General features: G+C 42.3%; 3 protein-coding genes across 3 annotated transcripts in view; all 3 read left to right on the forward strand.

Annotated features, from left to right (window-relative positions):
- The first annotated feature begins 18,227 nt into the window (after positions 1-18,227).
- Positions 18,228-233,114, forward strand: PHACTR2 (phosphatase and actin regulator 2). Its single transcript, XM_065401437.1, has 13 exons — positions 18,228-18,387; positions 164,073-164,240; positions 181,457-181,537; positions 185,436-185,594; positions 201,666-201,899; positions 209,830-210,385; positions 212,966-213,162; positions 214,250-214,406; positions 216,417-216,472; positions 225,521-225,582; positions 227,894-228,031; positions 232,431-232,507; positions 233,066-233,114. The coding sequence occupies exons 1-13, from the start codon at positions 18,228-18,230 to the stop codon at positions 233,112-233,114; spliced, it is 2,094 nt and encodes a 697-aa protein (XP_065257509.1).
- A 22,632-nt stretch (positions 233,115-255,746) lies between these two features.
- LTV1 (LTV1 ribosome biogenesis factor) lies at positions 255,747-269,113 on the forward strand. Its single transcript, XM_065401643.1, has 11 exons — positions 255,747-255,844; positions 257,956-258,087; positions 259,267-259,458; positions 260,753-260,840; positions 262,006-262,150; positions 262,837-263,083; positions 264,644-264,771; positions 265,755-265,891; positions 266,198-266,250; positions 267,074-267,274; positions 268,935-269,113. Exons 1-11 carry the CDS (start codon positions 255,842-255,844, stop codon positions 269,046-269,048), a joined length of 1,440 nt encoding a protein of 479 aa, XP_065257715.1. The 5' UTR covers positions 255,747-255,841; the 3' UTR covers positions 269,049-269,113.
- Positions 269,114-279,689: 10,576 nt separating this feature from the next.
- Positions 279,690-288,358, forward strand: part of ZC2HC1B (zinc finger C2HC-type containing 1B) — a 10,255-nt gene continuing 1,586 nt past the window's right edge. Inside the window, exons 1-6 of the mRNA XM_065401439.1 lie at positions 279,690-279,714; positions 279,948-280,012; positions 280,336-280,455; positions 281,651-281,789; positions 285,544-285,674; positions 286,681-286,801. Of these exons, the coding sequence (XP_065257511.1) occupies positions 279,690-279,714; positions 279,948-280,012; positions 280,336-280,455; positions 281,651-281,789; positions 285,544-285,674; positions 286,681-286,801 (601 nt within the window). The remainder of the gene's footprint in view (positions 279,715-279,947; positions 280,013-280,335; positions 280,456-281,650; positions 281,790-285,543; positions 285,675-286,680; positions 286,802-288,358) is intronic.

Raw genomic sequence — 288,358 nt, forward strand, 5'->3', positions numbered from 1 at the left:
CAGATATTTATGAAGTCATTGGAAGGTGAACTATCTCCAATTCAACAGGTTAATAATATTTGGAGGATTTTCTTGCCATGCTGCATTAGGAGGAGAATATCACCAGACATTTAAATTGTTTTATTTAACTAAAACAACAGCGTTATGTATTCTGGATTTTTTTCTTCAACAGCAAACATATAATATTTTAAGAAAACAAGCATATGAATTTTTGAATTTAGTTAAACATTCAAGTTTTTTAAGATCAGGTTGGTTTTTGTTAAAATTGTTTTTAACTAAAATAGTTAAATGAAATATATTTTTAAAAAAAACCCAAAATTAAATTGACTATGTCAGCCAGGTCAACATGAGAAACTTAAAATATTGGCTTCTGCAGCTAACTCAGTTTTCTTCACCTTCATTTTCCTGTTTGTTCATAATCTGGAAAAGAAAAACAAGCTTTCCTGCTTTTTCAGGTCCCAAACGATTTCTCAATTTGGAACGAATTAGTCCAAAGGAAGAAAATATTCTTTCTACACTGGCAGAAGAAGCTACTGCTGTTAAAAGTGAGATTATCACTTGAACAGTCTCTGAATCCAAGTGCTTAAGTGACTTCCACCAGTTCACTGGTGTGACTTTCTTTAAAACATCATCAGCAAACATATATTTCTTGAATGGTTCACCCTTATCTCTGAAGTTTATTATAGTTGGCATTATGGAGGGATGATTGCTGGATGTCCATGTCATAGCCAACTCCTCTTCTTCAGCAGTTAAGGTTTGACCCTGGTACTGAGAATATTTGCAAGAAAATGAGAAGATAGTGCTTGTCCCATTTTTTTTTAATGCTTGTAATTTAACTCTGTCATTGCATATTTCTCTTTTTAAGATCTCACTCAGTTCCTTCCAAATTTCAACAGCATCAGCAATAAAACATCTATTTCCCTGCATTTTGTTCAAGGCTACAGAAATAGGCTTCAGGGTACTCCACATGTGTTCAACATTTCTCTTAAGCCCAATGTTGAGAACTTTGGCTGTGACAGTGCCATCTATTTTTTCACGATTTTGTTCACCAACTGTCATCAGATTAGGCCAGTTCTTGATATAGTGCTCAGAACAGTCCACTACTGAGTTCCATCACACGTCTTGTGGGAGAGTTAGCTTGGTTCTTCCCACTTTTTTCAGAGCAGCTGCTGCAAAGTGGTTGTTACTGAAGTATTTTGCAATTTCAACAACATTAGCCTTTATTTCTGGAACACTGAAGTCTTTGGCTAGGAGGTGCATCAAATGTTCGCTGCAACCGTATGTTATTAGCTTGGGACTCTCTTTACTCTCTTCTAAATAATTTCTTCTCATCTTGGATACATTTGCAGCATCGTCTGTGACCAAACTGTGTACTAGACATTTGAAATTTTTTTTCACAGTTTGTTATAGATTTTAATGCTACTTCTTGTAAGTATTCTGCTGTGTGTGCATTTCCTGATGTATCAATTGTTTCTATAAGGAAGACATTCCCTTCTTCTGTTGTCACACAAGCACATACAACAGGATCATTGTGGACATTGCTCCACCCATCAAGACTCAGGTTAACAATTTTACCCTCTAGACCTTTTGCACACTGCTAATTTCTCTTTCATACACTTTATCCAACAATTTGCCTGTGACATCTGCTCTTTTGAGTGGACTGTATCCTGGTCTTAATGACTGAACCATGTTAATGAAGTGTGGGTTCTCAATCATATGGAAAGGAGAGTTTGTTGCATAAACAAACCGGGCAATTTTTTCATCAATTACCTCTTTTTGTAATCTGCTGGTTCTTATCACAAATTTATCTTTGGTTGTTTCTGGATGATGGAGATTTTTTTTTCTTTTTGCTACAGGTGATATACTGTGGCTATGTGACATACATAATGTGATTGAAACACTATCATTGGCGGATAACTCTGAAACTATAGAAAATGATGGTGATCTTGGAGGTGAATAGTCTTCAGAATCCTGTATGTTGAGGATGGATTCTCCTAAACAAAATAAGTCAATGCAGTTATTTAATTATTATTACCATACAATTTAGTATTACTCATTTCATTCACTGACACTCAGTACTACTTTAAAGGTGAAATTGTAAAAGGAAGATCTGCCTATTTCAGCTATTTATTTTTTATCACAACTGCATCTAAAATGATAGTACCATAGAGTAATAACTATATTTTTTGCTCAAACATGAGAATTCAAGAATAGTCCGGAAGGAAGACAGGCAGTCATTAAGAAAGAAGTATGAAATAAAAAAGTTTACCAACCTGATGATCCTGCATGTTCAGACATGTTCCTTTCATCATCTTTAACACAGCTTCCTCCTGAAAAAGAACACTTCTCGTGATGTTGTTTCATTCGGGCAACCAGGCCTTGCATTTCTTTGTTGCACTGTTTGCATTTTGCACGCATGCCTGTTTTACCTACAGGTAGAGGAACTTCATTAAAATATTCCCAAACTGGATCTCTTTTACGGCCTGCTGCCGTTATAGGTTTTCCCTTCTAGTGAGAGAATGGTATGGTAGATCTCAAATCAATGAAGGCTTCACTCAGAAAGACCTCAAGACTTCTGGAATATGCTGCTCAAAGAGTTTCACTTTTGTTTCTACTGCCTGTCCCTCCCTTCTCACATTTAGTTCCAGACTTCTCCTTGTCCAGATCTATTCCTCCCCCAACAATCTTCTATTCATTGAACTTTTTGAAACTTTGCACCCTTAGAGCGAGGTAAGGGATTGACTCTGTGTACACAAATTTGCAGAGGGACAATAGGGTTGAGGTCTGTTATTCTCACCACTATATATTATTTATTTAATTAAAAACATTTTTGCTGTTAACAAATGTCAAGGCTGCTTCCCCACTTTGAACTTTAGGGTACAAATGTGGGGGCCTGCATGAAAACTTCTAAGCTTAACTACCAGCTTAGATCTGGTCCGCTGCCACCATCCCAAAGCTAATTCCCTTCCCTGGGTAGCCTTGAGAGACCCTCACCAATTCCCTGGTGAATTCAGATCCAAACCCCTTGGATCTTAAAACAAGGAGAAATTAACCATCCCCCCTCCTTCCTCCCACCAACTCCTGGTGAATACAGTTCCAACCCCCTTGGATCTTAAAACAAGGAGAAATTAACCATCCCCCCTCCTTCCTCCCACCAACTCCTGGTGAATACAGATCCAACCCCCTTGGATCTAAAAACAAGGAAAAATCAATCAGGTTCTTAAAAAGAAGGCTTTTAATTAAAGAAAAAGGTAAAAATCATCTCTGTAAAATCAGGATGGAAAATAACTTTACAGGGTAATCAAACTTAAAGAGCTCATAAGAACATAAGAACATAAGAAAGGCCGTACCGGATCAGACCAAAGGTCCATCTAGCCCAGTATCCTGTCTACCGACAGTGGCCAATGCCAGGTGCCCCAGAGGGAGTGAACCTAACAGGCAATGATCAAGTGATCTCTCTCCTGCCATCCATCTCCACCCTCTGACAGACAGAGGCTAGGGACACCATTCCTTACCCGTCCTGGCTAATAGCCATTAATGGACTTAACCACCATGAATTTATCCAGTTCTCTTTTAAACTCTGTTATAGTCCTAGCCTTCACAATCTCCTCAGGTAAGGAGTTCCACAAGTTGACTGTGCGCTGCGTGAAGAAGAACTTCCTTTTATTTGTTTTAAACCTGCTGCCTATTAATTTCATTTGATGACCCCTTGTTCTTGTATTATGGGAATAAGTAAATAACTTTTCCTTATCCACTTTCTCCGCACCACTCATAATTTTATATACCTCTATCATATCCCCCCTTAGTCTCCTCTTTTCCAAGCTGAAGAGTCCTAGCCTCTTTAATCTCTCCTCATATGGGACCCGTTCCAAACCCTTAATCATTTTAGTTGCCCTTTTCTGAACCTTTTCTAGTGCCAGTATATCTTTTTTGAGATGAGGAGACCACATCTGTACGCAGTATTCGAGATGAGGGCGTACCATCGATTTATATAAGGGCAATAATATATTCTCAGTCTTATTCTCTATCCCCTTTTTAATGATTCCTAACATCCTGTTTGCTTTTTTGACCGCCTCTGCACACTGCGTGGACATTTTCAGAGAACTATCCACGATGACTCCAAGATCTTTTTCCTGACTTGTTGTAGCTAAATTAGCCCCCATCATATTGTATGTATAGTTGGGGTTATTTTTTCCAATGTGCATTACTTTACATTTATCCACATTAAATTTCATTTGCCATTTTGTTGCCCAATCACTTAGTTTTGTGAGATCTTTTTGAAGTTCTTCACGGTCTGCTTTGGACTTAACTATCTTTAGCAGTTTCTTATCATCTGCAAACTTTGCCACCTCACTGTTTACCCCTTTCTCCAGATCATTTATGAATAAGTTGAATAGGATCGGTCCGAGGACTGACCCTTGGGGAACACCACTAGTTACCCCTCTCCATTCTGAGAATTTACCATTAATTCCTACCCTTTGTTCCCTGTCTTTTAACCAGTTCTCAATCCATGAAAGGACCTTCCCTTTTATCCCATGGCAGCTTAATTTACATAAGAGCCTTTGGTGAGGGACCTTGTCAAAGGCTTTCTGGAAATCTAAGTACACTATGCCCACTGGATCCCCCTTGTCCACATGTTTGTTGACCCCTTCAAAGAATTCTAATAGATTAGTAAGACACGATTTCCCTTTACAGAAACCATGTTGACTATTGCTCAACAGTTTATGTTTTTCTATGTGTCGGACAATTTTATTCTTAACTATTAGCTTAGCTCTAGGAGAAAACAGAGTTAATAAGACACATGCACCTTAGCTCAGAGGACCCCCCTCTAGCCTCAGGTTCAAAGTACAGCAAACAGAGATAAACACTCTAGTAAAAGGTACATTTACAAGTTGAGAAAACAAAGTAAAACTAACACGCCTTGCCTGGCTGTTTACTTACAAGTTTGAAATATGAGAGACTTGTTTAGAAAGATGTGAAGAACCTGGATTGATGTCTGGTCCCTCTCAGTCCCAAGAGCGAACAACCCCCCAAAACAAAGAGCACAAACAAAAGCCTTCCCCCCCCCCCAAGATTTGAAAGTATCTTGTCCCCTTATTGGTCCTTTGGGTCAGGTGTCAGCCAGGTTACCCGAGCTTCTTAACCCTTTACAGGTAAAAGGATTTTGGAGTCTCTGGCCAGGAGGGATTTTATAGTACTGTACACAGGAGAGCTGTTACCCTTCCCTTTATAGTTATGACAACAAACATGTTATCTCTGGAGACACAAATCCATGGTTTGAGAACTGCAAAACTAAGCATCTCTGATGGTATCTTTTAGACTGAGCACTGAGTCCCATTGGGTAGATAGAAAGATTTACTAAATAATCTATACAGAAGCCCCTGGAATCCTATAAAATTGGGTCCCTAATCCATGAACTATTGGAACTAATTTACAAAACTTTTTTTAAATATTACATGAATATATAGTCTCATACTATAGAATTAGAATTTCTAATCCCTATTCCATGATGAGCTATCTTTGAGCTATAATGTATCTTAATTAATTTTCCTCAAAAAGCATTTTATCAAAAAAATCCAATTTAAATTAAAAAAATCCAATTTTTTTTATTTAAAAAAAAATCATTGATTTTTATCCACCCTGGAAGGAAGATCATTTTTGAAAGGACTCTGAAAAATAGAGCACTGCCCCAGCCTGATTTAGCATTGACTCATACTTGGACCACTGGCAGTGAAGGAGCAAAGTGACCCTTTGAGGAATGCGCCAGGCACTGTTTCTCATGATGCTGTCTCAAAAGATGACAGCAGAATCAACAGCATCCTTTTCAGGTGCCAACACACATTTACAAGGGCAGGCAGTGCAGTATCCCTGTTCTCATTATTCCACCTCTCCTTGTGTGGTGCTGAGTGACTGGTTAAGGCATACCCCCTTCCTCTCCAAATCTTACTTCCCTACCACACCACAATAGAGTGAGACTGATAAACAAACTGATCCTTTACTTTTCTCCCCAACATCTCCAGATGCCTCAGGGAATGACTCTACATCCGCACCAATGTTACCCAACCTTGCCCCTCCCTCTGCCTCTCCACATTCTCTCCAAATCTTAATTCTTCTATTCCTGCATCTACCATGACAGAACATCATGGTGCCCCTCCTTAATGAACAACCACATGGTTCTGAATCTTTCAGTGTCCATTTACCTAGATCCAGTACCAGGTATAGGCAGCAGCTGAACAAGGGCCCAAAAGAAAAACATAACCAACTTTTAGCCTCCTCATCAGCATCCTATCCCTCCCTCACCTCCTTCCCCTCCCACAGGGACCCAGTTATCACTGGTCAGCTGTTTTTGCATTAGCCACATGCCTGTTGCAATAAATCTACATATTCACTGCCTATCCATCAGTATCTGTCTGTTTGTCTTATTGATCATTCCTCATTCACTGGTCACCTGCAGAACTGTTTCCAATAAGCCAGGCCTTTGTGGTACTGGGGCTTGGGCCAGTTGGCTGCTGTTTTTGTCTCCCTGGTCCACCTCCTCCTTTGGGTTCCTAAGGCCTTGTCTACACTACCAAGTTTTGTCGCCAAAAGTGATGTCGACACCCAAAAGTCGACATAATAAAAATCGCAATTTCGTGTTCACACTTGTTCCCTCTGTCAGCAGATCGTGTCCACAGTGGGGGCACCATCATCAACAGTGTGAGCAATGCACTGTGGGGACCTATCCCACAGTCCTGTCACTAGGTATTGTGGGACAACAGAGCGGATCGTAGTGCATCTTGGGACAGTGCTAAATGTCCCGTGATGCATTGCTTTCTGTCCCATCACTCCATGGGCTTCCAGCTTTCTTTCATGGCATTTTTTCAATGGCCCTTCTTTGCTGTACACCCTGGCATCTTTGTGAGAAGGGATGGATCCTGCACTGCTCTCCTATGCTCTGTTAATTGCCATGAAGACATCACGGATGGCAATGCAATTAATCATGAAGTTCCTAACTGAAGAAGACTCGCAGGTACCCAGCATTCTGCGTGATATGGATATAAGCGACTTTAGATTGCTTTTGGCATTCACAGAGCAAATGAATAGAGTAGACCGTCACTTTTGGGCTCGTGAAACAAGCTCTGAATGGTGGGATTGTATCATCATGCAGGTGTGGGATGACAAGCAGTGGCTACAGAACTTTTGGCTGCGGAAAGCCACCTTCCTGGAACTGTGCATGGAGCTTGCCCCAGACGCGGCACAAGGACACCAGAATGAGAGCTGCCTTCTCGGTAGAGAAGCATGTGTGGCAATTGCTGTGTGGAAGCTGTCAATGCCAGACAGCTTCCGGTCAGTTGCGAATCAATTTGGAGTGGGAAGTTGACCGTTGGGGCTGTGTTAATGCAAGTGTTCAGGGCAATAAATCACATCCTGCTACGAAGGACCGTGACTGTGGGAAATGTGCGTGAAATAGTGGACGGCTTCGCAGACATGGGTTTCCCTAACTGTGGAAGGGCTATAGATGGCACACATATTCCAATTTTGGCACCAGACCACCTTGCGACAGAGTACATCAATAGAAAGGGGTTCTTCTCCATGGTGTTGCAGGCGCTTGTGCATCACCGTGGGTGTTTCATTGACATCAACGCAGGGTGGTCTGGGAAGGTGCATGACGCATGCATCTTTAGGAACACCAGCCTGTACAGAAAGCTGCAAGCGGGAACTTTCTTTCCTAACCAGAAGATTACAGTGGGGGGTATTGAAATGGCCATAGTGATCCTGGGAGACCCTGCTTACCCCTTACAGCTGTGGATCATGAAACCTTACACAGGACACCTGGACAGCAGTAAGGAGAGTGGTTCAATGACAGGCTGAGTAGGTGCCGGATGACAGTTGAATGTGCCTTTGGCAGATTAAAGGAGCGCTGGCGATGCCTTTATGGCAGGTTGGACCTCACTGAGGATAATATTCCTATGATCATAGCCGCGTGCTGTACATTGCATAATCTCTGTGAAGCTAAGGGCGAAAGATTTGCTCAGGGGTGGAGTGCTGAAGCAGACCGCTTGGCTGCTGATTTTGAGCAACCAGATGCCAGGGCTGTCAGAGGAGCCCAGAGGGGAGCTATTTGAATCAGGGAGGCTTTGAGGCAGCACTTTGACAATGACCACCAGTAACATATGTCTGTGTCTGAGTTGCTTCAGTGTTCCATGACATGTAGTTTTCCTAGGGAGCAATGGTGACATTTGGGGCCTTATATTCCTGTAATAAAGTGATTTAAATGCCTGTGCATGTATTGGCAGTGCCTACAATCTCACCTTGTAGAAAAAAAATAAAGATGATTTACCATTATAAAAGTTTACTTTTATTGCACAAGAAACAGCACACACAAACGCACAGATGCTTGGCGGGAAAGGAGGAACCAGGGAAGGGCAGACTTTCACAACTGTGTGTAGGTCGAGCTATCATTGTGAAAGTTGTCTGAGGGGGTAGAGTGAAGAGGAAACCGAGAAGTCCCGAAAGGTGGAAAGGACTGTGCAAGCAGAGTTTGTGGGGAGACATGGAAAAGAGTTCTGAATGTGCTGCAGTGGAGGTTGAGCACTGATATGCTCAGTCTGCAGCATTATTAAGGACTTCAGTATCTGTGTTTACTCCTCCATTACTTTAATCATCCGCTCAGTGGCGTCCTTAACAAACATGTGATTCTCTTTTCTGTCCTGCCGTTCGGCTTCCCAGCACTCCTTTCATTCCCTGTTTTCTGCATTGGAGCACTGCAGGACCTCCCAGAGCATGTCTTCTTTGCGTCTTGGGCACTTTCTTATCTGGTGGAGACGCTCGGCCTGGATGGCCACATCTAGTGAAGCACAGGGCACAATGCACAGAAGCGGGATTGTTAAATTCACTCACAGCATTGAAACATTTCTGTTAAATACACCTTTTGCAACATTGCCATCACTTTCTCACTGACCCTAGCCAGGCACACATCTCTGCAAACACCCAAAGCATGGTGAGTGTTGGCAGGGGGTGGGCAGGCGCTCCACATGGGGAAAAGAGCACACACTCTTTGCAAGGATCGTGGTGCAGCATTCTAGGGAACAAATTCTAAAATTCTCCCACACTTTTCCACAAGCAGGGGTAATTCTAGCAGACATCTCATTGTTAAGGGTAAGCAGGGAAATGAGGGTACATCTACTCCATGCTTGTGGCTTCTGCCCTGCTCCCTATGCTGCTTGCCTATGTGCCGCCTTGGTCCCTGCACATAGAGGAGAGGTAATCCTCTGCCGACGGTTCCGTGGCAGAGCTGCTTTGTTCCTTCCCCCATTGTAGGAAACTTTCCCGTGCCGCTTCTCGCAGCTCCCATTGGCTGGGAACGGCGAACCACGGCCACTGGGAGCTGTGGGCAGCCCGTGCCTGTGGACGGTCAATGTAAACAAACTGTCTCGCAGCCCGCCAGTGGATTACCCTGATGGGCCGCGTTCGGCGTGCGGGACGCAGGTTGCCCACCACTGCCTTAGACCCACTAGCTACTGCTTACTGTCTGTCTCTCTTCTGTCTGAGGCCACTAATGGTTGTTGGGGTGACCTCTGTCAAATTAGTTGCTTTAATCCCATTTCCTAGTGAACAAATATGCACTTCCAAAAATCAGCAGCACAACTGGGACCCGGGTTGGCAATCTTGTCAGAAAAGCCAAGGACTGAATTGACAGGCAATTGAAGTTATCTCTCCCCATTAGAATGGCCCCTCCTTCATGGTAGGACTGATAGGGCAATATGAAGAAGTTTGTGCCTTACTTTGTTGTGTGTGCTTTTCCAGTTCTGTGGATAGAGGACTTCAGTCTTCAGAGCTGTCAATCACAAACATTATATTCACCCCCAAAAAAGTCAGTGGCCTCAAAAAACAAGGACATAACATTTAATATTTTCAGTTGTATGTCTTGCTGAGAATATCAAGTTATTGGCTGATTAAAACATTGTGGTTCCCGTGGCATCATTCATTCTGATTGTTCACATTACTCTGATTTCTAATGGTGTTTTAAATTAAGAAATACGAGCACCTGAACTTTTACTTTTCATCCTGCCTTTTCATATTGGTATCTGCCTATTTTATTCTCAAAGTTGACCTACTTTCTGCAAGATATTTTCTTTTACTTTATTCCTTTCTATGTCACTTTGCTCCTCACCACGTATTATCATGCACCTTCTCTCTTGTTACTTTGTTTCTTTACTCTTCCAGTTTCTCTGTTCTTTTAGCTTTCTTACATTCTACAGCCCTGTGTCTTCTCCCTTTGATATTTGCCCTTCACTAAAAGATTCCAAACACTTAAGTGCTCCGTACTTGTAGGTCTTTTTAAGTGTACTCTGTTAAAATAGCACCGTGCTGTGCAGCACACCTGAGGTGCAACCACTATGGCTTACATGCTTTGAATGAAAAAAATAGTCCCAAAATAGCTCGTGGCTCTATTCCAAAGCCCATTGAAGTCAATAATTTCTCATTGACTTCCAAGAGCTTTGGATCAGACACTGTGTATTTTGTTAACTTAATTTAATTGAATCAATTGAAATTTAAAAAATAAAACCATTGAATAAATATTAATTATGACCAAAAATACATTTTTGATGAACAGGAACTCAGTAAACTGTGTCCAAGAAAAGTTACAAGGACCCTAGGATAGACACTGAAATCCATGGTAAGAAAGAAGGTCGGCAGTGATACAAAATGCAATGGGAAACTAGTAATAAAAATCATGTATTACATTTCACTAGTGGCCTATGAAGACTGAATAGTCAGGTTTTTGTGTAATACTAGAGCAATTCTGATGGGTACACAGGAAGCTGTCTGAATATGGACAGCATTTAGGTCACTCTGGGTACATCTACACAGCACAAAAAAGCCTGTGGCAGCAAGTCTCACAGCACTGCTCAAATGACTGAGGGTCAGCACCGTGGTGCTAAAAATAGCAGTGTAGACATTTGGGCTGGGGCTGGAGCTTTTTGCAATAATGAAGTATAAAGAATGGCCTGTCAATGAATGGAAGAAATGGAGAAAAAATGAAGATAATCTCTAAGTAGCAGCTGCTGAATAAAATCTTTTTCATACAGCTTTAATGTGAAACTTAATTTTGTATGTTATAGCTTAGATACTATGATATTTGGTGCATTAGAAATACATAAAGGGTGAAACCCTGGCCCCATTGAAGTCAATAGGAGTTTTGCCACTGACTTCAATGGACCCAGGATTTTACCAAAGTGAGATGACATCTATGGAAAAGCCAATACATGGTAGAGATTAAAATTTAGTCCCTTCTGCTGCTGTAAGCACAGCACCCTTTTAAGCTGCCTAAGAAGTAAGGCCTGAGAAGCAGTTAGAACCCCTGTTCCTAGTCACACATACAGCCAGTGAAATACAACTGCTATTAGTAGAACTTCCACAATCCATGTTTTGTAATGGCTGTAATATTGGTTGGGCACACTTTAGATCAGTGGTTCTCAACCAGGGCTATGTGTACCCCTGGGGGTAAACAGAGGTCTTCCAGGGGGTACATTAACTCATCTAGATATTTGCCTAATTTTACAACAGGCTACGTAAAAAGCACTAGCGAAGTCAATACAAACTAAAATTTCATACAGACAATGACTTGTTTATACTGCTCTATATACTATACACTGAAATATAAGTACAATATTTATATTCCAATTGATTTGTTTTATAATTATATGGTAAAAATGAGAAAGTAAGCAATGTTTCAGTAATAGTGACTGTGCTGTGACACTTTTGTATTTTTATATCTGGTTTTGTAAGCAAGTAGTTTTTAAGTTAGGCCTGGTCTACACTAGGCGTTTATGTCGAATTTAGCACCATTAAATCGAATTAACCCTGCACCCATCCACACCATTTAGTTCGACATAGAGGGCTCTTAAATTCGACTTCTGTACTCCTCCCCAACGAGGGGAGTAGCGCTAAATTCGACATGGCCATATCGAATTAGGCTTGGTGTGGATGGAAATCGACGGTAATAGCTCCGGGAGCTATCCCACAGTGCACCACTCTGTTGACGCTCTGGACAGCAGTCCGAGCTCGGATGCTCTGACCAGCCACACAGGAAAAGGCCCGGGAAAATTTGAATTCCTTTTCCTGTCTGGGCAGTTTGAATCTCATTTCCTGTTTGGACAGCGTGGCGAGCTCAGCAGCAGTGGCAACGATGCAGAGCTCTCCAGCCGAGATGGCCATGCAATCCCAGAATAGAAAGAGGGCCCCAGCATGGACTGATCGGGAAGTCTTGGATCTCATTGCTGTGTGGGGCGATGAGTCCATGCTTTCCGAGCTGCGCTCCAAAAGACGGAACGCAAAGATCTATGAGAAGATCTCTAAAGCCATGGCAGAGAGAGGATACAGCCGGGATGCAACGCAGTGCCACGTGAAAATCAAGGAGCTGAGACAAGGCTACCAGAAGACCAAACAGGCAAACGGACGCTCCGGATCCCAGCCCCACACATCCCGTTTCTACGAGGCACTGCATTCCATCCTTGGTGCGGCCGCCACCACTACCCCACCACTGACCGTGGACTCTGAGGATGGGATATTGTCCAGGGCCGGTTCCTCGGACATGTTAGCGGACGGGGAAGATGAGGAAGGAGATGAGGAGGACGAGGCAGTCGACAGCGCTTACCAAGCTGATTTCCCCGACAGCCAGGAGCTCTTCATCACCCTTACAGAGATCCCCTACCAACCCTCCCCAGCATGTAACCCGGACACAGATTCAGGGGAAGGATCAAGCGGTAAGTTCTTTAAACATATAAACCTTTATTTTTTACAAAACTTGAATATTAAGACTAATAACAATCTGTGATTCATGATTTCTTCCCCCTGGGCGCTTAAGTAATCAGTAACAACTATTTTAAAAAAATCAAACAGTGTCCGGTTGTGCATGATTGTGCTGCCCAAGCTGCTCCACTCTTTAGTCCCTGCTACTGCAGCTAGATGAAAATCCTGTCTATATGTCCGGGGATAGAGCAGTAGTCCTCCACGGACATCTCCACAAAGCTCTCCTGCAAGTAATGGGATAGCCTGTTCATCAGGTTCCTGGGGAGAGCGGCTTTACTTGGTCCTCCGAAGTACGAGACGTTCCCGTGCCAGGAGACAAGCAGGTACTCTGGTATCAGTGCCTTGCATAGCATGGCGGCATAGGGCCCCGGTCTCTGCAGGCTTTCTCGAAGCATCCTTTGGATCTCGGTGTCCGGGATCCTCATGAGGGTAATGTCGCTCATGACAACCTGCTTTGAATTAGGTAGGGGACTGTTAGTATTGGGACTGCTTGCAACAAGTTCCTTTACAGAACTGTGACCGCTGGTTTACAGCCACGCGGTGGGGGCGGGAGAGGGCCAGCATCCAGGGATCTTTCCCTGGCACATCCGCGAGGGGGTGGGACAGGGACAGAGTTCCTGCTTGGCCGATTGCTGGCAGCACAGACTGGCAGTGCTTTCAATGTGAAAGGAGGCCAGTGGTACTCCTAAAGTTTTAATCTGCCACAAGTCTACGGCTTACCATGTTTGCCTGCTACAGAGAGTACCGTGTCCTGCCCCGGTTCCCAGATCGGCAGTGCAAAAGCCCAGGCACTGAAGGCGAGGTTCGAAAATTCGACCTTGTCCTCAGTGCGCATGTGATAGGTGTGGTTCATGGTCTTGTTCACAGAGAAAGACTATGTTCTTGATTCACAACTACATTTATCTTTCGGAGGAATTCACTGCCTTTTCCTCATTCCCACAGCCACATCTGCAACTGTCTCCCAACCCAGCCTGGCATCACACTCCCAGAGGCTAGCGCACATTAGGCGGAGGAAGAAGAAGACGCGAGAGGACATGTTCTCAGAACTAATGGGCTGCTCCCGAGCCCAGGCAGCACAGCAGAACCAATGGAGGGAGAATTTGTCCCAAATGCACCGGACACACATGGAACGTGAGGAGAGGTGGCGGCAGGAAGACCAGCAGGCGACTTAAACGCTGCTTGGACTTCTGAGGGAGCAAACGGACACGCTCCGGCGCCTTGTTGATGTTCTGCAGGAACGGAGGCAGGAGGACAGAGCCCCGCTGCAGTCTATCAGTAACCGCACTCCCCCGCCACCAAGTCCCATACCCCCCTCGCCCAAAGTCCAAAGAAGGAGGGGCGGAAGAGTCCGTGAAAACTCTCACTCCACCCCTGCAGACTGCTCAAGCACCAGAAGGCTGTCATTCCCCAAAATTTGAAAAGTCCTTTCCTGGCCGCCTCACCCAAGCCCCCGTCCAAGTTTCACCCCCCAGTTTCATGTGTGGTTGTTAATAAAAAATACGTTTCTGTTCATTACTGTTTCAGTCATGCTGTTTTGAGGGAGAGTCTGTCTGCAGGTGGGGAAGGGGCTTGGTAATTGGACAGGACAGTCACCTTTAGCAGGCTACAGAGGCGGGGGCAGGTCCAGCAGCAGGGCACATACACAGTGCAGTGACTAGTTACCCTGGTCAGTCTGGGAGGTGGTTTTCATGTTCTGTGGGGGGCGGGGGGGGGGGTTAGTTGCTCTGTGACTTTGTGGCGGGGGAGGGCAGTTACAGATCGTATGCAGCGGTCCTTGTCCTGGATCACAGAGCCACGCAGCAGGGGATCTGTAACCCTCCTCCCCCTGCCATAAAGTCACATAGCCCCCACATACACGCAGTCCCACTCAGGAGGGCTGGCAGGCTCCGTTGAAACAACCAGCCCGCTACTGTGAATCCTGTCATTCCTGGAGTTTAGAAGGATCATTTGCATCAGTACACTACACCCGCTCCCCACCACAGTCTGCGTCCCCGGTTTCAAAGATTCCCGCGAAAACAGTACTAAAGACAACGGTGTTCAATAACAAAAGTAAAACTGATTTTATTTTTTTGGAAGGGGGTGGAGGGGGTCTCTAACTGGAGAGGATAGTCATCCTTAACTGGGTAAAGAAACGGGGGCAGGTTCAGCTTCTCTGTACAGAAACTTAAAAGTCACTGGTTACCCTGCTCACTGTGGAACCTGGCTTTCAAAGCCTCCCGGATGCACAGGGCGTCCCGATGGGCTCTTCTAATCGCCCGGCTGTCTGGCTGGGCGTAATCAGATGCCAGGCTATTTGCCTCAACCTCCCACCCCGCCATAAAGGTCTCCCCCTTGCTCTCACACAGATTGTGGAGCACACAGCAAGCAGCTATAACAATGGGGATATTGGTTTCGCTGAGATCACAGCGAGTGAGTAAGCTTCTCCATCTCCCCTTGAGACGTCCAAAAGCACACTCCACCACCATTCTGCACTTGCTCAGCCGGTATTGAAGAGTTCTTTTTCAGAGTCCAGGGCGCCAGTGTAGGGCTTCATGAGCCAGGGCATTAGCGGGTAGGCTGGGTCCCCAAGGATCACTGTAGGCATCTCCACATCCCCAAGAGTTATTTTGTGGTCCGGGAAGTAAATACCTTCCTGCAGCCGTCTAAACAGACCAGAGTTCCTGAAGACGCGAGCGTCATGAACCTTGCCCGGCCATCCAACGTTGATGTTGGTAAAACGTCCCCTGTGGTCCACCAGTGCTTGCAGCACCATTGAAAAGTAGCCCTTTCGGTTGATGTACTGGCTGGCCTGGTGGTCCGGTCCCAGGATAGGGATGTGAGTTCCATCTATAGCCCCACCGCAGTTTGGGAATCCCATCACGGCGAAGCCATCTATGATGACCTCCACGTTTCCCAGGGTCACTACCTTTGAGAGCAGTACCTTGACGATTGCGTTGGCTACTTGCATCACAACAACCCCCACGGTAGATTTGCCCACGCCAAACTGGTTCGCGACAGACCGGTAGCTGTCCGGCGTTGCAAGCTTCCAGAGGGCTATGGCCACTCGCTTCTGGACAGTCAGGGCTGCTCGCATCCGGGTGTCATTGCGCTTCAGGGCAGGGGACAGCAACTCACAAAGTTCCATGAAAGTCCCCTTCCGCATGCGAAAGTTTCGCAGCCACTGGGATTCGTTCCAGACCTGCAGCACTATGCGGTCCCACCAGTCAGTGCTTGTTTCCCGTGCCCAGAATCGCCGTTCCACAACATCCAGATGACCCATTGTCACCGTGATGTCCTCGGAGCTGGGTCCCATGCTTTGTGAGAGGTCTGTGCCCCTCTCAGAGTTCAGGCCCTCACCGCGGTGCCGTAGCCTCCTCGCCTGGTTCATCTGCATCTGCCTCTGGGAAAGGTGGATGATAACCTGCGAGGCGTTGACAAGTGCCACAACTGCAGCGATGGTCGCAGCGGGATCCATGCTCGCAGTGCTGTGGCGTCCGCGCTGTCACTGACCCGAAAAGTGCGCGAACTGATTTCCCGCCGGCGCTTTCAGGGAGGGAGGGAGGGCGGTAGTGACAGACGGATGACGACAATTACCCAAAAGCACCCTCGACCCTTTTTTTTTACCCAGAAGGCATTGGCGGCTCGACCCAGAATTCCAATGGGCAGCGGGGACTGTGGGAACTGTGGGATAGCTGCCCACAGTGCACCGCTTCCAATGTCGACGCTTTCCCCGTTAGTGTGGACTCACAAAGTCGAATTACTGTCCTTAGTGTGGACACACAAGTTCGACTTTGCAATATCGATTCCACATATTCGATTTAAGTGAAATCGAAATACCCTCGTAGTGTAGACATACCCTTAGTGAAACTTGGGGGTATGCAAAACAAATCAGATTTCTGAAAGGGATATAGTAGTCTGGAAAGGTTGGGTGCCACTGCTTTAGACTTTCATATCAGTCTTTTTCTGACTAACATTAATCTACTATAATGAACTGCAATTATTTATCTAACAGAAGCTGGATTTTCCATTGATGATTTTTATGTTGCTTAATGTTACAAAAGTACTTAAATGGGAGAGAAATACTGAAATCATAGGGCCTGATCTTGCTTCCACTAAAATCAACGAGAATTCCACAATTGATTTCAAGGGGAGAAGGATTATTTCTAATGTATTTAGAATTTATGTTACATAGAGCAGCAGCAAGAGACTATATCAAGAAAAGGTAAAACACCCTTTTTAACATAAAACTTCATGTTAGGCAGAAAATTTGACTCATCACAGTAACAATGGGTTGAGTGATGCAGCAAGCAACTTCTTTGTTGTATAGGTCAGGAGGCGGAGAAATAAGGCATCCTGTACACAGAAGAAAATTGATACTGTCAATTTCTTAGCTCTTGTCTCATTGATCATTACAGTTTGTTTCTGGGAGTAGGAAACAAAGTGAAAAACTATTATTGTGTCACTGGGACTGCTGGCATAAGTGAGGAAGGATCAGGCTCTGAGTCTAGAATGAGTTCTTTTTTCCTCCTACACAGACATGGCATAATTCTCCACTGACTTGCCCCTTGTGTGGTCATTTACACTTGCACAAAGTGGGTATAAAATGCCACCTGTCTGATCTGAGTAAGCTTCTGCATCCACTTTGTGCAAATGTAAATGACTACAGCAGGTGCAAAGTAGTGGAGAATCAGGCCCAAGGTGTCTCTGAGACAGCCAAGAAGGGCTAACTAAAAAAGCCACAACAGAGTGGTTAGGCTGAACTTTGAAAAAGCGATAACAGTGTATTACATATGAACCCACCCACAGCTATATCTATTTTGACTGTGTGCGTGCTTAGTTATGTACACACACACACACACACACACACACACACACACACACACCCCTTCTCTTCCTCTCTGCAGATACATGTGGATGTACGTCTGTGTAATAAGTAAGGGTATTTAAACACACACACATCTTGTGCATGAAAACTTTAGAGACAATCTTCTCTGTTTCTTCATTAATACTCTATCCGCTGCGATACAAACCCCTCCTTTTAGCCCCATCTTTTCAAACGCAGGGATGCACAGAAAACCCTATCAAAGGGGACATGACTGAAGCCTGCCGCTGAAGCTGCCTGCGTGTGTGAGGGAGGTCAGCCAGGGCTGCACTCAGGCACATCTCTGGAGGCAGCACGCTGTGTCTCTGAGAGGAGTTTTGTGCCAGTGGGCGGCTCCTTCCTGTGCAAACTTTTCTCTTGCCTGCCTCCCTCCCTCCCCGCCCCGTCCATCTCAGTGCCTTGCAGAGGAGCGGGAGCCTCTTTAGCTTGTTCCCTTTGCCCGCGGCTCTGTGCTGAAGACACCTCAAATTCCACCGCCCTCCTCAGACAGACTCGGTCGGGGGGTGGCTCCCTGCCCCGCGCTCCCGGCTAGCGGGTCGCAGGGCTGCCGGCGCTGTCTGCCCAGGAGGTGATGATGGAGGGTAGGAAGGGGAGCTCTGCAGAGGCAGTTCCTCCAGCCACTTGGCTGCTACCCGGTGATCCTGGCCCCAGGGGCCGCTCCCAAAGCGACATCTCCTCCTTCTGTTCCTCCAGAAGAAGCCACCCGTTCAGGTTCAACATCACAGGCTCAGGTAAGCGGTGGAGTGGGGTATTTTTTCTGGTGGATTTCTAGTGAAATGTGTTCCAGTCTGATTCAGGTGCAAGAAGCTGGTCTAGGCGACCTGCAGCCAGCTAACCCCGGGCTCTTAGTACTCAGTACTCTGTTCTGCTTGGGAGCTTTTGCAGCAGGTGTCCTGGAGGGAATGTGGGGTAAGGGGAGCTGTGTTAGTGACAGATCCATCTGGGTTTTGTACATGGCTGATTTTGTACCTGGCTGGTCACTGGGGTTTAAAAACCTTCCAAAGTGTTGAGGGCGGAAGGTGCCAGCAGGGTGTTGCGACCAAAAACTTGGGTTTATATCGAGAACCAAGTGCCAGCTCTCTCTCCAGCTTGACTCAGGAGCATCACCTTGAAAGTTGTATTGTTCCGTGTCTGTTTCTACCATCCAAAGTGTATCTAAAGAGGGAAAGGCAGTGTAGCACTCCATCTGACATGCTTCAAGACCTGAATGAGTCTGCAATTTGTTTATAAGATCTAAGCTGCCCTCACAACATGGGGATGATCCTAAGAGGCAAAGAGCCCCTAAGATTCATTTTGACTTCAGTCTGATTGGGCCCTCAAGATCATCCTATGTTATGGCTAATATTACTGTTTGTTTATGCAAATTGTCTGTTTATGAGATGTAAACACCTTTATCACCCTCAAAAAGAACAGGAGTACTTGTGGCACCTTAGAGACTAACAAATTTATTAGAGCATAAGCTTTCGTGGGCTACAGCCCACTTCTTCAGATGCATACCCACGAAAGCTTATGCTCTAATAAATTTGTTAGTCTCTAAGGTGCCACAAGTACTCCTGTTCTTTTTGAGGATACAGACTAACATGGCTGCTACTCTGAAATTTATCACCCTCATTATTCATTGCTCGGGTATTCCCTTCTTCTGTTTCGAAAGTGCAGTTATCATTTTGCTACCTGGCTTTAGAGCTTTTCAAACTGACTTTCCTCAAATATACAATATTTTATGCGAGTGTTTTCAGGAAGTTTGTGAAGAGACAATGAAATGCCCTGAAAGGAACCCCAAATACAAAGAAGTGGGACTGATTGCATGACTCACACAAGGCCCAATTTGTCCTCATTAAGAGTGCTTTGCTTGATAAAGGCTGCAGGTTCTGGCTTGGAGTGGGAATTGCACTATATTGTTTTACTGCCTTACACTTTCTATTAAAATGTTATTTTGAAGATTCCTAAGTAAATGTACTACCTTCAAACCTCTCACACTTACTGTTTCACTAACAAAGGTGGGGTTTCCAATGGGACAAAAACTTGTTACACAAAATTCTGTCCACAGCTAGGAGTGCACAACATACTGACTTTAGTGGAAGTTGCGGGTGCATATCTCTGGGTGTAATTTGAGCCTTAGAGACAAATGAGGCTTCCAAGAAGGTCCAGGGTGAATTTCAAGTAGAAATTTAAGGGAGATGAGGATCCCAGTCTACACTGTAAAAATTGTAAAGTGGCAAAAGTAAAACTGGGGCTATTCCCTAGTCTTTTAGGCCATTTCTTGTGGCTCAGTTTAAAAAGAGCAAAACCCAGTTGCATCCTGCAGCACAGATCTGCATATGTTTACACTTATTTGGAAAATGAAAGGCCAGATCCTCAGCTGATGTAAGTCAGCACTACACCATTGAGTTAAACGAAACTATGCCAGTTTACACCAGCTGAGGATCTGGCCTGAGATGCTTTTGGATTCAGTTATGCTATTTATACACTGAGGTTGATGTGGAGACAAACCACAATGAGGGATTATGCTTCAGGGAGGCATAGTGCCTTCTGGAGCTCCCAAGTGTACAGAGCGAGCACATCTGCTGCAGCATCTATTCAGATAATGTAGGGAGAGCAGCATACTGCACTGAGCTAGCAATGCTGCCTGGTATGAAGGGCACTGCCCTCTAGTGCAGCTTCACTATGGGAAATGCTAGGTGGGAGTAGGTTCTTTGGCTGGGGAATGCAGAAACTGTGAGTCCATCTGGCTGCTGTGCAAAGAGCACAAGTGGGAGAGGAGGCTTCTTGCACACTCACTCACAAGGAAGCAAAACAAAATCTAGATTCAGTCTGAAACTCTTTTACTGACAAAAACCATATGCCAGTTTCTGCATCTCATCTTTCTTTTTACCTTTTTCTTTTCATATTTGTTCTTTTTGAACTATGTTCAAGCAAATTCCAGGCTGGTGAAGGGTGCTGCAAGTATAGGGACTAATTGTTTGTGCTAAGCAAGTGAGATAAGAGCCAGAACAGGTACAGCACGGACTGCAGCCCTGCAAGCGCCCCATGCTGCCCGCCTAATATGCCTCAATCCAGGCCTGCCTAGAAGAACCACGTCTAGGAGTGATAGTGTTCAGTCTCCTTGTATGTTTGGTCTTCAGTTTGTCTGCCAAGACTGCCAACAAAGAGTTAGTGTTAACTGCGGTGACTACCGTGATGTGGACATTTCCTTTCAACAGTATGATTTATTTGTAGTTTTCTTGCTTTATGTGAGGCAAATTAGGCCTCCCTTCCTGCCCTTGTCTGTTTTTTTTCAAAACCAAAACCTTTCAAGAACGTGCCAGAGTCCCTGCCAGCGACTGACAAATAATTCCTTCTGATTTATTTTTTAAACCACTTCTTTATTTTCTCCATTGCTGTTCCCTGGATTTTTCCAGCTGTGCATGTGCACAACAAAAGGTCAGGTAACACAACTGTTGATTCCATTTTTAAAAGGGAACACCTGCATAAAAAATTCAAAGCTGTTACATTTTTAATATGGTGGTTAGAAATATTTTTAATACAGTGTTTCCGTGAAAAATAACCGACATTCTCATTCTTCCAAAAACCTGGAAAGCAAACATAACTGGGACTGAAATGTGGGGTGCTTGGAGGTACAATATGACAATGATTATTATTTTTGCCCCTGTCTTTTCCTGTAGCCTTATCAGTTTATTTATTTAAAGTAGGCCATTCATTCACATCAAAGATATCACATGCACACCAAGTGTCCCTATTTAGAAGGGATTTTTAAAAAAATCTGTACATTTTTTTTCCCTTTGTCACTCCCAAAATCTGTCCAGCCCCAGTATATTTGAATGAAATGAAATGGTGCCTGTTGAAGTCATTTGTCCCCATCAGCCAGACTCTGATCTCAGTTGTGCTGACTTAAATGAGAGCACAGTTTGATCCATTTTCTGAACAATCAGTACCCTATAAGAAGGTTGTTCCGCCATTTTAGTCACCACTGAATTTGCCATTATAACTGCATCAGTTGTTGAGGGATAATATTAATGGAGATTGTCTAGTTATGAAAATTATACTAGGCTTTCTAAAAGCAGTTTTGGCAATGGCTCACAAAATCCATCTGTCTGTTATTCCAGGCAAGCAATCTATATATCTGAACAGATGAATGAATCCAGGCTTTTTCTATATCCTAGAAGTAACAGTTTCCCGGCATCTCTTTACAATAGCTTGCCATCAACTGCTGTCCTACTTTTTAGGCTAATACAATTTAAAATACATACTTTTTTTTCAAAGGGACCTATCCTAGGATAAGTGATGGCAGGTTATTTTCTTTGTCTGTCTGGCCAAACTGTGTCAATCCTAGTCACACTGAGTAATACCTTATCCTCAAGTATTTTCTTTCATTTCAGGGGGACTATTTGAGGAGTGAGGTACGACTTAACAGTGAATAAAAGTGACATAAGGTTATGAGGGGGGAGGGATAGCTCAGTGGTTTGAGCATTGGCCTGCTAAACCCGGGGTTGTCAGTTCAATGCTTGAGGGGGCCATTTAGAGAATCTGGGGCAAAAATCTGTCTGGGGATTGGTCCTGTTTTGAGCAGGGGGTTGGACTAGATGATCTCCTGAGGTCCCTTCCAACCCTGACATTCTATGATCATAATCTGGCCCCTGGTAGCAATTTGACTTGTACCCTCAAAAAAGATTAAAGTCATCCAAGTTCAGAGGGCTTCTGCAAGGCATAGCCTGCATGCCATTTAATTCCCATGCTAAGGGGCATTAAGTCTGGGAACTGCCTAGAGGTACCCTTGCGGGGGGGCTGTAGATGGTAGGTGGAGAAGGAATGTTCTCCCCAAGTTTCAGAGAAGCTGCAGAGACACTACTTGAGTCAAATGGCTGAAGCAGCTGTCCTCTCAGCCATAATATGCCTCAGTTATGAGGGTGGAACCCAAGGATACGTATGTGGGCAATTCTCTGGTCCAGTGTCTAATCCCCACCCACCTTTGGCAGTTGCCAAGAAAGAATTCATGAGTTTAATCCTTGTGATTGACAGTTTAATTGTTCCTGTTAGTGTCTTGGTGTTGGTCCTTTGCAAGAGGTTCTTTGTTTAGATAACTTGTTCTAATGCCGCGGACACACTTTAAGAGTGAAAGGGTAGATTTTGGACCCCATCTCCAACCCCGTGGTGCAGTTCTGGTGGAGGAAAGGGACTGGAGAGTTATCCTAAGAAGGCAACCAGAGATTCAACCAATGTAGCTGGCATTGCACCACTCTACATCCCATCCGGAGAAACCGTGGGTTCGCTAGGGGTGACAGGGTGGAGTCACAGTATGGTGTATTCTGGCAATCCTTAGCTAGCAGAGTGGTCCTTAGGGGACTGCTCTATCCAGGATAATTTTGTTCAGTATGGTCCCCGCTTGCAGGAGTGGAAAGGTCATTTAGAATCACCACTATCTTGAAATTAACCCAGTGTTCTGCGGGGAGCCAGTGTAGTGAGAAGAGTACCAGGGTGATGTGCTTTTGATGGCAGGTTTTGCTCAGGAAGATAATTGATGCATTTTGGACAGGTTGGAACTTTTTATGGCTGGTGAACTCATTTCCAGAACCAGTGAGTTTCAGTAATCCAGCCTGAAAGTCACCAAGAAGTGGATCATTGCGGCCAGGCCATTATCGGACAGCAGCAGGTGCAACCTTCTTGGCAGATGCAAATAAAAGGTGTTTTTGACATCTGTTGCTATTTTAGTGTCCAGAAACAGTTTGGATCCCAGAACTCCCAGGCTATGGACTGATTTAACTCTTTATAATAATAATAATTAATGGAGATATCCTATCTCCTAGAACTGGAAGGGACCTTGAAAGGTCATCGAGTCCAGCCCCCTGCCTCCACTAGCAGGACCAAGTACTAATTTTGCCCCAGATCCCTAAGTGGCCCCCTCAAGGATTGAACTCACAACCCTGGGTTTTGAGGGCAGACTGTCTCAGTAGTGCGAGAGATTAGGTGCTGATTAGCTCTTTAGGCTTGTTTTGACTAATTTAGACTAATCTCTGAATTTGGCCCTTCGTGTTTGATGTTGTTTAAGTCACTTTGGCCAAAGTCTTCAAAAGGGGCTACAGACTGCGTTCCATAATTTTGGGGTCTCATTTTCACAGACACTCAATATTGTAACTGAAGTCCATGGGAGCTGCAGATGTTCAGTGCATCCAAAAAATCATGTCACACATACACTGAGTGGGGCTGTTCGGCAGAGAGAATCTTTAAGTCTGTGGATGAGGGAGATGGCAAGTTTGGGGGGCGTCTCTCTCATGCTAGGGGAATATATTTGTGTGTATAGTAATTACTTTTGCAAGTGTTTGTATGAAAATTACATACAAATTGAAAAAGGAGAAAAATATAAATAAAATATACTCTTTTATTGAGCAGGCTTTTGCAGGATTTGTTTACAGCATAGATTAAAGAACAGAAATTACAGGAGGGTTAATACAGGTAATTTGGGGTGGAAAATTAGAGTAGAAGAAAAGACAAATAGTTACTTTGTTGTTTAAGATCAACAACTAGGAACAACCGGTGTGATTTCTAAGAAATTGCACATCCTTTTACTAAGGCGGTAGGCTCTTGATCTTTTTTCCTTATATTTAAAACCTGGACTATTGAGAATAGGAGATAAACCTACCCGTATTTTGTTTGACAAGCAAATGTTTATGAAATACATAGATGTATTTCTTTGTCATTGGAAAACATACTGCAGCCATTGTCACGTAACCTTAAACTTGACTGTTTTCATCATTACACATCATTTGTAGTTTCAAAGTTGTTCTAAGAAAAATGTCAGCTGTCGGTGTACATTTTTTCATACTACATTTATTGCAAAAGATGAAGTCTGTGTGAATCATTATCTTTGATTATGTTAGCTGAAGTACGCACAAGGAAGCTAGGTGCACTAGAACTTACCCACTGATTTCTGATATGTGGGCTTATGCATTACTGCCTACAAGGTAAGAATCTAACAGTTTTTTATATTGGACTTGGCAAATCTTGCTGCCTGCTGAAGCTTGTAGAAAACAATTGTGTCTCTGATAATAACACAGAATGATTAAGTGTGGATGCACTCGGAGCACCATGATTTTAAACACACAAAATACTATGTCATTTTTACAAGTGGAATGATTTCCAGTGCAGCACTTTAAAATCAATTCTAGATGTGGGCCCAGGATGAAAAACATTATCTATATGCGGTAATGATCTCCACGGATAGCTAAGTAGAAAGCTGGTTACAAACATTTGCACTACACGATGTAACATACATTTGTGGCAATGAATCAGCTACTGGCTGTGTGATCTGTTTAGCATTTTGCCACTCTGTATTTTAGTTTCTCATGGCCTTTGGCATTTCTCACTTCCTGCTAAAGCGAGGCTTTTACTGAGTAACCATTTAATAGCAGATCACATCTGAAGTATGAAGTCTGCGTAGGCTATTAAAAAGATACATTGCAAAAGAGTTTTCACTCTTTTATCTTTGCTGACTATAAGTCACGTAAGGTTTTGAAAAACCAAACCCTAAATATTTCATTGGATTGAACTCATCATTGACTTAAATTTATTTACTCCTTTGTTGTTTTGTCATTTCATTAAATAGTAGCCCCTTTGTGGCAATCAGAACTGCATGTGGTTAGAAGTACGTGGGCTGTAAAAAGCTACCTTTGTTCAGACTCCGAAATAAGCTCCATCCCCTTCTTGGGGTTTATGCCACTTTACCTGTGGCCAGTGGGGGAACCCAGGCCCACTAGTATGGGCTCCAATCCAGGAACCCTCTACACAGCTGCCATGTACTGCTTCATCCAATTCTTTGCTACTTCTTCTCTGGGTCTCTCCCTACGTGGCCCCTCTCTAGCTTTAGGGTTAAGGCTCTTAGGTCTTTTCTCTCTCTACAAATCCAGTTATGCAAAATGCAGCCAAAAACAAACTCTGGCTATCCCTCCAGTTCCTTTAGCCAGAGAGAAACACCCTTCCTCCCCCCCTCTGGTACCAGCCAGGAACTGATCTGCTAAGCTCCTGCAGCTTCTTTTATCTGGCCTGCTGGGTTCTGATTGGCTGTCACTAGCCCTTCTAGCCCTTGGAGGACCACCCTCCAGGATTGTCCTGGAGGCTCTGGGATTAAAGATTAATCTTTAATTAAATGTTATGTCATGTGATGAAATCTCCAGGAATATGTCCAACTAAAATTGGCAACACTAAGGCCTAAGTGTCTCTAGCTTCCAAGATGGCTGCTCCAACAAGGCCTCTCTAGGCAGGCCTGAAGAACCTACCTTTTCCTCCCACGTTCCTGGAGCGGGGTGTACTAGGACCATGGGGCCTCCCTAGGGAGCCACAAAGGCCAGGTTATACCCCGTCACAGGGCCATAAACATATTATGATAGAAACCATGTACTTTGTTAAGCTTCAATGTGAGATTTATAAGCCATCTATGATACAGAATATCAAGAGAAATTGTGTGCTGCTCCTTTGTGCATTATATATGGTAAATAAGAGCACTCAAAGTGGAATTTTAAGATGAAGACTGCACCCTGTGGCTATTTTTGTTTTTCACAGTGGTGGAGCCCATGGAAGTCCCCCATAAAGTGGTCAATTGTTATCCAGGTGTCCAGGTTGCTCATCGTCAAGTATACTTTGGCTAATAATAATAATAATAATAATAATATCTAGCTCCGATATAGCAGTCGGTGAATCTCAAAGCACTTTACAAAGCGAAGTCAGTATCAGTATGATGTGACAAAGTAGCCTTTAGTAGCAATCTTTACATTTGCCTAGTATTGTTTGTTGCTAGGTGTAGTGCAGATGAATAAGTCAACGTTTCCTAAAGGTACTCTGTTAAACCACTCAGCTCATCTGGAAGAGTTTCCAGAGTGGGACCAAAAAATCCTGAGTTCAGTGTCCTGGATTCCATTGCCTTTTACTTGTCTTTGAAATATCCTGTCATAGAAATATTAATGACAAGAGACATTCTTGCTTGTCATTCAGGTGGAAAGCTTTGTCTTCTTCTTAACATATGTAAAGAGGTAGGCTATTTATCCTGTAGAAGAAATACACAGACAGTAAGAGCCTGGTCCTGCCAGGGCCGGCTCCAGGCACCAGCCCACCAAGCTTGTGCTTGGGGCAGCACCTGGAGGGGGGCGGCGCGGTGCGGTGCTCCGGCCGCCGGGGAGAGCGGAGCCGCAGCCGGGCTCGCCGCCCTCCCCGCGGCGCTCCGGCCGCCGGGGAGAGCGGAGCCCCGGCCGGGCTCGCCGCCCTCCTCCCGGGGCTCCAGCCGCCAGCGGAGCCAAGGCGGGCTCGCCGCCCTCCCCCCGGCGCTCCGGCCGGTCGGGGAGAGCGGCCCGCGGGCGGGCTCGGCGCCCTCCCCTGCCGCGCTCGGGGGGGGGGGGGGGGCGCGGTGGGAGGCTTTTTTGCCTGGGGCGGCAAAAAAGCCAGAGCCGGCCCTGGGTCCTGCTCTCACTCACATAAGTTTTAAATCATTGCAATACCATTGACTTCTGAGGACTTGTTCTTGTTTACAGTGTTTATGAGATCAGAATTGGGCCTTTAATATGTAAAGTCAGGCTATATAACTATGAAAGCCTGTAAAAACATTTGGATTTGTGAGTTTATGAAAGGCTGAAGCACTGAAATATTCTTAAATATTATAGGAATCAAATCCTAGGTATGATAGCTTTAGAAAGGTTACTGTTGTTGTCACTCAGCCAGAAGCTTTATCAAAGCAACGTCAACGGTCCTCGCAAGCTTCCCTTGCCCTCATGTGAAGAGCATTCAAGTACAGCTCTGTTAAACAGCAGCATCGCCTGCTGTGTACTTTGGTAATGACATGCTTTTCTATCATCTGTCAACGCCTCCCTTTACCCCTGTGCACCTTTTCCACGTAAGATTGACACTTATCACATAACGTTTTAGACAGGCATTCGACTTGTTTTTTCGATGCACAGTCGCCGTGTCTGTCTAAACACTCTTTGGAGCGACAATACAGTCTACAGCTAGGATACCTCAGCTGCACGCCCACACTGTCTGAATACGTTGCACTCAAGCAGAAGTGGCAACAAGACCTGCACGAGTGGTCATGACTGTACACTGTGTGGCAAAACTCAATAATTTTTCACACTGAACAAGTTTTTCACATCCAGAACCCTATAGTAATGCTCATCGTGCAACAGAATGAAAAAAGTCTTGGGGAACACTGGGCCTCCCGTTTTAAGAAATCCCCACCCGCCTTTCGCCGCATAAAGCACCACCTGTATGTTGACTCCTAAATGCTGTTCAAAAGCCGCTGCGTCACTGAGCATAATCTTTTTTTGATCTGACCTCCCCAGTTTGTCATCCAACTTTCTCGCCCTGTCTAACAATTCTGCGTCTGTGGGTTTACCGTCGGACATGACAGCAAAGCCCGCCCGCAAAACACAGATTGATACTGGTGTAAGTCAGGTCTACTAAACACTATCTCTTTTTATGGATGATTTGGCTCCTGAGGATAGAATTTAAAACTCTACGACCATCGCCGCACACGTTTTTTACAACTGTCACAGTGAGGTGCAACGTCCCATTGACATGCATCTCTCTATTACTCTGTAACAGCTTTGAGGTCTGATTTAAAAAGTCTTCAGCAGACAGCTCATCCCTAGTTCTTCTTACCGAAAACAAAGGATTGGTTAAATTACGACTCTCTAAACGTAACTGAACGTAATCATCAGGGGCTACCCTACTGTTAACGTCTTCGAGAACTAACTGTATCCCCCTCTATATGCTGAATTTATTCGCTCAAGATTGACAAAATGAAATTCCTCACAATACACCGAACCCCCAAATCTAGGTAATTCCCGTTGCCAACTTCTCACTCGCTCCATATACACGTCTGTTTGGGGGTCTGCATCTGCATTTTCAGGGTTACTTGGGGGTTCCTCTATGGGACCATCAGCTGCATCTTCTACGTCAGACGCTATTTGAGAGTCAGACTCCAAGGTGCCACCGCAAGGATCATCAGGAGTAGACAGGGACCCGTCTAGAGAGCCTTCTGGGGAATTTTCTAAATCAGACTCTGTGTGAGAGTCACTACCACTCTGCAGGTCAGATTCCGCCTCCCCATTCTCAGACACACCAGTTTGAGAGCTCCAATAGGGGTCATCTCTGTTTTTTTTTCTCCTCATCACCTCTTTAGCCTTTTTCAAAATTTTTACAGTGACCCTGGTCTGTAACTTCTGGGCAGCTGTCCATTTATCCCCCCTTTTATTTATGCCTTAGCTGATGTGTACCTTTGAGGATGCCCCTTTTACCCAGGCCCCTTTCCACGACTAGTCATGCCTGCTCAGAGCCACCCTCTGGAAAAACTGAAGTATTTCTCAAAAAGTCACCTGCAAGAGCTTGTGTTTTGGATGTAGTTTTTAGTCCTCCTTTCTTTTAGAACCCCTGAGGATACAGCGTCCATCAGCTTTCTGAACGAAGTGTCATATTTTCCCCAAATCTTTTTAGAATACTGAAGAGCTGTGCCGAGCTTATTGTGTTGGGAGAATGGTTCGTAATAATTTTCAGATACTTCATAAGGAGATACCCCAGCATCACAGGCGCTTTCAGTGCTTGTTTTTTTATTCACAACCCCTCAAGCGCATGCTCCGGGTTTGTGAATGTCTGTGTTTTCACTCCGAGTTTTCTCAGGGTTTGGTGTGGTATTGACCGCTGAGGAACTGGAGTTGTGTTTGTGTGGTTGCTTTTTACCAGAGTCTTTTATTTTGTCCTTGGGTTTGATGTATACAAGCTTTGGACTGCCCTGATGCTTCATCTGTGCTCTTGTGCTGTTTTGCGTTGGCATTGTTGTTGTTAAAGGTCTCAGAGCAGGTTTCTGGTGGAGGTGTCCCTGTAGCTCTCACTACAGTATTGTCAGGAGAGCTGCCTATGCCTGATTAAGAAAAACAGATGTTCCAATTCACCATCAAATAAACATTTTACAAATCTTAACTTTACCATCTTTCTCACCCACACCTATGTATTTGCTTAAAATACAAAACCTCATAAAATAACCAAACCAATAAGCAAAATATATTTACTGGGCTTCATCCATCCGTCAGTCGTTGATGCTGGTGAATTTTCCTTTTCAGCTGTCTTTCCTTTTTCTTTTGAGATTGTCTACCCTCTGGCCTAAAGATCTCTCATGTTTTGATCGTACTGTGGAGCACACAACATTATTATTATAAAACACATGAAACTGTCTTGTAAACTTAAAAAATAAAATACTCATTAGGATGTTTTTCTATTTAAAAAGTCATAGCTTTAAAAGAAAATAATCCATTTCAGGCTGTACAACAAACACAGGTTTTGGTTTATTTCTACCACTAGTGTTTCTCTAAAACCTAGACATTTTTCATACAAGCACATGTTTCCACCATGCACTCAAAAACAAAGTGTGCAATAAAATACTTTTTAAACCCCCCACCACCATAACTATGTCTTGCATAGGTCCCCAAAGTCACCAACAACAATTTAAACACTAACTAATTTTAAAACAACCCATTTTAAAAGCTTATCACATTTTGCAGAGTAAAAACCAAACTGTTTTGAAACAAAATACTGTAAAACCCCACACATGTATCTCCAGCATAGGCCTCCCTGAATCACCAACAACAATTTAAACATTAAAACTAATTTTAAAAAGAGAAACCACCCATTTTTAAAAACACATCACATTTTGCAGAGTAAAAAACCCTGTTAGTTTGAAACAAAACAAACCGTTTGCAACCAAATATTTTTAAAAAGTATTTTACCAAATACTTAAAAAAAGTACTTTCGTTTGCAACCAAATACTTTAAAAAAAATCCACATCTATGTCTTGCACAGACCCCTAACTCACAAAAAATCCCCAACAGTTTTAAACCCACCAAACCAACAGTTTGCAACCAAATACTTTTAAAAAAACAACACTTATCTCTAGTATAGGCCCCCTGAATCATCAATAGGGTGATCAGACAGCAAGTGTGAAAAATCAGGACAGGGGATGGGGGATAATAGGAACCTATATAAGAAAAAGAGCCCAAAATCAGGACTGTCCCTATAAAATCGGGACATCTGGTCACCCTAATCACCAACAACAATTTAAACACCAACTAATTTTAAAACAACCCATTTTAAAAACAAACTTCACATTTTGCAGTGTAAATATACCCCTGTTAGTTGGTTTGGTTTGTTTCAAACTCTTTTCAACTGTATACTTTAAAAAATCCCACACCTATGTCTTGCAGACCCCTAACTCACAATTTAAACATTAAAACTAATTTAAAAACATTTTAAAATACACACATGCTTTTAAAAGCCAACTGCAGAAAGTTACCTTCCACAACAGGGTAAAGATATGCTGGCACATGGTTATTCTGTGTCTCTTCCCCCCCCATATGTATTTGGGCCTTTGGATTAAAGAACAATACTAATAGTTAGTATTATTCCCCAAGTGTATCAAATCCCTATGCAAGCTGTGTTATACCTGGTGTTTTTAATTTAACAGTATTAAGCTCAACTATAGTTAAAAATGGGGTTTTACCTGGCCCTGGTGAAAAGCAGCTTGAAGTTGCTAGTGCCATGCTAAACAGATCACACTGCAATAAAGATAGGTACCATTATTTAGTAAGGACAGCATGCACAACGAGTGACATTATATAATATATGTTTTCAGAGTTAAAAACAAACAGCATACCTAGTCTTGCAGTCCAGCAGCTATTCTGTTCAAGATAGTTTCTGTTGAAAGAGGACAATCTCCAAAAAACTGAGGTTTTTATACCATCCTAACTCTTTGTTTCAGAGTTTGTAGTTAGCAGATTGATTCAATCACTTACAACTCTGAATTAATAGATACTAAAGGAAATTAGGCACTCCTCCCCAAAGTTCCCTTTTGTGATCGGAGGGGTGGGGGAATTAAGTTGTCTGCACAACTGGGCTACTTTTTTTTTTTTTTTTTAGTTAAAATACATTTTTCTGTTTCATTGAAAAAACAGAGCACTGTAGGGCCTTCTTACAGTATTAAACCATAAATCACCATACACAACAATCCTTAATGTTACTGATAGTGAATGTCTTGGTTTTGTTTTTGTTTTTAAGCATGTTTATTTCATGCTTAAATTTTTGGGTTGTTTTGAAATAAAATGGATGTATCACAACCACAGTAAAAACCCTACAAATACCCACAGCTTTTAAATGTTTTTACAGTAAATGCTTGTTCTATAAAAGAATGGTGGAGGTTTGTGAACCCTTGAAGCATTTCAGTTTTGGGCTAGACCCTTGTTTAGTTTTGTAAATATATTATTTTAATGACTTTGAGTTGCTAGAAAGAGTTCAACCAACTCCCGAGGTTTTATTTAAACTGTCCAATAGCATTCTACAAACTCCTGGGGTTATATTTAAACTGTCCAACAGCATCTACAAACTCCTGAGGTTTTATTTAATTTAATATTAATCAGAGCTCACCATCCCCACCCACCTCCGTCCCTTACTGTGGGTGTTCCCCCATCAAACTTAATTACTGATCACTAATACGTTTAACCCTGATGGGGACAAGGGTGGGTAATCACATCGAGACCTACAGACTCAATAGAGTCACCCTTGCTATTCAGTGGGGGTGTGGTTAAACCATCAGCTCAACAGGGTGCATCAGCTCTATTGTATTCAAACACACGTCTCAAACATCCCTGTATATATAGAAGCTTTTTTTTTTTTGCTTTTATTTTAAACACATTTGGTGGGGGGGAGGGTTTCCCCCACAAGATTCTACTACACCCATTTCAGCTTTTTGGGTAAATGGGTCTCTTTTACACAAAGACACAAAAGCTAGTTTCTCACAAACTATTTTTTTATTTAAAAGACATACATCCCCTTGAAAACAAACCAAGATGCTCCATCAACATTTTCATCTTACTTAAGGACCACACAGACCTTCTAACACAAACACAGATAGTCACAAATCCCTTTTCAATAGATATTTTTATTTACAGCTACCAAGATTTATATTGCATGTTTGTCCCCTCACCATTCTCTAACTTAATCCTTTTAGATTTCTTACCAATAGTCTTTTTCTTAAGCAGGGTTCTGTAACTTTTTGTGCGGACCAGACAGTCAATATAACGCTGTAAGCCGGCATCTTCTGGTTTGGTCATTTTCTTTAAATCACTGTCAGGGTCTCCACTGAATTGCACAGCATTTACCAAGGTCACCCCTTGCGCTAAATTTTCTTGGGTTAGACACAGACATTGCAAAGCATAACCTATGGCAATAACAGTGTTTAATAAGCTTTCCAAACACAGCTCAGCGCACAGGTCCCGGAGGTTGCAGTTTATATCCTCCGAAGTCCAACTCACACTGTCATGGTGCCGTTGGGCTGGCGCGTCTATGACACAGCCCTCACAATCTTCGAAAAGCTTTTCCCTAAGGCAGTGATTAAGAACAGCATAAACAGCATCACGTACAGTAGAACGCATGACTTTTTTACGCTCACGACATGGCACTGGCTCAGTTAGTTCTATGCCAAGCCTCCTCCTTAAATCCATATAGCCATCATCCTCGGCGTCCTCATCAATGATTTCTATCGGTGTTGAGCAAAAACAAAATGGGCCGGGTTCGTCTTTGTTGTCTGATGCAATGCTGTCCAGGGCCTCCGGGTCCTCTAGAAAGGCATCGTTGAGCTATCGATAGATTTTCAGAAAAGAAACAACTGTAAACCTTCTCACTGCTTGTTTTTAGATTTATGCAACCCCAGGTGAGTTTCTAATCCCATTACACCCCATTCTCAACTGTCACTTCTTAATTGTTCATTTACATGAGTGACGTCTTTTCCGCTCACCTTGTCCACGGGTGACTCCCATGAACCGTGGTCGCCTTCTTCCATGGGGTGGACAACGAGATGCCATCATGCACGTCGGTCTTCCTCATGATCAGTTGGGTTTCAGGGTTGGGTTCTGGTGTATCCATCCACAGCTGGGCCAAAGAGCTCCCCTCGGCCGCTCCCTCCTCCTCCTCCGAACTGTCGCTGATGTAGCGCTTCCTCCGCAGGCCGTCGAAGGCCCTCAGAGCTAAAACAAATTCTGAAGTTCTCACCAGGGTGGTGAAGAAGTCAATGTTTCCTCTCAGCGTTTCCACGATTTCTAAAACACGTGTTCTTGGAACAAAATGGCCTCTTCCCCATGGCACCGGAACTTCCGGGGGTGGTGCTCCACTCTGCTTGGTAGAGGGCAGTAGGTGGAGCTCTTAGAGGGGTCACATGACCGTTCTGGGTGTCTCACTCTGCCCCAGAACTCCCCCCAATTGGTCAAATCCGCTCTTGGGGAGGTCCTCTGCATCTGAAACCCATCCTGATTGATAGAGGGTGGTGGGAGGAGTTCTTAGAGGGGTCACACAACCCTCTTCTGCGCAGGTCACCCCCCCTAGAACTCCTGGTTAGATAGGATGTAATCAAGTGTTGCCCCTATTTGACGTGAGCGGCTAATCAGAGTTTGGGGTCCTGGGAGCAGAAATTGGTGATAGTCAGGTTAGTCAGGATACTCCCTGATTGGTCAAATCCGCTCTCGCAGCGGTCCTACGGGGAGCAAACCCCCTCCTGATTGATAGAAGGCGGTGGGAGGAGTTCTTAGAGGGGTCACACAACCCACTCTGGGGTGGGGTGGGATAGTTCAGTGGTTTGAGCATTAGCCTGCTAAATCCAGGGTTGTGAGTTCAATCCTTGAGGGGCCCATTTAGGTGTCTAGGGCAAAAATCTGTCTGGGGATTGGTCCTGCTTTAAGCAGGGGGTTGGATTAGATGACCTCCTGAGGTTCTGATATTCTATGATTTTATGATTCTATGTATCACCACGCCCCAGAACACCCCTGATCGGTCAAATTTCCTCTTGGGGCAGCCCTCCGGGGGGTGAAACCCATTCTGATTGGTAGAGGGCGGTGGGAGGAGTTCTTAGAGGGGTCACATGACACCCTTTGCTTCCGGTCATGTGCCAGTCTTGACCCCAAAAGTAATACCCCAGGGGGTGGGTCTTAGGGTGACAGATGGGAGGGGTCTGGGGGGTCAGGGGTGGGGCCCATGTTTGCTTGATGGTAGGCCCCTTATACTACTTACATTCTAGAAACCCTTTGACTAGGAAGCTTCAGTGAATGAGATTTGAATGGAGCTGGGACCCAGCAAACATGAGCTAGATTTGTTAGATTCCACAAAAGGGCCATTAAAGCTAAAGATAGCCTTTGGCTAAGGTTGTGGATAAACAGGGATAGCTGGAAGTTGCACAATAAAAGGAGAGATCCATTAGACCGTTTGGAGATCATGGGGAAGGAACAAAAGGCATGTTAGGAGTCATGAAAAGAGAAGACTGAATAGTGGGAATAGAGGGGAGATCTTTCAGAACCATAAGAAGAATAATGGCGGCTCAGGAAAAAAGCTAAGCTTTGGCATGATTCTTAGTTTTTCTAAATATAGAATTGGTTGAAGTTTTCTGACCAAAAACATTTCCTGATGAAATATGGGTTTTTTCACAGGAAAATCTTGATTTCTAATACATTTTCGAAAATTCAATGGGAAGAACTCAAACAAAATGTTTATTTTTAAATTGACATTTTGAAATGTTTCAGATCCAAGTTTGTGTGAACTTTTAATTACATGCAAAATATTGTAATTACAGCCCTCCTTCCTCCCGCCCTCCCTCCCGACCCCAATTCTGGACCAAAAAAAAAAAATAGAAATATCAGATTTTCCCATGGGATAGAAATGCCATTTTCCAACCAGCTCTAACTAAACCAGTTCACCTGTCTAGTGAAAATATCATTAAAGCCATTTTCTTTTTTTGAGTTAATCACTGAAGCCCTGATCTTGCAAGGTGCTGAATGCCTAGTCTAAAGGATGAGGATACTCAGAACTTGACAGGATCAGGCCCTAAAAAAGTATATTGAACCAATGTGCCATACCACTTGTAAAGACACGTGCACTTTTTTTTTCCCATTCTTGGTGGAGAATCATAGCTTCTAAATACATTTGTGACTAATGTACATTGTATGCAAGTAAATTATAGGCGTTGAGTTGAATTGGTGTAGATGTGGGGGTTTGGTTTTGTGGGGTTTTTTTTATTATTGTCTATGGACACAGTAAAGAATAGTTTGTGGCAAATTTGCAGTTGAAAGTTTGTGTCCTAATTGCAGGCTTTCTTTGTGTTCAAACACACACAGCTATATTTAAACTTAGTGAGGGAATAATTAATAGTGATCCTTTTACTTTATTTTATTTTATTTTATTTTATTTTTACTATAGCCTAGTTTCATTGCTTACAACTCATTTTAAAGTAACTTTATTTCAGATAGTCTAGTGAAATTTTTCATCCACAAATGGCAATTGCTCCCAATAAACAATGTGAAAATAGTATTTACATTTTACAATTACCTACTTCTGACTGAAATTAAGAACTGAATAGTGGCAAGCTGGGATTGAGGGCTGGAGGAGGGCTGAGGGAGGATCAGGGCTGGGGCAGGAGGTTGGGGTGCAGGAGGGGTTTGGGATGCAGGCTCTGGGTGGTGCTTACCTCAGGCAGCTCCTTGAAGCAGCGGAATGTCCCCCCTTCGGCTTCTACATGGAGTTCCCACCCAGGAACTGCGGCCAATGGGAGCTGGCGCTTGGCGCGGGGGCAGTGCGCATAGCCCCCTGGCTGCCCCTAAGTCTAGGAGCCAGAGGGGGGAATTGATGCTGCTTCTAGGAGCCGCGCAGAGCCAAGGCAGGCAGGGAGCCTGCCTTAGCCCCACTGCACAGCCAACTGGACTTTTAATGGCCTGGTCAGCAGTGCCGACCAGAGCCGCCAGGGTCCCTTTTCGCCCGGTGTTCCAGTCGAGAACCGGACACCTGTTTCCTGCCATTTGATTCCTTCTGCATTCAGAGACACAGGACTTTGTTTGTTCTTTGTAAATAAACAAGGCTGCATCAAAGAAATACCTGACTATCACCAATTTCTGCTCCCAACTGTAACATCCCCAGGACCCCAAACTCTGATTAGCCGCTCACATCAAAAAGGGGCAACACTTGATTACATCCTATCTTTCTTCACAAATGTTTTTGGTTTCCATGTCAACTATAATTAGGACTACAGTTTTGTCATGGTGGTCACAGAAGCTGTGAATTTGGTTAAAGTCCATGAAATTCATCCAAATCAACTGGCATTGTGACCTAGCGCACAGAGTAGCACAGTCATTCAGGTTTGGCCCATCTGCCCCTGTGTAGATGGAGATGTCGGGATGGACAGGCCAAACCTGAGTGGCACTGCGACTCTGTACGCTAGGTCGCAATGCCAATCAAATTTGTCCCACTGCCCTTCTGTCTCCTTCTGTCACCAAACTGAGTAGTGTTGCAAACACGTGTGCTAGGCTGCAGCACCCAGAGTGTGAAGCTAGGCCCAGCTCTGTGGGAGAGGAGCCACTTGGGCACATTCTCCAACCTCCCACCCCAATGAGCCCTCCACTCCCTGCCTTTCTGTGACTTGTCTTTCTGTCATGCACCTCTGCTGTTAAATTTATTAAACATTTCTGTGACAAAATCATAGCCCTAACTCTAATCCATGGGAATTCATCAGTTTTGAGGATATGCCCAGGGCCGGAGCTTCCACTAGGCGACCCTAGGTGGTCGCCTAGGGCGGCAGGATTTGGGGGGCGGCATTTTGCCGCCCTTGGCGGAAATTCGGCGGCGGGGGGGTCCTTCCACTCCGGGTCTTCGGCAGAAATTCGGCGGCGGGTCCTTCACTCGCTTCGGGACCCGCCGCCGAAGTGCCCCGAAGACGCAGAGTGGAAGGACCCCCGCCGGCGAATGCTCAGAGGAGGAGCGCTGCTGCCTAGGGCGGCAAAAACCCTGGCGCCGCTCCTGGATATGCCATACCACTATTGTGATATTACTTATCCTGGCACCAAAGCGGAAGCATAACATTCTGTTTTATTTATCTGGACTACAGAGGTCTCTAGAGATTTTCCCCTCAGTAGAATCTCCAGTTGTATACCTAGGGGGTGAAAGGGACTGTACCTGCACAAGAGTGCTTCATCCTCCTGCTATCCTTTTGAATTTAAATGGCAGGAGATTTTTTTAAAAGTGTCTTTCTGTTCTGTCTTGTTGCCAACAAATCTGAGCTGGTAAAATCTCACATGTTGGCTACCTTATTGAAAAGTAAATCCAACAGAGCTGCTGCCACCCAGCTATTTTAGCCCTTGGGAACTGGTTCTGCTATGAAATTTTTGTTCGATTTCTTGGAAGTTGAAATAATGGTGATTTTTGATCTGCAAAAAGCAAATTTGGTTTTAGAGAAAGAAAGATTAAATGGATTTATTTTTGTAGCTCCTGTCTTGTTTAGAGAATCAACAAGACAGCTGTCCAACAGAATCTGCACACGGTGATCAGTTTTGAATATGTAGGGTTGTTTGTGTGTTGTGGAGCCAGGTGCTGTGCACTTGAGCATACAATACAACAACATATATTTCATTGTGTAGTATGGATATTTTTCATTGTATAGTGGATGCAGTTTCTCTCTAGGACATAAGTGTGTTAGAGACTAAGTACAATCTCAAATATCATAAGAGACATGCCTGTCATTTATTTACACAAGGACCAATGCCTTCTGCCTCAAGCCACTGCACAGTCTGCACTGCAGTCAGAACAGAAAGAGTCCTGAACGCAATTCAGAAGGCTTCTAATGTGGCTCTCAAGAGAATGAAACAGTTATGTTGAAGAAGGTTCCCTGCCAATGCTCCATATCTGACAATAATAATTTGTACTCAGAAAGAACTCACTGTATTACATCCTCCTCATTCAGCTGGTAGCCTATCAGCGGTACCAATTGACCATAGCATCCTTGTAGCAGAGGATCTGACTGACCTTGAGTGGAACAGCAGAGTTAATTACTTTCTACGAAATATACATTTCCAGTGACTTTTCTCAAAACCCTGTTTAATGACTCCTTAAAACCTTGGACACCTGCAGTGCTTGTAGTTGTTCACCGAAACTATGTTTTATGGAATCTCCATCTCTGGAGATATTTAAGAGTAGGTTAGATAAATGTCTATCAGGGATGGTCTAGACAGTATTTGGTCCTGCCATGCAGGCAGGGGACTGGACTCGATGACCTCTCGAGGTCCCTTCCAGTCCTAGAATCCTAGAATCTATGAATCCCCTGAACCTCTGACATAATAAGCAGAGAACATAAAGAAACCCTAGGTACAAAAAAAAAGACATTTTACCTGTAATTTCCCATGTTCATGTTATTTTCTCCATATGTTGCGCTTTCTTTTAGCAGTTGCTAAATCAGCTCTTTTAAATGAAGCAACTGTTATAATAACAGGGTAATCACAATTATTTTCCTTTTCTAATTTTGTCTTTTTTTATTGCATTTCTTAAAGTTGCTGCAAAGCGTATATTGCAAGAAATATACTAACATACACAAGCTAATATCACAGAAGTTAGTCAGAAGTAAAAACAACTCGAGTCATGTAGTAAAGAATACAGCTTAGAAAAGCAACTTCACATCCACTATGTTGGCAATCATTTTGCAATCATTGTAATATTTTGTGAATTTGGGGAGGGGGTGGAGAGGAATTGATATTTGATTCACCTGCATGAGACCAAACAAAGGGTATCTGGTACAACATACAAGGGGTCAGATGTAAGAGTATTGGGATGAAATTTAGGGGGGGGGAAAGATCAAATGTTATTAGGAAAAAGCTTCTGAGAGGTGAGATCCATTGGACTGTGGAATAGTCTCCCAAGAGAAATTGTGCAAGCTGCACTGCTTGCAACATTTAAAATCAGACTGGGTAGAGCACTAGAAAAATATATAGAAAGGAACAATCCTGCATCAGCAGAGAGATGGCCCAGATGACTTCACAGGTCTTCTGTGGCTGTGAGTCCCCTGAGTCTGGGTTTCTGCTGGAAATTCAGAACTGGTGGCAGTTTTCCACTGGAGCGGGGGAGAGCTGAAGGCAGGCAGACTCTCCCTCTATCCCTCTCTGCCCCTCTGGAGGGATCCACTGGTAGGGGGGACAGGAATCTTCCTGAAGAAGAAATGAAGCAGATAGGGGACTTGTACAATTTGGAAGTCTTCCCCCATTAGAGGCTGCTGTTGCTGATGGGGGGCTTGGAGCCATATAAACTCTCAGCCAGGCACTAGTTCCTCCTGCAGCTCCCACTTAGAGTCTCCTGCCTGATGAGGCAGCCAGTGAAGAAGCAGGAGCAGGGGTGTGCCAAGAGAGATGAGAGAATGGAGAGTGATGGCAAAGGTGGCATTATGCAATGAAGCAACCTGCCACTAGATCAGGTATAGCCAATAATGACAAATGGACACAGGATCAAACTCAAAATGCTGTGTGCAAATCATCTCTAGTAGACACCTGAGGAGTCGATCTTTCTTACACTTTGGCAACACTTATATAGCTTGTCATGCCAATAAAATCTCATTGAACTGAACTGAAAATAAGCCCAGGAGAAGGGAGAGGATTCTTCCTCTGCTAAATACAGAGTGAGAGTTGCATTCCACTTTACCTTAACCCTGGGATTATGCTAACTATATTTAGATAAACCACCTAACAAGTCAGAGGCAACTGCTTATGTCTGAAATTGGGACTATCATATGAAGCTTACAAAGGTGGGAAGGGTCTTGGTAATGGCAATTCAGCTGAACCAAGTGGCTTTAGCTATTTTCTATGCTCTTTTCTATGTTTAATGTGAAGGATAGAAAAAATGTCAAAAGAGATTTCAATGCAAGCAGAAATAACTAAGACAAATTCTGATCTCCATTAAAACACTGTACTTCTGGCTTCACTGGAATTAATCTGGGTGGACTACAGTGTAATAGAGAGTAGAACCTGGCCTTATGGTTTAAAAAAAATAAATCCAAACAGTTTTAGAACCCACTGTGTAAATGACAAGTAAGTATCACTCTCTCTGACCAAGGATTAGATGCTTGGGTTTATGAACATTAGAAAGAAAACACTGCAGTTCGAAAAAAGCACACAAAACAATGCTAATATCAACTTGTAATGCTACTTTACATTTAAAAGGCTTAGCATAGTAAAGGCAACCAGCATGTGCATACCTTGTAAGGAGCCTAATCTCTAACATCAATAGGTTTTTAGTCCTTTTGAAACATTTGCAAGAATGGCTTTTCATATTTAGAGGCAAAGCTAGTGTAATGAGTTTAATGAGGAAAAATCAGAAACCAATTACAGTGGCTATTGGTGGATGCCGGATGTTTAAAATATTCATTCTGGTACTGATTACTGCTACTCAAGTCCATTGTTTTTGGACAGTTGATGCTTTAATGGAATATCTTTCTTTGGTACCACTCTACAGTGTACAGTCTCCATTAGGGTTTTCTCTTAGGCCAGGAATTTGTGTAATAGCATTGCTTGTGCGATATTGTACAGGTGGAGAGCTTTGTAAGAATTTGATATAGGACTGGAAGCCACACTACAGCAGAGGTAAGGCAAATGTAAAATTCTTGTACGTGGCTTTGTAGTGAAGATTCACAATATGTAATATAGAAAATTTTGCAATGTTAAGAATAATTATATACTGTGTATGCCCTGGTCATAGATCCTTTTAGATTGGCTGGTATAATTTGTGTGTGTTTATAACAATCTACAAACATCCATCTTCAATTAGGACCCTGCAAATCTGCAGATATCTGCAGACCATGTTCGCAGATCGTGGTTGAATGCGGATACACATTTTATATCTAGAGCCCTGCAAATCTGTGGATATCCACTTTATCTCTGTTGACTACATTTACACATCGCAGATCGGATGCAGATACAAATGTTGTATCCGCGCAATACTCTACTTAAAATGACATTTTTCTGAAACACTGTCAACAGTCCACCTACACATTGCTGAACTATGCTGGATCACTGTGGGATATAGGGAGAGAACCAGCTGGGAGCTATCAGATGCTGTGGGTGAGGGGACTGGAGACTGGATGTGTGGGTCATTTCTTCCTAAAGACCCCAGTGGGAGCAACCCCCTCTTCCTGGGGGGTACAGAGAAATGGCCAGAGGCTGTTGGACACTGGGGAGAGCAAGAATGAGGGGCAGGAATAGCTATGTGATTTCCTCCCACTAGAGATGCTTCCAGGTACAAGCCTTTAGATACTTTTACCCTAATTTTAGAGTGTTTAATATTACAATTTTAGTGTGAAGTTATAATAATATCCTTGACAAAGAGACATTTGATTGTTGAGCAAAAGTGTATGTTTTAAGAAAAGAGATAATTATAACCAGGAACTCTTAGCATAGAAAAGAGATGTTTAACATGAATACATTTCAGAGGATAACTGTGCAAGAATGATTTAGTTCTGTTATCACGCAGTTATTATGATCTGTCCACACACATATATTTAACTACCATGCATCCCCTTCCTTTTAAACATCATATTCTGCCCTTAAGGCCTATTTCAGGGTGCGCAACTCTTATGATTTCATTGTGACTCCTGTGATATTTGGTGGGGTTTTGTTTTAAAGTTCCAGCTCCTGGAGTCACATGATTATTTGAGAATATCAGCTTTCATTTTCAAAAAAGAAACATTGCTAGTTAAGACATAGGCGCCAACTCCGTGGGTGCTCCGGGGCTGGAGCACCCATGGGGAAAAATTGGTGGGTGCTCTGCATCCACCGGCAGCTCCTCGCCCCGCCCCTCCACCCCAGCTCACCTCCGCCTCCTCCAGCTGTTTCGCACGGCAAGCGCTGGGAGGGAGGGGGGAGGAGCAGGAATGCGGCACGCTCAGGGAAGAGGCAGGGCTGGGGCGGGGATTTGGGGAGGGGTCCAATAGGGGCAGGGAGGGGACGGAGTTGGGGCGGGGAGGGGGGCGCAAGCATCCACCAGTGCCAACGAAAGTTGGCGCCTGTGAGTTAAGATAGCAATTATACTCACCTAAGAAGGGTGGGAGACCCTAGTTCCAATCTTTTCTTCTCATGCAGCAGAGGGGGAACTGAAGCAGGGACTCCCATATACTGGGTGAGTTCTCTAACCACTGGGCTAAAGGTTATAAGGGAGGCCACCTCCCCCAGCCTGCCATTTTGTGACTCCAGTCCTCCTTTGCTTTTGTCAAAATACTCCAAATTGAAAAGAGAAACTTAATGAGCATGAAACAAAACATGTTTAATTTAGATATTTCTGAAATATTTTGACCTTTTTCTGAAAGCTACTCACTGAAAAAAATGTTGCCCAGATTTCTATATGATTCATATGTAACAGCTCCCTCCCACTGAGTTAAGGGCAGGAACTGGGTGTGATAGGTGTCAGTGGTGGTTCTTCTGAGTGGTGGTGAGTGCTGCTTGGCTTCCTGGCTGCTTTCTCCTCTGGTGAAGGGTGCTCTGTGCCTACATCCCCTTTGCCCTCTTTCAAGCTTGCCCTCCTTAATCCTATTAAATGGAAGAGGAAAAGGGAGGAAATGTCCTGGGGAGAAAGAAGGGTTAAGTCTGAATAGCAGAGTGAGAGTGGATTTGTGGGGAAATGGAATAAGTGTGAGAGATTGAGGGATGGGGAAGTGATTTCTTCTCTTCGTTTCAAATTTTCCACTCCTTCCCCTACTCTGTCGCCAGATTCTACGCTTCACTCCTCCTCCCTGTACACACACATAGCACAATATGCCGACAAATTAACTCTACCCTGAAAAAACCATTTGGTTCTGCTCCTCACAAGCCCTCACACTTGATACTGCTCCTTCCACACAGACCCACCCAATTGTTTCTGCCCTCTGGAGCCCCCCACACGTCTGCCTCAACCTTTTTTCTATTCTGATGTTCTCTTGTGCTCTAAACCCTGCTCCTTGCTCTGACTTCCCTCCCATGAAAAGAGCAGTGGATCCAGCTTATCTGTGGGAGGCACCCACAGAGTAGGACCTTCATTCCTCAACTCCCCAGACCTGGCAGAGTCCCCAGCCTGGATGGGGAGTGCCAAGGAGACATGGCATAGTTGACCCAGGTAATGTTCTGGCCCTGTGTTTGTAGGGAAGGACTGGTGGCCATATTTGCCAAGAGACGAAGATGTCAGCCACTCTGATTAGCTACCATTTGCCAGGCAATCAGAAAGGGAATTCCCCATAGGCTAGAAGTTTTACCTGCAGATCCATAGAAGGGTCTGAAAACCCATAGCCTGTAGGGAAAAACCCATGGAATGGGCAGACCTGTGGTTCTAGTTCACTAATCTATGTTGTGATGTTTTGGAACCATTAAAGTTACCTGGGAGGAGCCTCACTCATGTGAGTAATATTTATTCCTAAAAGTAGTTTTGACTGAGTAAGCACTACAGGAGCTCTTTGCTTCTTTCATGACCTTTCTAGGAGCCCTGGCCTCCTGTGATTTTTCTGTTGCATGGGAAGGAATGGCAAAATGCCATAGAGGTAAGGCTTTTGTGAGTAGCTTTGTTTTCACAGTGACAATCTGGCAATGTTGAAAGGGGAAATTTTGCAGGACCCTGAATTAGGATTAAATCTCCTTTAATGTTGGATTTTGACAATTCTTATTCACACAAGTTGACTTCAGTGGTGTAGGAAAGTGGTCATCACTGGATTATCTAGAGCAGGGGTTCTCAAACTTCATTGCACCGTGACCCACTTCTAACAACAAATGACTACATGATCTCAGGAGGTGGGACCGAAGCCTGAGCCTGCCCGAGCCCCACTGCCCTCTGTGGGTGGGTCGGTATGTGGGGGCAAAGCCCAAGCCCCACCACTCAAGGCAGGGGGGCCCAAAGCCAAAGCCTGAGACCCACTGCCGCGCATGGTGGGGGGGCCCAAAGTGAAAGCCCAAGGGCTTCAGCCCCAGGTGGGGGGCCTGTAACCTGAGCCCTGCTGCACAGGGCTGAAGCCCTCAAGCTTCAGCTTCAGCCCCGGGCAGTGGTCCTCAGGCTTCAGCCCCAGGAAGTCTAACACCAGCTCTGGCAACCCCATTAAAAAGGGGTCATGACCCACTTTGGGGTCCTGACCCACAGTTTGAGAACCCCTGACCTAGAGTATGAGGAGATGGAGCCATACTCTACCCCTCCCTTTCTCCGGCTTCTCAGTGGAAGTTACTTCCACACTCAGATTGTTATGATGTAGTTGAATGAAGTAGCATGTTTCAGCCTGAAGTCCAGTTATTTTTATTGCACTGAGCAAAAAGGAGGAGGAGCAGGACTTTACAAAAAAGGAGGACTCCTCTTGTGAGTACAGGTTATCCACATGAGAGAGCCTTTGAAGTGTCTGCCCTTTCAGTTGCTGTTACCGCAGCTAACACAGCTATCTGCCGACTAGGCAGCACATCTTATATCAAGCACTCCTATTTTGTCCAGGAGTACTTTGTATGATTCACCTGCTGTCCAGGCTGTTAGTTTAGATATACACAGTATGGTTTATATTCTTAAATATTTTTCTGATTAGGATTTTAATATATCCTTTCTAATTGCAAGACTGATTGATCAGGGATTATTACAAGGAAAAATGTGAGATGGCACATGAAATTGCTGCTGTGTGAAGTTGACACACTAGATGGGGTGGTTGTTATACTGATGTCAAATTGCTGGCATGAGGACACAACAATATTTTCTTTCTTTTATGAAGTTATATAAAGTACATGAGTCCTTGTGTAGCAGAATTAATTAATTACTCCAATTATTTTTAACATTTAGGTTTCATTCATATCTGAATGATTTGAAGTCACACAGAGACATTATTAGGTTTGGTTTCTTTAAACACCAATTCAGCTGTCTTTGGCCTGGTCTACACTATGAGTTTAATTCGAATTTAGCAGCGTTAAATCGAATTAACCCTGCACCCGTCCACACAACGAAGCCATTTCTTTCGAAATAAAGGGCTCTTAAAATCGATTTCTGTACTCCTCCCCGACGAGCGGAGTAGCGCCGAAATCGATATTGTCATTTCGAATTAGGGTTAGTGTGGCCGCAATTCGATGGTATTGGCCTCCGGGAGCTATCCCACAGTGCACCATTGTGACCGCTCTGGACAGCAATCTGAACTCGGATGCACTGGCCAGGTAGACAGGAAAAGCCCCGTGAACATTTGAATTTCATTTCCTGTTTGCCCAGCACAGGAGAGCACAGGTGACCACAGAGAGCTCATCAACACAGGTAACCATGCAGGCCAATAATCGAAAAAGAGCACCAGCATGGACCATACGGGAGGTACTGGATCTGATCGCTATATGGGGAGAGGATTCAGTGCTAGCAGAACTTCATTCGAAAAGACGAAATGCCAAAACTTTTGAAAAAATCTCCAAGGGCATGATGGAGAGAGGCCACAATAGGGACTCAGAGCAGTGTCGCGTGAAAGTCAAGGAGCTCAGACAAGCCTATCAGAAAACAAAGGAGGCAAACGGTCGCTCCGGGTCAGAGTCGCAGACATGCCGCTTCTACGCTGAGCTGCATGCAATTCTAGGGGGGGCCGCCACCACTACCCCACCTCTGACCGTGGATTCCGAGGCGGGGTAATCTCATCAGCCACACCTGAGGATTCTGCGGACGGGGAAGAGGAGGAGGAGGAGGAGGACGAGCTTGCGGAGAGCACCCAGCACTCCGTTCTCCCCAACAGCCAGGATCTTTTTCTCAGCCTGACTGACGTACCCTCCCAAGCCTCCCAAGCCAGTACCCAAGACCATGACCCCATGGAAGGGACCTCAGGTGAGTTTACCTTTTAAAATATAAAACATGGTTTAAAAGCAAGCGTTTTTTAATGATTAATTTGCCCTGAGGACTTGGGATGCATTCGTGGCCAGTACAGCTACTGGAAAAGTCTGTTAACATGTCTGGGGATGGAGCGGAAATCCTCCAGGGACATCTCCATGAAGCTCTCCTGGAGGTACTCCAAAAGCCTTTGCAGAAGGTTTCTGGGCAGTGCAGCCTTATTCCGTCCTCCATGGTAGGACACTTGACCACGCCATGCTAGTAGCAAGTAATCTGGTATCATTGCATGACAAAGCCTGGCAGCGTATGATCCCGGTGTTTGCTGGCATTCAAGCAACATCCGTTCTTTATCTCGCTGTGTAATCCTCAGGAGAGTGATATCGCTCATGGTAACCTGGTTGAAATACGGGAATTTAATTAAGGGGACAGAGGTGGCCCTTCCTACTGGGCTGTTTGCCTGTGGCTGAAAAGAAATCCTTCCCTGTAGTAAGCCAAGTGCGGGGGGGGGGGGGGGGCGATTGGCACTGAGCTTTTCACGTGTGGCTAGCAGGGATCTTCCCTGATACCAGCCACGCGGTGGGGGGAGGGATAAAGCGATCATCCCAGAGAATTGGATGTGTGTGTGTGGGGGGGGGGGTTAGTTTGTTTTCTGCTGCTGAAGGTTAACAGGAAAACCGCAGCACTCAACGAGCTTTGCTTGGTATGTGGGAAAGGAGGGCGCAGAAGCCGAAAGACAATGGCTTACCATGGCCGCATGCAAGCCAAATTCTGTTGCCCAGACCTGCGTCTGTGATCTCTAGCAGCAAAGCCACAGGCACTCAATATTAAGAGGCAAAATGCGACCTTGCACAGAAATCACATGTGCTATGTAATGTGAATAGTGTTGTTCACCGTGAAAGAGTATAAGCATTGTTCTGTAAAATGTATCTTTTTAAAAAATTCTATCCTTTTTTCCCTCCCTCCAGCAGCTGCAAATATTTCAAGCCTCCCTCCTCCGTCCCGAAGGCTATCTCAGATAAGGCGTCGGAAAAAGAGGATGCGAGATGAGATGTTCGCGGAAATCATGGAATCCACCCGCAATGAAAGAGCTCATCTGAATGAGTGGAAGGACACGGTTTCAAAGTATAGGAAAGATGCCAGTGAACGTGAGGACAGGAGGGACCAACGTGAGGACAGAAGGGACCAATGTGAGGACATGAGGGACCAACATGAGGAGAGGAGAGACGCTCGAGATGAGAGGTGGCGGCAGGAAGATCAGAGGAGGCAGGATGCAACGCTGGGTCTGCTGCGTGAGCAAACAGACATGCTCCGGCGTCTGGTGGAGCTTCAGGAACGGCAGCAGGATCACAGACTGCCGCTGCAGCCCCTGTATAACCACCCTCCCCCATCACCATGTTCCATAGCCTCCTCACCCAGACCTGTAAGAACGCGGGGGTGGAGGCTCCGTGCACCCTCCCATTCCACCCCAGTGGATAGCCCAAGCAAAGGGCTGTCATTATTTTAACCTCTTTTTAGTGGCCTTTTCCTTCCCTCCGATCCTCCTCCCAAACCCCACCCAGGCTACCTTCTCAGTTCTCTCCCTCTTTTTATAATCAATTAATAAAGAATACATGATTTTTAAACGATAGTGACTTTATTTCCTTTGAAATCAAGCTGTGATCGAAGGGGGAGGGTGGATTCCTTACAGAGAATGAGTCAATAAAGGGGGCGGGTTTTCATCAAGGAGAAACAAACAGAAAAAACACAGTCATGAAACTGGTTTTCAAAGCTTCTCTGATGCGCAGCGCTTCCTGGTGTGCTCTTCTAATCGCCCTGGTACCTGGCTTCGCGTTATCAGCAGCCAGGCGATTTGCCTCAGCCTCCCACCCTGCCATAAAGGTCTCCCCCTTACTTTCACAGAGATTGTGGAGCACACAGCAAGCAGCAATAACAATGGGGATATTGGTTTGGCTGAGGTCTGAGCGAGTCAGTAACGATCGCCAGCAACCTTTTAAACGTCCAAATGCACATTCTACCACCATTCTGCACTTGCTCAGCCTGTAGTTGAACAGGTCCTGACTCCTGTCCAGGCTGCCTGTGTATGGCTTCATGAGCCATGGCATTAAGGGGTAGGCTGGGTCCCCAAGGATAACTATTGGCATTTCAACATCCCCAATGGTTATTTTCAGGTCCGGGAAGTAAGTCCCTTTGTTATGCTCATACAAAGCACACAGGATCTTTATAGAGGAAGGTAAATACACAGCATTTATTGAGAATACCACATTTAGCATATGCTTTTTAGACACACACACACACACACACACACACACACACACACACACACACACACACACACACACACACACACACACAGTCCTGCCAGTGATGTTCATAGTTACCAGTCTGTTGTAGCTGGAGTCAATCTAATGGCCCGTTAGATTGAGCACGAGTGTGGAGCTGGGTTCTGTCGGTCGCGATCCGATGCTCCGAGGCTTTGCAGGACTGAACCCAGAGTTCCATGGCAAAACACCCCAGCTTTATAGTTGTAAATTTCCATTTGAGTCCATGCATTTTGCAATGTCATCCTGTCATCATTAGTCCTTAAGTGGTGTTATCATTTGATGGTTATTGTCGGGCTTCCCATCGTTATCTCTTATTTGTTGTCTCGCCTTTGGGGGTGCCTGCCTCACCTCTGAGGTCGTCAATGCTGCTAACATGTTTAACATCAGATACAATGGATGTTTTCTGATTATCTCCTGGTCTTTCCAAGTCTCTCACTTCTTCTTGACCATCTGGACATTTGTGATGGCTTTCACACCTTATCTTTTTCTGATGCATGCATGCCTCATTCACACAAACAATCTCTTACAGAAACCTTCAAAGGTATACAGACAGCAGTATTGTATATTCAGCAGAATACATTGCAAATCAAGCCTTGCTAAATCTTATAACTAAAACAATTTTAAAGATCAAACCAGTATCTTAGATGCCTATATACAAATGCGAGAAGTATGGGTAATAAGCAGGAAGAACTGGAAGTGCTAATAAATAAATACAACTATGACATTGTTGGCATCACTGAAACTTGGTGGGATAATACACATGATTGGAATGTTGGTGTGGATGGATACAGCTTGCTCCGGAAGGATAGATAGGGGCAAAAGGGAGGAGGTGTTGCCTTATATATTAAAAATGTACACACTTGGACTGAGGTAGAGATGGACATAGGAGATGGAAGTGTTGAGAGTCTCTGGGTTAGGCTAAAAGGGGTAAAAAACAAGGGTGATGTCATGCTAGGAGTCTACTACAGGCCACCTAACCAGGTGGAAGAGGTGGATGAGGCTTTTTTTAAACAACTAACAAAATCATCCAAAGCCCAAGATTTGGTGGTGATGGGGGACTTCAACTATCCGGATATATGTTGGGAAAATAACATAGCGGGGCACAGACTATCCAACAAATTCTTGGACTGCATTGCAGACAACTTTTTATTTCAGAAGGTTGAAAAAGCTACTAGGGGGGAAGCTGTTCTAGACTTGATTTTAACAAATAGGGAGGAACTCGTTGAGAATTTGAAAGTAGAAGGCAGCTTGGGTGAAAGTGATCATGAAATCATAGAGTTTGCAATTCTAAGGAAGGGTAGAAGGGAGAACAGCAAAATAGAGACAATGGATTTCAGGAAGGCGGATTTTGGTAAGCTCAGAGAGCTGATAGGTAAGGTCCCATGGGAATCAAGACTGAGGGGAAAAACAACTGAGGAGAGTTGGCAGTTTTTCAAAGGGACACTATTAAGGGCCCAAAAGCAAGCTATTCCGCTGGTTAGGAAAGATAGAAAATGTGGCAAAAGACCACCTTGGCTTAACCACGAGATCTTGCATGATCTAAAAAATAAAAAGGAGTCATACAAAAAATGGAAACTAGGACAGATTACAAAGGATGAATATAGGCAAACAACACAGGAATGCAGGGACAAGATTAGAAAGGCAAAGGCACAAAATGAGCTCAAACTAGCTACGGGAATAAAGGGGAACAAGAAGACTTTTTATCAATACATTAGAAGCAAGAGGAAGACCAAAGACAGGGTAGGCCCACTGCTTAGTGAAGAGGGAGAAACAGTAACAGGAAACTTGGAAATGGCAGAGATGCTTAATGACTTCTTTGTTTCGGTCTTCACCGAGAAGTCTGAAGGAATGCCTAACATAGTGAATGCTAATGGGAAGGGGGTAGGTTTAGCAGATAAAATAAAAAAAGAACAAGTTAAAAATCACTTAGAAAAGTTAGATGCCTGCAAGTCACCAGGGCCTGATGAAATGCATCCTAGAATACTCAAGGAGCTAATAGAGGAGGTATCTGAGCCTCTAGCTATTATCTTTGGAAAATCATGGGAGACGGGAGAGATTCCAGAAGACTGGAAAAGGGCAAATATAGTGCCCATCTATAAAAAGGGAAATAAAAACAACCCAGGAAACTACAGACCAGTTAGTTTAACTTCTGTGCCAGGGAAGATAATGGAGCAAGTAATTAAGGAAATCATCTGCAAACACTTGGAAGGTGGTAAGGTGATAGGGAACAGCCAGCATGGATTTGTAAAGAACAAATCATGTCAAACCAATCTGATAGCTTTCTTCAATAGGATAACGAGTCTTGTGGATAAGGGAGAAGCTGTGGATGTGGTATACCTAGACTTTAGTAAGGCATTTGATACGGTCTCGCATGATATTCTTATCGACAAACTAGGCAAATACAATTTAGATGGGGCTACTATAAGGTGGGGGCATAACTGGCTGGATAACCGTACTCAGAGAGTTGTTATTAATGGTTCCCAATCCTGCTGGAAAGGCATAACGAGTGGGGTTCCGCAGGGGTCTGTTTTGGGACCGGCTCTGTTCAATATCTTCATTAACGACTTAGATATTGGCATAGAAAGTACGCTTATTAAGTTTGCGGATGATACCAAACTGGGAGGGATTGCAACTGCTTTGGAGGACAGGGTCATAATTCAAAATGATCTGGACAAATTGGAGAACTGGTCTGAGTTAAACAGGATGAAGTTTAACAAAGACAAATGCAAAGTGCTCCACTTAGGAAGAAAAAATCAGTTTCACACATACAGAATGGGAAGAGACTGTCTAGGAAGGAGTACGGCAGAAAGGGATCTAGGGGTTATAGTGGACCACAAGCTAAATATGAGTCAACAGTGTGATGCTGTTGCAAAAAAAGCAAACATGATTCTGGGATGTATTAACAGGTGTGTTGTGAGCAAGACACGAGAAGTCATTCTTCCGCTCTACTCTGCTCTGGTTAGGCCTCAGCTGGAGTATTGTGTCCAGTTCTGGGCACCGCATTTCAAGAAAGATGTGGAGAAATTGGAAAGGGTCCAGAGAAGAGCAACAAGAATGATTAAAGGTCTTGAGAACATGACCTATGAAGGAAGACTGAAAGAATTGGGTTTGTTTAGTTTGGAAAAGAGAAGACTGAGAGGGGACATGATAGCAGTTTTCAGGTATCTAAAAGGGTGTCATAAGGAGGAGGGAGAAAACTTGTTCACCTTAGCCTCTGAGGATAGAACAAGAAGCAATGGGCTTAAACTGCAGCAAGGGAGGTCTAGGTTGGACATTAGGAAAAAGTTCCTAACTGTCAGGGTGGTTAAACACTGGAATAAATTGCCTAGGGAGGTTGTGGAATCTCCATCTCTGGAGATATTTAAGAGTAGGTTAGATAAATGTCTATCAGGGATGGTCTAGACAGTATTTGGTCCTGCCATGCGGGCAGGGGACTGGACTCGATGACCTCTCGAGGTCCCTTCCAGTCCTAGAATCTATGAATCTATGAATCTATGAATTCACATTGGGGCTTCAGGCCCTCAACATTCCTCTAATCTTCTTAACATAGATACAATAGAGAATCCTGTCTCTTACTTCCTAATTTGTAATACATATAGGAAACCATAGTAGCTTTATAACTTATTCTAAAACAAAAGGGTGACCATAATCACTCATAAGGATTGTTCTGGTCTGTCATTCCTTTCTGCTATTCAAAAAGGGTGGCTGACAAGATGAAATCAAATCATACATTAATTCTCATAGTACATTATAAAATCCAGCTCCTACACCTTGCTGCAGCCGTTTAAACAGATTAGTGTTCCTGAAGACGCGAGCATCATGAATCCTTCCTGGCCAGCCCACGTTGATGTTGGTGAAACGTCCCTTGTGATCCACCAGTGCTTGCAGCACCATTGAAAAGTATCCCTTGCGGTTTATGTACTGGGTACCCTGGTGCTCCGGTGCCAAGATAGGGATATGGGTTCCATCTATCGCCCCACCACAGTTAGGGAATCCCATTGCAGCAAAGCCATCCACTATGGCCTGCACATTTCCCAGAGGCACTACCTTTCGTAGCAGCAGCTCAGTGATTGTTTTGGCTACTTGCATCACAGCAGCCCCCACAGTAGATTTGCCCACTCCAAATTGATTCCTGAATGACCGGTAGCTGTCTGGCGTTGCAAGCTTCCACAGGGCTATCGCCACTCGCTTCTCAACTGTGAGGGCTGCTTTCATCTTGGTATTCTGGCGCTTCAGGGCAGGGGACAGCAAGTCACAAAGTTCCATGAAAGTGCCCTTACGCATGCGAAAGTTTCGCAGCCACTGGGAATCGTCCCACACCTGCAACACTATGAGGTCCCACCAATCTGTGCTTGTTTCCCAGGCCCAGAATCGGCATTCCACGGATAGAACCTGCCCCATTAACAACATGATCTCCAAAGCACCAGGGCCCGCGGTTTGAGAGAATTCTGTGTCCATGTCCATGTCCTCATCACTCTTGTCGCTGTGCTGCCGTCGCCGCCTCCTCCTCGCCTCGTTTTTCTGGTCCTGGTTCAGCATAAACTGCACGAGAATGCGCGAGGTGTTTACAATGTTCATGACTGCTGTCTTGAGCTGAGCGGGCTCCATGCTTGCCGTGGTAGGGAGTCTGCAGTGTTCACCCAGGAAAAAAGGTGCGAAATGGTTGTCTGCCATTGCTTTCATGGAGGGAGGGGTGAGGCTGTACCCAGAACCACCTGCGACAATGTTTTTTGCCCCATCAGGCACTGGGATCTCAACCCAGAATTCCAATGGGCAGGGGAGACTGCGGGAACTATGGGATAGCTATGGGATAACTACCCACAGTGCAACGCTCCAGAAATCGACGCTAGCCCTGGTACATGGACGCACACCGCCGAATTAATGTACTTAGTGTGGCCGCATACATTCGACTTTATACAATCTGTTTCCAAAATTCGAATTCTGTACATTCGGATTAATCCCGTAGTGTAGACATACCCTTTAAGAGAATAAAAAGCTAACTAACGGGACAGCATTGTTTTTAAAATTCCTAAAGGCAATTTGTGTTCCAATCTGCAAAGGTTGTTTACTGAATTAAAACAAGTAATTATCAGTCAGTGCTACTGTTCTCAGCCAACGTAGTGTGATGTAATGTAATGAGCCTTACGTTATTGGTTGTGCTAGTGAAATATGAGCTCTTTGTAGTATTTGATTCTGCTGTGTTTGGCCAAGGTTTGGGCTTTTCATATTGATCTTCAAAGAAACTGGGTGAGGAGCAGGTGAGAAGTCAGTTCTGTGACACCTATTTGTGTTGTACTGTGCTGGAATCATCAGAGGCTGGTATTCTCCATCCTGAGGTTGTTGCACAGCTATGGTATTAATGAACTTCAGTTCACGATGGGGGAAGAAGTCTGCTGTTACTAGAACCAGAATTTCTAGCATATACACCAAGTCCTTTGTTTCTGAGCTAAAGCAGCAGGTTTATGAGCACAGAACAGTAGTTCTGTGATGCAGATACCTGTACGCTTTAGGAATTGGACTGGGTCCCGTAACTAAATACACATAGGCTACAGAGCTCCTGCTGTATAATGATGACTTTTGATCAGTATCAATCACATCAAATTTAAATCAGTGACCATGGATCACTTGATGATTACCTGTTCTGTTCATTCCCTCTGAAGCACTTGGCATTGGCCACTGTCAGAAGACAGGATACTAGGCTAGATGGACCTTTGGTCTGGCCCTGTATGACCATTCTTATGAGAGAAGAAAGTAGAGTGCATTCCTTTACCTGTATGGTTCCATAGCATCTTATGAGTAGAGTAAAAAACAAAACAAAAAACCCTCTTTCTTTCATGATTTATTGTAATTATTATTTATTATATGAATTGTAGTAGTGTGTGGGAACCCCAGTCATGGACCAGGGCCCCATTGTGCTAGGCACTGTACACACACAGAACAAAACACAGTCTCTGCCCCAGAGAGCATACAATCTGATGCATTGGCCATGAGGGACTGATGAATGAAAATGAATTTCAGTGGGTGGGGGATGAGTGGAGTGATATGTAGGGCCGTGTAAACTTCACATATCTGATCCATCCATTCCCAAGCATGAGGGCCTCATCAGAAATGATGACAAAAATCAGACATTGTTTTGTTTGGGGATTTATTTCTAAAAAAAAAGAAAAAGAAGAAGAATTACAACAGTAAGTGATTAAATGGGTCACATGAGGATCAAATTCAAAAGATGACATAAATAGTGCATGCATGTGTGGGTGTTGGTGAATGAGACAGAGGAGATTTTGTTGCACAGTGAAATTCAAATGTAAACCTATGTAGAGTGTAATTAAGAAGAAAAGGGGAGCTATATTCTTATAGAATAACTTCATACTGAATTTTGGTGTTTTCTAAAACGAAGCATTAAAAATCACTATTACTAAAACATTGCTCAATTATTTATTCATTATCATTACCTAAACTTCTCAGAGCAAATAAATGGAGAGAGCCTAGAGATGTTATCACAGTAATCCAGTTACTGGAGAAGTAATTAGCCAGATTGTGGAATACATCAATTATAAGTAAAAACAGAGAGCAAATAAATGATATCATTGACCTTATTCTCCTCCTAAATAGACATGCTTAGTTAATGGGATAAACATAAAAAAATTAGTCATAGTAGCTATAGCTAGCTAGGTTTTGATGGAGAAAAAAATATAGTAACACCAAAGTCAGTGTGCTATCATACCAGTTGCCAACAGCTCTAAAGAGTCATTTCAGCAGCTGGGGAAGCCCCAACTTCACCTCCCTCGTACCAGCCACAGGAAGTATGTGGTAGCAGCATAGGAATAACTATAGTGCATCTATGCTACTTAAGAATACTACACAGGGAACATTTTAGCGCAGTTTTGTGGAAAGTTGCCTTAATGCACAAGAGGATCTAGCTTCTCAGTTTGTTCTGTGTGTTGGAGATGGGGAAGAAGGACTGGTAAAATTCCTTCCTCCCATGCAAATTTATGGCTGAAATTTTCCATCTGTTAGCATGGATAATATCACTGTTTCTAATGGTTATAACATTATCCTGCCCCTTTTTAGATTCAGACACAGCATTGACCCAATGTTGCTTTAAAGAACTAGATAATTTGAATGTCTAATTTTAAGTTAATTCTTGAGAACATCTTCCAAACTGCTTTTCTGTCTGATTTGGAAGTAGAAGCGTGTAAGAGTTCTGGTGAGTGGCAGGAAGGCAGATTCAAGGCTTGCCTATTACATTTTGTCTTTCTTTAACTGCAGCATTTTAGTCTTTGCTGAGCAAGAGCATGAACACCTCTGAATATTTCTTCACTTAGGGCCCAATCCTGTAATCACTTATGTGAGTAACTTCACTCATATGAATGGGACCTTTGAGGTCAATAAGACTGCTTGCCTGAGTCAAGTTACTCCTGGGGTTAAGCATTTGCAGGGTGAGTCCTTTATTTAAGGCATGCCCCATAAAAATCTGAAAAGCCACCATATTGTCCTCCTTAAAATTTACTTCTTCCATGATACCTACAAAGTGCTAGACAATGGCTAGGCAGCTGGTGTGCAATGAGTGCTGCTTATATCATTGCTGATCATAATTACCTTGCTGTTACCGTGTTCTCCCCCTATCTGATTGTGTATCCACCTGTTGTCTCTTGACTTATGCTTAGATTGCAAGATCTACAGGGCAGGGTTTGTCTCAGTTATGTGTGTGCCCAGTGCCCAGTACAACAGAGTCCTGATCTATGACTGGACCCCTAGGCACTACTGTAGTCAAAATAATAAATTTGCCAATAACTATGACTAGAAAGAGGAGGGCAGTTTTGAAGAGAAGACTTCCACTTAGATGAGTTTAGGACAAACTTGGCTAATCTAAGAACAAATCCTGTTCCAGGGCTGTGTGTCTTATGCCTTTATAGATCTGATCAAGACAGCTGTTAAATTGAACTAATTGAAATGTAAATTAAATGGCCAGGAAAGGATTTCTAATTAAGCTATGAATTCATTCCTCCTACTAGACAGTTAAAGATACTAGCATAAGCAGGTCTCCTACATTGCTTCCTGTTTCCAGATAATTTTAAAATGTCAGTCATTTTAGCTTAAAGTTATATTTTTAGAAGTAGGCAAAAAGTAATCCTCCCCTGCTTTACAATGTAGTATCATAATTTTACTGACTGAATTTTTAGGATTTCTTTAAGTGTTTTCTTCAACTCTTGGAACAGTGAATAAATGTGCAGTTTTTATAGGATCCAGTCCTGCAACCCTTGGTCAGAAGAACATTGGCCTGGATCATCTCCACCCACCCCCTAGATCTGCACATGAAGGGGACTCTCTGCACATTGATTGCCCCCTTACCATATGGAAAATGGGGAGGTCATTGTCTCCATAACATCCCCGTCCTTCATCCGGACACCACAGAGGATTGCTGCATCTCTGGGATCATCTGGAGGGGTTGGAGACTGAGTGGATCAAGAGGCTAAGTACTGGGCGGAAGGGGATGTAAATCTTCTGCCCCTCCCTCATCCCCCCAACCCTGGGAAATTTAAGCAGAAAAGGTGCTTTTATTTACTTGTGCTTTTATTGTCTTCTCCATAGAGCACCACCACCACATCGGTCCTGGAGGCAAGCAGTGACTGGGGGGAAGGTGGCTGGTAGCTCAGCTCCAGTGGAGTACACTGCCAGGGAGGGTGGGGGGGCAGAACCTCTGCACATATGGCCCTGGCCTCTCATGGACTCTGGAGGATACACCTGTTTGGGGGAGGGAGGTTGTCTGTAGTCTGTTTTGCAAATCCTGATTTCCTGACACCACACTGCAAAGAATATTAACACTGGGTTCCTAGTGGAGATTTCCTCCTCCAGTGCCACATCTTGTAGGCTTTTTCATGGTGAGAGATGATTGTGAGAGTAACTGTTTTTGCACTTGTCTTTAGACGGAGAGGTGTAGAGTTAGGAACAAAATTCTGATCTATTGAAATACTCGTATAGTTTCATATTCACTGATACTCTCGTGTGTGCTTGACTGGTTTGTTCATAAGAGGAACCTACATAGGATCCATTATAGAACTCCAGGTGAAATTCGTTGAGGCCCAGCATTTAGGTTTTAGTTTATTTTTAAATAAAAATTGTGCAATAGGTGCCCAACAAAATCTCTGGAAGTATGTATAGGAACATAAAACATTTTGAATTTTAATTAAAAGTTTTGTAGTGTAAGAAACCCAAACACAACTGTGACATTCCCCTGGTGTTATCTGGACAAGTGATCTGCTAGGTCACTCCAATCCTCGACTCTGGGAGCCAGCCTTACCCTGCTCTGCTGTGAGAACCCCCACTCCTGGGCTGTTCACACACAGCCTCTAGCATGTAAGCTGCTCCCAGCTATGTGAGTGAGCTCTTTTGGCCAGCCGCTGCTTGGATTGTTCAACCAAATGACATTAGCCAATATCTCCGGTCACAGACACAACCCGAGGAGAGGAACTTCCATCTTGCAGTGTCCAGCTACGCCCACTGGATACTGCAAGCTTATATTAGTTCATCAATTTAACAAAGAAATTGATATGTACCAGGCTTGTTATCCCAAGGGGAGTCTCTGACATACTTCAAATCAAACGCACTGCTTTAGGTAAAATAAACTAACAAATGTATTAACTACAAAAGATAGACTTTACGTGATTATAAATCAAAGCACAATAAGTCAGATTTGGTCAAATGAAATAAAAGCAAAATGCATTCTACGCTGATCTTAACACTTTCAGTGCCCTTACAAACTTAGATGCTTCTCACCACAGGCTGTCTGGTTGCTCTTCAGCCAGGCTGTCCCCTTTGATCAGCGCTTCAGTCGCTTGGTGGTGGTTTCTGTAGATGGAGGTGGAAGAGAGAGGAAGAGCATGGCAAACGTCTCTCCCTTTTGTCATGTTCTTTCTTCCCTCTTGGCTTTGCCCCCCTCCCTTCAGAGTCAGGTGAGCATTACCTCATCGTAGTTCCAAACTGACCAAGGGAAGGGGGGTGACTCACTCAAGAGTCCAACAGATCCTTTGTTGCTGCCTAGGCCAGTGTCCTTTGTTCCTGTGAGGCTAGGCTGGGTTTGTCCCATACATGCCCTGATGAGGTGTGAACTGCTCCTCTGCTCTTGGAGAGTTTTGCCTGGGCCTCTGCTCCTGGAGAGTTTTTGCCTGGGCTTGTTTTAAGCCATGAGGACACATTTTCAGCCTCATAACTATATACATGAAATTACAACCTATAACATAACTATAACAACAATGTTCAGTGCATCATGAGCCTTCCGAAGACACCTGACATGACAAACTTTGCATTGGATACCACACAACAATATTATAAAGGATGAACACGGGGATGCAGGGTGTTCCCCCGAGGTACAGAACGTCACAACAACTATGTGCTAATACATGGGTTCTCAACTTGTGGGTGATGACCCCCTGGGGCAGGGGAATGGAAGCTTCAGGGGATTGTAATCAGGTTTCCCTTTCCATATTGCTCAAGAGGAGGGGGAAATTTAAGAGCCACAGTGCTAGTGCATAAACACCAGAAAGTGAATCTGAGCATAAAAAGAAAGTGAAAACTCCCCAGCCTACTTTTACTCTTTATGCTGAGTGATATGCCAAAAAAAATGGTTTAAGTGGTGAAAAAGTGAATTAGCTATTTCAAATACATTATGTTTTAATAATTCAAGCATTATTAGTAATGCGGAGAAAGAACATTGTAATACTTATTTTGACAGGGTCCCTCTAATGTCATTCACACCCTGGTTGAAGCCGAGCAGATTAAGTTTCTCACTGCCATATGATGTAAAGAACCTGTTCACCTTTGAACAGAGTTATAAAAATGCCAAACAGCTTTTCATAACCATTTTAATGTGCCTTTTGATATGGTGCTCAAGAGGCCACCCCCCCCCCCTCTTTGGGTGTCTAAATATGCTCTTAGAGCACATGTTGCACAGTTTGCTCCTGCTGAAGGTTATTCTTAGAAATAAATGATGAAGGGTGTATGATTTCCCCTCCCCCACCTTTGTTGGTGCCTTAATACAAAAACCTGTGTTTGTAAGAAAATTACAGCATCCTAGATTGCAGTGCCTATTTGGTGTGCAACTGCAAGCGGGTGCTATTGTGAAGGGGAAAGAAAGAGAACAATGGTGTACAAATGTCACTTCGGTATCTTTTTATGTCTGATTATCACCCCAGGAGTACAGCGATGACTTGTTTTCCACAAAAGGAATAGATGGCTTTACATGATGAGCTGGGAATGGATGCCCAGGTGAAAGAAATCTTGCAATAAATAAGGTATTTTGTAATACCTAGAGAGGGAAAGAAATGCCACCAGCTCTTTTATAATATATATATTTGATCATGCGGTTACATCAGTACCAAGGACTTAAAATAATATAGTACTTGACTTCCTGCTTGTTGTTGATCATGATTTTATATACTTGCAGCAAAAGCTGTTATGTGGCATCTTCTAACACCGCAGTACCTCCTAACGGTATGCTGGAGTAATGGTTCAGCATTAACTCAGTGTGACAAGTGCCAGCTACTGAATCATTGCTTCCTACAGCAACTGGGATTTCTTTGGTCTCTCTTTCAATATACTGACCAGAACTGACCCTGCTTAGCTCTGTAGTAATATCACAGCCCATGGTGATATTACTACAGACTGGGTTATAAACCTTTTGCCTCCCCAGCTAGCTCTGCAGAAGCAGGCAGGTTCCTTCTGATGCTGTTATTCTCAAACCTGTTTATGGCACCTCACCAACATGCCAATTTATTTAATGTGGTTTGTTCATATCAGTTTGGCTGTGTCAAAGTTAGACTCAGGACTCATAGTTTGTCAGGTTTCAGAGTAGCAGCCGTGTTAGTCTGTATCCGCAAAAATAACAGGAGTACTTGTGGCACCTTAGAGACTAACAAATTTATTAGAGCATAAGCTTTCGTGGGCTACAACCCACTTCTTCGGATGCATATAGAGTGAACCTCAATATATGGTTCACTCTATATGCATCCGAAGAAGTGGGTTGTAGCCCACGAAAGCTTATGCTCTAATAAATTTGTTAGTCTCTAAGGTGCCACAAGTACTCCTGTTATAGTTTGTCAGACCACTCTGTTTTATTAGCACAGCGCTCTGCTAATACATTCAGATAATGTGAGCCCCCATGCAAGATTCAAACAGTCTTATTTATACAGATAAAAGGGTGCGAACTAAACAAAGGGACAGAGAGAGCAAAATTGTAAAATTTGCATAGGGCACAATATGCATATCCTGCTTCCTTATTAACTCTTATCGATCTAAGGCTAATGCTTCACCAGTTGCCCTTAAGTGGGGCAATTCATTAAGCAGTTAATGTCTGCTTTCCTGCCCCCTGGCTTGCAGCATTTCTCATTTCTACTTAAAGGTACATACAGCATTCTTTAATTCATTCTATTTCTTTAATATAATTCATTTCACTTTCACAATCCCTCCTTTTGGTCAAGCTTACGCAAAGACCAACAATTACTGGGTTCCACATATTAATCGTTCTTTATCTCTTCGTTCATCAGTGATATTTCGAAATCATCATATTAGCACTCTGTTTTGGGGCAGTCACTTGGGTGGCATACCTTACACAATTCTAGATACAACAGGAGATTAGCTGAAAACATACAAAAATCATTAAGATTTCAAACAGGATAGTCAGGGCTCCCTGAAACAACCAAAAAAGAACAGGAGTACTTGTGGCACCTTAGAGACTAACAAATTTGTTAGTCTCTAAGTTGCCACAAGTACTCCTGTTCTTTTTGCGGATACAGACTAACACGGCTGCTATTCTGAAACCTGAAACAACCAGTTTCCTATGCCAGAGAAATTGAACAGGTTACTTAGCCACTTCCATAAAGAACTCGGCTCTTCATGGGGAAGATATGCGATTTGTTCTAAGTGACTAGCACGATCTATTACCTCATTGGTGTCGTCAGGTATGAACACACACATTCTTTTCCAATGAGAGCACAGGTCCCTCCTTTGGCTGCCAGCACAATGTCCAATGCCTGACGGTTTTGGAGGGCCATCTGTCAGATCGCCCCTGTTTCTTTGGCCAGGGTTTTTTAAACTCTCTCCGATTTCATTTGCCATTATTTCAACTACTGCTTGTAACCTCAGGAGCCTTTTCGCATGGTGTTGAAAGATTGTATTGTTTTCACTAAGGTTACTGCAGGGGGAACATGAAATTGATTTTTTTCTGTTTGATCCTCAGGTCAAGAAAAAATTCATATCCCCATACCCAGCCCGCCACTTTTTAGTTTTATTCGAATAATCCCATACACCATTGGCCACAATATGCTGAAGGCAACGGCTTTTTCCCAGATCCAGCCCTGTCCATTACACACCCAACACCAATGACCTTTTCCCTCCACCACACTTATCCATTTAGATACATTTATTCCCACTATTTCCCAAGTGTCATTATTGTTCCATGTTTTGTTAAACGGACGAGGTCCTCCAGTGAGGTCTGGGGAATTGAGTGGGATTGCCAGGACAGGAACACCAGCTTGAGAGTGGGCTGGGATGTGGCTGCAGACCCAGCAATTAGAAATATTAAGGGTCTGAGCTATCCACACTTGCTGCTGGATAAAAGAATTGTCATTGTGGACTCCCCAGACCTTAAGACACCAGCAGCGGAGGAACAGGCGCCACCAGAGGCGCATGTTGGAGGCAAGGCCCTTCTGGTTCTGACAACCTCAACTGAGGGAACCGCAGTCACGGTTTTACATCCACCAGGCAGCAGGCGCTAGGCTCACTACTGCTTCTTTTTGGGCCTTGCTTTAGGTCCTCGTCTGCTTCTGGCAACCCTTACGAGAGTGTAGATGGTAAGGTATTGCAGGCTGTTCCTCTACGTCTTCTTCTGGAGTCAAAATTGACTCTGCGTGGTCCTGAGGTTATGATTGGTTCGCTGGGGGTGGTGCCTTCTTACACTGCGAAGCATGTATCCACGCTGTGATGCCAGACAGTTTAACAGCCATCTGGATAGTAAGCAGTACCTGCTGATTCTTTGTCCTTTAAGTCTCTTTACTTCTTCTTCCTTGACTCTGGCTATAACAATGGCCTTCACACCTTATCTTTTCCTGATGCATACATTCCTCATTCACACAGATTGAGAATACAAACAGTAGTATTTTATATCGAGCAAAAAGGCATTGCAAATTAAACCTTGCTAAGTTTTACAATCAATAACCAAGACAATTTACATTGAGACCCAGGCCTTCAATGTTCCTCTAATCTACTTAACATAGACACAATAGAGAATCCTGTTTCTTACTTACTAAACCTTAAAACAAAGAAATGTATATTTAACTAGAGGCCTACTTTGTAATACATATAGGAAACCATAGTAGACATAACTTATTCTAAAACAAAAGGGTGACCAGAATCAGTCATAAGGATTATTCTGGTCTGTCATTCCTTTCTGCTATTCAAAAAGGGTGGCTGACAGGATGAAATCAAATCATACATTAATTCTTATGGGACATTATAAAATCCTGCTCCTACATATCCCCCTTTTGACACTAAGATTATTAATCGCCAGTGTCACTTCTTATTTAGTCCACGTAATAGAAAATACTGGGAGGTAATTTGGGCCTGTGGCTCTAGCTTTGCATACATTTGTTTTATCCAACAGCACATTTTAAACATTCCAATTAAACCCACATACAATTTAAAACCAAAAACAATTAGGGTTAGTAACATTAGTATGCCAGTAGTTGTGGGAGACCATTCAGAAAATATGTTATTCCAATGGTAAGCTGTTATGTCTTTCTGCAGTGGCAATTTTTAACATGTTCCCATTTGCATGTATAATATGAATGGGTCGGTTTCCCACATTGCCTTTTTGTTTGTTTTAGGAACTATGTTACCTTTTGTAAACACAGTACTTACATTACATTTACATTTGTCTATTGGAAGGTTGCTAACACTTCCATTCTTTTAAAACACTTTCCCCCCAAGAATTAACACATACACATAGCCCATTATACAGTATTTTGGTCTCATTATTCATTTTATCCCACATACAGGATCCTAGTGAGATGTCTTTACTACAGGGCTTTGGAGCAACAGGCATGGATAATTATACCCATTTTTATTTGTTTCTTATTAGGTTGTCCTGTAGCTGATATTAGCTTTTTCTGAAAGACAAAAATAACATTTTTCTACCCCTTTTGGGGTGGCATTTATTATTGCTTAAAATATTTTTTTTTTTTTACAAATACCCTTGCTGATTGCAGGCAAAACAAGAGGAATTACCTCCATATTTTCCTGTGTTTTTGTTCTATAGGCAGGCCAGGTTTCAATGGCTTCTATCTTTTAAGAGTTATGGGGAAATTATCCCACTGTTCAGTCATTAAATCCATGAGGTGGTGTACCTCAGTTTTCCTTTTACAGCAGACCAAGTTTACAATGTCTTTCCTGCTGTGTTAAGCTTTAAGTTTGTTCACAGGTAACAGCTGAAAAGCATCATTACCATAAAGGATTTTTCCAAAAATCATACACACTATACATTGTTACAGGGGTACTTATTAACATTAAATTTATTTTAATTAAAGGTATCTTGTTATACCGTGCCTTTTATTTAGACAATTTGTTTGCTGACCAGGTATGTTCTTTATCTGCAACTTCTTTGTGCTGGCAGATCTCTCACTTCCTTTATCAGTTAGGTAATTTGCATCAACACAGGCTTGGCTTTTGGATTCAAAGCCATCAGCAGAGCTCAGAGACTCTGTCTTAAAAGGAACACAATTAACTTTTACCAGCGTTTTGATTACTTTTAACTCTTGCTTCCAAAACACACAGAGAGCTGAAAAAGAAAACACAGTCTATTGTGGCTCCTTTGGAGCCCTAATAGGATTTTAATTAAGTAGCATGTTTCGTTTTGCATTTCTTTTACCCCCTCTATAATATACACTGCACATGTCTACACATTCCTTCTATACTTTAACTTTTAAAACATTAGCAATATTAATTTTTACATAAGGTGTAACTGTTTCTTTTGTTCTTACAGAGTTTTATGTACCCTTATCAAAGTGACAGTCTGATTACACAGAGCCATTTTAAGGCTCAGTGTTTCTAACATTGCTTCTTTTTGTTTTGTGCACCTCACCCCTGCTGTTGTTTCAGAGGGGCACTGTCTTTATTCTTTTACTACCGCTCTCATCTGCTATTTTGTTACAAAAACAAACAAACAAAAAAGAATCCAGAATCTCTCCCTATTCTTCTGATTTTGACTGCCCTGCTGCAGTCATGACTTGGTCTTTATTTGAAAACATTTAAATTTTGTAAAGAATCAAGTTACCCCTTAAGGGTTAAATACCAAATCTCAAAGCCAACCAACACTGATTACCTGTGTCTGGCAAAAAGGTCTGTCAGTTTTGCAACTTTGAATTAAAGAGTCAAATGGATTTTTAGTGGCATTATAAACAAAACAAAACCAATTTATCTTAAACCTACAAAACAGGAGTTTTACAAACCTCACATATTCCCACAGACAGACGGATACATACACATTTTCTTTTACTTAACATCCCTTTTACACTGCTTTGTTTTTACATAGCTGTACATAGATTACATTACCTTTATACATTTGGGGCAGTTAAATTCCAATAGAACCCCCCCTATGTTCTTTTAGCAAATTTGACTCAATTGTCCATAGTCAAATGATTTTAATTAGATAGTCTCTTTACCTGGATTATTTACAGACATTCTTTTGGAAAAGGGCCCATTTTTCCTTCAGAATGGCTGCAAAGAAACCAAGAATTCTTTTAACAAGGTCCTTTTTAACATTTTTACAAGGCTTAACTGCTTAATTCTTTTCAGCCTCTGTAGAGTTAACTTTTCACTCTCTTTCCTTAAATCACTTGTTTATTTCCCAAAATGACACCTTTATCAACTCAGATTTCACCATTTTAAGTATTGTTCCAGGGGTTCATGCTTGCACTTACTCCTGACACTATGCCCTTAGGGCTTCCAACCTGTTTTTCAGTTTCTTTATCTGTTGCTTGCCTGCTTGTCTGGGCCCGATCCTGCTTTTTCCAATGAACCATTTTTGTGAGTGATATTGTGGTCATTTCACAATTTTGAAAGAAATGTTTAAGGAAAGGGACCAGGAAGGGGAGTTGAGGAGCCCACCCTCCTTGCTGAATTGGTAGTGGAACACTAAAGAATCAGTTTCTGAGGCAGACAATGAAGGGGAACAGAACAAGGGGCTTTTTGTCCTTTTTACAATGAGATGGGAGTATGGAGGGGGTTGGGATCGATCCCGGGTTGTTGGGGGGTTTTTTTCGGAGAACGGCGTAAAGGGTAGCGCTCGGTCTGGTGGTGGGAGAGGAGGCTTTTAATAAAGCTTTTTACTTATTAATTGAATATTTGAGAGAGGCAAGTTTTGATTTTGTCCACCTATGATTTGCCTCTTCCCACCACTGCATGAAACAATTAACCTCTCCTTTTCCAATTTAGTTTTAGATTGGCCGAGTTTGTCTTTTAAGATGTCCACTCAGTCCTTGTTCCAAGATTTTAACAGTGGCCACTGAGTTTTGGGATCTCCCTGAGTTAGCCTAGACCATTTTTCCAGAAATTTACAGGAGTCCGGACCCTTCCTAAAACTGAGCCGGCGTTCCTTTAGGGAACTGTCCCGACTTAGACGTCTGGTTACCAATACAGGAGGACTATACACACACCAATCACACAAGAAGGAAATTCGGGTTCGTCAGAGCGATGCCCGGTGCAACACACAAAAGGAGCCCACAGGCTACTGCCTCAATCGCCCTTGCTTTCACACCAAGGGTTTTACCCAAGGTGCGGTGCGGTTGCGATTGTGCAGATTTCACTCACTCAGACCGCGGGGACAGGAACCCCTTGGTCGGCCGATCCCCGGATGGAGACGGCATCCAGACTCAAACACTCCACAGGAGGACGGATAGACACAGAGACAGGACAGTCCTCAGTCCGGACAAAACACAGAAATAATTACCTGACCAGATTCCTGATGTCAGATCTCGGGATCCCTACCAGAACAGAGTGGGAACCAACAGGTTCGATGGCGTAGACCTCACTGTGGTCGTGCGCCCTTCCGTTCAGGAGGAGGACCGCTCGGGCCAAATGCCCAAGTGCCGGCTGCCACAGTCATCCTACAAAAATGGTCAGGAATCACACGGCCCCAGTGAAGACGGTTGCCATCTCGGTGGGACCTCCAAATTGTCAAAGTTAGACTCAGGACTCATAGTTTGTCAGACCACTCTGTTTTATTAGCACAGCGCTCTGCTAATACATTCAGATAATGTGAGCCCCCATGCAAGATTCAAACAGTCTTATTTATACAGATAAAAGGGTGCGAACTAAACAAAGGGACAGAGAGAGCAAAATTGTAAAATTTGCATAGGGCACAATATGCATATCCTGCTTCCTTATTAACTCTTATCGATCTAAGGCTAATGCTTCACCAATTGCCCTTAAGTGGGGCAATTCATTAAGCAGTTAATGTCTGCTTTCCTGCCCCCTGGCTTGCAGCATTTCTCATTTCTACTTAAAGGTACATACAGCATTCTTTAATTCATTCTATTTCTTTAATATAATTCATTTCACTTTCACAGCTGTAAGATTGTCATAATACATTTTGGAGGAAATCATGGTGAAGCTATCAACTACAGAACTATGATAAAAAATAACTAGATGCTGCAGACTGTTCCCCTTTAACTGCAAATATATATCATTGTAGAAGTTAAAAAAAATACCCTTGCTTAGTTTAATTATCTTTAGAGGCATTTGAGTATCTGTTTTTTCTAGGGCTGTCAAGCAATTAAAAAAAATAATCGTGATCAATCGCACTGTTAATAATAGAATACCATTTATTTAAATATTTTTGATGTTTTCTACATTTTCAAATATATTGATTTAAATTACAATGCAGAATACAAAGTGTACAGTGCTCATTTTATATTTATTTTTAATTACAAATATTTGCTCTGTAAAAAAACAAAAGAAATAGTATTTTTCAATTCACCTAATACAAATACAATAGTACAATCTCTTTATCATGAAAGTTGAACTTACAAATGTAGAATTATGTCCAAAATTACCTGAATCCAAAAATTAAACAATGTAAAATTTTAGAGCCTTCAAGTCCACTCCGTCCTACTTTTTGTTTAGCCAATCGCTCAGACAAAAGCTTTGTTAACATTTGCAGGAGATAATGCTGTCTGCCTCCTGTTTACAATGTTACCTGAAAGTGAGAACAGGTGTTCTGATGTCACTGTTGTAGCTGGCGTTGCAAGATATTTACGTGCCAGATGCGCTAAAGATTCATATGTCCCTTCATGCTTCAACAACCATTTCAGTGGACATGCGTTTGTGCTGATGACAGGTTCTGCTCGACAACCATCCAAAGCAATGCGGACCGACACATGCTCATTTTCATTATCTGAGTGAGATGCCACCAGCAGAAGGTTGATTTTCTTTTTTGGTGGTTTGGGTTCTGTAGTTTCCGCATCGGAGTGTTGCTTTTTTAAGACTGCTGAAAGCATGCTCCACACCTCGTCCCGCTCAGATTTTGGAAGGCACTTCAGATTCTTAAACCTTGGGTCAAATGCTGTAGCTATCTTTAGAAATCTCACATTGGTACCTTCTTTGCGTTTTGTGAAATCTGCAGTGAAAGTGTCCTAAAAATGAACAACCTGTGCTGGGTCATCATCCAAGACTCCTATAACATGAAATATATGGCAGAATGCAGGTAGAACAGAGCAGGGGACATACAATTCTCCCCCAAGAAGTTCAGTCACAAATTAATTAACAAAAAATTTTAACAAGCGTCATCAGCATGGAAGAATGTCCTCTGGAATGGTGGCCGAAGCATGAAGGGGGATACGAATGTTTAGCATATCTGGCACATAAATACCTTGCAATGCCGGCTACAAAAGTGCCATGTAAACGCCTGCTCTCACTTTCAGGTGCCATTGTAAACAAGTAGCAGGCAGCATTATCTCCTGTAAATGCAAACAAACTTGTTTGTCTGAGCGATTGGCTGAACAAGAAGTAGGACTGAGTGGACTTGTAGGCTCTGAACTTTTACATTGTTTTGTTTTTGAGTGAAGTTATGTAACAAAAAAATCTACATTTCTAAATTGCACTTTCACTACAAAGAGATCGAACTACAGTACTTGTATGAGGTGAATTGAAAAATACTATTTTTTTGTTTATCATTTTTACAGTGCAAATATTTGTAATAAAAATAATATACAATTTGATTTCAATTACAGCACAGAATACAATATATGTCAAAATGTAGAAAAACATCCAAAATATTTAATAAATTTCAATTGGCATTCTATTGTTTAACAGTGTGATTAAAACTGCGATTAATTTTTTTAATCACGATTAATTTTTTTGAGTTAATCGCGTGAGTGAACTGCGATTAATTGACAGCCCTAGTTTTTTCTGATGGCTTTAGAAATATTTACACTCATGGTAAAATTCATCCAGGTGTACAAGGATCTCAATTCCTCTTATTGGCAACCTTTGGCCCGCGGCCCGCCAGGGTGCTTACCCTGGCAGGCCGGGGCGGTTTGTTTACCTGCTGTGTCCACAAGTTCGGCCGATCGTGGCTCCCACTGAAGCGGCACGGGCTGAGGGATATGCTGGCTGCCGCTTCCCGATGCCCCCATTGGCCTGGAACGGCGAACCAGTGGGAGCCGCAATCGGCCAAACCTGCGGACACGGCAGATAAACAAACCGGCCCTGGCGGGCCGCGGGCCAAAGCTTGCCAATTCCTGCCATAGGAGATCATTGAGACCAAGAGCTTAGCAGGATTCAAAAAAGGGATTAAACTCTTAGATGACTAAGAAGAATACCCAGAGTTACAACAGAACTCTCCCACCCCCATGCACAAGTGTTTGGGAAGAGATATAAACTCCTCATGTTTTAGTGATTAAGGCAGGGGTGGGCAAACTTTTTGGCCCAAGGGCCACTTCTGGGAATGGAAATTGTATGGCAGGCCATGAATGCTCACAAAATTGGGGGTTGTGGCGTGGGGGGCGGGGGGGGTGAGGGCTCCAGCTGGAGGTGCGGGCTCTGGGGTGGGGCTGAGGATAAGGGGTTGGGGGTGCAGGAGGGTGCTCTGGGCTGGGACCGAGGGGTTCAGAGGGCAGGAGGGGGATCAGGGGTGGGGCAGGGGGTTGGGGAATGGGAGGGGGTCAAGGGTGCAGGCTCTGGGGGGTGCTTACCTCAAGCAGCTCCCAGAAGCAGCAGCATGTCCCTCCTCCGGCTCCTACACGGACTCACAGCCAGGCAGCTCTGTGCGCTGCCCTGTCTGCAGGTGCTGCCCCTGCAGCTCCCATTGGCCATGGTTCCTGGCCAATGGGAGCTGCAGGGGTAGCGCTTAGGGCGGGGTCAGTGTGTGGAGCCCCCTGGCTGCCCCTATACATAGGAGCTGGTGCGGGGACATGCTTCTGCTTCCAGGAGACACATGGAGCGGGGCAAGCCCCCGACCCTGCTCCATGGCTGGAGCGGGGCAAGCCCCGGACCCCGCTCCCCAGCGGTAGCTCAAGGGCCAGATTAAAACATCTGGAGGGCCAAATGCAGCCCCCGGGCCATAGTTTGCCCACCCCTGGGTTAAGCCAAACTCTGACTACTGGGGTTTAGGAGGAAACATTCCTTGTGGGTGGGTTATTCTATAATTGCCTATTTTCCTCTGAGGCAACTGGTCCTGGCCATTAATGGAGACATTATGCTGAACTAATATGGTAGTTCCTACATTCCTAAGCAACCTGGTGCTACTGCAAAAGACAGGATGTCAGCCTCACATCCCCTGTGTTTTCTAAAGGGGTCTTCCTGTTGATGCTACATAGGCTAACATGCCTGAGGGTGAGGGCTTGATCACAAATATACCATCCAGTGACCTGACCCTCAGCCCAAATGGTTTGAGCATGGTTTTATAGACGCCCATGGGCTGACACAGTAGTAACCCTGCACCTGAAGTGATGAAGTGTGTCTCTCCCATCCCTAATTGGGATACCTATATGTCTGCTCAGTAACAGTAATTGGGTTGAAGCACCACAAATAAAAGTTCTTTAAAATTATTGGGAATGATAGCACTGAACAGTGTCCTTTTTCAAGCTATGGTTTTGTTCTTCTGCTTTGCTGTGCCCAGATATCACCGGACATAGAACAGCACATAATGGTTATCCAGTATTTTGTAATGATCCTTGACTGACGCATTTCACTTTTTAATCTGCAATGGAGAACACAAAAGCCAGCACCATTCAGCAAAGAGTACAAATGTTGGGATGCAGGGAGCGAGACAATTGGGCAACAGGCTGTGGAGGGATTTGCATCTTTAGTTCTCCCAGTTTAGTATTGCCTGTAAAATGTCTTTAATGTACTATTTTTCACTTTCCCATCTCATGAATGAAGTGAGTAAATACTAAAAAAAAAAAGCAATCAAGTTTGTCTAGCAAGATTTATACTTTACTAGTGGATGAGAGGGCTTGCTGTTGCATGAGTGTGGCAATTGTGTCAAGTAATCCACCATCTTTGTGGTCTCCCTCATACAACCAATGAAACTGTTGCATGCAAATTAGCTATAGGGTAAGGGCAGTGACTGGTTGATTTATCCCTGATATCACAATGGTCTAGCATGCTTTACTGTAGCTGAAAGCCTGTGCTATTGCACAGCTGTAATTCATCTGTCAAAATTGGATCATAACAGACTGTGAATCCCAGTGATGATTGAACCTGGTGATATTCTGAATGAAAAGTGCTCTCAACCATGCTTGTAATTGTTTCTGTCTCTTCACACTGACTCAATAGACATTCTAAGCTTCAGAGTGACACACAGAGTGACAATCCTGGAATGTTATTTTATAACTAACCTCATATTGCCTACTGCTCATGGTTACATTACCCTCCAGAACTGTTAATAATTGTTCCACTATTTTCCTTAGGATGGAGATAGACTTACACACAGTAATGATCAGGATCCCAGTTCTTTCAATGTTCTCATTACAACAGGGAGGGATTGAGAAAAATGAATACCAACAAACACCTCAAATACCTCTCTCTTTTCTGTGTCAAGTCTTCCTTCTCACCCTCCCATTTAACACAAATAAAAACTCATGCCCCTTGTACATTTCCCATCCCTAACACACACTCTTCTCTATATTTTAAAGCCAAGGATGGAAGCCTGGCCTCACTAAAGTCAATGGGACTAGGATTGTACCCTCAGTCCTCAGGACAAGATTATGTTGTCTTCCCTTTGTTTTTCTCTCCTGATAGGTAATTCCACTGTTAGTGCCATGTATTTTTCCTGCTACTGTCTGCTTTGTTATATGCCTAACATTAATGTAAATTTCCCTCTTTTACCAAAAGTGAGGCCATAAAACATGGGAGATGAACCTGCGGACCAAACAGAGGGGAAAGTGGAGGGCAAAAAGGCAAGACTATAGTCCCAATATTGTGGATAGGGTAAAATGCATTTTGATGTAAATATATGAAATACATTCCTGTAATTCAGTGGTAAAAGCCTGACAAAACAGTCCAGTATTTCAGTCCTGTGAGGATGGAAGGGGCTGTTAAGGACTATGGAGTCAGGTCATTTTCATAGATTCATGGAGTTTGAGGCCAGAAGGGACCATTAGATCATCTGACCTCCTATATATCACAGACCATTAAATTTCACCCCGTTACCCCTGTACTGAGCCCAGTAACTTGTAATTGCGTAAAGAATAACTTTGTGTTTGGCTACAGCATATCTTGATTTGAAGACATCAAAGGATGGAGAATCTACTACATGGCTTGGTAGTTTGTTCCTGTGGTTAATCACCTCATTGTTAAAAATGTGTCTCATTTCTAATTTGAATTTGTCTGGCTTCAGCTTCCAGCTATTTGTTCTTGTTACAATTTTCTCTGCTAGATTTAAGTTCCCTTTACTACCTGGTGCTTTCTCCCTTATAACTTTAATTATATGATCACTTTATATATTTAAAACACTTTTCTATAAGCTGAAACTTTTTTTGTAATAGCTATCCTCATCTGTCAGACTGCTCATCAAACACTGGCGAAGAGGTGCTGTATAGCAGTCACAGCCAGGGACGGCTCTACTATTTTTGCCACCCCAAGCAGCGTGCCGAATTGCCGCCGTGGACGGCGGGGGCAGTCCGGGTGCCGTTAGGGCGGCACACGAGTTTCCGCGGCGGCAGCAATTCGGCGGCATCTTCTGTCTTCAGCCGGAAAACAGAAGCCGCCGAATTGCCACCACGGGCAGCTGAACATAGAAGCTGCCACCGAATTGCCGCCGCCGCAGAAACGCGCGTGCCGCCCTAATGGCACACGGACTGCCCCTGCCGTCCACGGCGGCAATTCAGCGCGCTGCTTGGAGTGGCAAAAACACACTGACTGCCGCCCCTTGTAGATTGCCGCCCCAAGCACCTGCTTGGAATGCTGGTGCCTAGAGCCGGCCCTGGTCACAGCTCAACAGAGCCAGACATTTTTGATACAAATCCAGATCCAAAATTTTCATAAAGTTTGGGTTTGTTTGGATCCAGGGTTTTGGTTTTGTCTGTTTTATATAATTATATGTCGCCAGATACAACTGGTGAAACAAAGATTGCAAGGTTTTGTTTCAGGCTCATCTCTGTTTTCATTGGGAAAATCATGTGTTTTAATGCACTTGTTTGTAATGTTTAATCTATCTTTAGTACAAGGCAGGAGAAAGCATTTATTTTTGAGTATAATGTTACCTATTTTGATGTGCTAGACGTGTAAATGATATATTGTGTTTGTATAATGAGGAACTGAATAGCCAGACATACATTAGCGCTACCCAGGATCTTGTAGTCTTTTTTATTGGCCATGTACCCTTTTTGTGTTAAGAAGGGAAGCTGTACCGTTTTATTTAACTTTTTTGTTTGTTTGGCAAAGACCCAGCCCTATTTTCTCAATGGCCATTTGCTTTTCCAAGATGTTTGTCTCCTTTCTTTACCTAAAGGTTTAACAAGAGTGACTCCAGATGCCTATAAGAATCTGAAGGGAAGAAGAACTTTGTTTCTTCAAGAAAAATACTTTAAAACTTATGTCAAATTTGTGAGGGAAACCTGTGATAGTTGCTACCTAAGGGATCAGTCACACAAGCCCTCCATGTGTAGAGCTCCCACTGAAGTCTGTGGGAGTTACATAAATGAAGAGCTAGACCTTTAGTGGCAGATGGCATTGCGTGAACACCACAGCATTGTGGGCATTCTCTATCCATTGCTCTGCATAGTATGTTCCATTGACAGTAATGGCGGGTTATTTTAAAAGATGCACCTTAGTATAGATAAGACTTCTGGCATTATTTACCATTATTTAATTCTTGCAATTAAACCTTGCTCTGAGTAGATTGAAATGTGCTCTGGAGGCTGCCAGCTTGCCAGTAACTCCCAAATGCTCTGAGCAGGTTTAAATGACACAATAGTAGTAGTGTCAGAAGCCACCATGTCTACACTCAGATTAAAGACCTGCAGAAGGCACATGCCTTGGGCTCACAGGGCTTGGGCTAAGGAACTGTTTAACTGCAGTGTAGATGTTCAGGCTCAGGCTGGAGCCCAGGCTCTAGGACCCTACAAGGTGGGAGGGTCCCAGAGTTCGGGCTGCAGCCTGAGCCCTTGTCTACACCACAATTAAACAGCCTGTAGCCCAAGCTCCGCGAGCCCAAGCCCGCTGGCACGGGCCAGTCATGGGTTTCTAATTGCCGTGTAGACATACCCTTTCAGTTCTCTGGCTCTCACCAGTGCATCACACTTGGTGGTAGTATGAGTGGACAGTTTTTGCTAAAATTCCCCAGTTTAGACTGTGACTAAAGCGTTTGTATGTAATCGTCCTCAGTGTGTGCACTAAAGTTTCACAGGACTAAGTATGCAACTGTGCACGTACAGAGCTGCCTGACATAGTAACAGAACATCATTTTCTAAAAAGAGAAGAAGAAAAGAGTTGTTTTCAAGAGTCCTTTTCTGCATGCACCGAAGTTTCACAATTCTTCCTGGTGCAATTGTGGGGTTTGCTTCTGGGGCAGTTAGCTTGCCTGTATACCACAATGTATGTCTGAGATGAAAAGTGAGCACCTCTCATATTCCTTTCTAGATCTGAGTTTATTAAAAGTCATAATTCAGAATTAATTTAGAGTTTACTTAAATAACACTGCGTTTAAAGATGTTATTCTTGCCTACATCTTTGCTTATCTCCTGCTGCGTCTTTCCCCAGGCTACACTCAAGCTTTTTCTTGACCTCTCCTTATGTCTCTGTTTTCCACCCCCACTGTCTTCATGCCATCTTTCATGTCACCTTCTCCATTTTGACAGTCCCCCGGTTTTAACATATGCCAAGCCCCTTCCTGTTCCTCTGAAAATCCTTCTGTTCTGTGAAGCTCCCCACCTACAAACACCACACATTGCTAAATGGGTTCCGTTTTCCTTTCGTGTCATTTTTACATCTTTCTAAATCTGTTGACTTCAGTGGTGTTACTCCTGGTCCTCCAATCTGAGAGCAGAATCAGGCCCTATGTACTCGTTCATGCTTTTAGATTAAACAATCTTTCTTGCAAGGACTCTGTTCTCTGTTTAGCACATTATGTACTGCAAAGCATCCTGTGCGCTTGCAGCATTATGTAAATAATCATTTCAGGCTGATTCGTGGCTTGGCCCCAAGCAAAGAGCAGCACATTGTTGTGCTGCCCCTGAGCCAGCCACCAGTATAAGATGGGGAGCAGCAGCCCTGCTTCCCTTCCCGTGCTGAGAGGTGGGTAGCAGTTGCAGAGGTTTAAGGGAAAGCTGTGCAGTAGGGGTTTGATCCTGACAAATGCTGACCTCTCAAGCCTGATCCAGTGAAGCACTTATGTATGTGTTTAGCTTTACCCATTGGGACTACTTGTGCACTTCCAGTTAAACACTTGCTTAAGTACTTCACTGGATCGGGTCAGAGTGACCAGCCCCTTGCAAAAATGAGCCCAGGAGGAATGGCTTTTCATACATGTAAGGCCTTGTGAATACAGAAGAAGATAGGGGAAATTATTAATAACAACCTTGCATTTATATAGATATTACCATTCAAGGATGTCAATGTGATTTATAAACATTAATTAAGACTCAAAATACCATTGTGAGGTAAGTGGCTATCCCCATTTTACAGGCAGAGAAAGTGAGGCACAGAAGGTTAAGTGATTTACCCAAAGGTGATGACACAGGAAGGCTGTTTTGATTCCTGTGTTTTCAGAGCATCCTTCATCCTTTTATCTCTGGAATCATGCCATCTCTGGCAGGGAAGGGAAGGGAAGGAAAATTCCCTAGAATGAATATGTTTTATGGAACACCACAATTCCCATGCGATCAAATAACTATCCTGGGAATTGGAAGATGCTTTACAGAATTACTTGACATTGTATATTTAGAACTTTAAGGTTGGCTAAAAAACCCACAGCATCTAAAACCAAATACAGCTTCTCCCAGAGACATTTACCTTACGGCCTCTGCTTGGGAAGAAACAGAAACAGTGAAATGAAGCGCCGTACTTTACCAGAAATTGTTTTTAAAAAATCAAATCCTCTATAATGATATATTTACGCTGAGCCATTGTTTACATTTTCTACATGTGTGTTTAGGCTTATTTTTCATTATTGGATACACCTGTGAAGCTATAATTGATTATTTGGGTTCAATTATTCAGTCTTAACTTTGAGTGGGAGCTGTGGTTTATTTACCCCCTTCACTCTATTTACTCACTTAATTCCCAAGCCCGCAATGTACAATACTTGGGTGAACTGGGCCCACTTGACTTTGCTGGGACTCCACATAGGTGCAGCAGCCCACCTACACATTATGCATTGCAGGTTTGGGACTTAGGGTCCTATTCTGCAAAATACTTACCTCTGGGTGTCATGTTTATGATCAGAAGTCATAGCTTTGACTATCTGTCTATCTTAGGTACCCATATGGCCCCCATCACCGTACAGTAGTTCCTGTGCACAGCCTTTAATGTATTTATCCTCACAATACCTCTGCAACATAGGGAAGTGCTTATTATCCCCATTTCACAGATGGGGAACTGAGGCACAGAGAGGCTGAGGGATTTGTCTGAGATCACACAGGGAATCTGTGGTGGAGCAGGGATGTGAGCCCAGGACTCCACTGGACCACCCTGCCTGTCAGTGACTACAGTGGTACAATTCACAGCATTAAATTTAGGGCCTGATCCTGCCCTCATTGAAATCAGTGAGTGCTTTGCTATCAATTTCAGTGGGCACAGTGTCAGACCCACACTAAATAATTGTATCTAGCACTAATATAGTGCTTTTCATCAGCTATGATGAAGAAGAGCAAAATAAGTTAAATCAAATTAAGTGGAGTAGCTGAGAAAATTCTGAAAAGAATCGCAGCATCCCATTTAATCATTTTGTGTCTTTCTCTCATACTAAAGGCGCATGTGCAGATCACCACTGGATTAAGCAGCCCTATTTACTGGCCAAATCTTGACACTGTAGTATGGCCTCACGGATAGCAAGGGTTTGGATTCAGTGTGTCTCATATCAGTGTAGTACTGTTTGTTATTTGGTTGAATGAAAAAAATTGGATTTATTCTATCCCTAATTTCAAATTATTATTATTATTTATTATTTATTTTAAAATAAAGCAGAAAAAGGAATGAAATTGAGTAGATCTGGCTGAAAGATTTTCAAATTTCATAATTCTGAGGTTTCAACATTTGGGAAAATTTTGAAAAAATACCACTTTTTACACTTTTCAACCAACGATAGAGATGTCCATAGAAAATTAAAGTTAAAATTGATAGTTAAAGCTTAGTAGTTTTGGCAGCCAAACCATAAGTGAGATGTCACTCTGATGCTGTAATGTAATAGTTACATCTGCTCATGGGTTTTCATTAAGAAGTAACATGTAGCAGCGTATGCTAATCAACATATGTACCTTCTCTGGTTCTGTAACTTATTTTTTCTTTTCTAGAAGTTCTTTTCTAGTTTTGACCTAGAAGAGGAGATTCACACTTTATGTTAAGGATTCATTTATAAATACTCAATGAGTTATTACTTGGTTAATCATTTGTTAGTGATTATTATAGAGTCCAACAGGTGAATAGGTTGCTAATTACCATGGCTTATAATGATATAGAACACCTTGTACTGACGTGTTTTTCACCTTCTATCACACATACTACTGCAACATGCTTATGACATCTGTCATTGATAGGCTCTTTATAAACAATTTATAAATAGAACTTTAATATAAAGTGTGACATATTTCTAATCTTTTGCCTCTCCTTAGCCCTTCAAGCTTTTCCTTTCTACAATACAGAATGTAACCAACATGCCCTAGATACTCTCCATTTTTCCTGATGACATTCACTCTCAGCAGTTGATTCTGTCTCCCCACCCCCAAGCAGTGCAAATAGATCAGGGCTCTAAGCATTTTTTATTTAAAAAGGGGGGAGGTAAGGGTGGGAAGTAATTGCAGAGATGTATATTGCTGCTCCTATAATACACTCATTGGTGGTGAGCAGAATCTTACATCAATAAAAGACATAAAAACATTCCGTTTTCTTTACAAGACTACTGAGGATTATGGTAGCACACAGAATTATTTAAATGAAAGAGAAAATAGCAGAATGTGTAGCATTTATGTAGTTTCATGACTAGGTAGCAATACCTTTTCATATAGGACTCTAATGAACTTCACAAAAGTGAGTAAGTAGGATTATCTCCCTCTTACAAATGAGGAAACTGAGGTAAAGATTGTTCCTTCCCTCCGGTCAGATGGTAGGTCTGGGAATAGAACCAAGTCCCCTGATGCCTATCCCCATATTGAATCCATTCAACCTTAGCTGGCAGGAGAAATATCTTTGTGTGAACATAAAAAATATGTATTATTTGTAAGAAGAGAACTTCTGATAATATAGAAAAGGGAAATGTTTAAAAATCCAATTCCACTGAAATTATTTTACATTATCGTGGAAAAATCTTGGGCATCAGAATCTCAGATGGTATGGAAAGTCTAGCAGAAATGTCCGTAGTTGGCTTTTCATTTCTACATATGTCAATCAGTTTTTGTTGGGCCTGATTCTGCTGACATCCGATGACAGTTTTGCCCTTGACTAGTAGGCTCTGACCCTTTAGTTACTTTTAGCCTGCAAATGGCAGTATAATAATTAATGTCTCCAATGGATGAATTGCTTGTCTGCGGATGCCTATCGATACAGCTATAAATGCATTTCTGGTAAACAATATGGAACATCAGACATAGAAGTTGTAGGATTTAACGCATAGCCAGAATTAATGACTGCAGCAAAAGTAACCTCTTTCAGTGATACATTTTTCTCAAAGCTAAAACGCCTTAGGAAAAAGGCTGCCTTTCCCCACCCTCCCTCCTCCCAGAATCAAAACTTTTGCCATTTATAATGTAGGCTCATTCCACTCTGTTATCTACATCTTTTTCTTTAGAGTTTTGCCCCCCCACCTTTTAAACACTTCCTCATTAAAACAAAATTTTTTCTACTTTGCAAAATTGTGTATTCAATATTACATAGTTGGAGGGTTTTTTTGTTTTCTCCCCAGGAAAGGTGAAAATCCAGGGGGGATTCAAGTATCCACTTGATAGGCTCACACAGTCTTAATCAGCCTATAATGGAGCTAATGGCTGTTTGTCATCCTTGGAGATATAAATTTCCTGGTGGTGTCTACTGCAGTCAGTGCATGAAGTATGCTCTGACTGCCAGCAAGGTCTAATAATCAGGAGAAGGGCAGTGAGCTTCATTAGAGAGAAAAAGAGCAGCACCAGCTGCTTTTCTATAGAACTCTGCTTCTTGAGTGCTGGCGGGTGCAGAAAAAATGGATAACGCTGGTAAGTGAAAGAAAACGGATCTTAATTCTTAGCTGCTCTAAGGGTTCATTTGTATCCTGTCTCATTTGCTGCACGATGTTTGCTATTCTGCTATTTGCAGTTCTGCTATTAAAAATGTTATGTTTATTAAACTGAATTTCTATTGTGTAAAATGTGACATGCTCATTTAACCCTTTAATAGTCTGCTGAAGTTTGGGGGTTTTGGAAATGTGAATATAAACTGTAATTGAAAATTCATCTTTTAGGGACTTCAGTATTATTTCAGAATCTGTCTGCAGAAAGTGTGGACTTTGATCTCTCTATACCACAGTAGAGGAGGGAAAAATGCATACAGTTAACTAGAAAAATATCTGACAGATGGCAAAAGGTCTGTATAGGTAATTAACAGAGCAAACTGAAATAGCATTAACATTCATACTCATCACATGTATTTATTATTTTAAGATGGTTTTTCTTTTATGTAAAAACACTTTGCTCTCTAATTAATTAGAAGATAAAACATTGAATATATTTGCACTTTTTTCTGTTTCCTTTGATGTTTCATCTTTAGAGCATTCATTTTAATGCCAAATAATGCATCTCCGGGTTTCTAAGGCGGTAAACCCAATAATAGCTTTACTTATTCTGAGAAACAGAGTATTTGCATTTCACTTTTTGATGGTTATATTGATCAGTGCAAAAAGACAACTCTTTGTGATGAACATTTCACATATTGCTTTAACTGCAGTGCAACTTGCACATGTCTGTTGCTCATTGTTTTATTGTACCAGCAAAAAATAAAGTAAGGTACAGAATTATCATTGCCATTGCACCTGGCTTAAGTCATTTGGTTTGCTCAGTACTTAAAGCGATGACTCACTATGTACTGTGTATATACACACTTTTATACAGTACAATTGAAAGAAGATGCTACAAGACGATACTACTGTATTTTATTTTTATAATAAGAGTGTACTTTTGTTTGTGCCTTTAAACTGTAGTGGCCAAATTCATCTCTCATGTACCTTGATTGATTTTGTGGATAAGCAGGTTAGAAAAACTTGGTTTGATTTCTGTGAAATCCTGTTCTTAAGATAAACAAAAAGTACTACCAGAGATTAAAGTGTTAGTACTACTGACAATGTATGGTCCGTTACAGTACCAGTGAATTCCTAAACTGATGTGGTGCAAGTTTAACATTAGCTTTTATTAAATAAGCTAGATGAGAGATTTGGGGGCACTCTTTGCACTCACCATGTTTCCTGTCTTTTTAAGTATACTCAATAGATCTGGAATAAAAGACAATGACACATGCTTGATATTCCATGACTAGGCAGAGTTTTCCAGTCAGGTGAGAGGATTCCCTTATTACAGTATAGAATGCCTGTAGGTGAGAGATACCACAAACTGCTAATTTCTCCTGGCTTTAAACTCTCCACCATCAACAATTAATATTATTGAAATCCTGACCGAGCTATCACTTTAATCCGTCTGTAAGAGCTTTTTCTAGAATGAGTCATACTTATTTTAAAGGCCATTTGGGGGAGAGGAGAAAGGTTAATATCTGAAAACCATAGAAACAGTTTTTCCTGTATTGTTTCCTTTTTGCCTTAGGAAGGTTTTAAGTTCTGATTCCTCATTGCTTTGCAATCAGCAGCATTTTGGAATTAAAAATAAATAGGACATTGCTCTTTAACCAGCCAGTGTCAGTATGTCCCATATTGCTGATATGATCATCAATCCCCAAAAACGTGATTGGTAATCTCTCTCTTTCAGAAATGTAGACAGACAGATAAACTGTATAACTGTACCTTTGAATGGTGAATTAAGAATTAGATAAAAAGATCAAATGAAATATTGTGAAGAGCCTCACGTAATGGGTAAGGCCTTAATTCTGCTTCCATTGCAGTCAATAGCAAAATTCTCATTGACTTCAGTTGTGCAGAACTGAGCCTTAAATGAGCTTCAGTTACACTTGTGAACTAGGGACCTTTTCCAGGAATATGTGTCTGCTTGGACACGTAAATGTATAATAGCTTTCAAAGGAGCTAAAGGAGAGCTGTGCACCCAATGCCTATTGTCTTTTAATGGGATTTGGGCGTCCTTTTGCAAATTCACTTCAGCCTATATCTCAGAATTCATATTTAACTTCAGAGTATAACTGCTGACACAACTGTAAGGTCTAAAATATCTGTAAGGTCTAAAATATCTGTAAACCAGAGTGCCTAATTAACTTGTACTCTGGTAGTTTTTCATGTTATATATAAACAAGATAATGATAGAGACACATTGGGTACCTGCCTGAATATTTCCTGAGTCGATGCTATTTCTGGCATTATAGAATTATAGAGTCTTATGCACAGCTGCTGGTTTTAACCATTGAGTGCTGGAAATACCAATTTGGTTATCAATGTCAGTGAATCAGGCCTTTGTTATCAAATTCATCCTTCTGCCAAATAGACTTTCAGAGTCAGACTACGGATAATTGTTAGGCAGAACTCCAACTACTGCTCTGCATAACAGATATATAGCTCTGTAATTTATCAGTCAAACAGTGTGCCAACACCAGAATACTTTGCTAGGCAAATATGGTTTTGCATATGACCACTGCATATGTCTTTGGGTCAGCTGTATGCACTTTTTGCAGTTTCAGTCCATCCTATGTTGTAGCTTTAAGAAACAATGCTCTTGTGAAAAGTGTCCATCTTTCAGTTTCATGTTAGAGCCTACATTCTTGCTCTCTCAGTTAGTGAGACAGCTCTGCATAATTGTTGTCTTCTGTATTCTTTTAAAAGCCTTTCCTGGAATAACAATAAAATATTCATTAAATAGTGTATGGAGTGTCAGGGTAGTTCCAGCAATGTTTGGCACCTGTTTTGGTAATAGTTGTTATATCTGTAGTTATAGCTGAAGGCATTCAGTGGTGTTTTCTTTTGAATTACAGTTACCAGTGTATATGTTTGAAAAGGCTATATAATAGCTCTCTCTCTTCTCCCTTCCCGCAGCCAATCCTAGGGCATGTCAACTGTAAAGTCATCATGGCGCCTGTGTTGCTTGCTTGGTGGCTGGGGTCAGGAATGGTGGCAATAAAGCATATTTTAAAGAAATAAAAAGATGGAAGACAGAGAAAAAACCGACAGGAGACTAATGGGGAGGTTATAAAAACAGCAGGAGCATTGTGATAGCAGGAGGAGTGAGGCTGAGGAAACATAGCAATTCTTGGACTTTCTTTAAAAATATGTAAGACCAGCCTTATCCCATCCCCCGCAGGTGTTAAACGGTTATATTATTCCTGGATAGGAAGCCTACAGCAAAGCAGACAAGTAGCATTCAAGCAATATTCTCACTTGCATTAGACCGTTGACTGCCACTTTAGCCAGAAATGTTGAAAGATCTTGAGGTATTTATATTGGGATGAGTGACTGCATAGTGCCACTGTGGGGGTAGCTCCAGCAGAGGGCCATGCCTTGCATTAAATTGTCTCTTTTAAAGGAAATGCAAGACATACACTGAATGCTATATCATTTTTGAGGACTGTCTAACTGAACATTAGATTCAATATTTCACCAGTGGTAAACATTTTTAAGTTCTTGTAGAATAGTGATCTTTAATGACTATTTATGGAAATCCTGAAATAGTGTTGCAGACTTGGTTTAAAGCATTAATTTTAATTCATTTTTCCAATATACCCCTACTGTAAAGAGGAAGGCTGAGAGTAGAGTAGAAATTTGCCAAACATAATTCATTTTGCTTTTGATGCGTTTTTTAATTTATTTCCCATAAAGTCAATACGAAGCATACAACTGGGGCCAAACCCTGACCTGGTCAAGATTTGACCCCTAAACTGATACTTTATCATTTTTAAGCGTAATATTAACTGAATGCCTCAAACTCAAGCAACATTTCTACATTAAATATAGGATGTTATATGTTAACATAAAAGTATACATTTTATTTAAGATTTAAGGAAGACGTGTATTCAGGCGGTTAAAGCAATGGAACTCAGATTCTGTAGCTGAATTTGCCACCAGCTCCCTGTTTGACCCTGAGTGCAAGTGCCTTTTTTCAATCTTTCTATGGCTGTTTACCAATTTGTAAGATTAGAATAATACTTGCCTGTCATACAGGTGTTGAGATTCTTGGATATTCAAGGCTTTATCCTGGTTAATATCCTGTCTGTGCTTCAAATTGGAATCCCAGAATCATAAAAATGTAGGACTGGAAGGGACCTTGGTAGGTCATCTAGACCAGTCCCCAGCACTGAGGCAGGACTAAATGTTATCTAGACCATCCCTGACAGGTGTTTGTCCAACCTGCTCTTAAAAACCTCCAATGACGGAGATTCCATAACCTCCCTTGGTAATTTGTTCCTTAACTACCCTTATGGTTAGGAAGTTTTTCCTAATGTTTAGCCTAAATCTCCCCTGTTACAATTTAAGCCTGTTACTTCTTGTCCTGTCCTCAGTGGTTAAGGAGAACAATTTAACGCCCTCCTCTTTATAACAACCTTTTACATACTTGAAGATCGTTTTCCTGTACCCCCTCACTCTTCTCTTCTCCAGGCTTACCAAACCCAATTTTTCAACCTTTCCTCACAGGTCATGTTTTCTAGACCTTTAGTCATTCTGTTGCTCTCTTCTGGACTTTCTCCAGTTTGTCCACCTCTTTCCTGAAGTGTGGTGCCCAGAACTAGACACAGTACTCTAGCTAAGGCCTTATCAGTGCTGAGTAGAGTGGAAAAATTACTTCTCATGTCTTGCTTACAACACTCCTGCTAATACATCTCAAAGTGATGTTTTCTTTTTTTTTTTTACAACAATATTATATTGTTGACTCATATTTAGTTTCTAATCCACTACAAACCCCAGATCCCTTTTTGCAGTACTCCTTCATAGGCAGTCATTTCCTGTTTTGTATTTGTGCATTTGATCATTCCGTCCTAAGTATAGAACTTCACATTTATCCTAATTGAATTTCATCCTATTTATTTCAGACTATTTCTCCAGTTTGTCAGAATCATTTTGATTTCTAATCCTGTCCTCCAAAGTGCTGCAATTCCTCCCAGCTTGGTATGGTCCTCAAACTTTATACGTGTACTCTCTATGCCATTATCCAAATAATTTATGAAAATATTGAATAGAACTGAACCCAGGACAGATCCCTGTGGGACCCCACATGATATGGCCTTCCAGCTTGACTGAACCATTGATAAACTACTCTTTCAGTACAGTTTTCCAACCAGTTGTATTTCTCGTTTGTTTGAGAAGGTCACGTGAGACAGTATCAAACGCCTTATGAAAATTGAGATTTGCACAGAATGCATGGTTGTGGAGTGGGATGACTAGCTTTCATGTTGTAACAAAACCCATTGTCTCAATTGAAATTCTGACACATTTCTAATGTCCAGCAACAAAATCAATGCTACATCCTGCTGGCAACTCCTTTTCTCTCTGATATGGCCAGATGACTTCTGTGTCTCTTACATTTTTCAACAGTGTGGAGATGTTCTCTGAACGACCTTCAGTTCCCCCTTTTTTGCTGACTTTAGCCTCTGCCTATATATAATGGAGCTATGATGATGCCATACTAGCTGTATTGGGTTCATATCCAGTGACCTGTAGATCAAAAAAGAGATTGTAAGTAGACAGCAAATTGCAAAGCAGTGATCAACATTCTTATATTCTGTATATTTTAATTTGTACCAAAATACATCATTAGGAGCTGTTTGCACTCATGGTTCTTGGTGAAAGCAGCTCCCATTGTTGGGTCACTGTCTGCAAGAAAATTAAATTTCTCATTTATTGTATTTTGATTAGAATAATACTTGTTGTTTGTATAGCCCTTTACCTAGAAACTGGAACAGAATGTACATGACACCATCACACTGGAAAAACATCTGGGAGGATTAAACTTCTTCAGGAATGGTACCACTTCTTCCAGCATTCTGCTTTAAAACAAAAGGGATTATTGGTCCATGTCACCTGAAATGACAGTACAGTAGTTGCACAGATGCAAAACAAGTACTATAAGACTTAATGGGCAGTATATAAAGCCATGCTGCATCTTCCAAAATAACCATGGGGCCATTCTCCATTGCTGAAATGGCTCCCAGACAGGTAATTTTGTGGCTTCAGGTGCTAAATACAGGCGTTCCAGAAACACATATTGCCATGGTAATCCACTTCCACTGTTTCTTCATCCATGAAGATGACATTATGCAATCTCTCACTACTGTCCGTCCTTTTTTCCTTGCTTCTATCTCTAATCAAAGAGTAGAATATGTTAAGAGAGGACAGTTGCTCAGTCTGCTTGTATGTAAAGTAATGCTCTGCACTGAATTGATATGGGGGGAAATATTATTTTAACCTAATACCACTTGCTTCTTTGCTGTACTCTATTCATAGTTCTTTGGTTGATGGTCACCTTGAATTATCACTGTGCAATCATGTTTTAAATACATTTATCCCTTCTTTCCTGTTGCCTTATTAATCACCTTCTGCCTAGTGTCACCAGACTAATAAAAGGTGAAACTCTGGTTTCATTGAAGTCATTGGATGTTTTGACATTGATTTCAGTGGGGCTAAGATTTCATCCAAAAGCTGGGAGGGGAAAGAGGTGATGTGACTTGCCTGAAGTCACCCAGCAGGTCAGGGGCAGACCTGATCTCTCCTGGGACTCAGTCCAGTGCCCTGACCATTCTGCCTCTTTACTAAACCTTCCTGAAGCAGATTACAACAGTGTCTCCAGAGACCAGGCCAGGAGAACTTGATTCTTATCTCAGTAACCAGCTCAGTTATCTTTGGGAGGTGTATTTGGGAGGCCTTCCTGAAAAAGCTACCTAAGGTCGAGACTGAGTTGTCAGGTAACCTTGGTCATGCTGAGGTTCAATGATCTAAACTTGCTCCTTCCCTTGATTGCTTTTAATGGACGGTGAGAAAAATGCACCTGAGAGCAGCTCGTTCCATTCCACATCCAGGCATTCTATGAAAGAGCTATTGGCTCATGGCAGGGAGGCTGCAGCATTGTGTTGATACGAGCCCACAGTATTGTATCTCAAACTACTGCCCTAGTACCTGCAGCACAGTATCCAGAGCTACAGGAACCATCAGCTCTGGCTAATACAAAGAGGTGGCATGTTGTAAATGGTGACCTAAAAAAGGCTCTCATTTCATTTTCTGACAAGAAACTTACAGACATGCTAAGATGGAATATGATAGCCGCAAGGGTGATGAAGCCATGCTTTAAAAACCAGATGGAAATATGTAGTGTCCCAAGATGGCAGGTGACTGTAACTGCCTGGTTGTTCTGTTCTCTGTATAATGATCACAACTTCCCTTTTGTGTTGTGTTTGGTTTTATGTATGGGAATAGCAAAAAAAGTAAACCCTCTACATTTATTGTTCCCTTTAAATTTCTAGCAACCACAAGTCGGAGCACAGCACTTCAGGCACAGGGCGAAGGAGAATATACTAAAAGTAGCATCAGCCCAAAATCTTCCTCCAAGAAGACTGTATCATACTCTGGGGCATTGCAAGGCAGGAAATTGTGGAGGCAGGAAGTTAGCCACAGGGGAAGAAACAAAATGTGACCAAAGAGCAGGTAGCTGATAGTGAGACTCCAACATATAGTTGTTTTTGTCATGGTTCATTGTCTAGCTGTGAATCTTTTAGGAAAGTTTGATGATCATGGTGTTACTTGCCCGGGCTTGCTGTGGGTGTGAAAGTGGATAGTCTGGATTGTTTGGAATTTTACACAAGAATTTCTTGGTTTGTTAATGGGTTTGTTCTTTTTAACTATACTTGCATATATAACTTTTTATGAGACTTTTTCTTAAAGTGTAATTGGAGTTGAATATAAAATAGTATAGGGATGCAGGAATGTTCTTTTGACCCACCATCCTAGAACATTGCATAAAACTGCTGAGTCACTTCTGCTGACTTGGGGCAGGTATGACTTGATAACTTACCAGGACATAAGAAATGAGCATGAGAAGGAACTAGGGACAAAGAAAGGGAGGTTCTGCAAAAAAAACTTTAAAACTGCCAGGCTTGGAGAGCACGTTTAGGCTGAGGTTCATAATCTTTTAAATTATCTGAGTGCCCAATAAAGCCAAACCTTAGGAAGGTGGTAAGTTTGACGTTATATGGAGTATATAGACAATACTTTGGGTAGTATGAGAATGCCATCGGGTCACAGGAAGCACAAGGGTTAGATAATGGATAGCCATCTCTAGTTAAAACTGGCAGGTTCTACAGTACCACCACCATAACATACCAGATGTCTTCTACAGATGCTGGTGGATGGAATCTACCGTTGGTAGAAACCAGCACAAAGCTGCCCTCTCCAAGAACCTTGTGGGGGTGGCGCTAGTAGAGTGAGGATCTTCTCACAGGAAGACTGCAAAAATTTGAAAGCCAGAATGAATTATTTTATGCATAGCATCCCCTCCAGTGGGAAGTCTGGGCTGCCAAGGAATGTTTGGTCCAAGCAAGATAAGTTTGTTGTGGACCTGATGGAATCTGATTAACAAAAGATAAAGGCCAGCGTGAATGCTTTTGTCTACTTGCCTATAAGAGGCTGAGTTGAACTGTGCTGCATATTTTTTTGCCTGATACCAACACACCTGTAACTTCTCCACTTATTTCCTGATTTACTATGCAGTAAAATATCTTTAAATTCATGTCTTTGTGTAGCAGTTTCCACAGGGCATATTCTTCCGTCATAAAAGGGAGGTGGATACAGTTTATGAAAGAATCTCTTTTTAAGATTTGTTCCAGAAAGTTTGAGAACCCTTGCACAGTGCAACTTAGACTCAAATATGGCATCAGCTAGTACTTCCACAGTTAACAAAGTCACAATCTGGATTTGTTCTAGCTCAAATTTACCACTTACTCACAGGCAACATGTAATGTCCTCACCGGGGCTTGATTCAGAAGGTATTTGGATATAAATTCTTGTGTGGAAACCAGCTTTGAGATTTGAAGAAATGAAAATATTTGATTATGTCAAACCTGAGGAATGCTGATGTTGCTCCAGCGTTGGCCTTTGCTCATTTAGAGCCCAATTCAGAAAAACAATTGCATGCTTAAGATTAGTCATGTGCTTAGGTGCTTTGCTGAATCAGCTCCTTAACTTCAAATGAAAAAATTGCTAATGCATAAAGGCTGTGTGAATGCTATTTAGTATGCAATGTAAACTTTGTGTAATATTTATTTGCTTTTGTCTGTCTTGGCTACTTTGTATGTAGTTGGCTTTGTTGTATACTCTTCCTTTTTCTCCTGCCTCTTTTCTTTGTTTCTATTTTTTAATATTAAAATAAGTGACATGATGCACTAGCCTGTCTAATTTCAAGTGAAATTTGGCAAGCACATGTGGTGTGGTTTAATTGCTTTTGGCATTTTAAAAAGAAATGCATATGATAGAGCTATTGAGCTTTGATAAATATGACAGCTCACATAATTTGTTATTCAATGGATTTTTCCATGCAATTTTAAGATCCATAATAGTCATTCCTAATACTTCCATATTTACAATAAATCATAATTCTAATGGAGCTATTCTGCTTTGTCAAGCATTACATGATCAGCAAAGCTTTCATGAAGGAAGTTTAAAAAAAATTGTTTAACATTAATGCTGTGACGCAAACTGTCATAAACCAAGCAATTTAAAATTAGGGCCAGTGTGCTGTCTTTAAATTGAGACATTGTGAAATAACTAGAGCAGTATCATACAGTAAGGATGGTAAGTAACCTTCAAATTCCCTGGTTTTGTCTCACAGTCATAATGCTGTATACCCATAATAGGATTTTTGTACTGGATAAATATGTTCTTTACCAGCAAATCTCGAAGGTTTAGTTTGGTGCCTTCGGGTAGATAAAACTTACTGTCTGGTTTTCTGGTGTGGCTAGATGGCTTCAAATGTGTAACTACAACAGTAATGCAGTACATGGGAACAAGAATGGTTTTGTAGTGGAAGCACAAGACTGGGAATCAGGAGATGTGGATTCTAATACAGTCTCTGCTATAGACTTCCTATGTGACTTTAAGAAAGTCACTTACAGCCCAATTGTGAAAGGTGCTGGTGCCTCTTTATATGCTGAGCTCCTTTCTCTGAAGTGAGTGGGAGCTGAAGGCACTCAGCATCTCAAAGAGACACTTGGTACCTTGCTACCATACAGGATTAGGCCCTTCATGTTTCTGTTTTTGAGCAGCTTTTGACCAGCTATAAAAGCTATATATCACCACACCTGGATCGATCACCTGGATCGATCGGTCTTCAGCTGTCGTTAAGACAACGCCGATCACAACACATCCGCCATTCTTCTCACATTCTTGCCTTTCTTCTCCACGTTCGTCTGAAACATTTTACAATGTCATCTTCCCATCTTCTTAGAGGCCGACCAGGTGGTCTTTTCTGTTCTCGCGGGTACCACTCAGTAATGATTGCGGTCCACCTATTGTCCGTGAACCGTGCTATGTGGCCCGCCCATCGTATCTTATTACATCTGCTTTCCACAACAATATCTTTCACACCGCTGGGTTCTCTAATCATTTTATTTGGGATACGATCCAGAAGGGAATTTCCCAACATAGCTCGTTCCATTGCCCTTTCAGCTACCGACAGCCGCTCTTCTCTCTTCATCAGTGCCCATGTTTCACTGCCATACAGCATGGCTGGCAGCACTGTTGAATGGAAGATTTTTGTACGTGTGGTCTTGTCAATTTTTCCTTTGAGGATGTCCTTGATGGAATTAAACGCACACCATCCTGCCCGAAACCTTCGCGAGAGTTCTCCGTTCATGTCTTGGCGCATATTAACTTCTTGGCCCAAATATATGTACTGTTCCACTTCTTCAATTTCTTCTCCTGTTACCGTTATTCGGGCTTTTTGTAAGACGTCTGATCGCATGTATTTCATTTTGCAACGGTTCATTTTCAGACTGACCTGACTGCTTTTCTTGTCGAGTCTTCGTAGCATGCTCTGCAGTTGGTTGGTGCTTTCGGCAATTAGTACGATGTCGTCCGCGAATCTGAGATGAGATAATCGTTCTCCATTTATATTAACACCACTCCTCCAATTGATCTTGTTCATAACCATTTCAAGGCAGGCGGTAAATAGTTTCGGTGAAATTGTATCTCCTTGCTTTACGCCTTTCTCGATTGGGATGCGGAGGGGAGTTTCGAGGAGAGTAATGTCTGTTGTACATCCAGTATTCACTTCCTTCAACAAACTGATGTACTGCGTGTTAATGCCCTGCTCTGCGAGCGCCTTTAATATTGCGTTGAACTCGACGCTATCGAAGGCCTTTACATAGTCGATGAAAGCAATGCACAGGGGGAGTTTGTATTCCCTCACTCTTTCTAGGAGCTGGCTAAGGGTAAATATATGGTCGATCGTGCTGAAATTTCTTCGAAACCCTGCCTGCTCTCTCGGCTGTTGTTCATCCAGATTCTGCGAGAGTCGGTTCGTTATCACCTTTGTAAAGAGTTTATAGATATGAGAGAGCAGGCATATAGGGTGATAGTTCTTAAGATTTTCTCGATTCCCCCTTCTTGTACAGCAAGATGGTATTCGACTCCTTCCAGTTTGATGGTATTTTTCCTTCTTCGAGATATTGACTGAATCTTAAAGCGAGGGCCTTCCAAAGTTTTTTGCCTCCTGCGGAAATCATTTCTGACGTTATTCCATCTTTGCCTGGAGCTTTTCCCTTCTTCATCTGGTGTAGTGCACTTTGGACTTCGCTGACGATTATTGGGGGGACGCGTTCTTCTGACTCTTGGAGCATTGGGAGAGGGACGTTGATTTTTGATTTGAACAGTTCTGTATAGAAGTCCTTGCAGACCTCCTCCATCCCTGCTCTGTCAATTACTGTCTCTCCATCCTTGTTCTTCAATGCTGTTACACTCAATCTATACTGTGCCAATTCCCGCTTGCATGTCCTGAGGCTCTTGCGTGATTCAGCTGTTTTAAGGAGTTTTTATTTCCGGAAGTTCTCAAAGTCGTCCTTCAGTTTTTGCCGTATAAGCTTGCACAGAATGGAGTACTCGAGGTTGTTATCCAAGCTCCTTTTCATATTTCTCCGCTTCTCTAACAAGCTTTTCGTTTCGTTCAAGATTCTTCCCTTTGCCTTCTTCATCTTTTCAATTTCAGCTGCTTTTATGCAACGTCTCAGCTTGTCAGCAAAGATACTATAGTCCTCATCACACTTTTCTGTCTGGTTCCAGTCAAACCCAGAAATCGCTTTCTTCAGCTTTGCTTCATTGAATGTCTTCGGGCGCTGTTTCCTGTTTGCCATCTGTAACGCTTTCTTTTCCACTACTTCATCGAAAATCAACTTCGCTCTAAGCAGGCGATGGTCACTGCCGGTGTTGAAGGGCTGCACCACAGAGACGTCTTGAACGATGCACCTTTTATTGACTAAAATATAGTCGATTTCATTCTTACTCTTCGTGTTTAGCGCGATCCATGTCTACCTTTTTGCAATCTTCTTTTTGTACTAGGTGTTTGCCACGTACAGTTCTTTCATTTCTGCCATCGTTACCAGCCTTTCTCCTCTTTCATTTCTTTCGCCGCTGCCGTATCTCCCTATGAACTTTTCGCCAGCTTTCCCTCGCCCAACCTTAGCGTTGAAATCTCCCATCGTGACAGTGTAAGTGGACTTTTGCACGAGGGCTCTTTCGAGCTCTTGGTAGAATTCTTCCACTTCTTCGTCCTTACTTGCACTTGTGGGAGCATAGGCCTGGATGACCTTGAGGATAGCTTTTTGACTCCAGCACACCAATACGTGATGATATTAGCTGGCATAATATGACTTTCGAAACCCAATCCTTACTGACGATAAATCCGATTCCTCCAATGTTTCTAGCGCCATCTCCCTTTCTGAGCCGCACAGTGCTTCCATCCTTCCAGTTGACTTCCAACTCCTTCTTTCGTCGGGTTTCGCAGATACCAAGGATATCGCATCTTATCCTTTTCTTCTCCTCCATCAGATGGTTTAACATTTCCTCTCTCGCCAGCGACCTACAATTGTAAGTACACACAGCGAGTGTTGTCCTTTTCCATTTTGGTCTAGCACCTGACATTTTTAGCAACCTTTCATCGCTCAATTTCCACTCCACCACCGAAGAACGGTTTGATGACATGCAGGGAACTAAGACCCCTTTACTCGTGTTGTTTTAGCCGTTAACTTTAAGCCATCCCACTGGCTAGGCGGGCAGGCATATGTACCTCCTCAAACTTAGCTAGCCTTCAACCTCTAAGGAGAAGGAAAAACGCTCTTTCTTCTGATAGAGCAATCCCCCTCCTTGGATTGGATAGTCCGACACCTTTGTAGCATGGTTAGACCTACCAGGGCATACGCCCCGCTACCATAGTTGTCAGACGGCCAGGGTCACTGCTGCAACACGATGAGGCGCTGAGGTAGGATTTTGCAGCGGTGCTATATATGTAAATTTTAAATTATGCAGATGTGTATGGATCTGTTTTTGCTGATGCATTTTAAAAATGAACACAAGCAATAAATAACTCTGGACATATATAATATAGCATATAATTAACTTGTAAGGTGCATTGGTATGAAAGATGCTATATAACTGTCACCTAATAATTTTAGGAAGTTGACCACCAATAAATATTGCTTTCTTTTTTTTAATGCACACAGGAAGGAAAAACAGATCAGCATGCAATTGCATCATCTTAAACTGATTGCACACTGCAGTTTCTGAAGAATACTGAAAAGAGTTTTCTGACAGTCTGCCCAGGAAACTTGTTTATTTTTTTAAGGTGCTTCCAAAATAGGAGGGTGGGAGAAGCTCAACAGGGAAATAACATAGGGGATAGAAGTAAACGTAGCATTGTATGCCATCCAATGAAAAGGAGGGTTCAGATAATAAATTAGGAATTAATAGTAGAAAAGCTAATGTTCACATTAAATCTGAAGTGTTATCTGTGCTATTATTATACTTAACAGGAAATAGCTTGTGGAATTGTATAACCTAATTAAAAGCACCCAAAGTGGTATGGATACAAAAAAAATTTCCCTCTAACTGACTGCTGAAAAGGAATTAAAATATTCATTATCCATTGGGGTTATTGGGAGTTTTCCAAATACAACACAGGCTCTCCCTTTGGGGGTGGAAGTGATGCAGTACTATCGGGTAAGGGGGTAGCTGGACGTAGATGTGGGGCATAGGTGTAGTTTGACTTTTATATTTGCGGGGGGACTTCCAGTCAGGCATGGGGGGAGGGGAATTCCACGCCTTCCTGAGGCTTGCAGTTTGGGGAGGGCAGTGCCTTCCAATGCCCCCCCCCCATGACATCCATGGTGTGGGGTGCATTTTAGCAATGCACAGTGGATTGCTGGAGTAATGGTGGAGCTGGAAGACATGCTCCTATGTGTATCCTCGCATCCTCTCCCCAGGAAGGGCTAGGTAAGTGCCTTGGTGGCTACTTCAGCCACTGAGCTGAAATAGCCTCTGTGGAGAGATACCACAGGCTGGGAAGAGGATTGCTGCTACTCATCTGTTTCCACAATTTGTCCCACCCATCCAGTTATTTGGATCCAGGTATGGGTTCAGAATTTGCCCCGGAGAAAACTGCATAGTTTGGGTATACTGTGTTTACTATAAAGGGAAAACAAAAATTAGGTAACATATCAGGCCCTGCTCAAGCAGTGTAAAAGTGCCTTAAGATGGGTGTAAATTTGCCACAGTGATGTAAAAATGACTTAGCATAACTGAGAAAAGAGCTGACTGATAATTTTAGATAATTGAGTGAGGCAGGGCGACGATTGACAAGCCCTGGATTTTACCTACCTTAAAAACAAACACCTTTCTGATCTTCCCTCCCCCCAAGTTTTTTCTTCCCATTTTAGTGGACATTAAATTACAACTATATGTATGAGTTCCCCTACAAAGCCAACCACTTCTCTTTATATTATTCACATGCGGATACATGGAGATCTGTCGTACATAGTTTAGCATTCTTAGACTTCAGGAGTATTGTGAATATGTACGAACAGCATTTCCTGAACAATTTCATAGCACTCTTCAGAATAGGAAGGATTCTTCTCTGAGTGACATTCACCCAAGGTATAGGGGCCCTGGAAGGCAGGGACTGTGGTGTTACTGCTACACGGAGGGCTGGGCAGCTGTGGAGTCAGTGCACAGAGGTACTTTACATCCTCTGCATGCTACGCTTCATGCTAAGGTACAGAGAGGTGGGGGTGGGAAGAATGCTGTCCAAGGGAGCTGTGAACAGTTGGCCACTAAGTCCGTGATTATGCAGTTCCAATGGCCACAAACCCCATGTAGAGCCACTAACCCTATTCTAAACCAGAGACTGAGGCAACAGCTGCAGAAGGGTAGCAAAGCTCTCCTGCACTCTGCCCATGGGTTGAGGAGAGTGAAATTAGTTTCTCTGTCCTCAGAATAATTCCCTTCATGAAGCTAACTGTACAGAGAATGTGATGTGACAGTTTTTTTCCTGTTTGTGAGAGAACTACATGTCTAGTGGACAATTTCCTGCTCTTGCAGGAGGATAGAACTGAGCTACCTTGTCCCAATATTTTAAAAGGGTAATGTTATGGACCAGGATGTAGGCGGTCAGGTCTAGTAGTCAGAGCAGGAGTCAGGTCTAGTGGGCGGAGCAGGCATCCAGGTTGGGGAACGAAGCCAAGGGTCACCACAAGAGTCAAGTGCCAGTTACCAGAGCCAGAGTCAGAGCCAGGAATTGAAGCTCAGGGTCAAAGCCAAGGTCAGATGCCAAATGCCAGAGTCAGGGTCAGAAGCTGGAGGCCAGAGTTGGTGCCAGGACTGGTGGCCAGGCATAAGGACAGGAGGAGAGGCAAGGATCAAGCAGAGAGCAGGAGCAGGAGCAAAGGCAGGGGTAAGGCAGGAGCCAGGAGCAGGAACAGGGTTGAGTGCAGGGAGCAGGCACAAGCAAGGTCCAATACAGCTACAACAGGAAACCACTTTGTTGCCCAGACAAACTTTCTGTTCCTCCTCCTGGCTTAAATAGCATAGTTGGACCAATTGGTGGAGCCAGGCAATCCTCCAATCAGAGCTCCTCTGGGTAGTGCCTTGGCTAAGGTTATAGCCCTAGTAGCTTCTCAGACCACCTAATTTCAGTAGCCAGTGGGTAGAAGCCAGCATAGGGCAGTTTTCCGGGGACTCCCAGGCCTGGGTCTGAGACCTTACAGATTAACAGAATGAGCTGGGTAATTATAGGTCTCTCAGCCTGACACTGATTCTAGGCAAAATAATGGAACAGCTGATACAGGAATTCAAGGAGAGTAATACAGTTAATGCCAATCAACATGGGTTTATGGGAAATAGCTCAAACTTGATATAATTTTTATGAGATTACAAGTTTGGTTGATAAAGGTAATAGTGTAGATGTAATACCCTTAGACTTCTGTAAGGAGTTTGACTTGGTACTGCAGGACATTTTGATTAAGAAATTAGAAAGATTCAAAATCAATGTGATACTCATTTAACAGATTATAAACAGGCTAACTCATAGGTTCAAAAGGTAATTGTAACTGGGGAATCATCACTGAGTGGGTACAGTTTCTAGTGGGGTCTTGTAGGGATTGGCTCTTGGCCCTACACTGTTTAACACTTTTTATCAATGAGCTGGAAGAAAACATAAAATTATCACTGATGAAGTTTGCAGATGGCACAAAGATTGACGGAGTAGTAAATAATGAAGAGGACAGGTCACTCATACAGAATGATCTGGACTGCCTGGTAAGCTGGGCACAAACAAACAATATGCATTTAATACAGCCAAATGTATAGCTATATATCTAGGAACAAAGAAGGTAGGCCAGCTTTACAGGATGGGGGACTCTATGCTGGGAAGCAGTGACTCTAAAGTAGACTTAGGAGTCACAGTCGGTAATTAGTACTGGGGGTACATAGGGTTGTACGGGGATACCCTCTGGTGAACTATTATGTAGATATCTGATCCAGGGTAATATCTGAGGTCTCTACCAAGAGCCAGTTGCCTGCTGGTTATCATAATCATTGCAAAATGTATGGATGGATAATAATTAAGGAGTTATGTATCTATCTTTAAAATTATGTTCTTAAGGTCTTGCAGTAAGGCACCTATTTCCCTATTTGGCCATTTGTGTAGTTTGTATTGTATGCCTCACAATGTCTGCTTTTTTGCAAACTAAGCCTGGGGCAAAGAGACACACTGGGTCCTTCACCTAGGATGCAAATTGACTGCATGCTTGCTTCATGTAAACAGGGTCACAGCTAGCCTGGCTGTATGGAGCAGCAAGGATTTTGGGTGAGCAATATTCTGTACGACATGAGAATATCTTGTTAATTAAATCAAGGGTCTAGAATGTGTATTATGATTTTATTTTTATGTAATAATTTGTTTCCAATACTTCTACTTGCTACTACTTGAAACTCTGTGCTAAGTGCTGTGTGTTAAGTGGAGCACTGATCAGAGGTGGAACTGGTAAGCTGAGTTGTACTGTTTCTTTGGAAGCTGCAGATCTGTGAATACTGCGAGGGTCCAGTGGACCAGGGGCTAGAAAGTGCAGGGAGCTGCTCAGAGAGCTCAAAGATTGGAATATGTCAATTGCTAACGTCTAGAGTAACATCAGGGACTGTGAGGCCTAGAGGGCAGTGCTTGTGTTGCCCGTGGCTGATGGAGTTGGGGAGCTGACCCACGGGAGGCACAAGCAAGGCTTTCTCACATTCAGGGCAGGTGGTAGCAAGGTGCCTTGCAGCCCCTGGGTACTCCTGGGAAGCATCACAGATGCATAAACAGTGGAATCTCAAATAGGAGTGGGGAGGTTATGTCACCTCTATATTTGGCACTGGTATGACCACTACTGGAAAATTATGTCTAGTTCTGGAGGCCACACTTCAAGAAGGATGTTGGAAAAACTGGAGAGGGTTCAGAGAAGAGCCACAAGCAGGGACGGCGGGTATCAGCCCAGGGAAGGCTAAGCTTTCCCTGGCCACAGCTGTGGCCCCACCCATGCTCCCCTGCCCCCGCCCCCAGCCCTAAAGCTGGTGGACTGGGGGCTCAGCTCCAGCCGCAACCTGGAGCTCAGCCAGCAGCCAGGGGCTGGGGCGGAGAGGGGCAGCGTGAGATGGGCTGGGGGTCAGGCTGGCGGCCTGCAGCAATTCGGGCTGGCTGATGGGGTTTGGGCCAGCCGGCGTGGCTTGGGGCAGTTTGGAGGTTGGGCCAGCCGGCGTGGCTTGGGGCAGCTTGGGAGTTGAGCAAGCCAGCCAGGGTCGGGCCAGCTGGGGCTGACTGGCTGGCACAGCTTGGGCCGCGGGGGGCTTGGGGCTCTGGCTGTGGGGAAAGGAAGGACTCGGGGGGGGGGGGGGCCCTCGGGAGGAAGGGGTGGAGCCGGTAGGCTAGCCTCCCCGAAGGGGGGGCCGCTGTCCATGGCCACAAGAATAATAAAAGGATTGGGAAACATGCCTTATAGTGCTTATTTAGCTTATCAAAGAGACGGCTAAGGGATGACTTGATAACAGTCTCTAAGTACCTACATGCAAAATAGAAATTTGATGATAAAGGGCTCTCCAATTAGCAGGCAAATGTATAACAACTGTCTAGTGGGTGAAAGTTGAAGCTGGACAAATGTAGACTAGAAATAAGATGCATTTTTTTTTATCAGTGAGGGTAATTAACCATTGGAACAATTTACCAAAGGTGGGGGTGTATTCTCAATCATTGGAAATTTTTTAATCAAGATTAGATATTTTTCTAAAAGTGGTGGTCTAGTTCAACCACAGCTATTAGTTTTCAAACAGGAATTAATTCAGGGAAGTCCTATGTGCCTGTGTCATGCAGGAGGTCAGACTAGATGACCTTAGAATTTATGAATCTTTGCCTCTCTAACTACAATAATCCTATGAGGGAGAAGGTTGACAAATATTTTGTTTACTAAATGGACTATTTCTCTCTAGTTTTATGACTAGATAGTATAGTTGTTGGGAACAATTGCACAAACATGCAAATATGCTCTTGGAAAGGGATGGTTAGGAATATATTTGGGTTTGGAAAATTCCAGATGACTATTGGGTACTATCAGGGACAAATACCTACTGCCATACAAGTTAAACCAGACAGACTGCTCAGAGATGGGAGTCAGGTGTCTCAACATACAGAGCTCAAAATTCTTTCTGATAGTGTAGCTAACTCAATCTGCCCGAATTGCTGCCTTTTGGACACTACAAAGTGGTCACACTGGTACATGTAAATCTTGGTTATCTCCTCAGGATGAGAGAGCCTTGTGAAAATACTGCCCACTGTACTGCATTTTGGAGTGTGTTTGTGTGTGTCTAGTTAAAAGAGAGATGCTCAGTTCTGTTCTATCAGTATGGACTCAGTGCTAGCTGTGGTTCATGTATGATAGAGCAGCTCGTGTTCCTTTTATGAGATAAGTAATAACAACAAGTGGGTCTGGTGATGGGTAAGCAAGAGCCAGTTAAATGATTTATCTCCATTTATGCCAAAGGAGGGCAGAGGTCTTGGCATTATTCCAGAGTTGCTGAAGTCAAACATCCACATTTTCATTTTAGATGTCAGCTTGACATTGTGGCTGGAAGTTACACAGGGCTGCAATCTAACGGGTGGGCTATAAATCTCTTCAGTGATTTACCTACAGAGCACTGCTTATTCACTGAAAATCTAGCTGTTAAATATGCCAGTTATTGATGCTGCCCTGGCGCTTGGTGCTCTCTACATACAGGTGCAAATGATACCTCAGTTGTTTCATATAGACGTGACTATTTGCATCTATGCACTGTGGTTATATGTAGTTTTCACTTCAAACCAGGCAAAATCTGACAGTTTATAATGAGCTTAATTTTTATTTTTAGGTTAATTGAAACCCTACATGTAAAGCAAGGCTCAAGGAGTGAGAATACAAGCCAAGCAAACGATATAAAGGTTTGAAGACTTTCTTTCAAACCAAAACCCCTACGCTTTGTACAACTAATAATTTTGTCTACTGTATGATTTCTTTTCTCAATTACATTAACACCACACCATAACACTCTAGAGTGCATAAGAGAAGAAAGGTTTCAGAGTAGCAGCCATGTTAGTCTGTATCCGCAAAAAGAGCAGGAGTACTTGTGGCACCTTAGAGACTAACAAATTTATTAGAGCATAAGCTTTCGTGGGCTACAACCCACGAAAGCTTATGCTCTAATAAATTTGTTAGTCTCTAAGGTGCCACAAGTACTCCTGTTCTTTTTAAGAGAAGAAAGACCAATGCAATTTAGGATTTTTTTAATTAAAATTTTAATTTAGAAATGCATTCAAAACAAACCTTGGCTCCAGTCACCCCTAAGCTGCTTGGGCAGTGTTTCCACCCAATGGTGGATCGCGTGACATTTCTAGGGAGGTCACAGGTCCAGTGTGGAGGCAAGGCCCTGAGCGGGGTGAGGAGGTTGGAGAGTGACTCCGTACTCACCCCCTCAGTGGTTATTCCTCTCCTGCGAAGCTGGGCCTGGCTCCCTGCACAATGAGTTTTGATGGGGTCACAGCGCTACTCAGGTTTAGCCCATCTGCCCCTCTGTCATGACGGAGGGGTTGCCAGGCCAAATTCGAATGAGTGGAATTGCGACCTGGCACAAGGAATCACCAGACCACTCACACATATTTGGCCCTGCCACTCCTCTTTTCTGACAGAGGGGTGGCTGGGCCAAACCCAAGTGGTGCTGGGTTCTAAATGCATCAGATTGCAATGCCCAGAGTGGAGACCTAGGCTCAGCTCCATAGGACAGGAGATGCCACTTTGGGGTTAGCGTGGGGCAGGCTTGCTCTCCAACCCCCCTGCCCCAGGGCCTCTGCTCTGCATTGAACCAGGATTATGATTGGGGTGCCAGGATGGAGGGTGCTGCTGTGCATGGTCAGTGTCCCATCAGCAGGATGAGGAGGAGGTGGAAGCAGAGGAGAAGAGCGCAGTCCTATGATTTTGGGGTCCCCCAAAATTTGGACTCTGGATGGGTCACAAAAAAAGACATTATACAGCTGGTGGGTTGCCTTACTAAACACGGTGCTAGAGAAAGGTTTGGTTAGAAACATGTGATGGTATTGAACAGATAGCTATGAACAGAACACTGGGCCTGAGCACCCTGGCATTTTGGAGGATCTGGAATCTAAACCCAGGTGTGGATTTGAATTTTGCTTTTATTGCAGCCTAAAATGCTGCAGCCTGTAAAATGGGGATAATGATAATTCCCATATAAATACCATAGATAGATAAATGTTCAACTCTTGTGATACACTTTATGACAATCTTGCATTGAAATGGTGTATCAGAAATAAATAATACCCTATATCTTGTTTTCTTTTGTCCTGTGACAAACCACATGAAAGACTTTGAGCACAATGAAAATAATCTGACAGTACGCTACATACTACACGTAATTGCTCCATATAAAAAAAGATTGGAGACAAGAGCTCAGATCAAAGAAAAAGCAACTGTCTCCACTACCTTTTCACTTTCATTCAAAAATAACTCGCTTCAATTATAGTCTTTAGTAGGCATGTACAAATAATCTGAGTGTGGTTAAGCATTACAATATGTTTAGCTTTTTAAAAGTATATTCTAATGTAATGATTTTTTTAAAACTTGTGTTTTGAAAGGATGAATCTATATTCATTTTTCCTATTTGTTTGTTCAAAAGGGATCTATTTCTAATAAGAGAAAAGGTCAGACACAGCTGTCATTCTTTTCTGGTTTCAGTCTGTGAGCCAGATTAATTATAGGCGAGGGTGGTAGCCCAGCTGGTTGTTAAGATTGCCTGACACTTCCCATTAAAAGATACTGTTTTTAGATGCTTATAACTTTGCCAAACTTTAACCATTTGGGCTGAAATTTTGCATACCAGGTGTCTTTATCAGGCTGAAATTCTTTGGAAAATTTTAACCAAAATGGTTCAGCCATTTCTGGGAATGAGGCAAAGGAAAAATGTTTTGCCCATGTTACAAAATTTTGGTGACCTTTTCTTTGAACAGCTTTAGCGCCCCCATACTTTGGAGCAAGGACTTGAAATTTGGTGGCCTTTGTGTCAGGGATGTGTCTTTTCCCATCCCTGTGAAAATATGCCCAAAGTTACCAGCCTTTGAAAAATTGCAATTTTCACATGCTCAGTAGAGACTTATTTGATTTTAGCAGCAAAAATCTCTGAAGATTCCATCCTCACTCAGGATGCTTGAGCCTCTCACAGCTCCTTGTGCTGTCCAGACTACTCACGAGCCATGCCCACAGAGCAACTGAGCATGCTCCAGCCCAGGGCTACAGGGGCAAAGCCCCACTCTCCTGCTGCTACGGGCAGTGTAGTCTGGGCACTGGATGTGAGAGTAGGAAACCTGTCTCTCCCGTTGCTGCTGGCAGCCAGGCAATGTGGAGGAGGGACCCATATGATTTGAATGCAGAGGGGACAAAAGCTGGGCCAGGGAGAGGTGAAGGGGTGTATTGGGACAAGGAGTCTGTTGAGGCTGGGACTGGAGAGGGTGTGGGAGAGAAACTGCAACTAGCACTATCTGGGCAAGGAGAGTGGGAATCCAAAGGTGGAGGAGAGGCGAAACTGGAAGCCATGGGTGAGGAGGAGGGTTGGACTAGGAGCTTATGAGGGAAATGGGGGGAACTGAAGCCAGTTGGCTGGGGGAGGACATTGAGATCAGAAGAGGAGGTGGTGGTAGGAGGAGACTGGGACTGGTTGGACAAAGAGACTGGGACTAGGAATCAGAGTGGGGAGGGTAGAGGGAGGTAGACAGATCTGATGAGGAACTAAGGGGAAGCTAAGAGTGGCTGGGGAAAGAGACTGGGGCAAAGAATGGGGCGGAGGAAGAGGTTGAGGGGGAGAATGATAATGAGTGAAAAGCCGGGAGAGGGAGATTAGGACTGGGAGCCATTGTAGGCAGGAAGGGAGAGACAGATCATCCAAGAAGCCATGATGGGGACACTAGGACTGGCTGGGCAAGGAGACTGGAACTGAAACGAGAAGCCTGAGGAGTGGCAGCTGGGACTGGGTCAGTAAGGGGACTGGGACAAGGAGCCGAGGGTGGGGAAGAGATGGAATTGGAACAGGGACAGGTTCCAGGGGATGGGGAGAAAGGGAGGAAACCGACATCTTGTGGGGAATGGGCAGAAATGTCTGTGTCCACTAGAGAACACTCCCCTCCAGAGCCTGGAATGGAACCCAAATTCCCGAGTCTCACAATTCCCTGCTGTCAGGAAATATTTGTGAAACCCACTGGCAAAGTGTGTGTCTCATCCCTACTAGTGCTGGTCCATATAGATGATGACAATCTACTACTGTTGTCAGTGACTCCTCTAGTGCAAGTGGCAGAGCACTTTACAGTGGATCTAAAGGTTCTAACACTTTTGATGAGCCACATGAGTGTCCATATAATGTCATATGATGAATTTTTTTTTCCAGTTTGTCTTTTTAAAAACCTAGGAAATTACACACAAAAAGCTATGTTAAAAGAATGGCATTACAGTTGCGAAGTTAAGCACTCAAAAGTTAAGAAGTGCAAGAATTTTAAATACAGCAGTTGTGTGTAGTTTATTATAAGTAATACACAAGGCAAATAAAGTAATTTAACATTTTTTTACTATGTATGTTTTCATTTATTTGTTCTCCTGCATATTTTTTCTCTAGTCATCAGGAAGACCAGAAAAATTGAGGTTCTTTCTGGGGACAATGCTGCTGTATAGCTAGAATTCCTTTGTAAACATTACAGGACTATCAGAGAGGCCGAATGCTCACAATTCTGTTAGACTTCATTTGGAGTTGTTGGTGCTTAAGAACATAAGAACGGCCGTACTGGGTCAGGCCAAAGGTCTATCTAGCCCAGTATCCTGTACACCGACAGTGGCCAATGCCAGGTGCCCCAGAGGGAGTGAACCTAACAGGTAATGATCAAGTGATCTCTCTCCTGCCATCCATCTCCACCCTCTGACAAACAGAGTCTAGGGACACCATTCCTTACCCATCGTGGCTAATAGCCATTAATGGACTTAACCTCCATGAATTTATCCAGTTCTCTTTTAAATGCTGTTATAGTCCTAGCCTTCACAACCTCCTCAGGCAAGGAGTTCCACAAGTTGACTGTGCGCTGTGTGAAGAAGAACTTCCTTTTATTTGTTTTAAACCTGCTGCCTATTAATTTCATTTGGTGACCCCTAGTTCTTGTATTATGGGAATAAGTAAATAACTTTTCCTTATCTACTTTCTCCACATCACTCATAATTTTATATACCTCTATCATATCCCCCCTTAGTCTCCTCTTTTCCAAGCTGAAAAGTCCTAGCCTCTTTAATCTCTCCTCATATGGGACCCTTTCCAAACCCGTAATCATTTTAGTTGCCCTTCTCTGAACCTTTTCTAGTGCCAGTATATCTTTTTTGAGATGAGGAGACCACATGTGTACGCAGTATTCAAGATGTGGGCGTACCATCGATTTATATAAGGGCAATAATATAGTCTCCATCTTATACTCTATCCACTTTTTAATGATTCCTAACATCCTGTTTGCTTTTTTGACTGCCTCTGCACACTGCATGGACATCTTCAGAGAACTATCCACGATGACTCCAAGATCTTTTTCCTGATTTGTTGTAGCTAAATTAGCCCCCATCATATTGTATGTATAGTTGGGGTTATTTTTTCCAATGTGCATTACTTTACATTTATCCACATTAAATTTCATTTGCCATTTTGTTGCCCAATCACTTAGTTTTGTGAGATCTTTTTGAAGTTCTTCACAGTCTGCTTTGGTCTTAACTATCTTGAGCAGTTTAGTATCATCTGCAAACTTTGCCACCTCACTTTTTACCCCTTTCTCCAGATCATTTATGAATAAGTTGAATAGGATTGGTCCTAAGACTGACCCTTGGGGAACACCACTAGTTACTCCTCTCCATTCTGAGAATTTACCATTAATTCCTACCCTTTGTTCCCTGTCTTTTAACCAGTTCTCAATCCATGAAAGGACCTTCCCTTTTATCCCATGACAACCTAATGTATGTAAGAGCTTTTGGTGTGGGACCTTGTCAAAGGCTTTCTGGAAATCTGGATCAGACTCTATTACTCTAACTATGTCACCATGACCTCTAACAATATCTTACATACCATGAGGCAGCACACTGTAAAATACAGGCCCATAAAAGTCTACAGTTTACAAGCCTGTGTCAGGGGACAGTGTATTATATATTACACAAAAAACTACATTAAAAGAACTTCCTGTGGAGAAAATAATATGTGATGACTGTATCATCATGCATATGAAGGTTGCACTGGCAACCTTAATTCTACAATTTCCTAACATTTGAGCGCTTGGCTTTGCAACCTTAATATTCTTTTAATGTAGCTTTCTGTGTATAATATAAAATATTATTCACTATAACAATTCCCAGTTGTTTATATACACACTGTCATTGGTATGTATGAAGGGGAGAGTGCGTAGGTGGAGGGGATATAGTTTGAGGCAATCGAAAATTTAAAAAAAAGATAAATCAGATAAGATGGAGTGCATATTAGATGTGGTGTAGCCCAGAGAGCTTGCATACTTTCTGGAAGAAAATGAGTATTTCACCTGTAATCATTATAATCAATAGTATATATGGAGGGAAAAGCGAACTTAAGATTTAGTGTTTCAAAAACACATGCCTCTACTCCATGAGTTAAAGGAGAATATTCCTCATGCATGGTAGAAGCACTATACTCAGAATTATAAACTAGTTTTGAGAAAAGGCCTTAACTCTCCAAAGGGAAAGTTTTGGGCATTCCTGTCATGAGGGCTCCATCTCCACAGTATTTTTTTCTTAAGCAGTATTGTTTAGGAACACAATATCTTAACATTATTTTGAACTATTCAAAGTCTACAGAATAAGCAAATGCTGCAGGATTTTTAGTTTTGTTTTTTTGGGGGGGAGGAGGTTGGCAGTATGTTTCTATGCCTAGTTGGGCCACCTAGGAAACTACTGTAGAGTGGAATCCAGTTGGCTTTTTCTGGTAGGTAGCGTGAACATTAGAGAGAAAGTAGGTCAGTGCTCTAACCAGGTATCCAACCAGATGTGAGCTGGACAGACACAGCTCAGAGCAGAGAATCAGATTCATGGGGTCTAATCTGGGTTGGATATAACTCCAAAGGAATTACAGCTACTTTCTGCATCATAATTTATACATAATGTAGGCATCTCCAACATATCTTTTCACCTCATTTCTGTGACTCAAATGAAGTTGCACCAGTGATGAATTTGATTAAACTTGAGCTTTATCTTTAATGGCCACCCAACATGAGAGACAAATAGAGGTAGGGACTAGGAAATCGCATGGATTATGTCTCTCCACCGGCTGCATCCCAAATTTCAACTTTCCTTTATGCAGTTTCATGACATCTGTTAGTACTGACATACCACATACACTTTACCTGCTGAGTCTAAATAAAGAGCTACATGTAATGTACATACGCTGTGGGTGTTCCCCCACCATGTTAGACTGGCACACCTTTTAGAAAGCGTTAATTTGGATGTACATGACCATGTAGCATCTGAGGGGTTAAAAATGAAGTATTTTGCCCTCACGGTCAGAAAAACAAACTTCACTACAAAATCCCATGTGCAGCTGTCTTAAGTTTGTAGACGGACAAGGCTAAACTAAACCCATTGGGGTGTGCATTTCTTTCGTTCATCTTAAGGTGTTACGTTCAAAGCCTATTAATTAGTTACTAAACTCACATGGGGGATTTTTTTAAAGTATAAATATGAAACCCTATACAAACAAAAAGTCCCGCATATGAACTCAGCAGAATTGATGGAGAAAATGTTTTTGAACTGCTTCTAATCTTTTGTAAGGCACATTATTTCAACTAATGGGCAAATACCAAATAAATGTAAACTGCCTCTTTCAAATGAATAATTTCAATAAATGTCTGAATCTGGATTGTCTTTTTGTTGGACAGGTAAAGAGATTTCTTTCTAGGTATGTTTCTCCCTTTCTGCCCCTTTCCTGCATGGATTTGGATTGACATGCATCCACATTCTGGTCCTGGTCCAAAGCTTAAACCGTCAGGAATCCAACAAGGCAGATAGTATATACTACCAGGCTAGAATCTGAGGGCAGAAACAAGAGACTAAATCTGACCTAAACAAGAGGCTCCAAAAGCCCTGGGCAAGAGTTTAAATTAATGGAGGGGAACAGGGAGCCAATCAGCTCCCATCTCCATCTGCCTAGCCTATGGGAGGCAGAGCCCAAGGAGGAGGAGGAGGAAGGGCCACCCTGTGTTCCTCCAGCATATGTTTCCCCACCATTTTGCTCCAAGGCTGTCCACTTCCCTGCAGGTCCTATCAGGTACAGCGGCACAACCAGAATTTTCCTTAGGAAGGGGCCCAGGTTACCTGCCATGCAGCAGAGATCATGTTCTGAGAGGCACACATATATCCATGGGGTTCCCTCCCTTTGCACTGCTGCATGGCACATGTATGTCCTTGCCAAGCCACCATCTCTCATTCTGGAGTAGGCCTGGAAGTGGAAGAACAGGAGGAAGCAGTGTGGAGATGGCGGCCCCAAGTTCTGGGAAGTGGGGATCTAGGTCCAGGGCTCTCTCCCAGGGTGGTGCTTGGAGGTGGGGAAGAACTGGTAATTGAAGCTATCAGCGACTAGCCAGAGCATGGGCAATGGGTTTGCAGCCCCAGGACCCAGTGGCCATAGCTCTCCACTACCTAGAACCGCAGGCTGCCATTTCCTCATGCTGCCTCCTCTACCTTTTCCGCTTCTGGGCCTGTTCCAGAAGGAGAGATGGTGGCTCAGCAAGGACATTCATGTGAATTTGTAGTAGTGACTACAGTGAAGGTATGTGTGTGGGGGGACAGGACCTAGGACTCCTGCCTCCCTGCCTTTGTTGCACCCAATCAAGTATCCTTTCCATTAAGCTGGGTGGATAGCATTATGGTTCTGGGATGAAGTTGAGATGTTCAGGAATCCAGCGGGGCTGGCAGTATGAGCTACCAGGATAGAGACTGAATGTGGAAATTTCCTGCCAGGGCTGACTGAAACACAGAAGTTGCACTGCTTTAATTTAAATAACTTTACAACTGGCCTGTATTGATTTCAGCTAAATTGATTATAAGCCAGGTATAAACTGATTTAAGTGTATCCATTCAGGAGTTTGCACAGGTTTAAGGAAATAAATAATGTACAAAACAATTTGAGTTAAACTGTTGCAGCCTTTATGTGTTGACAAGATTGGACATCTGTGGGTGGTTAGCCAGATAAAAGGTAGTATTAGAGCACTGGGTAAAAATAAATGTCCTTATCTGGCAGTATTTTGGGAAGAGCATTGATGAGGTCTACTAGCTGCTGCTTTAAGGAAAGGGCCTTCGTAGGAGTGTGTGTGAAATAACCAATTGTTTTATATTACTTTTCCAATAGTGAGAAGCCAAAACTTTTTTCCCCTTATTGAGAGTGAGGCAAAGGAAGTTGGATGGTCCCTAGAACATTAGTAGTCCTTAGAAGAAATTACCATTTGTTTTCTTCTGTTTGAAAGCAGATTGGCAGTCAATAGACAAGGTTAAACACTGATTTTTTACAGCTAATCAAAGATCTCACTGCACCTCCTTCCTGTCAAATTGAGCAGTCTGCTGCTGTCCTCTTCAGTGGGAATGCTCTATCAAGCGAGGCACATTCCATCTTGATCTAAATGGAAGGCTGCTTGGATCAAAATGTAACACTACATGGTGGGACCTATAGCCTTGGTGGTCTGCAGCTCTGTAAGATGGAAGTGGTCAAGAAGAACTCTATAGACTGAATTTGGCCCATCAGTTGTGCTCTGGCCTACCCTAGCTAGTATCCAAAGCATGTAGGGATATTCTGCATATATTATCTCTCCATAAATAATAATTCATGTGTGTGTATATTGCCTTGTCTTCAAGGATCTCAACATGCTTTACAAACAATCAGTTTAGCCAGTACCCCTGTGATGTAGGTAAAGATTACCTCTGTTTTACAGATGGAGAAACTCTGGCACAGAGTGGTTACATGACTCATCCATGGTCATATGGAAAGTCTGTGGCAGAGCCAAGAACCAAACCCAGTTCTCCTGCATTCTTGTGTTGTGCCTTAATCAAAAGAGCAACCTCCTTGACATATGCTCAATCCCTGAGACGTAATAGTATGATGCGTGCATTTGTCCTGAAACATGTTTAAAAATCTGCCTTTTTAAAAAATGCTAATGCATAAAGTTGCGAAGTACTACACCCTGATTTATTTTCAGCAAGTCAGGATAGGCTGGATGGTAAATACGGTACACATTTCTCGGTCAAATAAAGAAGTCATAAAACATTCCTGAAAATATCTGGCATGCTTCCAACAATAGATCATTAAATAAGAGAACGATTAAAGAAAGAAACAGGCATCAGCCTGACCACTACATAATGTACTTTAATGACTATGGGTCAAATTAATAAATTTACAGACACCAGGTTTTATTACTGTGTCTGGAATCAAGATGCAGTTTTGTAGTTATGGTGCAGTGTGTGAGAAAATGAAAACTCTCATGCTTTGTGCTATGTTTGAATAGAGTGTAGGCAAGTGAGGATCTGTGTTTGAGAATCATGGAGGAATCCCCGTCCTGGTACATTACATGATTAGTGGCTGATCTTTATATAGACTTGTATTTACTATTATAGTACCAAACATTATTTACTGCATTCCTGTCATTATCAAATGGAATTAACCTGCTCTACTTTTCTGAAAACAATCACAGTTTTAAAAATAAAATAAGTTATGGGTGATTTTTTTTTCTTTGGGGCTTGATAGAGACCTTGGAAGGGTCATATAACGCAGCAGGGCCAGCACTTAAATATTATGCTTATAGGTTCACTATAATTACCTTAGATAAAAAAAATGCAGGAATGATCACACAGGGGGATTGTATAAATGAGTTTTGCAGCAGACAATTTTACAGTGGGAGGGTCATAGACTGGGGTTGTGGCCAATGAGTCTGTGAGCTACATGGAAAATCTACCCCAAACCATACACATGAGAGAGCAGTGGCCCATGGCTGCTATTCACACCAATACCTGCAATAGCAACTGTGCAGCAGATATGCATTAGCAATTGCAGGATGGGGCTGAGGATTCCACACATACCAGAGCACTCAACATGGTTACTCATGCTGAGCCGTTCTTGTGAGAATTCTTGACGAATAGACCACATTGAGTGAATTTTTCACACCAAAACATTTACAGTAAATACTGAACAGTCAAGCCCTTTTTAAAATAAGTAATATGCCTGGTAAAGGAAATAAGAGGATCCCTCTATGTTGACTTTAGGGCTGTTTTGCACCACTGGCATAGCACAATGCAAGTACCTGATCCACTATTTTTTCTTGAATAAAATGTTTCTCACCTACAAGTTATTTTTCTTTCAACCTTTGTAAGCATTTCCCTCAATATTACTTAATTGAATTGTGGTTTAGTTACAAAATCAAATATACAGTTGCACTGAAAACCTATGCAATTTTAACTGGTAGTATTTCCCATGGCACCCATATCATTTTCAGTTATTCTCCTTTTAATTTTAAATGTTAGCAAAAATTGGTATGTTTCAGTATCTAAGTTTGGTGTGAGTAGCTCCTTTTAAAAAGTGATGGTAGAAAAGGTGCAGCATTGACACTTAGTCTTGGTGAAGGTGATTTTCACAACCAGAGCTGTACAAAATTCATGGTTTAATTCACGTGAACTCTTAAGATGTTCTTTTGTAGGGTTCAACACCCCTGAATTTTCTTTGGGGTTTCATGATTGAATGAACTAGTGTACTTAAAGCAAAACCACTAATTGTACTTGGTTTCCACCCAATCCCATGTATTGCCCCAAGTTTGTTCATTTGGTAAATTTTCTGGGAAAATCTGGCCAGAATTTCTGACTCAGAACAAAAACCTAGAGAACTCTCCCTCTGTGTGATGCAACTGAACTCACTGACCTGTGCTAAGTTAAATCCTACTGATGTTTATAGACAGTTTCCATATGGTATATGTATGAAGTATGAAGGAAGTGTCTGCTACTCAAGGATGTATTGGCAGATTATTAAATGGTTTTTATTGTGCAAAACCTGAAAGTAGATCTGCATCTTGACCCAGCCACTCCGTATCTTAAAAGTTAAGTTGGTATAAAAATTTTCTCAAGATGGAGAATGGTTTTAGAAAAGGCAGTACAAAGAAACTAGTAATGAGGAAATTCCCTCCAATTAGGAGCAACATTACTATTAAAAAACGAAAGACAGTTTCGGGCTTAAAACAAATGTATCAAACCCAGTAGCTATAAGTCCAAGTGATCCAAACAGACAAACAAAAACAACCAATCACTTTTCTGAATGGGAACATGGAAGTACAGTTAGGTATATTAACAAGAAACCTGATCTAGTTACACCTTTTCAATGAAAATCTAAAAAAAGATGTCCATATACTCTATGGCATAAGAACAAAATCCACATTCATTTGTGGAAGATGTTTCGTAAAATCACTTGGTTTATTGTGTTTTCTTGGCTAAATAGCCTGCTTGCCTAGTCACAGTCTCTTCTGCTTCTTAGGCTTGCAGAGTACACGGTCAGTTTTTGACAATTTGATCCATGTTATGTAAATAAGTGCATCAAAGTCAAGCGCTCCAAATATATACAGTATGACTGATGCAATGCCATACTGACATTTGGCTTCCCTTGGATCTGCTGGAGGTTTTGAAAACATGTCTTGGTAGAGTGTGCATGAATACAGCTGTTATACAATTTTCTCAGAACTAGGAGTGGGATTTTGAATTCTATATGCAAATTGCATTAGTTGTAAAGAGGCAAGGTAATAAAAATCTGACTATTAGAGAGCAGGTAGGGTCAAAAAGTGGTGGGTTTTTTTTTTCCCCCCACTTCATTTTTAAATGTTTAGGACTTGTTACTAATTCTTGTTTGTTTTCCCCTTGTGAGTATGTTGAGTGCAGTGTTTTTGTCTCTGCTTTCAAGAATTAAAGAAATGTCAGGAAGAGTTCAGGGAGGGACTGCATCAATTTCTGAAGGTCATTACTAATTAAAAAATTAACAATGTATTACAAAGATTTTGATGTTAGGAGCCATTCTGTCCTCTGATTTACAATAATCCACATTGTATTACACTCAAAGCTGGGTGAATACTGCTAAAATTGTAGGGAAATGTTCATTCATATAAAAATAGCTAGTTTGCTTCTATGATATTTGCAACTATTTTGTGGGGTTGGTTGGATTTTTTTGCTTTTCCTAACATTTGTACAAGCAAAATTATGTAAAGAATCACTAGAACCACTTGTGAAATAAGGAACTGCTCAGCATGAGTAAGAGTGACATAATCAGGTCTTAGTATGTTTGTAAAAAGGAAAAATGTTATAAATACTCAGACAAATATGTCCACACACACACACAAACATGCATGCATACACACAATTGTGTAAATCATGTTCAAATAGCCAACTGCTCTTTGTGGGTTTAGAAGTATTCCAGTTAGAGAACAGAAACTATACCAGGTAGCTTAGAGGACCTGTCACACAGTGTGGATAATAAATACTTGATAAAATTGTTGCAGTGGATTATTTAAATGCTGCCAGTTGGCTAAAATTTGTTTACAAATTGTTCAGTGAATAAATTTGAATAGCAAACAAATCTGTAAAAATCTAACTCTTTTTAGATAATTCATATGCAGAAAGAGGGGCTAAATTTGTCAAATTACTGGGAATAGCTTGCCACTTCTGCCTGAAATGTTCTCCTCTACCAGTATCACAAGTAATACCTAAGATTACTACAAGTGAAACAGATTTGAGAGGGGGAAAATCCTTTTATTTATTTTTTTCAGTTTGGCTACTTTGTGCTTTTGACAGCACTTTGAGTATAGTCAGTTTCACTATTCCCCGACTGTGTAGTCATTCAGTTAACCAGTTTTCCTTTTTGTATGTGTGGGTCTTGCAGCCATAGAAAAGTGTGTGTGTGTGTGTGTAATTAAATAGGAAAATATGATTGTAAAACCACAAAAACTGACAGGGGGACTAAGGCATAATACCTGAAATTACTCATTGTTTGAAACTGACTAGATTTTAAATTGTGGGAAGGGGAGTGTGTCCCTTTCAGCACTCTAAGTCCTAAGTATTATTGGTATTACTCGAACTGTTCTTTCTGCAACTGAAACAGCTTGTTCTAAGTAGATTTTGATTTTTCAGCCAAGTACTGCTAAAGCTGCACTAACAACATATTTCTACTTGGTGATTAAATGAAAAATTTCAGAGTAGTTCAGGTCCAAAATATGGGTTTTGTCCCCCCAGCTTGTCCTGTTCTACCTTCTGCCCTGAAGTCAAGAAGTACATTTGGTGCATGCTAGCCAATCCTTGGAAAGCTCACTGGTAAGCTTTTTAGATGGTGAAATGTGACCAATATTGCACCCCAGTATTGAGCCGAGGGTCTCTGTTTCTTTGGGTAGGTGTCTTCTTCCAATACATTTATCATATCATCCCAAGTATAGACTCTGATGCTTCTGATATGAAAGGTGTTATTCTGTTCATTATTATATCAGGCATTCTCCACAAAGGTTTTTACTTGGATGGCCACTTAGAAGGTTAGCACACACTCATCTGAAATATCCATTGTATGTCTGTCCCCTCAATCCAGTCAGGATTCTATGTTGCTTTGAGCAATTAGTTTTGGATGTTGTTTTTCCTACTCAATTTAAACAGTTCGTTTGATGATGTGTATATGCACTGTGTCCACACTAGACACCCCTCTTCCCCCTTGCACCTCCTAACTTTCCAACCAACGGGGGGAAATTTCATGGGGGAGAGCCTAGTGTAGACAAGGACTGCTTGGCTCCCAGCACAAATACATTTTACTTCTAAATAAGCAGCTCTCCTCCAAGGTATGTCTGCTTTTTGCATATTAATTGCCCTGGCTGAAGGTTTTAACTTGAGTTCAAATTCCTGTCTGCCTCATATCTGAATTTTAAAAGATTAATATTTCCAATGGGACCACTGTGATCATCTAGTCTGACCCTCTGTATACATATGCCATAAACTTTTTCCCAGCTAGGACTCCCAATGTTCTTCTATAGGCCTCTCTTAACTATTTTGTATAAATGTTTTAATTCTGCTCTCTATAAAATATGACAACAGATTTGTGGTGATCTCTCTCAAATACTGAAACTTTTTTTTACAGTAGGGATTTAAATATGCTCTTGTATTGTGCTCATGCATGAGAACTAAGGACTGATTCTGACCAGTCAAGTTTCCAAGCTAATGAAAATCCAAAAGGTAAAAGGAGACAAACATCAAAAATTATGAAAAGTTAATGAAAGAATTTTTCCAAATGAAAGAATTTTTTAAATAATCTAAAGTGATATTAAAGCAGATCTATATATATATAAAAATCCAGTGGATCAAATTCATCTCTGATGTAACTCCATTGTTATAAATTAATATGGCCCATCGTTTTTATGTTGACGGTGTCCTTTTAAATATGTATTCAAAAAAGTTTTTTACAATCCTTACAGTTTACCATAACTCAGAAGTTACCACACATTTCTTGTTTATTTTGACAATATTTGAAGAATATTTAATATTTGTACAACATAGCATTTATTTATCTACTAATAACTCTACAAAACTGCCTAAGTTTTAAATGGGAGGAGTTCACTATTAAATCTGCATTTGAGTAACTGTTCTTGTCCTTCTGCTGGCTTGATAGCTACCAGGCTATGATAACGTTTTTCCTATTATAAAGTTGCACACCCTTTGTATGAGTCCTAATATTAAATATCATAGTCTTTCTTTATAACTTGTGGCTATGATATTTAGGATCATAACTGAATCTAAGTGCCTAAAAGGAGGAATAATTCTTTTACACTTCTGCAGAAAAGAGAATGGAGAAGATTCTGAAGTGAAGCAGAAGGAGACAGAATAGTTCTAGGGATAATACTTGTTTTATTTATTATAATAGAGTTCCTTATTCAGTATTGGAAGAAAGTGGTTCTGTGATTTTTTTATTTTTTTTATCATTGTCAGTTCACAGACAGCTACCTACCAACTTCTAAAGGAAGAGGCTGTGGTGGAAGTATCTGGTAACACAGGAATCTAGTTAAGGAGATTAGTATTTGTTTATAATAGACAAGACAGTTATTTTCACTTTTTCTATATATTAGTTATTTACATTAAAAAAAAATTTTTTGGAAATTACTTCTGAAAGCTTGTTTTTTTTAATATAACGTGTCTGTAAATATTTGTTAGACTTGTAAAGAAATATTTGTTCTTCCCTAACCTAGTGGTTACTGCCCTTAATTTTCAGAGCAGTCATTGGGAAATGAGATAGATCTAGGTCCGATCTGACCACCTCTGAAACATACCGCTAAACATGTTAGTAGTGTAAGGACATAACACTTAGCAACAAGTCCCGTTAAACAAAAATAAGGTCTATTTGATGGCAGTGACCTTTTTTAATCTCTAAAAGGAAAAAACTGCTACCCTGTTATAACCAGCTAATAGACCTGCTTTGGAGGCTTACCCATCGTGCAATCTCAGCAATAGTCTTTGTGGAGTTTTTCACCTTCACAGAAATCCTTGCAGACTATTGACAAATTTTGCAAAGTATGCTGGATATTTACATAACATAGGGGACATAGCACAGCCGCTGCTTCCCGCAGCTCCCATTGACCGGGAATGGCGAACCGTGGCCACTGGGAGCTGCGGGGAGCTGTGCCTGCGGACAGTCAACGTGAACAAAATGTCTCGCAGCCCACAGTGGATTACCCTGATGGGCAGTGTGCCGAAGGTTGCCGACCCTGGGCTAAAGCATATCCTCCAGAAATGCATTCAGTCTTGATCTGAAGACATCAAGAGACAGAGAATCCACCACTTCCTTTGGCAGTTTGTTTCAGTGGTTAATCCAACTGCTTGTTAAAAAATTGTGCCTAATTTCTAATTTGAATTTGTCTGGCTTCAGCTTCCAGACATAGGTTTTTGTTCTGCCTTTCTTTACTATATTAAAGAACTTTTCATTACCTGGTATTTTTCCCCTCTCTCCGTACTTATACACTGTAATCAAGTGACCTCTCAAACTTTTTATTTGATTTATTTATTTTTGATAATCTAAACAGATTAAGTCTCTCACTGTAGGGCATTTTCTCCATCCCTCAAATTTTTGTGGCTCTTTTCTACACCTTCTCCAATTATTTCCACATCTTCTTTTTAAAACAAGTGGACATCATAGCTGTATGTAGCATTCCAGTATCGGTCTCACCAGTGCTGTATACAGAGGTAAAATCACCTTCATACTCCTACTAATTACTCCCCTGTTTAAACATCCCAAGATCGCATTAGCCCTTTTTGCCAGAGTATTGCACTGGGAACCCATGTTGAGTTGCTTGTATATTCTAATCCTTAGATTCTTTTCAGAGTCACTGCTTTCCAGGATACAGACCTCCACTCTGTATTCCTCCTTCCTAGAAATATAACTTTGCTTTTGGTTGTATTAAAACACATTTTGTTTGACTTGGCCCAGTTTACCAGATTGTTCTGCATGACGCTGTCCTTATTATTATTTACCACTCCACCAATCTTTGTGTCATCCGCAAATTTTATCAGCAGTGAATTTATATTTACTTCCAGATCACTGATGAAAATATTGAATAGCATCAGATTTAGGATCAATCCCTGCAGAACCCCACTAGAAAATCTCCCTCCCATTCTATGATGATTCCTTGATGACAACTATTTCTTGAGATCTGTCAATTAACCAGTTCTTCATCCATTAAACACATGCTATATTTATATTGTATAGTGATAACTTTTTAATCAGAATGCCATGTGGTATTAAGTCAAATGCCTTACAAAAATCTAAATACTTTTATTGCATCTACACAGTTACCTTTATCAACCAAACTTGTAATCTCGTTAAAGAATAAAATCAGATTTATTTGACAAGACCTATTTTCCATAAAATTATGTTGACTGATATTAATTATATTAATATCCTTTAATTCTCTATTAACTAAATGTCATCAGCTTTTCCATTATTTTGTCTGAGGGTGATGTTAGGCTAACTGTCCTATAGCTATCTGAGATATCCCATTTACCCTTTTTGATTACTTGCACAGCAAAAGGACTCTTCCAGACTTCTGGAATTACACAGGTATTCCACGATTTATTAAAAATTAAAATCAGCAAGCCAGAGATCTCATCAGCCAACTCTTCTTTTGGGTGCAAATTATACAAGCCTGCTCATTTAAAAAGTTTATTCCTAATAGATGTTACTTAACATCCTCCTTATTTACTAAAGGACTGGAAAGTACTTCATCATTTACATGTGATGTGAGTACTTCATCCCGCTTCTTTCTAAATACAGAATAGAAATATGTATTGACTATTTCTAACTTTTCTGCATCATTACTAAGAATTTTACTATCACCATCTAGTAATGGGTTTATAACATTGCTAGGATTTGTTTTGTTCTTAATATACTTAAGCTCCTTATTGTCCTTAGTCCTGACAGCTACGGATAATTCCCTGACATCTTTAGCTTCCCTTATAAATTTTCTGCACACCATAACTTCTAATTTATATGGGTTGCTATCTATTTCCCCATTTGATAGATGTTGCTTTTAGTCAAAGTTATCATCTTTTTTTGGCCATTTAATAAACTCTTCTTAAAGAATTCCCAATTTTCATTGACATTTTTCTGTTTACATTTTTCCCTCCCAATCAATTTTGTTCATGATTTTCCTCAGCTTTCAGAAATTAACCCTCTGAAGCACCATATATAATATATACATTAGGGCTGTCAAGTGATGAAGAAAATGAATCATGCAATTAATTCTGCTGTTAAACAATAATAGAATATCATTTTTTAAAATATTTTTCGATGTTTTCTACATTTTCAAATATATTGATTTCAATTATGACACAGAATACAAAATGTGCAGTGCTCACTTTATATTTATTTTTATTACAAATATTTGCACTGAAAAAACCCAAAAGAGATAGTATTTTTCAGTTTCCCCATTACAAGAACTGTAGTGCAATCTCTTTATCATGAAAGTTGAACTTACAAATATAGAATTATGTACAAAAAAAACTGCATTCAAAAATAAAACCATGTAAAACTTTAGAGCCTACAAGTCCACTCAGTCCTACTTCTTATTCAGCCAATCACTCAGACAAACAAGTTTGTTTACATTTGCAGGAGATAATGTTGCCAGCTTCTTGTTTACAAGGTCACCCGAAAGTGAGAACAGGCGTTCTCCTGGCACTGTTGTAACTGGAGTCACAAGATATTTACGTGCCAGATGTGCTAAAGATTCATATGTCCCTTCATGCTTCAACCACCATTCCAGAGGACATGTGTCCATACTGATGATGGGTTCTGCTTGATAACGATCCAAAACAATGCAGACCAATGCATGTACATTTTCTTCATCTGAGTCAGATGCAACTAGCATAAGGTTGATTTTCTTTTTTGGTGGCTCAGGTTCTGTAGTTTCTGCATCGGAATTTGCTCTTTTAAGACATCTGAAAGCATGCTCCATACCTCGTCCCTCTCAAATTTTGGAAGGCACTTCAGATTCTTAAACCTTGGGTTGAGTGCAATAGCTATCTTTAGAAATCTCACATTGGTACCTTCTTTGCATTTTGTCAAATCTGCAGTGAAAGTGTTCTTAAAATGAACAACGTGCTGGGTCATCATCAGAGACTGCTATAACATGAACTATATGGCAGAATGGAGGTAAAACAGAGCAGGAGGCATACAGTTCTCCCCCAAGGAGTTCAGTCACAAATTTAATAATTCATTATTTTGTTAATGAGCGTCATCAGCATGGAAGCATGTCCTCTGGAATGGTGGCTGAAGCACTAAGGGGCATCCGAATGTTTAGCATATTTAGCACCTTGATATGCCAGCTACAAAAGTGCCATGTGAACACCTGTTCTCACTTGCAGGTGACATTGTAAATAAGAAGGGGGCAGCGTTATCTCCCATAAATGTAAACAAACTTGTTTGTCTTAGCGGTTAGCTGAACGAGAAGTAGGACTGAGTGGACTTGTAGGCTCTGAAGTTTTACACTGTTTTGTTTTTGAGTGCAGTTATATAACAAAAAAAAATCTACATTTGTAAGTTGCACTTTCACAATAAAGTAATTGCACTTCAGTACTTGTATGAAGTGAATTTAAAAATACTATTTCTTTTGTTTATCATTTTACAGTGCATATATTTGTAATCAAAAATAATAATATAAAGTGAGCACTGTGCACTTTGTATTCTGTGTTGTAATTGAAGTCAATATATTTGAAAATGTAGAAAAACATCCAAAAATATTTAATAAATTTCATTTGGGATTCTGTTGTTTAACAGTGTGATTAAAACTGCGATTAATTGTGATTAATTTTTAAATCACAATTAATTTTTTGAGTTAATCACGTGATTTAACTGTGATTAATCGATAGCCCTAATATATATATATATATATTGCCGTTTGGGACTCTCCTCTGTTTGCCCACATTGAAAGTAATGAGGACATGATCACTAGTCTCAGGCAATCACCATCTTCCAATCCAGTGATTAGTTCATCTTTATTCATCTTAATTCATGAATACAGCTTTGTCCTAATCACTTCAGATATTGCCAAAACTCTCCCCCATAGCCACACCACATATGCAGAATCTGAAGTACACAGAGCCTTTTTTTTTTTTTAGGAATATAGTGTATGTGGGTGGGAAATAATGGAAAAACTGCCAAAAACATCCAGCTATGGTGAAATTAGTGACTCAATAATCCTGATCCTACAAGATGCAGCACAAGAGTAGACCCTTATACCAGCATAGAGTACTGTGGAAATCAGTGGGGTTCTGCATGGACCCAGGAGTCCTCCTATATGGAGCATCTCGTGGGGTCAGGGTCAGTTATTTTAGTCTCCATTTTTTAACATACCAGGTAAGTTCAGGACATCCAGTACACCTCTACCCCGATATAACGCGACCCGATATAACACAAATTCGGATATAACGTGGTAAAGCAGTGCTCCGGGGGGGGGGGGGGGGGGGGGGCTGCGCACTCCGGTGGATCAAAGCAAGTTCGATGTAATACGGTTTCACCTATAACGCGGTAAGATTTTTTGGCTCCCGAGGACAGCATTATATTGGGGTAGAGGTGTATTTAACTTTGATGTCTTTTACAACTAAAATATGGGTATGTTTTGGGCAGTGGGGAAATGGTTGGTAATGGATTTGGGCTTCTAGTGGCATCAGGAGGTTCTACTAATTAAACTTTATTTTTCTGAATGTATCTTTAGTTAAGATTTTAAAAAAATAAAATAAAACCCTTCCTAAGACCCTACCCATTTAGAAAGTACAGGGAGCCCTGAGGAGAAGTATAATGCCTCTCTGTGTGTGTACTTGTGCTGTGATTGCTATTCCATCCTATAACTAGCACCACCAGAACACAGAGAACTCAATCCTTTGAGGTGGGGGAGATAAAAAGGGGGGATAAGACCACTAAAGAAAACCAGACCTTGTTAAATTTAAGTACCATGTCTAAGTACTTTACCCGTTCTCCTTCAAGCCCTATAGGATCATTTAACATTGACCCCTTTGTGTTAGAGGAGAGTAGCTTAAAACTACAAACTGTTCCTGTGATGGTCTCTGTGTGGCTGTACCAGCATGGGACTCCCTCCCCGTGACCTTTGACCCCCCATAATCTGCATAGAGGAATGACAGGCATTCAGTTGAGCAGGAACAGTCGTGAGCTGGGCTGCAGCCGGAGGAGGTGGACTTACAAACCAGCCTGCGAGAAGCAGAAGTTCCAGTCGGGTAGTAAAACAGCAAGCCCAGGGAAAAGGTGAAATGAACCCTTGGAAATGTCTGTGGCAGAGAATACATGAGCAAAGGACCAAGAGAGCTGCATGATTGTTGGACACCGGCCCTCTTAAAGGTTAAGAAATGGGCCAGACCTCAGTCTCCTCTCTGTCTGAGCAAGCCAGCGGTGAGTAGCCCTGTAAAGCAACAAGCGAGCAAGCCATTCCGCCGGACTCCCCACGGGGGGTGTTGGGTGCGCTCTAGAACTGCTATTTTCTCAGTTGAAGAAAAGTCAAATTGCAGTGAGTGAAACAAGCTGCAGCGTGTCTAATTCCCTTAGATGGACTGAACAGCAGCGCTGCACCAAATTCTTTGTCAAGAAAAAGTAGAATGCCTTTGGGGTTGCATGCAGCAGAGTTTGTCTTAAAGGCACAGGGCACTCTTTTCCTAAAAGGATGCCTTAGTTTGGTATTATTTGAATACCCCTTTATTGATTTAACCTTGGTTAGATCTGGAACTACCCTTTTTGAAAATAAAAAGTTAACTTGATCATCATATATATCTATAGCTCAGGGAATCACACATTCCTTACTGTTACTGTCTTTTTTTTTTTTTAAGCAGAAACTGTTTGTCTAAGATGCAAGAAAAGAGTGCTTTTGTTCTGCTTTGAAACATATAGAAAAGAACAGTATGCAATGGAGTTCTGCTGTCTACAGCGCTTCTTAATGCCTATTCTAAATGTACTAGCTTTGGTTTGATGCATATATTTCCTTCTCTGTTTCCCCCCCCCCCCCCCGCTCTTCTTCCACAGAATATAAACACTGTCTAGCCATACCAAAGGTTTTTAATTCTGCACCAATATATATTCTCTTTACTCATCATTCATTTGAATTTTTAAAAAAGCCATCAAGAAGGCACAACTTTCATGTAACCAAAGAGTGTTTCTCTGAAAACATTAACAGGCTCTCTCTGAGTTGCAATGCACTGTTTCTTTCCTCTCCCCCGCTCCGCCCCTGCAATTTTTTTTTTTAATTAAAAAAAGAAAGGAAGGAAGGGGACCTCTGGCACTTATCCCAGCAGTATGGATAGAACCCACCCATCTGTTTGCTCTTGGCTCTCTGACATTTTATGTGTAAGCTGACTATTAAAAGAAATAACATTAGTGGAATTTTTTTTTAATTTTGGTTGTTTCCAAATTAACTTTTTGAAGAATAATATTATAGATTTGATATTTTGGGGCAGAAGCATGTTGATATAACCTGGTGTGTTTTAGTTACTGAACAAAAGATCAGCTAACCCCAACAATAATAAAAGAGAAGGGAATGTAGAATCTAAATTAATACCAGCAAGGTTTGAAATTTCCAGTAAAAATTTCACTGTGCTCAGAGCTTTTTCTTTAATACCTCTTACTCTTGTCATCGTTTAACATAAGCAAACAAACAAAAACTGTGGTGAGGCTGACCACTCTATATACTTTGCATTTATTTCCAAGTGTGTTTAGTGATACAGATATGGAAACCTTTTGCAAATCAAGAGACTCTCTTTTCCCTTCTTTACTGTCAGTTTATTCATGGTGCTGTGGGGTATAAGAGAACATTTCCAGAAAACCTCCATATTTTCATTAAAAAGTATATCATGTTGCAGATGGTACGGTTTTCAGTTCCCACCATGCATGAGCCTAGTAAAATTATCGGTGTAAGAAAACTTCGATTATTCCTTCTCTTGACCCACTTCATCTTCTATGACGATATGTTAGAGAAATTTTTTAGCCATATTTTTAAAGGTTTCACCCAACAGCGAACACATTAGAATTTCATCAAGATAGCTGTTGTTAGGAAACAAATTTAAGAAAACGGACGCCTTAGATAAAGTTTTTGTTAAACTTCCTTTACAAAAATGTGTTCAAAATGTTATGTGTAAATGTGTTTTGGGTGTGGTTAGGGGACGGAGTTTGTATATCTTGAAACATGTTACTTGTGTCTATATTCTCCCGGGTGCACACTAATGAAGAATAATTGTACTGGTTTTATAACTAATTTTAAAAAATCTCAGAATCCTCTTTTAATTGAAAACAGCATTTTCACTTCAGAGCAACAGTAGAAAACCAGCTGGACAATGTACATTTTGATGGTACTTTGTGGTGCTGCAGATGAGTTATGATAATTGTGAAAATTTTAACTGACAAGCATACTATCCTTATGATTCTTGAGTTAGAGGTAGCTTTGTCTGAATACTCTAGTAATATAACATTGATGCAGCTTTCAGAAAGTTTCACAAAACTGCAGTAAGCTTCTGAAAATGTCTGGGAAGTATATTCTCAGCAAGAAACCCTTGAGATAAATATGTGGGTGGGTAGGTCCTATAGAGTCTGTTTTTCTATCTAGTCTATTTTACAGGTCTGGTTTGGATGCTTAAAAAGTCATAAGCTTTTGGGGCCAAATCCTGTTCCACTGAAGTCAATGAAATGACTTCCTCTTGACTCCAATGGAGCTGGGTTGCCCCCTCATGAATAGACAGTCCAAAAATCTTCGTTCAGTTTGGCATACCAGCCAGCTACAAGCTGTATAAACCATTGACAGTTGCTAGAGATTAGAGAGTTAAAGAAGAGCTTTACTGTTTATACACAGGGCTGCAAATCTTTTTTAAGCTAAGGAATCAATAGGGCATTCAGACCCTTAGCCAACCAAGCAAAAGCAACTGTGAAAGAGCATATCCTGGCCTGGGGCTGCAACTAGGGTTGCCAACCCTCCAGGATCATCCTGGAGTCTCCAGGAATTAAAGATTACTCTTTAATTAAAGATTATGTCATGTGATGAAACCTCCAGGAATATGTCCAACCAAAATTGGCAACCCTAGCTCCAACCTCTTTCTCATCCAAGCTAACATTTAGGATCTGATTGTGCAGTATGATTTCCTAGTGCAGACTGTTGTGCCTGTGTGGAGTTAAGGGTCCAGCATCTGGGTACCAGAGGTCTGAACTACAGGATCACATTTCAGAATTGAGGCCTTAGATTTGCTCAAGAAGCAGAAATTTGTTCAGTACAGAAAAAAATTAAAATGAAGGTTACAGAGGGTTCTTGCCCAGAAAATGAGAAGTATCAGTTGTAATGTCCTACATTTTTTATTATTTATTTTAAATCAAAAGATTTTATTTTTTTTAAAGGGGTGGGGAGAGGACCCTGAAAAGTAAGTTTGTTTGGTATTTATCTGGAAATGTGTGTTTAAAATGCGTAGACCCAAGAAAGGAGGGCCCCAAATAAATTTTGAGTGTTTCCCATGAGTGTCTTGCAAGATCAGGATCTAAACCTAAAACCAGAGGTAGCATCAATTCTGCAACAGGTTGCCCTTTCCCGTCTGCACTTCCATGTCTCCCATCCATAACCATATCTCCCAAACCTCCATCATCCTGTACAGCGATGCTCCCTAGCACCTTACATTATCTAGACATTGTCAGCGAGAGAGAAAACTATTTTGGACATCAAACTTGCTACAAAAATAAAATCACTTGCTGTGGCCCTGACTCAGCAAAGTACTTAACAGTGACCTTAATGGGACTTATGCACATGTTTAAGGTGACACACCTTATTTATTTATTTATTTTCTTAAACCGCTCACTATTTTTTCTTTGCATAAATATATCTTCCCTCCTGTAATTTTAGTGTCTCTTTCCCTCTGGTTAGATTATTTCTTTTACTCTTTCTTCTCATTAAGGGCCTATTTCTGCTCTCATTGATTCTGTTTACACACATTGCCTTCACTGGTGTTAGTTCAGGTTTACACTGGTGTAAAAGAGAGGAGGATCAGATCTGGAATCTGTTCTTTCCCCTAACCCAGAGGCAGTCAAACTGCAGTCTGCAGACCACTGGCAGAGCAGTTGCTGGCTGTCTTTAGAGAGCTGGCTGGTCACATGGAGCTGGCTTCTCCACCTTTGCTCCAGCTGCTCAAACACATTTAAAAGGTTTTTCTAAAGTTCTTCTTCCGTGTAGGCCCTTGCTCTAGCTGCATCGAGGATGCTCTGTAAATGTCAATGGTAGAAAAAGTGGGCAGTGCAGTTGTAAAAGGCGAGGGGGACAGTGGGTCCAGTAGACAACCTCTGTGTTGAAACATGGCCCACACTGTAAAAAAAGTTTGAGAACATCCTGCCTTAGTTCCTCTTCCTTCCTCCTCTCTGATCTTTCCCCAGGCCTGACAGGACTTGCCAAATCAGCGCTCTGTTCCCATTCACTGAGTGGTGTTCAGGGACTTAGCTTTGCACTCAAGAGCTGATCAGTGCAACTATCACTTCTGCTTTCTGCCCAGCAGATCAGTGGCTTTCAAGAAGGGAGAAGAGCTGCTGAGCACAGATGGGAAGCAGCTTTTATAAGTAGTTCTTGTATTGCTTGGTGCCAGCCACTTAGTACCATGAGGCTGGAGACTTCTCAAATGGAAGAGTGGGAGTCACACTGGGAATGTAGCACTCAAAAGCCCTTATCCTGGAGCTGAAAAACTATAGCCCATTGGATCCTGCTATTTGTTGAGCTTGGCATTCTGTGCAGGCATTATCACGGGTCAAAAGTTAACTTGTTTCTCAGCCTGCTTATTTTTATCTCTCTTGGGGCTAGGGGCTTCCTGTTAGTTGACACAGCAGTCACATCTTTTCCTATGGCTGGCCAGAGAACTTGCAGCTTGTTTTGACCAGGCACCAGCAATTTTTTTTCAGAATGCAATGGAAAAGATGGTCTTTGTTTCTGCTAAAGAACAAAGCTAGGTATCAATAAGCAACCCAATTAGATATTGAGTGTCTCTGAAAGCTGTGTAGTGTAGACAAAGCCTATGAAGCAGGGCTGAAACCTGGCTACTGGTGTGCCAGAAAAGCTGGCTTTAACCATGTCATAGCTTTTGAAATTTTACCCTACATCTCATATTTTTTTTAGTATCTCCAAAATGCATATATAAAGGTAAAGACACATATTAGATGTTCATACTTTTAAGGCCAGAAGGGACTATTAGATCATAACCTGGTCTTCTAAATAACACCCAGTTACCCCTACACGTGGCAGTGACCTACGTAATTTTTGAAAACAACACTTAGGAATCTAAGTCAGTTAGGTGTGTTTGAAAATTTTCCCCATAATATTTTATATTGCAGTGTTCTGGTACTGCAGTCCATTGAGTACATACATACATTCTGGAAATGTCCAGTGCATATTTTGTTCAGAATGTTTGATTCTCCTTTAGAGGGGTGTGTGTGTGTGTGTGTGTGTGTGTATTTGTTTGGGTTTGTCTTTTGTTTTGACTTTAGAATTTGTGAGGACATTTAAAGCTCATGAAAGTAAAGGACTCAGTGCTGATTTTGAGCCAGAGGGATTGCAAGCACGCACATCACAAGGTTTCTCCCATTAACTCTCCCAATGTATCCAAGCCCCAAGCCTCAACAAGTTTGCAATTCCACTCTGTAGCTCTTGCACACACAGCCTGCTAACTGTGAAGGATTTTGTGTTAATTTTGGGGTATGGACAAATGGGAATTAGAGTGTGACCACAAAATTCATTTTCCTTTGCCAACTAAGTTGAGATTTCAACCCAAGTCTTCAGAAGTGAAAGTCACTGCTTCTCTTCGGTTTTGAACCTTGGCACACACATCTGGTTTTTTACCTGAAAGAAAGATGCTATCTGCCTTGCTGTTTAAGAAAAACTGCACTTCTGAAACATTCTTTTCATTTAACTCTTTCTCTTCAGCCATAAATAAACCGGATTGGACTTCAAGTACAGTAAACAACTTTTCCATTTTTTTCATTCTTATGTCTGGAGTCACAAAAGAGGTGCAGCATAAGAGTACAACTAGGAAGGCTAATAGTTTTGTTGTAAATATGAACAATAGCCGCCTCTATGCTGACTTGAACCAAGTTTTAAACAACATAGGATCGGTAGAATTTTATCTTAATTTTTTTCCCCAGAGGACCAAACAATGGGAAATTTAGGATTGTGCCCTCATAATACTGAGGTTATGGGTACATGATGGACTGTGCCTGTGTTGGCAGAGCCCCTTAGTGTAGCCTAAGAGTACATTGACGGAAGGAATTTTTCTGCCAGTATAGAAACACCACCTCCCAAAAAGACATGAGCTATACTGACAGAAACAACCCTCTGTCAGCATAGCTGTGTCTACACTGGGTTTTTTGTTGGCATAACTGTGTCAGTCGGGAGTGTGTTTTCTTCACACCCCAAACAGACACATCTATGCTAGGATAAATTTTAAGCATAGACCAAGCCTGAGAATTGGAACTCTATCCTTTTTTGTCTCTTGCACTGTACCCTTATGTAATTATGGATAGGGCCCTACCAAATTCAGGACCATTTTGATTAATTTCACGGTCGTAGGATTTTAAAAATTGTAAATTTCATGGTTTCAGCTATTTAAATCTGAAATTTCATGGTGTTGTAATTGTAGGGGTCCTGACCCACGAAGAAGTTGTGGAGGGGTCACAAGGTTATTGTAGGGGGGTTGTGGTACTGCTACCCTTACTTCTGCGTTGCTGCTGGCGGCAACACTGCCTTCAGAGGTGGGCAGCTGGAGAGCAGAGGCTGCTAGTTGGGAGCCCAGCTCCGAAGGTAGAGCTGATGCCAGTAGCAGCACAGAAGTAAGGATGGCATGGTATGGTATTGTCACCCTTACTTCTGCGCTGCTGCCTGCAGAGCTGGGCCCTCAGTCAGAAGCTGCCACTCTCCGGCCGCCCAGCTCTGCAGGCAGCAGCGCAAAAGTAAGTGTGGCATGGCACAGTATTGCCACCCTTACTTCTGCGCTGCTGCTGGCGGGATGCTGCCTTCAGAGCTGGGCACCCAGCCAACAGCCACTGCTATCCGGCCGCCCAGCTCTGAAGGCAGCGCAGAAGTAAGGGTGGCAATACCGTGACCCCCGTAAAATAACCTTGTGACCCCCATGCAAGTCTCTTTTGGGTCAGGATCCCCAATTTGGGAAACACTGGTCTCTCCCATGAAATATGTATAGTATAAGGTAAAAGCACACAAAAGACCAGATTTCACAGAGGGAGACCAGATGTCACGGTCCATGACGTGTTTTTCATGGACGTGAATTTAGTAGGGCCCTAATTCTGGAGGAATGTATATCTAAAATGTAGGGAGACTACTGTTCTCAATTTTTACTGAATTTTAGCTTCCTTAGTAACATCAGTGAAAAAGTGATGAATTCTGATTATCTGGAGCTTTTGCATATATGTGGATCTTGGTCTGAACAGGTTTGTTTGAGGTCTGAACCCCTTATGTTCATATGTTTATTAATCTTGACTTATAAGGGCCTAAATTTTTAAAAATGTACTACAATATTGGGTACCCAACTTGGCACTGATTTTCTGAGATTTTTAGCAGCCACAACTCCAGCTGACATCAGTGGGAGCTGCAGGTGCTCAGACCCGCTGAAGGATCAGTACCTTTGTGTGTCAAATTGGGAAGCCAAAATTAAATACCCACTTTGGAAAATTTAGGTCTCAGTGCCCAAAGCTTTTTGCTGCCAGTCGAGACTAAAGTGTGAACAAATGGACTGGGGGACTGTGCAAAAAGGGAAGCAGAGATATTGCTGGGAGAGACTGCAGTAACTTCCATACATGCCATCCTCTCCCTGAGCAAAACACTGCACAAGATGCCACAGCAGTTAATGTTGATTGGCCCTGAATGAACTCCTCTGCTGCAGCAATTACTCATTACAGATGAGGTTGCAGTGTTAAGCTGCAGTGGAAAGTAGGGGTTCTCTCTCTGCCGTGCCGTGGAGGAATAACCACTCCACAGGAATGGCCAATGTATTTGTGACAAATGTAGGCTTAATGCCCTGCAAATCTCAACCCTAGTGTTCCCACCTTCTTTCACTTTGTGAGGCAGCTCTTAAGATGAGCTTGAATCCTTTCCATTTTGCTACTTAAGTATTCTGTACCGTATTTACATTTCACTTTAGAAAAAAATGTTTTCATTACTTCAGCCCTTTCAGGCATGTGTTTCCTACCACTGCCTTCAACTGTATGTTGAGTCTGATAAATTCATACCCTGATGGTAATCCCTAACCACTAATCAGCTGTTTGCAGCATTAATCAGCAGCTTCCTGATTTACTACAGTTAGAAAGAGAAAAGACCACCTAGTAAATTCAATACTGGCAAGGCTGAAAAATAAGATGAGCTGTCTAGTTTTCTATAGAACTGCATTATCAAATGACCTTCCAGACGTTTCTATCAAGCCCAAACCCCTACAAGTTCTCAACTCCGCGCACATACCCCTCTTTTCAGTATCTCATGATAGATGATTCTACTCCATAGCCTGCATCTCTCTCCAGTCACCGTTCTCCTTCCTTTCTAGACACAGTTCTGTAACTTTCGCATTGCTGAATAAACATTAATAGAGATCAAGTAATAATACCTGACTCTTATATGGCATTTTTCATCAGTAGATCTCAAAGCATTTTAGAAACGAGGTATCATTATCTCCAAATTATAGATGGGGAAACTGAGTCACAGAGAGGCGAAGTGAGTTGCCCAAGATTACCCAGCAGGCAAGTGGCAGAGCCAGGAATAGAACCCAGATCACCCGAGTCCCGCTCCTGTGTTCATTAGGCCACACTATCTCCATTGGCCCTCATCTCTTCCCTTCTAACTTTTTAGAATAACCATTATCATCAGTGATAATCCAGCATCTAAGAACATATCTCTGATCTTTAGGATCTCCCCTGAGAGCTAATAAAATAGGATTATTTGGGACCAGGCTGGGGACTGGGTTCCAAAGCTGAGGGGCCCTCAAGGAGAATAACCTGCTAGCTGCCTGCATTCTCTTGTACAAATGGGGCTCCAGATCATGTGCACTTGCTGACTGCAGCTATGGCAATATGGCATGGGGAGAGAAGGGGATTTTCATTTAAGTCATGTCAGGCCATTTAGAGAGAGATAAATTTAAAAAAATCAGAGAACCTGGAGTAGGAGGGTGAGGAAAACCTGATAAAATTAAAAACAAACCTTCTCCCCAAACCAAACACACACTGGGTTTGTTTTTTCCTGGAAAAAAAACCCCACAAACAAACAAAAAACCATTCACAGGTTTTTCATAGCCCTACCCTCAAGTGAGCCCCACAATCCTCCAGGCAAGTGTTTGTTGTCACATCTACTGCAGGGTAAGACAGCTGAGTCCGAACAGTACATGCTCTTCCTATACCACTATCCTAAATCTAGAATTATTCTCAGGCTCTGGAAGGCGATAAGTAACATGGGCAGGATATACCAATGCTGCAGCAGGACTGGTAGTAAGAACTAGACATGCAGGGGTGTAAGGGTGAACATCAGGTTGATTGCAGGGCATGAAAATGGCCTGCAAGTGTTTCCTCGCCTCCTGCAACCTCTGACCGGGATTACACAGATTGCAGCAATGGTTCTTTGTGTTACCTGAAACAATTCAACCTTCCCCATTCACAGTCAAATCATACAACTCTTTAGGAGTCTCAATCCATACTGGCAATAGGGGGTTACACTGTCACATGGAGACTGTTTTCCAGGACACTCACTATATTTTGAGTGGTTACCTGAGACTTGAATGGCTTACAGGCCTTATGCAAGCTCTCTGCGTAGGAATGAATTTCACCCAATTAACATAGCTTTCAATCCATAGGCCACTTGGGAACAAGAAAGTCAAAGATGACAGACTCGATCACTTTAATGTTTTTTCTCTGCTTAGAACAGCTATGATGGACAATTGTTAGTGTTGGAGGATTTGAAAGAAGGAGGCCCCCAGACATCCCAGTCATAGTGCGGCAGGGCAGAGTGTCAGACTGCATAAAGAATAAAATGAGAGAAAAACATTCAAAAAATGGTGAAGATCTGTGTATGTTGTATTGGCAAGGGATTGGTTAATTGTGGACTGTCTAATAATATTTTCTATTATTTGACAAGTGAAGCAGCTCTGTAAGGTAAGGTAAAGCTGTTTGTGAGTGACATCCTTATAATACTGTTCATTGTTACATCAAAAGATGTAGACTAGATTCCTGCAGCGGGACTGGGATCCCACAGGACCTGCTGCCATAACAGCAAGAGTGGGTAACGTACTTTGTTGCAGGTGGGATTGGGTGGGTAAAAAACCCAGACTGCAATAATTTGCAGGAAAACACTAAATCTTTTTTTAATAAAGGTTTTCATACTTAAATTTAAGCGAGAGATAGAAAAAGATTTGATATCTATTATAACAGGAATTAAAGTATTTTTACATGGTTTAAGCAAGATTTGTTTTATTCTTTTAGTGATAAAAATTGTGTCTGAATTCCATTTATATATATGTAATATATTAACTGATCGTTGTTGTTTTTGTTTGTTGTTTTTAGTAACAATCTGTCTCTCTTGTGGGATTTGCGGGATCTAAGGTTTTTGCAGGTGGGAGCGGGATAAAAATGCAAGAAACAATGCGGGAGCAGGTGGGAGCGGGAGTAGGTATTGCGGGGTGAGATGGGAGCGAGATTTAAAAAATAGTCCTGCGCAGGGCTCTAATGTAGACCGTGAACATTGTTTTGTTTCCCCATGATTGCCACTTCACCTGTTTATGAATTTGAGCAGTGTTATTGAGTGGAATCGGGGGTATGGTACAGCTGTCCTAACACTTGAAACTGTGCTGAGAAGGCAAACTGTACACTGTAAGATCAACTTTCATCCCCCACAAAGAACATCAATTGTACTGATGCTGAGAGATGTTCACTGTGGCCAACAGGCCAAACATCAGCAGCAAAACTAATTGAGTAGAGGAAATCTCCCTATTTATTAAATCATTTTTGTATTTTCTGTGTCTGAATGGGCTGGGGCTTTGGTTTCAGGGTCATGCCTAATCAAGATCCAAGAGCATTGCAGGTGCGCTTGATATTGGTAGAAGGTTTGGGGTTTTAACAGCACTTGTGCAAAGAATTAACATCACACAGTTTGTAAATATAAACAAATTACAATGAACATCATTCTTCACAAAATATGCGCAGGCTCTGCTAAGTATTTGTTTAGGATAAATAAATAATTTCAACAGCTAGAATGATTGTTCTATTGTTCTGTGACAGACAGTGAAATTTGATATTTTCACCATGACCAATCCATTACATTTTCAGCTTAAGCCACGATTTGCCTGGGGTGATAGCTAGAGGCAGACAGGGACACTTTTGAAGTCCTAAGGTTTCTTATTAAATGGCTGTAGCTTTGGCTGAGAACTGAACACAATCTACTGATTTTTTTTTTTTTTTCAATGACTCTTGACTGGGCTCAACCTCCATGGACAATGTGCCTGGGGTTTGTTACCCAGAACTTTAATGCTGCCATCTGATATATTGTAAATGTTACAGTTCAACCATTTGTATTTTTGTTGATGAAGAAATAAGGCATCTCCCCTTTCTCCTTTGCCCATATATCTCTAGACCAAGGATGGCCAAAGCTGAACAATATAGAGCCAAATTGTTGTTTGATAAGAATGTTGAGGGCCATGACCAAAGTAAGAGGGCACTTGTCATGAGGGAAGTGGGTTGGGTGTGCACGAGATTTCATAGTGGGGCCAATTGTCATGGTTGTGTATAAAAAAAAACAAAAAAAAATTAACAACTGGATTGGAGTCTCCTCCTTCACAACTCCATCTAAATTCAGTGTAGCCCACTTCATTCTTTTAAACTGACCCGCCATCTGTTTAAATTATAAATTATATATCCTGACTCTGTGGCAGGGCAATATGATCATCCCCACTGACCTGTTGCACAATCTTATGCCTATTGGAATCTGGGGTGCACTGAATCATCATAGTTCAGTGGAGACCATACTGGGGCCCTACGTACATGCATCTGTGCTCCCAAATCAAACTTTGCAGGTACAATAGGGAGTAAGAGACTAGGAGACACATTGGATGCTCTTCCCAAAACCTAAGTTCTCCCATGAGCCACCAATTAAGCATCCCTGTATTTCCCATACATGCATTCTTATGTGACTTTTGGTTTCCTTAGCTCTATCATCTAATGAATCCTTACAGGTTTGTAAGTTGTAGCTAACCTCATAAGGGAAATTCAGAGGCCAGACCACTGCCACTTCAGTAAGTACTCTACTCATTCATTGTCCTGTGGTGCATGGACAGCTCATGTGCTGTGTTAAAATATGTTTCCTGTCTTTTGGCTAGGGAGAGTAGTGACTGCATCATTTTTGTTATTTCTGACCCGAATACCAGCCCTTCCTGCAGTATAATGTATGCAAAGCATTAAAGTCATAACAAGCAACTAGCCCAGTATGAAACCTAATTTTCTATGTGTTTTGGTTTTGTTAGGTGAGGGAACGAACACAATGACACTTTTCAGCACATGTTTATTAAACACATCTATTCAGTGAGACACAGTAAAGTAATTTAGCTCATGTAACCACTGAAAGTTGTTCTAATCTGGTGGGAAGTGATTTCTGGATTCTAGCTGTCTTTACTGGAAAAAAATAACCCAAAACATTTCATTGCCAAGAAATTATATATGTTGTGACAGACCCAGACCAGTGGGGTACAGGAGTCTGGTAGAGGGCAAATATACTGGTCACTGGATGAGTAGTTTTCTGTTCCCTGAGTGACCAGAGCAGGGGCTGCACTAGAGTAATCAGGAACCTGCTAGAACCAGTTCAGGCAGACAGGCTAATTAGGACACCTGGAGCCAATTAAGAAGAAGCTGCTAGAATTAATTAAGGCAGGCTAATCAGGGCATCTGGGTTTTAAAAGGAGCTCACTTCAGTTTGTGATGCGAGTGTGAGGAGCTGGGAGCAAGAGGTGCAAGGAGCTGAGAGTGAGAGGGTGTGCTGCTGGAGGACTGAGGAGCACAAGCGTTATCAGACACCAGGAGGAAGGTCCTGTGGTGAGAATAAGGAAGGTGTTTGGAGGAGGCCATGGGGAAGTAGCCCAGGGAGTTGTAGCTGTCATGCAGCTGTTACAGGAGGCACTATAGACAGCTGCAGTCCACAGGGCCCTGGGCTGGAACCTGGAGTAGAGGGCGGGCCCGGGTTCCCCCCAAACCTCCCAATTGACCTGGACTGTGGGTTCTCCCAGAGGGGAAGGTCTCTGGGCTGTTCCCCAACCCACATGGCGAATCTCTGAGGCAAGAAAATCCGCCAATAAGCGCAGGACCCACCAAGATAGAGGAGGAACTTTGTCACGATGTGTTATAATTTATTTCATTGCTCATAGTTCTAGGTCATGCATTTTTGTTCCTGTAAATGTATTCAATGTGTCTGAAGATTACTGGGTGATTCTTGAAGTTTTATTAATTTATTACACATTTGAGTGGAGGAAAGTGTTGGTTCTTCTTCGAGTGCTTGCTCATGTCCATTCCATATTAGGTGTGTGTGCTTGCCACATGCACCGGTGCTGGAAATTTTTCCCTCAGCAGTATCTGTAGGGGACCGGCTCTGGCGCCCTCTGGAGTGGCACCCTCATGGCGTGGTATAAGGGGCACCACTGGCTCTCCCCACTCTCAGTTCTTCTTGCCGCCAGTGATGGTGCTGGAACATCTGCTGCTTCAGCTAGTATTGATTTCTTCTCTGTTCTTGCGAACTTTGAAATCCTATAAAATAGCTATAAGTAGTTAGTAGTTTTCTTAGTTACCCATAGTAGTAGTTCTCAAACTCTCCGTTAGTCCCGAACGGGACCCAGCTGGGGTTTGGGGCATGCCCCGGTCCCCATGCTTTAAGCCCTGCGATTGCTGCAAACGGCCTATGCCCGTCAGTGATCCACATACCAGCTTCCTAAGGTGCTTAGCCAAAGGGCACATAAGTGACAAGTGCCGTATCTGCAAGTCCTTCAAACCTAGGATGAAGAAGAAGCGCGATATCTGTCTAAGAGCGCTCCTAATGGAGTTGGCACTCACTCCGGCACCGGAGCAGTGCTCCAACTCCGCACCGTGGCCTCCGTGTGCATTGCTCCCTGGGCGCCATCCACAAGCCAGCACCAGTCTCCCTCCATGGCTCCGGTCAAGAAGCTGAAAAAGACTGTGAGGGGAAGATCTCCTACCTCCCGTGGGGAAAAGAGAGGGCAGTGGGAGAGCCAAGACCCGTGTAGGGCAACTCAACATTCCCCTTGGGAAGTTGGGCCCCAGCTCAAGTCAAGCGGTGCAGCCCATCCCATGCCTTGCCTGCGACTCCAGATAGTGGTGCAGGCCCTGGCCAGCTTCAGGTGCCATTGACACCCAGAGTCCTTCAAGCAGCTCAGGAGATCCTGATGCTTCCTGTGCCACCCTCAACGGCTCCTGCGGTACCCCGCTCTCAGGGAAAACCCGTGTTGAGACCTATGTGTGTGTCCCCGCCTCAGCAGTACCGTTCCCCAGTGAGAGGGAGGTCCCACCAGCGTTCGCCCACCCGCAGCCGTGATGCTTCAGGACAGGAGAGGCAGGCTCAGCAGAGCCCTCTTCAGTCCTCGCACCAGGGGCACCGATCGAGGGACTTGAGGCCGGTACCTCGCCGGTAGATTGGCGCAGACCCTCTGAGGCACGCGCCACCCGGCAAGAACTCGGGGACCGGCCCCGACCATCTTCAAGGGCCTGGTACTGATCCCGGGACCGATTGGGCACCAGAGACCACCGATCACCGGGCTGTCATTGCCCGTCTCCAAAAGGAAGGTCGCCCTACTCAGGACGATCCTCCTGGCAACCGGCTCGTAGTAGCTCCCAGTCCCGCTTGACTTCCCGGTACTGGTCGAGTAGCGTAAGGCGTGGATCGCTGGGTATCCAATGCAGATCCGCCGAATGCCGTTGGTCCCCGAGAGCCCGACCAAGACAGTCTCACTGAAACAGATCGGCTTTGGGATGCAGTGACTGGCACCAGTCGGACCAGAGCTACTGCTCAGCCCAATCCTGGTCACCCGGCACCGACTGCTCCGCTGGTGGCTCCGGCTAGGGGCGAGGTTCCCTGTCTGCGGGACAAGCCCCAGTACTGACGGTGCTGACTACATTATCAGCACCGAAACCTGTCCATGGCCCCAAGCGCAGTGGCTGGTGCCATGGTACCCATAGAACCCTTGGGACTTCGGTGTTCTGTCAGCCGGGGCGCAGGGTCGGGGGCTGCACCACGCAGCTCCCGGAAGCCGCGGCATGGCCCCGCTCCAGCTCCTACGTGCTCCAATGGCCCACTCCGGTGCTCCATTGGGAGCTTCAGGGGCGGTGCCTGCGGATGGGGCAGCGTGCAGAGCCGCCTGGCCGCGCCTCTGCGCAGGAGCTGGAGAAGGGACATGCCACTGCTTCCGGGAGCCGCTTGAGGTAAGTGCCATTCGTAGCCTGCACCCTTGAGCCTCTCCCCACGCCCCAATGCCCTGCCCCAGCCCTGATCCCCTTCCCGCTCTCCAAGCCCCTCGCCCTGCCCCAGCCCAGAGCACCCTCGTGCACCCCAAACCTCTCACTCCCAGCCCCACCCCAGAGCCCGAACCCCCTCCCGCACCCCAACCCCAATTTTGTGAGCATTCATGGCCTGCCATACAATTTCTATTCCCCGATGTGGCCTTGGGCCAAAAAGTTTGCCCACCCCTACACTAAGCAGAAATAAATGAATTAAGCTCAGGAATTTTTGTCCCCCTTCCTCTCAGCTACCCTCCCCCATTCTGTCCACCAGGGCTAATAATTTTGTATTAGGGCTGTCGATTAATCACCATTAACTCGTGATTTAACTCAAAAAAATTAATCGTGATTAAAAATATTAATTGCACTGTTAAACAATAGAATACCAATTGAAGTTTAATATTTGTGGATGTTTTTCTACATTTTCAAATACAAATTCAAATCAATTCAAATTGATTTCAATTACAACACAGAATACAAAGTGTACACTGCTCACTCTATATTATTGTTTTTATTACACATATTTGCACTGTAAAAATGATAAACACAGGAAATAGTATTTTTCAATTCACCTCATACAAGTACCATAGTGCAATCTCTTTGTTGTGAAAGTGCAATTTACAAATGTAGGGTGGTTTTTTTGTTTTGTTTTTGTTACATAACTGCACTCAAAAACAAAACAATGTAAAACTTCAGAGCCTACAAGTCTACTCAGTCCTAATACTCGTTCAGACAAACAAGTTTGTTTACATTTACTTTCAGGTGACATTGTGAATAAGAAGCAGGCAGCATTATCTCCTGCAAATGTAAACAAACTTGTTTGTCTGAGCAATTGCCTGAACAAGAAATAGGACTGAGTGGACTTGTAGGCTCTAAAGTTTTACATTGTTTTATTTTTGAATGCAATTATTTTTTGTACATAATTCTACATAGTTAAGTTCAACTTTAATGATAAAGAGATTGCACTACAGTACTTGTATTAGGTGAATTAAAAAATACTATTTCTTTTGTTTTTTACGGTGCAAATATTTGTAATCAAAAATAAATATAAAGTGAGCACTGTACACTTCGTATTCTGTGTTATAATTGAAATTGATATATTTGAAAATGTAGAAAACATCCAAAATTATTTAAATAAATGGTATTCCATTATTGTTTAACAGTACGATTAATCGTGATTTTTTTTAATCACGCGATTAATCACAATTACTTTTTTTAATAGCTTGACAGCCCTATTTTGTATATTAAACATCTCTCTCTTCTGGCCTCTCCACCCCCATAGAGCATTCAAAGCATGCACAGCCATACAGGAAAAACATTGTAAAAACCAGCCTCAGAAAACTGCAAATGAGAACAAATGGAGCAGGTCCCCGTGAGATGAATTCATCATGGTAGTTGAATGAGGCCTGGGGTAGCCCGTAAATTAAATTCTTACTCTGAACAGGCACTGAGTTAATTTTCAGATGGGAAAGCTACCGAAGATTCTTACTGCCTGCAGTCATAGGTGCTGGAACTAGGAGTGCTGGGGATGCTGCCGCACCCCCTGGCTTGAAGTGGTTTCCATCATATACAAGGTTTACAGTTTGGTTGAATAGGCTCTTGGCACCCCCACTATACAAATTGTTCCAGCACCCCTGCCTGCAGTCCAGCTGATAACTTAATTAGGCAGCAGCCATCCCCAGAAGGGAGAGCTGCTACTGTTTAGCATAATTGGTAACCTATTTCTTCACCCTAAAGGGGTGTTTCAGGGGATATAAAACCAGCAACAGGGAATATTCCAAGTCTTAGGGGACTCTTCCTCTCTGCAGACAATGACTAGAGAGGTGTCTGACAGCACAGGATAGGTTACTTTAGCCTTGTCCGTCTCCTGTGAGGATTGATACCTCTGGGCATAGAATTCTCATCACAGTCCTCCCAATTGCATTTCCCCCTGTCCTTTTTATATTGCAAGCCCCACACTTGGAGGAACAGAAAGAAAGAGAGGAAATTTAGTTAGTGGCTTCTAAAACAAAACAAAACCACCAGACAAACTTAGTTCAATATTGCACAAAAATACCAGCATGTGTAGAACATTTTTATTGGCTTAGGCAGTTATTTGTAAGCACAGATGTCAGCAAGGGGAAAATCTGCAAATCTAGATAGGAGGCTGCAAATCTAGATAGGCCAACGGGGGCTGCGGGAAGCGGCGGCCAGTACGTCCCTCGGCTCACGCCGCTTCCCGCAGCCCCAATTGGCCTGGAACGGCAAACCACGGTCAGTGGGAGCTGCGATCAGCCAAACCTGCGGATGCTGCAGGTAAACAAACCGTCCCAGCCCACCAGCGAATTTCCCTGACAGGCCACGTGCCAAAGGTTGCCGATCCCTGTGCTAGAATCTACTGACGTATGGGTCTTATGAAAACGATATGCTATTTCTCAAAGTACTCCCTTACCAATATTTGTGTTTTTTTTTAAAGGTAGAATTCTGCTAGCAACAACTGTGCTTAAACATCGTTGTAGAGTGAAAAGTTCTGCTTCCAACTGGACAGAACCTTAATATGTACAGTCACTAGTCATCTGTCTGCCAAAATTAAGCTCCAGGAAAGGGACTGGGATATAGAATAACTGGATTTTATTTCAGTCTCTATTATGGACTCTCTCAGACCATAGGAGAGAGTCCAATTGCTCAGTAAGTCTGTATTCTGAAATTATGTACTTTCTCCAGTCGGTTAAAAGCTCTTGCTTCTTCAAGGTACTTCAGTGTAGCAATAATAGTGTGCAAACATATGAATATCTGGAAACCCTTCACAAAGTGGGTCAGTGTTGTCTTCTGTTTTACATATAAAGAAACAGATAGATGGCAACACTTAAAAGGACTTGCCCAAGGTCACACAGTGAGCCACGGGCAAAATGACGATTAAACACAAGTCTCCTGGGCAATAGTCCAGTGGATTAACCACTGGACTATTCAAACTGCACCTTGTTATGGAAGTACTATACATGTTGTGGACTTGAAAGAAAACTAAGGCCTTCAGAGATAAGGGCCAGAAAATGAGGATGAGTCAGATATTGTATCTGGTCACAGGAAGTGACTTAGCTTTCTTTTGATATCATTCTGAGATAGTTCACTATAGTTAGAATGTAACATTATGCTTGCCAAAAAAAAACAAACAATTTTTTAAATGCAGTATTATTTTAAATCAGATTATATTACAATCATTTGAACTGTGTACAGGAGGCAAACAGATGTTTATATTCTGAAACCTAAACTGTTTCAAATATAAATCCATATTTGGATCTTTATATATAGTATGTGCCAAGTCTTATTCATAATCCTATATATGCATGTAAAAGTATTTCTTGGAGGGTAAGGCCCTTCTTTAAAGCCAGTCTGTAGGATATGGAGTTCACAGCAACTAGTGTAACTAGAAGTTCTCATCTAAACAGTCTTTATGTTAAATTTATGTTTTTCTGTACCCTACTGCTTCCCCAGGAAGCCAGCATTCTGCTAATGCGTGTCACAGATGGGAAAAGGAAACTGCACAGTTGTTGCTGTAACCACTGAAGTGGAGATTTAGATTTGTTTAAGAGCCATCATTGAGTGAGTCATAGCTATTGACTTGTATCATTTGTATAGGTTTCTCTCTTTCCAGATACAGTATTTACCAATTTTTGAAAATATTAGAATATTGATCATGAAACTTACAGGTTTAGTAAATAAAACCCTACTACCGTTCTCTTCCTGTAAATGCTAAAGTATTTAACGTGCTTTTTTAAACTGATATAAGAAAACATGAGTTTTTGTTTTTAATTTTCCCATTTTATAAACCTCCCTTTTAGTACAATGATGCCTTAAAAGTTACAAATAAAACAAAATTAAGTTTCATGCAGTTTTTTGGTTTTACAAAAAGTAAAGGAGAAAAGAAAGTTGAATATTGGTCTGTTTGTCTCAGCCTAAATGTAGGTTAGAGAGGGACGCTAATGGTAGTGATAGAGCTGATTAAGCAGTGAAAAGTTTGGATTGTGAACTTCAGCACCTGGGTGTTGGGGATTTTCTTCTCCCTCAACTATACTGAATACAAAGAGTATGGGACAAATTCTGCCTATTGAGTTCAGTAAAGTTCCAAAAGATTAGATTTATTTGTGGGGGGGAAAGGGGGAGAAATCATTCATTTTTAAAAATACATTTGTGTTTATTTTCAGAATTCCACATTTGAACTAGTTTTGGTGTCGGTCAAAAACCAGAATAAAAATTCCCAAAATTTAATTGAAAATTTTCCCTTTTATATTTTGAAATTTGACCAACTGAATACAGGAGTAACTGAAAGCAGAGCCTGGCTCCAAGTGTCTGGCTTTAATTGTAATTGAGTGGATTGTACATGTGTACCACTGTACTGTCCTACCTACGTATTAGCTGATGACTATTGATTGAGTGCAGAGGATACTATTCAATGCTGTACAGAACTTATAAGGGAAAAACAGTCACTGCTCAAAAGAGTTTGTAATTAAAAATCTACCAACAACAATGTGATGTATTGAAACTGGATAAAAATTACAAGAAATCACTTAAATTATAAAAGGTTTCCTAGTCCTACTTCCAGGGCTAGGGGGCTCTGAGAGAAGCCATGTGACCTGAGTCTTCTTGGGTGACTGAAAAGAGCCAGACTGGGGCAAGGTGGGTTGTGTTGTGCATCTCTGCCTTAGGTAAGCAGCCTGGTGTGGGTGGGTGGCCTGGTCTACACTTAATTTAGCTACATCGCTCAGGGCTGTGAAAAATTCTGCAGCATATGAAGTGTAGTTAGGTTGATCTAACCCCAGTGTAGGCGTGGCTAGTTTGATGGAAGAATACTTCCACCAACCTAGCTACCGCCTCTTGGAGAGGTGGATTAACTACATTGACAGAAAAATCCCTTCCGTGGATATGGAAGCATCTATAATGCAGCACATCTGCAGTGCAGTCGCTGTAACAGCTGTAGTGTAGACATGCCCTTAGAGTTCTAGGTTCTGAGAAATAAAGTAGTGTCGCATTACAACTTCCCAGAAAGCATAGTTATGTTTTTCTTCCGTTTCTCTGTACGTGTGCCATGAAAATAACAACCAGTTCAGATGCAAATAACTGTGTGATTAGGAGATGGAACCACCATGTAGTGAAGCAGAAATACATTAATAAAATAAGCACTTCTGTAAGAGGTGGACTAACACTGATCGATTATACTGTAGAACAGGGGTCGGCAACCTCTGCCACGCAGCTCGCCAGGGCAAGCACCCTGGCGAGCCGGGCCAGTTTGTTTACCTGCCGCGTCATCAGGTTTGGCCGATCGCGGCTCCCAGTGGCTGCGGTTCGCCGTCCCAGGCCAATGGGGGCGGCGAGAAGCGGTGCGGGCGAGGGGTGTGCTGGCTGAGGCTTCCCATCGTCCCCATTGGCCTGGGATGGCGAACCGCGGCCAGTGGGAGCCACGATCGGCCAAACCTGCCGACGTGGCAGGTAAACAAACTGGCCCGGCCCGGCCCACCAGTGTGCTTACCCTGGCGAGCCGCGTGCCAGAGGTTGCCGACCCCTGCTGTAGAAGATTGTGGACCAATGCAAGTGTTTGGGTCCTTTCTCTCTTTACTATCTTGATCTACAATACATGTTTTAATAGTAGTGCAGCTTATGGAGATTCTCCTTAGCCCAAGGAACATGTGGAGCCAGAAGATCTTCAGTTCTAGTCCTGCTGACAACTGCAATATCTTTGTGCCCACGCTGGTGATGACTCAGCTAATAACTGTGAAGTCTTATTTGGCCATGGAACTGTTGCTGCATGTCTGGAATACTGTGAACCCCAAGCATTCAAAAGTTGAGTCATGCCCCCCAAATCATGAGATTTTAAGGTATAAAGTTTGAAGCTTTTTTCTGTTGCCTCCTGCTTTTTGAACCTTTAGGAATCACATTTTCCAGCTTTTCTTCACAGCCATGAGGGCTACAAATGTTTGTTTTTTAAATGAAAACTGAGATTCTCACATAATAGCATGACTTCAGGAGCTGAAACAACACCTAGTATCCTGAAACTCACAATAACTTTTCAAGAGATGGCACCACTGGGACTATGCTGTTTAGTTTTATTTTACTATCATAATCTGGGGCAGTAATTTTTTACTTTAAAAATAAATCCTTGACTTAATAACAAGTTTTAATTGAATATAGTTTTTTCCAGAGCAAGGAACTATTCATTGAAGGATGGTGTGCAACTTTTGATGCTCTTTTACCTGGAGTAAGTAGCACTGTTGCAGTTTGTCTACACTAGAGGTTTACATTCGTGCAGCTACACAGGGGATACATCTACAATGCAGCTGGAGGTGTAATTTCCAACTTGGGTAGATGTACAAGTGCTAGCTTTGATCAAGCTAGTGCACTAAAAATAGTGTAACCATGGTAATGCAGGCAGCTGCTCACACTAGCTGCCTGAGTCCATGTCTCAGGCTTGGTCTACACTGCAAAATTAGGTCAACGTAAGCCACCTTGCATCAACCTAGTTGTGCATATGTCTGCACCTGAAATTTGTTTCTCACCGATGTAAGCTCTCCATTATGCTAACATAGTAACACCACCTCCTTGAGTGGCACTGAGCCAAAGTTGATGTGTGGCAGTCAATGCAGAGCTAGTGTAGACACTGTGTTACCTATGTCAACCCTAACAGTCCTCTAGCAGCTGTCCCACAATGCTCAACACTGACCGTTCTGGTCACAATTGTGAACTCCACTGCCCCGGGGTCATGGAGACCAGAAGTCTCTCTTCCCTGTGAATTTTTGAAATGCCTTTTCCTGATTGTCCATCTTGGCGAGCACAACTATCAGCTCTTCATTGGTGTGGGCAACTGCCCTGCTGACCATGCTGGCTACATGCTCCAGATGTGCTCCGGCCTGAAATAGACAGGAGATACTGGAGCTCCTGGCCAGGGGAGAGGAGAGGCTGTTCAAGCACAGCTACTGACCAGTCGTAGAAACATGGACATGAAACTTCACCGCACACTCACCCCTGCCCCACCATGAATTGCCAAAACTTCCCAAAAGACAGTGCCCTGGAGGGTGTGAGTTGCACACTGGGATACCTCCCCATGATGCACCGCACTGTTCATCAACACAAGCACTCCTGCCTAGTACGCGCAGCACCAACGCAAGGAGCCAAGTATGCACGCACATAAACGACATATAAACTGTGGCAGCTTTGTGCCATTGTAATTTGCATTGGCAAAGTTTGTAGTGTAGACATACTGTCAGATGGGATTGTACCAGAGGTGAAAGTAAGCCGGTCCGGTCCGGTATGGCGTACCGGTAAGAAAGTGCCGACCATACCGGCTGGGCCACTGATGAGGCAGAGGGGCAAAAGGGGCAGCTGCCCCAGGGCTCTGGCGGTGATTTAAAGGGCCCAGGGCTGCTGCTTCTGCCACCGTGCCTACGGCCGGAGCCCCGGGCCCTTTAAATCGCCGCCGAAGCCCCGGGCAGCATGGGCCAGGCAGCATTGAAGGGCTGGCTAGGGGATTTTGGCCTGAGGTCCTGCCCCTTCCGGGGGCTCAGAGCTGCCCACCCCCTGAACCTTGCCCAGGACCACGGCCACCCTGCGTACCGGTAAGTTACTTTCACCCCTGGATTGTACTCAGGCGACTAGCCTGTCCCACCACCCTTGCTGCTGTGGCTAAACTGCTATTTTTAGCACTGTAGCTAGCACTACCATGTCTACCCAAGCTAGATATTACACCTTCTACCTCCAGTATAAGACATAACCTTTAGTAAAAAACAAAACAACTGCTATCTTACTGTACTGTGGCCTCTGGCTGTCCAGGTCACTAACCTTTTTACCCTGAAATATCTTAATTCAAGAAAGCACTGCTCTGGAAAGGATCAAATATAATTAAACAATGCTACCCTTTTGTCCTTTCTACCATAACAAAATGGATTGCTGCGTTACATTGCCATCAGGTTAGAAACTGTTTGTTCCCCGTGGTGTTGTTTGCAGGGTTCTGTGTGGGTACGGCAGGATTTTGTGCGTGGTGGATGGGTGGTATAGAATGGCACACTGCAGTCTTTGGGGGCAGCTCATGGGGTGCAAATTGCCATAATTTCCTTGTGTTTGTCACTCATTAGGGATGGAATGAAATGAAGCCTGAGCGCAGCATTTTAAAATGCAGAATGTGTGTGTTGAGCAATGTGTGCAAGAATGGGAGGGAAGTTTGAGAAATTATAAACATTTTCCAAGCTACAAAAGCAGTGATTTCGCCTTCCTCAGTCCTTTGCATTTTAAAAATGTCACCAACCACTCCTTAAAGCACTGGAAAGAAGCAGTCATTTATAAGCTGTTTTGTAAATGTTCTTTTCAAAAATAATTGTTAGCTTTTTTATGTCAAAATATGCTTTTATATCCGAATCTAATTACTCGTCATCTGTGTTCAGCCCGTGTAGTTTCATGTATGGAATACATTTATCATTAGTTACCTGAAGGTAATTTTGGAAAAGATATTTTCTCGGTATGTGTTCGGGGGAATTAAATTGTAGTTGATTATTTGAAGGTTTCTAGTCAGTCCACGCTGTATGAAATGTGGTATTGGATGGGCTTCAAATATAACATAATAAGGGTAGCACTTAGAAACAGCTGGAAAAGAAGCCGTATGTTGCAAAATTAATACAGCGCAAAATTTCACTTGTTACTGTTAACACCTGGCTATAGTTTTCTTTCTGCTTCCATGAGCAGAGGGTCAAGATCATCCATGATGCACAATCTCCATGGTTTTTTGTCTTCCTGCAAAAAGACTCCCCTGCAAGGTTTCCGCTACACTGTTTTTGAGGGAAAGGGGTGGGATGGAGTGCAGTCAGAGAGTAGCTGATCTCCACAGTCTGCTTCCCTGATGAGCCTGCACATTTCCGAGTCAGAAATCTGGTCATGATTTAAGGAGTCGATGAATGGCAACAGGACTCCTAGAGAAGCCATGCTGCCAGCTAGAGGGAAGGCCTGACAAGGTTGTTGTGAAGCGGCACAGTAGCCCCAGAGATCTCTTGCTTCTAGGTGTTGGCTACCCCCTCTCTTCTGTGTGTGGGAATGTGGGCAAATTGCTGATAGAAAGATACCATGGAAACTCAGGATTTGCTAGTGATTTTGGGGGCAATATTCTATGCAGGGCACAATATGGCTCTCAGCCCATTTTATTTTATTTTATTTTATTCTAAATCTTTTCCTCTTTTGTGCTGAGCTGCCAGACCATTTACATAAAAGACCAGGAGGAGGCTAAAAAGATTAGGACAGGCAAAACACTAGCAAACCAGAATTTTTGAAGTATTCCTATTCTCTGAGCCGTGGCTCACTTTCCCAGGGACATTGGAAACCGAAGCTTGCTCTGTCACATAATGTTCCCTCTTTTGGAAACCATTTGGTAGTAGTTTAAAAAAGAAAACTTCACAAAACTTAAATAAAGCCAAAGTTGAATTTGTTAGGCCTGAATTTTATGGATGAGGAGCTTATTCTTAACTTGCACAACAGCAAGTGGCTAAAAAAATCCATTGCCTTTGAGCAGTATTCTGCCTTTTTGTGTCTACCTTTTATTATCACAGCTTTACTAAGGTATTTTTAAACATGCAACTAAATATCCGACTAAGAATTAGCTACATAATATTGTTCTCACACCTTTTCTTTGTCCTCAGTCATGTTCTATCACCCTACTACTAACTAGCCTGTAAGCTAAGGCAAAGAAGAAAAAAAATCCAAATTCTACAATTCTGCTGCTATAGATTTTGTTGCAGAATTGACCCTTTGACACAGAATGGTGCTCCTAAAAAATGTAAATTTCACTTAAATACATTTCTAACCCTTTTGGTGGCGAAGTAAACCTTGAGTGACAGAAACAGCAATTTCCTGCAATATCTTTGGGAGGTCTTATTGAATTAAGTTTAAATAGCTTTGGAGTCGATTGTATTGTAAATTCAAGTTTTATGTATTATTGTCAGATTGAATGTAACTTCCCTAGGGGGCAGACATAGAATCATAGAAGATTAGGATTGGAAGAAACCTCAGGAGGTCATCTAGTCCAACCCCCTGCTCAAAGCAGGACCAACCCCAACTAAATGTAAAGCCTAGGAAGTGTTATGAGCTTCAAAGGACAAATTTAAATATGCCAGACAAGAATGAACTTTTGGTGCAAATAGGGTGACCAGATGTCCCGATTTTATAGGGACAGTCCCAATATTTGGGGCTTTTTCTTACATAGAGGCCTATTTACCCCCCCACACCCCCGTCCCGATTTTTCACACTTGCTATCTGGTCACCCTAGGTGCAAACAAAGTTAAACAGGGGTTCCCAAGTAATCTCTAGCCAGAGGCAAATGTGTTCCCTCTGGTTATGCAAGAACCCAGCTACGCCCTGAGAGAAGGAGGTTGTCTACTGATCACCTGTTCTCAGAGTCCCAAGATCAAAGGCATAAAGGAGGGACTCTCAGATTCATGGGGGTGCTTGTTCTGAGCTAACAGCTGTTATGAACTAGTTACCACAGAAAAACCCCTAGGGGGTTTGTAAAACGGGTTACTTGCCAGAGCCCTTGTTGGAGCTGGGGTGATCTCTGGTAAGCTTATAAGCATGAAGGTAGATTCTTTTATTGTTTTTAATGTGTTTTCTCTGTAATGCTTTCACCTTAAAAAATGTGCTGTGCTGTAGAAAGGGCTGTTGTGATAATTTATTGCAGCTGGCAGTTACACTGTGTCTAGCCTCCAAGGAGAAAGCAAAGTAGGCTTGTTTAGGCAGTCTGTCTTGCTGGTGAACTCGCAGCATAGGCAAGGAACTGTGCAGCCTGGAAAAACCCCAGTCAGGAGGGAGAGATGAGGGTCTCCTCCCAAGAGAGGTGATAGCTGAGAGGCTGGGAGCCCAGAGTGGGTGCCTTTGCTAGTAGGCCTGAATCATGACACCTTGCAAACATTAATAGAGTGTTAACTCATAGTCTTGTTCTCCTGATTCCGCAGACAGCCTGAAATAATTGCTCTGAGAGATGTGAGATGTCCCAGTTTATTTCAATTGCGTGCCCAGAACCCCAACTGTATCCTGCTGCCAGAACCTCCAGCTTCCCCTATCAACTTCTGTAATGAAGCTATCCATTTTCAATGCAAGTTTCTGCAGCACACAGAAAATTAATAAATAATTGTACTATAAAATAACAGTGAATATTGTTGTGATTGTTTTATTCATTTGCATATTTAATTCAACTAAACCTTCCATTTCCTGAAGCTGCCACAAAATCTGCAGCCTATTACATCCGAGTGCAGAATTCAGGTATTCAGAAGTCATGAGTCAGGCCCTAAAAATGACGATTGGCTTAACATTCATGAGATTTTTAAAATAATACATTTGGAGTTCTTTTGATTTGCCTAATAGCTTTTGAACTTTTAGGGTTTCCGTTTTCAAGATTATCTAACAACCAGGAGGGGTAGAAACTTGCTTTTCATTTTTTAAATTAAAGCTGGGATTTTAATGTATTCGCATGACTCCAGGGTTTAGAGCTTTAAGAAGAACATCAAATATCATGACACTTTCAATAAAATCATGAGATTGGCAACAATAGTTTGGCCAAAGTAGGTTTTAAATGACTAGTGAAGTCTGTTAAAAAGATCCTTATTTTTTTGTGTAAACATAAGTAAAACTTACTATCATTTAGAACTTATTTGAATAAACTTGGTGGAGGACTGAAATGGTTCCCAAGAGATTGCCAATGGGATACAGTGACCTCTAGATTGCCAGGTTTGAAGCTGGCCCAGGTTGGTAATGACCAAAAGTTACCATCTGATGGCAGTTCAGTGGTCTATGGAGTGAATATACTGGAGTGAGTGGTCTCTGACTGAATATACATGGTGACTTTCTGCAAGAGGTGGGCAGGGGCGGCTCTTTGTATTTTGCTGCCCCAAGCACAACAGTCAGCCAGCTTTTGGCGCCAGGCCTGCGGGCAGTCCGCTGGTAATGCGGATTCGGCAGCATGCCCGCGGGAGGTCCGCTGGTCCTGCGCCTTCGGCGTACCCGCCGCCAAATTGCCACCAAAACCGCGGGACCGGCGGACCTCCTGCAGGCATGCCGCCGAAGGCAGCCTGACTGCCGCCCTCACGGCAACCTGCAGGCCACCCCCCGTGGCCTGCCGCCCCAGGCACGCGCTTGGTGCGCTGGTGCCTGGAGCCACCCCTGGGCTCCCAGATAGGAGAGAAACACATTAGGGCTACATTACTGGAGAAAGATGAGCTGTTTATATTGCGTTGCTTCAGTGGGTAGCTATCTTGGCTTGCCAATCCAGCACCAGGCTAACAGAAGCACTAAATTGATTTTAAAATGTTAAAGAAAGGTACATAATTAGATTTTATTTTAGCCTAAAGCCCACATCGATATGTTAAATAAAAAGGAGTGCATTCTTATTATTACTTAGTGTTAATACCAGAATGAAAGAGCATGCCAGAAGAGTGCATACAGTAAAGAAAATCACATGGGCTTGTAGGAATATAAATAGTCTTAAAAATCAAACTGTTAAACAGGTAGGTAGAGAAGAACCAGAAAAGTAGGGAGCAGAGGGGAAGGTGGAATCTGAAATACAGACTGGCTGAAGGCTGTGGAGAGATTAGGAGACATAGATAAGGAAAATATTGTGCATTTACCATGTTTTATAAGACACTTGGAAAATTGTAATGGAAATGTATCATCCCATGCACCCAACCTATCTGCCTACCCTTCACTTGATGATAGTAGAAAAACTACTGGCATTTTACTCGCATGTCAAAATAGTGCTTGCCCCAGGAGCACAGAGAAATTGAATTTTCCAGGCTGTATTATAGGGATAGAAGGTGGCAAGATGGTTAGTCCTTTAGCCTTTTATCTTTGGGGATCTGTACTCAAATCCTGCTTTAAGACCCAAATAACAGTGGGTTTAAAGATCTTCATCTATTTTCCAAACAAGAAAGCGGATTAAGATCTCCAAATGCCTTGTCATTTGTGCTCCACATAATAAAACTACCATGCTAATTGGCAGGATGGGCAACCTGAAATGAAAGAACAGAAAGTGCTGGAGGACAGGATCGAGATGCACTGACAGCTGTGTGGAGGAAGCTTGTGCAGTTGCTGCTTTGCAATATATTCTAGCCAGCGTTGGTTGTGTTAGTTGTTAGCCCCCCACTTTCATAACCACCAGCTCCATAGCAAAATTAAAAAACCTAAACCATGTCACGTTAATGCACTCCTCAAATCAGCATAAAGCAGAGCTATAATTCCACCTGGAGCTTTGCGCTCATGGTTCATGATGTCACCAGAATCCCTTGATGGAATTATTATTGCGTTATTATGTATAAATAAAAGCACATTAAACTTTTTATTATAATCCTTTAAAATAGAACTGAATCCCTTCACAAGCTGCATTTTTATGTGTGCTTAGAGTAGGAGAAGCAGCTGGGTTGAAGAATGTTTCATCCTGTATGCAATTTCTCCCCCTTTCCTTAATGAAGAGCTAGATACAGTAAATACAACAGCTGTTTGCCATGCAGCTAAGGATGATGAGAGCAATGAAACATGATGCTGAATAAAAGCCATCTGCAACTTGTTGGCTTGGATTTCCTCACAGCAACTAAGTGATTTGGTTTTACCCAGGATCCTGATATTACTGTGGAGAAAAACATGATCTTAAACTGTATCGCTTTAGAACATGTGCCTCGTATTGACAAATTGGGATTTAGACCAAGAAGAGTTGTGATTTAATAACTGATAAATTTCTTGTGATCATGTTCAAACTTTACCGTTTACCCAAGGTAGGATCTAGCAATGAAGACAGACATTTTCAAGGGAGTTAAAGAACTAAACTAAATTAAACGTAGTCCTTTTTATGAGTGCAGAGCTAATAGGCTCCATAACCATTTGCAATAACAAAGCTCAGAAATTGACCAGTGAGATTTAACTCTCCCCTTGACCTCTTCATTAGGTTTTTGTGGCCAACTGGGGCACAACATGAAACCTTTTGCATCAGGTTTGACTTATGCTACCCTGTACCCGTTCAACCCAAGACTTGTCACGTGTATTAGTCTGCTGAGGAAGAGGCATCAAACATCATGTGTTGAGCTGACAGAGGTGTCTTTCCTCTTCCCTCTTCCAGTCCTGCTTTCATAACCAACAGTCATCTTATATTCCCTTCTTTCATGGGAAGGATGACTATATATGAGCTTTTATTGTGTCTCTTATTCCTTCTAGAAGAAGCGGGGGGGGTTATGCCCATTCTTTCCATGCATTTTTTCCCCTTCCTTTTTTTTTTTTTATTTGGATGAATTATCTTGTTCTTATAGCATTAAGAAACAGGCAGGAGACAAAACATTTGGGGCCAGATTTTTCAAATAGTTCAGCACATTGGTACAGAACTCTTTTGAAAGTATGGCCCGAAGTGTCACAGCAGGAGCTGCTGGGAGCTGCACACTATGGACAATCTTGGACCTTATAGATTCCAAAGCCAGAAGGGATCATTGTGATAATCTGGTCAGACTTCCTGTATAACACAGGCCTTAGAATTTCCCCAGAATAGTTCCTAGAGCAGATCTTGTTTAGAAAAACATCCAATCTTGATTTAAAAATGGCCAGTGATGGAGAATTCACCACAACCTCGGCAAGTTGTTCCTATGGTTGAATACCCTCTCTGTTTAAAAATTTATACCTGAATTTGTCAAGCTTCAACTCAGCCATTGGATTGTGCTATGCCTTTCTCTGCTAGATTGCAGAGCCCATTATTAAATATTTGTTCCCCATGTAGATACTTATAACTTTAATTAAGTTATCTCTTAACCTTCTCGAAATAGATTGAACTCTTTAAGCCTATCACTATAAGCGTAAAAACCTGCAGGGCTGGAACCTGGGAGTTCTGTGTTGCTGGTACCACCACATTGCCACTGAAGGCTTAGTCTGGGCTCCCACAGAATGACCATGTGAGGCTAGGCTTGGAAGGAAGTACCGCCCAGCAGGACCTGAGTGGCAGCCCCTCGCAGCCCACTGATTGGATGGTTCCAGTACTTAAACCAGGAAGTCATGATGGGAAGCTGTCTGAGCAACAACACAGACTGTATGCCAGTCTCTGCTCCAGACCCTGCTCATGATAGACCCTAGACTCTGGCTTCTGATCCTGGTTTGTCCTTGGCTTTGCTCTTGGATTGCTGTCTGCAACTGGTGCCTGACCCTGCCTGCCTCCTCACACCTGACACTCGGTTTGCCCTCTGACCTGTCTTGGACTCTGACCTACAGGTACTTGACTCGGCCTGACTCCTTCTCTGACCACTATGTCTGACCGCCTTCGTCACAGTCATGACAGTTTTCTCAGACCACCTCTGGGTCCCCCCTCCCCCTGCATCCATCGAACCCTTCCACAGACAATGGAAGGGGCTGGCTGTCCTCCAACTAGCAGCTCCCCGAGGGTCCGGGACCCACAGGACCAAGTCACTCATCTGCAGGCAGAGAACCTCACACTACAGACCATGCTATGCAGTCTGCACTCGAAGCACAGACCCTGCACAAGCAACTAGCCCCGTTGCAGGCTCATGTGGTGCAGCTCACTGCTGAAGCATAAACCCTACACAAGCAGCTTGTACCCTCACAGGGAGAACCACCCCTCACTGTGCTACTGCCCAAATGGTTCAGTGGGGATCATTGGAAAGTCCGGGGCTGCTCTTCATGCTCTGCCATCAACTGTACCCCACAGGCCAGACTCAGGTAGGGCTTGTTGTCAGCCTGCTCTCTGACGAAGCGCTTGTTTGGGCCTCCCTCTGTTGGAGCAGAACAGCCCAGAGCTCTCTGACTTGGAAGCCTTCCTGAAAGCCTTTGCAACCATCTTTGATGACCCACATTGTATCTGCTCTGCAGAGGCTGCCCTTTGGAAGGTTTTGCCAGAGGTAAGGACCGGCCACCTCCTATGCTGGCCATTTCTGACAGCTCGTGGCTGACGTTGAATGGAATGAAGCAGCCCAATTTCACCAGTTCTGGTGGAGGCTCAGTGATGACATAAAAGACGAGGTAGCCCATGTTGAAAACTCCACCTGTCTAGGCACTGTTATTGACCTCGCCCTACTCATCGAGACTCTGCTGCATGAGCGGAAGGAGGAAAGAGGAGGTGGCCTGACCACTTTTCGTACATGATATGGAAACTTCAAAGACTTGCTAATGCCATTTAGCTTAACTAATGCCCCTGCAACATTTCAGCATTTCATAAATGATGTGTTCAGGGATATCCCGGACCAGTACATGATCATCTATCTCAATGATATAAGGGTATTTTCCAAAAACTTGGAGCAGCATTACCAGCATGTTCGGTCTGTCTTGGAGAGGTTAGGGAAGCATGGTTTGTACGCCAAACTGGAAAAGTGCACTTTTGACCAGACCACCATTGAATTTTTTGGGTGCATCATCTCCCTGGAGGGAATCCAGATGTTCCACAGAAGGTGGAAGCCATCTGCAACTGAACAGCACCCCAGTGGTGCTGTGAGAACTTCAGCACTTCCTGGACTTTACAAATTTTTATAGGAGATTCGTCACCAAACTCCCAACTCATAACCCACCTGACTTCCCTCCTCCTCAAAGCCATGTGATTCACTTGGTCATCTGAAGCCCGGCTTGCTTTTGACCAGCTAAAGGCTGCCTCCACCACTTCCCCAATCCTGACACACCTTGACCTGACTCATCCCTTCATACTGGCAGCAGATGCATCCAGTGTGGCCATAGGGACAGTACTCTCACAGTGACTTGGACCCCAGTCAGTTCTGCACCCTTGCACATTCTATTCTCAAAAACTTTATCCCCGCAGAGATGAACTACGAAATACTGGACAAGGAGCCTCTTGCTATAAAAACGGCATTTGAATATGAATTTTTGAATTTTTGCAAGACCCAAGCATTGAACCAGAGACAGCTAAGGTGGGCGCTGTTCTTTTCTTCGTTCAATTTCACAATTACCGACTACCCAGGAAAGCGAAATGGAAAAGCCGATGCTCTATCGTGGAAGGGGGAATACTACCGGGCAAGCGAAGAATCGGCTTCCAAGCCCCCCTACCTCCTCGAGCCTGGAACTTTGCCAATGCCACAGTTCAGTGAGACCTGCTCTCCTTCATCTGATCTGCCTTGAAAAAAGACCCACTTGCCCAAGGGACATAGTCCATGTGGGATGGGATAACGTACTTCGACGAGCACATATATGTGCCCCCAGGGCATCCCTGATTGGAGGTGCTAGGGCCCCTTTTACTATTACATTTTGAGACCTATAGTTAACCACTTTTTAATCTATTTCACGAGTGCTACGTTAATTTTATATCGTTGAATTTTTATGGTACCAAGTCTAATGCTGTAGAGAAGTCTGAGTAGATTATGTCAACACTATTACCTTTATTGACCAAACTTCTAATCTCATCAAAATAAGATATCAAGTTAGTATGTCAAGATCTATTTTCCATAAACCCATCTTGATTCACATTAATTACATTACCCTCCTTTAATTCTTTACTAATTGAGTCCAGTATCAGCTGCTCCATTATCTTACTTAGGATTGGTGTCAGGCTGACAGGCCTATTATCCAGGTCACCTTGTTTACCTTTTTAAAAAATCAGTACAATATTCACTTTCTTTCAGTTTCTGGACTTTCCCCAGTGCTCTAAGGCATATTGAAAATCAATATTAATGGTCCAATGAGCTCCTCAGCCAGCTCTTTTAACACCTTTGGATGCAAGTTGTCTGTACCTGTTGATTTTAAAATGTCTGACTTTAGTAGCTGCAGTTCAACATCCTCTAGAGATACTAGTGGAACTGAAAGAGTTATGGCCATATGGTGAAACTATATCATCATTATTTAGGTGTCTAAATGGGAGTTTAGCTCTCTTGGAAATCTGGACCCAAATGTGGGTGTTGAGCACTGGATAATCTGGCTCTGAGCTCTTTTGAAAATCTTGTATTTGGAGGTTTAGGACCCTGGCACTCAGGAAGGACCTGGCATTTTGGAATGACCATGAGCAGCACCTGCGCTGTGTTGCTAGAAGGTGCTCACTTGACTTATTTCAAATTTTTTTAAACTAATTTCTGCATATTGTGTTTCTTATGTTGTCTTTTCAGGTTTCTGTGAACTACAGGGGATAGGAAGTCCTAATTTAGGCAAATTACATAGTGTATCTATTATGTGTTTTCTCTTGGAAGACCAGCCCAGTTTGAGGGTCTTAGCTCTCTCCTATCTTTCCTTGCTTTAGTGCTAGATGTTTTGAGAGGCCATTGAAGGGTTTCCACTGTATTTTGTGCAGCTGGAAGGTAATTTTGGAACTAGCTTGAGAAATGGGAATGGGTCCAGAGGCTTCCATTTGATACACTTGACTTGGTCTCATTTTATCATCTGTAAAACATGTTTCATTTACTCCAGAACTGTTTGTTTTTAGTTCCTGTTTATTTTAGCACAAAAGTAGGGTGGCCACATACTTACTTCAAATTATTTTCACACTCCTGTTCAGTCTCTGATGAGAATTTCTGTCACTTGCCAGTTGCTAAATATATTTTCCATAAACTAATCGTCACTGATTTTTCCCTCATCTTGGAATAAAGCAAGAAATATCAATTTAAGGAAACATTTCTGATTTTGCAGTACTGTATTTGTTCTCAGATATGGCATTGAAATATATCACTATAAAATTCAACAGGATAAGTAAAATTAAATTTATTTTTAGGCTGAATCACAAAATTCTCTCACATTTTTCTCTTTTTGTCTCCCCACCAATATATTAGAAAACTTTATCACCTGTGCTTCAGGGTGAGGAGATTTATTCCCTGATATGATGTATAATAATTTTCAGCCTTCAGTTAAACAAAGCAGTTGGGTTGTGATTTCATGTGTGCAGCAATTTTTTTTCTTTTCTTTTCTTTCCATCCCCCTTTCTCCTTACTATGGATGGTTGGTTTGGTTGGTTGGTTGCTTGCTTGGTGTAGTTTTTTAGGTCAAATTTAGGATCTATCTTGATGTTTATTACATCTGGAAAACTTTACTGTCTGGAAGCTTTCCATCTGCTTTTTTTAAACAAATCATTGGAGGGAGGAAAGGAAAGTATACAGTTTATTGTGATTCTAACTTTACTCTTTTCCGATCTGAGCCAACTGGATTCCAATCAGAGAGCAAGTAACAGGTGGGAATTATTAATTTTCATCCAAATTGGGTTCTAATGTCTGTATTCTGGGAACAATAAGCTCTTAATCGTTCCTTATGAAAGAAGCCAAAAAGGACAGAAGTTGAACAGTTGGTTGAAGAGGGAGTGAGTGATGAGGATGTAGGACAATCTGATGCTCTAATGAAGACAGGATGGTTCCGGAATGCGAATAACTAGTCTGTGATAGGTTGGTATGTGTGAGTACGACAACTATGAAGCCAAATCCGGAGGTGCATTGTATTCAGTCCTAGGCAAACTCCTACTGATCTCAGTGCGGGTTTGCCTGTTCAAGGACTAAGTACAAGTCTGAGTAAGGTGCTCAAGGTTTTCCTTGTGACACCTATTTCTTTGTCTGCTCGTTATTTTTCAATTTAAAGAATGTCATCAGTCAGGATGCCCTCGTGAGCACTACCAGCAACATACTGCACGGTGCACTGAATGTGGAAATCAGCTGTGGGGACAGATGAAACAAAACAGTGTTTCTGGCCTCCTGCATCCTTCCTCATGGTTTTTTCCTTCCTGAGGGTTTCAGGATGAAGTATTTACAAAAGGACAAGACAGACTGGTCTTTTATTGCCTGGAAACATAATAGGAAAAATCCCAGTCTGGCTCACTACACAGCCCTCTTTGCTGCTTTCTTCCAAGCCAGTGCAGTAGCTCTTATGCAATGTCCTCTGTTATTTGATTACCCTGCATTCTCCAGCCCAGCTTCATTATCTATGTTACTTATATAGACCCCATTACTACTGTATCAGAGTGCCTCATAATCTTTAATATATCTATCCTCACAACACCTCTGAGGTAGGGAAGTGCTGCTATCCCCATCTTACAGATGAGAAACAGAGGCACAGAGACTCAGCATAGTTCTTCACTGCAAAGGTCATTTGAATTATCTACACTCAAATGAGCTGAGCTCACATGAGCCCAACTACTGTGTGAAATTACAGTTGGGCTGCACAGAGTGATTCCGTTAGTGACATTAGATATAGCACTACTTGTCAGCTGCTAATAACTCACACGGTAGCCTACACCCAGTCAGCTCAAGTTAAAAGCATCACCACATGTGAGTTAGGAGTTTGTGTGGGGCAGGACTAGAGTTAGGGACAAAACTAAGTTAACTTGTCAGTGAAGACAACCCCTCAGTGACTTACTGCAGGTTGCAGAGGAATTCTGGCAGAGCAGGGAATTGGAACTGTGGGTTCCATGTCCCAGGCTGGCACCCAAACCACTGGAACATCCATCATTCTGTCTTCCCCATGGCACCTGTGCAGAGTAGTGGGAAACTGAGCTGAAGTTAACTTCTTGCTTCCGGGCAGCCGGGAAGAGGCCTCCCCACCATATCACAGAAGGGTACCTGGTTTTTCTAACGCTGACTCTAAATACATGCTTGAAGATAGTGAGAAAAATTATGCTTTAGGAGTGGGAGGGAGTAAGAGAGAGAGAGAGAGAGAAAATGGTAGCAAGTGCATGTGGAAGACTGAACCATTGTTCAGGTTATATTCATGCCTAAGACATGTGGCTCTGCGGATGCTCATGTCCTGTACAGCTGTGAAAGGCATCTGTTGTGGCTGTACATAACATTTTGTTGTCAAAAGAGCCAGGAAGTGTGTTTGTGTAACGTACTCCTGAGACCGAGGGGATATGAGGATAGTGTAAATCATGTCTGTAATATACCCTGCCCACCTCTTTGGATACTATGACTTTTTCTGAGATGTCTGGATAACAGCATAGAGGCCATATACATTTGTAGTAGCACTGTCAAGGAAGCACAGAATTCCAGTAGATCCTTGCTAAGTGCTTGTGAAGCACATGTGCATTACTAAGGGTACTTGGCAGCCCTATGCAGTTGCTGATCAAGGAGCAGAATTTGGCTTTTTGTTTGGCGGTTTAAAAAACTTAGACAAATTTGCCTCTCCTGTTAGGAGTTGGACTTACTGCAGCAAGATTTCACTTTGCTTCTCATGAGGTGGAGAGGCGTGAATCGGCCATGTGAAACCCTTTCTGAACTTGTGCGTTGCAGGACCATCACGCTGATAGCTGACCAGTGTGCAGTTTTGTCCCTGTGGCAAGATGGTGACATTCAGGTGGGCTGCGTTCAGCTCCAGCTGTGGCTATCCCAAGAGAATATATCCACTACCCACTTCGGTTATTTTAAGACAGCAATCAGAATTCATCTGAGGTAGCCACTACCCACCTTGTTGAGCACATTGCTAGCAGGAGGTCTAATTAACATTTTGCAGCACTGGCAGCCCGGTATGGAAACTACCATTCAGCCACCCACATTAAAACTTTGGTTGTTCCCTTCCATTTAATTAAAATACAATCAAATCAATTACATCATGATAGTTTCCCAAAGTTAAAACACCAGGTGTATGGCAAGGCAAATCCATACAATGCCAATTGATTGGGTTGCTCAGAGGTGCATTACAGCTCCCTCATTTGTCAGTTTATCTATTAGGGATTAGTTGCATTCTTTTTCTTCCCAAGTAAGAAAACAACAAGAAAAAAAATCTATCTTTCAGTCTGTTTTTGCTTCAGGAAGAATTGATGTTATAGAATTTGATTTTTATTTAAAATTGCATTGATAATCTCAAAAGTAACTTTTTAACCAGAGGCTCAAACATTTTCCATTCGAAAGGATTTTCCAATAAGCTCTAGAAACAAGCAGCTTCATTTACTTTGTACCAAGTCCAGGAGTTATTGTTCTTGTCGGTGAATTGGGATAACATGCAGCTGCATAAACATGTTGATTCTGCAGGGTTAGAGACCATGACGTCAAACTCTGGCACCCTCTAGCAAGGCTGTATGTGAAGTCACAACATCTTCAAAAGAGGATTTGAGGTCTCAATATACCAGTATGTCTTGTGTAGCATATCCTTTTGTGGAGAGAGGGTAAGATCAGAGGAAGAAAGAGCGAGAGAGAACTACATTCAAAACTGGATTTCTAGCAGACTGGTTGATAAATAATAAATATACAAAATACTAAGACATAAATCCACAAAAATAAAGTAAGTCTGATTTCAGGCTGGCACATCCTCCCCTGCTTATCTCAACCCTTTTATGGTTAGACATAGTAGTGTCTGTTAGACATCGGTTTAAAAAAAAAAAAAAAAAGTTCACCACACTGAATTGATAGGTCATTCATCTAGGTACTAGGTCACCCAGTGTTCCCACTTCTGGGATACAGTCTATCATCAGTCCTAGGCAGTCTTCCCATTCACTGCCTCAGCTCCATGCTACACCCTTAGTAGCTGGTAGGGGAACTTGGGCCCACCCTCTTCTCTGGGTTCCAGTCCAGGGACCCTCAGCTCAGCAGTTCTTGGCTTTTCTCTATCAGCCTTCACTGCACCTTCCCTAGACTGCTTCCTACAGCTCTGGTTCCCCTTCTCTCTGGGCGTACCAGCTCAAAGAACCCTCTTCCCAGGGTGTGGCTGCTGCCTGCCTTCCTGCAGCCTTTCCTAGCAGTCCTGTCTGTAGCCCACTACCTGGCTTTATAGGTGAGCCTCTCTCTGATTAGCTGCTTCCAGCCTAAAGTTTCTGTTCGCAGCCTAATTAGCTGATTGGGTCCACCTGGCTTAATTCAGCTCTTGCAAGGACAGTGTGGGGTGCACGCCCCATCACACCGTGCATGGATGATTTTTCATATGTGGTGTTCACAGGGAATGCACCAACTATTTATGTGCATTTCCATTCTTAACCCACGTTTTTGAAATGAATTCTTTGATAGCGGTTGACCTAACAGAGCAGTACGAGTCTAATAGAGTAGGACCAGGAATGACCACATGAATCCAGTCCATATATGAGGTGTTCCAGCAAGCTGCGTTTCTGCAATAATGCTTAAACAAACGGGGCAAACTTCAAGGTGCTGTAGCAGCCTTTATTCAGAATTACTTTGTTTTTGTGGGCTGAAGTCTTAGCGTTAGTGTTTGTATTGCTATTAATAATAATAATAATTAATACTTCCCTACCACACAGATTCATTAGTTTAGTAAATGCTTTGTAAAGCACCATATAAATGCTAAGTATTATTAGCATTAAGTGCCTTCACTTCAGAATCTCAAAATCCTTCTTCACAATCATTAATTAACTAAGGCTCACAATGATTTTGTGATCTATGTAAATCTTATCCCCATTTTGCAGGTGGACAAACTGTGGCAGAAATGGCTTAACTGACTTGTCCATGGTTAGAGTCAGTGGCATAACCAGAAAAAGAATTCAGAAGGTCTGATTCCCAATCTTCTGCTCCACTAGACTATTACTGATGTAATTGTAATTTGACATCATATTACAGTCTATATAGATACGTTTTGCTCCTGTAGCTCAACATATACATGCATAATGAAATCTCTATATATTTGCGTACTATAAGTTTTGCTTACTATTATCTTGGCAATGCAGTGTCTCTGTAGGATTTAATTAAAATGACATCCAAACATGCATTGATGTTGCCCATGTAACTCAAAGTTCCGTTCATATTAGTGTGGAATTGCTATTTTAGGTGGAGAAGAAGAGGATTATTAAAAGCAAGGACTATGAAAGTTCAATAGCCTTCTTTTTTGTAGAAAAAATACTTTGTATACACTGTTTATTGTTGTTAGCTACTTCATTACTCTTGTTTTATATTCCTTTTTAGTAAGCAATAACTCAAGTTACTAAAAGCAAACTATAACCAAGGAATTTTCAGTTAACTACTAAAAGGTGGCTCTGTTCTAAACAGTGACTGTAAATATGGCATGGGGCTGTTCCATATTTCCCTAAATTATTCCAAATAAAATTGGTTCAATTTATAAGTAAAAAGATGTTTTGGTTTTGTAGTGTTAGCAGTTAGGAAAAAAACAAAACAAACTCATCTTGGCAGCAGATATTAAAGATTAGTTGCACAAACAGCATAGCTGGCTCTCTGTTACCCAGCATAGGAGGTGTGCCTAGGCTGGCCTTGGCTCTCCGTGGCTGCTGGAGCAGCCTATAGGGGCCATTAGAGCTGAGGTACAAGTTTGGGCAGCCCCTGAGGCTGCTCTAATGTGCGCTGGTAGCACCAGGCTCAGGGAGGTGCGTTGCTTCCCTTCTTGGTTCCTACAGTTAGCTCATCACCAGTGCAGGGGTGATTCGGGCTTTAGTTGAGCTTTAACAATTTGACCTTTTACAAATCTTAACAAAATAGAAAATGCTTAGGATGGCAAACTTCAGCTTGGCGCACTTTGAAATAGCCAATATGTTTAGAGATTCATGTTATTTATAATGCTGATTTCCCTTGTAAATAGTCCTAAATCTTTTACTTCGCTGGGTTGACAGGTCCCTGATAATGTCGGTTTAAATGATGTCTTTCTTATCACTGAGAGAAATGCACAAATACAGATGGCTGTCACACTGTGTGCACCATTAAAAGTCAACATTTACCCACTGTAACGGATACCCCAACCTTGCAAGTGGCTCTGCACAGGCAACCCATGGGCCCATGCAGCACCCTGCTGAATTTGGTGGGGCTCCATGAGAGCTCAGGGATCTACCCTTGTGGAGCTCATTGCAGGATTGGGGCCTAAAATACTGCTGTGTGGTAACATTGGTTAACAGTTGACTTTTAATGGCAACCACTTTGTGTCCATAATGTTTGTCAAGTGCTCTTTAATAACGAACATGTTCTAGAATTTCCCAGTAGAGATTCTGTTCAGGAAAGCACTTAAGGATATGCTTAAGTGCTTTCCTGAATAGATTTAAGCATATTGTTAGGTGTTTTCCTGCACTAGAGCCAGACAGAGTGAATTTCCATGCATTACTGTTTTCCAGAAATGAATTTCAGTGAAATAACATAAAAATGTTTAAGTGCATCTAGTTCTCCAATAATAAAACTATTTTGCCAGCTCCTTAATTTAAAATGAACTACCTTTCATTTTCTCCTGCATTCAGTGGAATTTGCCACCTAAGCCTTCAGATGGAAAAATCTGTAGCTGGGGTAAACAATTGAAATGGTGTCAAACTAAATCCATGTATATTGTATTGTCAAAAATCCTAACATCAGACTTAATAGATGACAGTTATCGAGGACAAATGAGTTGCTCACTGGCTTTTTGACGATGGGGGAGAAGGCAAAGGTTCCAGAGTAAAAGTGAGAGAGCTAAGTAACCAAACAACATCCAGTCACGGAGAGTTAAGCACCTACTCATAAATGTACTGTTTACAATGATTAATAGAAGGTCCATGGGCACTTTGAGGTAAAAATATACCCTTTGATGCATGACATGTAAAGCAAACAGTGTAAATCTTAAACACCAATTTCCTGCAAAGCGTTACAAAGTTGAAGAGAAATAGTTATGGGAAAAAATTCTCCATAAATGCTCTGGAATTTCATTGTGAAATAGTTTTCTTCCTGGTGGTGTGTTAGTTTGAAATCAAATGTATTAATTTATTATTGCTTTTGAATTGGAATGTTGATATTTTCTTTAGCCCAGAAATTTTACCAAATACCTCATCATGGGGTAATTCTAGAAACAGCCTGCAAGGTCTGGCCATTCTTGTTTGTTGCAGCCAGTTCTTTGGTGGGTTGCTTTCAAAATGAAGGAATGAACACAGGGGCAATTGTTTATTAAATGAAAGTCTTCTCCATATATCTTCAAAAATATTTGATTTTGAATCTTGTTTTCAAAAGTTGTGGTTTTTCCTGTATAGTATTTGCAGCTAAATTGATGTTCTTATTTGTGTATGAAAAATGGTTGCTCATTTGAAGGAGAGATATTTGTCCAGTTAAAGCTGATGGTAAAGCTGTGTTACAGAGCTAAATGTTGCCCTGTAGACACAGCCCTGTGTAGGGGGCAGTGCAGAACTATGTTGTCCTACAGGGCGCTCTAGGAGCCCCAGTCTCTCCATGAGCTCTCCAGTGCATAGAGAGTCTACGGACGCTGCACCATCCTTTAGGATGATGCAGCCTGCTCACTGGAATGAGCCCAGTCTGTTCTTCAGGCCAGTGAAGAAAAGAGCAGGGCCATGGTTGTACCTCCTCCCTGCCGACTTTGGGTGTATGAAGGATGCTGTCCCTGCAGTCACTTAACTCTGTATAAACCAAGGAGCTACTCACTGGCCCATGTCCCAAAGACCACTCTCTAGCCTCAGGAGTCCAGTCCCTTTTCTTCAGGACTTCAGTTCTGTTTCTTCGGACCATTTCATATATCGCTATGCCCTTTCCTCCCTGACCCAGGTTCTCCTGCAGGGTTACATTCACCTGAGAGTCATAAACTGGGTACTTTGATCTGCCCTGGAAACTCCTGTAGGAGCCTAACTACTCCCTGCAGCTCTCATTCTGAAATGCTTTTTATGAGGACCATCTAATCTTCCAGTAATTCCTAGCCTGCAGCCTCAGCTGGGAGGCAGCTGATTAGTCACTGACTAATGAGTGGGCCCAACTCTCCTTAAAGGCCATCCCACCTGTGAAAGACTGTGACTGGCTGCATGGGATAGCCAAGTGGGGAGATCGCTTGTGTCCTCCCATCCTGTGGCCCTATGCAAGTGCCAGTCACAATCTGGCTCTAAGGCTCGCAAGATTTGTTAAAGCCAACTGTAGTGGCCTTTCTATTTTACAAATACTCAGGTTGTCCAAGGATAACACTTAAATAAAAACTGAGTATAGAATTACCATTCTGAAGAGTTTAAATAACAGCAATTAAGCTGGAAAAGCCCTTTTATGTTATTTGCTCCATCTTCCTGCCCCTGCAGGATTTATTGCATTTTATGGCCCAATTTGTTCAGATTTATTGATTAAATGCTACATATTGGGCCAAATTCATCCTTGCTTTTAACTCCATAGATTTCAATGTAGTTGGACGAGGGATCAGTTTGGCCAAGTATCTTCTACAGAATATTGGGAATAATATTTCTTGCCTTCGGATTGGCTGATGTCAGTGTTTCAAAAGTCTCTCACAGCAAGGAATTTTTTAAAAATCCAAGATCAATACTGAAGTCTAGGGCAAGTATAGATCTTATCAAACAAACACTGATTGCCTGGGAACTATGATGTCAACAGTCCATACTGGTGTGATGGGCCAGAAGCAGCATGGGGCAGTAGACAGGGCACAAGATCAGCTTTCAGGAAATCGGGGTTCTTTTCCAGGATCTGCCACTGGCTCACTTTCCAACCTTAGAACTAAGCACTTAATTGTACTGTGTCTCAGTTTTTCTCTCAATAAAATGGGGATAGCACTACTCCCCCTCCCCTTTGTAGAGAACTTTGAGATGTACAGACTGTGATTATTATTATTGTCACTGGTGGCATCAAGTGTGTTCTTGACCAGTTATAACTGGAATATGTAAATAAACCAAAGTACTAACGGAAGCCATTCTCCCATAAATACGCATGTGCTTAACTCTATATGCAAAAACAATCCCATTGATTTCAATTAAACGACTCACATAGCATAATTAAGCACATATTTAAGTGTTTGCAGGATCAGGCTAGAATGTTCTACCTGTTGTCTTCTGATTCTCTACTGTAATAAGAAAAAATAATAATAGACTTCAAAGTGATATCATATGGAAGTTCATGCCACTATGCATTTAACTCTACACCACCCCCCTCTGCTGAATGGTTATTCCTAATTGGGTCCACAAACCCCAGCATTAAGGTTACTTGTGGTAAATATTGGCTCTGACTTTGATATTGTCAGTAAATCTTTGCTTACCAAACCCAGTAATTCTTGTTTGCATATTTGCCTACGGTATTTTGGATTCAGCCCCAAAAGCTTAGTGTTAAATTCTGTTTGTTAATAAGGAGCCTTAGGCATGACAGACTCCACTGTGAATTAATGAATATGAAGGATATCAAACTGACCTATTTCTAAGTGTCCCATTCCATTGCCAGAATTGTTAATATTAGAGCTGGGTGAAAAACTGATTTATTTTTTCTGCTAAAATTTTAACTATGGGAAATGTTCCAGTTTGCAGTGGAATATTCTCCCCCCCCCCCCCCCCCAATAAAATGTTCTGACTAGGCTCTCAAGCTACCGGGGGAGAAAAATCACACATTTTTGTTGAAAAAATGTTGATGCTTTTATCAGAAATATTTTATAACAAAGTTCTGACCAGTTCTAACTAGGCTATTGAATAGTTATGGAACAAAGGGGCCCGAAATGATGATAGCTTTGAGTCCACTGAAACAATCTCAATCTGGACTCAGAAGAGAGTCCACCCACCCTGCACTCTGCAGTCTAATGCAGGTTTAGATTTAGAATATGACTTCCCTGTCTTGCTTGTTTCAGTAACATTTTACTTTTCTCCTTTATATAGTTGATGGATTAGACAAGGCTTCAATTGCAAATTCTGATGGGCCAACCCCAGGATCCCAAACCTCTCCTTTCAAGAGAAAAGGCAAACTCTCTACCATTGGCAAAATCTTTAAACCTTGGAAATGGCGGAAGAAGAAGACCAGTGACAAATTTAAAGAAACATCAGCAGGTATGTGTATGGTCATTTGTTAACTGTAAAAATTGCTTTCATAGATTGCTCGATTTTTAAGGCCAGAAGTGACCATTACATGGTAATACTTCAAAAGGTACTGAAGTTTATAAGATGCTAAAGAGACATTGTAAAGAGTTTTAGGCCCAATATTTGACATACCTTAACTGATTCTTACCAGGTGAGGAATAACCTAATTAAAATTCTATCATCAGTTCTGTCACTAAGAACTTTGCTAAATAAACAGCAATTTTTTTTACCTACCGCATTTCATATTCTTTTAACATAGAAAATATATGTTTATTGATGAACACGGGGCCATGTGCTATCTTCCCCCAGAGAAATTTGGGATGGATAGGTAAAATATTCCCCCACCAGTCAGTGACTCTGTACTCTAGGATTTGTTCTGTAGCTGCTTCCAGACAGAATGTGTAATATGTGACCAAGTCCTCATCAGCAAACAGCTGATTTAATACACACTATGTACCTCAGCAGATATTTTTCACAAATTCATACTGTTAATACATCTGTAATTAAATAACATTTTGTATTCTATATGAAACCACTTCTACAAGAATGGAATATCAATTCTCACATGCAAGATAGATAGATTAGTATTATTAGTCGCATTTTACAGATAGGGAAAATGAGGCACAGAAGTTAAGACTAACATTTTCAATAGTGTCTGCTTAGTCAGCTTCCTTAGTTCTTGAGGGCCTAACTTGAGACACCTGGGGCCAAGTTTTTCAAAAGTGTTTAAGACCTGTGATTCCCATTAACTTGGCTCAGGCCCAATCTATCTCAAGATGGATGTCTGTAAACTCAATTACCCCAAATTAGTGGGTATTTGAAAATGTTGCTCTATGCACATATTTTTCAAAAGCATGTTCATAATCTCACATGTACCAGTTTATGTACGGGAAATACTTAGTATTAAGTGCAAATCAGAGCCGTGTCTTGCCTGGCCAGTTGCTGGGCAGAGAATTTGCCTCAAAAGCTTGATCCTGCAAGGTGATGAGATGCTTGGCAGACATATATCTTAAAAGAAATAAGTTCCTATTTCACTCCATTTATAGCCATGTAGAACAAAGTCTGCCATATTTTGATGGCATGAACTCTGTCCCTAACTGAGCAAATATATGCATAAAGTTACTCTTGGGTGTAAGTGTTTTCAGGACCAGGGCCAGAGTTCACACCATCAAAACATTGGAGGTTCTGCTCTACACAGCTATAAAAGGAGTGAAATGGAAACGTTTTGTTTGTTTGTTTTTAAGATTTCATGGACATTTGCTCACAATTTATTTTTTCTTACAGTTACTAGTTCATTCCCTTGAAGGGCCCTGAAATTCTGAAATGCACTTTACTCCTAGGTGTTATGTTTTTTCTAAGTGCCTTCCTTGTTTCTTGAATCATAGACATTTCAGAGACCTATCATCCTCTGAAACTTTCATCTAAATAGGGCAAATCTTCCCTTTATTTCTAAATTACTTTGATTGTTAGTATGTAATGGGCTATTTTCCTATAGATTATTTAAAACAACTTTCAAATAACTCAGTTATTTCAAATAAGAAATATCACTATACTATGGTAAAGGTACAGCTAGGATATGGGGTAACTTAGTTATCATGCCGATATAATGAGCAAACCATATTTACTAGAATTTAGGTTAAAATTGTGTTTTAAAGTTACACTACAGGTAACATTTCAGATTCAGGTTCTGTTCCTATGTATATGTCAATAATTATTGCCTGATTAACAACTATATTTATTAATATTAATGAGATGATTATGAAGCAGTGACCGTTTTAAATACTGAATAACTAATTCTGCTGTATTCATGTAAAGGATAATTGCATCAATTTTCACTTGACCTAACTTTTAAGTTTCAATTCCTGACCTGTGGCACTTCTGGTTTTAAAAGCCTTCCTTGTCTGGATTTAATCAAACAGATAATACAAAGCAGCTGTTTACCCATGATTAGAGTTAAACTTTAAACTGGGTCTAACCTAAAACCTAATCCTAACAATTACAGTTTTAAAATCTAAACAGTCTAACCATTCTTTCCCCAAACCTTACTGATTAAAGAGAGGATATTTTAATGACTGGGTATTTCTATTCCTACAAACCTACTTTGGCCAAAACTATTTTTGCTTTAACTTCATTTATTTCAGCTGAGTTATTTCAGTGGTGAATTTGTTCTTTTGTGGCCAAGTTGGAGGAACTCTTCTCCTTGTCCCTGTGTCCAATTTATGTAGAGATAGATTGTGCCTTTTAGGAACTGCCCTGAGTATATGAGTGCATTGCCAGGACAGGATGTGTCAGGCTGTGAACATCACTGTGTTGTGTCGTGACATGATGTTATGATGTGATGGCATTTCACCTGCCCAAAGACATTTCAGGACTGAACCAACATGCAGGATATACGACAGTCCCATTAAAATCGGTCCAGTCTGCTGATAACTAGGACAGATGGCTACTATCAAAGGCACAGCACCAAGTTTGAGGCACCAGCAACCATAACACCAGGCTCTGATCCAGCTTGAGAGAGAAAGTAGAGGCTGCTTAGTCAGATCTTGATTCATATTTGATCTGCTAGTGACATAAGAGCTGTTTGTAAGATGGCTACTGTTGAAATTGAGTATTTACGTGTATGTATCATTTTTCTTTAACAAGCAGGAAATAAGAAATCCAAAGATTATTTTTAATGTTGTCTGATCCCTTAAAATGTTAAACCCATATCATTGATATTCCAGCAAACAAAACCCCACACAAACATACATCACATTCAGTAAACACAATGCACAGGGATCTAGATGCGCAAATGTTGGGTAATTGGATATGGAACCTTTACTTTCTGTGACAGTGGTTTGACTCCAGACCAGGAGGGCAGTGACAGTAAACTATTACCATGTAAAGGCTGTCTTGTAAGGATGAGCCCAGTAAGGCAGATGCATTATATTTGGAAGTTATCCTTGTAACTTGTCTTAAAATGGAAACTATGATTAACATTTAAAAGGTCTCAAAAATTGGGAATATTGTGACTAAGGCCATTGTGAGACCGAAAGGCCTGTCTTGCCCCATATGGAAAAATTCTACGGAATGGCCCAGGAATTAAATGTATGGAGTACTATAAAAATTAATAGGGTTTTTATTATTATGTATCATTTATGATTTGTATTCCCATAGCAGCTAGGATCTATTAGTTATGGAATAGAACCCCATTGTGTTAGGCGCTGTACAAACACAGAACATATATAATAAAACAGAGGGTGATCTCTTTTAAGTCGTTTTTTAATCATTCTTAGAATTCTATAGAAGGACTATAATTCCCTATCGTATTGTATATCATGGTGCAAAAAACCACATGGAAAGTAAATCAATTTCTGTTAAATTCTATAACACTTTTGCATGTTCTACATATTACTTGTGATTTTGAATACTCTGCTCACACTGGCTGCAGAGGGAAAACATTAGGACAAATAAAAGTAATCTATCAGACTTTTTTTTAAGGGCAGAGAGGAGAGGGTTTGAAATAGGTAAGCTAACATCTTTTTACGAAGACCACCTCTTGGACTTCTATTCTGGCAGTGTGACTTTGTTTGATATAGCAGAGTGTAGCAGAAGGGAAAAGCAGAATCACTTTCCTGGAACACTTTTAAATCATGCAAACTGTTTTCTTCATTTCAGCAGTGATTTCACAGCACAGTCCTTCAGGTCTGAGAGACCAAAACAGTATTATAGATTAGGTTTAATGTTTTGCCTCTTCGGGATTTCAATTTTTTAACTTTTTCGTCTTCAAATTACAGTATAGAGCTCTATTCTGCAGGCAGAACTCACATACAGGTTAAGAGATTTTATATTGAAAAAGTGGCAGACACACAATGTCGTTGGTAATGAAGGAGTATAGACCATGGGTATGTGTTAGCAGATAATTACATGGATCTGAGAGCTCTTGTTGGAGAGCTCTGTCAACTGGATCATTGTTTTCATCAAATCCATTTTATAAGACTTTTTATGCGTTCTAATGAGCTGTGGAAATTAATGACGCGAACAAGGCAATGCTAATGTAAAGATCCCTCTAGCAGGGAATGACAGAAATAGAAAGGAGATTAGGATCTGGCACCTGCATGGATATAAATCCCTTTCCCTCAGTGACAAGGATGGCAGCTGAACTTCCCTATTAACTTGGCTTTATTAGCCACAACCAAATAGTGGGCCTGACTGTAAAGCACCTCCTGAACTAAGTTTTTCTCCACTCCCAAAAGGACTTTCAGGTGCATAGAATTTTTCAGAAATGGTCCAGAGTTGTCTTTGGTTAACTTTTATTTCATTATCTTGACTTGGCATTTGGCTAAGGCCTCCTACTACAAGCCTTTACAATATGCAATTCAAGCCAGTATACAGCATTCAGGCCTTTTTTTTTTTTTAACTGAATGTTTACCAAAAATAATGCTAAAAGCGAATGTTTTTCTAAAGTGTTGGGTTATACAATTTATAATATTTCAATGCCTCTCTTATTCACAAAGTGCCAACAGAGAAAATTCTCTGAATATTCTATAGAAAATGAAGTTGACATTGTAAACAGCAGACCCAGGAACTTGTGGTATTTGCTTTAATATTTAGTAGACTGGTTAATTTTTTTACTTTTCCTAGTGAGTACATATTTTCTATTTTAATTAAAGACTAAGGGCCTGATTCTCCACTCTATTTCATTGATGTTATGACTGTGAAATTCCATTTACTTCTATGCAATTACACCATTATGATAGAATGGCGGATCAAGTCCCAGATTTTTAAATGTATTTTTTGTATTTATTTGTAATGAACATATGCACAAAAATGCATTGTTGCCAATGTTCACAATATTTACTGTTTTTTTTTTTAAAGCCCAAGCTCCTGGAGTCATGTTATTTCCTGAGACTCTCAGCTTTTACTTTAAAGAAAATTTAAGTTACTAGCCTTCTTGGTTGCAGAGAAAAGCTTGAAAATGTGAACCTGAAAAGCTCAAAAAAGTTAAAAGAACCCCAATTTTTAAAAAAGTTGAATTTAATACACTCCATGATTTTGGGGAGTCTGACTCATGATTTTGAATGCTTGGGTTTTGCAATACTGCACATGTACAGTACTGTAGCTTGTGTGTTGTTAAGTTAGGTTCACAAAAAATGGTGTGTGAATTTTGGAAAATCTGGCCTGAAATATTTAACTTTTATTCATCCTTCTACATGAATAAAATACTTTATAATATGCATACAATTTTAATAAATCTATAATCATAAGGTAGCAAATTTAGATCACCTAATGGCCCTATCTTATTGTCCTTACTCAAGCAAAACTCTCATTGGGTTCTGTTGGTGTTTGCTTGATTAAGCAGCACTAAATAATCAAATAGTGCACATCTTTAAATATACGCTACATAGTCTTCTAGGTTTGTTACTGTCTGCAAATATATTTTCACAGCACAAAACATATCAAGAAGCAGGGGTTGAATTGAGGAGAAACTGGTGCTGGTACACTTCCAACCTCTGCGTACAAAATAAGGTACACCCTTGCCAATCACCAAAATGAGATGCTGCTCACAGTACATTGTGGAAATGTCAAAATATGACCATGCATGATCTCTGGGCTCTTTCAGCTTGAGTCCCCCTTGGAATGGCTTGATTATGCCCCTTGGATCTGCTACAGTCCTTAGGCTTGGCTTCTTGGTTTGGGGCAGAAAATGAGGGGTGATAGTGTCTCAAATGCTACCCAAACATGATACCAAAATGAATATTCACTCATAGTAAATTGCACAGATGTGTGCTATTTTTGTTTTTTTACATGAGGAATGAGCTAGTTAACTATCAGAACATTTAAATTATCACTAGACATCTGAATTAACACTTCCCTATGATGACTGGGCCCTTTCACATCTTAGAGCTATTGTTCCAGGCTCAGGAAAACATTTCTGTATCAATTACATTTTTGAGGTTTTCTTCACAACCATAACAGCTAGAGAGACTTGCTTTGTTTAAAAAAAAATGAAAGCTGAGATTCTGGACAACAAGATAGTACATTAAGAGAGGTGCCCCCGTGCTAAACTGCCTCCATCAGAGCCCTGTCAAGAAAACACTCCACTCTGATTCACATAAATTGATCCATTGACAAGATATTCTTATTTTTTCCCTTTTCTTTAAGATGTTTAATAGAGATGAGCCCAAATAAACCTCTGGAATGGAATATGGGAAAATTTAGAACCAAATTTAGAGCTGAACTTTGTGACTCAGGCACACTGTTGTTGTTTAAAGAAATGTCAGTAGGGAAAATAGGATTGCAAACCTCCTCCTCCTCCCACTACTCAGATAGCAGTAACAGTCAAACAAATGCACAAAAGAAAGGAGTTAGAGGCAAAGCTAGCGTGTCTAAACCTAGACCATTTTAAACCCATTCTGTTATTTGTACTGCACTTTGAAAGTGTAAAGTAGTATTAAACTGTTTAACATTAATTACTTTGTTCCTAAGTGCTGCCACATCTCCTTACACTGAAGAATCTTAATGTCTCTCTTCACTGCACAGATACCTCAGGCTCTTACTCAACTGTTGTCCCTAACATCCCTCCTGTCTACATACAAAACCTCTTCAGCTGAGTGTGGTGGTGCTTTCAATCTGGGCTAGCTGGCCTGTCTGAGAGCTGCAGGCTAGAACTCAGGTGTTGCCATCACTCAGGCTAGTAACCCACCCAATCTGAAGTAAGGACACAAGCTAAATCACTCCAGTGCCTTCCCACATTTCCTCCTGTTAGCCCAGAAGGACGGACAAGTTCTCCCACAATTCACTGAGAAAGAACCACAGAGCGGCTCAGCTTACTGCAGCACAAAGAACCCTAGGCCATGCTACCAGAAGTCCTAGCAACACACGTAGACAAGCACAGCACCAATGAGGACCTAGTAACTCGGCTAGGGCTTAGCAATGTGGCTGCTCCCACCCAGGCTAGGCTAACCTGAGTGCTCAGTCCCAGTTCTTATCTACTATGGAGCCTGTTGTCAAGACGTGTACACACAGAAGACCTATAGGAAAGCATTGATTTGCTCTTAAATTCTCTAAATATGTATAGTAACTTTTATAGACGCATATTAAATTCTATAGTATTTATGGGGGGGGGGGGGTTGAAGTGAAACCCCATTTGGGCTGAATGCATCCTATCACAAGCGGCTTCCTGGAGATAAAAAGTTCATCCTTATACCTACTGAAGAGAGATTCCCAGGACAAGCAGAAGTTTAAAAGTTGCATTTGCTTAGCAGGTGACTCTTATTGCCCCACCAATTAATGCAGCAGGAAAGACATTACCTGGACATTATGATGGAAAAGGAGCAGGGAGTTCACAGGTGCAGGGCAGAAGGGCCTCTTCCCCAAACAGCTGGGAGGGGAGATTAACCTGTGTTTTGGACAGAGGTGTGTGTGTGTGCATGTATTACAACTACGAAGGTAGCACCTGGCCTAAGATTGTTAGCAGAATTATTGTCCTGTTTTAAGCTTGTTCTCTTAAAGGCTTAACAAATATCCTACCATGGTAAATATGTGTATAGGGAGAAGACTTTTGTTTTCAGTCAGAAAATAGAATGTCAGAGAGTCTTTCAATTGACTTCACTGGGCTTTGGATCAGTCCTTTGAAATAGGGCCTTGGTGTATAGGCTTGACCAGGCAGTACCATGGAGTTTTCTTACAAAATCTTCACGTAATTATATTGTACTAAGAGCTGAAAAATCTACATAACATATGGTGCAAATATTTAAAAAGATGGAGAACCAGATATGGAAATATTTGTACTGATGTGGGAATGATGGCTGGAATTTTTCCCTTTAGCAACATATTTTCCATGCTGTATCTCATAAAATCCATTCACTGTGAACCCAGTTGTGCACTTTCTGTATAAAGGGCTTTTAAAATAAACAAACAGTGAATGGCATCAACTCAAGATTTTTCCTCTCCGTGTCTATTTGCTGTAGAGGAAAAGAAGGCAGAAGTTTATATCTTGGCATGAAGCAGCTGCCACTTCAAAGCCCCATGGTAAGAGTGTATGGAATTGGGACCAGAAACCATTTTTAGCCTGATTAGATCAGGATTAAGCCCAGAGAAAAACTCAAAACTAAATCAGAATCAGCTGGGGCTCATCTTGGAAAGACCAAAACAAAAAATTGGCAGGTATCTAGGCTCTCAGATTATTTTTTAAATGGAAGAATGGGGATTTTAAAACCGCTTGAGGCTTACGGTTACTGAATGGCACGAAGAATTCTTTTTGCAATAAATAAATAAAGTTGATACTTTACTTTTCATGGAAAGGTAAAGTCCTATGTTGAATTGGGCTACTGCAAAAAATACAGTAGTCAGTGGAATCCCTTGCACGAGTAGGGTTTACCGGGGTGAATGGGGATTGCAGGATTAGGCTTACACAAAATATGCTCAAAAATAACAGGAGTACTTGTGGCACCTTAGAGACTAACAAATTTATTAGAGCATAAGCTTTCGTGGGCTACAACCCACTTCTTCGGATGCATATAGAGTGAACCATATATTGAGGAGATATATATACACACACATACAGAGAGCATGAACAGGTGGGAGTTGTCTTACCAACTCTGAGAGGCCAATTAAGTAAGAGGAAAAAAACTTTTGAAGTGATAATCAAGATGGCTCAGTACAGACAGTTTGATAAGAAGCAAGTGTGAAAATACTTACAAGGGGAGATAGATTCAATGTTTGTAATGGCTCAGCCATTCCCAATCCCTATTTAGCCCTGAGTTGATTGTGTCGAGTTTGCATATCAATTCCAGCTCAGCAGTCTCTCCTTGGAGTCTGTTTTTGAAGTTTTTCTGTTTTAAGATAGCCACCCGCAGGTCTGTCAAAGAATGGCCAGACAGGTTAAAGTGTTCTCCCACTGGTTTTTGAGTATTATGATTCCTGATGTCAGATTTGTGTCCATTAATTCTTTTGCGTAGAGACTGTCCGGTTTGGCCAATGTACATGGCAGAGGGGCATTGCTGGCACATGATGGCATATATCACATTGGTAGATGTGCAGGTGAACGAGCCACAGATGGTATGGCTGATGTGATTAGGCCCTATGATGGTGTCACTTGAATAGATATGTGGACAGAGTTGGCATCGGGCTTTGTTACAAGGATAGGTTCCTGGGTCAGTGTTTTTGTTCAGTGATGTGTGGTTGCTGGTGAGTATTTGCTTTAGGTTGGGGGGTTGTCTGTAAGCGAGGACAGGTCTGTCTCCCAAGATCTGTGAGAGTAAAGGATCATCTTTCAGGATAGGTTGTAGATCTCTGATGATGCGCTGGAGAGGTTTTAGTCTGACATCAGGAATCATAATACTCAAAAACCAGTGGGAGAACACTTTAACCTGTCTGGCCATTCTTTGACAGACCTGCGGGTGGCTATCTTAAAACAGAAAAACTTCAAAAACAGACTCCAAGGAGAGACTGCTGAGCTGGAATTGATATGCAAACTCGACACAATCAACTCAGGGCTAAATAGGGATTGGGAATGGCTGAGCCATTACAAACATTGAATCTATCTCCCCTTGTAAGTATTTTCACACTTGCTTCTTATCAAACTGTCTGTACTGAGCCATCTTGATTATCACTTCAAAAGTTTTTTTCCTCTTACTTAATTGGCCTCTCAGAGTTGGTAAGACAACTCCCACCTGTTCATGCTCTCTGTATGTGTGTGTATATATATCTCCTCAATATATGGTTCACTCTATATGCATCCGAAGAAGTGGGTTGTAGCCCACGAAAGCTTATGCTCTAATAAATTTGTTAGTCTCTAAGGTGCCACAAGTACTCCTGTTATTTTTGCGGATACAGACTAACACGGCTGCTACTCTGAAACCTGACAAAATATGCTATATTCATGCACTGTGTCACAAAACCCAACCCTTCCCATCTAAGGATGAAGCTTGGCCTCATTGAAATCAGTGAAAATTTTGCCATTGACTTCAGTGTGGCCAGGATTTCACCCTAAGATTTTTGAACTTCCTGGAGAAGGGCCTCTGGGAACTGAGTTTGTATCACATTAGCATTTCTTAGCAGGCAAGCACATTGTGCTTATGGAATTGGTTGCATTTCATAACATGAGTATGGGGCACAATGCTATCTAGTTTACTAGAGCTCCAAACGGAGTTTACATTTCTGTAAAACCACAAGGATCATAATATCAAGTAAAAGGCAGCTATTATCAACAAGGTCAGTTAGACTAGCAAACAACACTGATTTAGTTGTACTGCATGAGTATATAAAACATGCTATATTAAAATACTGTATATTACCATATCTGTTTCACATTAATATTGTTTTAAAATCACCATATTTGATGATGGAATTTAATATAGAAGAATTATTGTGGTTTGCATTACAGCTTCCAGGAATGTGCTAAGTGGCTTACAGTACAGGTAGAAAGCCCTGGTGTCTTGTCCCAAAAAACTGTATAATTTAAAGCCCTGAACCTGGAAAGAGATTCAGTGATGTGGACCCCTGTGTCCACTTGGAGTCCTTTAGACTTCAACAGGACTCCAAGTAAGTGTAAAGGTCTACAAGGGCAGATCCCTTTGCAAGACTGGGGCTTTAGTATCAGACATAGTGTATGGGGTGGAGATAAAAAACAGTACAGAAGGGATCTAAGGGCGAACAAAGGTAACAGCAATAAGATCCGGTGGTCACTTAGCTAGTCATGTGCACATCCTCGTGGTTAAGTTTTAAAGCATTTGCAAGGATAGTATTTCATATTATGACCCTTCTGAATGAGGAGAAGGTGGTAGCTTGGAAAATCAGAAAAGGGAGACATTTCAAACATGAGAAACAGCATGAATAAAGATACAGAAATGCTTGTGGCAGGATCAGCTGAATGGTGCACTGAGGCTGGTGATGTTAGTGGAGCAGGAGGAGATAGATTTATGTTGGGTCTACCGGGTGAATTTAAGAAATTTAAGCTCAATGTAGTGAAGGAGAAAGAGCCAGCAGAAGTATTGAAAGGTGTGGGTGGGAACAACATGGTTAAATCAACAGGCAAGGAATAAAGGTTATAGTGGATCACAAACTGAATGAGAGTCAACAATGTGATGTAGTTGTGAAAAAGGCTAATATTTTGAAGGATTTCATTTAAGATACCGGAGGTAATTGTCCTAATCTGCTTGGCACTGGTGAGGCCTCAGCTGGAGTACTGTGTCCAGTTCTAGGCATCACACTTTAGGAAGGATGTGGACAAATTGGAGAGAGTCCAGAGGAAAGCAACAAAAATGATAAAAGGGTGAGAAAACCTGACCTATGAGGAAAGGTTAAAAAAAAAATGGGCATGTTTAATCTTAAGAAGACTTAATGTTATCAGATTTCCCCTCAAATATGTTAAGGGTTGTTATAAGGAGAACAGTGATCAATTGTTCTCCATGTCAGCTGAAGGTAGGACAAAAAGTAATGGGCTTAATCTACAACAAGAAAGATTCAGGATCAATATTAGGAAAAACTTTCTAACTAGAAGGGTAATTAAGCGCTGGAATAGGCTTCTAAGGAAGGTTGTGAAATTCCCCTCATTGGAGGTTTTTAAGAATAAGTTGAACAAACACCTGTCAAGTATAGGCTAGGTTTACTTGGTCCTGCTTCAGCGCAGGGTGCTGGGCTTGATGACCTCTTGAGGTCTCTGTCAGCCCTATATTTCTATGGTTCTATAATTTTAGCCACTGCATTTTTAATTGACTGAATATCAGGGAAGCCTTGTTGTAATCAAGACAATCAAGAAAGGAAATGATCAGGCATGGATGAGACTTCTAGTTGTGTCCATATTCCCTTGGTGTATTGTAAGCGGCATCCATCGCATAGGCTATAGTTTAGCCTGCCTAACACATTCCATTACAAGACCATTATTTTTGGTTATTTATAACTTTGCCAAACTTAAGCTGTTTGGGGCTCAAATTTTCCATGCTGGGTATCTGACTCAGTCTGAGTTGTGTGGGGGCTTTTTGTTTTTGTTTTAAATTTCATCCAAAAACAATTCAGCCGTTTCCGAGAATGAGAAAATATATATTGTTTTGCCCACATTAAAAAAAAAAAAATCTTACAACTATCCATTGAGAAGTTCTAGCACCTTTGTGATTTGGAGTATGAGCTTGAAACTTGGTGTGTTGGGGGGGAGGGGGCGTTCACTCTGATGTCAGGAATGTTTATCATCCCATGAAAAACCAGCCAAATTTGGCCAAATTATAAGCCCCTGAAAATTGAAGTTTGCACATGCTCAATAGAGACTTCTTGAAATTTGGCAGATACAGTCTCCATAGAGTCTGTCTGCACTGAGCATGCTCCATCCTCTCACAATAAGAACGGCCATACTGGGTCAGATCAAAGGTCCATCTAGCCCTGTATCCAGTCTTCCGACAGTAGCCCATACCAGGTGCCCCAGACGGAATGAACAGAACAGGTAATCACCAAGTGATCCATCCCCTGTTGCCCATTCCCAACTTCTGGCAAACAGAGGCTAGGGACACCATCCCTGCCCATCCTGGCTAATAGCCATTGATGGACCTATCTTCCATGAACTTATCTAGTTCTTTTTTTAACCCTGTTATAGTCTTGGCCTTCACAACATCCTCTGGCAAGGAGTTCCACAGGTTGACTGTGCATTGTGTGAAGAATTACTTCCTTTTATTTGTTTGCTTTAAACCTGCTGCCTATTAAATGCCTGTGTGCCAGTTGAACTGGATTTGTGCCATCCCCACAGAGCAACTGAGCTACGCTAGCGGCCGGGCATCATGGAAGAGAAGGAGGAAGAAACCTGACTAGCATGCAGAGGGGTGAGAGAAGTGGGGGGCAGGCAGGAACAAGTGCTGAGAAGTAGGGAGCAGGAGCATGAGGGAGGGAAATAGCATAGGGGAGGATAGAAGCAGTGTGTACAGGGGCAGGGATCAGAAGTGGAAAGACACGTGCAGGAGGATGGATGGAAGGGGGATGGGAAGAGGGAAAACGAGCAGAGGGGAGTAGGAGCCAGCTGAATGAACCAACGGGGAGGGAGACAGGAGTAAGAACTAGGGTAGGAAGTAGGATAGGAGCAGGGGGGCCCAAGGGCAGGAGCTAGAGAGGGGGCAAAATGGTTTATAACTATTAGACCATGCCCGCCTTCCACAATCTGGACTTGAACCGAGGAGATTTTTGTCTTGATATTTCTCTGCTACCAGCAAATAGCAAAACCAACTGGGAAAATGTGTTTCATCCTGTCGCCTCTAGTGCCTGGGCCACATAGACAACAGCCTGATACCTCTTTCAGTAACTCCCTTAGCTCTAATGGTGGAGGTCTGTGAATGCATCTAAAGATTCTGACCCTGATGAACCATGTGGGTATCAATAGGGTTCCACATGACAGAATTTCTGTTTTTTTCAGTTTGCATATTTAAACTTAGGAAGTTACATTCAAAAATGTCTCTCAAAATCAGTGGATTCTTTTGACAGTTCTGGCCTTGTTTTCTCTTCCCCATTTTACAGATGAGGACAATAATACCATCTGACCTCACAGGGGTGTTGTGAAGGTAACTTCATTAATATTTGTGAAGCGCTCAGATTCTGTGGTGAGATCACCATAGAAATGCCCATGAGGAAATTAATAATTTTCAGAGCAGTGTTTGAATGGTGTGCAGGAAACAAGGCTTGGGGGCACACATTGAATAGTAAGGATTAAAAGAAAAAGAAAGAACAACCACTTGTTCAGTGAGCACCATTCATCCCAGGCACTAATGAGGCAGAGATCTTATGGGAAAAAATAGCATGTGATCATGTAATGAAAGGTTTTGTCATAGCACATAGGCACAAGGGGGCTGAATTAAGGCACAGGCAACCTTAGTTCTGGCATTTCCTAACTTTTGAGTGCTTGACTTGTGCATTCTTAACAGTCTTCTAACATAGGGTTTTTTTGGATTTAATTATTGTCTTAAGTGAATGAATCCCAGCATAAGTGCATTTACTTTTTGAAAATATTGGATTGTGAAATGCAGTGTAATGTATAATCTAATATCTGTGATATGCCATAAATTATTATTAAGATTCAACCTTATTAGATGCTGGCGTCTCTTCATATTAAGGTAACATAAGTAGACATAATATACCTCTTATACAAGAGTATAGAATTTTGGTCAGATGTATTTGTTATGCAACCTTTTTTGTTCATAGGAACTAAATTCATAGCAAATATTAACGTGATTTCTAATGTTCTTCCCAAGAATCAAATAAATTGAGAAAATTATATTATCATGCTGGGCTAACAGAACATAATTTCTTTAAAGTAATTTATAAAACACTGTCAGTTAATACTAGGAATGATGAAGGATCAAGAACATAGCCTTCTTATGCATGAATTTCCCAGTCTGTAAAATGAGGATAAATTTATTTAAGGGGTGCTGTGAAGCTTACATAATCATAGACTCATAGAACTGGAAGGGACCTCAAGAGGTCATCTAGTCCAGTCCCCTGCACTCAAGGCAGGACTAAGTATTATCTAGACCATCCCTGACAGGTGTTTGTCCAACCCGCTCTTAAAAATCCCCAATGGTGAAGAGTCCACAACCTCCCTAGGCAATTTATTCCAGCGCTTAACCACTCTGACAATTAGGAACTTTTGCTAATGTCCAACCTAAACCGCCCTTGCTGCAAGTTAAGCCCATTGCTTCTTGTCCTATCCTCAGAGGTTAAGAAGAACAATTTTTCTCCCTCCTCTTTGTAACAACCTTTTATGTACTTGAAAACTGTTATGTCCCCTCTCAGTCTTCATTTCTCCAGACTAAACAAACCTATTTTTTTCAATCTTCCCTCATAGGTCATGTTTTCTAGACCTTTAATCATTTTTGTTGCTCTTCTCTGGACTTTCTCTAATTTGTCTGCATCTTTCCTGAAATGTGGCGCCCAGAACTGGACACAATACTCCAGCTAAGGCCTAATCAGCGTGGAGTAGAGCGGAAGAATGCTAATACATCCCAGAATGATGTTTGCTTTTTTTGCAACAGCATTATACTGTTGACTCATATTTAGCTTGTGATCCACCATGACCCCCAGATCCCTTTCCGCAGTACTCCTACCTAGGCAGTAATTTCCCATTTTATATGTGTGCAACTGATTGTTCCTTCCTAAGTGGAGTACTTTGCATTTGTCCTTATTGAATTTCATCCTATTTACTTCAGACCATTTCTCCAGTTTGTCCAGATCATTTTGAATTTTAATCCTATCCTCCAAAGCATTTGCAACCCCTCCCAGCTTGGTATTGTCCGCAAACTTTATAAGTGTACTCTCTATGCCATTATCTAAATAATTGATGAAGATATTGAACAGAACCGCACCCAGAACCAATCCCTGTGGGACCCCCCTCATTATGCCTTTCCAGTATGACTGTGAACCACTGATAACTGCTCTCTGGGAATGATTTTCCAACCAGTTATGCACCCACCTTATAGTAGCTCCATCTAGGTTGTATTTCTCTATGTTTGTGAGAAGGTCATGCGAGACAGTATCAAAAGCCTTACTAAAGTCAAGATATACCACAACCACCACTTCCGTCCTATCTACTAGACTTGTTACACTGTCAAAGAAAGCTATCAGGTTGGTTTGACACGATTTGTTCTTGACAAATCTATGCTGACTGTTATTTATCACCTTATCATCTTCTAGGTAGTATGTGTAGTAATGGTAGTATAGTGCTTTGAAAGTGTAAAGAGTTACATCCTACTATGAAAGGAAGTGTTTCATGGTTCTTTTTATTTTTCATTTAAAACAATTTTTAATTCAAGTGTTACCCAGTAGCACTGGAAAAACATTATCATGAGAACTGGAGAGTAAAACCAGATTATGGGTCCAATCCAGTGCCTATTGAAGTCAGTGGAAAGAATGCTGATGATTTCAGTGGAGATTGGATCAGGCCCTGTAAGCAGAAAATGATAATGATCAGTCTACTTTCACTGTCCAGGGCAAGTGAAATGCAAAAAGGAAGCAGTAAGCATAAATGGTAAGAACTAAGTGAATTAGATTTTGAAAACTGTAAGAATTTTATTTTAATCTAAATTGTTATTAGTAAAACAGGTAAGCAGTTTTTTACATACCTTCTTTATTGTCCCTGGAACCTATGTGATAGAATGATACATTCAATGCAGTACTATCATCATAAATAAACCTGATGGTTTATGATGGTTAAGACCCCAATCCTTCAACAGTATGTGCACAGGTGGGCCTTTATTTCTTTGTCATGTCCCATTGACTTTAATGATACTCTCTAGAGGCATAAGTGTCCACCAACACACATCTCTTTGCAAGAACTGGGCATTAGTCTGTATGTTTGTCATGGCCATGATTTTTGTGAATTTCAAAAGAACCTAAGTTTTATTTTCAAAAGTGACTTAGACTCCTGTGTGCCTAAGTCCCATTGACTTTCAGTGAGACCTAGGATTTCAAAGGACCAGATTTTCAAAGGCATTTAGGCACCTAAAGATGCAGATAGGTGTCTAGTGGGATTTTCCAAAGTGACTAGGCACCTAATTAATTTGATTTAAATTACAGTAGGTGCCCAGGTGCTCTTGAAAATCCCAGTAGATGCTATCTGCTTCTTTAGGCACTTAAATACCTTTGAAAATCTGGCTGTAAGTGCCTGGCACTTTTAAAAATGAAATTGAGGCTCATAAGTCAGTTAGGTGCTTTTGAAAATTTCACTCATGGTCTCTTTCACCTTGCACTGTCTGCTGTTAACAAGATGTCTCAATCAATTTTTACCCTACGCTCTATTTTGGTGTGTGTTTTGTTTGTGTGGGTATGTTGCTATCTTTATATGTTTTTAAATTACTACAAAGCTATTTATTTTTAATGAAAAATAAACTTAATTAAAATGTGTGCCATGATTTTTTCCCCAACCTAAAAACATGACTTTGCATTTTTTTGCTGTGACAAATGATGATTTTGTTCCTGTTTATAACAGGCCATATTAACTTCTTTTAAAGCTGTTTTTCCCATACAGTTGGGGCACCTCACAGGTTATGTTAAGCAATATTATAGCTGAGGCTATTGGTTACTGTCTGACTAATAAAATAAAGAATATTTCCCAGTGTGTGAGATCTGAAAAAATAGCCCTCTTCTCCAGCAAAATCAAGGAGTGTGCAGAGTGTTGTTGTTGTTTTCAGTACCAGAATGGATGTATTCTTAACTGTGCTTTCTCTTTTTCTAAGTGTTGGAAAGGAAGATTTCGACAAGACAAAGCAGAGAAGAGCTGATAAGAAAGGGAGTTCTGAAGGAAATGCCTGAGCAAGGTGATGACAAATAACCTAACATTTAGATCTTAAACTCTAAGCATTGACATTATTATCATGTTGTTCCATTTTATAATGAATATCAGCTATCCAGCTATCAAAAGGCAGATTGGAGAAACACTGGCAGCAAGTGGGAGAGGCAGTTTGACCAAGTGGATAGGGCACCAAACTTGGAGTCTGGAGACCTGGAGTTTGTTCCTGGTTCTGCTGTTGACTTGCTGTGTGTTCTTGGACAAGTTACTTAACCTTTCCGTGGTCTCTGTAATACTTAGCACTTTTGTAAAGCAGATTGAGATCTGTAGATGAAAAGTGCCAAGTATTTATTGTTACTTTTTGGAATCAGTGATTCAGAGGATATTTTGAATTGAGCAGTTCTTTCCAAAACAGCTGGAGGAGGATATGGCGATTATGGATGAGAAAACTAAAGGCTTTGGGGCCCTGCCACTTACCATTTGGGGTATGTCTACACTGCACTTAAAAACTCATGGCTGGCCCATGCCAGCTGACTCAGACTAAGGGACTGTTTAATTGTGATGTAGACATTAGAGCACAGGCTCTAGGACCTTGCGAGGTGGGGTTAGGGGTCCCACAGCTCAGAGTGCAGCCCAAGCCCAAATGTCTACATGGCAATTAAACAGCCTCTTAGCCTGAGCCCTGTGAGCCCAAATCAGCTGACACGGGCCAGACACGGGTGTCTAATTGCAGAGTAGAAATACCCTATGTGTCACAAGTGTAAACCAAAGCAAGCAACTCAACAGCTGGTGTTTCCAATATTGAGAGGTAGCAGGTGTAGGATCTCACACACTCCAACACCATCACATATGCTACATTCAAATAACAGAGGCATAAGGAGCTTTGAGGAAAACTCCCTTTGTTTAAAAACACAACCAGGTTTAGTAAATGGTAAACATAGCAAGATGTATTATGTAAAGCATGTGTAAAGCATTGTTACCTAAGTCCAATTATACCTAGGGTGACTAGATGTCCCGATTTTATAGGGACAGTCCCGATATTTGGGGCTTTTTTTTTATATGGGCTCCTATTACCCCCCACACCCTGTCCCAATTTTTCACGCTTGCTATCTGGTCACCTTAACTATACCTGACGGTTTTCATCAGTATGCACATCTCTCTTTAAAATGTTGTTTGTTTCTGCTATTCACAGAGGTAGTGTTTGTACTATTCTTGATTTAATAAAAAAAAATCTAGATCTAATAAAATCTTAGTCTAATATAATTTTAGTAACTGCAATGCTTTTCCATTTCCTAAAATTAATCCATTTGTCATGAAGACTAAAAAGACAACAGTAAAAGGAACTGACTAAGAATCTAGTGGAATATAAAAGTCTTAGAGGACAGTTTCTGATAATATTTCTAAAAATAGATTTCCACTAACAAACAAACAAAAAAGTTTTACTCTGACCCAAGGAATCAGTGTAGTGAATGTTAGATGTGAAGTCAGGGATAGCTTAATATTTATACTCCCTGCAGCTTCATATACATTAATATTTAGAAACGGGGTTATTTTTATACCTGCTAGTGCTGGGGCGTGTCTCTAGACACACATTGCAGTGTGTGTATCAGAGCATGACACTCAGCACATCTGGGTTTTAAGTTTGTCTTTGCTACTGTCTTGCTCTGTGGCTTAGGGCAAGGAACTTAATTGCTCTGTGCATCAGTTTACTCATCTGTAAAACTGATTTTTTAAAAATACATCTTTTGTGGTGCTGTGAGGCTTAGTTGATTGATGTTTTTAAATTGCATTTTGGTGGGAAAGGGCAGTAAGTGCAATGTTTTAATCTCTATCTTTGATTAGAACCAGATTTAAAATAAATGAGCTAAAATGGACATACAATGGCAGTTATTTCTTTAGCCTTCCTTCCCCCTGCCCCACAGTACTTGGTGTTCTGTTGTAATACACATTAAATTCTCATTCAGATTGGGTCAGTACAAAAAGAGAAAAGGATGGGAAGGTGAAATATTTTCTCCCCTGTTTAAGAAGGGGCATCTGTCCATTTCTATGCTTCCTAGAACGCTTCTTGCTTTACATGTGATAAGCATGTATATTTTAAAGAGCAATCTAAAAGAAGACAGGGTAGATGCTTGATGCTCTGAGAAAGAAGGCACACAAAGACAGGAGAGTAAAAGTTGGAAGGAAGGGAATGGTTAAGCAGGATGGAGAGGAGGAAGGGATGAGCACAGAGATGTAGACAGGTTAAAGAAATTGCCAGGTCTTGAAGGTGAGAATGAGAAGTCTGAACCAGATGTGGAAGGTGGTGGTGGTGGGAGGGGACAGCATGATAAGGGCAATCAGTGAGGGAGATAATTTTGGTGAGGCATTTTGTGTAGCTTAAAGAGTGAGGGGGGAAGTGGTGAGGCCAGCGAGAACAAGTTTATAGCAGTGAAGGCAGCAGGTGAACAGCCTGTGGGGGAAGGTATTTAACTTTGGAGGTGGAGAGGAAAGGCTGGGTTTTTGTGACAGTCTCAGTGTAAGAAGGACTGAAGGAGAGACAGAAGAGTCAACTATGACAGCACGGTGAAAAAGAAGATTGTGGAATTATCCGCAGTAATGAACAAGGAAGGGAGAAGAATTTAAGAAAGTGGAGTTCTATTTTTATCATGTTGAGCGGGAGCTGGTGTCTCGATAGCCAGAATGATACAATCAGAGTCATAAGACTGGGCAATGGGAGAGATCAAGGATAAAGACCAAGATTTGAGATTCATAAGGATTGTAAGAAAAGCTATGTAAGAGGATGAAATAAAGGGAAGGCAGGGTAGGCCAAGAACTGAATGCCACAAGACTCCAGCAGAGCAGGTGGAGGAAAGGAAGCTATTGAAAAAGTCAACAAAACAGCATTTGGAGACAGAAGAAGAGAACTGAGATAGAAAGAGTAATAGAATCTTAGTAGGGAGAGAATTCAGTAGGAGGGGAAAGGCAGCAGACACCTGAGAAGAAAGGAAAAAGAGAAGGTCTTAGAAATGACCAGAAAGAACATTGTTGATGATCTTAGTAAGGACAGAAGTGGAGGAGTGGAAATGAGATTGTAGTTAGTCAAGGACAACATAAGTAGATAACATCCTCCAGATGTTTGGAGGCAAAGAGTGTGGTGCAAGATGCACTGGAGGGAGGATGTGTATGTTAAGGGAAGGTTCTTAAGAGGATTGAGGAAACCATAGTTAAATATTAGTAAGTAAAGATAATCTGTTGTAAGAGCTAGGGCAAAATTTGGTCTGCATAATCTTTATTACTTGTCTGATGCATGACTTAGAATTCATCTCGTCTCTCAAAGTTCAGTTTGAAGGGCTGGAAGTTGGATGATAATAATCTGTGTTACTTGTTAACTGGGCACATGTGATCTGGAAGTCACAAACTCAGTGAATGGGGAGCCTTATAACATACTATTACAGCAGGCAACCTTTCAGAAGTGGTGTGCTGAGTCTTCATTTATTCACTCTAATTTAAGGTTTCGCGTGCCTGTAATACATTTAAACGTTTTTAGAAGGTCTCTTTCTATAAGTCTATAATATATAACTAAACTATTGTTGTATGTAAAGTAAATAAGGTTTTTAAAATGCGTAAGAAGCTTCATTTAAAATTAAATTAAAATGCAGAGCCCCCCGGAACGGTGGCCAGGATCCGGGCAGTGTGAGTGCCACTGAAAATCAGCTCGCGTGCCGCCTTCGGCACGTGTGCCATAGGTTGCCTACCCCTGTACTACAGAGTCACTTAGAGTAGAACTTCATCAAAATGTTTTATACATAAAATAAATTAATGTGAAATTGTGCTTTTCTTTCGTGGAAACTTAAAACCTGAAAAAAGCACTGAGTTGACAACAAATGGAGAACTAGCTCTTGAGCAGGCTGTAAAATTGGATAACAGCTTTTTAATCTTCATTTTAGCTGGTGATGTAACAGTAAATTTTGAAACTTCAAATGGGCACACCATAACTATCAGTGAAGAAACCATCCAGGAAGAGAATGTAATAAAGACCACAGAAGACAATGGCTCTTTATCTGCCAAAGCCTCAGCTGTGGAAGGAAAAAAAGAAGATAAAAAAGGTAAATAAACAAATCCTCCTTATTCTCACAAACCTTTATGGGTCATAAAGGAGAAAGTGGTCTGAGCACAGAAGTGGGAGCCAGGAAGGTCTGATTTCTAATCCCTGACTCCAGTGCTGAGTCCATTTCTGGCTTCGGGCAAGTCTTTATTTCAGATTCTCCTTCTGTAAAATGGGGATAATAATACATAGTGTAAGAGTGCATCCTCACCTCATGGGTACCCCCTCATTGCTGATCACAGCACTGTACAGAGTCCTTGTCTCCTGCACCCTCTATAAAGCTTTTCCTCAAACCTGCAACTGTTTATCTCCCCTGCAGGGCATTCTTGGCTTGGCCTTCTGGTCAAGTCACATAAAAGTTTAAAGACTTTCTAGGGAAGCATGAGTAAGTCCAAATGGAGGTTCAAACAAGTCTTCAAACGAATGGCCCTTCCATACCTCTCACTAGTTCCCCTGTTATATCCTGTCTGTTAAGCCCTAACCCAGGGCTTCTCTCCCGACTAGAGAGACCTCTCCATAACTGAGCTCCCTCAGGCTACTTATAAGGCCTAATGTTGCCTTCTCTAGGCAGGAGGTAATTAATCACTTCCCCAGCTACAGAGCGTGACTAATTGGGGTTCTTCCCCTTGCCTTGCAGCTGATGGTGGTTAGGCCCCATTATACACACTCATTAGCCTTTCGGGATTGTTGAAGAAATTAGTTCATGTATACAATTTTCAAAAGTGCCCAAAGTGATTTATGAGCTTATGTCTCGGTGTCATAAGTAACTTGGGAAGCTAAGTCCCATAGACTTTCAATGCGTCTCAGCCACCTAAGTGTCTAAGTCACTTCTGAAAATTGAACTTAGGCTCCTAAGTCACTTACGTGCTTTGAAAATATGATCCCATGTCTGTAAGGTACTTTGTAGAAGGCAACATATACATGCTAAACATTATTATTTGGCCAAATCCTGAAGTCAGTTTAGCTTATACTGTCTTCACTCAAACTTCTATTGATTTCGTTAGGAGTTTGATGGAATAAGGAAGAGTGAACACTGAGTGAGGGTCACAGGATTTGTCCTGTAATTGTTGTTTCTTTTCTAACATATTTGGTCATGCACACTGCTATTACATTGTCAGGAAAATTACTCTTGAATTACAACTTGTTTATTGGACTTTCCTGAAAAGTATCAGGAATGCAAAGGGTCAGGATCTCTTTATTTCTGGCTGTTCGATTTAACAGCCTTTCCAAAATATTCTGGTAGGCTTTTCTAGTGAGAAGTGCTCCTCAGAAGGTTGTGTGTGTCAGTTCAGCTAATCACTCAAAAAGTTTGGATCCTTCTCCAAACTGTGCAAACCTTTTGGAGCTGCAAAATGTGGCTGGAAATCTAAGAACTGGCTTTCTTGTGAGATTTCCAGTACTTGCTGCCTTCAGTTGAGCCAGAAAAACAAGACCAGCCTTTCTCGTGGTATTTTGGCACATCCAGCTTCTGGTCCCAGCCAGGACTAGGAATGCGTAGATTCAGTAGAATGGAAAATAATGGGAAGGGAAAACTTGCAAAAAAAAAAGTTCAGGTTGATTTTGAGGCTGAAGATTATGTCAATTATTATTTTATCCTTTCCTACTCCGGGGTTTCCCATGAAACATTTAAGAGCAAAAGAACATTTTGTTTTAATTGTGCTTTGATCCTACATGGCTGGTCCTGCAGAATTTAGAGTTCTAGTTAAAATGGAAGGTTCAACGTCTGCATATGTTTGGTACCTTCTGTACCTACTGTGACTGCTTTGTAGAGAGCCACTCCAAACCCTTGTCACAAAAGCTATCTGAGAATAGAAGAATAAGTAATTATGATACCTCTTCTCTCCAATTCCTCTGAGAAATTGAAATGCATTGGGGAAGAGATGTAATAATAACAAGAAAAGTGGGATTTTGATCTTCTAGCTTCAATAAAGTTTTAGTAATATTACATAGGGGATATAAAGCACTTCGAATTTGAATAGTACGATGGAAATATTAGAGGGCCAATCCTGCAAGAAGTGGTGAATGCACTGAGCAAAAGCAGTCTATAAGCCCATTGCACTTCACTGGAGTTACTCTTGACTTACACCACATTAAATGAGAGGACAATTGGGCCTATTGATTTCAGTAGGAGTTTAAGGCAAATGACGTGCTCATGGCCTCAGAAAGAGCCTGTGTCAGAACTGGAATTGCAATGCGGAAGTTCCTGGCTCACTGTCCTATGCCCAGGTCATGGAACATGCCACTCTTACTCCGTCATAAGAATCAAGATATGAGAGAGTCAGAGTTAGCTAGAAAATTCAGGGGTAACGTGTTCAGGAAGTACAATCCCATGGCAGATGCTCTTATGCATTGTAGAGGTACTGTACTTGTGAATAAATCTTAAAAGAGAGTTTTTGCCCACTTGACATGCATCTGAGGACTGGAGGCAGGATTAATTCCTTTCATTTAGTATCAGGGCATACTGCAGTAATCAATATTGACAGACCAAAGTGTTTTTAAAAAATCATGAGATTAAAAAAAATGTGGAGGGTTCTTTCTACCTGTCTTCTGGATTTTGAGCCTGTAAAGTTCATGTTTTCAAGTTTTCCCCACAACCAGGAGGGCTAGGAACTTTTCAATCAATCGATCAATAAATAAATAGTGAGATTCTTACATGACTCCAGGATCTGGGGCTTTTAAGAAAAACAACAAATGTCACAACACTCTCAGTAAAATTGCAAGAGTTGGCAACACTGTGGAAAATGGAATATGTTAGGAGTTAAAGGAAGAACCATCCCATGGTGATGTGTAGAGTTAGAGAAACAGGGGCAAACAATAGATTGAAACATACAATGTAAAATGAGGTAAGCAAAAGTGTATGAAACAAAAAAAACCTTCCAAGCTGTCCTGTGTGCTGCCAAACAATTCTTTAAACTATAAACCCATCTGCTGCTTGTCAATTTACAGATGCTTCTCACATTTTGTAAAAAAAAATCCCTTTGGCAGCTTAATAATGTAACTGTTGCTATCTGAAATAATGATGTGGTGTCAGTCATCCAAGTGGCATGTTTAAAAGGAAATTCCTCCCTGGCATAAGGATAATAGGAGCTGCTTGACAGTTTTTACATACAACGGTTAATTGATTATTGAGCCTTTGCAGATGAGAAACCTGGATCTTGTTATAGATCATTTATTTACTCTGTGAATTCCAATGTTTTTTAAAAGGAAAATGACCCAGCACCTTTCAAGGAAAATGAAGAGCTTAATTATGGCTGTCCTGTGTAGGTACACTAGAGTGGAGAAGAGGGCATAGGGAGCTTCTAAGTACCTCCCTGCTCCAGTTCACCCACTCAGAAGGTAGATGTAATTGGGTTGCTGGAGCTATGGAAGTGCTAAGCAGGGAGATTGCCAGTCTGGCTCCAGATTGGGCAGCAGTGTGGAGGAGGGATATAGCCATGGACTTGTGCTTTCCCCTCCCCTTCATGTGCACTGTCCCACCCATGGACAGGGAGCATCACTAGGGAGAGCACAGGCTACACTTGTTGTAGAAAAAGTGTCAGAATTGTAACTGCTAAGGATGATCCTCATCCTCCCTTCCCTTCCCCAAGCACCCCTGAGGCAGTGTGCTTACTCCTCACTACACAGCATAATACCTCCGGTGCCCCTGGCAGGATTGCTCTTTCTTCTCCATCTCTGGCTCACTGGCTTAGTTTAGAACCTTAAGCATACTGTTCGGTTTAGTTTACAAAACTGATGCAATCTGTTTTTATCCCAGCTAGTTAATTTCACACTTCATGGTTATCTTGGGCTTGAGGAAATATTTGGCTGAATACCCAGGAGCAAGATAGTGATGGGAATGGGAGCTGAGAAGTTTAATTTTGCAGCCTGGTAGCCAGCCGTGATTATTAGTGCTGTGAAAAACGATAGTAATGTGGGAAGCCAGGGCTGTGTTCTGGATGCTGTGAGACTGAGCACAAGCTTCTGAAATGTTCCTAAGCATTTACAGTAGATCAGCTGAACAATGCTGCGTGTTCTGGTGGATTTCTGCATGTCCCCCACTGCAGGAAATTTGCATGTTGATTTCCAGCTGGATTTCACAACATCTGTGGGTCTTTTTCCAAGGGAGAATTCTATTCCAAGCTCTAAGTTTTAACTCATTGTGATGCAGCTTCTTACCCCTTCTATTTGTCCACCGATCTATCATCTCCCGTTAACTTCGTCTTTTATTTGAGCATGTAAGCCAGTGGGCTAACTCTCTGGCCCAGGCATGAGAAAAACACTCTCCAGCCACAGATTTTCAGTTCTGTTTTCTTCAGGGCTTTGGTTTCTTCAAAATAAAACTATTTAACACAAGTTCAACATATCAACCACATCCTTTCCCCCTTGCCCAGAGACTTCTGCAGGGGCCTATCTACCCTTTGGGATTCCAGACCTGCGGAGCCTGAGTCAAGGCAAGCCTCTCTGCTTCCTTCTCGTTCATAACTTGCTCCCTGCAGAATTACACTCTGCAGACCAGTCCACTGAGAGGCATATGTAAACTAGCCTCTCTCCCCTGACCCAAAGACTCCTGCAGATTCCTTCCACAAGGCCTCTTGCACACTGTGCTGCTGATACAAGTGGTGACAAAGAGTTAGAGGTCCACAAGTGGCTACCCCCATGTTCTTAATTAACTATGTCAATGCTCTGTACACAAGCAGTCATAGGGAAAGATCCCTCTTCTTCTCACAGCAGTTTCGTTTTTGCAGTAAGCTGTGATAACCATATGCTGTTTGCAACACTCATTTTCCATAGCAGTTACACTTCTCTTCCTGGAGGGGATGACTTTGCTGTTGACGTGGATTAGATGCCTGAGTTGCAGCTCTATCTGTTCTCTCTTCCTGAGCCTGCTGTGTTGTTGTTTCCTTGTGGTGCTCCTCTAGCATTAGAAATAATACTACTAGAACAGTATGAGATAATGCTGTGATAGATTGAGAAAAACATTGGTCTTTCATTATTAAATATCCCTAGCAATTAACAACAAGTTAACAGTAAATTTATGAATATGCAGGGAGTTGTTTCTAAACATTATGGCCAGAATTTTCAGAAGGGTTCGACAGCCACCATTGGGACCCTGGTTTAAAAAGACTTCAGTTACCGCTTACCACTCAAAATAAATAGTCACATTTTCAAAAGAGCTCAGCATATTTGGGTATCACGTCCTTTTGAAAATCAGGCCACAGTGTCACAGTAAGAGCTGCTGGATGGTGAACATTTTGTAAACCTGGACATCGTTTAGGTGTCTGCACAGCAGGAGCAGAGCTTTCTCTGGCTCTAGTTGTGGGTGCTCAGCATCTGAACATCTGGCCCTTATGAAAATCTATTCTAAATATAAATGCAGTATTGATTGAAGCTCTGAATGAGGCATTAACATTTGCTTTGTTTTTGTTTGTTTTTAAAAGGGTAATTGATGGGTGGATTGCCTTGGTCCAAGTGATTGCTCACTGTCCGAATCTGTTACAAGGTGATAGTGACTAAAAGTGGTGATAGTGGCTGTTTCAGGTCATTTTATAAAATGAACAGGAGTACTTGTGGCACCTTAGAGACTAACAAATTTATTTGAGCATAAGCTTTTGTGGGCTACGAATACTCCTGTTCTTTTTGCGGATACAGACTAACACGGCTGCTACTCTGAAACCTGTCTTTATAAAATGAGTTGGTCATCTTGGTCCAGTTCCTAGTGGACAGATGTCCAAATCAGAAAACAGCACCTCCTCGCTGGTGCTGGTTGTGACCGCGTACCCCATAAGGCTTTATGGGGGGGTGTTTATAAATGTATGTATGATATAACTGAAATATGTTTTGTGCTGCCTGTGCCATGTAACATATCTCCGTAAAGGTTATGGTTTACTATATCTATTCATCCTTTGTACTTCTATACCATTTTTTACTTGAGGTTAAGAATATGGGCTGTATGCTTGCTTGATTTCTAAGTAAGCTTGGTGAGGCATTTGGTCAGCTTCTTTAGGAAGGAATTTGCCAGGTTAAGTACCTGATCAGGAAACACTTGGGGAACAATGCATCTTGGAATGCTCCAATCCACATAAGAAGTCTTCCTGGAGACATGCACGATACCATGTGGACAATGGCGTCGGCCTGTAAAGACTGAGTCATGCAGGGGCAGGTGACTTGCCCAGGTGCCTCCAAAACTCCATCTTGGAGCTGGACTTTGCATAGGAGGGAGGAGGGGGGTCTCCTCCCACAAGAGAAAGCCTATTTAAGCCTGGGGGAGACCCCTCCATTTTGTCTTCAGCTGGCTAAAGAAGGAGCCTCTCTACCCCCCCCAGGATACTTGAAAAAAACTGAAACAAAAGACAGACTACAGGGGTTGTAAGAGATTGCTGGACCCAGGCTAAAGGAAGAGTAGCCTGTAAAAGAAAGCATTCTGGAACTGGTGAGGAACTTATCTGTATTTAGTTTGATTAGGCATAGATTTGCGCATTTTATTTTATTTTGCTTGTGACTTACTTTGTTCTGTCTGTTACTACTTTGAACCACTTAAATCCTACTGTCTGTATTTAATAAAATCACTTTTTATTTAGTAATTTACTCAGAGTATGTATTAATACCTGGGGGAGCAAACAACTGTGCATATCTCTCTATCAGTGTTATAGAGGGCGAACAATTTATGAGTTTGCCCTGCATAAACTTTATGCAGGGTAAAACGGATTTATCTGGGTTTAGACCCCATTGGGAGTTGGGCATCTGAGTGCTAAAGACAAGCACACTCCTGTGAGCTGGTTTCGGGTAAACTTGCAGCTTTAGGACAAGTGATTCAGACCCTGAGTCTTTGTTAGAGCAGACTGGAGTGTCTGGCTCAGCAAGACAGGGTGCTGGAATCCTGAGCTGGCAGGGAAAACAGAAGCAGGGGTAGTCTTTGCACATTGGGTGGCAGCTCCCAAGGGGGTTTCTGTGATCCAACCCGTCACAGTGGCGTAGTCGGCAGGATCTGTGCACAGCTGATTGCTTTGAGATACTGGTAGTGATTTTAAGTGAGTTTTAAGTGTGGTGGCTGGAGAACAGACAAAGTGGTTACTGGTTTGTTATTTTCTGTTTGCTTATTTCGGGAAAGGGAAGTAGGGACAGAAAAGGAAGCAAAATAAGTAAGACGGAAGATCAGAAGAAACTAAAACTGCACAGGGTACAAATTGCCCAGAAAAGCTGAACGCTGGGCACTGTGAAAGTCTTGGTTAACTAAGAATCCCCTGAGCTAAGTGCATCTCAGTTTCAGTGAACTGCAGAGGGGTTGTGGCCCAGCCCAAGAAAGCAGGAAAATGAGTACTAGTGATCTCAGTTTCAGTGAACTGCAGAGGGATTGTAGCCCAGCACAAGAAAGCAGGACAATGAGTACTAGTGACGCTGCTAATAAACTAAAGCTGGCCAGGCTGGTAGCAAAAAAGAAAGAAAATGAACATAAGAGACAGTTGGAACTAAAACAATTAAAAATTAGTGCCAGGGAGGCAGAACATGCAAGGGAAGAGGCTGCCCACAAGAGAGCTATGGAGGCGGAGGCAGCGAGAGCGGAGGCAGAAACAGCTGCCCACAAGAGAGCTATAGAGGCAGAGACAGCTGCCCACGAGAGGGCTATGGAGGTGGAGGCAGCGAGGGAGCGAGCGGAGGCAGAGGCAGCTGCCCAGGAGAGGGCTATGGAGGCCCAGAGGGAGGCCCAGAAACATGAACTGACTGTTATGGAGTCAAGGAGACAAAACCCTCCCCCTGCTGGCTCCGCTTCCCCAAAAATCCACAAATGGAAGCGACTATGTCCACAGTATGACGAGTCCAGCGATATCGCCGAATATTTCATCACCTTTGAGAGACTGTGCACCCTCCATGCCATCCCTGAAGATCAGAAGATGACCACATTGATAGCAAAATTGTCTGGCAGAGCTCTGGACATATTCAATAAGATGCCCATTGATAATGCTTCAAACTATGGTAAATTTAAGGAACTGGTTTTAAAACAGTTTCAGGTTACACCTGAAACCTACAGGGTTAAATTCAGGAGCCTTAAGAGGGGATCTGGATTAAGTAATGTGGCTTATGCCAATAAAATGAGAAATTTGGTAGATAAATGGGTGCGGGGGAGAGGCATTACCAGCTTTGAAGGGATGTGTGATCTGGTTACTCAGGAACACTTCCTGAATATGTGCAGTGATGAGGTAAAACAGTATTTGTGGAACAAAAAGGTAAATGCAGTGGGTAAATTAGCTAAGTATGCTGACTCTTATGAACAAGCACAAGCTGCAATCAAACATAAACCACTGGTGGAGGGGTATAAGGTTGGGGGAAAGCAGAATCACCGTTTTACCCCTGGGTCTGGGAAAAAGGAGGCTGGGCAGTCACCCCCCCATTCTCCTGTTACTCGTCCCAAATTTCCTGCACAAGCAGGGGATCCCAGACGGTGCTTTCACTGCAATTCCCCAGGGCACCTGAGAAGTAGCTGCCCCAAATTGAAGGAGAATAAACCTCCCTTGTCCCATGTTAGCTCGGTTGCCTTCAGCCCTGAGGCCCCAGAGGGCACCCCCACCTCTTATCACACCAGCTTGGTGGACATGGGGCCCAGTGAAGCGGACAGGGAACACATCAAGGTTGTCAAGATCGATGGCATGGAGTGTCTGGGATGGAGGGATACGGCGGCTCAGTTCTCTCTGGTTCGACCAAGTGTGGTCCCAGATGCTAGTGTTCTGACGGGGCAGACGACCCACATTAAGGGGGTGGGGCCGCAGAGGTTCCCTGTGCCCCTGGCTAAGGTTCATGTGGAATGGAAAGGTATGGAAAAAAATTTACTGGTGGGGATGCTCGAGGACATCCCCGCAAACATGTTGCTGGAAAATAATTTTTTCAGCAAAACTAGAACTGTTAGTGTGGTAACTCGCAGCATGAAGAAAGGCTGTGAGGGGGAGGCTGTTCCGGCTGATGACTGTAGGTCTGATGCAGCTGAACAGCCAACACCTCCTGCCCCAGGAAACATGGTGGTGGGTAACTCAGAGGGAGTCCCCAGGAATGGGGCGGGGACCTTGAAACCCATAGAGAAGTTGGGAAAGGGTCTCATTGACAGAACAGTGCAGGGAGGTGGGGTACTTCCAAATATGGGAGAGGCAGAGCCAGGCCTCTTTCTGGCTGAGGACAACAGGCTCCCAGGGGTGGGGGCAGGGAAGATGCAGTCAGTGCCTAGGGACGCTATCTCAAGGGTTGTCTGTCAGGAATTTGCAGCTAAACAAAGGGCGGACCCCTCCCTTAAAAGTATAAAAAAGTGTATCTCGGAGGGAACTCCAGGAAGGGAGGGGGGGGAGAAGTTTTTTAAAAAGAACGGGAAACTGTACAGGCAGGCCCCTGTAGGGAAAAACCAGGGTCCCGGGCAACCCTATAAGCAGTTGGTTGTACCCAGCCAACACCGGGGGGAATTAGTGCTGGTAGCGCATGACGGTCCCTTTGCTGGTCACTTGGGGGTACAGAGAACATATAACAGGCTGAGGAGGAATTTCTACTGGCCAGGGATACAGAATGATGTGAGGGATTATTGTAGAACTTGTGCGGTGTGTCAGGAGAGGAAGAAGCCGGGGGGACCCCAAAAGGCTCCGCTTCGTCCCTTGCCCATCATCCAGGAGGCATTCCAAAGGGTGGCAATAGACATAGTGGGCCCTATGCCACGCCCCACCCGGAGAGGGAACAAGTATATCTTGGTGGTAGTAGACTTCGCCACTCGGTACCCTGAGGCAATTGCACTGTCTAACATAGAAGCCGAGACAGTGGCAAGAGCCCTGCTCACCATATTCAGCAGAGTGGGCTTCCCTAAGGAAATTTTGTCAGATCGGGGGGCAAACTTTATGTCGCAGTTGTTCAATAAGCTATGGAAGGTGTGTGAAGTGAAACAGCTTAAGACGGCCCCCTACCACCCCCAGGCCAATGGGCTGGTGGAAAGATTCAATGGAACCCTAAAATCCATGCTGGGGATGTATGCCAAAAAAAGGGGCCAAAGTTGGGATGAACTATTACCGTTCCTGCTGTATGCCTACAGGGAGGTACCCCAAAAGTCCACAGGCTTTTCTCCATTTGACCTTCTGTATGGGAGAAAAGTGAGGGGACCCCTCAATCTCATCAGAGATACCTGGGAAGAATGCAACACGGTAAGGGAGGAACCTGTGACTGAGTATGTCCAGAGGTTCAGGAGGGAGTTGAAAAACATGATGGAGATTGTACAAAACAACCTCCAGAGCAGTCAGGCCAAGCAAAAGGCGTGGTATGATAAAAATACTTGTAAACGCACTTTTGATGTAGGAGATTTGGTCATGGTACTCGGCCCTGCCAAAAAGTTCAAAATGCAAAACTCCTGGGAGGGGCCCTTTAAAGTGGTGGAAGTGGCGAATGAGGACACCTATAAAGTTAAAAAGCCCCTGGATGGTGCGGTACCCCAATTGGTACATGTAAACAGACTCAAGGCCTATCACAGCAGAGTGGCCAAGGTAAACATAATCTGTTGCGTCGAAGGGGAAACTAAGGCACACCCACTCACTGATCTGATGGCTGAATGCCAAGACGGGTCGTCCCTTAAAAGTATAGAAATCTGTAGTGAGCTAACACCACTCAAAAGGAGGGAAGCATTGTCAACACTGCAGAAGTACAGTGAGGTATTTTCCAACAAACCAGGGAGGACGCACTTGCTGTCCCATAGGATCCTCACAAAAGGGGCTCAACCTCCTCCTTCCAGGCCTTATAGGGCCACCGGCAAGGTGAAGGAGCAAATTCAGGCTGAGATACAAAGCATGTTGGACTTGGGGGTGATTAAGGATTCCGACAGTGCATGGGCTTCCCCTGTGGTCTTGGTCCCCAAAAGAGATGGTACCGTTAGATTTTGTGTAGACTATAGAAAACTCAATGCTGTCACTGTAACAGATGCATACCCCATGCCAAGAATTGATGACATGCTGGATGTGCTGAGCCAAGCCAAGTACCTTAGTACCTTTGATCTAACCAAAGGTTACTGGCAAATCCCTCTGGAGGGAGAGGCGCAACAAAAATCAGCTTTTATCACGGACATAGGGCTCTATGAATTCACAGTGTTACCTTTTGGTCTGGTAAATGCGGGTGCCACCTTCCAGAGACTGGTCAACAGAGTGTTAAATGGCTTGCAGCATTATGCTAGGGCATATATAAATGACATTGCTGTATTCAGCAACACCTGGGGTAACCACAGAGAGCACCTGGAAGTCGTGCTATCAAAGCTCAAAGAGGCTGGGCTAACTGTGAAGCCCTCCAAGTGCAAGATAGGGGCAGCCAAAGTCCCTTATCTGGGGCACTGGGTAGGGGGGGGTAAAATATCCCCTGACCCTCTTAAGGTGGAAGCCATCGTAAAATGGCCTGTACCCCAGACTAAAAGGCAAGTCCAATCCTTCATAGGCTTGGCAAACTATTACAGGAGGTTTGTGGTGGGGTTCAGTGACGTTGTGTCCCCAATCACGGACTTATGTAAAAAGCATCAACCTAATAAGGTCATTTGGTCAGAGGCATGCCAAAAAGGCTTCAACAAGGTAAAAGCACTCCTGTCCGCGAAGCCTGTGCTGGCCAGCCCTGACTTCGAAAAGCCTTTTGAGTTGTGCACTGACGCGTCAGACACAGGGTTGGGTGCTGTGCTGATGCAGACAGGGGAAAACAGTAAAAAGCATCCCATTGCCTTCCTGAGCAAAAAACTGTCCCCGGCCGAACAGAATTACTCTGTTATAAAGAAGGAATGCTATGCCATTGTGTGGGCCGTCAAACAATTAAGACCTTACCTTTTTAATAGGAGGTTCAGAATTCTAACTGACCATTCACCTTTAGTATGGCTTCACCGAACTAAGGGCACCAACTCCAAACTGCTACGCTGGAGCCTGGTCCTACAGGAGTTTGACATGGAGATTACTCATATTAAAGAAAAGAAGAACTGGGTAGCAAATGCCCTGTCCAAAAAAGAGGAACTTTAGGTATACTGCCTCCGCCATGGACAGTGTCCAAGTCTCTGGCAGTAAGTTCAGGGGGAGGGTGTGACCGCGTACCCCATAAGGCTTTATGGGGGGGTGTTTATAAATGTATGTATGATATAACTGAAATATGTTTTGTGCTGCCTGTGCCATGTAACATATCTCCGTAAAGGTTATGGTCTACTATATCTATTCATCCTTTGTACTTCTATACCATTTTCTACTTGAGGTTAAGAATATGGGCTGTATGCTTGCTTGATTTCTAAGTAAGCTTGGTGAGGCATTTGGTCAGCTTCTTTAGGAAGGAATTTGCCAGGTTAAGTACCTGATCAGGAAACACTTGGGGAACAATGCATCTTGGAATGCTCCAATCCACATAAGAAGTCTTCCTGGAGACATGCACGATACCATGTGGACAATGGCGTCGGCCTGTAAAGACTGAGTCATGCAGGGGCAGGTGACTTGCCCAGGTGCCTCCAAAACTCCATCTTGGAGCTGGACTTTGCATAGGAGGGAGGAGGGGGGTCTCCTCCCACAAGAGAAAGCCTATTTAAGCCTGGGGGAGACCCCTCCATTTTGTCTTCAGCTGGCTAAAGAAGGAGCCTCTCTACCCCCCCCAGGATACTTGAAAAAAACTGAAACAAAAGACAGACTACAGGGGTTGTAAGAGATTGCTGGACCCAGGCTAAAGGAAGAGTAGCCTGTAAAAGAAAGCATTCTGGAACTGGTGAGGAACTTATCTGTATTTAGTTTGATTAGGCATAGATTTGCGCATTTTATTTTATTTTGCTTGTGACTTACTTTGTTCTGTCTGTTACTACTTTGAACCACTTAAATCCTACTGTCTGTATTTAATAAAATCACTTTTTATTTAGTAATTTACTCAGAGTATGTATTAATACCTGGGGGAGCAAACAACTGTGCATATCTCTCTATCAGTGTTATAGAGGGCGAACAATTTATGAGTTTGCCCTGCATAAACTTTATGCAGGGTAAAACGGATTTATCTGGGTTTAGACCCCATTGGGAGTTGGGCATCTGAGTGCTAAAGACAAGCACACTCCTGTGAGCTGGTTTCGGGTAAACTTGCAGCTTTAGGACAAGTGATTCAGACCCTGAGTCTTTGTTAGAGCAGACTGGAGTGTCTGGCTCAGCAAGACAGGGTGCTGGAATCCTGAGCTGGCAGGGAAAACAGAAGCAGGGGTAGTCTTTGCACATTGGGTGGCAGCTCCCAAGGGGGTTTCTGTGATCCAACCCGTCACACTGGTATACCGTTGCGATGGGTATGGAGAAACAGATAGATAGAGTTGGCTCTGATGGTTATTGCTGTTGTCAGTCTCAGCTGAGGTGTCAAAGAATGAATAGTCATGAAGATTAAGGGCTAATGTACAAGCAGAATCACACTGGGGGACTCAATTAAGAACATAAGAACGGCCATACTGGGTCAGAGCAAAGGACCGTGTAGCCCAGCATCCTGTCTTCTGACAGCGGCCAATGCCAGGTGCCCCGGAGGGGTTCTGAACAGAACAGAATCATCAAGTGATCCAGCCGCTGTTGCCCACTCCCAGCTTCTGGCAAACAGAGGCTAGGGACACCATCCCTGCCCATCGTGAAACAAGCTCAGAAACAGTTTCCTTACCTTGTAAAATGTATTTTTTAAGCTTTCCCCCCACTTTTTTTAGTAGTTTACATTACAGTAGTGTACTGTATTTGCCTTTTTTTTTGTTGTCTCTGCTGCTGCCTGATTTTGTACTTCCAGTTCCAAATGAGGTGTATGGTTGACTGGTCAGTTCCTAACTCTGGTGTTCGTCACTGAAGTTCTACTGTATGCAAAAAGAGATGTGACATGGTCAAAGTGATGGACTAGAGAAATGATCCTTGCAGCAGCATTCTGAATAGATATGATTGGGGCAAGATTGCATTCATCAAGACCAGAGAAAAGGATTCTGCAGGAATTGAGATGTGAGACAATGAGATTTCTAGTTGTGTGGCTGGATAGGAAAGGCCATATCTAAGAGATGGTGTCCAAAATGAATCTGCAAGGCTTAGACATAGCCTGGCTGTGTGGGTGAAGATAATGTCCAGGTTACAGACCTGAGTAACTGGTTGCCTGACACAGATCTACGTGTATGTGCCTGTCAGTGTAGTGGCAATTTGAGAAGAAGGGGTACCATCCTTCTGTCCTGTATATTAGATTTTGTCTGGCCACAGCTCACTGGAAACCTCCCTATGCTGATCACATCTCATTTTGGCTAACCAGTTTTTCTTATCAATCATAAGATAAACACCACGAAAGCTGACCAGTGACTGTGGTATTAAAGACCAATCTGTTTGTCTGCTTCCTGAAGGCAGCATGGAGCTAATGGAAGATATTTTATTAATTGATTTAAGTTCTGCACCCTTAGTCCAGAGCTGGGGGAAGAGAAACTAATGCTTTTTTTAAATGGCTGACTTCAGAAAGGGTCCAGTTGGTAGTTTCACTGAAGCAGCCATAGGACTGAAATCTCTCATCTGATTTTTCTCTCCCACTGACAGCATCCACAGCTTCTGTCATAATCTTGCCTTTTAAAAATAGGTGGGCTTCCTTCATATATCTTCTACTGCTGTCCTGATACTTTCGTCCATTGCATCAAAGCAGAAGTCATCATCAAAGAGGGAAGCTGGGAAGAATTTTGAGGCAGATGCAGAGGTGCTGTAAGGACTAGATAGATATGCACAGAAAATGTACTATAAAAGAGGAGAGGAAAGTTTAATAAATATATCTCCTTCTCCCTGAGTGTGTCTGATCCAGGAACAAGAAGCAAGAGAGCAGAGAGATAGTTCAAGGGGTCAGTGAGCAGAAGTAGCCCTCAGTTTAATAGTTGTAAAAGGTTGTCATAATATTGTATCAAAAGCATTAGCAAGAACAGCCAAGTCCATAATGTTGTAAGCTTAGGCTGGAAATAAAGAATGACAAAATCAACAGTTAGTGTAAAGTGATTGTGCTAGATAACCCAGTAAGTGAAAAGGAATGAACTGTTTGTCTTCATTCCCACAACATGTGAGAACAGATAAGTGTGCAAGCTGTGTGTAATGATGACCAATGACACACTGGGCTCAAGTTCACCATTGCTAGACCACAGCGTTGGTCCTAATCCTGAGCTAAAGCAGTGTAATTGTTGTCTAACACATTATTTGTCTTTCATCTACTAATCTTTACAGTGAAGAAATGCTGCTTATCTTTTGGGAATGGATTAGAGATGTAGTAACATAGAGGATGGAAGGCAGGACAAAGAGATCCAGAAATGGCCACTTGACATGCAGAGAGTGTGGTTCTAATATGATCTTAATTGTAAGAGCTGGTACCCTGATTGCCACTGATTACCAAAAATAGTTACCTCCAATGTCAAAGGTAGCTATTTTTAGAAATACTTTAACTATGCATTTTGCTCCTATACTGTCAGTGCTGGCAGTCACAATCAGAGTCAGTGCAAGGGCAGGTGAGTATTCCCATGCCAAATAACATTCCATTTAGTTTGGCTTCAGTTCTGCCTGGAGAATAGAAGTACCGTGAGGAAGATACCCGAATAAAGTGACCATTTCTAGCAAACATGTTGTGGCACAGGAGAAGGAGCTGCTGCAGCTGAAATTTCCAGCCACTGCCAGGTTTGGTAACCACTGAACCTGTGACTGTGGAGATGCCCCAGTTTACAAAACAGTCACAAATTTAATACAGGACTATATGGTTTGCTGCTCTCAAGGAAAGGAAAAAGAACCTCAGGGAATTTGTTTGAGGGGAAAATGGAGCTCCTAGATTCTAACACTGACCAGGCTGTAGTTAGCAGGCCAGTCAGTGCTACTGCAAGTCAAGGGTACAACTCAGAAAACTATGGGATAGATTAAAATTGAGAGAAGCAGGGTAAGTGCCCCATCCTCCATTAAAAAGGTCTTCAGTTGAGACCTAGTGTAACATTTCATTGGGGTGGTGCATTGTTATTAAATAAGAGAAGAGGAACTCTCTTCCGATTCCCAAGAGGTTAAGCAGCAGCATCTAGCTTGTCATTGCATTTACATTGTGTATGTCCGTGTCAGTCGGCTTCTGTTCACTTTTTTCTTTATAGAGCGCACTGTTAACTGTCCTGAAAAACCGGCATCCCATGCTCCACCGCCGCCCAAGTCTAAGCCTAAACCTAAAAAAGCATCAATACCTCCAAAAAATGTTACTGCTGCTGCCACCGCCACCAGCCATAAGAGTAATGAAGCACCTCATGTTAAAAAAAAAGTCAAGGCTCCTGCTAAGCAGCCCCCTGTCCCACCTCCCAAGCCAACAGGTCACAATTCAAATCGAGAAGCTGGTGAGTACTGGATAGGCAGTGCCAGAATGGTGGGTGCATGTGCATGGGGATGCTTGTACTAATTATTCTCTGTGTAAATTGTAATTACTAATGAATCTACACCTTACTAGCTCTCCATTGGGCTCATGCTCCTCTGAAAATGGAGAAATCACTTTGCTGTCTAACTTCTGTATATGTAAGATTAAGTGTTATACAGAGGTGATGTAGAATACCCAGTTAACAGCAAAAAATGAGGGTAGAGGTGTTGGGAGAAGCTGCAGGGGAAAGGGTGAGTTCCAAGACAAAATTTATCTTAGTTACTCCCCAAAAAAATTGCTCTGGGAAATGTATCACTACATATTTCTCCTGGAAATAACTAAATTCAATAAATTTTACAAGACTACAAGCTCTCTTAAGAGGGCAGAATCTAAAAGCACTAAATTAGCCCTAAAGACTGTCAAATATATTTGCCTCTAGGTGCTAGAATGGATTACAGCTCATTGAAAAAGTCCAACTATTCCCTCAGTTGATTGATAGTTTGCAAAGATACAGAATACCCTTATCATGACAAAATATGCTGCCAGATAAATCACAGATATACCTACCCACTGGGATACTGCTTAGCTATCATTTAGCAATGATATTGTAAGCAGTCAAGCCTACAACCCTAATATCCTTTGACTGAGAGTGGTTATAAATTATAGGATGACAAAAAAAATTAAAACCACCAGAAGGCAATTAAAACACTAGTGAGTTTATAATCAGTGCACTTTTTTTATGCACTAGGCCAACTGGAAAGCTCATCCAGTGCCTGCATTTTTCTCTCCAAATATATCACCATTGATAGATTGCAAATGTTGGCAGGTTTTGTATTTGAAGCATGAAAGAAGAATCCTATTGAAGACACTACAAAGCTGGTAAAGTTTTGATAGTCACGTTGCCAGAAAATGTCTCATTCATGAACTTGACATTAACTACACCAGTTACCCAAATGTTCACTTTTGCCGTTAACCCAGAATGCATTGCTTGTACTCCACATTCAGGTGGAAAACTAAGTTCTTACAGGGTTGGGAAACTTTCTGAAAAGGTAAAGCAAATAGATTTTTAAGAAATAAAGCAGTGGATTCAGGTGAAGAAGGTGATTAGATCCATATTTTGAATTTAGGTAAATAATAATTATCTTATTTGTTTACTTAAAATAGGTGATATCCTGGGGCCGGATTCTGTCCTCAGTGGTGGTACTCCTACTTCTGGGGGGATTCTGAGCCAAAAAATTAAAAAATACGGCAAAATTCTGCAAATTTTGTCAAAATAATGCAATATAATCACACCAGTTTCAATTGTTTTGGGTAAGTTATTTAAACTACAATACAGGAAAAAGGTCACAATAACTATTCAGCATTTCCTAAACACATGAAAGTTAAGTTACAAAACTTGGTAACTAATACCCTGCATTCCAGTTATAATCCTGGATTTTCATTTAAATTACATTACAGAACACCAAACAGGAAAAAAAAAAAGTAGAATGTCATTTTAAATCGCTCAGGCTTTCACACATGAAAGTCATACAGTTTTGCTAATCATTGTCCTGGATCTAGCTGGGTACTTTGGGAACTGCTTGGTTCTGATTGTCCTGACATTTTATTGACTGCTTGGTAAATGTTTTATTTGCCCTCAAAAGTCCCTTTTTTTTTTTTTTTTTAAATGGGTAAGTAAAAATCTAACCCCATTGTGCCACTTTGGCACAGGAAAAAAGTGAGAAAGCTCATAGATCTTCCTAGCTCATTCCCTTAGGGCACGTCTACACTTGCCATTTAAAGCGGGAAAAGTCCCTTTTTTGCACAAAAACCATGGGAGCGTCTACACTTGCCAATGACTTTTTACAGTGAAATTCAGAAGTTTCATCGCAAAAAGAAAATCACCTCCACGAGAGGCGTACAGCTAGGGCCGGCTCCAGGGTTTTGGCCGCCCCAAGCAGCCAAAAAAAAAAAAAGCCGCAATCGCGATCTGTGGCGGCAATTCGACAGAAGGTCCTTCGCTCCGACCGGGAGTGAGGGACCGTCCGCCGAATTGCCGCCGAATAGCTGGACCTGCCGCCCCTCTCCGGAGTGGCCACCCCAAGCACCTACTTGCCAAGCTGGTGCCTGGAGCCGGCCCTGCGTACAGCTCTTACCAGTGATGCTTTTGCAGTGATGTGCAAGTGAAGACACATTCTTCCTGTTTACGCAGCTTTTAGCCTCTGGAGGATATCCCACAGTGCCTACGTGATCACTCTGGCCAGCAGCTCTGCTGCTCTGATGCCAGGTAAACAGACGTCCACCCCTTCCCCTGTAAAGCCCCAGGAACTTTGAAACTCCCCTTCCTGTTTTCTTGGCAAGTGCTCACTTATCTGGCCAGGTGACAATGCCTGCTCCACGGAGCAAACGATCCCTTGCTTGGAGCAATGCTGAGTAACTGGAGCTGATCAATGTTTAGGGAGAGGAGGCTGTGCAGGGACCCTGGATGCCCCGCGATCACCCCCTCCCTTCCCACAAGACCCATCGTCAAACTGGAGAGAGCTGCACTGTGGGATAGCTGCCCTAGAGCGCTGCTCTCAACTGTGATGGAAGTGCTGCTAATGTAAACACTGTCTGACACCTGAGGAATTGAGTACACAAACCAGCGCTTTACTTTCACCGGTTCCCTATCACCGGTGAAACTTACAGCACAAAAACTCTGCAAGTAAAGACATACTCTTACTGTCATTTATAAGGCTTTACATCACTCTGACAGTGTAGGGGCCTTAAAACTTCTACAGGTTTTTATGTTCCTGGGGGAATTGACTGGGAATGGGAACAGTTAACTAACAATAGAATAATTAACAATGTTACTATGCACACAGGTTGCTACATTTCTGCTTCAGAGAATGAGCTCAATTAACCATCAACAGAAACATTAACAAAATGTGGGGTTTTTTACAAAAGCTATTTTCTTTAACTTAAAAACAAACAATTTTCATTAACATGATACTAATATTTAATTAAGTGTTTTTTCAGTTCTCAAGAAGTTACATTTTACTAGGCAGGCAGGCTGCTACACTTCTGCCTCGGGGACAGAGCCTTCCTCCTACATAACAAAAAGATCTACCCTCCTCCACGCCCCTCGAGCCACAGTATCAAGAGAGGGGGCAGAGTCTCTCTTGCTTGTTGGCCAGCCCCGCCCCCTGACGGTGATCAACGTCTCCCCTGCAGGCACACACGCCCAGTCCCCCTCCCCCTGCAGTGATTTGCGTCTCTGAAGCTGCTCCAGGCATGCTGGAACAGACGCGTGTCCCCCCGCAGATATCTTTTGCATTTTTCTGCACGGGAGCCACAGAAATATGCGGACCATATGAATTCTGCGCCCATCTGTCAGGAGTAAGTAACTCCATAAAATTATTGGGATTGCATAAGTATAACTGAAAGATGCATTTGATCTTTTGGCTATTACAAAAGATAGTGTGCTAATAATTTATTTCAAATTTAGGTATATCATGTTCCTTTAAAAGATGGTAGATACTAATTTATCTGTTTTACACTGATGGTTTTGAAAATATTTAGCACACTATACCTATTGTAAGGCCCCAAGTACACTTACGGCAATACATATAAATAGAACTGGTTGAAAATACGGGGGTTTCCATCACAAATTATGATGAAAATAGAAAAAAAAATCTTTTAAATGTTCCATGGAAAATGTCAATTTATTGAAAACTGAAATATCTTATACAAAAATTGCAGTGCTAATGTGGTGCCTCATGGGAGTTGTAAGGTTCCCTGGTTGGACTACTTCTCCAATGAGGAACCATAGTCATGCCTCTTGGAGAGGAGAGGCAATGCATCATGGGAATCCCCAGCCACGATACATCTTAGAATATATAGTCCAGCCAGGGAGCCCAGCCCATGGAGGAGAATGGGGACATGAGTCAACTGAACTTCAGTTCCTATGAGGCACCATGGCAGTATTTCCAAATTGGAAAAAAAAATCAGGTTTTAGCTGAAGTATTTTGTTTTTTTGATGAAAAATTGAAATTTTCCATGGAAAGCAAGCATTTTTCACACACACACACAAAAAATGTACTTAGTTGAAAAGCCAATTTTCCATCAAAAAAATAGTTTTGATGGAAAATTTTCAGCCAGGGAAACCTTCTTGCAGGTTTTCCAGCCTGATTTCAAGTCCAGAGAGGTTCTAAGAAAGAGAAGATTTTTCAATACCCTCACCTTTTTTAACCAGTGACAATTATAGATTGATTGTATATTATGTTGGGATTTTTAACTTTAAGCATGTGTCTAGCCTCACTGATTTCAACCCTGTGCTTAATGCTTTACTGGATCAAGCCCTTTGCTGGATCTCAGCATCTTGCAGGATTAAGCCCTTTGTGAGCACCCTTCACCGTCACAGAGAGGTTTCTACTAAATACTATTTGTTTCCATTGCAAGTTCCCACTTCTGCCTTTAAATTTTTTTTTTATTTTTATTGATTGATGTGTAAATTAGTCACCCCTAAAGCTCTGCTCATATGCAATACCTACTTTACGGTGAGGTCCTGCTTTTATGCATGTTACAGCTAGTTTGTGACATAAAAAGAGCAGCAAGTGATTTGCGTAATGTCACAAAGCTGAGTCTCTGCAGATTTTTCCAGGTGCACTGCTCATCACCCTATACCAGAGAACTTTCTAAATGTCTGTACCCCATAAAATTGTGTTAGAGGAGAAAATGGCATAATAGGCTTTCTCTGTTATTTTCCTGTTTCAGATTTCATACAGCCTAAGCATGGAAGCAGTTTTTGTATCATGAGCTTATTTCACTGTAATAAGTTTGGCCAATAGCTGTATTTTGGTTCCTATCATAATCTGCTGTTTTAAAGATACAGTTAAGTGAATTTCTGTTACACATTGTTAGCCTTCTGTTCTACTCTGTAGAACAGGGGTGGGCAACTTTCTGTACCCGATGTGGCTCTAGGGCCAAAAATTGTATAGAGAGCCGGGTAGGAAAGGCTGGGGGAAGATATGCCTCCACAAACAACGAGGCATGGCCTGGCCCCTGCCCCTTATCCAGCCCCCCAAAACCCCCACCCCCATCCAACCCCCCTTGCTCCCCATCCTTGACTGCCACCCCAGGACTCCCGCATCCTATATAAACACCCCTGCTCTCTGCCCCCTGGGCATTCCCCCGGGACGCCCATCCACCATCCAATCCCCACCCCCTGACCGCCCCTCTGGGGCCCCCCGCTCCCTATCCAACCCTCCCTGCTCTCCCCGCCCCACATTACCTGTGGCGTGGGGGAAAGGGGGCTCAGTCCTTTCCCTGTGCATTTCCCCTGCTCGTTTGGCTGCTCTCCCTGGCAGTCGGGCAGGGCTCGTTCCCTGTCTGGGCTAGGCTGCTGGGGATAGGGGCCAAGCATGCTGGGGGTGGGGGGAGGGGCCTGGCTTTCTCTGCCCCTGTCCCCGGCAGCAGAGCCCAGGCCCCTTGACCACCCCCCTGCAACTCCCCTGTAACACCCCCTGCTCCCCGTCCCCTGACCGCACCATCCTGGAGCACCAGGTCTGGTGGCGCTATAGAAGTGCCGCCCGGCTGGAGCTGCAGCCACACGGCCCAGGCGCTGGGGGAACTGTGACTATGAGGGAGGCAGGGAGGGAGGGGAGCAGAAGGGGAAGGGCCAGGGGCTAGCCTCTGCCCCGCCCACCACGCTGCCGGGGAGTTGGGCTGGCTCCTCCGCGAGCCTTTTCTCACCCCGCTCCCTGGCAGGAAGCCAGAGAGAGGGGTCCTGCGGGCCGGATGTGGCACGCGGGCCATAGTTTGCCCCCGTCTGCTGTAGAAGGAAGGTCTGGTGACCATCTGGCCTAGTGGTCAGCTCATGACTTTACAAGTTCTGCCAGTCTAGTCATCCCAGAGGGAGCCCCAGCTGCAACCTCATTACCCCCTCATGTTCCAGTTGCTCCATCACTACAAAGGAGCTGGGGGGGGAGGCAACATGGGGGGGAGGCAACATGGGGGGACCCACACGCCCCTCCCTCCCCCCCCACTCCAACAGGTATCAGTGCAGGGCCCCCAGGAGTCTCTCAATGTGACCAGCCCAGTTACTGAGTTATCCCAAAGTATGTATCCCCCGGTCATTTCCTATCAGTCTGATGCTCCTCGGTTTGGGGCATGGTTGTGAGCTAAGCAGACTCTCCTCAGTCTCTTAGGGTATGTCTACACTGCAACTAAAAGCCCGCAGCTGACCTGTGCCAGCTGACTCAGGCTAAGGGGCTGTGTAATTGTGGCATAGATGTTCAGGCCTTGGCTGGAGCCCAGGCTCTAAGACCCTGTGAGGTGGGAGGGTCCCAGAGCTTACCCAAGCTCTGCAGTTAAACAGCCCCTCAGCCTGAGTCCCAGGAAACCAAGTCAGCTAGCATGGGCCTGCCCTGGGTGTCTAACGGCAATGTAGACAAGTCCTCAGTGTCCAGTTCAGTTAGTCAATCTGTTCCAGGGCTTTCAACTCTCAAAGAGCAAGGGAACCCAAATCCCCCTTCACAAAGCTGTTGCCACTCCCTGCACAGATCTCAGCATCAGCCTTGTTTCTTGGTGCCACATGCAGTGCAGTTAATTCTCCCACCCCCTTTCTTCTGGGCTGCCAATGTCCTTAAAATGTTCCTCCATTGGGAACACGCTTTGCATCTGTTGAGGAGCAGGGCCTCCTAGAACAGTATTGCTCTATTCCCCTCCCTGGTTCAGTGTGGGGCCTGTTGACCCCATTCCATACTTGGAATGTTAATCCACTGATCTGTTATGTGATTCTTTTTTAAATGCTCCCATTCACTGTCTTAATTTTAACGCATTTCCCCTGACAACAAAAGTGTTTGACTTCACCAGTGTTTTGATTAAAAGGATTTAATTGTATGTTGTTGTTTTTTTAAATAAGAGTCAGAATTCTTGTATTCTCTCCCAGCTTAGCCACTGACTCATTGTGTGACCTTGGGCAAAACAGCTAGCTGTGCCTCAGTTTCCCCATCTGTAAAGTGGGGGAGAAAAGCCTTACAAGAACATTGCAAGACATAATTGGATGATATTGATAAAGTGCATTTAGATATTTCATATGAAAGGTGCTATGGAATGGCAATAATGATGATAGTCTATAATACTCTGACAAAAAAACGTAATAGGAAAGGTTAGTTGTAAAGATCGTTAACTTTAGCTGCAGACTAACTGGGATTATCTGTATCTTTTGGTGGCCAGCATTGTTTAGAAAAGAGGGACTAGGGAAGTTTTCACTGGAGCTCGTTCTCCACAGAATGCATGCAACTAATTCTCACAAATGCTCTATGTGCATGTACATCTACAGGAGGATGTACAATCATGCTTTAATGATTGTGAAACAAGACTTATACACAGACATAGTAACATTTTCAAAAGCCCCTAAATGATTTAGGAAACTAAGTTTCATTTTCAAGAGTGACTTAGCACTGATATGCTTAAGTCCCACTGAAAGTCAGTAGCTCATAAGTCTCTGAGTCACTTTTGAAAATGAGACAGGCTTCTGTCACCCAAGCACTTCTGAAAATTTGTCCTGATGTGTAGCTAGCTATTCAGTCAGGACAACTGTGTTATTATTTTAAACAACTGGATTTTTAAGATTATTACCAGGCATTGACCTAGTGGTCACCACAGAGTGATGACAGTCAGGATCTCTAGCCTCAGCTCTAATGACTTTGGGCAAATACTTACACCTTCTGCCTCTACCCACCTCTAAAACTGGAAGTAATAAGCCTTACCTACCTCACAGGGGACTTGTGACTACCAATTAGTTAGCTGATGTTTGTCAAATGCTTAGAGTTATAGAAGTACTAAGTACAGTTATTTTATTATTAAAATATCAATTCAAGATACAGTTCAAATGGTTTTAAGAAAAACTGCATTTCTGAGGTTGTAAAATGTTTCTTTTCTCATTTTAGCTAGCTCCTCTCACGTAAAAAAATTACCCGTCTCCAAGTCATCTTCTTCACAATCTCCTTCATCCACATCATCTCATCCAAAAGCTTCTAAGGAGACAGCACCTAGTAAAACGGGCACATCAGGGACTTCCAGGGGCAAGAAAAAACCCGGGAAGCAGTCAACCCCACGAACCCGTGCAGATGGGGACGTTTCTTCCACCTCCAATGCAGCAGCAAACAGTTTAGAAACAAAGGTGGAAAACTCTCAGCCAGAGCAACCTCCCATCATAATTTCTGAATCTGAAGCTACAGACCAGCAGAACACACTGATTGTCCCTCCTCCTCCCACTGCTCCTCCTCCTCCACCGCCGCTGCTGCCTTCCTCTCCTTCTTCAGCCAGTCAGTCCACTGACTCCTCAGAAACACCAGATGTACCCATTAGCACCGAAGCAGGCCTGTCTGTCCCAGGCTCAGATTCTAATCCTCTTCTCCAGACTGAACATGAAACAGACAATGAAGAGCTTAGCAGTATAGCCCTAGACAATAGCCTGGATAGGAGTGAAGAAAACACAACATGGTAAGACTCTACTGTCATTTATAAGCAATAAGGTACACAGCGCATTGCCAGGGGTGGCGAAACTATTCAGATAAAGTAAGAAATGCTCTCAGTCTTGTACCTTTGCCTAACACTTGAATTAAACCTATCAGATCCAAAACTTTAGTTAACTTGTTTTTCATTATTATTCATTTTCACTTGCCTTTACACTTCCATGTCCCAGGCACAACCAAAAGTAGAAGTGGCAAAATATATGAACAAAATTCAAAAATGCTTTCCCAACATAACCAGAATGACATTTGCAATAGCAACTGCTCCCCTCTGCCACCCTTTTATAAGAATAATAATATAAAAAAAAAAAATACCCTGAGCAGATCTTTCTATCAACCAGAAAGGAAGAATCAGAGACTCTATAAAGTCCAGAAGGGACTTCACTATTGCCATTCTGCATAAAAGGAAGGGGCCCAAATATTACAGTGATGGGCATCAATACCAAACCCTAAATAATCTTCCCCCAAGGCCCTGCCCTTGCACCACCTCTTCCCCCAAGGCCCCGCCTCCCATTCGCTCCTGTCTGCCCCCCCCCATAGCTCCCCGACTTTTAAAAGTGATGGGGCCATGGCCCCCTGCCCCTCCCCCGCTGCCCCCCGTTCTGGTGCCCCTGAACCCAGTCACTGTCAGCATTAAACAGTGTTAAACAAGGTCTGTGGTTTGGTATCCAGAAACCTTAGCCTGCTTAGTACCATGGCAAGCACACAGTTAAAAATCATTCAACCTTTTATCAAAGATACAGAGAAGAAGGAAAAACAGTTAAAGCACTGGAAATGTATATCAGTGGTTCTCAAAGCTGGTCCACCTCTTGTTCAGGGAAAGCCCCTGGCGGGCCGGACCAGTTTGTTTACCTGCCGCATCTGCAGGTTCGGCCGATCGCAGCTCCCACTGGCCGCGGTTCACCGCGCCAGGCCAAAGGGGCTGTGGGAAGCGGCACAGGAGGAGGGATGTGCTGGCCGCCCTTCCCACAGCCCCCATTGGCCTGGAGCGGTGAACCGCGGCCAGTGGGAGCTGCAATCGGCCGAATCTGCGGACGCGGCAGGTAAACCATCCCGGCCCGCCAGGGGCTTTCCCTGAACAAGAGGTGGACCAGCTTTGAGAACCACTGATGTAAAGTATTAAGAAAGGCTTTCATTTTAACAACGTCCCTTCTCCCCTTTCCCTTTAGCTGGAGAAAATTTAGAAGGAAACCTCCACCTCCCCACCCTTTGTTTGACAGTCTCTTAGATGGTATCGAAGATGGCAATAATTGTCCATTTGGGGAGAAGAGAAGTTAGTTGAGATGGGCTGAAGCTGCTGTTGTAGCTACTGTTGTTAAAGTCTGATCCGGTTTCATCTCAGGTGGTGTTTGGGATTCATCTGGGGTGGTGATGTATCTGGGTCCCTCTCTCTGGCCCAGTCTTGTCAGAATATCCCTTGGGATTAGGACGAAGAAGATCTGGGGGGTCCCAGCATATGGTGGAGTTGGCAGCCATGAGGGTAAAGCTCACTCCAGTAACCTCCATCTATTCTTCCATTCTCTTCCCCCCCACCCCCAGTCTCTTTCTTTAAAAAAAAGGGAATGATGGGTGGAATAGCCCATCCCTTCATTATTTTGTCCACCAATTAGGCCTAGTTATCCGACACACCAATTTTGGTTCATTAATTTCTGGTTCTACAGCTTCTGTTTTTACCAAGCATGATTTCATCAGAGTCCTTGAATCATATCAATGTGGTCTTTTTTTTGTTTGGACTAATTTAGTGTCTATGTCTGTTTCTCTTGCACTTGTTTATAACATTCATTACTAAAATCAACTTGACCAACTTTTCATCAACATTTGTTATTTTAGGTTATTGTAACGTCTTATGGACTGAGCTCACAATTAGGGTAAACTTGTCAGCCCCATTTTCACAACAGTGCTCTGTTTTCCTCGCAAGAGAAATCAACATAATTCACAACCACACTAAGCAGTTCTAGTTTCTGCACTTAGGTGGCATAAAGGGGCTGTAATCCAGATGCTAATCACCAGCAAAGAATTCCCCTGGCATAGAGGAACTCCCGGCTAGCACATCTGTGCCATGATCAAGCCCCTGTGCCTCTGCCCTTCCCCCTCATCCCACACAGAGGGTAGAAGGGCAGTGGGCATGGGGCAGCTGTGCTCAGTTGCCCCAGTGCTCCACTGATGTAGGCTCTATTAAGGAGAGGTGTACACAAGTGGTGTAACTTAGAACTATCTGGTAGCAGCAGTAAGTGATGGAGTCAGGCTTGCCTTCAGATCAGGGAGCTGGAACTGACCCTTTTGTACCATCCCATCCCCCTACATCAAGCAGACTTCTGGCTCAGGAGAGAATCTCCCGCACTGTATACATCTCCGATTGTTGGCTGTTAATACTTTTTATGTATTACTGGTGCAGCTCATCATTAAGACCATTCGCATCTCTTTATATACAAGATTAAGTCTGTCTGAATAAAATAGCTTGTATTTTCATGCTTGCTTATCCAGGCGGTCTCCTTTTGGTGTTCTGTGTTGCTTACCTTAATGTTACAGCGTCTTTATTATGTATCAACAGTTCAGTTACCAAAGAAGACCAGGAAGAGGAGACTCCTAACCTAGCAAGTCCTCAACCAACAGAAGAACCTCCTGAGCCTATGGCCAGTCCGGAAAGTGAGAGCAGCAAAGAGAGCCACACCAGTGACTCCGATTCAGATGGGCCAATACTCTACACTGATGATGACGATGACGACGACGATAACACAAGTGCAGAAAGTAAGACAATTTTAAAGAGGGATGTGTGGGGGAGAGATGGTCACTTTATATGAATGGCAAAAGTAACCCATCAGTGAGCAGGTAGTTTAACTCAGCTATTTTCTGGAAGAGATTCCGTCATCTTTGGTTATGGACTTCTCAGGCATTTGACTCTCTTAGCACAGATGATACACTGTGTGTGTGAAAGTTTTGAAATTTCATCTGAGTGACCTATCTTGGAATGATCAGGAGGAAGCTGTTTGTCACCGTGCTGAGTTGGGATGCAGGGGAACGGCAGTCTCGGTTACATGATTGCTTGAGTATTTCATTCATTTGGCCATTGGTCCAATACAAGGCAAGCAGTATTAAAAATGTTATTTATAGGGGTACGGTGTAGCTCAGTGGATTTCTACTGAGATTGGGTCCCACCATTAATTGAAGTATATTGGTGGGGCAGTGTTGGGAGGCATGCATTGTCATTGTCCATGCTGTATCTGGTTTTTGGATGAATAGATGACTACAGCCCCCACAGCTTTCCATCTAAAATACTTTACAAGCACTAAATGCACTTTTAAAAAATGGATTTTCTCTTTTGTGATAATTTAACAAATTAGGTAATGTCTGCAGAGTGCTTTGAAGATGAAAAGCACTATAAAAGTGCTAAGTAGCATTAAAAAAATGAGGAGGGGGAGTGAGGGAGAAGAGGAGAATTAGACTGAAGAGTGTAAGGCTTAAGAAAAGAAAAGCAGTTTGCTAAACATGTTGTTAAAAAAGGAAATAAAGTAACCTATAATGTATCAGATTTCAGGGAACCTCAAGCCCGGATTTCTCATTTTTATCATATCACTTCACAGATAATGGGTGAAGCTTGTAAATTCACTCACTATCTTCTAACATCTTGGCTGTCAGCTTGTTCTTTTCTGAGTCCTTCAGCCTTTTATCGTCATGAGCCAAGTTGAAACTATTTTTCTTCTGATGTTAATTAAAATTCCTCTTTTGCATGTGGAAAAAGAGGCTGTTGTGGGGATGTATTAAAAGTTCTTGCTGATCGTTTGCATCTGTAACCTGAGTGTGAATGAACTGTCTGTCCCCCTCCTTTTTTCCTCAGGCTCTTTGGCAAGTAAAATCCGTCGTAGGGATACTCTTGCTATCAAACTTGGCAACAGACCATCTAAAAAAGAATTGGAAGACAAAAACATCTTGCAGCGTACCTCTGAGGAGGAGAGGCAGGAAATCAGACATCAGATTGGAACGAAGCTAGTGAGGTATCCATTGCAATCTGAGGGTGGGTTTGGGAGGTAGGGAAAAAAACAAGAACATTGGCATCACATCTTAAATGCAGCCACGGTATTTGGTGCAGGATATTCTGGGTTGCCAGGTCTGTGAGCACCTAATATATTCTTATGATGTGAACTAAATTATTTTGTGCACTTGAGAGCCAGATAAAAAACATATTTTATTCCTTAACGGTAGGTGTGGTGTATCATGTGTGTAGAATTCATGGGGCACGTTCCCTTTAATAATAATATAGGCGTGTGGTTCTTGCCACTGGTGTCCTGGCCAAATTCCAACTCCAGTAATCATATTGTGCTTACCTACATTTCCTCCATAGGTTAAACTGAATGCACTGTTCTTAACTTCTTGTCCTTAACTTCTTGCCTTGCGTAGTATTGGTGGTACTGACGTGCTCCACTCCAGAGGTGGCTGCATTTTGGCCATGGATAATAGATTATTAAGCCACCTTAGTGGCTACATGGTTATGTTCATGTAGAGCTTTACACTCAAAGGGGAGTGTAAACCTGTGAAATCACTATGAAGTTTAACACTTATTCTTATCAAACTTTTAACATTTCAGTCAGCACCTGGCACTTTAAGGGTCTGATTCAAAACCCATTGAAGTCAATGAAAGTCTTGAGAACTACTGATGAAAAACACTATATAAGAGCTAGGTATTATATTATTTTATATTATTAATATTGTTATTATTCAATGGGCTTTGGATCAGGTCCACATTTTCTATGTACTTTTCACAATGAGTGATTGCTAAACAGATTAAAATCACTCATTTTTAACCCTGTCTGGCTTTGTTCAAACTCTGTAAGCTGGAGATAGTCATGTGCACACTTGAAAATTTGTACATAACTTAGTCCTCCATTGACATAGGCTACTTTAATATGTATACACAGTTAGTGCAGCTCATTGCCTTAACAGATTTCTTCTCTACAATGCAAATCAATGTGTTTGTGGGCAACTTCCATTATTTAATGCCAGTCCCCTGTAGCTACATCTCTCCTGCTTCTCTTACCAGAAAGTCCATCCTGCAGAGCTCAGTTGCTCAGCCCCACTTTCCAGCCTTCCTCTGTGGCTCCAGCCCCTCACTGAAGCTTCGTGCACTCGCCCACCCTGTCTTTGCCCCTTCCTTCCATTTTCCCACAGACCTGCTAAAATTATCTAGTGCAGGTTCCCAATCTGATGGACATGATGAGATTAATTATGCCAGTGATGCTCCCTGGTGAATCATAGGAGGTTTACTAGACAGAGAAGCTGCCTCTGAATCTTCTAACTTTCACAGATAACCAATGTTAACTTTCCTGTTGAAATGTCTCCTGCTTCTTTGCAGCCCAGAAATGAATTTTTTTAGTAAATTTATGACAATATTAGCCATGTTTTATAGGATACAAGCCTGAAAATAAGTAGCTTTGAGACATTTTTAAAATGTTCAGATACTTTTTGGCATGTAGGTAACTAAAATAGTTTTGATTTAAATCTCCAGACTTTGCATATATGTAGCACTCAGTCAGTAGTGTGCATTTTGCTGTGTTTAAAACAAATGAAATTGAAAGAATTTATTAATGCATGAAAATATTCCAACAGTTGCACAGTATATTACAATACAGTACAGAGAGTTTTTGTACAGATTATTCCTTCAAACTAGATCCCAAAATGGAGTATTTTAGAGCCTTTTTTTAAAGGTTTGCACACACAGTTACCATGATTGCATCCACACATTGGTCATTGGCATGTCTAAGTGGCCAACTGTGCCTCAAACTAGACATATGCTGGCTCAGTACCCAGTGTATGTGCTCAGTTGTAGAAATTGCATTCTGATTAACTATGCAGTTGTACACCTACCCCTCAGTGGTAAATGAATAGCATTAAAAGACTGATTAAAGGAGTTGCATTGCACACTTTAACAAAGCAACCTACTGTTTTTATTGTTAACCTTTGATTGAGAAATCTTGGCTTATAAATGGTCATTTAATTTGTACTCACAGGAGACTTAGCCAAAGGCCCACGACTGAAGAGCTAGAGCAGAGAAATATCCTGAAGCGTAAGTATTCTATGCAGATTAGTGTAATTATTTATTCAGCAAAAAAGCACAACTGTGGGATTCATTAGGAACCTTGACAGTTAGTATAACGTGCTAGATTCATGCGTGGAGAGAAATGATGCTTGGTGAAGTAGCATCTTGACATTAGACCCATCATAAATCTGTAATGGCAGCAGTAAATACAGGCTGTATTCAGGGAGACAAACTGAGTCATCATTGGTCATACCCATACTCTCTCCCTTGACATCAGTGGAGCTGCATGAGTGTGACTGAGCGCAGAATCTGCTCTTACTGTTATAAAAATCAGTCAGACAGGTACTCCTTAAAGGTATTTTTAATACTTTTTAATCACTCCCCACTAACTTTTATAAGGAGGAAGGGAAATATCCTGTGCCCCCCAAACGGGGGTAGATATGAGTGAGTAAAGTACAAAGAGCAAAAGAGAGGTGAAGCGTCCTGGAGGAGAGGAGACAATACATTCCAGCTCCTTGAAGATGTCAAAGAAACCATTGCCTCTCTAAAGCTGTATTAGTATTGCTGGGTTCCTGTGTAATGGGGAGGGAGGAGGAGAGGCAGCACGCCGCCAGTGATGACAGCCCTGCCCACCCTCAGATCCGCTTCTCCCATAATTATAGTTGTGCATTTTTCCATATTGCCCCTACGCACGGAATATCCTCACTCAACTGATCCATAAAGCTGCCACTCATTGCTCAGGACTCACACCTTCCCTGACAGCTACAAGAAATTGGCCAGTCATCCTGAATAGGCTGAGTATAGCTGATGTGTTGTTTAATTGTTGAAAAAAACAATGGGTATGAAGTATATTGTACATACTTTGATTGTTTGCCCATCTTTCCCCTTATTTATGTTGCTCGCCTACTCAAATGGGTAAGCTCTTTGGGGTAGAGACTTGTGTCTTCCTTTGTGAGTACCCAATACCTACCATATTATGGGTTCTACCAGCCTATGAGTGAGTAATAAATGACAGCAATAATAATAGGAAAATTAGTCCATTTACAACCAAGAAAACCCATCATCTAGACCTGATGTGTAGAACTTTTCTAACCATCACATAAATGATACAATGTGTGAAATGCTACATTTTCAAGCACATAGTCAACCATTGCATGCCTGGAATCCATCTAGACACAATGTGTGAGTGGAAGAGAGGGAGAGAAGAAGGCATGGATGGCATGCCCTTTGAAATCCAAGTGACTCTGGCAACATCACTTGACCAGGCCAACAAATCAAAAAAAAGTTATCAGCTTTCAGGGAAACCATAAAGCTGATAAAATACCAGTGGTGTCATCCAGCATCTCAAAAGTTAACTAGGATAATTACTAAAACTGTAGCTTCTGGTTATCTGCTATGCACTGTGGTACATAAAAGAGGGTTCAACAAAGTCCTAGCCAAGAGGTGATCTGCAATAAATTTTGTAATGTGCAAAATTTGGAATCTGTACATTACACTATCAAATGTAATAAAGATAAATTGTGAACTATAACCATATTAATCTGATAACCAGTCAGCAAACACTGGACCACATACCGGGTTTAAATTCTCATATAGTATTTCCCAGAGCCCCGGGGCTGGGGGCTTCTGCCCCGCAGGGGACACCGGGGCTTGGTGCTTCTGCCCTGCAGAGCGCACCAGGGCTCAGAGTTCCTGCCCTAAGGGGCGCGCTGGGGCTTGCAGGGGCTCAGGGTTCCTGCCCTGCGGGAGACACCAGGGCTCGGAGCTTCTTCCTAAAGCCTTTGAAAATATTTACCGGACCTCCACTCTGGACAGCTCCGGCTGAATTTAAGCCTGACCACATGAGAAAGATAATTCCAAAAACTCGTACGAGTATATCACAAACTACTTCTGCTGACTTTGAGGACACCAGTTACACTTTCCCTGTTCAGGTCTAATAAACATGATCTATCAACATGTCAAAGGACACAATCAAACTAAAAATCACACCTAGAACTAATTTTTGACCTACTACTGTTACATGTAACACCAAAGATGAATATAGATGATAGAGATTAGCAGAAGATAAATATTTTCTCTGTCGTTTCAGCTTGTTTATCTTATGGATTTGACAGCACTTTGTGTATAGTAACTTTCACTGTTTTCATGTATAAACAGTCATTTTCCATGAAAAGACAAGCCTGGGAACTTAAATTTATAACTCTGCTGGACACTAAAACCCATGGTTTTAACAGAGACACTGGATTTATGGCTCATTACAATTTGTAATACACCCTACTGCCTGCTAGCCCTCCATTTTTCTACAACTGCAGAGGTGTTAATTGCCTACTTTGTTTTAAGTGGTCTCCTACAGTGTGTCTATGCAGGATTGTTATGCTTAACAATCTTTCCCACCTTGAATTTAGCTTGAACACTCAGGTTACCTTCCCCAGACTTGAAGAAGGGCTGGTCTACAATGAAAACTTACATCGGTATAGCTTTGTCTCTCAGGGGTGTGAAAAATCCACACCCCTGGTGACGTAGCTATGCTGACCTAACCCCCCTGTTGCACAGCGGTAGGTCGATGGAAGAATTCTTCCGTTGACCTAGTTACCACATCTCAGATTAGGTCTGCACTAGTGCTTATGTTGGCAAAACTTTTGTTGCTCAGGGGTGTGAAAAAAACACACACCCCGAGAGACATAATTTTTTCCGGCATAAGCGTTCATGTGCACAGCGCTATGTTGGCGGGGCACACTCTCCAACCAGTATAGCTACTGCCACTCATTGAGCTGGTTTTATGATGCCGACAGGAGAGCTCTCTCTCGTCTGCATAACGCGGCTACATGAGTGCTCTTACAGCGGTACAGCTGTGCTTGTAAGTGTAGACATGGCCTCAGGGAGGGTGGATTAACTATAATAATGGGAGAATCCCTTCCATTGCTGTAGTGAGTGTCTACACTGCTGTAAAAACAACAAAGAGTCCTTGTGGCACTTTAGAGACTAACAAATTTATTTGTGCATAAGCTTTCGTGGGCTAGAACCCACTTCATCAGATGCATGGAGTGGAAAATATTGTAAGCAGGTATAAATATACAGCACATGAAAAGATGGGAGTTGCCTTACCAAGTGGGGGGTCAGTGCTAATGAGGCCAATTCAATTAGAATGGATGTGGCCCATTCCCAGCAGTTGACAAGAAGGTGTGAGTATCAACAGAGGGAAAATTATTTTTTTGTAGTGACCCAGCCACTCCCAGTCTTTATTCAGGCCTAATTTGATGGTGTCCCGTTTGCAAATTAATTCCAGTTCTGCAGTTTCTCGTTGAAGTCTGTTTTTGAAGTTTTTTTGTTGAAGAATGACCACTTTTAAGACTGTTATTGCGTGTCCAGGGAGATTGAAGTGCTCTCCTACTGTTTAGTGTTTTAAGTGTAAACATACCCTCACCTACCTGGTCTCTCTCATTTTCCTGTAGCATTTGTGTGAGTCTTGCTCAGAGAAGCAGGAGAAAGAAAAACATTTCAAAAATTTAGGAACATTTGATTGTAAAAGGTGGCGTGGGCACTCAAGAGCACATGTAGTATCTGAAACTACTTTTTATTCATTTTTAAAATTTACTACATTTCAAGTCGATGGTGATCTTTTAAATGCCAAATAGGTGTGTTGCTTATGTTGACAGTGCTCGTAGCCCATTACCAGTGTAGGTTTTCTGAAATTCTCTTAGCTCTTAAACCAAATGTATTGTTTATGGGTTTATTCTGCCCACTTCCCATGGACAGTTCTGAAATGTTCACATCCCTCACATTCCTGTGTTGTTGTAGTGTGCAGGATTTGTGAACTTGTCAGAATTTCTTTCATAAAGCTTCCTTTCTGCTGTCATGGGTTGTGTTAGTGTTAGAACTGCCCATAAACAGAGCAGTACTGGAGCTGGAGAAAAATTGTGATTTGATTTATTTTTTAGCATACATTTGGGATAGATGAGCTGATGCACAGATCAAATTGATCCAAATGTTTGCCCCAAAATTAAGTTGAATCCAAACCTTTCATAAGGTTCAAAAAAGTTTTAATACTTTGTTTTTTTGCACCTCTAGCTAAAGCAAGGATTTATTATGTCAAAAGATATTTTTTATTTTTATAGTTTCAGCTAAACCAGGAAGTACTGGAAATCCTGTGACAGAGATTCTAGCCTGATTTCTAGATCACAGAGCCTTGGATAAGTGTGTATAAGCATCCAGACTTTTGTACCCTTCCACATTAAAAATAAAAAGTTAAGCAGTAACTTGAATGAGTTCTAACACAGGCTGGTTTCTTGCATGCTGACTTTGAAACATTTTAGATGTGCACCCTTGAATCAATTATAGTATTGCATTACAGCAAGGAAGCTTTTTCAGCTCTCACATGGAATCAAGTTTACAGCCGTTGTGTTTTTCTGTAGCTGTGAAGAATAGCAAGGCTTTCTGGACTGTGTGCCTGTCCTCTTGCCAAGCCTGGCTTTTTAGAAACATGATGTAGCTTTTGGTGCTAGTTAGGGAATATTAATGATTATCTTTGTATGTAAAAACAGAAAACAGAAACTGCTTTTTGCTTTCCACAGCATTCCAGGATCCTAGTGCTTTGTTTGCCTTCTTTTTCATTTCCCTAGCAATCCTACAAAGTAATCTAAACATAGCTAATCCCCACAGGGACTCAGTGGAAAGTTCAGTTTTGCGCTCCTGGATTACTTTATAGTTGAAAACAGAACAGTCCTTATGCAGAATGATTTCTCTCTTTTCTTCCTGACTTTCTGTGGTGAATTAAATGTCCCATAATGATGCCAGGGTCTAAAATGCCAGTATTTGCTGTCACGGTAGTGGCATAGATGTTTATTTCTCCAAGATCACTGATTTAAAGAGACACCAAAATATCCCATAATTGACATCAATTTAAAATTCCTCTAATCTAGGATCAAATTCTGGCTTGGGCAGTGCCTTCATGTATGTTCCAGAAGCAGCAGCCAGGAGAGGAAGGAAACCATAGAATAGTTTTTCCGGTCAAATTCCAGCTGCCCTTCAACCCAGAGGAGATGACTCTGTAGGTCGTCATAGGTGGAGCTGCAGAGGGACATTCCAGGATAGGGCCTGCAGATTGCGAGCGTGCTGCGTGCATTTAACTCTCTGCCCCATACAGATTTTTGCTCCTAGGGTGGAGAGCAGCCAAACTGTGGTTCCATGAACACTTCTTTTGCAGCATGAATGTTCATGGGCAAGTCAACCACTTTCATACCTGCAGCCAGAATTTGGCACTGAGGAGGGATTTTCTAAAGTGCCTACGGGAGTTAGGAGCACATCTGACTTTCAATGGTGATCATGCTCCTAAATCACTTAGGCATCTTTCAAAATCTCACCCTGAATGGCCAATTACAGAAAACAAAACATTATTCTACTGCTGAGAACTTTTTAAGGACAGTATTTATGTAGGAATTACAATAAAACAATGTTTGGTCTTCTTGCCCAACTATCGCCTGTGCATCCTCTTGTGGTCTAGGGTCTTGCTACGGGCAGCCTGTCTCCATTTTTCCCTCTTGGACTGTTCAAATAAAACTTCACCCAGGCATTTTCTTAGTCAGAAATATCCCTCCTTGGAGTCTGGGTTTATTAATATAAAATAAACTCTAAATAAAACTTAAAATCCCAAACAAAGTCCATTCATAATCCCACACAACACAAGGTTTCTCTTCCTCCCCCAGCCCTTCCTGCCTGGGGCCTTTTGCATTCTCTCTCCTGCATAGACTGGATGTTTCCCAGGGGTCCTACTATGGTCAACTCCCATAGTCTGAGGGTCTTTCTCGCAGAACCTTTTGCAGACTCCACAGCTTCCTGAGCTTCTCCCCTTCATTGCAGAGCAGCCCAGTGCTGCTCTTTCTAGGGCAAATCCCTTATCTCTCCCAGATGGGGATCATTCTGTAATCAGGGTTGACTAGCTGTAGCCCTCCAGCCCTGAAGGGGCAAGCCACCCTGTTACAGTGTGAAAAGGGTGTTTTATGTGTGAGTTACAGGGTTGAGTGCCTTAAGTCAGTGAGCCAGCTCCTCAGGCAGTGTGTCAAAGAACTGTACGTAACCACAGGATTTCAGTCCTTTTGCTTTAGGGCTTGAGTTTTATTTCTCCAAATAAAACAGTTCAACATAAGTTCAATATCTAAGCCATGTCCTTTCCCCTGACCGCAGGGTCTCTTGATGGAGCTCATCTACTCAATGCAGGTCTCACTCTTCAGATCCTCTGCCTGGGTATAAAGGAGGGTCTCTAGTCCCTTCTGCTGGAGCTTTCCTCCAACAGAGTGGCTTCCAGCTAGAGCTGTTCAGGAATGTTTTGACTAAACATTTCTTTGGATTCATCAAAACCAAAACGTTCTTGTGGAAATGTCTCCGTTTCAACTAAAATTGCAGTGGGAAGATTCTTTGGTCCAGGATGAAATTTCAGGTGAAGGACCAAGGGTGGTGGGGGAGAGCGAGAGAAAAAGACAGACACACACACAATACCCAAGTGATTAGAGCACTCCTCTGAGATGTGGGAGACACATATTCATGTCCCTGCTCCAAATCAGGCGGAGTAGGGGTTCAAACCTGGATCTCCCACATCGCTAACAACTGGGCTATTACTAGTGGGGACGGTCTCTCTCCTGTTAGTAATTTTTCACAAAAGAATTCAAAAGGTCTCATTTTTACTCGGATGCAAAACAAATATCCCAATCTCAAAATTATTCACAAAATGGAATTCTTTCTGGCCAGTTCTACTGCCTGCCTTTCTAGCCTGCTCCCTTCAAGGTGCGCACTCCCAGGCCTGGTTGCTAAGGAGAAACTCTCTGCTCTTTTCTCATCTCTAGCCTTCTCCCTGAACTCAAGCTTCCCGACAGGCCTGGCTCTGAGTCACAATCTTCAACCACGTGACCCCAGGATTTATTCCCTTCGCCTTGGTGGCACAGGGGGCAGCTGAGCTCTGACCCCCTTAAAAGGCCAGCACATCCTGTGCCCACTGCCAAGTAATTGTATCCCCAAATTTAAAAGAATTATGGTCTAGAGAAACAAAGATCAGGTAGACTAAATTGATTAATAATGGTTCCTTGTGATATAAATTCAGAGACATGATCCCAGTATTTCTCATGTGAAGATACTTACCATGCTTTAGGACATACAGTGATTTAGACAAGCAAGAGAATTCAAAGTTATGAATAATTAATTTTAGAAAGAAAATAACAAAAACAGGCAACAGTACAATGTGTGTGTTCACTTACAATCTCTTCTGGGCTGTCCCCCTCATGAAGAGCTTGCAACAGAGATTACACCTGGGAGATCCAGTTCCTGTAGGGGGCAGTCTTCTCTAGATGAGCTAAAACCAAGTAAATTAATCCGTAAATTAATAGATCCTGTTTAGTTACCTTAGATATTATGGTTATTGATTACAAAGGGAAGTTTGTTTAAAAGTAAGTCAGTTCCATGTGAGTTATCATAAATATACTAAAACAGCTATTAAATGTGCAAAGGTTAGTGATCTTGCTAAACTCTATGAAATACAGTAAAGGAAAGAGAGCTTTAGTTAGATTACTGAAAGAAGTCATATGAAAAATATTCACTTCTGTATCTCAATAAACGTAATTTCAATCATAGAGTTAATCTAGCCTTGGCAGTCTTTGCAAGATTTTATCTCGCTTGAAGTTTGGTGGCAAAATCTTTTTGAGGAGCAGGGCTGGTGTTGACATTTTCTTTCTTTGCTGTGATTTTCTTCTGATGCTGTTTTCTGTTGTTTTTCTTTCTCTCCATCTCATGCTTTATCAAAGGAAATTTACAAGGACTGAATAATGTTCTGTCTTCAGTGATACCCGGGCCACTCCCAGTGAAAACTTGTACAACAGGTGTACCTGTTGAACAACCATAAGCCTAACGCCTACGCGAGATTCAAACTCAGTTTTGGCCACATTGTATGTTCACAGTTTGGCCATTTATTATGGATGAGAGCAAATCATTCTGAACAAGTGTTCAAAACTGTGCTCTCACCTTCTTCTAACGCAGTTTGGTCACATCCACAGTGGACAGTTAAACTCCTTTAGAACTAGAGTTGGTCCTGAACCAAAACCCTCAATCCAAACTTGTGACCTTGGGGAAATGTGGATCCAGATCTGAACTTTGCAGTTCAGCCAACATCTCTGATTGGAATATTTCATCCACAGTAAAGATACACTCACACATAAGCAACAGAGCTGGGCAAATCATACAAATAATTTTCTGCAAACATTCATCAGTTAAAAACAATTTGCTTCACCCATATTTGTACCCCTTTTTAATTTGCTTTCCACAGACATTCAGGCAATCAGTTTTCACTGGCACAAAAGTTTCTGGAAAGCAAATTTCAGTTACATGCACAAATATCTGCAGAAATTTTAAAGTTGCATAGGCAATTATTTGCCCCATCTGACCAAGGAACAGAAATCATAAATTGTGATTGGTCTGACTAATCACACAGTTAACCAAGTCAGCTCAAATAATGAAAATCACATACTCACTGAGAACTATTAATGATCAATCCATGGAGTCTAACAAAAATCAACAACAAAACAAGTCACTGACTAATTTCCAGTAACAAACAAATTTGAGGAATTTGCTCTCTGCTCATGGATATTCTGGGAGCAAAAAATAGAGGTTAGGTTCATCAGATAGGTTATTCATTGCCAATTATTTTTGCTGCAATTTTCTTCTCACAATTAAACTCTGATTCTAGACTAAGGTAAAGGGGACCTTGGGAATAAAGGCAATGATGATCTTAGTCTCTTGGCAGGTAGGTGAAGCAGCTGTGCAACTCCTTGTTTTTTATTTCACAGAGTGGAAATGACTGTAGCCTCTCTGCTATATTCCAGGCACAGGGTGATAACTACAGAAGGCTGCAGAGTTGGGAATCGGAGAGAACAGAGAAAGGCAATGAGAACACACACACACAAAAATAGGATAGCTCAGAAATGAGAGTATGCATGAGCCAATATTCCAAGGCCTGAAACTTACTGCCAAGAGAAATTTACCATATACAGTTATAGTCCCCTAGTCATCCCCTTTATTTCTCTCTTCCAAAACCAGAGAAGAATGAAGAAGAAGAACAGGAAGCCAGGAGGGAATTAAAACGCAGCCTCAGCAGAAAGGTGATAAAATATTTTGTGTGTGATATACTTGTGTGTATAATGATGAGAATTTTTCTTTATACTATTCTAAAGTATATTCAGACATACTGACAAAATTCCCTCTCCCATTTCCATTTCCCCAAAAGGTAAACCCTGTTTAAAAGATAGAATGGGCCAAAGTCATCCTTGGTATAAATCCAGTCTGTCCAATTTTCCCTTGCATTTTTACAAGGCAGAACTGCCACCTTTGAAGGAAATGTAGGGCCCGACTGTGGTTAGCCTTTGCATGTGTGTGCAAGGAGGGGGTGTGAGTACCAGGAGCTTTCCCGAGTGCGCGTGCACACACCCGTGCAACCACAGGTGTAGGTACTTGCCTCTTTTGGAAAAGGAGAGTGCTGAAAGAGGTGTGAGGCTTTGAACAGCCCTCCACCACTATCCCATACACAAGCCAGTAGAGCTTGCCCATCACAGATGGGAGCACATACTGCATTCTCCTGTTCAGGGTTGGCCTAACTCTGTTCCCATTGAAATCAATGGTAAATCTCCCACTGACTTCAATGGTAGCAGACGTAAGCCAACACTGAGGGTTTTTGAAAATCCCACCCACAGTGCCTCAGTGACGCACAGTGTCTCTCAGAGCTCTTAGTGGGATAACAGCACAGTCCTGATCCATCGAGTGTATCTAAATCACTAAAATTGATTATCAAGACCAAAGTGGTAAAACATTGCAATGCAAGACTTTCCCAACAGGTAATGTATACCTTTTTGCTTGTCTTTCCTAGTCTAGTCAATACAAGAGAGAACCACAGTATACAAAATATTTATCATTGTGCCCAAGTCAATTATTAAATTGACTTTTTTGATTGTGATCTTCCTGTTAATCTCAGGAATGTCTCTTTTTTCTGAATAATGAGAAGTTTAAAACCTTAAAAAATAATTTTACATATATATATATAATGCACACATTCTATATATGTGTGCACATATATATGTGATCCTGAAGCAACAAGCACATAAAAAATTAATTTTTTTCTAAATTGCTTGTACACATGTGCATGTTATGCAGATTAGGGCTATATTCTGCTCTCCATTAAACTAATGCAAACCCAATAATTTCAGCTGGATTTTGGGAATACAGGAATTGTCATACTAGATCAGATCCAAGGTCCATTTAGTTTCACATCCTGTCTCTGACAGTGGCCATCACCAGATGCTTCAGAGGAAGGTGTAAGAACCCCATAGTAGACAGATGTGGGATTATCTGCCCCCTACCGGGAGCTCATCCTGGTCCCTAATAGTTACAGATTAAACCCTGAAGCAGAAGGTTTAATATCCCTTCCAAAATTGTGTTATTAATTGCAATAATGTTGGATAGTCTTGCTATCCATACAACTATCCAATCCCTTTTCAAATCTTGTTTAGTTTTTGGCCTCAGTGACTTCCTGTGGCAATGAGTTCCACAGTTTAAATCAAACATTCTGTGTGAAAGTATTTCCTTTTATCGGTTTTGAATTTGCAACCTCTTAATTTCATGGAATATCCTCGTGCGCTTGGGTTACGAGTGAGGGAGAATAGAAGTTCCCAATTTACCATCTCTATTCCATTTGTTATTTTTTATCATGTCCCCTCTTATGGGTCTCTTTTCTAAGGTAAACAGTCCTAGCTTTTACAATCTCTCTCCATATGAGAATTTTTTTCCAGACCCTTGATCATTCTCATTGTTCTTCTCTGTACCCTTTCCAGTTCTGCAGTATCCTTTTTGAGATGAGGAAGCCCCATAATATGACATACAATTTTCCTACACTTTCAAAAATATATGTGCAATAGGAGAATTTTGTTTACTGTGACAATCATTAATTTGTACTTTGATTGGGGTGACTCAGATCATTTGGTTCAATATCATAATAAAGATAGACTCTCTGATTCACAAATTCCTTTTAGTTAGAGAAACCCATCAAAAACCTGTTTTTTTTTGTACTGAAAAACCTGTTTTTTTTGTACTGAAAAACAGATGATTGTAGGTATTAATATAAATACTAGCATTGTCTAAGAGGGTAAATAGCACCAGTGTAGCAAAGTAAAAATTAATGTTCTGGAGATGATCTGTCAAGATTCTTTGTGGCCTGTCTGATAAAGATTAATTTTATACTCTAAGAAACTAGGTTGCACTGCTTTCCAGTTCCTGTTTGATGTTCCCAAGATGGTACCTTTTTTTAGACACCTGAAAGTGACCCTGATTAGAAATACCTTTAATGTTCTCTTGAGGTTACATCATACCCTAGGTTTTATTTTGGCTTATTCAATTTACTCTTTTTCCACCTCCTGTTCACAGCTCAGTCTGAGACCTACAGTGGCTGAACTGCAGGCAAGAAGAATCCTACGTTTCAATGAGTATGTGGAGGTAACGGATTCCCCGGATTATGATCGCCGAGCAGACAAGCCTTGGGCAAGGTTAACTCCTGCAGACAAGGCAAGGGACAAATAGAGATTGAATTCTATAAATTTCAAAATATTTCTCCGGTCTTATTTTCATCCCTCCACACCAGTATCATTAATTACATCTTCTTGAGGCAGTGACATTGTCATGGTACCATGCATTGCCCACACACAGCAGAACCCACTCAGGTGCCTATTAAAATTGTACTTACCAGCTCACTTGTGGCAGTTCAGAGATGAATTTCTCACATTTTTAAAATCCCTCCTAGGCCAGTTACATCACTGCTATCAGCTTTTAGTTGAAGTCCTTGGAATTCAACCAAAGTTTCTGCAGTCAGAGGCCTACATGCTGGCCCTTAAGTGCTGCTTTTAAAACTAATTACAGTGAAATGTAACGGGCTCTCCCATTACTGTAAAAATGCTTGACCACATGAATACGCCATCACTACAGTTGTCAGGTGACCAACTGCATGCATGCACCATTGGGAATAAACTCAGCCTTCAGTGTCAAAATCCTGCATCTTTACCCTGCAATTTAACAGAGCAGTGAGATTAACTAGGTAGTAGAGAGAACTTTAAACAGTGAAAGAAGCTACCAGGTTGCTTATTTACTTATATAAGTAGAGTTTTAAAAATTAGGTAAAATAATTCAGAAGAAAGGTCATGCTTTTTTGGTGAAAAGTCATAAAATATTTCAGGCTTACTTTGCTAAAAAATGGATTCATGTCTGAGAACAGAGTGTTTTCATTCTTTGTGGCTGCAGATAACTTGAGAGGGCCGAGCATAAGGAACCAGCTCCCACTCAGAAGGCAGTGGTAGCTACTAGTCTCAGCTTCCAAGTGACTTTAGCAGTTCGCTCCAAGTACAGTGAGTTACACTGTTCTAGCCTAGAGGGAACAAAGCCCTGAGGGGCTGTAGCAGCATCTGCATCAGAGAGGAAAGGGCTGTCCATGCCAGCCACAAGTGGGAAAAAAGATGACTGTGCCCACTGATGCCATCTGAGCATCTGTGTGCAATGGTGTCCCTAATTAAATCCTGATACTACTTTCTGCTTTCACAACAGGCCGAGGGACACCCTCAAACGAGGAAGCAGTTATATACCTTGCCAGATCCTCACAATACTTTCAACCAGCATTACCACTTTTTTCAGAATTGAGTTTAGGTCAACTGGCTTTTGTTCAGGCCTGATATATGCCAGATATTGGAGAGCATGCAGACTGGTACATCGGAGTCTGATGAAAAGGGGCCCTAGAGCAGAAAGTCACCAGTACATTGAATTCACTGTAGCCCATATTTCCTCATGATCTCCCCTCGTGGTTTTATAATGGTTGAACAATAGGGCTGTCAGAACTGAGCCCTGCAAGACCTCACTATTGAAAGCCCTGAAAGAGAAGACCAGTCACCCAACACCATCTCATCACTATTCCTCTGAAAAGAATGAGTGGATGAATTATCATGTGATCCCATCTACTCTTGCCAGCCTGCAGTTACTTCAGCAGCCTCTCATAACAGGGGTTCTCAAACTGGGGGTCGGGACCCCTCAAGGGGTCACGAGGTTATTACATGGGGGGTCACAAGCTGTCAGCCTCTACCCCAAACCCTGCTTTGCCTCCAGCATTTATAATTGTATTAAATATATTTAAAAGTGTTTTTAATTTATAAGGGAGGTCGCACTCAGAGGCTTGCTATGTGAAAGGGGTCACCAGTACAAAAGTTTGAGAACCACTGCCTCATAATCAACTGTCTTAAAGGCCTCTGAAAGATCAAGTAGAGTCATCAAAGACATTTGGCCTTAAGTCTCCTGAGGAGATACTCAGCCATGGTGTTTCCATGCCATGCTCAGTTCTGAAGGAATCCCGGGTGCTTCACATTATTGGATATCTCTAACCTGCACAAAAGAAGGGGGCAAGTTGAGAGAGGTGAATGTAGGGGTGGGAAGAGAGGCAAGAGAAGCTGCCTTGAATCCTCAGATTTTTGTTGTGAAATGGCCGTAAAGTGCAGGATCCAGTTACGACATTAGCCCACGAGGAAAGAGCTGGTCATTCCCGTTACTATTGATCATACTGTGAAGAGCACTGTTTCTTCAGGAGGTTTGTACCTTACACAGTACAGCACACTGTTTGGGTGCAATTCTGTTAAGCTGCTTGTTCCTCTGTCTTTCTGGAGAGAATTACTTTTTTTTTTTTTTTTTTTAAACAAATCAGTAGGGCATTTCAGAAAAAATCTATTCAGCTGTCCCATTCCCCTCTTTGGACCCCCCCCCCTTACCCCCCCCCCCCCCCCCACACACACACAAAGATACCTGCAGGATTTCTCAGCTAGAAATGGGTGGTTTACCAACCGCCGTTTCTGGACCAAATTGTATAGAAAATGCAAGATCCTGCAATACCAAGTAAGGCAGAGGTTATCAACCTTTTTCTTTCTGAGCTCCCCCCCCAACGTGCTATAAAAACTCCACGGCCCACCTGTGCCACAACAGCTGGTTTTCTGCATATAAAATCCAGGGCCCTCATTAGTGGGTAGCAAGCAGGGCAATTGCCTGGGGCCCCATACCACAGGGGCCCATGCAAAGCTGCATTGCTCAGGCTTCAGCTTCATCCCCGGGTGGCGAGGCTCAGGGCCCTGGGCTTCAGGTGCTGAACATTCTCTATTCCCCATGAAGTCTTCAGGAGCTGAGTGCACTCAGCACCTTGCAGGAAACTGAGGTGAGCAGTCCTGGTGCAAATAGCGACTTTATCGATATGCACTGGGAGTTGCACCAAGCAAACTACACTGGTAGCTAGCGCTGATAGGTCAAATCAGTGTAGACGAGGCCTCAAGTCACAGTAGATCAGAGTGCCACATTTAGAAATGATACAAGAAGGACTTGATTGTTCATGATAGCAGTGGAACTTTTTCACTTGTAGGTCACCTGCTCAGGTCTGGCTAATAGTGGCTGAAAGTCATTATCACCACCTGAGAGACAAGGACCAATGAAAGATATTACCGCACCCACCTTGTCTCTCTGATATCCTGGGACCAACACGGCTACAACAACACTGCATACATTATTACCCACCTGAAATACATTTTTAGGCTCAATACATTTTGTAATGAACAGGTTTCCACAGCACAGTTGGAACAAATTGGCCCCCATGTTTTCAGTCTCAGCAGAGAGGCAAAGGGTCCAGTGAGTCTGGAGACTCCATTACCTCTTTTCCCTAGAAGTAGTCCCTCTAGGTCCAGTTGAAGCACATCAGTGGAAAAGAGGTCTCCTGAGGTCTCTTCCAACCCTAATCTTCTATGATTCTATGAAGCCTGCGCTATACCAGTTCTGTGGATGCAGGACTCGGTGTCTTGTCTATCAATAAGGCATATGCTTAAAAACAAGGGGGGGGGGGTTGCAATATCTGAGCTGTGTGTCTTTCCTTACTATTGCAGCAGCCTTGTGTATCATTGGGGTTAAGCAGGACAGTCCCCTGCTGGAATGTGAGATTTATCATTTAGGAGATGGCATTCTGATGACACAGCGTAAACCTATCACACTGGAATTCTGTCCTGCTTTGAAAGACATTGCTCTTTAATGAGCTGCTTTTTTAAAGGATTACTCAAATGGTATTACTTGTATTAGAAACACGGCAAGGAGAAAGAGAGAGAATAAACCTTACACTGAACAGCAGGGTCTGAAAGCAGTGGTTTAAAATGTTTATAGATTTGAACCAAAAGCATTTATAGCAATACCTGTGTGTGTAGAGTGCTGGCCATTTAAGAAATTATATGAATTATATAGTGAAGTAAATTGATTACCATTCTTTTTACATAGGCATTAAGGACTGACATTTTAAAGTGTGCTGAATTTCTGCTGTTCTTTAGTATCTACCAGCTGAAAACACGGCCCTGGAATGTCCAAACACCTCATGGAATGTTACATAAAATTGATCAAACCGAGTAACTAATTTCCATTTGAAAAGTGGCATTCATCTCACATTCCTAAAATCTTGTCTCCAGTTGGGAGCTATAGGAATCTTGCAGTTTATGCAATTGCTATGCATGAAGTATGACTCATCCTCCCCTCCAGGGCTGTATGGTGTGATAATCTCTTTGCAGATGCATACTAAACAGGTGGCTGTCGAGGGTGACAAATTCCCTTTCCCTGCTTCTTTTGTAGCAAATGCCATGTTTTGGGGGAGGGATTTTCTGGCCCCAGATATTTTCTTATGGCTTTTCTAAAAATAGTTTTACTGCTTCAAATAACCATAACTGAAAGAGCCATTATGTTCTTGGGATCAGAAGTGTGCAAGAGTGATGGATTAAATGAAAGGATTTAAGTGAAAAGTAAATGGAAAACAATAGAGATGACGGTATTTTGCACCTCAGAGGAGTGGGCCCTTGTTCTGTTAATGTATTTTTACGGGATGTTCATCTTTCTGATGTTTGTGTGTGTTTTTAATTAGGCAGCAATACGGAAAGAACTGAATGAATTTAAAAGCACAGAAATGGAAGTACATGAGGAAAGTCGACAGTTTACAAGGTGAGTAAAAGTACCTTTTGGCGTAAAGCCAATGAGAGGTGAATGTATCATATTAGTCTCTGCCTTTCCCAAGTCCTCTAGAGTTGTACTGTAATTAATTCCTTGACCCTAAGCTGGTGGGATTTCCCAGTGTTGCTGATGTGATCACTGAAACCATATAATTGATATGGCAATGAGGGTAACCAGAATTGAATAGATTTTAAATGGAAAAGATTGCTTTTGAAATCTGAGAAATAATCCTTTCATACATTTTATTGGATTCAGCATGTCCCAGATGAAATTAACAGTCTGCATGTGTGGGAGGAGAGCCCTGCTTCCACAGAACCACGGACAACCATATGAAAGTATGTGTTAGTGGGTGCTTTGGGGCACTGGAATCAAGCTAGCAGTCTAGCAAACTTCACAAAGTCCATCCCCATTCTGGAGAACTTCCTAACAATCGCCAGAGCTCCTAGCAATCTTTCAGAAATTTGCCAGATTCAGACATTCCATTCTAACATTCCTAATTTGACACAAATAACATTATAATATGCATCTCTGTTTGGACCTGTGCCATAGATCTCACCAAGATATTTCAAATAAGCCTCGTTTGAAGTATACAGGATAAGTTATCTTGCAGCTAGGATGTGGCAAAAAAGAACTAAAAGAATTTTTGAACTATGATTAAAACCTGTCTTTCTTAAATCCCATATCTTTAAAAGGGCATGTCCAAATAACCTTAAATTTGGTCTAAAAATAGTTTGCTGGCTACAGATCAAACAAAACAAATGTGAAGCTAATAGGAGTTTTAGTGTGGATTTTAAATTAGGAATCAGAAGATACTAATAGTGGAAATCAATTTTCCACTCAAGCTACTGCAACTCCATAAGGATTACTCAATATATTGTTATTGTATTAATAATAAACAAGGCCCTGATATTTTTAAAACCACTATATAATTATCAAATAGATCACTATAGGGAAAGTGGTAGCCTATATTTAGGTTACCTAGCAATTCCCATTATAATTATTTTTTCTGACAGTTTTTTGAAGAGCTCTAATGTCTCTATGATTTGCAGCAGGATTTTGAAATTTGGCAGAGGGTTATTCCAGAGGTCAGGTGTGTGTTTTTTGTTGTCCCCATGAAAATCTGTTCTGATTTATCCAAATTCTAAGCTTCTGAAGATTGCATTTAGCAGTCTGCATTATGCCCAGTAGAGCTTGCTGCTAAAATCATTCAACCAGTGCTTGATTTGTAATGAAAAAGATGCTGGGGCTCGAGCAATTTTTTTACATTCATAACTGATGCAGCAAGCCCAGAGGTGCCAGGGCGATAAACTGCCAAGCCTAGGGGTACTGGGGTTCAGCCCTGGCAAGCTCTAGCACAAATTAAGCACTGCATTCACCATTGCGTACACCATGCTCTCCTAATCTGCAGCAAGGGAGATTTTGGTTAGATATTAGGGAAACGTTCTAACTATAAGGATAGCTAAGTAGTGGAATAGGTTATCAAGGGAGGTTGTGGATCAGATGGCCTCTCAAGGTCCCTTCCAGCCATACATTTCTATGATTCTATAAAAACTGAACCTTCAGATAAGACACATACAAAAATTGATCCATAACTGGGTCCCTTCCTCCTACTGCTATTGCTGCCACCACTCCGTGATTGTGTGTGATCCTGTAGTTAGCCTCATAACACTTCACGAAGCAGGTAAGAAAACATTGTCATTTTTACAAATGGGAAAACAGAGCCATGGATTATAACCATACATGCAGGTAGGGATTAGAACCCAGTGTTTTGCTTAGACTGTTAGAAAATGCCCCTCACAAATATGGATACAGATCACTAGGCCAAGTGCATAACTAGTGTATCTCCACTTGGCTCCCTGTGTCTTAGACTCATAGACTCATAGACTTTAAGGTCAGAAGGGACCAATATGGTCATCTAGTCTGACCTCCCGCATGATGCAGGCCACAAAAGCTGACCCACCCACAACAGAATCTTCCAGCCTGCGACCCCTGCCCTATGCTGCGGAGGAAGGCGAAAAACCTCCAGGGCCTCTGCCAATCTACCCTGGAGGAAAATTCCTTCCCGACCCCAAATGTGGCGATCAGCAGAACCCCGAGCATACAGGCAAGATTCTACAGCCGGACCCCCATTTTACCCGCGATGGCACGTTAATGCCTAATTGACTAAAATCACGTTATCCCTTCAAACCATTCCCTCCATAAACTTATCAAGCCTAATCTTGAAGCCAGAAAGGTCTTTCGCCCCCACCGTTTCCCTCGGAAGGCTGTTCCAAAATTTCACCCCTCTGACGGTTAGAAACCTTCTTCTAATTTCAAGCCTAAACTTCCCCACGGCCAGTTTATATCCATTCGTTCTCGTGTCCACATTACTACTGAGCTGAAATAATTCCTCTCCCTCCTTGGTATTAATCCCTTTGATATATTTAAAGAGAGCAATCATATCCCCCCTCAGCCTTCTTTTGGTTAGGCTAAACAAACCGAGCTCCTCGAGTCTCCTTTCATAGGAAAGGTTTTCCATTCCTCGGATCATCCTAGTGGCCCTTCTCTGTACCCGTTCCAGTTTGAGTTCATCCTTTTTAAACATAGGAGACCAGAACTGCACACAGTACTCCAAATGAGGTCTCACCAGCGCCTTGTATAACGGAAGCAGCACCTCCCTGTCCCTACTAGAAATACCTCGCCTAACGCATCCCAAAATCGCATTAGCTTTTTTCACAGCCACGTCACATTGCCGACTCATAGTCATCCTGCGATCAACCAGGACTCCGAGGTCCTTCTCCTCCTCCGTCACTTCCAACCTATGCGTCCCTAACTTATAACTAAAATTTTTATTAGTCATCCCTAAATGCATCACCTTGCACTTCTCACTATTAAATCTCATCCTATTATTGTTACTCCAATTTACAAGGTCATCCAAGTCTCCCTGCAGAATATCCCGATCCTTCTCCGAATTGGCAATACCTCCCAACTTTGTGTCATCCGCAAACTTTATCAGCCCACTCCTACATTCGGTTCCGAGGTCAGTAACGAATAGATTGAATAAAATCGGACCCAAAACCGAACCTTGAGGAACCCCACTGGTGACCTCCGTCCAACCCGACAGTTCCCCTTTCAGTACTACCCGCTGCAGTCTCCCCTTTAACCAGTTCCTTATCCACCTCTGGAATTTCATATCGATCCCCATCTTTTCCAATTTAACCAATAATTCCTCGTGCGGCACAGTATCAAACGCTTTACTAAAATCGAGGTAAATTAGATCCACCGCATTTCCTTTATCTAGAAGGTCTGTTACTTTCTCAAAGAAGGAGATCAAGTTGGTTTGGCACGATCTGCCTTTCGTAAACCCATGTTGTAATTTGTCCCAATTGCCATTCACTTCAAGGTCCTTAACTACTTTTTCCTTCAACATTTTTTCCAAGACCTTGCATACTACAGAAGTTAAACTAACAGGCCTGTAGTTACCCGGGTCACTTTTTTTCCCCTTCTTAAAAATAGGAACCACATTAGCTATTTTCCAGTCCATCGGTACTACCCCCGAGTTTACAGATTTATTAAAAATTATCGCCAAGGGGCTTGCAATTTCTCGCGCCAGCTCCTTCAATATTCTAGGATGGAGATCATCCGGTCCGCCCGATTTAGTCCCATTTAGCTGGTCAAGTTTGGCTTCCACCTCTGATACTGTAATTGCAATCGCCCCTCCTTTATTCCCCTCTGTCCCGCTCCCTCTATTCCTAAGCCCTTCATTAGCCTTATTAAACACCGACGCAAAATATTGTATTGTATTCCTTGTACTTCGGTTTGTCTTTAGGATATATAAAAATACAGGTTTAGCAAAGTGCAATATAAAGTAAATTGCAAGAGAGAATATTCTGTGCTATGAACTGACACAATTGGAATGTAACTCCTTGATTACATCATTACGAATTATATGGCAAAATTAGCACATATTTGTACAAGAGACACCAAAGAGGAACTTGGAAGTGTTTCTCACTAACACTGAAAACAGCAGTTGATGGACACAGATTACAGTAGGATTCTCAGAAGCTGGGCCCAGAGGTCTGAGGCAATCCAATACTGCAGCAACTCAGTGAGAAAGCTATTTAGGGGAGGGGCTTGAAACAGGGATGCCAATCCTATCCATGGTGCACGTAACCAGTGAGTCCAGATGGTCCTCCAGGAGCTACTGCCTGAGGAAGATTCAGCCCCAAAGTGTCCCCTCCCTGTTAGAATCATAGAAGATCAGGGTTGGAAGAGACCTCAGGAGGTCATAGTCCAACCCCCTGCTCAAAGCAGGACCAATCCCAACCAGGGGCAGCTCTAGCTTTTTTGCCGCCCCTAGCACGGTAGGCAGGCTGCCTTCGGCGGCATGCCTGCAGGAGATCCGCCGGTCCTGCGGCTTCAGCATACCCACTGCCGAATTGCCGCCGAATCCACAGGACCGGCGGACCTCCCGCAGGCATGCCGCCAAAGGCAGCCTGCCTGCCGCCCTCGCAGGGACCGGCAGGGCGCCCCCCGCAGTTTGCCGCCCCAGGCACGCGCTTGGAGCGCTGGTGCCTGGAGCCGCCGCTGACCCCAACTAAATCATCCCAGCCAGGGCTTTGTCAAGCCAGGCCTTAAAAACCTCTAAGAATGGAGATTCCACCACCTCCCTAGGTAACCCATTCCAGTGCTTCACCACCCTCCTAGTGAAATAGTGTTTCCTAATATCCAACCTAAACCTCCCCCATTGCAACTTGAGACCATTGCTCCTTGTTCTGTCATCTGCCACCACTGAGAACAGCCTAGCTCCATCCTCTTTGGAACCCCCCTTCAGGTAGTTGAAGGCTGCTATCAAATCCCCCCTCACTCTTCTCTTCTGCAGACTAAATAAGCCCGGTTCCCTCAGCCTCTCTGCATTAGTCATGTGCCCCAGTCCCCTAATCATTTTCATTGCTCTCCACTGGACTCTTTCCAATTTGTCCACATACTTTCTGTAGTGGGAGGCCCAAAACTGGATGCAATACTCCAGATGTGGCCTCACCAATGCCGAATAGAGGGGAATAATCACTTCCCTCGATCTGCTGGCAATGCTCCTACTAATGCAGCCCAATATGCCGTTAGCCTTCTTGGCAACAAGGGCATACTGTTGACTCATATCCAGCTTCTCATCCACTGTAATCCCCAGGTCCTTTTCTGCAGAACTGCCGCTTAGCCAGTCGGTCCCCAGCCTGTAGCAGTTCATGGGATTCTTCCATCCTAAGTGCAGGACTCTGCATTTGTCCTTGCTGATCCTCATCAGATTTCTTTTGGCCCAATCCTCCAATTTATCTAGGTCACTCTGGACCCTGTCACTACCCTCCAGCTTATCTATCTCTTCCCCCAGCTTAGTGTCATCCGCGAACTTGCTGAGGGTGCAAACTATCCCATCGTCCAGATCATTAATGAAGATGTTGAACAAAACTGGCCCCAGGACCAACCCCTGGGGCACGCCACTTGATACCGGTGTTATGCTCATACAAAGCACACGGGATCTTTATAGAGGAAGGCAAATACGCAGCATTTATTGAAAATACAACAGTTAGCATATGCTTTTCAGTCACACACACATACACACAGAGTCCTGCCAATGATGTTTATAGTTAGCAGTCTGTTGTGGCTTGAGTCAATCTAATGACCAGTTAGATTGAGCATGAGTGTGGAGCTGGGCTCTTGTCGGTCGCGATCCAATGCTCCGAGGCTTTGCAGGACTGAACCCAGAGTTCCATGGCAAAACACCCCAGCTTTATAGTTGTAAATTTCCATTTGAGTTCATGCATTTTGCAATGTCATCCTGTAATCATTAGTCCTTAAGTGGTGTTATCATTTGATGGTTATTGTCGGGCTTCCCATCGTTATCTCCTATTATTGTCTCGCCTTTGGGGGTGCCTGCCTCACTTCTGAGGTCGTCAATGCTGCTAACATGTTTAGCATCGGATACAATGGATGTTTTCTGATTGTCTTCTGATCTTTCCAAGTCTCTCACTTCTTCTTGACCATCTGGACATTTGTGATGGCTTTCACACCTTATCTTTTCCTGATGCATGCATTCCTCATTCACACAAACAATCTCTTACAGAAACCTTCAAAGGTATACAGACAGCAGTATTGTATATTTAGCAGAATACATTGTAAATCAAGCCTTGCTAAATCTTATAACTAAAACAATTCACATTGGGGCTTCAGGTCCTCAACATTCTTCTAATCTCCTTAACATAGGTACAATACAAGATCCTGTCTCTTACTTACTAAAACCTTAAAACAAAGAAATGTGACCATAATCAGTCAAAAGGATTGTTCTGGTCTGTCATTCCTTTCTGCTATTCAAAAAGGGTGGCTGACAGGATAAAATCAAATCATACATTAGTTCTCATAGTACAATATAAAATCCTGCTCCTACACCGGCTACCAACTAGACATCGAGCCGTTGATCATTATCCGTTGAGCCCGACAATCTAGCCAGCTTTCTATCCACCTTATAGTCCATTCATCCAATCCATACTTCTTTAACTTGCTGGCAAGAATACTGTGGGAGACCATATCAAAAGCTTAGCTAAAGTCAAGGTATATCACGTACACCGCTTTCCCCGTATCCACAGAGCCAGTTATCTCATCATAGAAGGCAATCAGGTTGGTCAGGCATGACTTGCCCTTGGTGAATCCATGTTGACTGTTCCTGATCACTTTCCTCTCCCCCAAGTGCTTCAAAATGGATTCCTGGAGGACCTGCTTCATGATTTTTCCAGGGACTGAGGTGAGGCTGACCGGTCTGTAGTTCCCCGAATTCTCCTCTTTCCCTTTTTTAAAGATGGGCACTATATTTGCCTTTTTCCAATCGTCCAGGACCTCCCCTGATCGCCACGAGTTTTCAAAGATAATGGCCAATGGTTCTGCAACCACATCAGCAACTCCCTCAGCACCCTCGGATGCAGTGCATCCGGCCCCATGGACTTGTGCATGTCCAGCTTTTCTAAATAGTCCTTAACCTGTTCTTTCACCACTGAGGGCAGCTCACCTCCCCATACTGTGCTGTCCAGGGCAGCAGTCTGGGAGCTGACCTTGTCTGTGAAGATCGAGGCAAAAAAAGCATTGAGTACTTCAGCTTTTTCCACATCATCTGTCACTAGATTGCCTCCCCCATTCAGTAAGGGTCCCACACTTTCCCTGACCATTTCTTGTTGCTAACATACCTATAGAAACCCTTCTTGTTATCCTTCACATCCCTTGCTAGATGCAACGCCAATTGTGCTTTGGCCTTCCTGATTACACCCCTGCATGCTCAAGCAATATTTTTATACTCCTCCCTAGTCATCTGTCCAAGTTTCCACTTCTTGTAAGCGTCCTTTTTGTGTTTAAGCTCACTGAAGATTTCATTGTTAAGCCAAGCTGGTCGCCTGCCATATTTGCTATTCTTTCTGCACATCGGGATGGTTTGTTCCTGCAACCCCCAATAAGGCGTCTTTGAAATACAGCCAGCTCTCCTGGACTCCTTTCCCCCTCATATTAGCCTCCCAGGGGATCCTGCCCATCAGTTCTCTCTGTTCTCTCTGATTGGTCTGTGGCAGGAAGGAGTAATTACACTGAAGTCAGTGGAGTAACACTAGAGAAAAAACATTGCTGTTGTTAAGAGCAGAATCAGGCACAGATGTTGTAGGATTGCAATTCTGGGAGAAAGGAAAGAGCTTTAGTCTCCTCAAGGCCCTGTTGTTAAAAGGAATATAACTCATGTAGTTCACTAATAACATTGGACTGAAAAAGCAAAAGTTGGGTTAGGTCTAATAGTATCGCGGACAAGTGACTCTGGGGCAGAGAATGAATTATTCATTTAAAATAGGTGTGAAATCAGAACCCGGCCCAATGCCATTATCCGATGAAACAATAACACTTATAACTTTTATTTGATTTAATGTTTCAGGTTTCATCGTCCATAATTGTTTGACAGTATCCCATACTTCACACCCCAGTTCCCTTTGGGAAAATCATTGCATCATGAAGACCTGAGATTGCACTGGAACTTGAACGAGTGTGAGTGTGTGTTGCAGCTTACCCTGAGGTTAATGAAGAATGTGGCCCTCATCTTTATTGGAGAACAAGAGATTTGACTGGGACCAGAACCCAGGGAAAGTGGGGGTAGCATTCCATATTAACTAAGCAATGTCTTGATGGTAAGAGAGATTGTGGTTCTGTGGCTAGCTCACACAGATACGTTGATATTTTTTCAATCAAAGCTTGAGCAGACAGGAAGAGCTGAAGACAATCGTTTGACAGCCTGTGGCCAGGAACTCATCAGACTTTACATCATGGTGACTGAGGATAATTGTGGGTACAGTGGGAACACAGAGAGAGGCGGGCGGGGAAAGAGATTTCACCTGTCAGTTAACAGAAAAAAGTTAGAACAAACTGGTAGTAAATTCTTTATGAAACTGGTTTAATTATATATTTGGATGGCAGGAGGAAAAAAATTGTAAATCTGGGAGTTTGAGCAACTGTGTGTGTGTTTTCTAGAGACCTCAGCCTGTCCTAGCAAGACAGTAAGCCACTCATTTCATCAGTACTTTAGTGAAGTACAGTAATTTTTGTGGTGCCAGTGAACCTACTTGCCAGAAAATATTCTTGTTATAATTCAGATGTATTTTTTAAAATTCTGAAAAGCATGCTTAAAGAAAATACATTGAGTATTCATATAGCACATCTAAATATGGTTGGTGTTTTTTTAATACAATTACACCTTGGATTCTCCATGATGATGCATCAGAATTACATGAGTAGGTTTCAAAGGACAAATAACAAGACACTGTGAGTGCAATGAAAGGATTCAGGTTTTGAAACACTCTTCTTTTGTCTGTCACTCACGTTGTTGTCAAAGTAGTGGCACCAATATCTCTGTGAGCTATGGCAGACAGTATTGACAATCATGACATTCTAATTTGAATCCAAAATTAGAACTGAAATCGGCCATGAATTTGCATACAAGTAGGTTTGGAAAGGGGTTAACAATGTGACTTTAACTTTAAGAGCAACATTAGATGGATCCCTTGGATTGCTTCTAGAAAGAATTAACATGTGGATCAGTACATCTTCATCAAGGGCCTTGTAAAAGCTACAGAAAATCCTTAGTGTCCACAGCCTGTTTTTGTTGTATGAAAAGAATGCTTATTAACTCACAACTTCTGAAATTGTATTTGTGAATACAATACTATTAAAATTAAATGGTATGGAGCGTGAAAGGCAATATGTGCTTTTGTTATGTCAGCCCTAAGGCCTATTACAAGCCTTTGGCATTGTTTACACTAAAAAATTCTCTTATATTGGCACTTATTTATCCTTTGATTTATGTACACAATGATTTTTCTGGGCCTGGAGTACACACAAACATATATGTAATGCAGTATTACAGTATATATACTATTTATCCTTTTTTATATGTGTACATAATTACAATTTATTTTTGTCTTTTATGTGCCCTGTTTAGTTTTTAATTATGAAAGCTAGGTATTTTTTCAGGCAATAAAAGGTCTGTGCAGAGTGATTTTTACCTCAGATTCTGCAATAGGTTCTTGTGGAGTGTTTTTAATTTATAAAATTGAAGATTGTCATTTTAGATGTCAGCCTAAAGGCAGAATGCAATTTAGTGGCTAAAATTAGATCTCACTCTTTACTGATATTTACAACAAGACCAGGTTTGCGTAAATGGGATGGATTATTTTTGTAAAGGGCATTCAAGTAATATCAGGGTGCTTTCCATGAGCTGGCTTTCTGTTTATTTTTATATAGATTGATTTAAACATTTTAAGGAAATAGGTTGATAGAACCTTTTAGATCACTTTAATTTTGGTAAAAATCCTACAAAATGCAGTGTATGAACCCAAAAATATCAATAACTAGTAAAACAGCCAACTACAAGCTTGTAGCAAATAAAAATAATCAGCATTGTTCCGCCTCTTACTGGAATCAATTAGGTGTATTAAAAATAGAATTAGTAGGAAACAATTTAGCTTCTGCAATGCCATCATTTTGTAACTATGAAAGCAGCATTTTTACATCAAGGAAGCAATGAAAATGTATGCCACACTAAATCATACAGATATGTGCAAGCCATTAGTTATAGTTTTGACAGCATTCCTATTAAAATCCCTTATTTTCAGGGTTTAAAACCCAGCCATAATAATGTACCCTGGATTAAAGCTTGGCAAAACAATTCTTCTCCAGAGACTGTTTTTGTTTGTTTGTTGCCAAATTTAGAAGAAAGTATGGAGTGCAAAATAGAGTAGAAGTTTACTATTTTGACACTGAACCATATAATTTGAGTTTTTGTTTCAAAAAAATTAAATGGGACAACTGACAGGTCCTTAATACGACCTAATCACTTTGATAGTTTAAAAAAAAAATTACAAAGGGATTAAATTTAGAAAAGTGGCTATGATATATGCCTTGTAAAAAATTTCACAAATGTATGGCCTGACCCTGCAAATGCTATGTGGGATAGAAGTCCCATTTATATCACTGTGTGAGTAATGACTACCCATGTAAGTTAAAGCCAGCAGGATTGGGAATTTAGGGCCCCCTTCTACTCCCAGTGTAATCAATGGTGGGCTTTGCCATTGAGAACATATGCCATTTTATATATTTGACAACTAATAGAAGCTACCGTGGCCTCCACTGTTAAAATAAGGTACAAACTATGGCCCTAATTCAACAAAGCACTTATCCACATGCTTAAAATGGGATAAAGGAAGTTGACCTCAGTAGGACTTATGCACACACTTAAGTGCTTTGCTAAATTAGAACTTACAAATTGTTTATGTATAATATACATACACGTTTAAGCCTGTACATATATTTTATATATTGTAAATAGCAACAGGTTTGGAGGACAAAAGCTGTAAAGTATTGACCAAGCGATAGACAAGTTAATGAGATTGTGATACACTGTAGTGCTTGATGAGGCAAGTTTGTTTTTTCTTGCTGAGCTGCACAGCTTCAGATGTCAGATATGTCTCTTGGTCCTTTGTACAGGTTGCCTCAGAGTCTTTCAAATTGCTGTAATGGAAAGGAATATGATGCGTATCTAAGCCCCAGAGGGGCTGGCAGCATGCAACTCAGCAAGAAATAATCAAGTACTGTAACATGAGGCCTAGAGAAGGAAAAACTGGTTGAAGAGGGTCAACATGGCAGTCCCTAAGGCAGAAAATGAGAGGGAAAAGAGGTGAAAAAGTTCCCACCCTGGTGCCAAACACAATCCAATTAGCTGAAATGGGTGATGTGATCAATGTTAGTTTGAACTTCTGTCCAGATAGACAATTAATACAACTCCTATTTTAGGATACTTGACCATGGCTTAGTTACCTGTATTGTGTTCAGCAATCCAAGTGGACATAAATATATATACAGACACATTCAGTAGACTGGAGTAACCATTTCAAAATTATTGGACATTAATAGACTCAGGTCTCAATCTTGCATTTGTCTTGCACCCAGACATCCCACTGTATTGTACTTGAGGGTACACAGGATTGGGTCCTTAATAAAATCCTAAACTCTTATGTACAAAGCAGCTTGAAATGTCTGAAGGAGTCACTCCGACCTCTTAGATGACATTTGTATCTCCTTATGGGTGAACTGAGAAGCTTATAAAAATTGTATAAAATCCTAAATAATTAATAGGAAATACATGTAGACTTAAAAATTAAACCTGTTTTAAGACAAGATACCAGTAGCTAAAAATCATTTTGGACAGGGATTGCAGGTCTAAGTCTGTTAGGGCCGATCCTACAGCACTACCAAGGACAGAGATTACTGCCAGGAGTAGTCTAATTGAAGTCAATGAGCTTACTTGCCGTAATAAGACATACAGTGGGTTTACAGGGTTGTAAGTGTTTGAAGGATCAAGCACTTATCTAGAAACACCAAAGTTCAAAGTTCCATGTGTGCTCTCCTATAGTTGACACTACTAACTCCTAAAGCAGTGCAAAAATTTAAGGCCACGCCCTGCCCTGCTTTAGTGAAGCTTACGTCAATTATTACAGAAGAAATACTGAACTCACTCATTGGCAGGTACAGATCTTTTCAGATCAACTCTAAAGAATGTTTTTCTTTAAAATCAAATGAAAGCTGTGACCCAAACTTAAAAAAATCCTGAAAATTCAAAGGTAGATTCCCTTTCTGACTCACTTTCATCAGTACTCCATCTTCAATGGAATTGCTTCACATACAAGTCTTGTCAACATTTATGCTACATCCATGTTAAGGAACCTGCTTACAACATGGTTGTCCCTCAACCTAATTACAAACCTGGTCTGATCAAGGATTTAGCATGAATAAAAACGTATTTACAGCAAAGTCTATATTACAGTCTATGGGGGAACCATAGCCCCAATCCAGCATCCATTGAAATCAATGGAAAGAATTCCCTTCACTTTGGTAGGCATTGGATCAGGCCCCATGTTTGTAATCAGGTTAGTGACCAAATGAGTTGTAATCAGATGCCCTGACATGACTGTCTCTGTGTAGTATAGATATAGAGCTTTATGCTGCTGTAAACAGAAATCACAATCTGGCCCTTTGTCCTTAATTTCCACTTTAGTACTTTTGTCAGATGGTAGCATGAGTTAAAGGCTTATGCTGTGTCCATCAGCACATTGGTTGTCCTGGCACGTCACAGTGCATCACTTAATACTTTAACACCTTTTTTTATTTGTATCTCAAGGAGTTAAACCTGTGCAGCTGCTGTAAATCAAAATTAAGATGTTCTCAGGGTGAAAAACAAATTTGCCTCCTGCCTTTAGGGGCCACCAGATTTAGCTCTACTGTTGTTGATATTGGTATTTTTATTGTACAAAGCACAGTGCAATACTCACTGCTGGGACTTAAAAACTAGCTTTTGGAGGACAAGAATGGTATTTAGGAAACCAGTTGTGAAAGATGTTTTTAGGTTGCTAGTGAAATATTTTGAGAATAAAATAAAAAGGAAAGAAAATAAATCCCCTTGAATAGCTTAAATCGTCTGTTTAGAAATAGGCATCTGAAAAATCTTATGAAAGTATGGATATAGATCAAGAGGGAGAGATGCAGTAGAAAAAACAAACTTCAATATAATATTATGGCAGGTTTCTATTTATTAATTTTAATGAATGAGGTCATGTTTTATGTCAATCTCTATATCTTGTTCCAGAACTTTAATGAAAATACAGCTCATGTGAGCTACTGTAGCAACGCAAGAAAGTTGTTTTTATACCAGTAGGTTTGTTTGTGTGTTTGTTTATTTGTTTTTCCATCTAGAAGCTAAATACTGTATTGGGTAGGAACAAAGGAATTAATGATATTCTATGCCTGTCTTTACTCTATCATTATTTCTTGATTCACCATCTTGCAATACTATGTCAAATTTAACCATGGTTAAGTATTGTTATAATAGAGTAAAATGATGCTGAACATATCTTCTCTTCCTTTTGCTATTCTGTGTGGTGGTATTTTGATTTGTAAATTTGTATAAATTTTGGAATTAAAGAAACATTGTGTTTTGGACAATTATTTTAATTGGTATGATTTTGAGCCAAACAACAAAATCCGTGACTTAAATGCATTGCTTTGATGGACAGCTAGGTGTACCAGGTTTTTTTGGATTTTGATATAGCAAAAGCTAATTTAATAGATCCATTAAAATAGAGCCTATGAATTTTTCTTTTTCTTAAAGAGAAAAAGAATTCTATTTGCAGCAAAATGTTAAATCTAGGCAAGTAGATGGATCGGCACGGACATTGCTGTACATTGAAGAACCAATAGCTTTCTGCCACTTGCCAGTTTTTTTCTTTACTGACCAATTACTCTGGCTATTAGCATAGCCTGGCAATATCAATATGTCATTGTGTTGCAGACCTAGAAGTACACTGGACTTTCAAGAAAAAGTATTCTCTGATGCAGAATTGAACTGCACCACAGTTAGGGCTTGATACTGCAAATCTTTGCTCATGTGACTTTTTCCACTGAAGTCCACTGGGACACTTCAAAGGGATGCCTCCCTTGCAAGGGGTTTGCCGGGTTAGCCAAGCATTAAAACAATAGAAAGGAATAAAACCCACTATGTACAACATCCAACTAGAGCTAGTGATAGAGTTCCTATAGGGGCTGATCGGGCTTTCATTGAAGTCAATGCAAGTTTTGCCATCAGCTTCTCTATAAGCAGGTTAGGGCCCATAGTCACCCAGAGTTAAATCTTGGCTACACTGAAGGTTTTGTCATTGATTTCATTGGGATCAGGATTTCACTTGCAGAATATAATCGAGGTTGTCATTATATGGCAATAATCAAGGTTGTTATATATATATCAACAGGCACTAGAACAGTTTCACTTTCTTCTTATTAGTTGGATTAAAAACACAAACAAAACATGCTCAGTTGTGCTCAAAGTATCCTGCCTGAATTTCACCAAAGTTCCATACTTAAAACTCAAAAGAAAGAAGCAAACAACATTCCAGGGTTGATTTTCGGCTGCCTTGCCAGTTGTGTAGTCATTGGTATCTATGCCAAGTAGGTGTAAAATGTCACCAGTTCAGAACTGTGGCATTTTTACATTCATTTTGCACAGCTATAAGAGACCATACAAAGTGCAAAGCAATGGAGAATCAAACAATCAAGTCTTAAACTTATACAGTGTACTTTATATAATTGTGATTGTAAAGTAAAGACCTGTATGCCTCCCTTTGTATCGTAACAGCTTTAGTTAGTGACTGACTATGGCAACTTTGATGAAAATATTAGACCAAATGAATGAGTTTATAATTTCCAGTGACTAATCCGATACTCCATATTACACAGGTGTATTGAGATCTGTGAATGTAAATAACTGGAACTACACATTAATTAACAGCACAGTTTCTTCTTGGTTCTTGATCTGTTCTGCAGTATATATTTTCCACTACTGTCAACTGAAAAGAGTATGTATTACCTTTTTTTTATACAGTACCCATCTTTCCTTTGTGTATATGCTGTTATTTAACAAGCAAAAATGTGTTCTGCCTAGTTGTACAATGTTGTAGGATACTTTGCTGTGCACAGTTTCAAGTGCCTTAGAAAACTGTTTAGCTCTTAATTATATATATAAAATGAAAAAATTACCTCAATAAAACTGTTCAGAAAACACAAACATTTTCTTCTTGAATTTGTAGTAAGTACATATGCAAGTGTAATGGATCTGGTTTCTGACAGGCCTTACTTTGTAGGAAGTTTACCTCTGATGGTTATCTTAAAAGTGACTCTACTGCAGATGGGGGTTCATTTTCCCGCACATACTAAGTAAAATTAGCTTTCTGGTCTCCATTTTACTTTTTGGAAGCTCCTCGCACATCTTTGATTTGACAGCTCTTCTGTAGATAGTCCTGCCCATTAAGAGCTGTGCTCAGTCATTCTGGTGAGTTAATATTTAGATAGTATGGTTATATTCAACTGAATTGAGGGGCATGATTCTACTCTGTTTCACTAGTTTTATATCCATTTGACTCCCTCCACTGACTTCAGTGAAGTAACTCTTGATTTATATCAGTCAAAGCAGAATCAAGCCCCAGGTATTTAACTTGGCAATGTTTATCTGAACTGCATAAGAGCTCACAGAAGGCCACCACATGCCTGCCACTCTTGACATTTCACAAGCAGCAGCATTCATTAGAGTACTGCAAGAGAAAGAACAACTCTATGCTTATGAGCACAGCATTCGTATTATTGGAAGAGTTAGCAAAACAATTACCTAGCAAAACAATTTCCTTAAATGGATTTGTCTCAGAACATTTAGGCTGTTCCTTGATTATGTATATGAGAAATGTATGCTTAGCAACCTTATTCTCATCTCCTTTGCACTGAAGTAAACTATAATAAAGTTAGGAGTTTCTCTTAATTTAACTGAATTTAACTGAAATCAGAAAATGGGCCAGTATACTTGAGGTGTCTTTTTATTATACTAATAGTACATACTTTTTTGCCCATAAGGAGTAATACATACAATGGAGGAAATGTCATTTTCCTCCTCCTATTAATTATGTATATATTTAAAGTTTAGGTTTTTTAAGTAATCTATCAAGTTTAAAAAATATAGAAAATTATGCATATGAACTGCCCCAAAATGTTGTTTTACAAGCCACTGTTACAGTTGGGAAACCCTCCACAGCTAGACTGCTTTTAATATTCAACCTTCTGCACCGTTAAGCAGAAGGGAACTTGCACCCACAAATCGTGTTTGAAAGAAGGCCAGGAAGAGCATAGTGCCACATCAGTGGCATGCTCCTTCCTTCTAGAAACCCCCTGTGCTGGGTTCAGACTGCAACTCGTGACAGAAAAAGGATGGGGGGGCAGGAGGCACAGTGATGCTGGCAGGTCTAGATATTCATCAGTGGGGCCAAATGTAACAACTATAGTAACTTGCAGTACACTGCTTCCTCTTCTACTTTGTGAAACACCCCTTCACACACACACCCCGATGCCCATCATGAGGGGAGGCTCCAAAGAGAGCCAGCAGTCAGGGAAGACGCTGGTAGAGAATACAGGCAGCAAGGCTGTATTTGCTAACACTTCTAACATTTTCTTGGGACAATTCTGAAGAGCCAGAGCTCTAGGAGTAGCCCAGGAAATGAAGGGGGTTGTGTGCAAATCCTGGGGAAACATAAAGTGATTTGAACATAAGTACCAATACTCAAGCTTCAAAAGGTTGTGGCTGGGTAGGGTTATTGTACATACAGTAGAAAGACACTATTTGGAGGGATGGTCCTGACTGACTGGCTGGCTAGAGATTGAGTTGCAGGGCAGTTATGAATGGTAGGGTTTATTAAGGGGAGACAGTTAATTTGGGTGCAGAAGAAACAACACAGTGGGGAGACCGTGAATGTGAGGAGAGTGATTTAACGGGGATGGGGAACACTCAGGGAGACAGTGGAGTATGGGCAGGGATTACACAAAGGATTGGGTGGCAGTGGGGTATCCTAAACCTCCCCAATTTGCAGGGGAGAACAGGAGAGGCCCAGCTGCTACAGAGCATGCAGGATATGCTATCCGGCGACACCTTGTGGGAGATGGACCTGCTGTTCCTCCCTGAAGATGTTGGGGCTAGGGAGAAGGCATGTCACTAGCCACTACCACCCATCACCCACCCAAAAAAAAAAAAGACAATTACTGGTAAGGAGGAGAAAGAGCCTGTTAGGGAAGGGATGCTGTTTAGGGAAGGACAAGGTCTCCATGAGTTCAGGCTGCTTTGCTGAACTCTTTGGGACATTGAGAATTGAAAAGTTCATATGGAAGTTGCAAAAAACTCCTCAGGTGTGAACCAGCACACTCCATTCCAGCAACTCCAGCTCTAGGTTCCTTTCTGTTTGTTATACCAGGAAATCTGCTTTAGATGTTGGCACCTAAATCAGAGTTGCCAACTCTGACAATATTATTGGGAGTCTTACGATTGAACAGACTTTGGCAGGTATGAGGAGTTTGGGTTTTTTAAAGCCTTTTACCATTTCAAAAACTGTGAGGCTTCTCTTGCAAGCTTTTGCCCTTATTCACCATGGCCACCATGCTGAATAAGGCCAGCATGCCCTGTGGGTCGCAGATCGGACAGGGCCTGAGGGGACAGGGGAATGTGTGGTGTGGGAGAGCGACCGATGGGCAGGCTTGGGATGAAGAGGCGGAGATGTCGAATGTGAGCATTAGGAAACTAAAAAGAATGGAAAGGAAAATACAAAGGGGTGGATATAGCGAGCAGATGAGGGAAGGGTGACTGTGCTGGGACTGGGAGAAGGGACTGGAGAAGAAAGGAATGATGCCTTCCACACCCTAGGGGTTAAATGAGCATAAGTAGAGCCTGTGGCCCAGCAGGCAGGAGGGAGGCCTGCATTTTTGCATGTGCATTTTGTGTACATGTAAAATTGAATTTTGAATCTCGTATGACCACACACTGGCGGAGGCAGCTGAATTCCCCCTCAAGTTTAACAATTAGAAGGCAGCCCAAACACCAGTGCAATTTAAGTATTATTTCTATTTCATTATTTCAAAACAAATCTAACATTATTTGGATTACAGTTTCACCCAGAGCCTCCATCCAAGATTGGGCTCCCATTGTGCTAGGCGCTATACAAACACATAGTAAGAGATAGTTCCAGCCCCAAAGATTTTACACTGTAAGACCAAACAAAGCGTGGAAGAGGAAATGGAGGCACACAGAGATGTGAAGTGCCCGAGATGCAAATGTGACTCAAGGTTACAAGCTAAGCAGGGACTAGAACCCAGTTCTCCTAACTTCCAAGACAACACCCTACCTCCTAGACCATAATTTTGGGGGTTAAGTCATGATTTTAAACATTTAGGGTTGGCCATATTACAGTAATGAGGCTGAGAAGCAGCAACAGTGAGGTGGGTTGCACTTGCTCCTGTTGTGTGTGAGCCTGACAATCCTTATTTTAGCAATAGTCATTATTCACACAAGTAGTCCTATTGAATTCTTGCCCAAGGACTTGAATCAGGTCCCTAATTTGTGAGCTTGAGAGCAGGTCCTGTGTCTCCTCCATGATCTGTATAGCATCAACTATAGTCACCTCCCAGTAAATAACAGTAATACAGGAGCTATTATAAAATCATTACCAGACAACACACAGTATCAAATCAAATTAGCTAATCAATTTCCATTACGCTGAAAGAGTGAATCTCCCGGTGAAGAAAGCACATAGCATACTAAATCATGGTAAAGCTTCCAGACTTCAGAAAGTATCAACAGAGTAAAAAGAGAGAAAATGTGGAAGCTTATGAAGTTCTGGTGACACCTACTGAAAAACATCCAAAAGATCATTCAACCGGTATTAATAATTCTCAGGTGCCTATACAAAGTAGCAGATATGTGAACATTTATTCAAAATTAAGAATGGTATCTTAACTGTCACCTCTTCATTTGCAACAACTAATGTTTTTTTATTGTCTCTAGACACATGAAAGGTAAAAAATTATTTCACTTTCTTTAGGGGCATGCTGTATGCATACACAAATAAATCATATACAGGAGATAACTCGTTATCCAAAATGGGTCAGGAATACCGGTAATAAAGATAACATAGTTTAGGAGTTGGATTGAGCCTTTAAACTCAGTCCTGGGCACAGGTACACCCGAGGGAGAGTACAGGAAGTAGCCCAGGGGAATCAGACTACCCTCTGGCTGGGGGTGGCTGTATTCCACTTTCTTAGGTCAGGAGGCCTGCACTCCATGGGTGCTCAACCCCCTGCCGGCACCCTAGACTGCTGGGTGCTCAACTCCCTGCTGCAGCTGGGAGCACCACCTGAACCAGGTGGCAGCTATCCTGAGGACCCTAAGGGGGGCAGGCCTCACTGGAAACCCCAAGAAGTGCTGGATCAAGTGGAAAGAGACAACCTACCTTGGTTACACCTTGGGGCAAGGTATGTTATACCCCCTAATTGGGAAAGTACAGGCTCTCCAAGACTACCTGACCCCAACCACTAAAAAACAGGTCCAACAGTTCCTGGGGTTGGTGGGATATTAATGGCGCTTCATACCTGACTTTGCCACAATTGCTGCCCCCTTAACTAGTCTGCTTGCCAAAGACTAACCGCAGTGTGTCCAGGTGGTCCCGGCTGTGAGAAGGCATTCCGGGCATTGAAGGACCATCTGTGCCAAGAACCAGTGTTACATAGCCCGAACTTTAGATGCAGCTTCATTGTACAAACCGATGCCTCGGCAGTGGGACTGGGAGCCGTCCTCTCCCAGGACATAGATGGGGAGGAACATCCAGTCCTCTTTATTAGCCGGAAGCTATTCCCGTGAGAACGAAACTATTCGGTGATCAAAAAGAGGCCCTCGACATCAAATGGGCAGTAGAGGCCCTTCGATATTACCTCCTAGGGAGCCCCTTTGTACTGGTAACCGACCACTACAATTTGGGGGCGGCGACCGCGGTGGTATTTCAGCAGCGGGACCTTCCGCCACCTCTGTGGAGGGCAGCATTTCGGGGCGGGACCTTCCGCCGCTTAGGGCGGCAGAAAAGCTCGCGGCGCTCCTGCGACCACGCCCTCCCGAGATGGCTCTAACAAATGAAGGACACCAACGCCCGATTACAGTGATGGTATCTGGCCTTGCAGCCATTTGCGTTTACTGTATAACATCGAGCCAGTAAGAAGCATGCCACCGCGATTGCCTTCTTGCGGCTGGAGAAAGGGAACCTGACCAGCCCTGGAGACCAGGAGCTGGGCTTGAGGGCAGGGTGGGTTGGATAGCAAAGGGGCTTGGTATCCCTCAGAGACTGACAGCGAGGGAGAGCCAGATGCCCCCTGGTGGGAAGAACCCAGAAGGCCTAGGCCGCCATGCCAGAAGCGGAAGCACGGGACAGGAACAGGAAGTACAAGAGGCGGGCCTGCAGCTAAGCTGAGCAGAAGCCACCAAAGGAGGCAGATGCTTCTAGCCGCTGCTGAAGCTGGAACCCATGGAAGACTTTGGCTGCCCTGAGGAGACCACCCAGGACTGCCTGACACTGAGGAGTTGCTAGGACTGCTGCTTGCAGTGCACCCAGGAGACATGGAGGATGACTCTTGGACACAGGTACACCCAAGGGGGAGAATAGGAAGCAGCCCAGGGGAACCACACTACTGTCTGGCTGTGGTGCTGCCGGAGACACCATCAGCACGTTGCGGGTGGATTCCCCACTGACAGACCACTCTGCTGCTGTTTGGACTCTGGGCTGGGATGTAATGGAGTTGGGCAGGCCTGTGTCTCCCCCCCCCACCCTCCCACCCTTGGGGTGGCAGTAGTCCCCCTCCTTAGGTCAGGAGGCCTGCTCTCCATGGGTGCTCAACCCCCTGCCGGTGCCCTAGACTGCTTGCTGGGCTCCCTGCCCTGGCTGAGGACCTGGGCCCCTTGAACCACTCATAGCTACCCAGCCTAAGGGTTAAAGCCTTTGAGTGTGTGGTGCCCTACCCTGGCTGAGGTCCTTGGACCCTGAACTATTCGCATCCCTCCCCTGCCAATGGGTTGGGGCCGGAGAGCGCTAATTTCCCCATTTACTTAGCCTGTTTCAGGACCATGTGTAGCAATGGGGGGTGGCCTCCCCAGAGACGACAGTGAGGGAGATCCACACCCACCTACATGCTTACAGTGACCATATGTCCCGTTTTGGCTGGGACGGTCCCTTTTTCAAGCCCTATCCCGGCCATACTGACTTTTTTGACAAAAGTGGGCATTTGTCACATTTGCTCTTGCCAACTGATCGTCGATTGTCAAGAGCAAACTGGACAAATGCTCAATTTTTTGCCAAAAAAGTGGAGTGGGACCCCTAGTGGAGCACAGAGGAACATTCGTGGGGGGAGGAGGGATAGTGGCAATGCCAGCCCTGCGCTGGAGAGAGGGCTAGGGAGAGCAGCTCTGGCCAGCCAGCCCGCCCCACATGCTGGAAGGGAGATGGGGGCCTTGGGCGGCCCTGTGTGCGGGCGGGCGGCGCTCAGACCACCAGCCCCACGTAGGGTTGCCAACTTTCTAATTGGTTTTCTGCAAACAGCCTTGCCCTGCCCCTTCTTTGAGGTCTGGCCCCCTCTCACTCTATCCCCCCTCCCTCCATCGCTCACTCTCCCCCACCCTTGCTCACTCACACCAGGCTGGGCAGAGGGTGAGGTACTGGGGGGGATGAGGGCTCCAGATGGGGGTGCGGGCCCCACAGTGGGGCTGGGGATGAGGGGTTTGAGGTGCAGGAGGGGCTCAAGGCTGCAGCAGGGGGTTGGGATGTGAGCTCTGGGAGGGAGTTTGGATGTAGGAGGGGGCTTGGGTGCAGGAGGAGGTGCAGGCTCCAGGCGGCGCTTACCTCAGGTAGCTCCTAGGCGCAGGGGCAGCCGGGGAACTCCATCCGCTGCCCCTGCTTGTGGCTGGGAACCACACCCAATGGGAGCTGTAGGGGTGATGCCTGCGGACAGGGGCAGTGCATGGAGACCCCTAGCCGCTCCTGCACTTAGAAGCTGGCAGGACATGTGGGTGCTCCAGCAGCTGCACAGAACTGGGCTTTTAGCAGCCTGGTCAGCTGTGCGGACTAGAGCCACCAGGGTCCCTTTCTGACCCAGCGTTTTGGTCAAAAACCAGCCACCTGGCCACCCTAGCCCTGTGGGCAGGCAGCAAGGGGCTTGGAGGACAAGCCCCACACATGGGTGGGCAGCAGAGGGACTCAGACCAGCCCCACACACAGGGGGCATGGGGACCACGGGGGGAGGGGAGTAGTGTGCAGGCGACGGGGGGGGGGGGGTCAAATGTGCTTCAGAGGCAGGCCTTTTTTGGAGCTCCCTTTGCAGCTGGGGAGCGGCCTGTGTCCGTGCTACCCGAGCCTCCTCCCGCCTGCTACCCCCTTGCCGCTTGCGGTGAGTATTGGCCCTACTCTCCCCACCCCTACAGCCAAACTCCGGCCAGGTCCTACTTCCCCCTTGCACGCGTGCCTGGAAGCACAACACGATCTCGGGAGTCGGAGCCGGGGCGGCACGTGCGGGGCATCGTGCCTGGGAGCGGGAAGAAAAGAGGATCCGCACGTGCGGAGGCTGCCAGTGTTGTGTGGGTGGGGCAGGGTTACACCCGCTGATGCCCCCTGGCGTGTGTTGCTGGGGGAGATGAGAAAACGGGACACGTCACGCCGACCCCACAACAGCCTGGCCCAGCCAGGGGGAGGCAGGCGGAGGGGCCGAAACACGGCGTCTGTCGGGTCCATTGCGCCGCCGAGGCGCCCACTCTGCGCATGCGCTGCAGGGGGAAAATCCGCGCCAAGAAACATTCATCGGCATCTGCCTGTGTCTGAGATACGCCGACGGGGGCAGGTGCTCGCGCCGCCCTGAGGAATCTGCCCCGCCCCCAGTCCCGCATGCAGCTCCCTCCCTTCCCCCAGCCGCTTGTGTCCCTGCCCAGCTGCAGCTCACTCAGTGCGCATGCCCACTGTCCTCTTTGGGCTCCTCCAATCCTTCCACTCTCTCCGCCACTGCCACACCCCGGCGGGCAAAACCATTCACGCAACGTTGGGGGCCGTGTTAGCGCCTGTGTCTCTTTAACCCTGCCTTCCGCGAGAGGGCTTCCGTCGCCCCTGGCAGTTCTTGACTCTGCGGCAGAAGGCTCATTTACTGCCACTGCGTTGGTTTGGAGTTGTCGATCCGGCCCCCCCCCCCCCCCGCCAATGGACAGGAGCTGGTTTATCCCAAGATGGCGGCGGTTCCTAGTTCCGGGCCGGGCCGACTCACGTGGGAGTGAGCCAGACTCGGGGTCTCCCGTAGCGTGGTCCCCCAGGACCGCAGAGCGCGCGCCGCTGCACCCGCTTCCGAGCCATGGTGAGTAACGGCCGCGGAGGAGGGAGGGGAGAGAGTATGAAACCTTCCACATGGGAGGGGGGCGCGCGCTGTTGTCACTCGCTCTCCCCCCACCCCGCCGCGCTTTGCTCCCGGGCGCTGTGAGAAAAACCTCCCCCATGGGGCCGTACGTCACGGCTGCCGGGTCCGCAGGGAGGGCGGAGCGCCCCGCACCTCATCTCAGCGGCATTAACTCTGGAGCCTAATGGTGACCGTGGCCACTTTACGCCCTAATGCTAGGGTGGGGGTTGGCCTTTGCTGGGAATTAGAAGGCGCTGCTGAGGAAGGCCGGTGTCTTTGATTAGTTGTCGTTTGTTAAGTCGTGCCTAAGACCCATCACCACCGGGCTTGCATTGTGCTAGACGCTGTACAAACACAGAGTAGCAGACCGGCCCTGCCCTGAAGAGCTCACAGTTCAAGTAGCCAAGACAGACACAGGGTGGAGGAAGGAGTATATGTACAATCAAATATAGCTATCCCCAAGTATTCAGAAATCATCAAACTTTTTTTAAAAATGGTTTGGGGATCTTTTAATTACATTCTTGTTTCGGAGCACCTGGCTTATATTTGCTTCAGAAGTTCAGGTGTTTTTCTATATCTATGAGGACTAGAAGTTCAGAGGATTTTCTAATGACAGCTGAGATTCTCAGATAATCCTTTGGCTGCGGGAGAGTGCCTGTCTTTAAGAAAAACACCAATATCTCAAGCCTTGTGCTAAAGTCAGGAGAGTTGGCAACAGTGATAAGTCACAAGGAGAAAGGAGGTGGAGAGACCCAGAAAAGAGGAAAGATTGGTGATGAAGGGAAACCAAGGGTAGAAATAGAGGTAGCCCTAAAAGGAGGCATAACTTTCCAGTGTGATAAAATACTGAACAGATATTAACTAAATGGTATGTTTATTACATACACGCAATACTCTACCCTCCATCTCTGTGCAAACCTGCCACTGATATTGGCATATAGGATGGCGCATAGGTCTGAAATTATTTCCTGGCCCTATACAGACCATAGTTATAAGTGGAATTCTGCCCTCTCCACAGAATGGGCTTCAGAGGCACACTTAATAGTTTAATCCACAAGATACTGGGCTGTAGGAATGGAGACCTGGATTTTAAACATTGCATTTGTACTACCATTCTCCTGGAAATTCACAATTAGCAGTAGTGGCATATATGTCTGCTTACTTACAGTCTTGCATCTCATTTTGTGATAATTCCAGACATAAGATTCCAAAATGCAAACAATATTAAAAGCGTACCCTGGCAGCTGATACCTTCTTACACCAATGTATCCCAAATGCTACATAACATGTTACATTATCTGATTTACATTTTAAAATTAAAAAGCAAGGAGGGGAAGGTTAGGCTTATTCTGTAACTTACACGATGAAAATGTTCTTATATAATTTTTTAACCTGTCCGAGTTCTCAATAGTAGAACTGATTGGAAAATTTTATATATATATATTTTCCACACAGTTGTATAGAGAGTTGTAGAATATATTTCCGACAGGATAGTGCTTCAGATTGCTGAGGAATTCAGGAGGCTGAGATGGTTTATTGTATGTGGTAGTGGTTCAGTTGACAATTTCATTATAAATAACTGGGCTAGAAATATATAGATATCATTTAGACAACAGTCTATATCTATATATGGGAAGCTACATTTGCCTGTCCTGAGGAATTTCCACCTGTCCATTTCCCTGTTTCCCAGCTTGAACTTTCTGTCACACATGCCCTGATGTTCAGAGTGCAGTTACTTAAGAACACCTGAGAGCACAGCTGAAAATCATGTACTGTAATCAGTCCGTAATTCATGTTTAATGTATAATTCTACAGAACACATATATATCTGCAGTTGACACTTAGAACATGTGAAGTGTACTTCTTTTAGATGATGCAGTGCATGTGGCAAGAACACATCTAATTTTGGTTTGCTTTTTAAGCCCAGCTGTTCAGGAGTATGTAACATTTTCTGAAATTTTATAGCAAAGAACGTGTGTGTGTATATATGTGTTGGGGAGGAAAGGGGTTCCTTAGAAAAGTTTTTAATATATATATTTTTTATAACCAGAACATAACTTTTTTTTTTGCAGCCTCACAGAAGGAAGAAACCCTTTATAGAGAAAAAAAAAGCTGTAACATTTCACCTGGTACACAGAAGTCAGAGGGACCCTTTGGCAGCTGACGATACTGCACCTCAGAGAGTTCTGTTGCCTTCACAGAAGGTAAATGCTCACTTTGACCATGGAAGCTTGGATTAGAAATTAATATTGCAGGAGAGTAAAATGATTATAAGATTTTACTATTCAGAGTCATAACTTGAGAAAAAGGGAGATGGATTGGGAATAGGTTTTAGTTAGAAGATTGGACTGAAATCTACCACAATGTAAGAGGCTGGATGTTTGTGTTTTTGAGAACACACTCAAAACTTTATAATTTTTTACACTCCTATACAGACAAATCCTCAGCATTTTACTAAACACTTCCTAGTGAGAGAATTTTACCTAGCCAGAGGTGGTTATGGTGGATGCGAGGGGGGGGTGCAGAACCCACCAGGGAGGTCCAGGGACAATGTACCGTTGATAAACCCTGGAATTTAGGAGTTCAAGGCTCCCAGCCTCAAAATTAATCCATGCTGCCTCTGTATAGTGAACAGTCATAATAAATCTCTGTGCACTGAATGTGTGTTTGTATAGCTTCTGTACACACAGAGATTTGCAAAAGTTTTGTAAGTAAATGTTTTGCTCATGGGCTGAACACCTTGTTAAGTGTGTTGGATTCAGGGCCGGCTCTAACTTTTTTGCCGCCCCAGGCAAAAAAGAAGAGCACCACCCCGCCGTAACCCCCCCCCCCTCCCCCCGAGCGCCTCGCCGCCCAACCCCCCGGAGTGCCGCCCCGGGCTGCCCAACCCCCCCTCCCCCCCAGTGCCGGGCTGTGCCCTGCCCGGCCGAAACAAAACAAAACAAAACCAAAAAACCTCAAGCGCCGCCCCGCCGAACAACAACAAAAAACCCAACACGAGCGACCTCCGCCACCCCAATATTGGCCACCCCTTCTAAGGTGCTGCCCCAAGCACGTGTTTGGTCAGCTGGTGCCTGGAGCCGGCCCTGGTTGGATTGTTTTTAAAACAAAAGTTTAGTTATACTACAAAACTGATCTTGTGTGTTTTTAAAAAAAAAAAAAAAAAAAAAAAAAATCCTTCCCAATCCTTCAGACTAAGGTTGTTTTCATTTCTGTTTTTTATCTGTTTGGGGGCTTTGTTTTTGTTTTTTTTGTTTTTTCTGCAGGGTGTCCTTGTTTTTCAAGATGAGGATTCCCAGGTTATGTATTTGAGATCCACATTATTGCTAATGAATTTGAATCTGATCTAATTCATTAATCCTAATCTTTTTTACAATCTCAAGGGAGATGAGGAACAGAGGAGAGAAGAGCAGAGGAAATATGGAGTGTTCTTTGATGATGACTACGACTACTTGCAGCATCTAAAAGAAGCCTCTGGTCCCTCAGAGCTAGTCCCATCTGATGTGTCTGGTCAACAGAGCAGGATTATAGTGAGAGGGGAAGTAGAGAGAGAGGAAGAAAGTCAACAAATTCCAGTAAGTATGGTATTTGCTGCACTGTTGACCATTCTTGTGTTGTATCTTGCTGAGTTTAACATCCTGTAAATCCAGCTACATGTTTAAATTTAATAACCTTGTTCAAAAAGCGTTCATGTGGTTATAAGCTACTTATGAAGGATTCCGTTTTTCCCAGGCACTTTGGCATACCAAATTTCCTATTTGATCATAGGCAAAAGTATTATATTGGCAATTAATGATCCATTGGTTATTTAGAAGCTGCAAAGCCCTTAAATGATTTTTATCGTGACAGTGAGGATTCTTGTGTGACCCAAAGGGGATGGGATCCCATAATAGTTGTATGAAAAAAACCATGTGAGTTGCTCTCACTACTTTTGCATTTGTTTATAATTATTATAAAACACTCAGATGTGGTAATGGATTGTGAAGAAATCTTAAATAAGTAGTAATAAACTAGAAACTATATCAAATATTGGTTAAAAAAGTAATGAAACAGAATCTGGGGAAAATACAGGTGAATGCTTCCAATGTTGAGTACAGTGAAGTTTTGACATTCAGTAGTGTGCCAGAACACTGTTAGTGGTTTGCAAAGCTATTAGGTAACCCTGACACACAGTGGAGTGTGCAAGAAAAGTGTACAAACTGAATCGACGATAGCTTATTTTAAGGGCCTGGGGAAGTGTGGCTCTACAGAGTTTTTCAATTTTGATGAAAACTGGCACATATGTTTTTAAAACTAAGTATATTTTGCCCACGTTATAAAAAGTTCCATAAAATTCATTACTTTGGAAGCACTGTTTTTAAGTTTAAAGTCTTGCAAATAGAAAGGGCTTTAGAAGGGAAATCTTAAAATGGTCTTTAGTAATGCTTATGCTATTGCTTATGCTAATGCTAATGCTATTAAGGAAATAGAAAGTTGCTTCTGGTTATTTCCTGCACAACCATTTCCTCAGTCACATCTTGAAAGCTTTCAAACAATCTTTGTGCTGGGGGAATATGCATACTAAGGGCAAAAATTCTTCATTGGCTAACTTCCATTACTTAGTCCAGTAAAGAAACAAGGTGAGGGAGGTAATAACTTTTATAGGACCAACTTCTGTTGGTGAAAAAGACAAGCTTTTGAGCTACACAGAGTTCTTCTCAAGTCCACTAAGAAACTTAAGACATCAGTTAAAATCCTGTTTTCTCCAGATAAGTAAGCAGTAATTTTCAAAGATTTGTCTCTGTCAGAGTACTCAAAACATATGATCACTCTTGCATCTTTAAGACTATTTTAAATAAATAACTGTTTTGTTTCCTTTTTTGTTTAAAGTCTCCCACTATTAAGTTGCCTTCCTCAGTGTTTGCCTCAGAGTTTGAAGAGGATGTGGGACTGTTAAATAAAGCTGCTCCTGTTTCAGGTACCATACAACTATTAACCTGTTCTTCTTTTGTGAAGCTAATGGTCCTCTTGGTGACCTAGGTGAAATTATATTTTTGTTAAACATTAAGGTTATTCATCTATTGATATTATTGTTTTGCTTCAGGTACATCTCCATAATTGAGGAGAACCAAAAAGTGACTCGAGATTTATTTTCCTCAGTAATTGAATCGGTGCCTTTCTTTGGCATTATATAGTAACTGGTTCTAATCCTTGGCTTTGTTGTATTGTGCAGGAAACCCTAGTTGGGAAAGGAGGAAGAGAGGGGAAAATTCTTCAGAGGTTTTTTTTTTTTTTTAAGGAATTTTGTCAGTCCTTTAATGCCCCATTCCTTTATTGGGTTATGTGCAAGTATATCTTTGTGCCCCTGTAGAGTCCCACTGATGCAAAAGTTCATCTACATGCATCCCAGTATAGAACTGGGGCTTCATTCTCAAAGTTTGTCTTCCTTGAAAGAAAAGTAAATTCCATTCAGCATCCCAGTGTTGTAGTCTTAAACTGTAGGATGATTTAAGTGTTCAGTGTTACAAAGATGCACAGTGTGCTTGCATAATATACCTATGTGTGCCATTCTGGTATAGCATCTATCACACATTCTCTGATTGGGGTTTAAAATCCATAGTTCCTTCTGGCCAGAAAGGTGAGTTTTAATGACAACTGTGCAACAAACTGAAGTAGAGGATTAGTTTTGTGGTCTGTGTGTGTGTAACTTAGAAAGGTGTGTGTGTGTGTATAATATATATAGATATATAGATATAGATATATATACTGCAATGGAGGATGTATGTACTCCAAACATAGGAGAAGCAGTCATACAAATCAGAATAAATCATGTATAATTGGTGAGAAAAGTCACATGTTATCATGTGTTTAGACTATTGGACCACACATCTGTCTGACTTCTAATGAGCAGAGTTATAGTTTTTAATTGAAACATTGTACACTGTCAGATTCAACTCAGCAACTTTGTCCTGGGCTTCTAATTAATTCTTTAAAATTCTTCCCCTCCTTCCCAAAAAGGGGTTATTTGAGCTCCGCAAATAGCTCCACTTAGTACAAATTAGTATTTATAGTTGGGAACCTTTGTTTCTGGGAAGTGACTTGGGGATGCAATGCCAATTTTAAAGCATTCTTTCCCATTGTAGGACCCCGTTTGGATTTTGACCCTGATATTGTCGCAGCTCTTGATGATGACTTTGACTTCAATAATCCAGATAATCTTCTCGAAGATGACTTTGTCCTAAAGGCCAATGAGCCAGGGAAAGGGGTCTGGAAAGGAGAAGATTGTCGGTATATGAAGCTTTGCAGAACTCTTTAATGTCATAACAAATAATGCAATATTGTCCCTAGTTCTTTTTTTGTTTTTTATCTGTTTGAAACAACAACAACAACACTAAATTCACAAATATATGGAATTTACTTAGTAAACAGGATTATGAGATCTAAATTGTGTTTCCAAATCTAACGCAATCTCAAAACACTTCCAGTATTATAGGCAATAATATTACAGGTGGTCATTGTAGTGTGTTTACAAGACCTTGGGAAACATCTTGTTACCCATGATACCTCACTTCATAGTATTTCTAGCATTAACTACTGGTACCACTTCTTTCATAAGCACATGCATAGTTTTACTCATATTAATATTCCAGTATTCTTTTGCTTTCTCTTTCTTTTCTGGTCCCGTTTCCTGATGTATAACTAACAAGACATGCTGCATTTGGAACACCAAGGGAACGACCAAGTGTGAAAGCATTTCTGGCTATTCACCCTAATCAAATATTTATTGGTACACCCTGATTTTAACTTGGGCAGCACTTTTACTACTAAACATTTCAACTTCTTGTATCTGCATGAGAAGAATCTTTTTTTAATTTAACTTGGCATAAGTTTGAGGTGATAAAATAACACTGGGTAGACTGTGACAGGCTATACCCATTTCTTAAGTGGCTGATCTACATATATATTCTACTCAGGAGCTCTGATACTGAGGATGAAGATGAGTGGGAGGATATGGATGATGATGGAAAGGACAACAACAGTAGTGATGAAGATTATGATTCAGAGGGTCCTTTGTCGGATGATGAGGGAGTTAGTGGAGAGATGAAAGAGTTCCTTTTCATGCAAGAGGAGACCAAGAGTCGTTTCACAGAATACTCCATAACTTCGTCCGTAATGAGAAGGAATGAGCAGCTGACCCTGCTAGATGAGAGATTTGAAAAGGTGAGGCAGCTCACTGATAAAAATGCTAAGAAGCCCCAAGCGTGAGAGAGAGAGGATAGTTTAAACCTATTTCTCTGTGCTTTTTGCCCCATCCTGCTCTCCCCCACCCCAAATCCTGTAAGCCAGTGCTTTTCAAACTTTTTAGGTTGCGTACCCCTTTCCAAATAAGGTAGTCTACTGTACATCCCCATCTGAGATAGGTGGAGGTGATGGGGGGGCCCCATGCAGGGTCACATGACAATCCCCCACCACCCCTGATTTTTCAAACTGGGGGGGACACCCAGGGGGATGCAGAGGAATGTTCAGGGGGCAAGTGGCTACGTCAGGCGTCTTGGGCCAGCCCTGCATGCCTGGGCTCGGGGAGGGAGCACCACCTCTGCTCTCTAACTCACCTCAGTGGGCCACCCAGCCTGTCAGGGTGTGGGGGGAGACAACCAAATATTGTAACTCACGGCAGGGATTACAAAAAGTTTGAAAACAGCCCCCCACTTCAACGTTCCTCCGCACCCCCTTAGGGGGCACCCACTACAGTTTGAAAACCTCTGATTCTCAGTCACATACAGAAAGGAAATGTACACCAATGCAGCTGCGGTTTTAATTTTAAGGCGATTAAACATTGATTAGATTGCCAATTCTTACTAAATAAAATGTGTTGTCCGCCATTACAGGATTTTTCTCGCAGACCCCAGTTTGAAAACCACTGCTAAGCTGATCCATGCGCATAGACCCTTTTGCATTACAAGAAATGAGTTTGAGTATGGGTTTTAAATGGTTCTCCTCCAATGCATGGTTGTATTATCTCATTCACATTAAAAGGCCGCTGGGATGTAATCCTAACTATGGATTTCCTCTTTTCCTGCCTCCAACAATTATAATAATTTCCATTGCTATGGGGAGATGTGGAATCTCAAGCAGTAAAGGATATATAATTTGTCAAATCACATATTTCTACCTGTAAAGTGGGGGTGGTATTTTAGTCCTGTGAGATGGATTTATAAGATGTTTTAAAAGTGCTTTGATCCAATTGTATGAAAAGTGTGGTGGATGCATGAAGCCTAACTTTTCCACTAGGCAGTGGCAGTCTAATTAATTTACTTAATTATCCCAAACAATGTCCCAAAGAGAAATGAGTAATTTGACTATATAACATTGAAAGATAATTAATTTACTATTGGTATGCTCATGTCAATTGGAGGTAAAGGAGAGAGCCTGCTGCAGGCCTACCCTTCACTGCTGCTACTACTACTGTATTTGTTTTGTAGACTTGTTTCAAAGACTTCTATGAGGGGAGAAAGAAATAGGAGTGAATGGAAAGAAATTATCATTATTGTTATCATAATGCTAAGGAGACCTAGTCCTAGAGCAGGACCTCATTGTGCTAGGCACTGTAAGAACACAGAACCAACAGTCTCTGCCCTGCAAAACTTTTTGTTATAAATAGTGTGAAAATGAATTTTTAATATCCAGAGAAGCTGTTGAACAACATTGCATTTGTCTCACACATGCAATCTAGATGCAAATATTCATCATTCGTTTAGCTTTGTGTTTTTTCCTTTTTAGTTCTTTGAACAGTTTGATGACGATGAGATCGGAGCATTGGATAATGTGGAATTAGAAGGCTTTATTCACACCGACAGCACTCGGTTGCAAGAAGTCCTGAATGACTACTACAAAGAGAAAGCTAAGGAGTGTGTAGGATCACTTTTAGAGCTACTTATGTGAATCAGAACCAACACTAATTACACGTTACTCACTCTAGTGACATGTTATCTCACTTATTAAGATAAAATCTGAGTTTTAATTTACTTTGATGGAGACCATATTTTTGTTTGTAGGATGTAATTAGTTTAGTGTTTGTAAAGTATTCATATTTTTATTTAGCAGTGGATTTCTATTGAATTGAGTGGTGATGCACCAAAGTGATATGGAGTGGGTTTTTTGGTGCTTGCAGTCTTATTGAAAAGGGGACATAATTGTATCCCACTTAACTACAGCTAATGTTCAGAGGCCTTCTTAGCCCTTCTGATTTGCAAGGAAGTTACTGATTTGGACTGACGTTTCCCCTACCATGCATCTTTCTGTTGTTGCTGTTGTAACTGACCCTGCAGCAGAGTATCTCCATCTGTTGTTGTGTACAGAACCAACAGCAGAACCTGTTATGTACATAGTGGAATGATTTGTGTATCATGATTGTATATCTGATTGATCATGTATACCTAATTGAACACTTATGACCCAATCCTTTGCATTCAGATGTGGAGGGGGGACAACAGTCAGCCAGCCATTCGGTTCACTGATGTTTCCTCCTTCCTGCATTCAGGTGCGCCAAATATTCTTGAAAGTAGAGGCAGCTTTCTTAGCAATTTACCTCTGACAGTGCAGATATTTAAATAGTCTGGTTATTTTGGAGATTTGTGGAGAGAGAGGATAGGGGAAAGGAAAAGAAATTCCCATGTCACATTACTAAGTGGTTTTGTTTTGTTTTTAACACAGGTAGGAATGTTTTTTCTGTCTTTTGCAGAGAGGGGGTTATGTAGTCACAGATTTAAATAAAAGGGGTGGAGGGAAAGGGTCAGCCCTTCATTCTTTTTTTCAGTGTTAGGAAGTTATAGTGAAATTCTTATTTTTCCTTTCCCTGACTCCCACCCTCTTCTCTTACCTTCTCTAAAAGCTGTGTGAAACCTGATGCTCTTGAACCAAGAAAGTATTTAGATTCTCTCCTTAATGAGAAGGGTGAGAAAGAAGAAGAAATCGTAACTTTAGTTATTGAGGAACCCAAAGAGAAGTGGGATTGTGAATCCATTTTGAGTAAGTATGTGAGGCTCTTACTTTTTCCAGGGATAGTAAAGCAGATGGTAGATTGTCTTGTTACTGATAGCAAGGTTTCTAGTTAAAATAACTTCTGCATTTCTCTGTGCTTTTGACTGGCACATAACAGCATACATTCTCATTAAAGAAATTTGGCCAGGGGTGTATTAAGTGCACTAAAACATAACTAATTGCCATGAGTCTTTCAAATTTAATATATAACTTTTAAAAAAATTGCTATGCAAATTGGGGTGGTATTTTTCAGTGTACAACCCTCCATTATCTTTGTTTTCTTTCTTGCCTTAGGTACATACTCAAACTTGTATAATCATCCAAAACTTATTGAGGAGCCAGCAAAGGTAAAATCATTAGGCTTATTTTCTATATTATGTGAAGTTTACAGAAGTCTAAGCAGCAGCATGGCTTGTAGAGTCAAGACAAAGACAGTTACTTTCCTGTTTGGCTGTATTTGTCTTTGAGTTGACCTGCAAATGGGGTGTGGAGGTAGGAATGTTGTGTTCTGTTTTGCTGCTTCATGATTTATAAAACATTTAGTAGGTGGCTTTTTTAAAGGTGGGAAAGGGGGCAAGAAAGGAAGAAAATTCAAAATTTGCATAACCTGTTTTTCCTGGAGAATTAGTAAGATTAGATCACAAATATCAAGAGAGTACAACCTGTGCATACTTGCGAGAAATCAGTTCTTTTGGAGGTGGATCTCTACTGTTCCTTTTAGGACTGAGAACTCTCACCACAGTTCTTTTGTCCTCCAAGGAGTTCCTCAGCAAAATTTAAAATGCATCTTGATATTTCTAAAGTTCAAAAAATAAAGCAGACCTCCTCATAAAGAAGCAAAGAGGATACAACCCTAATTTTTTTCCTTACTAGTTACCTTTAAGTAAAACTTAAATAAAAGGAGGGAGGGAAAGTAATGTTAAATATAACTTTTAAGGCCAACTTCTGCCACAGATATGTACGTGTAGTTCTTGTTGAGTTTGATGGGAAATCATGTGCATCTATTTGAGGGCAGAATTTGGTTGTGTGTTCACTATTGGAAAATTTGTAGCATTATTGGTGGTTCTATGTTATTGCTGATTAGAAGGGTGATCCATAAACCTTGGAAGAAAAGCAGGTGGAGGATGGAGGGTTAAAGACCACTAATTCATTGGCACATTGTATTTTTAGTCCAAACCAATCAAAATTTCTCACAAGAGTGGAATCCCACTGGATATCTTGCCTCAGAGAGGTCTTACGGCTAAGCAGACTGAACGCATGCAAATGATTGATCAAAGTGATCTGCCAAGAGTATCCACACAGCCACGTTCCAAAAATGAGAGCAGAGAGGATCGAAAAGCTAGAAAACAAGCTATAAAGGAAGAACGAAAGGTAAAATCTAGTCTTTAATATTTTAAGACAACCTCTCGGGAAAATCTGTTGCTCTGTTCCTCATTATTCTGTTTTTTAAGAAACATTTTTTCTTTTAAACCAATTTCTTTTGTTTCTGGGAATTATTGGGAAAAATTCACTGATCTTCAAGGGTTGATTTCTGTATCTTTCTGGAAAATACCATTCACTGGAAAGTTTATTTTCCCCAAAAGTAGGAAAATGTTTTCTTGGTAATCATTCTGCAAAGATTCTCAATTTCTTTCAATAGCCTTTTCTCTCTACTTAGTTTTCCCTCTTCTGTCTGCTCTTAGTTTCTCCCTCTCTGTCTTTGGTCTGGTTTTGTTTTTGTTTTATTTTGTTTCCCCCCCTGGGCTGTTACTACAGAAAGTAAATTCACTTCCTACTTTCAATCTTTTCTGGTACTGCCGCCGCCACCACCACCCCTGTTTCATCTATTCTGACCTTTAAAAGCTGGATCATCCCAGCCACTGGCAAAGGAAAAAACAGAAGAGGTAGCTGAAACTGGAGTCTTTTTTGTTATATAAAAGTCTAACATGCTTCAACCTGGGAAAAGAGAATGTGAAGCAGCATGTCTCTAAAACTTAGATATTACTCCTGGGGGAATTTTGCGCCACTGCGTAATGCAGAATTTTGCAGAAATTAATGCACACGCAGATTTTCCTTTCCCCCCACAGAAATGGGCTGCAGTGCTGATAGCTGCCACCAGGGGCCACTGGATTCAGCAGAGCATAGCTTGTACACCGAAGACTCTGCTGGGGGGAGGGGGAGGGAGCTAAAGGGTTCCTGACAGCTACAGTTCCCAGCATTCCCTGACGGAAGGAGAGGGCGGCACGCCGGAAACTCTGCAAGCCTGAGACCGAGCATCAGGCTTTCTCTCCCATCTGGATCCCTGGGTTTGGGCGGGGGAGGGAGCAGGAGGAGAAGGGTGCCTGGGGAAGGGGGGCCCCACACCTGGGCTCTAGGGGGGAAGGAGGTGTGGGTATCTGGGCCTGGGATGGGGTGCGGGTATCTGGGCTGGGGTGCCCCATGGTTGGGTTCTGGGGAGGAGGGGGTTTGGGTGTAGGGGTGGGGGTGCAGAGAAAAAGGAACTGGGTTGTCACAGGGGTTTCTAATTCTACTCCTGGGGGAGATTTTCTGTGTGTCTGAATTGTTACAAACATACTTGGTGACAGGTATTTTGAAATAAATTACCAAAATAATTGAAACTGGCATGATTATGTAGTGTTCTTTTGACAAATAAAATTTGGAGAATTTTTTTAATTTTTTGGCACAGAATGCCCCCAGGAGTAAGATACGTGGGGCACCCTATGCTACAGGTGCTACAACGGTACTGTTGCAGCACTGCAGCTATTCCGCTGTAGTGTAGATGCTTAATTCCATCAACATAGTGGTGACTGCACTGGGGCATAGGTTGTCTTAACTATATCTCTTGGGTATGAATTTTTCATACCCAGGAGCAATGTTGCTAAGTCAACCTAAGTGTTTTTTTTTTTTATGTGTAAACCAGGCCTTATTTAGCATGTCTCTGGAATTATTCAGATATCTCCTTTGGATTGTGAAGGTGTTGGGGAGTGAATTATATACTTCTCTGCAAATCTCAAAAATAGGTTTTTAATGTGTAAGTCATTCATGTTTGCAGGAACGGAGAATGGAGAAGAAAGCCAACAAATTAGCCTTCAAGTTGGAAAAAACAAGGCAAGAAAAAGAACTGCTCAATCTGAGACAGAACGTTCAAGGGCTCAAGCTGTCGTAGTGGAACAGATGACTTTCATATTGTGGAAAGTTCTTTGCATTGTTCTTTGTGCTAGGATCTTGGGAAGACAATGACTCGTTTAACCTTGTCCCATCATGGACACAAGTTCATAACATGGTATTTGAATTTTTCTATAACCAGATCCAGTAATTACATTTAAAAAGATGGCAAAACAGCTGAAACAATTTTTGGTTACAAATTAAAATTTACAGTAGTATTACTGTATTTTTCTGTCATGAACATAACATGGCAGTTATTTATAAACTGAGTTGCACTGGGAGCGTGTTAGGATACTTAAATTTCAGAAAAATATATATCTTCTATGCAACAGGTTTTGAATATATTGAGAAAATGTAACTATTGTGATTCAAGAGACCTCGGTGCTGTTTCTTGATTAGATTTACCTATCTGAATGTGCATAAAATAACTTTCCCTCCCTTTATAATGGTATTTAAATGCAGGTTCAGTTGGAAACCATGCTTTGACCTTAGCACAGTTCAGTATATCAAGAATATGCAGAATTTTCCCCCAAGCCCTCTCCAACTGTCTGAGGTATCTATTGCTGTTTGAATACTATTGTGAAGAGTATTGGAAAATCATATTTTAAGAGAGATGTTTAGAAAACTGTTTTAAATTTAAGGGTTGTCTAAATTCACATGGTTGTGCATTCCATTTCATTTGGCAGGTGAAATAATTAAAGATATTTAATGCAAGATTTAGGTTGTACATTTAAAATCAAAGTTAGCAACATTAACATCATAATTTCCTCATGAAATTAACTTGGCTGTATTGAACAGTTTTGCATACAGTGTTTGCTATAAAATATTCAAACAGTAATAAGTAAAAACTCTACACCCCCAGATAAAAAGGAGTCGAGTATGCTACAGACATGTGACACAATAAAAATTCTCTTGCACTTCCTGACTTTCTGGGACCTTAACTCTGCAGCCTTAGCATTGCACTGTGAGGGAGCTAAACTATAAATGTAAACATTGGTGCTGTATGGGGTCTAAATCATCCATGACCTAGGCAGGAACCTCTTGGAGATGGGCAGTGGTTCATCCTAATCAGACACCGTAAACATCTTAGTTCTGACTCTAGCATTGGCTTTGATATCTGTCATTCTGTTGATGGCAGTGGGCCTATACACCTCAGAAAGGTGAGCAAGAGTTGCCCCTTTATGAGCAGAAAAGGGAAGTACCTAATCTTTGTAGTTCCACAGGACCACAACATGAACATCCTTTCATGCCGTCTTGCCATGGTCAGCTCAATGTAAAAGTCTCTGTGTATGCTGCTTACGGGTGGGAGATTCTGGTAGAATCATAACCTATTTCTAGGATATCTGGTACTATTTTTGGAAGAATTCTGGACTGGTGCCCAGGATATAAGAGGAGAGAATTTAAATTACTGTTAATTTAATCTCATCCCAGTTGGCTAAATCCTGAGCACTTTAGGACTGGTGCCTGTGAGGCTTAAAAAAGAAAAAAATATTTTTTTTCATAGTTTTTTCTTAGTTTTTCTTAAGTTTTTGTCAGGTTGTTTTATTGCTTTTGGAAGTTTCTTTAAGTTCTTCAGTACAAACTTTCTCTCCTCTATGGGTCTGATGTAATTGTTTAAATTTCTGTTGATCCCTAGTATGAACTGACACAGCAGTACATACATTTCCCTTTCTGTTGTTCTTATGAACACTAAATGAAGATGAGCAGAAAGCAGTGTGAATCCTCTGTGTATAGAAACTTTTCAGAGTGCTTTGGTTATAACATCTATTGCTGCTTGTGAGATTGAACTACTGAAATTCAAACTTAAAACCAGTTATCTCTCAAATCTCTTCCCACGTTCTATCTGTAGAAATTAGCTCACCTAATTATATCTGAGGGGGAGGGAAATTTTGTAGAAGTCCTGTTTGACAAAAACATCTTTGTTCATGCTTTCATTTGACTTTTAGCTATACTAGTTTTCATGTATATCATAGGATAGGGCAGGATGTATGTGTCATAATGGTTAATTATTTGGTTGCTAATAACTGGCAACTTGGATTATTGCAAGCAGTTGAACTGTGCAAGTAAAAGTTGACCACCTAGCACCCATGTTTCCTGAAAGTGTTTAAAGAGGGAATTTGAGAAACTTGCATATAGAGATGAGTCAGATGCATGGAACAGGTGAGTAACGTGCAAAGCTTAATATTTAGAGTAAAGTGTAATTTTGTGGGTTAATGAACATGAGTTTATTAGAAATATTGCCACATGTTCTATCTGCTAAAGTACACAAACCATAATCCTCTGCAGTGGAATATTATGTTCAGTTGCTGAAGCAGAGATGGGAAGTCATGAAAAAGGGTATTCTGCTTGTAGCTAGGCTTTGCTGCCAAAACTCTGTGCCAGATCAAGCAAGAAAAATCTTAATTTATTTTGTCCATACCTAAAGAGTAATCACAATTTCTTTAGCTATTCTGATATTTGATTTGCCACAGTCAGTGTCCTGATATGCCTTGCATTATGCCATGAGAAAGTTAGTAATACTCTATAAGCCAGTTTGGGAATGTTTCTATGCTCTAGTTGCCTACAGGAAGGTGAAGCAGGCCTGTTCTTCCCATTGCTGCTTTATTACTGTATTATTTCCTTTCTCTCTTGGTTTACCACCTCCTATAGAGCAAAAATAAATGAAAGGTAAGGATAACAAGAGCAGGAACAAAGACAATGGAGAAGTCAAGAGTGTTTTTAAAAGGGAGAGAACAGTGGGTGGAATAGAGGTTAAAAAGATGTTGGTTGGAAACAATGAAATTGAGGAGAGCTAATGGAATAGAGCAAAAGGTTATAAAATTACTTTGGTCCTCCATTGTTAACAATGTCACTGCTAATTGTTGTAATCAAGTTACTATATATGCCTTGGTATTCTTTTCCTAATGTCTGCTACAATAAAAAAAACTTGCCAAGAGTCTCATACTGCTAAGTGGCAAACCTTGCCTTCACTTCTATGAGATTACGTGCAGACCCTTAGACCTGCAAGTCTGTGTTTTGTTTCCCCTCCCGCCATAAATGGAGGGGGGCGGGGTTGGACCTCTTTACAGGTACACTCCAGCAATCTACTGTTTTTGCCTAATGCTGTGCTCAGTGTGGAGAGATTGATATGAAATCAGATTTGTGTTGTGTTAAGACATGGTACTGTTTTTGGTTTGAAAGAAAACTTTGAGAGAACCATTTTCCCCTTGAAAAATGCAGTTCAATCAAAACTGTGATGCTTAACAAACTCATGTCAATTTCACTGAAATTTTACTTTGAAGGAAAACACAGACATTCTGACAGTTTCAAAATGAAACCTTTTGATATTTCACTTTGAAACTACAGTACTTTGTTTTGAAAATTGTATTTTGTATTGTATATTATAAAAATTGAAGTTTTTTTGTTTTGTTTTGATTATCCAATGATTTCTTTTGTCAATCTTCTGTAGAGAATTTTGAACTTGCAGGCTTTTCCAAATTATAATGAAAACAAAATTAATAATCCTCAAAATGGAATTTCCATCCTCCACAGCTGTACTTGCTACTATCATGTTTTAGTTTAACATAACTTAACTAATTCCCAAGTTTAGATTCCTTAGATTCTGACATTGTACATGAATAGTTTTGGGGGGGGGTTTAGGGCATATCTTTCATTTTGTATAATCAAGTTTGCAATTTGCTATAAAAATATATTTAGGCTACCTAGGAATTTTTCAGGTATTCCCTGAAGTATTCCCCAAGAAATTCCTCCCCACCCCTTTGCTCTGTTGTTCTTTTGGATCCCTGACTTTCCAATATACAGCTTTAAGCTGGCACTGACCAGCTCTTCTAAGCACCTATTCAAGAGCACTTGAAAATGGTTTTGCTTCCCTCAGAAATTTGAGAAATTAGGGGTAAGTACTAATATACACTGCTCTCTTCTTTCCTTGTACCTCCAGATCTTCGTATGACACGAAAGATCATAAGGACACTATTAGGAATATGGCATGTGAAGTTTTATGTTTAGTTTATACTTGTATACATGAAACTGATCAAACATTTGTGGCTTCCCAAAATGCCTGCAGTTATCTTCCATATTGGATTTGGTACAGCATAACTTTCTATTTTAAAGTTATCGGGGTAGCCGTGTTAGTCTGTATCTACAAAAACAACAAGGAGTCTGGTGGCACCTTAAAGACTAACAGATTTATTTGGGCATAAGCTTTCGTGGGTAAAAACCTCACTTCTTCGGATGCACTTCTTTGGATGCATAAGCTTTCGTGGGTAAAAACCTCACTTCTTCGGATGCATCCGAAGAAGTGAGGTTTTTACCCACAAAAGCTTATGCCCAAATAAATCTGTTAGTCTTTAAGGTGCCACCAGACTCCTTGTTGTTTTTTTTAAAATAGAAAGGTGGCTGTGTCTAAATATATGCAAACTTATAACTTACTGGGTTTGTCATACAGGCTGTTAGCTGATATGCCATTATACATACATCCTTATGTATTAATGAACCTACTACTTGGCTTAGCCTGGATCACTCCCAGCTATTTGAACAAATACTAAACTTCTGCTAGCCCCTTAATACAAAATTAGCTTGCAAGTGAACATTACTGCTACAAAATAAAATCTTTCTTGAACATTATTTAATGCATCTGCTAAATATTCTGTCACAAAAGAAAAAAGGCTGTGTCACATTTGTAATAACAAAATGTCTTAATGCTTTTAAAAATATAGGCAATCATCTTCCAGTTGACTGAGTCACTGCATCATTAAGGATCCTAATTTTTTTATGTGGTTTATGAATGAAAAGGATTGGAATAAAGCAAAACCTGAGTGTGGGCATCCAGCTTCTCCTTTTTTAGGTGAGCTGTAATCTCTGTAGTGACATACTCTCTGTATTGTATCACATCTCCACTCTTCTATTATGATGTCATAGAATGACCTTGTTTTTTGCCATGCTGAAGGCAGCATGAGGAAGATCAGGTCTACTTTAATCTCAGTAAATGGTTTTGCAATACTGATTTCCTTTGTAGTCTGAATCAAAGGTACCCCTACATTTTGTTTCATAGTGTATATGGCAATTTCAGCTTTTGTTTATACAAGTTACTGTTCCAGTCTCATACACTATATTCCAGATATTAAAATACTAGGGAAATCAAAAGTTAACTCCTTCACAAATGTTAGTTACACCACTCTTTGTTCTAGGTTTTATCTAAAGCAGGGGTAGGCAACCTATGGCACGTGTGCCAAAGGTGGCACGCTAGCTGATTTTCAGTGGCACTCACACTGCCCGGGTCCTGGCCAGTGGTCCGAGAGGCTTTGCAATTTAATTTAATTTTAAATGAAGCTTTTTAAACATTTTTAAAACCTTATTTACTTTACATACAACAATAGTTTAGTTATACATTATAGACTTATAGAAAGAGACCTCCTAAAAAAGTTAAAATGTATTATTGGCACACGAAACCTTACGTTGGAGTGAATAAATGAAGACTTGGCACACCATTTCTGAAAGGTTGCTGACCCCTGATCTAAAGTCTCATTAGCACTTGTTAAAGATGGTTCATGGGTGACTTGATAACTGCCTAAAGAGCTTTCAACTCTATGTAGAAGACTTGATTCCTGCATGGTCATTGGAGGTGGTTGTTTTTAAGTAAAAAATACCAATCATTTGATTTTTTTTTTTACACATCTTTGTAGTATGAGAATTCAAAATGGAATTTCTCAAAATGAAAAGCTTTTAAATTTTTTGTTTCAGAAAATGGTTTAGGTTTTACAGGGTTTTTCCCCCTTTTTCTCTCACTGGTGAACTTGTTTTCCCTCTAGAAAAGTCAGGGGGAGGGAAGTAAAACGGTACTTTATCTCACTTACTTAAAAAAAAAAAAACTTTCACGGTTTTCTGGTGTGGGAAGAAAGAGAGTGGAAATTTTCTCGCTGTTTTGAAAAAGAAAGCTTGAAATGTTAAACTTCTTGAAATTTGTTTAGAAAACTAAGCATAACCCTTTTTCCCCTTAAAAATTTAATTTTCAATGGAAAATGCTCACCAAAAATTTGTTGACCAGTTCTAATGGGTAGTAATAACTAAAATGTGCTATTACCTAATTACTGTTTTGGCCTATGGAAAATAAACTGTTGCAGTCAGTTCTTAAGGGAAAACCAGCCAAATTGGCATGCTTGTGTGCAAAGTCAGTAGAGAGGCCAAGGATTTGAATTGTCATGGAAGATTAACTGCCTCAAAGTGGCCACTCCACATTAGGGTACTTGTGCTGTATTTGCCCCTACATTTCAGTCTCTAGGGTTGCTAATCAGCCACCTCTCACAATGAGTACATTTAAAATTTTTATTAAAGCTAATGTTAAAATAATTATGTAATACATAGGTTGAGATGGGGGTCTGTACATCTGGTTATAGTGCTTAGATTATCCACAAATACAAAGTTTGTTTTTAAAAGTCACATGATACATAGAGCACATAATCAGCAATAACCCTAATTTAGGTGAATAAATTTAAGAATACAGTTTAGATATTGGCATCCACGTATCCGGGTACATCACTCATGAGAAATTGTACAGAGCTTTGGTACTAATGCACAAAGCAAACTATACAGGAGGTTGTATCCACATGTCTGCACCCTGGTAGGGAAGCGGTTGGGAGTACAAAATAAAACTGATTGCCATCACCCACTCCCTTTGCTTTCACAGCCCCATGCTACATTTCTATAGCTTTGGTAGGGAAAGTCAAAGAAGAATGGAAAAATGTCTGGGCAAGAGTCCCCCTGTGACTGGTGTGGGGGGTGGCTGTATACCAAAGCCCACTGGCAAAATCTCGATTTGTGTGGATCTTAGACAACTTAATAAAAGCATGTGGAGAGACAGACACATGGTTCCTGCATTTAACCAAACACAAGTCTTAAAGTTAGATACTATCCCAGCCTTCTAGCAAATCCCCCTTGCTAAAGAATCTGTTAACTATACTCCTCCCCATTTGTAAGGTACCGTTTGAATCGTTTTCCATTTGGCATATCTTCAGCACCAAAGCATTTCCAAAAAAGACTGTCTCAGATTGTGTCAGGTTCGTCTGGTATCCTTTGCAGTGCAGATATGTTGGTAGATGGTAGAGAGAAAAATGAACACTGTGTGTGATTACATGCAGTTTTGAGATGTTTTCAACAAGGTCACTCAGAAATATGAATTTGGAAAGAAGCAGATAACATTTATAGGACACATACTTGGCAAACGGAATTCAGCTGATTTCCAACAAACTGAAAGCATTATTCACCTTACCTGACCCCAAAGATGTTTCTACTGTAAGAAGATGCCTGGTCACGACAGATCATTTTGGGAAATTCTTACCAATTTTAGCTCCTCTAAAAATCTTTAAGAGATTTTCTTAATGATCACAATATGTGATCTGGTGGACTGCACCACAAAATGCATTTAATTGTATAAAAGAACTACTGACATCTCTGCCTGTTCTTACACGATATTCAGTAAACTATCTGTCAACAGTAGCAACAGATGCCTCTTCATATGGGGTAGTGCTCACGCAAAAGCAGCCAGGAGACATGAGACCTGTTGCATTCATATCAAGAAGCCTTACAGAAGCAGATCAGTGGCATACTCAGGTGGAAAAGGAAGCTCTAGCAATCCCTTGGTCCTATGCATATCTGGCTTGAATTTTAACACAGAAACAGATCACAAGCCCTATGGGGATTATTGGATTCAAAACCACTGAATGACCTGTAACTGCGGGAGCCCCTCAATGCCAACTGGCAGAGGGCACACTATCCTGTAATTCTCATCAGGCCTGATACACTCAGTCCCCCAATTTGCCAGTGTCATAATCCGTGTCTTTAAGGCTTCATGTTGTTGGATTAAAAGTAATATAAATGCTTTGGGTAAAGTATGGTCCAGTACAGACCCTGGATTTGTCTTGTATTATTAGAAAGAAATAGGTCTCCCAGCCTGTTCTCTCAGCCTGCTGAGTTTGTGCTAATTGAAGCAGGCCTGTTAGTTTGCAAGGTCTGTGCTAATTGTAGAAAAACAACCAGAGACAAAGAGTCTGTTCTAAAAGCGATAAGATAACATGTTACAAATATTTTTCTGAACTCGGGAACAAAATCTGTTGTTCCTCCACATTTACATTCCTATCTTGCTTGTTTTCTTTTCATGTGTAACAAGTGGCATGGATAGACTCATTGGAGTCTTGTTTTGTTACAAAAACATCTGAGTGCTGCGTATTAAGCTGAAGAGTAAAATCCTCAGCCAAAGTACCAGGCTGGCGTGGCAGTGAACTTCTGTGAGTGTCCAGTGAAAAGATGTCCCTGAGGAACTTGGGAATGGGGATTGACTGTGTGTTACCTGCTAGGAAAGGTTTGGGCTGGCAGAGTCCTGAGGAGTTTGCTGGCAAGGCAGACAAGCTAATGTATCAGTGGGCTGACTCATAGCTTAGCAGCAGCAAGGCTCACTTGCTGAGTCAGCGGTAACTCAGTTTTGGGTGACATGAGCAGGGCATCATCCACCTACGATTCAGAGATTTTTGACTGTGGATGATGCAATTTTTTTTCAACATGTACCAGGGAAAACACATAGAAACAAACACTCTGTCTGGAGCCCCAATTGAGCAGCCAGCACCAGAAGATGAAAAGGCTTTAGAGAAAGATGTCAAAGGTTTAATGACCTCATTCTGGCAGCAATTCTAGCAGCTGCCAGCTAACATCAGACAATTAGAGATGAACAACTAAAGGATGAGACTTGCCAGAAACTGACTCAACTCTGCCGAAGAAGGTGAGGTCAAAGGAGTCACCTTCCAGCAGACCCATATTGGTAGGGCCAAAATGACCTTCACACAGTGGATGGTGTTTCTGAAAGGACAATGCATTCTTATCCCTGTGGTGCTTCAGAAAGAGATGCTCGCCAAAATCCATGGACTCCAAAGTATAAACAAGCACCCAGCACAAACACAACAATCCATATGGTGGCCTGGTCTGAGTAGGCAAGTTCAGACTTTAGTAGAGGGCTGCAAGATATGTAAAAGTGTGTGTGTGGGGAGGGGGAATCCCCAGAACCATTACTCTCCGCAGAGCTACCTGACAGACCATGGCAGTGGTTAGTCACAGATTTGTTTTTCTGGAAAGGGCATACATGCATTATTGTAGTTGATTGATTACTTTTCCAGATATATTGACAGACTTCATCAGCACAGGTCATCCAGAAACCAAAGTCAGTAGTTGCAAGATATAGAGCTCCAGAAGTCCTCATATCTAATATTGAGCCTCAGTTTACCTCCGAAACCTTCCTAGCATTTGCACAAGACTGATTTTGAACATTGTACTAGTTGTCCACATTACCCCAGAGTAATGAGGAGGTGCAGAGAGCAGTGTGGACTTTAAAAAGACTTCTGCAAAAATCACTGGACCCATATAAACCATTCCTTGGCCTATTGGTCAACACTGTCTGAACTATCTCCAGCAGAACTTCTGATGGGAAGATGATCCAGGATGCCTTTACCTGATTCAGCTTAAACCTAAGTGGTCCAACCTGAAGGAATTTAAAAAACCGTATACCAAAATAAAAATTCAGCAACAACGAAATTTGAATGTTCAGCACAGAACAAAAGCACTACCTGAACTGAGACCAGGGAACAAAGTTTGGCTTAAAAGCTCCCAGACATTTGGAACTGTTCGGAACTTGGCTGAAATTCCCACATCCTACCTAGTGGGAACTCCACCTGTACTTCTCTGGAGGGATCAGGTTCATCTGCAGTGTTTCCTGACAACAAAGAGAGGATCTGGAACCTGCAGGTACTTTGTCGGAAAGTGATCCTCCTCCACAGGGAACTCCCTGCACAAACTCAATATGGAAATGAGAACATGGCCTGGAAGACTGATCAGACCCCTTCAAAGACTTGAACTTTAGAATACTGCTCAGGACTATTTAATTCCTTAAAACTATTTGCACTACTATAGCCCCTTATCAATTGCATTTAAAGTTCATTTTGAAGTAAGTGTGTGTGTGTGTGTGTGTGTGTGTGTGTGTGTGTATGTTGTCTTAGTGTTTAATCTTTTATTATAAAGAAAGGGAGATGTGGTGGGTTTATAGCATTCCTGGTCCTCTCTGGAGGACCAGGATGTGTTTGCAGCTGGGAGTTTAATAAAGGTAGGAATTTTCTGGTTGAGGAGTTCTCCAGTTGGTGCTTAAACATGGCTCTTGTGTTTGTCCTCACACTACACCATCTCCCCAGAGTCACAACATGACCTGTCCATCACTCCTTTCTCAGTCAGGGAACAGGTACAGGAAAAGCAATAGGCTAGAGACAGTGGAGAGTTAAAACAGAGCTGGCAGCTGGGCAGGAGGGAGGGGGATTCATGAGCCTCTCCTTCCATTGGGCAGTGGGGAAGGAGCAGGACTAGGGAGGAAGCCAACAGCTCGGAGGGTGAGATGTCAAAGGGTGACATGCTAAAGATACCTGTCTCCAATAGCAGAGAGTAGGACATTAGAATAAGTATATAGGAGAAGTTCAGTTGGCTTAGAGCCGAAGTTAGAATTTAACCATTTAGGCATTTATCATACTAGTATCTAAATGTGCCACTTGGTAAGTCTTCAGTTGAATGGTAACCCCTAACATTTCTTATATTAAACTGTAAAGTAACTCGTATGGAAATGGTGAAGCTGGCTCCTCCAGTTGGTAAGACAAACAGAGGAAATGGAGGCCTGTGGGGTATGAAATTTACCCCACCACTGAGGTGAAGAGATCACAAAAGGGGGAAGAAAAAACCCACAGGTGACTTTCGTTGTGCGAAAGTGCCCTTTATACAACCAGTTCCAGAAATCATAGGGCCTGCTCTTACCATTGATTTTGGGAGGTGAGGGCAAGAAATCCTGTGAAACTAATAGTTTGATATGTTGAATTTTATACAGCTGCCAGAAGTCAAGATTTGCTAGCCTGTGAAACCTGTGGAAGACATTTTGCACAAGATGTTCTGGTAAAACAAAAGCTTTTCCCCCTCTACTTTAAGTTTTATGCATCTGTGGGGGAATGGTGGGGGATGGGGCAGTAAATGCCAGTAGGTTAAAGACAGATGTTGAAAGGAATTTTCACTCTGTCTGTGGAAAAAAGAAGACTGAATACTGATCAGATCAGTCAGAGTACTGTCCTGCCCTGTGGTGTAAATAGGTTATTTGTGCTTTCTCTGATCTAGCAATATTCCAGAGTGAGGCAGAAATAATTATAATGCCTTAGACAGAAGCAGCATTAGCAGAACATAAGGTCTTTGCCATAAGATTTTGTTTTTTCTTTGCATCCCAGTTAAGGCACGAGCCAATATGCAGGAAAGTCTTCAACAAAAAGCGCAAACCTTTCAATTCTTTGAAACAGAGACTGCAGGGAACTGAAATTCTCTCAGTGAAGAAACAGCCACCACCAAAGGTATTGTTGAAATTGTAGCAGGCATGTTGCCTTCATTCTAATATCTTTGGTCAACGAATGTTGTCATTCACTCCAGCGATGAATGGGTGTCCTGAATGAGCCTAGGGTTCTTCACTGTGTGTGGCATTCTCTCTTGGGAAATGCTGTCTCCTCGACTGGGTCTGGCTTTGTTCTTGCCTTCCCCTGTCCCCTGCCCTAGCCTTTGGTCTTTATCAAGTGCTAATAAGTGGCTTGTTGCCTCCATAACTTGAGGCTTCTTCTCAGTGCAAGAGCCATGCTGGTGTACAGTGAAACTGTTCGGAACACATGGAGGCCTCAGTTCTTATAGGAGTCTTCCTTAAAAATAAAACATATGAATAACATACAAGCTTCTGACAGCTTCCTCTCTAGTTAGGTCCGTGAGAGGAAGTGATGGTAGGACACTGATCTGGTGCAGGAATGCTCAAGGTTCAGCTCAAGAGCCATCTGTGGCCTGTAAAGTCCCAAGGACAAAGCTGCAGAGCTTTATTGCTATTAAATTCAAACAGTAAGCAATTTTTATTCCTTTATTTAAGGAAGATCATTATCTATATTGCTGTGGTAACCATAGGGTCTAAGCAGGACTGGGGCACATACACAGCATTTGTCTCACAGATGCCAATACTATGGTTGTGTGCTGTTTATCATAGAAGATTAGGTTTGGAAGAGACCTCAGGAGGTTATCTAGTCCAACCCCCTGCTCAAAGCAGGACCAACCCCAACTAAATAATCCCAGCCCGGGCTGATGATATCAGCCAGGGCTGATGAGGGTTTGCTGCTGCTGATCTAGTAACAGCAGCAGGCTATGCAGAATCCAATTTCAGACTTTGACTGATTGAGAGAAGCGGCAAAAAATATGAGGAGATCAAAGGGGGGGGGGAGAGGTGATTGTCATGCTAACTTTCATATTTCATCCAGTATAAACTATAGTCCTCTGTGACCTAAATGTCTTGATATGAGAGGCTATTCTTTTATTGGTCCCTTGGAGCACTGGTTAATTTGTGAGGATGGGGAGATAGGTCAAATCCACTTTTCTGAGTCTTACTAAGATTTTGTTCTGTTTCTAATATTTCTTCTTCCTCTTGAAATTTTATTTAGCAAAGAACCCTCAGTCAAAGTCTTTATATATCCCCATAGATGGATATATAGAGTTTGTTGCAATACATTTCCTTTACAGAAACAACCAGAAAAGAAATCTAACTGGAGACAGCGGCATGAGGACTTTATTAATGCTATTCAGTCAGCCAAGCAAGTCACAAAAGCCATGAAAGAGGGCCGACCCCTTCCTCCTCCTCCACCTCCAAGCGTCAATCCAGGTTTGTGATTTAGTTTCACTTACTGCTGCTCTTGTGCTTGCTTATCTTTGGTAAAACAATGAGCTCCTGTTATTCACAGATGGGCTTCAGCTTTACTCCATTCTGCGCAACCCAAGGTGAACATTAACTCCCTCATTCCTGATTGTTTTTAAAATGTAGTGGTGGAGCAGAGCATGAATTAGGGGCAGCCCTAGGAGCAGCTAAAGAGGGTTTCTGCATTCAGTAAGTAGTAGTAGGAGAGAATCAGGGAAAAGTAGAGCAACATAGATGAATTGCAGAGGAAGAAAAATAATTGGACCTTTCAACCTTAATGGTAGCAACTCATCAGTCTAGTAGCAGAGCTCTGAGGTGGGAGTTGGGATGCTTGGGTTCTAGTCCTGACTCTGGCATTGACTAACAAAGGGTGAAATTCATCCCTTACCACTTGGAATAAACTGTAAGTCAGGAATAGGCCTCATGCTGGCCCTCTGCATTGGGATGAATTTCACCTTTTGGATTTTCAGAGGTCAGTGAGGGAGGTGTGGGTGCTCAGCACCTTTGAAAGTTGAGCCTCTTGCTTCTCATAGACTTTAAGGCCAAAAAGGACCATCATGATAATCTAGTCTGACTTCCTGCACATCACAGGCCACAGAACTTCACCCACTCCTGCAACAGGCCCATAACCCCTGGCTGAGTCATTGAAGTCCTCAAATCATTAAAGACTTCAAGTTACAGAGAATCTACCATTTACTCTAGTTCAAACCAGTAAGTGACCCATGCTGCAGAGGAAGGCAAAAACCCACCATGGTCTTTTCCAATCTGTCCTAGAGCGTGTGTGTGTGTGGGGGGGGATTCCTTCCTGACCCCAAATATGGTGATCTGTTAGACCCTGAGCATGTGTGGGACAACTGGTTCTAAAAGGGCATTTAAATTTAACAAGCACTCCCCGCCACGGCCCCAGCTCACCTCAGCTCTGCCTCCTCCCATGAATGCTCTGCCCTGCTTCTCCTCTCCCCTGCTTCCCGCGAATCAGCTGTTTCCATCAGGTGGTTGGATGGGGCAGGGGTCCCGGGGGGCCATCAGGAATGAGAGGAGGGGTTGGATGGAGCGGTGGGGGGCAGTCAGGGGACAGGGAAGGGGGGTGGATGGGGCAGGGGTCACTGGGGGGTGGGCCACGACCCCCTCGTGGGGTGAGGAGGGAACCAGTTTTTACGATTTTGGCAGCTCATCACTGCATACAGGGCTTGGTCCAAAGCCTACTGAAATCAATGGGAGTTTCTCTCCCCTCTGATATTGCACTACAAATCTCTATTCTGCATTCACTGAGCACAACTGGAGTTCCACATGTGGAATGAATACAGAGTGGGCAAGAGAGCGCTACATTGAGGATGTGTAGCTTGGATCACAGAGTAGCATTTCTTCACATAAATGTGGAGGATTATATTATGCTTGGTTTTAAAAAAAATAAAATTGAATAAAACTCTAGAAAAATCAGACATTTAACAAAAAAAATGGCAATGTGATTAACCAAAAGGATTACTGTACTATATACTATAGCAGGGGTGGGCAAACTTTTTGGTCCAAGGGCCACATCGGCATTGCAAAACTGTATGGAGGGCCGGGTAGGGAAGGCTGTGCCTCCCCAAACAGCCTGGCCCCTGCCCCTTATCCACCCCCTCCCACTTCCTGCCCCGACTGCCCCCTCAGAACCCCCAACCCATCCAACCCCCCCTGCTACTTGTCCCCTGACCGCCCCCTCCTGGGACCCCCGCCCCAACCACCCCCCAGGACTCCACCCCCTATTCAATCCCCCCTGCTCCCTGTCCCCTGACTGCCCCCCCCTCAGAATCTCCACCCCATCCAACCGCCCCCTGCTCCCTGTCCCGACTGCCCCCGGGGACCTCCTGCCCCTTATCCAACCCCCCGCCCCCTTACCATGCTGCTCAGAGCAGCAGAAACTCGCAGCCCTGCCGCAGCCAGTCACGCCACCCGTACTGCCTGGGAGCGGCGGGCCAGACCGCTGGTGGCGTGGCGAGGTGAGGTGAGGCTACGGGGGAGGAGGGACAGCAGGGGAGGGGCCGGGGACTAGCTTCCCCGGCCGGGAGCTCAGGGGCCGGGCAGGACGGTCCCGCGGGCCGGATGTGGCCCGCAGGCTGTAGTTTGCCCATCTCTGTACTATAGTTTCAACCAATTTGCCTGGTACTGAAGTTAGGCTTGCCAGCCTGTAAGTATCAGGATTGCCTCTGAAGCCTTTTGTAAAAATCAGCATTACATTTGCTATCCTCCAGTCATCTGGTACAGAGGTACACGAGTTAATTCAGTTTAAACTAAATGGAAGAATAAACAAAAGTACGTCTGCAACTAGGGTCGTTGATTTCAAAAAGGAAAACTTTAACTAATTCCCTTAAGTTTTTAGGGAAGTTGCCTGGACTGAAGAACTCAGGGATCTGAATGTAGAGAAGCCTTGGAATCGTTTTAAGTCGAAGTTGCAGAAACTATCTGAAGCCTGCATTCAAAGTGGGGAGGGGAAGGGGGCGAGAAGAGAGGGGAAAGGGGAAATCTCATACAGAAGGGTTGCAAGACCAAACTGGCTCAACAAGCATCTCAAACTGGCTATTAAAAGAAAGCAGAAAGCCTACAAGGAATGGAAAAAGGGAGGGATCAGCAAGGAAAGCTACCTTTTGGAGGTCAAAAAATGTGAGGCTAAAGTGAGAACTGCAAAAAACCTTACAAAAGGACATTAAAACCAATAGTAAAAGGTTATTTAGCCATATAACTAAAAAGAAAAGAAGAAAAGAAGTGGGACTGCTAAACATCAAGGATGGGGTAGAGATTAAAGATAATTCTAGGTAGGGCCCAACACCTAAACAAATACTTTGCCTCAGTATTAAATAACGGGAATGAGGAGCTTGGGGACAATGACAGGGTGGCTAATGGGAACAAGGATATGAAAGTAGAAATTACCACATCCAAGGTGAAAGCAAAACAAACAGCTTAATGAGACCAAATTGGGGGGCCCAGCTAATCTCCATCCAAGAACATTAAATGAATTGGCACATGAAATTGCAAGCCCAATAGCAAGGATTTTTAATGAATCCATAAACTCGGGGGTTATACCCTATGACTGGAGAACTGCAAATATAGTACATATATTTAAGTTAAAGGACCATTAGTTTGATCTTGGTTGTATGCCAAGTCTTAGAACAAATTTTGAAAGACAGAGTAATAAAAGACAGAGGAAAACAGTAAAGGTGATAAAATACAACATGGTTTTACAAAAGGTACACCAACCAGATCTCTTTCTTTGAGAAGATCTTCAATTTTCTAGACAAAGGAAATGCAGTGGATCTAATCTATCTGGATTTCAGTAAAGCATTTGATATAGTTCCACATGGGAAATTATTAAATTGAGAAGATGGGAATGAACATAGAATTGAAAGGTGGGTAAGGAACTGGTTAAAGGGGAGACTACAATGAGTCATACTGATAGGTGAACTATCAGGCTGAAGGGAAGTTACTAATGGAGTTCCTCAAGGATCAGTCTTTTGACCATTAATGACCTTGACACAAAATGCCAAGGGCAGTTCTTAGCATTGATGGGGAAATTGAGGCACAGTGAGGGGAAGCGACTTGCTCAAGGTCACCCAGCAGGACAGGCAAAGCTGGGAATTGATCCCAGGTCTCCTGAGTCCTAGTCTCCCAGAGAGTAGTCAATGCTCTCTCAATATCTTATGAGCTGTTGACTCAATCATACCTGTTCCTTTGTTGTAATCAGACTATATTCAGTGTCCTTACTGCTTGAGAAGGTTTAACGAAGCTGCAGCAGAGAGGCACATCAGTTTTTGCAAAGAACAAGCTACACGACGTGTCTTTGCACCAGGCCAGAAAGCAGCCAAACAGGCCCCGGTAAGTAACACATTTGCCTTGTGTTTTCTTGCAGACAGGCTCACCAGACAGAATGGGTTGTGATGTAGGGAGGGAAGCGCCACATTCATATGTAGCTTTAAATCACAGTGAAGCTAATGATATTTTTGGTTTTTTAATTAAATGCCATGTGAGTTGCTTCAAAAAAGAACCCCTCTGTCTGCAGGAAGTTACAGAAAAGTGTGGTAGCAAACGCTGAGGAGAAAATAGCTTCTTCAGACTCTTCTCTAATCAGATTCCAGGAAAGCAACTGTAGAGTAATGGAAACTAATACAGCTTCCATGCTGGATACAGAGTACTACTGTACTATCCTAAGGGATATATCAAAGGCCGAATTCCTTTGGTAGCCTCCGAAGTGGAGTTAATCCTCTGTGTCTTGACCTGTGCTGCTGTATTTATTCAATGTTTATACAACTTCTACTGAAAGATTTTTTTAAAAAAGATTTTATTAAAACATAAATTGTTCATTAATAAAAAAAAGAGTGAGTGACAGACGGAGTTTGTAACTAGTAATCAGCAAAGTAAAAATCTTGTTGTTATGCCCACCAGTTCATTTTCTTTTAAGTATTTCAATTTTAGAGGAGGATCAGCTTTCTGATGAAAGGAAAGGTAAATCCTACAATGGAGGGGAAAAAATTGAGGATAAAATTCTTTATCTACCACCAAAAGGCTTAAAATACTCCATAGTTAAGATGGTGGGTGTCTATTAGAGGGAGATTCTGGAGAACCGGGTGTCTCAAAGGGGTGATGCCATTGACGGGGAGATTCCTACAGGTGTCACTGAAGGGCTGCTTCTCTGAGTGTCTTGGTTGTTTTAGGCTGAATGGGAAAACAATGCTTTGGGGAAGAAGCAAGCTACTGGTGGCCTTGCCCTCTGCCCTGGCCTGCTGCTGCTGTCTCCGAGGGGATTAAGAAAATGGGCTGCTCTCAACACCTCCACGAAATCTCTGCTGGAGTTGAGTCCTGGTCAGTTTTGTCATGAAACTAGGCAAACTGCTTGTGTTCTCCTCACCAGGGCAAGCAACAAATGACTCAAAGGAGAGAGCCAGCCTTAACAAGTGCTGTGGAATCACTGCTTCAGAACAGAGCCCAAGACGCTGCCATTGCAGGTAAGGCGTTGCAATCGGTTGGGTGAGTGAACATTCAGAAATACTTGCACAAGGTCATTACTACTCTGCAACTGGACGTCAGTTACTGCTACTGCTCAAATAGTGCGGACAGGGTGATGCTACTCTGCAACATCACTCTTAGCCAGTTTTGTACCCAGTTAGTGACCTGGTTGGCTCTAACGGTTTGTATCCTCCAACAACATGGTTAGCATTATTTTAGTAACCCCGGCAGCTAACAGCGTTACCTCTTGCCAGCAGCATAGACTAGTTACCGTAGATAGCTGTCTTCCTGTAACCAGTCATCACTCTGTCTGTGCAGTCTGGGCCCAATCCTGCAAGGTGCTGAGCAGCTCATGAAGCATCAAGCACCTTCAGCTCTCATTGAATTCAATGGGCCTTGAGGATGTTCAGCAACTTGTAGGATCAGACCCTTCCTGTGAAAGCACATGCCAGAATGCATTGGCCCCTGTGCTGTTTGGTGTCATTCTGTGTAGAAATCGTTCAGGCACTGTAACACCTGCTGAAGCACTAGGGAGTAGCTTCTGAGACTTTTCCTAGAATGCACTACAACAGTCAGTTAGGCAGCATGGTCGGGGTGGCTGCACAAATGTAGTTTTGTTGTTCTTGTGTGGTTTTTTTTTTTTGGTTTATTTTTTTTAAAGCAACACTTCTGCTGTGTGGACAAAATGTAACAATGTTTGTAACTGGATCATGTGAGTGTGTCACAGACTGGCAAAGAAAATATGGCTGTGTTGGTAGACTAGGATGGGGAGGTGTTATACGTGTAGAACTTGTTAAATGAACAAGAAATTTAGATTTCAGCTTAATTCTGTCATGAGCAGGAGGAGCTATTCTCCCCCCCCCCCATTGAAAAGGACAAACACACAGAACTAATATACTTCACATCTTCAGAGTGCTGCACAAAAACTAATGGAATCCTTACAATAATCCTGGGAGGTGCAGGGTGAGAAAACCGAGGCAGAGCAGTTAAGTGTCTTGACCCACGGCCAGTGACTGAGTCAGTGGCAGAAGCAGAATTAGAACTCAGGAGGTGCTGATTACAAAATGGGATTTCCATGCTGTTGGAAACTAGTATTTCTACATTCCTTTTCATCCCAAATCAGGACAAAGTTAAAATGGCAAAATATTTCACAGAACGAAAAACTTCAACTTGGAAATGCCCAAATGCTTTGTTTTGAGTTGACATTAATCTCTGCATTTGGCTGAGCCACTGCAGTGTCTCATGGTAGTTGTGGTTCTGGGTCCCCTCTGCATCCTGGGCAGATTACATCTTCCTTGATGTATCACAGTGTCTCCTTATTATTGAGATGCTGCAGTGCTTCATGGGACTTCTGTGGCTGAACCAGTGTGGTTCTTTATGGGACCCAGAAGTACACCTTCCATAAGGCACTACAGTAATTAAGGCAAATGCAGAGATTAATGTCAACCCAAAGTAAAAACATTATTTCAGTTTTTTCAATGGAAAATGCCGACAAAATCTTTTCCCAAAGAAAAACTTCAATTTTGACAAAACCCCATTTTCCAATTGCAAAATTT

This window comes from Emys orbicularis, chromosome 3, assembly GCF_028017835.1.
Source record: "Emys orbicularis isolate rEmyOrb1 chromosome 3, rEmyOrb1.hap1, whole genome shotgun sequence".
In the NCBI taxonomy this organism is placed as follows: domain Eukaryota; kingdom Metazoa; phylum Chordata; order Testudines; family Emydidae; genus Emys; species Emys orbicularis.

Bases quoted from the DNA above. Each gene is read 5' to 3' on its own strand.
- LTV1 (XM_065401643.1), top strand. The intron at 260,841-262,005 runs GTACCATACAAC...TTCCCATTGTAG, and splicing joins TAAAGCTGCTCCTGTTTCAG to GACCCCGTTTGGATTTTGAC. The intron at 267,275-268,934 runs GTAAAATCTAGT...TCATGTTTGCAG, and splicing joins CTATAAAGGAAGAACGAAAG to GAACGGAGAATGGAGAAGAA.
- PHACTR2 (XM_065401437.1), top strand. From the start codon at position 18,228: ATGATGGAGGGTAGGAAGGGGAGCTCTGCAGAGGCAGTTCCTCCAGCC. The intron at 164,241-181,456 runs GTATGTGTATGG...TCTTTTTCTAAG, and splicing joins ATTTAAAGAAACATCAGCAG to TGTTGGAAAGGAAGATTTCG. The intron at 181,538-185,435 runs GTGATGACAAAT...TCTTCATTTTAG, and splicing joins GAAGGAAATGCCTGAGCAAG to CTGGTGATGTAACAGTAAAT.